The sequence below is a fragment of the Peromyscus leucopus genome, chromosome 7, assembly GCF_004664715.2.
Source record: "Peromyscus leucopus breed LL Stock chromosome 7, UCI_PerLeu_2.1, whole genome shotgun sequence".
NCBI lineage: Eukaryota > Metazoa > Chordata > Mammalia > Rodentia > Cricetidae > Peromyscus > Peromyscus leucopus.
The window spans coordinates 104,393,763-104,682,120 of NC_051069.1; positions in this window are offsets into that span (position 1 = coordinate 104,393,763).

Sequence of the window (288,358 nt, forward strand, 5' to 3'; positions counted from 1 at the left end):
TTCTCGTTTGCCCTTCATGCAGTTGCTAACAGGCTGCGGTTCTGCATGTTTACATAAAGTATTAGCATATTCTTTTGGAAAAGCATAACAGTCTACAAATACAGTGTATGTTAATTGTAGGAAAATAGGAACTGCAGACAAGCCCTCCAGGAAAATGAAAGAGGAGCCTAACCCTAACCTCACAGATCATCATGGCTGGCTGATGTTTTCAAGCAAGCCATTTCAGTACTAGCCGACTCTTCCCTTTACAGAAGAAGAATTCGAGGATTAACGGGATTAAGTACTTGGCAAAAGTCACAGAGCCAGTAGGAGATAGAGTCAGGTCTGTACCGGCTCTGGAGGCTGTGTTCTGTAAAACTTTAGTCAGAAAGTTCAGGAAAGGCCACCCCAAAGTAAGTCACTTTGGTTTACCCCTGACTGAGTTGAAGATACTCCCAAACACAAATGCAGATGAGGCTTTCCTGAGTTCCCTTCTCTGCCTTGAGAAAAAGCCCTCCAGGGTGTCTCGTCCACCCAGAACGGTTAACTGCATCTCAAGAGGAGAGACTAGAGTTTGACTCCAACCCCTGCCATGTTATACAAATGATGATGTGTCCTGAGGCTTCATTCATCTTTTCTCAGTACTGTGGACTCTCCTCCAGATGCCACGCCCTCCTCCTCAGGAGGCTACCAGGCTCCTGTCCCATCATCCCACCTGGGTTCTGAGTCCTCAGGTTTCTTTCCTCTGTTGCCTTGGTGCACCTAGCAAGTTCAAACAGCTTTCCTGTCACTAGCTTGCCTGTCATTTGGTAGAGGGGGCCAGGGCATTCTCGAGAGGGGAGAAGGAATGTCTTCCCTCCCTGATGGTGGACTAGTACCTGTATTGATTTTTAAGACAACTTTAGAATGACCAAAGCTGTCCTCTCCTATTGCTGCTTCCTGTCTGTTGCTGGTTATAGAGGTTTGAATGAGAAACGTCCTCCACGGTCTCTGGCATTTGCTCACTTGGTCCCCAGCTGGTGGTCTAAGGAGGGTTAGGAAGTGCATCACCGGAGCTAGGCATTGAGGCTAAAGGCTCAAGCCATGTCCAGTTTCCTCTCTCGTCTTCATGCTCTTGGTTGAAATGAGCGCTCTCAGCTTCCTGCTCCTACATCCATGCCCTTGAGCTTGTCTCCCTGCTTCCCTGCCATGGTAGATACTGAACCCTCTAGATCTGTAAGCCCACATAAACTTCTTCTTCGGTAAGTGGCCTTGGTCATGGTATTCTATCTCAGCAGCAGGGAAGACCCCCATTGATCAGCCAATGGCATCGCCCTCCATTGGAAAATTCCTTTGTTTAGCTCAACTCTCCTCTTCAACAAACATAACCTGTGGGCCACTTGGAGTCAAGAACTGTTTCACTCTATTCCCCTGACTTTCATGTGGCTGCTACTGCCCCACATTGAATGGTCAATCTTCATTGTCAACTTGATGGGAATTGGAATAACCTAGGAGACACACCTCTGGGTATGTCTGTGAGAATGACGCTAGATCATTTCACTGAAGGGACCTTGCATGTGAGTGAGCTGGAGACTTGGATTAAATAAAAGGAGAAGATGAGTTGAGCACCAGCCTCCTCTTTCTCTGCTTCCTGACTTTGGATGCAACATGACCAGCTGCCTCACACCCATGCCTCTGCCTTCCCTCCATCTGGCCTATGTCATGGCCTTAGGATGCAATCCCAGCACCTTGGAAACAAATGCAGAAAGATAATGAACTTGAAGCTAGCCTGAGACACACAGTGAGACCATCTCAAAACAAAACAAAAAGTGTCATCGGCTTTGTAGCCCTTCTGTCACCAACCTTGAAACAGTCAGAGGAGGAGAAGACAGTTAGAGATGCTGCAATCTTTCCCTTTAACAACGAAACCCCAGAAGGTGACATTTAACAACACTATGTGGAAGCCAACAGATTTTTTTAAAATTTATTTTTATATATGTGTGATGTACGCGTGTGGAGGGTGATGCCATGTGAGTCAAAAGTGGAAACACTGAAGATTGTGGATTTGGGAAATTAAACCTGTCTTGCCAACAATGCCTGGCTACCAATGAAGGTGGCAATATTTGGCCTGGGAATTACAGAGCATCGGGAAGTTACTATCAAAATATCGAAGCTTAAGATGCTGATTGAAAGCAAGGATGGTACAAACTGATTTCATCTGTTTGTAGAGAATGAGTTTCATCCTGTCAATACATTCAGCTCCTAGTCTTAACTTTAAAAATATTACGAGAAAAACTACTTAATCATATTTTCTAACTCAGGGAAATATTGGATTCCATTCTCCTTTGAACACTCAGAGCATTTATCAGCCAAACTATATTATAAAATCAGAAGTCAAATATGTAATCAAACATCAGTTATCAATTTAACACAGCAAACTAATTTAACTTTTCATTTCACAAAATACAAAGCCACTTGATAATCCAAGTTCATTTATTTAATGTCCTTATTAAGACAGATAAATAGTAATAGTCGCTGTGTTAATTACTGTTTTCTTTGCTGTGATGGAAGACTTGATGAGCAACTTAAAAAAGCAAGGGTTTAGCTTGCTTAACTGTCTGAGGATACGGTTCATCGCGGCAGAGAGGACATGGCGGGGGATCTTGAAGCAGCTGGTCACATTGCAGCTGCGATCAGGAAGTAGACAGTGATGAAGGCTGCTGCTCGGTGAGCCATCTCCACTTTTACACAGTCCAGGGCCCCAGCACAGAGAATGCTGCCACCTACATCTCAGTTAACCTAATCAAGACAATCCTCATGGATACACCCAGAGATCTGTCTCCAGGCTGATTCTAGGTCTTGCCGATTAACAATTGATATAAGCTATCATAGTAATCATTTAAAGCATCATATTTAATGTGTACTTCAAATAAGAAGTGTTACTCATTAGATATTAGGACAAATCAAATCACAATGAATCTTTGAGGTTTTCTGGGGAGAATGCTATAACCTGGTAAAGGACAACTGTTTTGAGAACAGCGTTAGGCTTTAGACAGCTCTGACCAGGAAGCTGCACCCTGAGACAGCTTCTGTCACGTGTCAGCCATTTTTATTCTCAATTTAAAAGCATCTGCAAATTGGTGTGATGGAGGTCTGAAATAAATCTCCATTGGTGAAACGATTACTACTCAAGATATGGGGATTGGCTGAAGGCACAGTAAGAGAATAGTCTTGCTGTGGCATGACTGGGGCATGAAAAACCATGTTCTCTGGAGTGGAGTCCAGACTTCAAGCACCCAACCCTATGTTTGGTCGATTTTGGAATCTAACACTCATTTCAAATGAACTGCTCTAATGCTGCTAGCGAGACTGCTCCCCTGAGCATGTACAACAGTGGCCAGAGCGGGTCTTCGTTTTTGTTTACAGCAGGCTTTCCCTGCTGGTTTGTTAATAAACACAGGCACATGTGGCCAGATTCCACCTGAGCCCTTCCCTCTACATGCTGCCTGGCAGCAGGATTTGAGGAGACTTTCATTCAATCTTTCATTTTTAATATCTCCACCCCCCACCTCCAATCATACCCCCTTGTGACAAGCTGGCCTTGCTCCGTACAGCATAGTTCTCTGTAAGCCTTGAGCAGCCGCAAAGGTAAAGACTCTTCTTTGGTAATGAAACACTGGGGCATTGGTGTGTCAGAGGTGAAGGATGCACAGTGTGATCCTGTTTCTTACAGAAGGACTTGTGCAAGTCTCAAGAGGACACTAACGATTAACCTGCCGACTCACTGGCAAGCTTGTGACACTCAGGCTTTCGGCATTTCAAAGCTCCCTCTTTCCTGAAGCTGACAATGAACCCATTCCTCAGTGCTTAGAATTGCCGCTGTAAATACTTAGCTCCAAGTTATAATAAAATCAAAGCAACCTCTCCCGGTTAAGTTTTTCTGCACCTAAGGGGCTTTCAGACAACTCTCCTTATCATTTTGCCTCCACACATCAAACAATGTCCTGAAAGACAATTACAATATTATATTCTTTGCACTTAATATGTAATGTATTATGTGACTTGTTTCATGAAGGCCTTTACTATACATTCTTTTTTTTTTTTTTTTTTTTTTTTTTAATCTCTGCCACCTGCCCGTAATGAAATGTGTTCATTTCTTCATGGTAACATTCATGTACTTCAAGATACTTTTCTTGGAGCTGGGGAGATGAATAAGAGAACCAGAGCTTGAATCCTTAGCACCATGTAGGAGGATGGATGTGGGTGCAGGGGTTCCTGAGGAGTGGGTGAGGCATGGGGGCAGGAGGTTCTCTAGGACTCCTGCTTAGCTCCAGTGAGAGACCAAGTCTCCAGGAAATTATGTGGAGACTGTAGAACAGCACATCTGATGTCCTCCTCTGGCCTCTACACATGCATGGAATCATGCTTCATCCCTCCTTACCCCTCTTACATACAATACACACACACACACACACACACACACACACACACACACACACACACACACACACACACACACACACACACACACCAGGACACACCAGGTATTTATCTCCAATTATGGAATTACTTTCTGAGAGGTGATCCTGATCAGCACCATCCTTATCTGATTCCCCAATGGGGAGGCCTGTGCAGAGGGAAATGGTTTCCACCACCCATCTCTACCTCAGATGCTTGCTCAATAGATCTAGGATTTGGAGATGGCTGTGTGAGAGTGATGTCATTGCTTTTGATGGACACATGAACATCTTAGAGGATGCAGAAGACATTTGTTCTAAAACAGCACCAGGAAAGAACCAGGAAGAGCCACTCAGAAAGGAGACCACCTCACTTAGCTATAAAGGGCCTCCTGGGTTGTTCTCATATTTGAGCCTTTATAAAACTATGTCACAAACAACAATGCATAGCCTTCAACACCATATCACACATTCATCCTGGATTTCTTTGCAGATTCTGTTTAAGGGTTTCCTTTCTGGAGATCCACATAATCCTCAGGAAGGAAAGCATTGTCCCTGCACAATCAAGAGAACGAACATTCATTCATCTGTGTCCAGCATGTAGTTTTACTAGTTTGCCATCTAGAGTTCAAGACATTGGCGTGTGGTACAGTTCTAGCCAAACAGGAAATTTGCTGGTGTTGGGAAGTGGATAGGCAGATAGGACAAAAGCAGTCTGTGACAATCTCATTGCTCTTAGTGGCTTCCTGTTGTTGGTTGTTTTATTACTCTTTACTCTTTTGAGGGGCTCACCACCTAGTACCAAAATAATCACACACAGAGACTTATTCTTACTTATAAATGCCCAGCCTTGGTTTGGCTTGTTTCTTGCCAACTTTTCTTAAATTATCCCATCTATCTTTTGCCTCTAGGATTTTACCTTTCTCTACTTCTGTATACATTATCTTTCCTTCTTATTCTGTGTCTGGCTATGTTGTTGGGTGGGTGGTCCCTGATGTCCTCCTTTCCTTCTTTTCTTGCTCCTTCATCCTCTTTCTCTCTTTTTCTCCTTCTATGTATTCTCTCGACCTGGCAGCCCCACCTATCCTTTCTCCTGCCTTGCTATTGGCCATTCAGCTCTTTATCAGACCAATCAGGTGTTTCAGATAGGCAAAGTAACACAGCTTCACAGAGTTGAACAAATGTAACATAAAAGAATGCTATACATCTTTACATCATTAAACAAATGTTCCTCAGCATAAACAAATGTAACACATCTTAAAAGAATATTCTACAACAGCTTCCTTTTGGGAGTTCTGAGCATGTCTGTGTATAGAGATTATGATGCTGTAACCAGCTAGCAAACACGAAGAAGTATCACTGAAAAAACACACCAGCAACAAGAATGGTCTTGGTTTTAACAATGTCACTCATACCTTTACTTATGCACTCTGATTTTCTTGAACATGAAGTAAATGACTATCTCATAGTCAGAATAATTCCAGTCTGGCTTTGTTTTATGTGTAGCTGAGCTGCCCATGATTATGAAGTGCCTTTATATACATTCACTGCCAAGGAACGATGTCCTGGGTCTCACAACTAGTGTGTAGCAGAACTTGGATGTAAGCCCAGGTGCTTCCAAGCCCACATTTCTGTTTTTCACGATACTGATTTATCACACTATATTACTTTTATTGGTCTTACTGAATTCCAGTCCCAGACTATAATTATCTTGTAAGTAAATTCATTCAACTCAGCCTGTGAGTTCTTCCCTTCTACAGGCTATGTTATTTTCAAAGTTTCATATAACTGTACATGATACAGTTTTTTGGAAGTTGGGTGGTGGGAAAGTAGGCAATACAACTTAAACAGACTGCTCCCTCTTTTATGGCAGCAAAATTCTGGAGAATCTCAATCATTTGCTTTACCCTTCCTTTATGGATGTGGGATAAAATGTTTAAGTAGATGTAGCTACTTCTCAGGCACTAGGCATAGCAGTTGGCTCATGATAACTAGGATACCCCATCTTTCTTCTGAATTTTGAAGTGCTAACATGATGAATGCTAACAATCAGAATGGAACTTGGGGTTTTCATTGATATTTGGTTTAAAAGTAATCTCCCTTACCTTGAAGTTAAGAAGGAGGTACAGACCCCCAGAAACCTTGCCTACCTTTATTAAGGAAGCCATGGGGAGGGCTTGTATGGGGAGGAGGAACCATACAAAGGAGAGAAAAAGAGAGATCTCTAAGAAAATGAGAACTGAGGATGGCAGGGACTTTGGGATCAAACCTAAGGACTGCCCAGCTTCTGATCACTTCAGCTGCATGAATCAGTCTATTCTTATGACATTAACCCAGCTGGGTTCTCCATTTCACACAGTGGCTAGACTATTTAACTGACACAATAAAGTCCATTCCATCTGAACGCTCACACTGCGCCTCTACCATGGTAAATTCAACACCAGTTTGCATTAACAGAATGCAGAAATATTGTGTCTATGTGATTAGTTCTCTCTTAATTATCAATCAGACACAAATACAAATCTCTCAGATTGCAGGCAAATGAGACAAGTATCTCTTATAAGCAAAGGTCTGGATTTTGGCATCATGACCCTCAAATCCAATGAGGGAACTTGAATCATACAACTTTTGAGATTCAATTATAATTAAAAGCATACCTACTTCTGCCTCCTGTGTGCTGGGATTACAAATGCAAGCCACCACACCTGACTGGAAGGTTGAATTCTTAAGATCTTGGTACTATATTTGTCAAATGAATGGGTGGATTAATGAATGAATGAATCCAGGGAAGCCTTCTGTCAGGGTTCTGAAAAGATCTCAAGAATGAAGGAGACCTTAAACTCAGTCTAAGAGGTGGCTGCTGGTTTGAAGAATGGGATTCTCTGGAGATGATGAGGTGGAGATGTAACTGCTATATTCTGGCTGAAATTTGAGTCCACGTTTCACATGGTGTTCAAGGCAGAGGCTAGAGAGACAAAGGTGAAAAGCAAACACTCTTTGATGTTAGAAGTGAGTCAATAGCCATGAGATTGCGATAGAAGACATGTACTATGCAATGGCATCTCTGGCCTCTCCACCCTTATGAAAACTTGCTGGACTCTTCCTGTAGCTAAACAGCCTTTTGGAATCAAAGAGTCATCCTAGGCTTGGTCTTACTGACATGAAGTAGGTAAATGACTTCATTGCAACTTACGTACTTTGATCTGTGATTTTTCCACTTTCTTTTGGCCTTATCAGAAAGAATGGGTGACTGCATAAGTCTTCAAAAACAATGGTAGGTTTGGCAGAGCATGGTGGCACACCCCTTTAATCACAGCTTTTGGTAGTCAGAGGCAGGAGGATCTCTGTGAGTTTCAGGCCAGAATGGACTACACAGTGAGTTCCAGGGCAGTCCAGGGCAGAGAGACCCTGTCTCAATACACAAAAACAAAACAAACAACACACACACACACACACACACACACTCACACACACACACACATATACACACACACACACACACACACACGCACAAACATACACACACACACACTCACACACATACACACACATACATGCACACATACATACGCACACATATATACACACATCACACACACACACACACACACACACACACACACACACACACACACACACGCCCCACAAAGCAATGGCAGAGCAAGAGAACACAGGGAGCATGAGAGAAAACATGACGAGAGTGGAATGGGAGGCCTGCTCATAAAGGAAGTTTGTCTCCTCTGGAATCTCCAGGGTGTCAGCTATCATTTACATCCTGAAGGTCACCTGAAGGTCATGTGTCATAAAGGGTTGATGTGTTGCTATGACAAACACATGACTAAAAGCTACCTGGGGAAGAAAGGAATTCTTTGGCTTTCATGTCCTGATCATACTCCATCACTCAGGGAAGCCAGGGCAGGAACTCAAGGCAGGAACCTGGAAGTTGGAGCTGAAGCAGAGGCCAAGAAGGAATGCTGACTGCTGGCTTACTCCTCAAGGCTTGCTCAGTTTGCTTTCTTATATAACGCAGGGTCATCTGCCAAGGGGAGACATCGCCCACAGTGAGCTGGACCCCCCCACATTAGTGATTAATCAGGCCAATGTCCCACAGACTTGCAGTCTACAGGCCAATCAGATAGAGACATCTTCTCCAAGGGGGGTCCCCTCTTCCTAGCTGTATCACTTTGACAAAAAGAAAAAAAAAAAAGAAAGAAATTCGATCCAGCACAGTTGGTCTCCGGAGGACTGCTGGGAGGAACCTGTGAGGAGTGAGGTCATTGCATATGAGCCCTTGAAGGGCTGCAGCCTCTTCCTTCTCCCTTGCATCCTGGCCAGGAGATGTGCAGGTTCACTGGCCACATACTTCCATTGTGATGTGATGTGCTGTGCTGCCTCGGGCCCGAACAAGGAGCTTAGCTGACCATGAACTTTAAAAACCGTGAAAAACAAACCAACCAAGCAGCCATTTTTCTTTTCATAGTTACCCTTAGTATTTGTTACAGGGATGGAAAACTGACTGATACAGGCCTCTGAAGGACCTAGGGAGCAGGAGAGCAATGGTTGTCAGGCCCGCTTGCTCCTCTGTGGATGTTGGGACAGGTGTTGAAGAGATGGCTCTTCCTGACCTCCAGCTCACTCTCCTTCAGTTCTGTTGCCTTTGTTTCAGCGTCTCGCATCACTAATCATGGAATTCCACCCTTGTAATAGATCTTCAAGGGTTTGGTTGTTTTCCTTCATTAGTTAAGGAAGGCAAAACAAATTTTCTCTCATATGAAATAAACTTAGAATTTCACTTGCCAGAAGTCAGTCTGGCTGCTCAATGTCACAAGCTCCTGTCATTCTGAGTCCTATCTCAGATGGACTAGGAGGGAAGAAGAGGAAGAGGTCGTTAAATGTGAAATGTCCCTCATAGTCCAGGGTTTGAAGGCCTGGCGACCAGCTGATGGAGCTGATACAGAATGATGTAACTCTTCTAAAGATTTATTTTTATTTTTTACTTATTTGCATGTTCATATGTGTGTCATACATGTGCTGAGGCTGATGGAGGCAGACTGGAAGATGGGGTAGGGTTAGATTCCCCCAGAGCTAGAGTGACTGGTGGTTGTGAGCTTACCAATGTGAATGCTTGGAATCAAACTCAGGTCTTCTGGAGGAGTAGCAAGGTAAGTTCAGAGGTCTTATAGCCCAGCCCACTTCCTGTCTTCAGTTTTCTGACTGCAGATGCTGCCACACCTTCCTGGCTATGATGGACTATACCATCTTTAACTGTGAGCCAAAACAAACCCTCCCTTTTTCAAATTGCTTTAGGTGAGGAAGTTTGTCACAGCAAAGAGAAAAGTACTACAGAAGGACAAGGTCAAAAGGTCACTAACTCCCTATTTACAATCTAATAGCCATGTTTAAAACAAGACTGATTTAAGTAGTATTATCTCACTTAAACTATTCAACTACCATTTTAGTCCATAATCAGTATAAAATTACCATTTTACATTTTCTTTTTAGTAAGTCTTTGAATTATTTTGTTTGTTTAGTTTTGTGTTTTTAAACTTTTAAATTTTATTTTGTGTGCATGTATGAATGTGCAGCATGTATGTGCAGGAGCCTGCAGAGGTCAGAAAAAGCACTGGATCCTATGGAACTAGACTTACAGATGGTTAGAAGCCACCGTGTGGGTGCTGGGAACTGAACCCAGGACCTCTGCAAGAGCAGTAGCACTCATAACCAGTGAGTCATCTCTTTAGTCACCTGTTTGTTTTTCAGACAGGGTCTTGCTGTGCAGCCTTGACTAGCCTGAAATTCAACTTTGTAATGCAGGCTGACCTTGAACTCTCAGACACCTACCTACCTATCTTGAATGGGTACAAAATCCACTCAGATGCAGGATCCTTGAAAACCTACTATACCCGGAGTTGGGTATAGTGGGGCCCAATGGCAGAGCCTTGGCCTAATACATGTGAAGTGCAGTATTTGGCCCATAGCCCTGTGGATGAGAGAATGTGGAAAGAAAACTTGCTTCTAGATTTGCAAAATCATGGGATCTAATGTGGGGTTCAGGTAATATTTTATAATAGGGAAGATCTAGCAAAGTTGATATCCAGAGGCAATGGCAACATCTCTTTGTGTATGTGTGCATGTGTCTATGTACATTCACATGTGTATAAGTACACATGTGCGAATATGCTTGAGAAGACCTGAGGTTAACATCTGCAGTCTTTCTCAACTTCTCTCCATCTTATTCACTGAGGCAGGTTCTCAGGCTCGTCTCGATGACCAGCTTGCTCCAAGTCTCAGCTTCCAAGTGTGAGAAATACAGACAGGCTGCCATAGCCACCCAGCATTTACATGGGTTCCGGGGATCAGAATTCAGGTCCTCATGCTTGCCCAGCATGTGTTTTAGCCTCTGAGACATCTTCCCAGCCCCATGGAGCAGAACTATATATACTTTTTTAAAGAATAAAGTGGTTTAGTATGAACTCACAGCAGAGCTCTTAATAGTAAAAATGGTTAGAAGGAAAATATGAACTAGACCCAGGCATAGTGACATAGCACCTGTAATCCTAGCATGTGGGAGATGGAAGCAGATGGGTCAGGGGTTCAGGGTCATCCTTGGCTATGTAAACACTGTGTATATCTTATTAACTGCATCTTGGGTCCCATTCTTATGATCTAATCTTGATAGCCTAGGACACATCAGTTTGTCTCGAAACCACCACCACCACCACCACCAACACCACCACCACCACCACCACCACCACCAGACAACAACAAAATAGCTTAGAAGAACAATGCTTTGAACAAAGAACTGACATCAACCTGTCAGTTGCCAACACTTATAACTCTAGCTTGTTTTCAAGACTTAATTTATCTGCTAGCCAATGACTTCAAAAAGGGTTTATTCACATATTCTGAATAAGCACTGGTATTAGTTAAAGAATATACTTTATTCATTGTAATTATAGAAAGCTTCATTCACTAGAAGCAACAGTAATAATTATGAAATATCTCAAAAATAAGAACGTTCAGCAAAGATTTAAAAATTATACTTTTAATAACTCAGAAAATGGAACTACTCATAGCTTTGTTTCTCCAAGATATGGTCCTTTCTGGGACCTTTAAAGGACTTGCATTTGAAGAAATATAAACAGACATGGGAACACTATGGGATGTCTCAGCAATTAAGAGCACTGGCTGCTCTTCTAGCGGATCTGAGTGCAATTTCCAGCACCCAAACGTTGGCTCAAAAATCATCTGTAACTCCAGCCCTAGGGGAATCCGATGTCCTCTGCTGGCTTCTGAGGCCACTCCATGCATGTGGCACGCATACAAACACAGGCAAATCACCCATATGCACAACGTGAAATTAAACAAAACAACTATGGATTAGCAGACGAGGCCCTTGGAGTTTTGTGTCTTCTCTTCAAAGTCACGCATTCTCATTGTTTATTTTGAACCTAGGAAAGCACATTCAGCAGGACTTAGGGACAGGGATTTCCTGAGTTTCCATGGGTCACTGACTTCTCAAAATTGAGTAGAGGGAGCTAAGTTCAGATGTTTTGGGTCAGGTTTTCTACATGGGAATTTTCTTAACTTGCACAGAGAATATGAAATGTAGTTAAGTAGAGAAGTTACTCTAATTTGCAGTGTATCCATTGCTGTGGTTTGACTGGGTCCTCCTCCCACACACGGAAATTGTATATATAATCACAAGAGGAGCTCAGGGTTAGAAGATGGTGTGAAGGTCAGTGCTACTACGGATCTGGTCATCAGATTTGTTTTTTAAAAGGGAAAGGCAGCTCAGGCCCGGGGTCAGCTCAGTGGGTAAAGTGGCTGCAAGGCCACAGTCACGTGCCCAGAATCAAAGTTGAAAAAGCCAGACCTGGAGGCACCCACAGTGTTGTCATGCCAGCCTGAACTTGGTGAGTTCCAGGCCAGTGTTCTCTTGGACCTCAGTCCTCCACCCCTGCGAGCTGGGATGACAGGTGTGCAGCATCAGGACTGGCTAATTTTTAGGTGTCCTAAGGGATTTGATCCTTGTAAAAAAAAAAAAAAAAGAAAGGAAAAAGAAAGAAAAAAAGAGGGAGTCTGACTGTCTTCCGCAGGCAGCAGAGGTTCCAGAGTGTTTTCTGCCCTGATGCCAAGCTCACAGCTTGGCCTTTCATAAACCATTGTTGGTTTGGTTCAAATCTGCTTAATCCACTCAGCATTCATCCACCAGGCCGGGAGGAAAAGGGGATTATCTTTATCAACTGTCTCCACTCCCCATTGTGACTTTGAGGCCCACTTAGGATTAGCTCCATTTTTTTTCTGTTAAGACATAAACAGGAATTACAAGTGGAAATGAAACACATGGAAATCCCCAAACTGGACAGAACAAATGGACAGAAGCAGAGTAACAAAAATAATACAGAATGTTTACAAGTAAAGCGGTCTATTCATTTCTGTAGTCCAAGAGGAATTGATGTGCAAATGGTCACTACTGTGTAAGTTTTCGGTTTCTTATGCTAAGGCTTCCAGTGTAATTAGTTTGGTTACTTGTTAATACTGCTCCCCTCTGAGCCCACTTTAGGTCCTCCCTTATTGCCTTGATATTCCTTTGAGACACTTGAAACGGTATCTGATGGGGACTCTACAAAGAAATTTTAAGTATTAATAAGAAATTAAAAGTAATTACATTAAGAAGGAGAAGGAGAAGAAAGTGAGGAACTAAGAGAAGGTGAAGTTGAGAGCTTGGGAGCTGGAAGAGAAGTCTTGTTTTTGTTCATCATTGAAACTGTTCCTCTTGGGCCAGGAAGATGGGTCAGTGTAAAGGCATTTGCTGCTAAGCCTGGTGACCTGAACTGCATCCGGAACCCTCAGGGTGGATAGCGAGAACAATTCCTGCAAACTGTAATCTGATTTCTTCATGCATGCTGTGGTCACATGTGTACTCACACACATAAAAGAATGTAATCAAAATTTTAATACAACACCCTTCTTGATTTCCATGCTCGGTCCTAGGGAATGCCCTCTATGAAGGGCCTTATTTTTTGGTCTGTGTTCACATCATAGTGGAGAGGGAACTTAGTCATGTATAGTGAAGTTTCAGGAGAAATTACAAAAAGAAAAACAAAAAACAAAAACATGCTGAAAATCCATGGCTAAGAGTTCTCTAGTTCCACTCTGCCAATCACGACAAAACATTTGCTTTTGTTTGTTAAGAACAATTAAAGCTGAAGGGAGACTTTGTAATGAATTAAACCCTTCCAGAAGAGGGTCTCAAACTGACTCACAAGCTTTCTTCTGTGATAGGTGCGTTTGAATTCTGAACTGAAATCAATACTGTGTATCGACAAATGCACGTGTGCTTAATTAGTCTGCAGGTTTCTTCCTATTATGACTATCAATGAAAAAGAGCTATAATTTTCAAAAGAACTTCCAGGATTAATTTCTGGAAACACTCTCATTACCTGAGAGGGAGATTATTACCACAAAAGAATGTCCCCAGACACTTTGCAGTCACAAGAACTATGCTGAAAATTCCCACCCTGGCAAGTCAGTCTGTCTTACAGTGTCACAATCTGATGAAGGTAAACCTAAATTCCAACTGTGTGCAAAGCCCTGGCCTTCTCTGTTTGCCTGTTTTTATTTAATTCCTCGTTGGATGGGAGCCTGCATCAGGCAGTTAGAACAATTATACAATATTGCCTCATTGACGGAAGGAAGAAAATCTTCCTGGCAGGGACCACAAGGTAATTTATATGTAACACTTTCAGTGCATATCTGGACTTTTACTTTACACACGTGGACATGAGCCAAGAGAAACCAGAAATACTGCTTCAGAGACAGAATGGAACTTTCAGAGGCAACTATGAAGTCCAAAGGCTTAGGGAAGGAGAAAAGCATAGCTTTAGGAACCAGGAAAGCTTCATCTTTGTATACTCAAAATATTCCTTCTTTTTTTTATTAGGAGCTGGAGAGCTGGCTCAGCAGTTATGAGCACTTACTTCTCTTAACTGAGCTGAGTCTTTTCCCAGCACCCATACAGCAGCTCACAATTCCTGTAACTCTAACTCCAGTGCATCCAATTGTTGCTAGAGTTTTCCTGCCTGGCCCACAGTCAGGACAAATCTGTCACCCATCAGTCCCACAGCCACTCAGACCCAACCAAGTAAACACAGAGACTTATTTATATTGCTTACAAACTGTATGGCCATGGCAGGCTCCTTGTTAACTGTTCTTATAGCTTAAATTAATCCATTTCTATAAATCTATACTTTGCCACATGGCTCATGGCTTACCAGCATCTTCACATGCTACTTGTCATGGCGGCGGCTGGCAGTGTCTCCTTCACTCAGCCTTCCACTTCCCAGAATTCTCCTCTCCTTGTCCCGCCTACTTCCTGCCTGGCCCCTGGCCAATCAGTGTTTTATTTATTGACCAATCAGAGCAATTTGACATACAGACCATCCCACAGCATCCAATGCTTGGAGACACCTGCACTCACATACACATACCCACATGCAGGCACACACATATAATTTTAAATAATAAATATTTTAATTTTTATTGAGCTAATTTCCTTTATGGGGGCACCCATACCCTGGTGCATGTGTGTGGAGGTAAGAGGAAGACTTGACAGAAGTCATCTTTTTCCCTTTCACCAAATGGGACTCAAGAATTGAACTCTGGTCATCAGGTGTGGAGTCATGTGCTTGTAGCCACTGAGCCATCTCCCTGCTCCTCATTGTTTTATCTTGAACTTTGCTCATATTCCTGACTATTGTAGGTTATAAGAAAATGGTGGTCAGCCCTAGATCCAGGCACTCAGAGAGACTGATATGTGAGAAGCCTTTCAGAGTCTATTGGAAGGAGTTTTCCTCTATGGTGGAAGCAACAAGGGTTGAAAGAGAGCTATCGTCACGTGAGCTCTGCCCCTACTTTCTGCAGCCGACAGCAGCCCATAAGGGAGTGACAGTCACCTCGCCATCCATCCAGGCAAAGAACAGGAGAGCACCACACACCTCTTGGCTATGCCATGGTGCAGCTGAGGAATGATTTGTGCCTTTGAATTTTAGGTTTCCTTACATCAGTGTTCTGCCTTGTTCACTTAAGAAAACACCAACTGATTCTGTTTTTAAAACCATTTTTCTTCTTCATCAAACCACCCTCTCTTAATGTGATATTTTCACAGGAATTTTCCTGTTCTTCTGGTTTTGGGGGTAGCATGTCATGTAGCCCCAGCTGGTTTAGGACTCCCTGAGCAGCCTAGAGTGACCTGGAGCTCCTGGTCCCCACTGCCCCCACCTGCCTAGTGCTGAGATTATGGCTGTGTACTTCCACACATAGCTACGAATTTTTAAAAATACTATACAGTACTTTACAATTCTGAAACTTGACTTATTTTCTAAGTGGACATGATTTTGTAACTATGATATAATTTGTACACACACACACACACACACACACACACACACACACACACATTTGACACGTACACAGAGAGAGTCAACATAATAATACCTAAAAAGATAAGCTATGCGTAGTCTGTACAGGTACTCAGAACTAGCTCTTATTCTTCTATACTGTGGGATAAAACCCAGAGCCTAGCACTTAGTATGCAGGTGCTCTACCACTGAGGCACATCCTCAGCCTCTGATTTTTTTTTTCTTAATCTTTCTCTAAACTTGGGTGGCTCTGACCTTATGATCCTTCTGTCTCTGCCTCCCGACTGCCAGGATTATTTACTGGCTTACAGCACCCTTAGAATAGTCTTGTTAGTAGGTGTGCTTTTGTTCTGTTTGTTTCAGGGCTTCAAAATGAACTCGGGGCTTCCTTTGCAGATCTTCAGCAAGAGTTGTAACATTGACATAAGTTCACAGGCTGGGCATCATTTCGCTTTCTTTTACTTTTTAAGAACTGTCTTTATTTATTTATTTATTAATCATTATTTATTTATTTATGTGGGGGGGCACACAAAGCATGTAGGATGGAAGTCGGAGTCAGGGGAGTCATTCTTTCCTTCTACCATGCGGGTTCTAAGGGTCAAGCTCAGGTCATCAGGCTTGGCAACAAGCCAAAACATTTTATTAATAGCTTATTATATACCTTGCTTCCTTCTAATGTATATTTTTAAAGTTACAAGATTTCACAAAACGACAGACAAATTACATTGAAATAATTAGAACAAAATCAAACAAAAATGCAAAATTTGGACCATAAAAGGGTTTGGGCAAAGAAAAACAGAAAGCAGAAGCCCAGATGGCAAGGACTGGGGCTGAGTATTTGTCCTTAAACTGAGGGGTGGGGACAGTCACCGCCAAGCACTTCTAAAGGACCGTGACTGATTCTGACCCTGATCTCAGGAACGAATTGGCTTTTGTTGTCTGTCCCTGAGTATCCTTACAGAGAGCATCCTGTGGTGTGATCTGAGTTCCCTTCCTTGGTCACCTGCAGGAGCTTCGTAGCAGGGCATCTGGTCTGTAAGAATCTCATGCACACAGTCCCTGGGCAGGGGAGAGCAGACGTCAGCAGCAACAGTCACTTGAATGTGGAGCGCACTGGAGCTACCTTTAAAAGACTGAGTACATAGAATCTGACCTGATTTCAGCTTTTTGAGACAGAATCTCATGTAAGACAGGCTGACCTCAGATTCACTCCGCAGCCAAGCCTAGCGATGAGCTCCGATCCTTCTCTACCCATTGCCACATGCTAGGCTTATGGACGTCCTCCACCACACCAGACTTTGAAACCTGACTTTACCAACAGCTGCTGTGATTATGACTGCAGGGCTTTGGAGCACAGGCTCTGGGTCAGGCCTGGCTTTGGAACGCAGCCTTGATTGTTACCTTTTACCTGGGCGAACATAACCAATTACGCAGATCTGCTGTGACCTCCTCAGAGAGACGACCGTAGTGGGACTCTTGCTTGAAGACTTTCCCAAGAAGCATGCCTGTTACTTCGGATGGTGATGCACTCACAGAAAGTGCTACAAATGTGCTTGTTCTCCCGAATACAGCCACGTCCGGCTGAGGTTTGAACTAAGTACAAGTAATTTAGGTTTCAATACCATATGGAACCAATTGGCCTGACTTGGGTGGCTTTGGAGAGTATGGGTTCTTCTCTGCCCAGCTGTGTGGGTCAGAACATGGCAGGGTGCATGGCAGAATGATTTCTGCCACACAGCATTGACAAGGGTTCTCTGGTGGTACTTAGCCAGGGGCCGGTCTGGGCTGAGGAGACGAAGAAAGCTTCGTTTACATGTCTAGTATCTTGGGAGGGCTGACTGTAGATCAAGGCTCAGGGAAGACTAAAATGTGAAGCACCTGTTTTTCACCAAGCCACGTGCCTCAAGCTTCTCACACAGAAACTTCCATTTCCTGGGGCTTGGACCCAAGGGACTCGGGTGGGAGCAGTGAAGTACCCTTCTAAGTCTAGCCTTAGAAGTTCTGGAATATATTTTTCTTTGAACTCTGCATAGTTTCAAGCTGGAGGGAATTTGACTCTACCTCCCAATAGGAAGAAAATGAAGAGTTCACTGTCATCTTCAGCCTAGTATGGCCAAGACACCAGCCACCACATCACCACAAAGATACTCTTCTACGGTTGTATGATGCTGATGGATAACGATATTCAGCAAATGTGTGCAGGTAATTTTATCTGTCCCTCTGGCTGGTGTCATTATCTCTGGGTCTGAACAGCTGATTGTAATAGCTCTTTTTGCCATAAACTCATCATTTGATAATAATTATAGGGGGAACCAATTTTCTATAGCCTATTACAATATAATGAGATTGCCCTTATTACTTACCAATCAATCAGCCCCATCAAACTTGCCCTTGTTTTGATAGAACAAATGCACTTAATAAGTGGTGCTATTTTAAAGATGCATTTGTACTTTCTGGATACATGTGTGTGTGTGTGTGTGTGTGTGTGTGTGTGTGTGTGTGTGTGTGTGTGTGTGTATCTTTATTAATACTCTCTACATGTATCTTCATCTCTGTTTCTCCTCATTACAGGTTTTGAGAATTTCATGTTAAACAACGGGATGGGATGTTCAAGTCCCACAGTAAGCAAACTGCTGGCTTTTGTTCAGGGAATGACGATTGGAATCTCTCCTTAAGAGGTCATTCTAATCCCCAGTGCCCTGTCCAAACAGCATACAATTGGAGACCTCTGGGTTTTCCATTTCCCCTATACATTGCTGCCTTTTAGTTCTGTGGCAGGGCGTTACTCTCACTAGAACAATAATAACAAAAACCCTTTGTTCTTTCATAGGTCTCTTGGGTGATTTCAGTGGGATTGAACTCACACAGAGATTTGCTATTTTTTGAGATCGTAAATCCCACATCTCAGTGGGGCCATTACAGTCTTGCAACATGAGATAAAACACACTGTACAGTATTCATTTGAGAGATTCCTGAAGAACAAAAGGAATATGGATGGTGGAAGAAAGGGTGGGGGCGTCTTGAATCTATTCCTGCCTCTAGGATCATGGAAAATTCACTCTCTTGAAAACAAGAGTTCTTTGTGGCAGGTACTGCTCCCTAAATCCATCTTCACTTCCTTCCTAGCAGGATCCTTGATTTTGTTCAGAATTTCAATGTGTAAAAAAACAAACAAACAAACAAACAAAAAAAAACAAACAATAACAAAACAATAACAAAATCTTCTGGAATTATTTTGTGGTAGAAGAGCAACAGAACAATTCCAACCTGAATTTCATGACTCCAGACCTGGGATCAAATACCAGAGGACCTAGGCATGCAGATATAAACATCTGAAAATTAGTCTATGCAAGAACTGGTGAACTCAGGGACTGGAGAGATGGCTCAGTGGTTAAGAGCACTGGCTGCTCTTGGGGAGGACCTGAATATGGTTGCCAGCACCTAGGTAGGGACTCAACAACTATCATTAACTCTAGTTCCGGGGGTCAGATACTGACTTAGGCATACACATGCTGTACACACATTCATTCAGGCAAAACACTCACACTTAGAAGATAAAAATAAATAAATGGTTAAACTGGTGAACTCTCAGTGGTTCAGTCCAGTCAACTGTAATCCAGAAAAGTTTCTTAATTTCAATAATTACAGTAGTTGTCTAAGATGCAGTAATTGAAGTACATCACACAGATATTATGTGGGGCTTTTAGTATGGTTTTACAACTTTGCAACTTTTTATAGCTCCTCATTATTAACAGCAACAACAAAAACCCTAAAACTTAACTAAGAACTTAATCTCAGATTTCTTTGCAGTAAAAATTCAGTGACCCAATTTTGGCCAAGAAGAAATGAGCAGAATTTCGCAGTGGTGGTAGAGGGTGAGTTCATTTACCGTATCTAAGAGATTAGGCTCGTGCATTTTTTTCAGTCTTCTTTCACCTTCATTTTTTTTTTTTTTTTTTTTTTGAGCTGAGGACCAAACCCAGGGCCTTGTGCTTGCTAGGCAAGTGCTCTACCACTGAGCTAAATCCCCCAACCCCTCACCTTCATTCTTATATAGAACATACACACTGCTTTGGGATGGAGATGATAACTTACACGTCTAGAGTAGAAGTTGCCTGGGTGGATGATGTAGCACACTAAAGGCAGGCTTTGCTTTTTGTTACAGTGTCCCAACTAAACACACTTCTCTTGTGCCATGTGAGGAAAGTGACCCCCTCCCATGATTCAGGCTTTGCCGCGAGACTTCGAAGTACTTTGCTTTTCATGAAATCCTAAATAATTCTCCTTTGCTCTGACATAACTTGGTTGCCCATGGTCTAGCAGTCAATGGATTTTCATTTCCTCTTCTAGGGTCCATGCTCTAAAGGACACTTAGGATACCTCTGTTCTTGTAAAAAGAATGGCTGAGAAGTCTCATCTTCTCTTATTGGAAAATGGACTGTGAAACCATGAAGTTCTACACAGGAATTGGCAGTCAACAGTCAGGTGTGGCTGGTGAGAGGACTTGGGGGTCCTCCTCCTCAGTGCTAAATGATCTGCTGCTGATAGATCCAGGAATGGGGGAATCCTTCCCTTCAGCTCTGGATCCACTCCTGACCCAATCAAGATCCAAAAGAGTTCTAATTCCAACCCACTGCTCATACAGATGGCCAGTTCAAATAAATGGGTCATACAATAAAAACAAAGATCAGAAATTTGGGAAAGAAACTGGGGGGAGCATTTAAGGGGATAGAGTGAGGGAAAAGAGAGTGGGGTGTGGGAGAGTAATCCAAATAAATTACATATCTGTATGAAATGTTCAAACGGCAAAATTAATCAATGAAAAAGAACTCAAGGCTCTTAATTTGTACACTTCAAGGAAAGTCTGAGGCCAAGGAAGCAATAGAATCCAGAGGCATGCTAAATCAATGGCCAAGAGTGATGCTAGAGTAAGGTGTGTGTGTGTGTGTGTGTGTGTGTGTGTGTGTGTGTGTGTGTGTGTGTGTCCAGATGGATATTAAAAATGTGGTGGTAACTTATCACTTTGGGATCATTCACCCTGTTTCCCATGGAGAGAATGTTTACTTTCACCCATCCCCAGGTTTCTTTCTGTGCTTCCTGGGTGAAAGGCAAACATCTCACTGATACTGACTTTGAACTTGACCTTATGATATGTATTAGCCAATGGAGTGTGAGTTTCTCAAAGATTACACATTTCCTCAAGGGTTCTTGTTCCTCTCTTGTGTCATGAAGTCCCTCTTCCATGTGGAGTTGACCCACAGCCTGGCTGTGGTGAAGCTTTGATGTAACATGAGCAAAGACTGGACTTTTGTTGTTGGAGCCAGTGAGTTTAGAAGAGTTGTTGCTACAGGAAAACTAACTGTTACAGAGAGAGACGTACCACCTACTTTTTTGAAGTAGTTCATGCAAGAAATTGCAAAAGAGTAAAACTCATCATCCAAGGAGGGAAGTATGGATAGAAGCTGGTAAATAGTGTCAGGTAGCAAAGGGTAGGGATTTGAGTCTGTTCTAAGCAATTCTCCATTCTGTCAATGGTTTTCTTTCATAGGATACAGCAAAGTACATACAAGTCACAGCTCTAAGGCCAGACCCAGGGGCCTGAATTCCAACTATTAGCTATCTGTCATTTCTAATTATCTATCATTCATCTCAATTATGTATCTATCTATCTGACTATCTCAATCATTTACCATTAATCATTTGTCATCTATCTATCTATCTGTCTATCTATCTATCTATCTATCTATCTATCTATCTATCTATCTATCTATCTATCATCTATATCCTCTCTGCCATGAATCATCTATCTGTATGTATGCAGTTAGGCATTTATCTATCTTCTATTTCTCTTTCTATTCCTTTATGTATTTTCATCCTCTAAAGAAAAAAGTATACTTACTGAGAGCAAAGGCAGAGTCCAAACCAGTTATGCTTTTTGTCTGAATTGTTGTTATTGGGTTTTTTTTTTGTTTTGTTTTGTTGTGTTGTGTTTTTTTTTTTTTTTTCTGGAAAGATTTGCGTCATGAGCTCCTGGACACCTTAGTTTCACCTCTGCTCCTCCTTCCCCTCCCCCACAGGGTTATTAGGAAGAAAAGTGCACACCACATACCATTAGGTTAAATAACTTAGAAAAATAGTTTGCAATTAATCTTTTCCTCATAAAGGACAGGGTGCTTGGAGTCTCAGAGTTTCTTATTATGAGTTACATAGCATCAGAAAATTAGAGTATAATTATTAAGCAGTGGGTGGTATATCTGCTTGTTAAAATACAAAGTGTGGGCTAGGATTGTGGTCCTGAGCCAAAAGTATGCCACACACACCTCTCACATGGCTTCAGGGCACTGCTTTCTTGGCATGTACTAGTGTGAGTGAGATTTTTTTTAAGTGGCACCCCATAAAACGCAGAAAAAAATGAGTTCCCAAAAGAAATCAATTTATTTTATTTTAATGTGTGTTTAAAGACCATCAAGAATGCAATCTATTTTATTGTTTGAGTAAAACAGGCAAGATGCCTACATGGTTTGTGAGAGGGCAGAAAACTTATGTATAGTTAATTACAACTGGAGCCAGTAGGATGAATGTTAGTGTGGAATCTGAAATCAAAGATTCCCTCATCACAGAGGATGAGTCCTTTCCTACTGAGGGGTGTGGAGATAGCAGCTGACTGTTTTATACAGGAAGCAAGTTTTCCATTTGGCTTTTAGGCCAGACCTCATAGTGCACAGCTGTAATTCCAGCACACAGGCCACTGAGGCAGGAAGATTGAGAGTTCAAAACCAGCTTGGACTACACAATGAGAACTGTCTCAGAAGGAAAAAGGCAAACAATAAAATAATAGCCCTCCCTTAAAGGCCCCATCTCTCCTTCTCTTGGACCTTTTTCTAGTCTCCTGGCCTCTCCAAACCAGCTTTAACAAATAACATTTTGGACAAGCAGTCTAGAAACTCAGTTGGGGAGATTAGAAAGACAATGAGAAGGTTTGAACAGATAAGCATGGCTTATTGAAGATAAAGTGATGTTTAAAACCCCAGTGCTGGAGCATCCTTTGCGGTGTTCTACACATCTAACTGATGTTTTCTACATTATTTGGTCCATGTTTTGAGGTGGGGGCAGGTGTATAGAGAAGCCAGGAAACTGGAAAGAGGCTTAAGAGGAGAAAAAGCAGCTTTAAGGTGAGGGGTAGGGGGAGGGAAGAGGGCTCCTGGCTAGCTTCCTGTCAACTGGCAGAAGCTAGAACATGTGGAAAGAGGTTCTCACAGTTGAGAGGATGCCTCCATAGGACTGGCCTGTAGGCAAGTTGGTGAGGCAGTTTTTCAATTAGTGATTGATATGCGAGGGTTCAGCCAACTGTGGGTGGGGTTGCCCCTGGAAATGCAGTCCTGGGTGCTATAGGAAAACAGGCTGAGCAAGCCAGTAAGCGGCGCCCCTTCGTGGCCTCTGCATCAGCTCCTGCCTCCGTATCTTCCCAACTTCCACCAGTGATAGAGTGTGACCTGAGGGTTGGAGACAAAATCAGCTCTTTCCTACTCCTAGTTGCTTTTGCTCACAGTGTTTTATCACAGCACTAGAAACCTAATGAAGATAGAGAGTATTAGTTCACATGTTATATAAAGGGGACAGAAATTACGGGAGTGGAAACAGAGGAGCATAGACATGCGGGTGGGAGGTAGGAAGGGACTTTGCCTCAGCTGCAAGTGCTCAGTCATCCTTGTCATTATTTCCTCAAAATTGTATTTGCATCACATTTATATTATATTAGATAGTAAATAATAAAAAAATGTGCTTAAAAGTGAAATACAGCCGGGCGGTGGTGGCGCACGTCTTTAATCCCAGCACTTGGGAGGCAGAGCCAGGCGGATCTCTGTGAGTTCGAGGCCAGCCTGGGCTACCAAGTGAGCTCCAGGAAAGGCACAAAGCTACGCAGAGAAACCCTGTCTCGAAAATCAAAAAAAAAAAAAAAGTGAAATACAAATAAAAGAGAAGAAACGTAATTATAAAAACCTCAATCTATATACAGACGGATGACAATCAGATACTAAAATATTCACATTCATTTTATATATCTCCCAAATCTGGGGTCAACAGATATACAGCCCTTTAGGCAAATATGGCCCCTTGCCTGCTTCTCTAAATAAAGTTTTATTAGAATCCAGGCAAATAGGCACCTCCTATTGTGTCTGGCTGTTTTTGGTGTTTCTGGAGCTAAGCTGGAAGGTTGTAATAGACCATGGAGCCTGTGGAGCATGAAGTGTTTGTTCATAGTTAGGATAGTGTAAGAAAATAATTGAAGTGCAAAGTTTAATTCTTCCTCTCCTCTATGTGTATCATAAAATGAAATCTCCAGGTTTCACAGCATGTGTTCTCCTCTCTACCCTGTGCCTACATGAGTCGTGTGATGCATTCATAACACGATGCTGTCAAGTAAAACTACTTGAAATCTTTTAGTTGGTTGCTGATATTGCAAAACATAACTGAGTCAGCAGGATGGCTCAATAGATAAAAGTGCTTGTTGCCAAGCCCAATGACCTGAGTTCAATACCCAGGACTGCTGTGGATATCGCTATATGTAAATAAATCTGATTGGCCGATAGCCAGACAGGAAGTATAGGCGGGACTAACAGAGAGGAAAATTGAGGTAGGAGGAAGGAGAAGAGAGACTGCTTGGAGCCGTCGCCAGGACAAGCAAGATGTAAGGTACCAGTAAGCTGAGCCACGTGGCAAAGTATAGATTAATAGAAAAGGGCTAAATATAAGAGTGAGAGCTAGACAATGATAGGCCTGAGCTAATGGCCAAGCAGTTTAAATAATGTAAGAGTCTGTGTCTTTATTTTATAAGTGGGTTCCGGGACTGGTGGGACTTGGGAGCTGGAGAGAAATTCTCCAGCTACACAGGACCCACATGGTAGAAGGAAAAAGTTGACTCCCACAAGTTGTCCTTGGACTTCTACATTCTGGCCCTGGCACATGATGCATACCCCTGTGCTCCCCTCCCACACAAATAAAAATGTAAAAACAAAAATGTCTCTCTCACCTCAAAGGGACTAAGAAATAGTTAATTCTGAGTCAAAAGTGAGAAACTAGTCTCAGGAACACAGACAGACTGAGGCTGCCCAACTGAGTTTCTAGACTGCTTGTCCAAAATGTTATTTGTTAAAGCTGGTTTGGAGAGGCCAGGAGACTAGAAAAAGGTCCAAGAGAAGGAGAGATGGGGCCTTTAAGGGAGGGCTATTATTTTATTGTTTGCCTTTTTCCTTCTGAGACAGTTCTCATTGTGTAGTCCAAGCTGGTTTTGAACTCTCAGTCTTCCTGCCTCAGTGGCCTGTGTGCTGGGATTACAGCTGTGTACTATGAGGTCTGGCCTAAAGCCAAATGGAAAACTTGCTTCCTGTATAAAACAGTCAGCTGCTGTCTCCACACCCCTCAGTAGGAAAGGACTCATTTTCTGTGAGGAGGGAATCTTTGATCTCAGACTCTACACTAGCATGCATCCTATTCTCGGGTGTAGCTAAGGACATGAGTAGAAGCAGCAACTTGAACTGTTGTGGTCTCAGAGTGAAAGCAAATCACAAATGCAGGCACTTACCAAACACAACAGTGGAGAAGTGGTCAGGGAGGAAGGTTCAATCAGAGAACCTCTCAGATGACATCTGATGATACTCACAGCTTGTGGGCTACTGGAAACTAGAGTCTGCTGTGTTAATACCTGCCAGTTGACAGAATATTAGATCCGACCCAGAGGTGGGCAACAGATGGCTACAGAGAAAACTGAAGATAGACCAAGATTATTTTGGTTCTTGATTTGCAACATTCCAGCTCTCTGCATCCATATTGTTCTCAAACAAATCAGATATCTAGGAGGGGCGGGTGAGATCTCAGTGGGTAAAATCCCTTGCCATACAGGCCTGATGTGTGATGCAGCTGTGAGCTTCTGTAGTCCTGTGGTAGGTGGGAGGCAAGGACAGGAGAAGCCCCTGGGCTATCCACTCAGCACACAGCCCAGCAGGCACAGCAGGGGAGACCCCGCCTCAAAGAGGTGGAAGAAGAGCAACTCTTCTCCAGAAAGTAGTTATTTGACCTCCACACTTGTGCTGCGGTATGGTCACATCTCCACACATACGTCTCACACACACACTATATATACATATATCCTTCTAAAATAGATAATGGTGCCTGTGCATGAGAGTGTGTGTGTGTGTGTGTGTGTGTGTGTGTGTGTGTGTGTGTGTGTGTGTTATCTCTATTCATAGCCTACTTTACACAGCTCAGAAGCTCCGCTCACAAGGCTCTCCAGAAGTCCAAATTGAAGGGACAAAAGGCTGGCTATTGTTTACACATCCCATATGTTTCAGGAAGAAAGCCACCCTTCCCACAGTCCCCAAGGCCCCCCAGCTCTATAGTCCAGCAAGTGGCACACAATAGGGTGCTCTTGTGGTGTTTAGCCCTTCCTCAAAAGCCTCCGAAGGGGACAGGATATCAGAATAAATGGGCCATTGTTCTGCTGCCTCAGCAGCCACTTGGCTGTTCCTGTCACTGGACAAAGACACAGATGCTGGGAGGTGGGGGCGGCTGGTTCAGAGGGCACATTCCAAAGCCTTCTTCAGTGGCCTCTTTGCAGTGGCTCTTCTGGTAGGCAGCAGCCGGGAAGAAGGCCCAGGACACGGCACGAGGAGACAGGTTCTGGTTCATTTCATGGCCACCCTTCACTAGAGGCTATTAATCAATAGTTCTGCCCACTCAGCATATAAAAAAATCTTTTTAAAAATTATATTTTTATTTATTCTTTGAAAATATCATAAATGCACATGAGGTATCTTTGCCATGCCCACCCCCTCTTAGCTCCAAATCTCCCCTGCATTCCTTTCTGTCACATCTCCCTCTCAACTTCATGTTCTCCATTTAAAATTATTAATTAATTAATTTGTTAACCTACTGAGTTCAATTAGTGTTGTCCATATGTGCATAGGTATGAGGTCATCCATTGGGACACAAGCAATCCACCAGTGGCCACAACCTCAAAGAATAGTGACTCCCCCATCCGCAGAGGTCAACTGCCATAGCTTCTCAGCTAGGGGTGGGACCTCAGGAGTCCTCTCTCCCTTGCTGGAATTTTTGACTGGTTTGATCCTGTAGAGGTAGCCACAGCTGCTGTGGAGTCCTGTGCACACTGGCCATGTCATGTCCACAAGATGGCCTGTTATGTATCATTTCAATTGTGTTCTGACAAATAAAGCTTGCTTGGAGTCCAAGGGCAGAGTTAGCCATTAGCTGACCAAAATTAACCATAGAGGTTTGGAGGACTGTAGACAGAGAGGAGACAGGAAGTGGTAAGGCGGAGCTGAGAGAGGATCTTGGCCCTTTTGGACAGAGGAACGGAAGAGGTAGGAGATACCTGGTGGCTGCTCCCCTGCCTCTCTGATCTTTCAGGTTCTTACCCCGATATCTGACGGCCAGTTTTTTGTTAATGAAAAATAATTAGATAAGGCTTCAGTGGTCTTTCACAGCAGTCCTCTCCATCTTCCAGCTCTTAAATTCTTTCTGGCTCCTGTGCTGAGATGTTTGGGTCTGTGTGGAAGTCCCAGTGGCCTTTCCTCAGCAGCTCTTCTTCTTTCTTCTCAGAAAGGGTGGAGGACTGGAGAAATGGCTTGGTGGTTAAGAGCACTTGCTCTTCCAGAGGACCTGTGTTGGATTCTCAGAACCCGCATGGCAGCCCACAAGTATCTCTGACTCCACTCAGGGGGCCCAGCACTCTCTTCTGGCCAGCTTGGGCACTGCATATATGTGGTAACACAGACATACATACAGGCAAAACATTTACACATATAAAATAAAGTAAGTAAATCTCAGTCTCTAAAGGGGGATCAGTGGAGAGCCGAGGAGGGGTCCTTTTCAGGGGTCACCGAGGAGAGACATGCTGCCAGAAGCTGAAGATGCTCCAGTGTGGTTGACAGGGTCTGTAGTTTTGAGGCATTGTTCGCTGCTTCCTCCTTTCTGGGTAACTTTCATGTCTTCCGTTGCCACTTGGACGGAATCTTGCTTCCTCTTTTCTGTTTCCTCCAAGAATCTGTGAGAGTGCGAATCACTATGAAAGCCTCAGTTTTTGCCAAATTACATTTCTCTGTTATAGCAAGTGTGTGAAATCTTTTTAGTGGCTTTCTCTCTTGAGACCTCTCTATTGATGCCTTGGGTGTGGACTGAGCCTTTGGTAAGCCTGCCTGCCTATCTTCCATCTGTCTGTCTGTCTACCTATCTACCAATATCTATCTATCTATCATCTATCTATCTATCTATCTATCTATCTATCTATCTATCTATCTATCTATCTATCATCTGCCTCTCATATCTACGGGCTCATATCTATGTTAATCATTTTCTTAATAAATTACATTTCAAGAAGAGAAAACAAACCAAAACAGCTTACCCTTGCTTCACCTCTCTGAACCTGAGCACTCACCTGTCCAGGAACTTGTGGAAGCCAGAGGGTGGCATCCTTCTTCAGTCACTGTCTCCACCTTTTTGAAACAGGGTCTTCCATTGGGCCTAGGGCTTGCTGCTTCCCTGTCTCCCGGGTCCTCCTGACTCCACCCCAGCTGTGTGATTACCAGCATGACTCCACACCTGGATGTCACACGGTGCTGGGGGCTGGACTCAGGTTTCCAGTTTCTCAGGAAGTGCTGTACTCACTGAGCCATCTCCTCAGCCCTTCACCTCCCCATTGTCCCTGGAGTACTGAAAACGATCTACAACATCACTTTCACATGTATGTATCAAATGCCAATTTAATTTTTCATTTTTCCTATGAATTCCATTTTTAAAAACCCAAAACAGCTTGGGGGCAGGGGGTGGTGAAGGCAATTATCAGCAAGTCTGGCAACCTGAGTTCAATCCCCTGGCCCTATACAGTAGAAGAAGAGAGCCAATTCCTGAGAGTTGTCCTCTGACTCACACACTGTGACACATGTACACACACACACACACACACACACCTGAATTAATAGCCACAAAAGGGTAAAAGAGCCCATGGCTTAGATTTTCAAGTCAGTGCAATAGGATCCTCCTTACTCTTACAAAAGCATGTAGTTTTCTCTTCCAAGGTTGGGCCTAGTGGCCACACAAGTCACTTTCTAGTCTTTTGTGAAGACTGCCAACCTCGGTCTGTCAGGTGTGGTCCAGAGACAGATGTCCATGCTATCGTCTGCGACAGTCCGGGATGCTCTTTTCAGAGGTCTCTACTCTGGTGAATCCTGGGCTCTTGACATCTCTGCAGAAAAGACCTTCAGTAAGACCCGTAATGAAGCAGAGATAGTTTACTGGGAAGACCTTTAAACACAGATTCAAGCAAGGCCGTTGATAGAGGCACCAGAGAAAGGATGAGATACGCCCAAGATTGGTATGCTTGCTACCTTTGTTTTCCAGCAGTCAGTAGACTGTGTTGGGGGATTCTGGAGTTGTATCTTCCAAGGGCTGAAGGAGATCATGGGGTGTTTTCTGAGGTGCTGGGTATGACTGCAGCTGATAAGCACCATAGGAAGATTCTCACTTGTGCTCCACATCACATACACCTGGGTGATAAGCTGACCTATTGCTGTTTTAATGTTCTTTTTGGAAAATAATGCTCCTTATAAAAGAACTATTGTCTCTTTATCAGCAGCCTACAAAGTTAACTGTATTGGGATTCTTTTTTATTCAAAGATTTATTTTAGGGGTGTGTGTGTGTGTGTGTGTGTGTGTGTGTGTGTGTGTACATGTGCACACACATGCATTGTTGGAGGTCAAAAGAGAGTCTGATCCCTTAAAAGTGGAATTATAGGCAGTTGTGAGCTGCCCCACGTGTGTGCTGGGAAGCACTGAACTAGGGTAGCAAGATTAGCAAATGTTATTAACCCCCAAGCCACCTCTCAGGCCCCATGGAGTTCTTACTTTTCAGTTGGTGAAGTAAGAGGCTTCAACCAGATGCTGGAGTGAGGTGTTCCTTTCCCTTCCTGTGTCTCCTTCGTGGTTCTCATCTCTCTATCCTGATTTAAGACACATATATGTAGGAGCAACTCTACAGAAAAGCAGGATACATTAACGATTGAGGGAGGAAGATGGGCCATAGTCATTAACAGTGGCTTCACTCAACATGGCAATCTCTCTAAAATATAGACATTATGGCTGGGTAAGAATCAGTGTGCTGTAGTACAAAACACCTTGTAATCTTTAACACCTCTTTTTTTTCTTTCTTTCTTTAACACCTCTTAAAGGCACACTTCCTTCCTGCTCACAGCCGCCTGGTAAAGACCACAGCATGTCTACCTAAGTCATGGGGCGATCAGTCACTCAGGTGTTTGGTCTGCCTATTTGAAATGGGGAACCAAAACTCAGAAGAAGAGACCAACCTCCTAGTCTAATTGTCAGGAAGCTTGGTGAAAAGACACTAACAGCAGCAGATTTGAGGAACCTGGTTACATCAGCCGTGTATGGTATTGACAGGACTTTTTAATTGCTTCACCATGTAGACAAACTGAACGGTCAATAGATCTAGGCTGTAAGTCTGCCTACCATCCTTAATTTTTTTTTCTGGAAAATTCTTCTATTACAGAGTCAGTTTTATGTACTTTTATAAAATTCTAACACTGACCATATTGAAAATTGTGGACCTCCAAATATTATACATGCACAAAAATCTAAATATTGAATGGTCCACATTACTTTACTGCATACAGCTGTCCTTACAAATGTCTGCATTTTGAGGGTTTCTCACAACCTCTAAACAAGTTTTCTTTTTCAATTTTATCCTGACTGATGTACTAATTTGCCTTTACTAGACACTGAGTTTTTGCAACAAGTCCAAGTCTGTAGTAAACTTAGGAGGGATCTACAGAGGCTAGCCATACATCTACAGTCACTCCTCCTTTCAAGTTTAGATGGATCCAAGTAACAAAAAAAGTCAAAAGGGAGAGAGTCTCTTGAGATTTAATGCTCTCGGTGGCTCCTTCACTGAGTGAATAGTAGAGTGACTGACTGGAAAGAGCATAGAGACCTTCAGAAATGAGACACAGTAGGTGCCGTCTGAGAGAGTAATCGAAGGTACGGTGGCCTGGGTCAAATTTCAGTGCTTATGCAGCGAGGGAAGCCCTTCAACCAAGAGGCAGGGTTAGGGCTGGGGAAATGACCCAACAGTGAAGAACACTGCACATTCTTACAGAGGACCCTGGTTCAGTTCCCATCATTCACATGGTGGCTCACAACGGTCTTTAACTCCAGTTCTAGGAGATTCAACACCCTTTTCTGTCCTCTCTCTGCACCACGTAAACAGGTAGTGCACAGACACACATGCAGGCAAAACAGCCATACACATGGCATAAAAATGGAAACTTCATTTGAAAAAGAGTCAATGTCATAGTGAGGGCATATACTGTTCTTGTAGAGGACCTGTGTTCAGCTTCCAGCACCCACATAAAGTGGCTCATAACTACCTGTAACCCCAGCTCCAGGGATCTGAAGCCCTCTTCTAGCCTCCCTGGTACCTGCACACATATATGCATGTGTGGACCCACATGCGCGTGCGCACTCACACACACACATACACACACACACACACACACAGCAATTTTTTTTTTAAAGACAGTGTTATTTGTGGAAACAAACTCACATTTTCTCTTGCTGTGAGATAATCCCAAGAACATCACAGCGATGCTCATCTGGGATCCTAGCACTCTGGAGGCAGAGGCAGGAGCATCCCAAGTTGGAATCCAGATTCAGCTACATTGTGAGTTGAAGGCAAGCTGAGGCTGCATAGCTAGATCCTGTCTCACCAAAACCATTCATGATAATCAAATAATTAAATAATACAGATATTCTAAAAGCAGCTCAGTTGGAGCCTGTGATGTATGTCCTATATGATAAATCCTTGTCTTATCTGGTTACCTAATTTTTGCTTGTTTGTTTTTGAATCACAGTCTCATACTGTGTCCCAGCCTTGCCTCAGTTTCACAGGTGCTGAGATGGTAGGCATGAGCCCCCACACCCTGCTTGCATTCCATTTTAATAACTAAACCAAACAATTTAAAATTCACTTCCTCAGTTGCGTGAGCCAAATTTCCCAGGCTCTGCCAACACCTGTGGCTGGGGGCTGTCACTGTGGGTCTTGCAGGTATAGAACCAGCATCCTCATAAACCTGACCTTGGCAGGAAGGGAAAAACTTTGTGGGAAGGTAAACATTCTGGGAAAGGAGTTGGCTTGGCTTTGAAAACAATCCGTAAATGCTTCAGATCTGACCTGAGTGAAAAACCCAAGACTTCATGAGGCATGAACATCTGTGGCCCCCAGAGAATGGCAAGGATGGATGGAGCACAATGCACTCAGAGTCTCTGATGAAGTCATTTCCTTCCCATGGAAGCCAGAGCTAACAGCTCAATGGTTTGGTTATTTTTTTGTGTGTGTATATGTGGGTATGCTTGCCTCTGTGTGTGTGTGTATGCGTGCTCCCGAGTGTAAGCCAGAGGCTCGTGTCAGAATGTCTTCCTCAATCACTCTCTATCTTATTTTTTCCAGACGGGTCTCTCACTGAGCCGGAAGCCCCCTGCTTCAGCTACAGCACCTGGCTACCCATCCTCCCAGGACCTACCTGTCTCTGTCCCCGGAACTGGGCTCACAAACGGACATCATTGCTCCTGGGTTTTAGATCGAGGCTGTGGATCTGGACTCAACATCCTTATGCTTATACAGCAAGCTCTGCAGCCCCACTTTTTGATTCTCCCTTTCGAGATGTTTACTCAATCCATTTTATTTATGTATCAGAGCCTCACATATTTAATTAAAGTATGGTAAGTTACTCTATTTCTATATATTCTAGGACCAATCTCTTTTCTCCAAACTCTGAGTGCAGTGAGGTTAATACTTAGTCTACTAACACATCATAGGACTTTAGTTTTGAAACTGAAACATAATCATGTGACTTAAAGGAATGGAAAAACAGGGCATGGAATCCATGAGCCTTGTTTGCATTTTGCTATTCTAGTACATTCTTAATTTTCATACGTGACAACCATTAATACTGCATTTAATTAAATCTCACTTCTACTTCCCCTTTTATGCTCAATGTTAGTGATTTTAAAACCTGCTTAATTCATGTGTCCTGGCACCCAAAGGCAAGACCTTGCATGCAGAAGAAATGAAATCATCTGTTAGTTTTTAATACATTTAAGTTAAAATAATTTCCACATGGTTAAACTAGGCATGGTCTCCACATACAGAGCTCCATCTGGCTGAAAACACACATAAGCCTTTAAGTTACATGGGGAGAGATGTGGAATTTCTGCACATCTCACATGCAACTTAGGGTCTGTGTGTTGGTTCTTTTAGTTTCTTGCAGCTCCATGGAAGCATGCTTCTAGACATCTTGCTGGGTCAGGAAGCATGGCAAGGGAAAGACTGTGCTCAACTGACTCTCTTTCCTCCCTTTTCAATTTCTGAAGCCTGCTCAGTTAGTCCTCTCTGGACATGGCCTCACAAATATCCAACACTATGCTTGCCTCGTCAACTTTTTTTTTTTTTATGTGCATTGGTGTTTTGCCTGTATACATGTCTGTGTGAGGCTGTTAGGTCACCTGGAACTGGAGTTACAGACAGTTGTGAGTTGCCTTGTGGGTACTGGGAATTGAACCAGGGCTCTCGACCACTGAGCCATCATCTCTCCAGTCCCTTGTCGTCTCCCTTAATCCAATCAAGTTGAAAGTTGAAATTGACCATCACAGATGAACTACGTCCTAAGTGCTCCAACTGAAACTGCCAAGAAGAAAGACATCAGTGACCAAGACTGGCTGGAGAGGCAAAATCAAAACCATGTGTTAGAGTCTGTCATATTTTTTAAGTATTATCATAACTAGGGGCTGGCAAATCTTTTCTCTGGGGGTGTGTGCAGATTATGAGTATCTTAGATTTACAGACCACCAAGGCTCTTGCAATATGGAAGCTTCCAGACACAGGCTGAACACATGCTGGAGTCTAAGCTTCCATGACAGACACGGAGCTGGGTATGGCCCTTTGACAGGCAGGTTCACAGTTGGATCTGCATTGATCCTTATGAGGGTTGACATTCACTGCCATCCTGACTGGACATATGATCTCCTGTGTTAGCAAGGCACATGGCTCTTTCTCATTTCCCCCTTATACCCCATGTCATGACATCCTCCATCCTCAAAGGCAACAGTGGACATTAGAGTAGTAATGACTTCTCTCTGGCTGTTCTTCTTGTCAAATATGTTATTGAACAATGTAGGTAAAAGGCACAACCTAGAGAGGAATCAAAACCGATATCAGCATGTAGGAAGCTTACATTATTTTCTAGCTCCAAGAATTTTCTAAAGATTACCCCTTGAATCTCTCAAGAAATTCACAACTGTTCTATAAAAAGAGAGACTGAGGGACTGAAACACTATGATGTGTATGCCCTGCCCGCCTCTTAGTAAGTGTTAGGGCCAGGGTTTGACCCCATCCACCCAACATCAGAGCATCCTCAATGCCTATGCTCCACATCGCCCACTGCTGCTGTGGAAGCCATTTGCCTTGGTTTACGTTTCTATTACATGTCTTTATTTGTGTGTTGGGGTGGTATTTACGTATATGTCACAGCACAGGACGGGAGGTCAGAGGACAACTTTCTGGAGCTGGTTTTCTCCTTCAGTCATGTGGTTCCTGGGTATCCAAGTCAGGTTGTCACTCTTAGCAATGAGAACCATTATCCGCTGAGCCCCATCCAGTTTTTTGAGTCGGGGTCTCTAACAGCTCCATTTTTCCTGTTGTTAAAGGCAGCTACCATCCTTGCAGGAGTGCTTCAGTGAGCAGGGTGGGGCCGCTTCACGACTTGCTCATTCACTAGGCCACTAAGTGTGAGCTCATTATGACTGACTCAGATGCCATATATAGCACTGGGAAATATCCAAGGCCGATTCCCCTCCATTCTCAAAGTTCGCTCCCACTCCAGAATGTACATCCATGCACAGCACAGTAACTCCAAACCTCCGAAGCTTTGCAGTTTAACCTTCCCCAGGTGAATGAAACCATGACCGCATTTGTTAGGAATTTCCTAGTCCCAGAGCAAAAAGCGCCACAGGAACTGCCAACTGAGTAAAGGGAACTTGCTCTGTGTAAATGTCTAAAAGACCAGAGAGACTGACATCTAGCCCTGCAGTTTTGTAGCCTTTATATTATTTTTCCTGCTGAGCATGCATAAGTAAGCAAGATAAGGCAAAGAACAGAGAATTACTTCTGTAAGGCATTTTCTGAATCCCTTCCCCCATGATTTTTTGGACAAACACAAGCCTTTTAATGTTTTTATCCCTGTGTCCTCTGATATGTGAGGTCACAGTAGGCTGTCAGTTCAGTCTGAAGCCGATGGCTGCCAAGCATTAACCCTGCTGCCAAAAGCTGAGGTTATAGAAGCCAGGTGTAGGGGGCACATGACTACAATCTTAGCCTAGGGGAGGCTAAGGCAGGGGGATGTGGAGTTTGAGGCCAGGCCAGCCTGGGCTAACACAGTAAGACCTATCTCAAAAAAAGAAAAGAAAATCAAAAGACTTGAGATATCATCCAACTAATTGTTTATAACGTTACCACACACAGAGTGTAATGCCACCTGGGATGCCCTGGAAGTAGTGAGTTTTTGTTATTAAGGTCTGGCACTGAGACACTGGATTTGTCAAATGCCCGCCACTTGTTAACTAAAATACACTTAACCATCTCCTCAGTCTCATTCCAGAAAGAGTTTAAAGCAACTTCGTGAGAGGTGGATGAAAAGGCAAATGAGGGAGAGTGAGTCAGGAAAGCTTAGGGAACACAGAGGTGTGTAGAACCCAAAAGTCTGGGCAATGAGGTCATGCATATTTGTTAGAGGTGTGCCCGAAGCCAGCCTCTCTGTTTCTTCTGGAGGGAAGGAGGTGATAGGTAAGTGGCTCATGTCTTTTCCAATGCTGAAATTGTCTAATCACTCCACAGAGGAGCAATTCTCCGTGGCTAGGAGATGAGAATTTCCTCTTTGAGGATTGATTCCCTTTGTTGTCTTCAACATCTCAACAATAAACCCAGGGACAAATTGGACAGAGGCGTCCACACAGCCGAACTGCAGTTACGGTAAAAACCATAACATAAAAGGAACTGCTGGTGTACATGTGTGTGCAGAGGCCAGAGGGCAGAGGATAGCCTTGGATGTTGTTCCTCAGGCAACCTCCAGCTTGTTTTTCTGAGACCAGGTCTCCCACTGGCCTAGAGTTTGCTAGCCTCGCAAACTTTCAGGGTTCAGGGGTTCACCTGTCTCCACTTCTCCAGCCCTGACAAGCACAAACCTCAACATAGATTTTAGGAACCAAACTCAAGATCCTCACACTTACAGGGCAAACTTTACAAGCTGCCCCATAAGGTGGCCAAGAGAGCTTGTGATTACTCTTCTCCAACATTAATACACACACAGCACATAAGAGACAAGCTTGTGCTTCCTTGGAACTCCTGGTTTTCAGATATCTTTTTCTCTGTAGTCACCCTCCTCTGAAATGAAACAGCTTTATTTGATATAAAGTAATGAACCATGAGTCTATCAGCAAGACATGGCCATTTTATTCTGAGACTCGATGATCTGTGACAGCATCCCCTGGAGTAATGTGAATGCAAGCTCACTGAGCTGCCTACGAGAGGAAGCCCCATCAGAGGAGGACTTTCCCAAGCAGAATGGATGCTGCATCAGGTAATGGATGGGACTAGGAAACCACTCAGAGTCAGGGACTTCCAGATGTAGCATTCTTTAGATGTCTGAGGGTATGAACAGGTTTTATTGCAGTTACCTCTTTGGGATTCTGGTCACTTCTCTGAAACTAAAGTATTGGACTTGTAATATGGTCTGCTGACTCCCACTTCAGGACCTGGATACTTTATCATCTGGTCTATTCCTCTTGCCATTTATGGATGAGACTATTGGGGAAGGGTCTTCCAAAACCAGCTTTATACCAGTGAGACAGTCAACATTCTTATGTGCAGAGGGATTAAAGCATGCGCCACCACACCTGGCCTATTTTTAAGAGTTATTTCCATGCACATGTGAGGGTTTCCCATGTGCCTGCGAAGGGTGTCAGGTTCACTGGAGCTGAAGTTACAGGCAGTAGTGAGTTGCCTGATGTAGGTGCTAAGAACTGGACTCAGTCTTCTGAAAGAAAGACTATTGAGTGCTAATCACTGATGAGCCATCCCCCAGCCCCCCAAACTGAGACATTCTGAGTTAAACATTTGTGGCACTGAAGTAGGTCCTTGCCTTCCAAATGCTTGAAAGAATTATGAGCCCCTGTATTATACATTATAAAGCCCTTCCCTCTTTGTGCTGTGTGTGTGTGGGGGGGGGTAGAAGTAGAGTTATATATAAAGGCAAGACTTGTATTTCCCAATGTCAATTGCAACATGTAGATGCACAGAACATGGAAGGTTGCTATGCATTAATTTGGCTGCACACCTAACTCCCCTTCATCACAGAGAAGGATGGTTAGAATGTTGTGGGCCCCGGGGCTGCTTCTTCCTTTGGCTGGGTGCAATGTGGTGCCCCCTATTCTCATGGTCTTGATGGCTAGACATCCAGTATTCCTAGACAACAGCTATTCCCTACAAATAAGAATCCCTGCTACAAGTATGAACAAACCTACTTTACCAGCGACTGGGGCTGCGGACCTTTCAGTGGAAGAGCTGGGGCCTGAAACCCCAGCAGTGCTCCAGCCTAGTCTCTTGTTGGATAGTGTTAGCAGTAAGTGGGCCCAAGGAGACAGTGTCCTGGTAAAACATCCCCAACTATGGTTATTCCATGAGCATGGAGAAATGTGCCTTCGTGTAGGGGAAAACTTAAAGGAGGCCCAAGTTCAGCACATAGGAGAGCATGGAAAGGGAGAATACGTGCATACTGCAGATGTACCATGCACTTGCTGCTTATAGGGAAAAAATGGTGTTGGGGGAGGAGTTGGCTCAGCAGTTAAAGTACTTGCTGTACATGCAGGGAGCATGAAGTCTAGAGTTTGTCTCCCCAGAACCATGTCAGTGTCAGGTGGGTAGGGCATCCCCAGAGCAAGCTGCTTAGCTAGGTTGGCCATAAGGGTGAGCTTTGAGTTCAGGTGAGAGAATCTGCCTCAATGAATAAAGTAGGAAGTAATTAAGGAAGATTCCCAACCATAACCTCCATCCTACACAAACATACACAATAATAATAATAATAATAAATAATAATAATAATTGTTAATATTTTAAAGAAAGTTGTAGCAGATTATAGAGAGCAAAGAAGCAGGATTAGTGACTGAATATCTTCTTAGAGGAAGTGACCCTTAGCCCAAAACTTAAGGAATGACAAGAATATAGCTATGGAATCAGCTACAGGGAGAACTTTTGGGGAGGAAAAATGACTCATGCAAAGACTCCGAAGCAGAAAGTACTTGTGTGTGCAGAGCAGAGCCAATGGTGCACTGTTAGCAGCTGAAACCTGAGAGTGAGGCAAGCATGAGGTGACGCAGATGGTTGCAGGCCATGGTGCGGGCTTTGGATTTTCCGCTAAGAGCTTCCACATGATCTGATTTAGATTTTCAAACATTAGCCTTGTCACCTAGAGACAAGTTGGGAATTGGCAGCGATACACATGAGAAATTGGGAAGCTAATGAGAAGCAATTGTTTGGAATGTGTTGTGGATGAAGAGGGGGAAGAATTCACAAGTGGACTAAAGTAAAAGGTTAGGGAATTGGAGGCGTTCAGGATGATTCCTTGGGTTGTGAGCTGAACCATCGAAGAGTGGTGAACCTCTTGCTGAGATGGATGGAGCCTTGTGTCTTGCAAAGGAGAGAGTCTGGGTCAGGAGCAATGAAGAGTGAGCTTTTTCCTCAGCATGCTGTGTGTAATGAGACCATAGGAAAGGTGAGGGTCAGTGATGTAATTTTGGGAGTCCCATGATAGGCTCAAAACATGAATTGGATAAAATAGTTGGGGTCCGAGAAAGAAAGCAGAGGCAAAGTAAGTTCTCAGTAGCCGAACATAGAACCAACCCATGCATCCAACAAGGTAGACAAAGAGAATGTGGTATTTGTACACGATGGGATTGTTTCCATCATGAAGAACAAGGTAAGAGCATTTGCAGGAGAATGGAAGCAACTGGAGACTGTCATAGTGAATTGGGCCAGCCTTGGGCAGACAGATCATGTTTTAACTCCTCTGTGGTTCCTGGAATTTACATGGGTACACAAATCATCCGTGTAAACATGATGTGAAAGGAGAGGTGAAGCAGTCTGGGGGAGACAAGGACTGGTGGGAGGCAGGAAGGAGAAGGAAGAGCAGTACCTGTGGGTTATGGAGAGCATACACTCAACATTTAATCTACACTTGTACGAAATGGCCTTCTGTAAATAAAGTGAGAAAAATCAAATTCGAAACAAAAATAAAAGCAAGAGCTCCTTCAGAGATTAGGAGAAGGGGCGGCTGAGGAAGGATTTTGAAAAGTGCATCCTGGGAGATGGGGAAGCCAACAGAGATGTCACTACCTCTAGGGGAAGAAAGCTTGTGAAAGAGTGGGCTGAGTTGCATTCGATGATATTAATGATCTTCAAAACTTTCAATTTTAGTTTAAAGTAGAAGATGTTATTAAATAGCAATGAGTATTCCCAGGACCAGGGTTCATGCACACAGATCTGAGCGATGCTTCTCTTTTCTGCTATGAGAAGCATGGTCTATTTTTGTCTACCAACTAATACAATTTGTGAGGGGACATTTCCATCCATTACTACAAATGAGCAAAGCATGTGGTCGGGACTTGGAAATGGCTCAGTGAACCTAGTGTCTGTGAGCAAGCCTGGGGGCTTGGATTTGATCCCCAGAACTCAGACATAAAAAGTCAAGCATGGTGGCGTGTTTATAATCCCACTGCTGGTGAGGCAGAGACAGGCAAATCTCTGGGACTCACCAGCCAGCTAATCTCGTCAGCCTGCTTGGTGAGTTTCAGGCCAAAGAATGATCCAATCTTGCAGACTATTTGATAGTGTTTACAAAACCTAAATTAACAGTAAACACACTCTTCCAACTCTGGGGACTATCTGAGAAGCTGCAGAATAGATTACACTCTTAATATCAAACTTCTAAACATTCTGTTTTGTTCTAGTGTCCTGAGGCTAGCAGGAAAATCTGCCTTTGTTAGGCAAGAGGGGAGTGGGAGTCCCTGTCCAGGTCTGGCTTCATCTCTCCAGCCTTATGTGACTGCGTGTCTTGGAGCTTTCTGAACAGGAGGTCAAGGGTCAGTGTCTGCTATTGATCTGAGGGAAATGGCAGATGTGTGTGTGTGCCTGTGTGAGTGTGTGTGTGTGAGTATATGTATGTGTGCCTGTGTGAGTGTGTATGTGAGTGTGTGTGTGCCTGTGTGAGTGTGTGTGTGCCTGGGAGTGTGTGTGTGTGTGTGTGTGTGTGTGTGTGCCTATGTGAGTGTGTGTGTGCCTTTTTGAGTGTGTGTGCCTATGTGAGTGTGTATGTGTGTGTGCCTTTTTGAGTGTGTGTGTATGTATGCCTATGTGAGTGTGTGTGTGCCTATGTGTGTGTCTATGTGAGTGTGTGTGTGTCTATGTGAGTGTGTGTGTGTGTCTATGTGAGTGTGTGTGTCTATGTGAGTGTGTGTGTGTCTATGTGAGTGTGTGTGTGCCTATGTGAGTGTGTGTGCCTATGTGAGTGTGTGCCTATGTGTGTGTGTGTCTATGTGAGTGTGTGTTTGAGTATTTTCCATAGATGAAAATTATGACACTTCATTTGCTATGGCCTCTTTTTTTTCAGTCCCTAGATAAGCACCAGGGCTGGCACCCCTTAGTGCCACAGATGAGAATGTGGGCATTATTGGGGGTATCTCAAACAAGACTGACAGGTCTTCAGTAATGTCGCTTCACAGACAAAACTCCTGACAACCCCAGATGCCAGAGCATTCTTCCACGGGGCCAGAGGCAGACATATTCTTAAGGGAAAGGAAAATTGAGTATCACAGTGATCCATGCCTGTCATATTTCAAGAGAACTGAGAATATACACTTGAATTCTTCCCCATGCCATGGCTCAGTTGTGTGATCTTTTGAGACAGGCTTTCACTCTGCAGCCCAAACTGGCCTGGAGTTCACCACATAGCCCTGGCTGACTTCACATTCCTGATCCTCCAGGAATGTTACTACCATACCCTACAAAGTGTGATTTCTGCCAGTGCCCTTCAATAACTCTGAATTTCTTTTTATTACATTTCTATTATTTGTGATGGGATCTTACCATCATATCCAGACTGGCCTTGAACTCCATCCAGATCCTCCTGCCTCAGCCTCCTAAATGCTGGGATGACAGGCATGCATCACCATGGCTGATAGATTAAATACATTTTGGCATGTTGGGTTTATCCTGCCTATCAAAGAGCAAAGTGAACAAATTTATATATATATATGTACCAGGGTACATGGCATTCTTTTAAACCACATATATGTACAATTTTGTCATATTGCATGTGTGGGTAGCAAATGACAGCCTATGAGAGTCAGTTCTCTCCTTCCAGATGTGGGGTCCAGGGATAGAACTCAGTCATCAGGCTTGGGGAAAAGCCCTTAACCTACCAAGCCGCCTTGAGAGCTCCTAGCTCCGAGTATGTTCTGAGACGCCTTCACTTGTGTCCCCTGTCTCCTCCCTGTTCAGCAGGCCCCTCTCTGCACTACACTCCCAACTTAAGCTGCTGCTTCAGAATGGTGAGAATTTCCAGATGGCTCTACTTTCTCTCCCCCAACCCCAAGACAGGGTTTCTGTGTGTAACAGCCTTAGCTGTTTTGGAACTTGCTCTGTAGACCAGGCTGGCCTTGAACTCACAGAGATGCACCCGCCTCTGCCTCCCAAGTGCTGGGAGTAAAGTGTGAGCCACTACACCCAACTGACTACTCTCTCGAAGTTTGTGGGTTGCTGACTCTTGGTGGTCCACCTCTGATGCTGCCCTAGAGTAACCATCTGAGCAGGAATTCTCCAGGGTCACATGTACCTCTCTTCTTGCCCACTAGACTGCTAAACAATGGGTCCCAATAAACAGAAAATTTCTCAGATATCTCATGCTGGGAAACAGAAAAGTTTGGAGTCCAATGCAGCCAGAAGAGAAGTGTGTCTCTTGCAAAGATTCCGCACAGCTCTAACAGCTTCTCGGACCACCTTGCAGGAGAGACTGGAGCCACGACGGTGATAAGTCAGTGATGAGTGAGACCACACTTGATCAGGGTTGCTTTGTTATGCATACCTCTTGCCTTCTATTTAAACCTAAGCTTATGTCAGGACCCAGGAGGAGGACTTGAGGGTCATAGGACCTCTTTGATCCTCTTTCTAATGCGGCTTCATTTAATAAGTCTCCTTTCTTTACTTTTCATTCTTTCTCATCTGTTTAATTGGGCTATTGAGAATGAGTGGCCAACTTTAATTGCCAAGGCTCATGCACTGACCCTAATTACACTGATAATACAAGGTCAATAGCCAGGTCAAAATCCAGTTTCCATTTTTCCAGCTGCCCTCATGGCAATAGCTTTTCATCCGCCAGTCCACTCTCAAGCAGCTGTCTTAGAGTGGTCCTCAGAAACAAAATAAGGCAAGCTTCCCTAAATGATCATGCCATTCCCAGGCTCAAAGGTCCCAAATGTTATTTGGTACTAGCAGCAGGAAACCTTGACACGTTTCTTAAGGGAGTTCATGTTCAAGCTTCTTCTGGCATCTTCAGGCACAGGCTTCTTTCTAGTTCTCACAATCAAGTCTCCAAGCAGGTGAGACTCCTTGAGATACCAGAGCAGATCAATGGACTCCACTTCTACATTCTTACACTAAAGAACCGAGGCCATAGGTTCCTTGAGGATCTTTGAAGTTCTCATGGTATGATTTTTCAAGTTCTGCCTTTCCAAATTTCTGGTCTTGATCTCTCATCAAGCAAGAATTAGCATTCCTTCATCCATGCTTCAGTGGAGATAATAGTCATGTTTCAGCTTCTGAAATAGCACTGGATGCTTATATGAGTGTTCTACTTGGCCCTGAGTTCTTTTGCTGTATAATCCTTGTCCTCATCACTGTCACCCTAGCATCTAGCCAGAAGTCAGGAGCTTTGTGCCTAAACTCTTATAATTATTCACTGGGAAGGAAGGGAGGGGTTATGCAAATCAGTTTATTCACAAAATCCATATTACAATTTACATGGGACATTAATAAATGAATGATGTTTCCAGCCAACTAATCAAAATTTGGTAAAGGAAACATTTCTTCTAACCAAATTCTACAAACAATGGTCTGTTGTTCATGGAACTATTAATAAAAAGGAGTCATGGTCCATCTTCTTCCCATTTTTCCCCTAGAGTTTAACCCCTTCTAGCCCAGCTGATAGTGTTGAACTGGAGGAGGAGGAGCCTGGAATCTAGGTGGGCTTCATACAATCATAGCTGCTCTGCTCAGTCTGACTACATTCAGATTGATTCAAGGGCATGTGGAGACGGATAAGATGGCGCAGTCTGTAAAGAACTTGCCACGCTAGCATGAGGAACTGAGTTCGACCCCAGCACCCATGTAACAAGTGGGGCATAGTGTGCTCCCATAATCCCAGTTCTGGGGAAGTAGAGGCTGCGGGATCCCTGGAGCTTGCTGGCCAGTCAGTCTAGCTAAACTGATGAGCTCCAGACTCCGTGAGAGAGCTTGGCTCAAAAACTACAGTGCAGAGTGATTGAGTAAGACACCTGGCATTGACATCTGGCCTCTACACATGCATGCCCATGTCTACATGAAGACACACACAGCATGTGAGATCTGAATCCATATTCTATATTTGATCTCATGTGTTCAAGAAATGCAAAGCATATGTTTTTCATATTTGAAATGCATTTTAAAGTCTGTTCTGGTTCCTCAAAATAAAAAGGGAAAGGGGAGAGAGGAGAGAAGGAGAGAGAGAGAGAGAGAGAGAGAGAGAGAGAGAGAGAGAGAGAGAGCACAAACAGTAAGCAAACCATGGTAAATTTCTGTCCAGAGTTCTCAGTGGCCTGTGAGAATCAATTGTCTTCTAAAGCTAATCCAATGACAGGTCTAAAGATCAGAGTCATCCATCTTGAGTGTGTTTATATCATAGAGGTTGGCATATAATCAAGCCTTTCTTTTTTTTCTGTCTTTCTTTTCTCTTCTTTATTTCTTTGAAATTTAATTCTGCAGCTTAAGGCTCTTCCAATTCTCCTATCTCAGATCCCCTCTCCTCTCCAGTTCCTCTCTGAATCTATGTGTGATCGGCTTTGTTCTAGATACCATCAGTTCAAAGGCCTCATGTCTTCACATGAAATTATTTGTTAATTTAATCCAGGAAGTGCCTCCGCTGTGTTTTTTAGATGGAGGTGCTGAGAGAACACATCCTTTCTGGCTATTCATCCCAGGTTTATGTGGCATTGTTTGCCGAAGAGGTGTTGAAATCTCCCTTGAAAACAGTCAGTAAAAGCAGTCAATGGAAAAGTCCTCTTTGTGAACAATGGGGACAAGGAAACACGTGTACACATGTACCAGAAAAACAAATCTTCACCTTTCCTCCTCCAAGCTCTTACACAGCAAATGCATCAGGAAATTCTGGAAATTAAATAAGTAATGAGTTCAGGTTCCTCGGCTTCTGGCTTGGCTGATGTCATCTTGTAGACAACACCAGCTCTAAAACGGTATCTTCTTGGAAGTTGACAACCCAAATGATGCTTCAGTTTCGAACTTTTTCATCCTCATAAGAAACTCTGTAGGGCTGGAGAGACGGTTCAATGGATAACGCGTTTACTGCACAATCACAGGACCTTGATGTCTGGTCCCCAGTGCCCATATGAGGCTGAGCCTGGCTGTGTCCATCTGTAACTCCAATGCTGGAGAGTAGAGACAGGCAGAACCCCAAGTTCTTGCTGGCCATTGCATTTATTAAATATAAGTACCATGAAAGAAATGTTAACACTATATTAAAACAGTGTTATCAAATAGATTTCAGGAACATCTTTTGAAAACCATTATTCTGATCTTTTGGTGCTAACACAAACTTCAGAAAAAGAAATTTACCAGGCTATCTGTGGAGGGAGGAGAAAGGGGACAAACATAAGAAGTTATTGCTTCATCCATCTTTTCCAATTCAGTCACTGGGGACTCAACAATAGAAACAATATTGATTCATCATATTTGCTGAAACCCACCCAGAAGAAATCCTCTCCCACCCGTTATATTTCCGAGAGAAATGCTGGCTTGGAGTATTGCTTCTTTCAAAAAATGATCTGGCAGAAAACAATATACTGCCTGGAATCTACGGCATCTCTTTGTTTGTGAAAGCAAACTCAGCCTCCTTTCTCTGGGTTTATCTCACAGAAATCAATTTCTCATCAGCTTTCTGTTCACTTGGGGGAGAGCGAGCAGAAGGGGTGCTCAGCATCGTGAGGGTGAAGCCCGAAAGGCTTGCTCCCAGCACCTTGTGTTTTGTGTGTGTTGGAAAGGGTTTAATTAAACTCTCCACAGGGCTGTCCTCAGCCGGACACGTCCACAAGTGATTTGCCCACTCTCACTCTTCTCACCTCGCTCTGGTTTTCTACTTTTCCTTAACAGATATTTAACATTCATGAAATGAAGCACATGGAAATTAAAACAAACACTCAGAAGTTTATGCTGATTTTGTGGACAGACGGGATGGCTCAGTAAGTAGAGGGGCTTGTGTGTAAACCTAAAGGCCCGAGTTCAGTCCTCGGGTCTCACAATGAGGCAGGAGATAACTGAATCTTGAGAGGAGTCCTCTGACCTCCACAGTGCATCATGGCAAATGTGCTCGCTCTCTCTCTCTCTCTCTCTCTCTCTCTCTCTCTCTCTCTCTCTCTCTCTCTCACACACACACACACACACACACACATACACACACACATTCACACATGAAAATTTATAAAAAAGTATAATGATTTCAAGATTTTGCCAAATTTTCTTTTTGTTCAAAACACATGGCTGTTTCGCTGTCAAGCAACACCAGCATGTATCCCAACAATATTTTACTTGTATTCCCCATTTTATTTGCTTTATTTTCTTTTTTTAAGTCAGAGGTTCATGGAGCCCAGGCCTTGAGCTCACCTCATGCTCCTGCCTCAGGCTCCCAAGTGCTGTGGTTACAGGATGTACCACCATACCTACCCCGCTTTACCATCAAGGAAACACAAACCAGAGATTCTAACCAGTTGGTTTCAGAAAGGTGATGCAATCTAGTCATGGTTGATCTGAAAGGCCCTGCTCTACATACCTGAGTAGGAAACAACACAGTTCTGTCAGATCTATCTGACCAAAATCTACACGTTAACCACATTTTCCCCCTGTTGTTTTCCTAAAGCAAGTTCTAGCTTGATTACTGGTATCATTTGGAAAAAAAAAATACATGATTTTCCTCTGATGATTAAATGGCCTGTTTCTCAGTGTGTGTGTGTGTGTGTGTGTGTGTGTGTGTGTGTGTGTGTGTGTGTGTATGTGTGTGTGTGTGTATATGTGTGTGTGTGTATATGTGTGAGTGTGTGTATGTGTGTGTGTGTATGTGTGTGTGTATATGTGTGTGTGTACGTGTGTGTGTATGTGTGTGTGTGTGTGTGTGTAACTGATTTCTTTCTTCCTTTTTAAAAAGTGATATATTATCCCACCTTTGGAAAGTAGCCATTCTGAACTCAGAACACCCACAAGGGTTGCTATGTAAATCTATACAGAAGCTTCCAAAGAGACCAAGGGGCCTGAAACGAGGGACCACAGAACAAGAAAACAGTCCAACAGAGACACCAAGTGAACCTAGGGTGGGTGAGGCCAATCAATACTCAGTGAACAGAGGTTAATCTACTATCTATCAGACCTTATTCTTCTCATTCATCAACAAGCCACTGGAGAGGAAATGACGTAAGAGCTTGCAGGTGGCTCCCCAGGTAAAGCATGCTTGCTGTGGCAGACACCAGCAGCCTTCGATCAGGCAGCCCCAGCAAGTCTCTACCACGTGGGCTGCCTTCTTTTCTGAGTTGTGACTTAAAGCTTACCATGCTTTCCCCCTTTATCCTTTTCCCAGTGCTGGCCAAAGGCTAAGAATGCTTTCCTGGTGGTCGGGGCTCTTCTTTTCTCTCTTTTTCTGAAGCCTCATCTCTCCTTTTGCCTCGTGGCTGCTTGTTACCCTATATTGCAAATGGCATGCCTTTCTCTCCTCTTCTCTGTCTCCCTTCTCCTGGCAACTGACAATAATTACAGCTTGCCTGCCCAGGTTTTTTTTCTTTCTCTTAAACTCTACTAAAATTGTCCTTAAACTTCAGATAAGTAAAACAAATCACTTGTTGCACAATATATAATCCTGACCACCTGAGTTCCATTTCTGGGACCCACATAAAGGTGAAAGGAGGAAACTAACATTCAAAGATGTACACAACACACATGTACACACACAAACACATACATATATAGAGAGACAGAGATACACATGAAGACAGACAGACACAGACACAGAGACGGAGTCACACAGGGAGACACATGCAGAAAAAAACAGAACACATTATGAGAGAGATTATTTAAAATGTTGTTTAGTGCTGACTACCCTTCTAAGATTTTGTAGGCAGAACTGAAAATCCTTCATTTCACTGGGCTATAGCTAGTGACCACTAAGTACTGTCTAAGCCAGAAATGTTTTTACTTTCTTTGAGATTGGAAGCCTTTCCCTACCACTGTTAGTATCTCCCCTTCCCATACTCCACTTTCTGTTTCTTAAGCTTCTATTTATTTTCATTTAGTTCAGGAGACGACACAGGATTACTCCTCTTTCGTGGGGTTCCAGAACTGATGTCAAGTTTAATTGAAAGGCTGAGGGAATGCATCTGATGGCAGAAAATATGAATGGGTCCAGCTGCCAAGGAGCAGATTAGAAAGCTAGCCATGCACTTTGAAAGCCATCCCAGGTTTCAATTTCGGAAAGCTGGATTTAGGAATAACTAAAATCAATGCCCGGGGCTCAAGTAGGGAGAATGAAGTTTTACCTGCTCTGCCTCGATGCTATTAACTTTCCTATCAACTCCAGCCCCAATTTCAAGCAGAATTAGTTAGAGAATGGGACATTCAGGAGACCGAGGAATTGTCAAAGCAGGCAGAACCAAACTTGTTGGGTCACACCACGGAGAAGGCTGAGGAGGCCATGTTGGGTTGCAGATAGATAAGCAAGTCTGTTTCACACTGCAGCCCATCAGGGCTCTGGGTCCTGAGATTTGGGGGACTTTATTATTGTTGATTTCTTGACCTAGAGCCAAAATAAGTAAGCGCACTGAATGTCCAACTTTGCATTTAAGCCATTTTGGTGTCTGTGCTGTGTTAAAGGAAAACACTCCCCACCCCCAACCCCTGTTGCTATGTATATTGGCAATGATCCTATCCAAAGAATTGTGCTCCAAGAACTCTGGAAACACCTGCCAGTAGAAAGCTTGGGAGCCTTGTTTAAACATGTGTGCCTGCCAACTTTCCAGGACTGTTGGTTTTGTAGGAGTGAATGACTTGGATTATTTTAATATCTACTTGGTGGATAACAGAATCAGGGCTGTGGAGATGAGGCTAGGTACCAAATGGCCTAGAATTGTGTTGACCTTTCCTTTTCTATTTTTTAAAAAACCATGTCTTCTGACTCTAGTATGAAGAAAAATGAAAAACCCAAACAACAACGAGAAGCACGAGAGCTGATTTCCCTGGGTCCTCCATGTGGCTGGATTGTGGAGAAGTCTGGGTTTTGAATTCATGACACTTGGTAGAATAGGGTGTCTTAGTTTCTTCTCCAGTTGATGTGATAAAGCACTCTGGGATAAGAAGCTTAAGGGAGAACCAGTTGGTTTTAGCTCAGTTCAGGGCTGGAGTCCATCACTGTGGGATGGTCAAGGGGTAGGAGCTTGAAGTGGCAGACCACATCTTATATGCACTCAGGAAGCAGAGGTCAACAAATGCATGCTACTGCTCAGCACACTGTGTCCATTTCATAAGTCTAGGATTGCCTTGTCTAGGAGATGGTCCTGCCCACAATCAAGATGGATGATTCTACATCAATCAGCATACTCAAGCTAATGCTCTACAGGCATGTTCAGAGACTTGTCTTCCGGTTGATTCCAGATTCTGTCAAGCTGACAATTAATACTAACCATCATGTATGGTTTCTAGGAAACACAACAATCCAGAGCTCCAGACTCTGTCACATGCACAGGTATTAAAAAGTAGTCTTTAGGCCAATGGTTCTCAACCTGTGGGTTGCAACCCCTTTGGGGTCAAATGACCCTTTCACAGGGGTCACCTAAGACCATTGGAAAATACAGATATTCACGTTATGATTCATAACAGTAGAAAAATGACAGTCATGAAGTAGCAACAAAAATAATTTTATGGTTGGGGTCAGCACAACATGAGGAACTGTATTAAAGGGTCACAGCAGTAGGAGGTTGAGAATCACTACACTCAGCTTTCAGGAGCATGTGGATTCTACTTAAAGTATGTTGCACAAAAGAGAATCAGGCATCCAACTTGGCCCATGATCACGTTTTCCAGTTTGATTCCAAGTTTGAGTGCTGATCAGACATGAATACACAAAGTAGCTTATTGAGGAATACTCGTTTTCACTGTGTGAAGATGTGTCACTGTGATTGGCTTAATAAAGAGCTGAGTGGCCAATAGCTAGGCTGTGGTGATATAATGTGTACCCTAATAAAGCTTGCCTGAAGATCAGAGAACAGAGCAAGCCACGAGATTAAACATAGAGGCCAGGCAGTGGTGGCCTATGCACTCGCAAGGCAAAGATCTGTCTGGATCTCTGTGAGCTCAAAGCCACCCTGGACTACATGAGATTGACTCAGTCTAGGAGAGGAAAAAAAAGGGCCAGGCAGTGGTGGCACACCCCTTCAATCCCAGGAAGTGATGGCTGGGCAGAGAAAGGTGTATAAGGTGTGAGGAGACAGGGACTAAAGGCTTTTCAGCAGAAGCGTCCCTTTCAGCCTTTTCAGGCTGAGGAGTTGGCGAGGTGAGACATGGCAGTGGCTTGTTCCTTTGTCTCTCTGATCTTTCAGCATTTACCCCAATATCTGGCTCCAGGTTTTTATTAGAAGACCGTTAGCAATTTGAGTTACACTAGGCAGGAGAGACAGGTAAGATTTCTGGGGAGAAAGAGGAAGAGAGGGAGGAGGAATCAAGGCTCACATATTATGTCAGCTAGATGTCAAGAAGACACGAAAGGAGTTAGACATACAGAATGAAAAAAAGGTAAAAAGCCACGTGATAAAATGTAGATTAATAGAAGCAAATTAATTTAGTTATAAGAGCTAGTGGGACAAGCCTAAGCTTAGGCCAAGCTTTCATAATTAAGTCTCCATGTCTTTGTTTGTGACCTGGTAGCCCAAAGAAAACTCCAACCACATACGGCATCCAGTGTGTCTAGTAACTCTTTTCTCATCTCCCTCTGAACAGAGAACTCATGATGATTGTCCAGCAGGAGAGATGCTCTCTTGGAGTAGTAAATACAGACTTTGGCTATATAAGCCACCCTGGTTGACATGAAAAATGCATGCTTCAGACACAGACAGCAGACTTGGTGGCTCTTGTTGGCCTCTCAATAGCTCATGTGCAGCAATTTGAAGTGACTGGGTTGAAGGCAGTGGAGTAGTGGGAGAAGACCACCTCCCTGCTCGCTGAGGATGAGGAGGTGTTCACACTGAGCTGGCCACCTCCCTGCTCACTGAGGAGGAGGTGTTCACACTGAGCTGGCCACCTCCCTGCTTGCTGAGGATGAGGAGGTGTTCACACTGAGCTGGCCACCTCCCTGCTCGCCGAGGATGAGGGTGTCACACTGAGCTGGCCACCTCCCTGCTCGCTGAGGATGAGGAGGTGTTCACACTGAGCTGGCCACCTCCCTGCTTGCTGAGGATGAGGCGTTCACACTGAGCTGCACCTCCTGTGCTGAGGATGAGGCGTTCCACTGAGCTGGCCACATCCCTGCTCGGTGAGGATGAGGGGGGGGGGGGTGTTCACACTGAGCTGGCCACCTCCCTGCTCACAGGATGAGGTGTTCACACTGAGCTGCCACCTCCCTGCTCCTGAGGATGAGTGTCACACTTCACACTGAGCTGCCACCCCCTCCTGAGATGAGGTGTTCACACTGAGCTGGCCACCTCCCTCCTCGCCGAGGATGAGGAGGTGTTCACACTGAGCTGGCCACCTCCCTGCTCGCTGAGGATGAGGAGTTCACACTGAGCTGCCACCCCTCTGAGGATGAGGTGTTCACACTGAGCTGGCCACCTCCCTGCTCGCTGAGGATGAGGTGTTCACACTGAGCTGGCCACCTCCCTGCTTGCTGAGGATGAGGAGGTGTTCACACTGAGCTGGCCACCTCCCTGCTGGCTGAGGATGAGGAGGTGTTCACACTGAGCTTGCTGGGGCTCTGTGGCTGAGTATGGGATGATGAATTTCTCTAGACAGGAACCATGACTTTGTTCTGAAAGTGTCTCCACCTGGAGGTACTGCCTGCTTAGTGGGCTTGGAAGGATTCGAGTTGGAGATCTGCTTATCAGCCCATTCTTCTGGCATGCTGTGAGAGTCCTGCCATTCTGAGTTTCTCCTTTGGGTTGAGGCTCCTCCAAAAAGGCACTTTGTTTCTTATTCTTAGTTTGTCAGTTTTCCCATCTATGAAATTCGAGTTAGGACACAGGTGATGGCTAACATGGTGAGGTGTTCATGAAACAGATATGAGGATGTAGGTTTAATCACCACAACCTATATATAAAGCTGGGCACAGTGTCATGTGCTTGTAATGGCAATCCTGAGGTAGGAACAGGTGAATCTCTGTGGCTCACTGGCCAATCAGCCTAGCTTCTGACCTATTTGTTGAGACTCTGTATTAAAAAAACAGTGGGGATGGCCCCTGAGGAGCAATACTCAAGCTTGTCCTCTGACCTTTAGATATGTGCACAACCATGAGCATGCAAACATATGCCTGTACACACACACACACACACACACACACACACAGAGAGAGAGAGAGAGAGAGAGAGAGAGAGAGAGAGAGAGAGAGAGAGAGAGAGAACTTTTTACAGCATTTGTCACATAAACTTGAGAACCCAAGTTTGGATTGCAGCACCCAAATAAAAAGCTGGGCATGGTGGTCTGTATTATAATCTCAGTGCTAGGGAGGCAGAGGAGAATCCTTGGGGCTCACTGGTCAGTCATTCTAGTCAACAGTGAGCTCCAGGTTCAATGAGAGACTGTCTAAAAAAATACAGTGGAGAGTAACAGAGGAAGACCTCCAGTGTTGACCTCTGCCCTTCACCTGCACACTGGTGTATGCATATACATTGGAACAAGTACACACACACACACACACACACACACACACACACACACACACACACACTCCATATGCCCTGACTAGTTCAGTGAATGCCAAACTTTGGGGTTCTTATAGCTATACTAGATATTTTACAAATGTAACATGCTAGAGCACCCCAAACTTGAAAAGAAATAAAGCAAGAATCATCTGTCAGATCCTACAAGAGATAAATGTATTGAAGAATCAGGCAAAGAATACATAAAAATTCATGTATTCTGTCCCACAACTCCATATGCACAACCATATAGCATGCATATAATAGACTTTTCTGCACTAATCTGGTATGCGAACTCTGCTCTCACAGAATGTGTTTACCCCCATGGGAGGAATGTCTCCGCCTGTCCCAGGAATGCAGTGGGCAAGATGTTTCTTCTCCCTTCCTTAGCAATGCAGCTTAGCGTGTTTGAGGGCGTTGTGCAAACAACCCGCATTCGTCCACTTTGGTCTCCTGAGTACATCTGGTGACAGTGATGTGAAATACCCTATAGGTTTCTCATGGTTTCTCTGTCCCTGTTTTGAATTCTGTATGCTGAGCTATCCAAATAAAAGTGCGACAAAAAGCCAGTAAATGACCCTTGTGAAGCATTACCTTGAGTACTCTGGTTCTGTTGAATCTCAAGTTTGACTTCAGCTCCTTGGCACCAGTCACTGCAGATACACACACACACACACACACACACATACACACACACACACACACACACACACACACACACAATCTGATGCAGTAGAACTGGAGTGGATAGTCTAGGAAATTCCAGGAAATCCAACCCTAGGTGACTCTGAAGCTCTGAGGAGATAGAATGTTCTAGAATCCTAGGATTCTAAACAGCACCTCTATTTTGACAACATATACAGATATCAGTAGGACGAAGACTTTTTACTGAGTCAGACTTCCTATGTCAGTTGGAATAAATTGCTGTTGCTATCACAGCTGACAACTGTTGGCAGGGGAACACAGCCATCAATTGATGCTGACAGAGACACACAGGAAAAGCAAGGGGGGAGATAGTCTTATCAAGATGAATGCTACTAACTCAATTCTTTTCCTCAAGAATATCAAACAATAAAGTCTAGTTCTGAGTTAGCATTGCTTCCTGAAGATTAGGGTTGATGTGCAGTTATCCCAGCCCATGAAAACCTTAAACAAGTGTCAGTTATTTGATAATCATTCAAGGTTACATCAGAGAAACACTATCAGTGAGATCATCCAACTGTCTGCCTGTCTCTTTTTATTGCCATGACAAAACACCATGACCAAGGCAACTTATAGAAGAAAGAATTTATTAGGCTCTTACAGTTTCAAAAAGTGAGTCCATAACTATCATGACGGGAAGCATGATGGCAGGTAGGCAGGCATTGTGTTGGAGCAGTAGCTGAGAGCTTACATCTTTATCTCTAAGTAGGAGGCAAAAAGAAATAACTAGAAATGGTGTGGGATTTTTGAAACATCAAAGTTCACTCCTATTGACAGCTCTCCTCCAAGGCCACACCTCCTAGTCCTTCCCAAACAGTTCCAACAGCTAGGGATCAAGTACCCAACTATAGAAGTCCCCACCTATATTCTTATTTAACATTATTATGCTATGGGGAAAATTCCCATTCAAATCACCACACTATCTATCTCTACTGTGTCATCTATTACTTGTTTTTCTATCTGTATCACCTGTCATGTTTACCTATCTTCATCATCTATTATCTATCCATTTATATTTTATCTATCATTTATTATCTATATCATCTATTTCATTGTCTATATCATCTATTACATATCAGTCTATTATCTGTATATCTCATCTAACATCTGTTATCTACATCATTTATTTATGTAATCTGGTATCTATTTCATCTATCTATCTATCTATCTAGCTAATCATTTATCATTTTTTTATATACCTATATCACCTATTTTTCGATCTGCATGTTGATCAATCATCTGTTTATCCATCTATCTATCTCTATAGCTCCATCTGTCTGTCTACATAAGACCTGGCTTGTGTATTGTGGAGGCTAGCTTGACAAGTCTGCCACGTGCACCATACAGAAACTATTGCTGCAGTCCGCAGGAAGAATTTCCCCCTTGTCAAGGAAATGTCATTTTTATTATTAAACTCTTTCTGTTGGCCAACCCAGATCTAACCAAATGGGAGAAGAATGTCTCCTTTGCTTAAAATGAATAGATTGTATTAATTGGAGTTTAAAACACCTTTACGGTAGCTATTAGACAGTGGTTTGATGGCTTTACTGGGCACAAGAGCTGTGATGGTATCTTGATTGCCAGCCAATCTGATTGCCTCTGGGGTCAAATAAGAGGCGTGCCTCTGGATGGGTCCATTCAGGCATTTCCAGGGAGAATAATCTGAGAGGAGACCCTCCTCCAGAGTGGGTGGCGGCACTTTTTGGTGGTCAGGTATAAAGTTGTATGAAGACAAAGCCGAGCAGCCAACCTGCCTTCACTCCTCTGTGGCGCCATCTCTCCTGCTATTGCTGCCAACTTTTGCTGAGATTAGAACCAAGATTCTTCACCCTTCCAATGTGAACTAAAGCCCAGAAGCTGTCCAGGAATCTTCCAGCCTTTGACACCAAATTGAGATTCCCCAGACATCCAAACTTGCTGACCAAGCAGCTACCAGGTTCTCAGCTTCTTGAGCATGCAGACAGTCATCGTGGGACCACCAGCCCCCATTGTGTAAGCCAGCTGAATAAATGCCTTGGTAATATCCATTCTTGTCATTCTATTCATCTGGAAAACCTTGACATGTAACAAAAACCTTGCCAAACTGACAAAGGTTGAGGTTTTGCATTCATTTAAGCTACATTTGTTGCCTATAATCTTAAAATAAAAAATAAAATAAAATAACAACAACAACAACAAAAACAAAAACAACTTATGACTGCAAGAGTTTGTGTGCACTACAAATTGCAATAACCCACAGAGGCCAGAAGAGAGCATCAGATTCCCCAGTAGGCCAGAAGGCATCAGATCCCCTGTAATTGGAGACACAGACAATTGTGATCTGCCATATGGGTGCTAGGTACTGAACACAGGTTCTCTGCAAGATCAGTAAGCATCTTTACACTATGAATCATCTCTTCAGACACCACCTATGTTCATATTTAACATTATTATTTTTTAAGACAAGGTTACCTTGCACTCATGGTAATCCTCCTGCCTTAGCCTCCTAAGTGCTGAGACTGCAGGCATGAATCAAGGCTCTCCAGAGGAACTTTTAAATTAAACCAACTCACTTTTCTAATTTTGCTGTCTTCCTAAGTAATAATAGGCATGAAATTACTGGTTTGATATGCAAAGTGTTATGTGCGTTATAAAAATGAAATTAATTATAGCTACTGGGATTGCTTGTCTACACTGCTGTAAGTCATTTCTGTACACACACTCAGAAATACTAACTATCTCATCAAGTAACTGCCAGAAAGCTGGGTTGAAGCATTTGCTGCAAAAACTGTAAAGAAAGAAGCAATTTTAGTGAGCACAGAGAAAGATCTGAGATGGGGGATATACCAGGCTTGGAGAAAGCCTAAGATAGTTTCTGTTGAGGCAGCCTTAGGGATACTTGGATCGTGGCTAGGAAATATCTGTGCTGATGAAGGAATGCAAAGAGCTTTCTGACAGGTTCAAATATTTTTGAAGCATGGCTCCTGCTGCTCAGGTTCTAACCTCCAGAAAGGCTCTGCTGTAATCCCCTTATGAGGGAGTTTGAGGCAAGCAGATCCCTGGTGTTTGCTGAACAGCTAGCCTAGACTACTGTGCCAGTTCCAGGCCAACAAGAGACTGTGCCTCACAAAAAAAAAAAAAAAGGAAGGGAAGGAGGGAGGGAGGGAGGGAGGGAGGGAGGGAGGGAGGGAGGGACTGGAGTGATGGCTCAGGGTTTAAGAGCATGGGCTGCTCTCACAGAGGAGCTATGTTTGGTGCCCAGCAACTACATGTTGACTCACAATCATTCATACCTCCAGTTCCAGAGGATCCAATGTCCTCTTCTGACCTTTATAAGTACCAGAAAGGCATATAGTACATTTACATATATTCAGGCAAAACACTCATGCAGGTGATAAAATAAATGAATCTAGAGAAAAGAAAACCCCAAATGGATGATACTTCCAGAATAACATCCAAATGCACATGTGTGTGCATACTATCTCTCTGTCTCTGTCTGTCTGTCTCTCTCTCATACACACACACACACACACACACCACACACACACACACACACACACACACACACACACACACACACTAATATCATTGGGTCTTCATTTCATTACAAATTCTTCCCAAAAAAGAAGTGATATGTTCTCCACACTCTATTTAAAATAAAATTCACTGTAGTGTTTCATTAGATAATACATATTCAAACAATGAGACCAACAATGTTAGTACACACGGTTCTCTATGTGTTTCTTTCCCTTCCAAAGCCCCTCCCCCAACCCCCTTCGGCTGTTGTTTATGTGGAAGGACATGACTTCAGAATGGTGGTTTTCACTTTTGGAATCCCTGATGCAAGACAGGTTCATTTTCCCCACAGTCTTGCAATGCAGAAATTTTCCCTGGTTACACAGGCTCAGGAAACGAATGGCTTGCCCAGGAGATCACAGTCGTGAGCTGTGAGGATGGGATTTAAGCCCAGTAACATCCCCTGCTACCCACATTGCTGTATCAGCAGTGTGCAGAAAGGGCCACTCCAGTTCCTCTCCGGAATCTATTGGGTCATGAGGAGCTGGTCCTATGGTCTAGGTGGTAGCTCCAAGGTCACCACTCTCAGTTCTAAATGTCATACTGGAGATCCTTCCTATTGGAAAGGCCCTTGTGAAAGGCACAGCCAAGCGTCTGGCTCCTGAGGAGTGGTGCTCTTTCAATTTTTAAAGACAGAGTCTCTTGTAGCTCAGGCTGGCCTCAAACTCACTGTGTAGCCAAGGATGATCTTAGGCTTCTCATCTTCCTGCTGTGATCTTCCAAGTGCTCGGATTCCATGTGTGTTCTCAGTTTTATGCAGTGCAGGGTGACAGACTACAGGTTCATATGTGCCAGGGACCTGGATCATGCTGCTTGACTGGCATGTATGAACCCGAGAGCAACTACTTGGCAATGCTTTGGCATATGGCTCTTGGTGGGAATGGTAAGGATAGCCACTTGGTATCATTTCTCTTGTTTTGCCTGTGACAGGGAATGTTGTTGGTCATGGGTCCTGATTTGAATACTTCACAAAGGTCCCTGGAAATGATGGGAAGTCAGATGGAGGAAGAGTGGGAAGACCGATAGATGTCCCAGTACCTTCCTGGAAAGAACACATGCCTTGTGGCTTATAAGGCCAGAGAGAGAAAGACGTTTACAAACACCCAAGGTCTGAAGCCTTGCCCAGGTCTGTGTGTGTTCCTTTTCCCAGTAGCCCTGTGGACCACTGCTCACAGCTCAAACCTGGATCTTCTCCACAGGGGTGTTTGGGTAACTGGGTCAGCTTGACCCAGAAGTGGCTAGTTTATGTCTTCACTCCCTGACTGGTTCATTTTTGTCAATTTGACACAAATCCAGACATATCTGGGAAGAGGGAACTTCACTTAAGGAATTGCCTCCATCATACTGGACTACAGGAAAAGAGGTGGAATTTTCATTATTAATGATTAATGTGGTTGGGCCTGGCTCACTGTCAGTGGGGCCACTCTGGGCAGGTGTTTCTAGGTGGTATAAGAAAGCAGGGTGAGCAAGCCATGAGGAACAAACCAGTAAACAGCACTCCTCCATAGTCTTTGTTAAGTTCCTGCTCTGCCTTCCCTTCTTGATGGATTGTGGATGAAGGTAGAAGGAATGCTTTCCTTCCCTATGTAATCTTCAGTCATTGTGTTTATCACAGCAATAGGAACCCAACCAAGACACTCCTGTCCCCACCAGGAGCATCCTCGAAGTGAGGACTGACTGACCAGGGTAGGGTTCGGAATCGAGAAGCCTTGCTTCTTCACCCTACTGTAGGCTAGACTTGGAGGTACAATTGCCTTTCCAAAGCTTTCTCTTATATATCTAGGCTCACCAACCACAGTGGCCTGGGCTCTCCTATATCAACATACCCACAGGTAATTCCTTAATTTCAGCTTCCCATTCAGGTGACCCTAGGCCATATCAAATTGACAATTAAAGCTGACTAGGACATCATGTACATAAAGATCTGCACCTCAGGCTCTCCATTGAGGGATCCCAACCTGAAACAAGACATTTTTTCCTTCTACCATGGGAGTGTCAAGGACTGAAATCAGGTCCTTAGGCTAGGTAGCAAGTGTCTTTACCTGCTGAGCCATCTCACTGGCCAAGGCTTGAGCACCTCTATTCAACCTCTTGGTATTTACTCAGTATCCTGCATTGTCCTAAGCTCAGAAGAAACAGACTCACTCTTCCCTCTGGAGCAGGTGATCCATTACAGAAGACAATGGCCGTGCCTTAGCCTAAAGCCTTTGAGCTGAGATCAAGGGGACAGAGTTTAGGAGGTCACCAACCCTCTCCAGGAACTGAGTCTTTCAGACTACAGTGGTGGTGGTGGTATTATGGAAGCAGGGAAACATCCCTAGAACTTGACAATGAAGCCAGGACTTGAAGATAATTTGGGGAGAGTAAGAGGAACAGCAGGGGGGCAGAAGGGTAAAGAGAAGGAAGGAGACAGAGAAAGGGGGTGCCTTTTGCACCAGGAATAATACCTATGCAAGACTGGGACTCACCAGAGAGCAGCTGGGGATTTCTCCCAAAGGAAGTTGGGAGCTAGCTGAGTGACAAGGCAGGAGATGGCTAGACAATGTAAAAATAATCCTGAAAGTCAAGTTTGGGAACTTGGGTTTTACCCTTTGAACAGTAGACAGCCATTAGTAAGTTCTCACCCTGAGCAGTATGTACATTTTAGAAAGGTCCACCTCGCTTTTTCATGGAGAGAAGACCAGTGGTAGAAAAGTCAGTTGTGAGGTTCTTACGACAACCAAGGAGGAGTGGAGAGAGGGGGGCGGGCAAGAGCAAGCTAGTGCCTGGACCAGACTGGAGGTGGCATAGAGATTAAGGGATTTGGGATCTCGGGGTCTTTACAATAAGGTCTCCCTAAGAACCTTGGCTCTCTTAGATCCTTTTGCTTCTGCCTGCTGGGGGCTGGGATTACAGGTACCATGCCTGGCTGAGCTAAAGGGATTTTTATAAGGTTAGCTGAACAGACCTGGATGGTTTCTTTATGGGACAGAGGGAGAGAAGAGAGGGGCACTGAGGAGTCAAGAGTGCCCCTGAGGCTGCTCTCAACTGGATGGTGAGACCCTTCATCAGAATAGAAACAACAGAAGGGTTTAACTTCAGAAGAAACATGCATCAAATGTTAGACCACAATTTTTTGGGATTTCTGGGATATTCCAAAGGGAAATTATATGTGTGGTGTGTAGTCAGAAGATTTCCTATGTCCCGGCCTGATGGCAGTCGGGACAAATCTCTCCCACTCATGTCCCCAAATAAACACACAGAGGCTTATATTAATTATAACTTCATGACCATGGCTCAAGCATTTTGCTAGCTAGCTCTTATATCTTAAGTAGCTCATAACTATTAATCTATGTATCACCATGTTCCATGGCTTTACCTGTGTCCCATTACATGTTGTTCCTTGGGCATCTCACTGGCATCTCCCACTGCCTTCTTCCTGTCTCTCTCGCTTTGAATTTCCTGCCTACCTCTAAGCTGCCTTGCTATAGGCCAAACACCATCAGAGCAACATATACTTGCAGCATACAGAAAGACATCCCCCAAGAGAGAATTTTGGGTTTGATATAAAAGTGTGAGCGGTGCCTGAGATAGAGACCATTGTTGGTGCATAGCTCTTAGTGAGAATATCCACTAAAAAGAAAACAAAATTGCTTTGACAGAATCCTGAGCTCTCACCAGACCTTCTAGAACAGTTTGAACTAACCAAGACTCTCCAGTGCTGGTGCTGGAGGTGGATAAAATGGTTTTGATGTTGATGATGTTAATTGTTGAATGTTTCCAGTTTTCCATCCACCTGCTAATCATTGTCTCTCTTTTAAGCCTCCAACAGGCTATGAGAAGTGGGTTGTAAATGGATGTTTCCATGTCCAGACTACCTGTTCCTAAATACCCGGCAGCTGCTTCCCAAATTATCACACAGAGGTTTATATTAATTATAAATGCTTGGTCAGTAGCTCAGGCTCATTCTTAACCAGCTCTTACACTTAAATGAACCCATAATTCTTGCCTATGTCTAGCCACATGGCTTGATACCCTTATTCAGTATGACATTCGCATCTTGTTTCTCTGCATTTGCCGTCAACTCTCTGACTCCACCCTTCTTCTTTCCAGAATTCTCCTAGTCTGGGTCTGGCACTCAATCTCTTCCTGCCCAATCAGCTTTTTATTAGCACATGAGAGTAATACATATTCATAGTGTAGAAAAGGATTGTTCCACAGCAGGGGGTTGGTTAATTATGCCAACATGACTGGATCTCTAGTGAGCTCAGAGACATACTCCTGGGTGGGTCTGTGGAGGCATTTCCTGGAAGGTCTCATCAAAGGACAAGGCATTCCCAATTTGGGGAGCACCTTCTGGCAATGGGAGATACAGAGGTCTAAGAGAAGAGTGGGGCTGCCCACCTGTCCTCACTACTTGCTACTAGAGCCATTGTTCCCTGACATTGGATTCTGGCTTCTTGGGCCTCCCAATGTAACTGAAGACCAGTGTCTCTCCAGGGATCCTCCAGGCCTTCAGCACCAGACCTGGACTCCAGAGGCATCCAGCCTCACTGACTTAGAAGCCTCCAGGTTCTCAGCCTTCCAGACATGCAGACAGCCAATGTGACCCTCTAACTCCTGTCCTATAAGCCAAACTGTTACAATATATATTAGTTCTTCTGGAGAACAAGGTACAACCTAACTTCCTCTTCAGGGGGCCTGCAAGATGGCTCAGCAGGAAAAGGTACTCATTAAATCTGATGGCTTGAGTTCAATTCCTGGGATTCGTGTGGTGGAAGGAGCGCACAGGAAAACACAATATAAATAAGTACAATAAAATTTAAATGCCTATTATGTCACAGATGAAGAACATAGATGCAGAGGCTGAGGAGCTTTTGGAGGTGACACAGTTAAGAAGGGGTCTAGCTCAGGTCCTCCGTCATTCATGGCTCTCATCCACTGTGTTTGCAATGGAGAACAGAAATACCTCAGCTTCTAAAACCTCCTCAATCTCTTGCCATGAGTCACCACCCCAGGTCCCAGGTTCACTGCTCTTAGGACAATTTAAGTGCAATCTAATTTTTTAAAAGTTATGGAGGGGCTGGAGACATAGAGCTTGGTAGTATTTGCTTCTCTCTCTCTTTCTCTCTCTCTCTCTCTCTCTCTCTCTCTCTCTCTCTCTCTCTCACACACACACACACACACACACACACACATACACAAAGGGGGAGAGGAAATTAAAAATAAATCTTAAGAAATGTTTGGATGAGCTATTGAAGCGCTGATAGTTACTGGTACACAGCATGTTTTCATACTCATGAGACATTCATGATATCCTATATCTTCATGAGTAGAAGGAACAGAGAGACTGAACACCCCATAATCTAGGAAAGAAATGTCAGAGGGGGTCTTAGAGAGACTAATCACAGTGTCCAGGTCTGGAAAGGCAAAAGTTCAGGGCTCCAAATCGGGAGCATTAAATTATCTATGCTGTTCTCACTTCTATTTTTTACTCCAGTTTCTCAATGTAGAAAGCCTTTCCTTTGTCCCCAGGCCTTTGTGGCAGATGAGAAGCCACCTGTCAAGCATGAGGATAGGCATGGCCCGATCCCACCAGTCCTGGGTGTGGTCTTCCTCCATCCCACTGTGCCATCCCACGCATGCAGGACAGAGGCTGGGGTTAATATTGTAGTCAGCTCTACAGGTTTTAGCTTCACCTTATATGCTGCTGGCTAGTTTATGTCAACTTTGCTATAAGCCACAAAAATATGTGAAGTAGGATTTCAGCTGCTTATGACAAGCTAATACTTGAAAGACGCCAAGGGCCTTCCAGAGAGCAAGCTGAGGTTCAAGGAGTCTTGGTGATATTGGCTTTTGATTATTAGCTGTTTCCTACTATGAATTTCTGGTGTGTTATTGTAGCTTTCCCATCATTTATTGGGCACCATTTCCCCTCTACTAAAGGAATATTTAGATAACCTTCTGTGCAGTAACGCAGCCAGGATCCCTAATTTCAGGCCTTTCTGTAATTATCGTCATTAGCAACATCCAGTCAGCACTATTCCTAGATGGATGAAAATATCTTATCAGAGATACCTCTCTGTACTCTCTAAGAACAGACTTAAGCATCCAGACTACCTGTTTGAGAAGGCCTGGTGAATATACTAATTAAGCTTAACTTTCTCCTTTTCAAAGTCTTATCTCTAGTTTTAGATCTACCTTTAACAATTAACTCAGAACTAAAGGGTTCCTCCTTACAGATACATCTAGCTGTGATGGAAGTTGCCTAGCCAAGTGCCTAGCGACTAAGCACACTTTCCCCTGCCCTGTCAGAAACAGTGAGAGCAGAGATAGCTTGGAGAGATAAGGGCCAAAGGGATAAAAGGCAGTTTTATTTTCACAGCAAGGATGAGACTGAGAAGAGAAAAGTGAATGGAAGAACTAGATGGGTAAGAACTGGAGAGGAATGAACTGAGATGGGGAAGAACTAGATGAAGGGCTAGAAGAGAGTACTAGAGGAACGAGATGGAAGATGAGGAAGAGCCAGATGGGAAAGAACAAGATGAGAGAGAAGGGGATGGGAGAGGAGCTGATATGAGAAAGAACTAGATGGATGAGAACCTAGAATGGACAGAACTAGATGAAGGAATTAAGATAGAACTTAGAGCGGACAGCAGATAAATGTAAAGAGAAATCAGGCAAGAAAGGAACTAGGCATGAGAACAGAACTGAAGCTGTGTAGATAGGATTTTATTCCCAGAGGAATAAAGTAGACAGACAAAGAGCTCAGTATACATAGATTCATTTCCTGAAAATAATTCTCGCCATTCTTAGCCTCTCTTCTGGGTCCCTAGGAAGAAGATTATCAAAGCGGGTCCTTATTAATATTCAAAACAACTTGACACAGCTGGAGTCTGAGACACTTTGGAAACAAACCTCTGGACAAGCCTGTAAAGTAATTTGTAGACTGGGCTAATAGAGTTACGAAGACAGCCCTCAAACATTTCAGGACCATGCCATAGGCTGGGCTCTTAGACTGTGTGATAGGAAGAAGCTAACTGAGCCCCAGCGATTATCTCTCTGTCTTCTCTCTGCAGGTGTCATGTGACCAGCTGCCTCACCTTCCTGCCTCCAGGCCTTCTTGGCCATGATGGACTATAACCTGAACTGTGAGCCAGAAGGAATCTTTTCCACTTGAAGTTGCTTTTGTCAGTGATTTGTCTCAGCGACGTGAAAATGACCTATTCCAGAAGGTGCACCTTCTGGGTGAGTCCACATGGCTGGGGCCAGCCCCCACTTCTGGCTTCCTCTTCTGTCTTTCCAGGGAGCCACTGGACTTCATTTCTGCTCCTCTTCGCTGCCTGCTGTCCCATGAAAGACAAATGGATTTGGGATCCATTGCAGCAGCCGCAGACAGGAACCCTCTCGGAAGATGATGGAGGAACCTTCTGTGCGAAGATGATGGAGGCTGACCCCAGGGATGCCATTTCAAAGTCTCCCGTCAGCTTCCCCCAGACATTGCCAGAAACAAGATAACCTAGGAAGACAGAAGCTCCTAGGAATCAAGGAATTTGCCTGTTTCAAAAGAAGCCAGCCTCTCTGTCTTCTCATTCTCTTTTTCTTCATCTGAGTGGTTTCCCCTGTTTGAGGCTGTCACTTACACTGGTGTGGATCTGCAGTTTTCAAATCATCGCTGTTTTCACTAATGTTAGATGTCTTCATCTCCAGTGTAAGATGTGCCAGGAAACAGGGTCACCAATGCTAAGAGCTCACTAAGGAACATATATCTGACACAAGAATCAACTTCAAATAGAAACTAGTATCTCTTAGACTCTTAGTATTCTCACTTTCCTCCCTCTCAAATGTCTTCATGGTCTCAGGACATGCAGCTTCATTGTACCTAGGTACGAATGTCTCCTCTTGAACACAACCTTCATGAAGACCAGACCCACCACACATTATCTCTTGGACAGCTCTGTCTAGCTTGGTGCTTACTGTGAAAAAACAGTAGATTGGCCTGAGAGGATAAAACTCAGCTGATAGAGTGCTTGCCTAGCAGGCTCAGAGGCCTTGGGTTGAGTACCAGCACTGCTTAAACCAGTGTGACAGTGCATGTGTGTAAGAAGGAAGCAGTAGGATCAGAAGTTTAATAAGTCCATCCTGGTTACAAGGCTAATGTAATACAGGCCTTGAATCCATGAGACCCAGACTCAAAAAGAAAAAAATCTGACTCTCTGACCAGAGAAGACAATGGAACAGAGAAGAACAAATGTGGTCTCCAGAGTCATGCCATGATGGCACTGCTTTCTTTCTAGACCCATCGTCTCACATATGGAACAAAACAATCCTACCTGAACAACCTCTCCTATTGTCTTAAGGTTTTAATTTTCTTTTCCCACTTAGTCCCTCTCCAGGGTAGGAAACATGGGCCAATATTCCTATTTGTTACAACACTTATGTGTTACTAACAAGGAAAGACTTAGGGAAGTGAGGACCTTGAAATGTGCAGGACAGGTTTATGAATTACTTCCATATGACCACACTTTTTTCTTCCCCAAAGTTTTAAGTATCACATGCTAAACATTGATGGCAGGTCTATTGATTTGAACGTGAAGCATGAGCCCAATTTGCTGAGTTCTCCAAAAGAAGTGTCCTGCCTCTGGTCTCCATCTGGAACACAGAGGCCTGGAGTATCTGCTTTCATCATTTCCTGTGGGACAGGCACTGCCCTGTCTAAAGGACAGCTTTGAAAACCATGCCTTCAGCTGCCTGGGACTTGGGCACCTCATTGGAGTGGCGAAGGTATTGCTCGTTGCATATGGGCATGTGCTAAGCAGCTTCAAGGTGGGCATAGGTCCAGAAGGTCAGAGCGATTGCCATTCTGCTGGTGGCCTCAGTTCAGTGCTGGGGACCTAAATGGCTGAAGGCTAGACCTGACTCCCACAAATCCCTGATTGTTATATGAGCACCGTGGTGGAACACACACACACACACCCCTAAAAATAAGCCTTAAAAAAGAAAAGAAACTCTAGCAACCCCAAAGCACTACAAGTATTGAAAAGGTGTTTACATAAGACTTGCCTCTTGGGTTTTGAAACCAAGAATGTCATGAGGAAAGGTCCACAGGCACTGATTCTCACTGTGGCTACAAAGAAAATTCTCACTGTTCACATTCCCCACCCTAGCAATCTTTCCTGTTGCTTAGGAAGCAGCAGGGATCAAAGCGGCTCAGGGTAGGCAGGAAACCTTTCCTTAATACTCAGACCACGTGACTGTGAAGGAAGAAAAGAGGAAGAGAAAAAATTCTAAGTTGAGGAGAGAAGAGATCACACAGTGCTATGGCGTATTTATTTCTTTTTAGTTTGTGTGTGTGTGTGTGTGTGTGTGTGTGTGTGTGTGTGTGTGTGTGGTGGGGCGGAGGGGAGAGAACAACATGTGGGAATCTGTTCTCTCCTTCCATCTGTGGATCCCAGGGAACAAACTCAGGTTTTTAGACTTGGTGGCATGTTCCTTTACTTACTAAATCCATCCACGTTAGTCACTGTTCTGTTGCTGTGAAGAGACACCATGACCAAGGCAACTCTTATGAAAGAAAGCTTTTAACTGGAAGGCTTGCTTACAGTTTCAGAGACTCAGTCCATTATCATCATGATAGGAAGCATAGTAGCAATGGAACATGGAGGCCCGCAGGCTGGATGCTGGAGAAGTAGCTAAGAGTTACATCCTGATCTATAGGCCATAGAGATAGAGGTTAAGGTAACAGTAGAGGGATAGGTAGGTAGGTAGGTAGGTAGGTAGATAGATAGATAGATAGATAGATAGATAGATAGATAGATAGATAGATAGACAGACAGAGAGATAGATAAACAGAGTGGGAGTGAGAGTATATGTGAGAAAGTGACAGCCTGGCATGGCTTTTGAAACCTCTGAGCCCACCCCCAGTGACACATTTCCTCCAATGAGACCACACCTACTCTAACATGGCCACACCTCCTAACCCCTCTCAAATAATGTCACTCCCTGATAACTAAGCATTCAAATATATAAGCCTATGAAGGCCCTTCTTATTCAAAACACCACACCATCTTTCTGCCCTCTACCTTATTTTTTTGAGACAAGGTCTCTCTTTGAACCTGGAGCTCTCCAAGATGGCTAGGCTGGCTGGCCAGGGAGCCCTGGGGACCTCCTGTCTCTGCCCTTCAGCGCTGGGTTTGCAGGCAGGCCTGTCCTTCTATGTGGGTTTCGGGGGTCTTGACTCTCCATGTGCATACAGCAAGCACTTCTGAGCCACTTCTCCAGCCCCTTCGTTTTGTTTTCTTGAGCCTCGCCTCCCCTGGACTCACTGTGAAACTCAGCCCACTTGGAACTCCGGGCATAGCGGATGTTTGATGCCCAATTCTGAATCCTGCCTGCTGTACCTCCTCTCCTGATGCCCCAAACATTCCAACCGTTTATTTTATTGTCTCAGACACCAACAGTAGTTCAAATACTCTGAGCAGCTCATCAAATTTAAAATCCAGAAATAACGTGCTTTCCTTAGAGAGCCGGGACAAAGAAACATAATTAAAGGCTTTTATCAATTTTTATATCATCGTGTCCTGGTTTGACTGAATGCTCCTGAGAGACACAAAGACAGAAACAAGTAATTGGTTTTTCCTGATAGAGAACCACATGGGAAAAGCCTGTGTCTTTGCGGCGGATGTGAAACGGGAGACCAGAGGGGCTAGTTATGCGGTGTAATGGCTGGTTTCTTGCAGCGTTTTCTCATGCTCCCAGTCGGTAATCTCTGCCTGTGTGTCTCGGCTTCCTCATTCTGATGAGGTGCCTGAGTCCCGGCTGAAGGTTTAGCTTTCAAAGCTGCCCTTGAGACAGGGCGGTGGCCGGGTCCACAGGAAATGAAGAAAACTGATAGGCCAGGCCTCCGAATTCCAGACCCAGGCTTGAGGCAGGACACTTGCTTTGGAGGACAAGAGCCACTTTGTAAAGAATAACCCACGTTCCCTCAGCCTAGAAGACTGTGTACCTAAGCCCAACGAGCTCTGAAAACTCATTTTTCCATGAACAGGCTGCAGCTGCAGACGGAGACAGCGCCTCGCAGACTGGTGATGACGTCATATGGGAGGCATGCCTGGGCACCCAGATGTGCCATCCACTCAGCCACAGCTTCCCCTCTGACTGGGTATCAGCTGACAGTCTCACAAAAGCCTTCCAGTGGCTCACCTACCTGGTGCTTTCCTCTTCCGACCCTAAGGTCATGTGGGGGTTATCGCCCCTCCCACTTCTACCCTGCCAGTCACACGCTCTATTTTTCCTTTCTAATTTATCAACTCATAATTTCATGTACATACATAATGCCCTTTGGTCCTCTTCCCTCCCCATGATCTCCTGTCTCCCCCGCCCCCATACAACTTAATTAGGGGTGCCTGCATGAGCGTGGGTGGGGGCCATTTTTTGAACCATTGAGGAATATGACTCCCATTTGCCAGCAACCATTAGCTGCCTGAGACTACTCAGACCAAACACTCTTTTCCCAGGGGATTCACATTTCCAGTTCCTTTTCACACACTGAAGGTTTTGCTTTATGCTTTTTAAGTAAAGACTGATAGGCCACGAAGTCTCTCAGTTTTGTTTTTGTTTTGGATGTAGGATCTCATGAAGAACAGGCTAGCTTCAAACTTGCTATGTGGCTGAGGATGACCTTAAACTTCTTATTCTCCTGCCTCCCCGTCCTGATTACAATCATGCACCACTATGTTGATTTGGAATGCTGGAAATCAAGCCCAAGACTTTGCTCATGTTAAGTAAACACTCTGCAGGGTGAGCTATATCCCAACCCACAGTGTCTGAGATATCTTTTTACAAAAATGGTTTGACTTTTTGATGACTAGTTACTTTTTTTAAAGAAAAAAATAACTCATTGGTCTAAATATAATTTTTTTTGACAAGGTCTCATGCTGAAGCTGGCCTTGAACTTGGTATAAATGGCTTTGAACTCCTCTGCCTCTACCTTCAGAGTGCTGGGATTACAGGAGTGTACAAACACACCTAGTCTAATGCAGTGTTGGGGACTGAATCCTGGGCTTCCATGCTTCAAGCACCATATTAACTGAGGGACATCCTAGGACACAAATACTGTCATCTCTTCAATGGGAGATTAATTCTGGCAGGGCATGGTGGCACATGCCTGTAACCCCAGCAGTGCACTCTGAAGGCTGAGGCAGGAGGATGGCTGTGAATTCAAGGGCAGCCTGAGCTACATAATGATATCTTATTATAAAACAAAGCGACAGATCGCTCTAATGACAAGTAGCAATAAAATGCACATATTCACTGGCAACCATGATTCAAGGCTGAGCAGCACAGGACTTCTCCCGAGCTCTTGAAGGAAGACAGGACCGTGAGGAGAAAAGCTGACTGAAGGAGGAAGGGCCTCGTTGCATTAGGAGAATGTGTCTGAAGCAAAACAGGAGAAGTGAAGTACTCCTTGCAGGGGACAGGCTCAGCTGTTTTGCCCAGGAAACAAGGCAGAGGCCCATCTAGACAGCTGGCTGATAGGGGTGGAGGTCTCTTGTATCGACAGACTCTGCATTTCCTCAGGGGCTTAAGTTAGGCTAAATGTGGTTCTATTTCATTGTCTATACACACACACACACACACACACACAAAGAAAAAAACAACTTGATTTTTTAGGTTTCAAATTTTGTGCTAGTTTGAGTCTCCACTAAAAATACCATATACATAGTAAAATATATACTTTTTTTCCGTGTTTGTTTTGTGTGTGTGTGTGTGTGTGTGTGTGTGTGTGTGTGTGTGTGTGTTCAGGACAAAATCTCTTATGGCCCAGGCTGACTTTGAACTTGCTATGTAGCTGAGGCTGCCCATGAATTCCTTCCTCCACCTCCCAAGTGCTGGAGTGTAGGCATTGCTACCACATTAGGTTTGGTTTCTTTTTAGAAAAGGGTCTTGCCATGTGGCACAGAACTTGTCACTCTCTTGCCTCAGCCTTCAGATGCTGGGATTACAGCCATGCACCATCGTGCCCGCCAAATACAAGAGTCTTAATGGTCCATCTTGAAGTTTTTATGTAGATGAACACGATACAAAGATTGGGCGCTTCTTGCACCTACCAGTTTCCCTTAGGCTTCTTCACTTTCCAATTGCTAAGTTTCTGAGTTTAACCTGTCAACTCACTCCGTGAAGAATGTGAGTTTAATTTATTTTATTTAATGTAACACCTATGACATCCATTTAAGCAGTAGTGCTGGAGTGAGAAGCATATGTCAGCAAGAGAAGCTCTGTATGTACCTCTCATTCCCAACCCTTTCACACAGTAGAAATATGATAAAAGGTTGCTAGAATCATTATTTTTCATTGTTAAGAACAGATGAGTTATTAAAGTGGCACAGACAGACAAAACACCTGGACAACCAGTACCTCATTCTATCACTACAAAATGACAAGAATGTCCCAAGAAAGTACATACTGTTTCTGAAAAGGACCTGGGCTCAGTTTCTAGCATCTATAACAGGTAGCTCACACCTGCCTGAAACTCCAGTTCCAGGGGAGCTAATACCTTCTTCTGGCCTCCATGGGCACCTGCATTCATGTGCATATATTTCCACACAGACACACATATATAAGTAATTTAAAAATGAAAATAAGTTTGGAAAAAGAGAATGTCATAAGGAAGCCTTGCAAGATAAGTCTTGGTGTTATCAATATAGCTCAGGAGGTAAAAGTGCTGGCTACCATTGCTGATGACCTGAGTTCAAGTCCAGGGACCCACAAGGTGGAAGGACAGAACCAAGTGACTCCTACAAGTGGTCCTCTAAGCTCCACGTGCACTCCATGGCACACCTGCTCTCCTACCCCACATGATAAATAAATGTATGAATAAATGCTAATGTTGAAAAAGATAAGCCTTGGCAGGATGTATCAATTTCTGTCATTATGAAGAATACTAGCATTGGTATCTAAGAACTGGTTCTAATGACTTGTGATTGTTCCATACATTCTGATTATTCAATATCTATCAAAAGATTTTGAAGCAACTACAAAATTCCAGGCTTGATTATATTCACTGAGTCAGACCAGCTATTTTCATGAGTTCTGGGGAGGAGGAGCTTGAGGAAGAGAGGAAAGAAAGCAAAAGGCAGATATTCATCATATTTGAATGAGAGCAAGGAAGCTCAGATTCCTCAGGTGGAGGGAATTGGGGAGCTAAAGACACTGGCAGGGGTGAGAGGGTTAAATCAGCTAAGGGTTAAATCCTATGGCACTCCAACTGTTTCCACCAGTGTCAGGAAAGTCTCCCGGGTACCCTGGGGAATGCCAGGGGCAAAAGGACATCTCCATTGTCATCCAGAGCCAGAACTGAGCATGTACCAAGTTTCCATGTGTTGTTTTTTTTTTACCTGACCCTGAATGCTGTATCCCAGCTCCATCACCAAGGTGAAGCATGATTTAATATTGATGAATTTGACTCCGCAAAACAGGAATTTAGAAAATATGTCACAAAGTAGTTGTCATAGTTAGGGTTTTATTGATGTGATATTGCTCTATATAAATAAAATGCTGACTGGCCAGTAGCCAGACAGGAAGTATGGGAGGGACAAGCAGAGAAGAGAATTCTGGGAAGTGGAAGGCTGAGGCAGAGAGAAACTGCCAGCCGCCACCATGACAAGCGAGATGTAAGGTACAGGTAAGCCATGAACCACGTGGCAAAGTATAGATTAATAGAAATGGGTTAGTTTAAGATAGAAGAAGTAGATAACAAGAATCCTGCCACCACCATACAGTTTGTAAGCAATATAAGTCTCTGTGTGTTTACTTGGTTGGGTCTGAGCACCAGTGGGACTGGTAGGTGAGAGAGGTTTGTCCTGACGGTGGGCCAGGCAGGAAAACTCTATCTACATAGCTTTTTATATTTCCCAGGCATCCTGCCTAGGGATGGTGCTACCCACAGTGGGCTAGGCCCTCCTGTATCAATTAATAATCAAGACAATCCTCCAGAGACAAGCCACAGGCCAAGGTGATCTGGACGATTCCTCAATCTAGGCTTTCCTCTCAGATGACCCTAGGCTGTGTCGAGTTGACAATTAAGGCTAAACAGTATCAAATTGAAATAATATATGGAGGATATGGTACTGAGTGACTTGGTGATGCTGAGGATGCAGGCATTTTCATGGAATCCATCTTTACCTGACCACTAAGGGTGTGCCATCCTAGTTCATAGACCAGAAGCAACTCAACAGATGCTCTAGCTCCATTGCTTAACCTAGATGAACGACTGGAACAGGATCTGTGTGTGCTCCTGTGTGTTCAAATGCACTTTGTAATCTATGGGCACACATGTATGTGTGTGTATTTGTGTGTGAGCACCAGGTTTGGGCACGGTCCACCTTATTCCTTGTTTTTGTTGGTTTATTTGGGTTTTATTTTGTTTGAGACCATGTTTCTCAATATTCTAGAACCCTACAGGCTAGATTGGAAGTTCAGCAAATGCCAGTGACCCTCTTGTCTCTGCCTCTCCAGAGCTTTTTGTTTTTTAATAGGTTCTAGGGAGGCTGAACTTGAACTCAGGCCTTCATCTCATATCAAAAAAAAAGCACACAACCCTTAAAAAAAGAGAATTAGAATGAACTTTTGAGGGGAAGGAAAAGAGAAATGAGGAAGGCCTGGGTTTTTGTGAAATGCCTTCTCTTCACCTAGTTATTTTAAATCTAGGTACATTTTGGTTTTGGAAAACACCGTCATACGTATTTTAAAAGATGATGTAACTTCCTGGCTGCCACCCTCTCCACACATATTTTTGTTATCTCGGCTTCTTCTCCCTCCCTTCCTTCCTTTCCTTCTCCCATCCTTTCCTCCTCCCCTCCCTTTTCCTTTTTTTCCTTTCTTGGCTACAGCATCTCAGGTAGTCCCGCATCGGACTTCCTTCCGCATGCCAGGCAAGCACTCTTCTATGGAAGTTTCACCCTGGACTCTCACTGCTTAGATCTCAGTTTACTTCCTGCGGAGCTGAGTCTCCAAAAGGAGGTCTCCCACCTGCCCTGCCCAACGCATGCTCCATCACGGGGTTGTGTCTCCATGCCTCCACCCCCAGCCTTTCCCTTTAGTTTCACTAGGGGAATTAGTTGGCTCTAGCTATCTGCATGCCAGGAATCTTAGCCTGCATAAATGTTTATGAAAGGCATTTCATTTATCTTACCCCCTGAGGCCTCTGACAAGCCTGTTTCCCTCAGGGGCTGCTTCCCCTGATTAATTTCAGCTTGCACTGTATTTACATCATGTATAAACTAAGCTCCTATGGGAGCTCCTTTGGCTCCTTATGGTCTATTATGTAAACGTAACACAGATATGACTTATATAACTTATTCTATTTTACATTTATTTATCTTGTGTGTGCACCCGTGTGTGTGCAAGTTCATGCCATGGTGTGTTGTATGGAGATCAGAGGACAGTTTGTGGGAGTCCGTTCTCTCCCTCCACCGTGTGGGTCCTGCGGACCAAGCTTGGGTCATCAGACTTGCCAGCGAGCATTTTTCCCTTTGAGCCATCTGTCTCACTGGTTACAGGCTGTGTTATTTACCCAGTGTGCTGTGTAAGGTTCAGAATGACCCATCGTGACTGCTAATGGCGCACACTCATCTTCAGGCAGCTTTGAGAGCCTGACTCACTGTAAGCTTTTGTGTGAGAGAATTAAAGAAGTCCCTGTTACCCTGTGATAAACTCTACTGTCTGTCTAGTTAGGCTTAAAGCTAAGTTAATCCATATGAGAAAGGAAACATCTGTATAACGGAACTACTAAATGATCTATCCTCACATGTAGGATAACCTCACCAGCACTGGGCTCTAGCTAAGTCCGCTTCTTTACAACTTTTTTTTTTTAAATTGACTTTTTGTTTTTTGAGACAGGATTATTTGTGTGGCCTTGGCTGTTCTAGAACTGGCTCTATAGACCAGTCTGTTAGTGTGCACACAGCATACATGCACGTATGGCCACAGTGCAAGTGTAGAGGTCAGGGCACAACTTCCGGGCGTTGGTTTTCTCTTTCACTTTGTGGACACAGGATCTCTCTTGAGGTTTCTGCCATTTTGCACACTGCAGGATAGATGACCACCAAGCTTCCTGGTGCTTTCCCATCTCACTCTGGGGGTCCTGCCTGGAACTTCATCTGAAGACCAGGCTGGCCTTGAATCACAGAACTCCTGCTCTGCCTCCCAACTGCTGGGACTAAAGACATGCATCACCACACCCCACTTGCTACCTTTTTAAAGCAGGGGTTCAAGTAGCCCAGGCTGGTCTCAAACTCTTTATGTAGTTGAGGCTGACCTTGAACTCCTTAGTTCTTCTGCCTCTACCTTCCAAGTGTTGGGATTATAGACACCATGCCTGGTTCCAAATGTGCTTTTAAATGAACACGTGGAAGGCATTTACTAATGCCCTTTCTAATCAAAGACTTGAGTTTGTTTCACTCAAAAATTGGATAATCATTGGCTTCAGTATTTTATCTGTCATCCTTAGTGTCCAGGTGAGTATACACAAGTGTTCTGTACACTTTACTGAATAACCCATACTAATTGTCATGTGTATGTTCATTTGTGTACTGGTGCATGGGTATGTGAAGCTATATGTGTACATGTATGTACATGTGAAAGGTTCTTGTTTCTAATAGGATGGCCACAGCAGAATGAAACAAAACTCATGAATGAAAAGAGAGCAAGCAAGATGTGGTGGTTTAGCCCAGCAAGCTGAGGCTTGGGAGGGAGAGTCAAGAAGATCAGGGCCCAAGAGTAGATAGTTTACTTCCAGGCTACTCGGGGCTGTGTGAGACACTGGATGGTGAGAGGGAGAGGGGGAGAGAGAGGATGAGGGAAAGCAGAGAGGCAGGAAGGAAGGAGGGGGAGAGTGGGAATGGAGGCCAGCACCCAGCTCCAGGTTATGCCAGGCTATAGATGATCTCTATCTCAGACAGCAGGAGAAAAGTAAAAGAAAATACAGTTAAATGACGGGAATGCCTCTATATGAAAGTCAGTTCATTTCGTCTGTACACCATCATTTTAAGGTTTGTTTTGTGCCCTGGACAAATCGCTTCGCTTTCAAATTTTTCCTTTCCAAGAAGCCAGTGTGAAGCCTGCTGTGAAGAGGGGTGGTGTGAGGAGAGAAGATGCTAATCATTGCATTTGTGAGGGTGAGGCAAGCGGGTGGATCTAGGGGGTTGGCCAGCTCCTTCCCTGGACAGGAAAATAACAGCCTTATCCCTCTGGAGGGGAGGGGCTCTCAGGCTGGGAGTCAGCTAATAGGTGCTGGTTTGGGTGTGGAAAAGTCCCTGGGCCCTACCCTCGCCCCTAGTGGCCCATGCCTTCCCTGTCTTTCTCCTTGCAAAGGCTTCTAAAAGCAAGTACCTAAAATCACAAGGAGCCTGTGTCTGCTTTCTCTGTCTGCCTATGTCTCTCCAACCTTCCAGTCTTGGCTACACAGTGAATTGGAGGCTAGCACAGGCCACATGAGACCCTGTCTGAGACACAGAAAGCAAACAGAAAAAGAATACATGTACAAAGCAAAAACTAAGTCTTAAAAAGGGGGAGTCATTGCTGGTAAGGATGTTCATCTGAAAGGCCACAGGAATGGTGGCACCTTTGACTGCTAACCATGAATTTCATTCACAAATGAAGCACAGGCCTCTTGTTAGGCACATGTATCTCTAGCACAAGAGTTTTCAGGAAAGTATAGAGTCAGTGTTTAAGAACATTTGCTGTTCTAGCAGAGGACCTGAGTTAACTCCCAGCACCCACCCACATCTACCTAAAACTGAGCTCTAGGGAATCAGATGTCCTCTTCTGGTTTCCTCAGACACCTGCACACGTGTGTGCATATTCACAGAGAGACACACAAACACAAATAATTCTTTTAAGAAAAAGCATGTAGAACTACAATTGCTTTCATGATAGGAACTGCTGTTTCTGTGGAGCAGGAAATGGGTGAGTCCCCTTCCCTTTTTCTGAGCCTTCCCCAGGGAGGCCCTCTAGACAGGACCCTCCAGTCAACTTTGAATGAGAAGCTATCAAACAATATTGGCAATAATCTTGATGATGAGGACAGGCCACAACAGCTGTTCAATTTCTATGCAGACAGAAACGAAGTTCTGAGGAAGTTCAGAGATGCAAACCTCCTCCAGACGAGATGATTCTCAGAGGAGAAATGGCATTAGAAAAGAGAGCATCGACTGCTGTGTCTCTCTGGCAAACAGTCTACATTCCCCAAATAACCTGGCACCTGGCTCTCCAAGAGGGGCTCATGCACAGCTGCAGGATTTCACACATCATGATTTGGAAAACATCTGGAGAGCTGTTCACGTGTTCTCAGAGGTTCTAAGTGGTGAAGCAGCCTCCTCCTCGCAGGCGGGACTCTGAGATGAGGGAGTCCTGGGGAATGGGTTAGAGAAGTTGTTACCATGGAAAGTGGGGCCCAGACTCTCATCCTCCATAACTGGCTGCACCAGTTTGCAGCCCCTGGCCCCCACTCAGAGGTAACCAGACCTGTGTGTCCAGAACAGTGGGAAAGTGGTGGTTTGCCGCCAGACAGCCATTGTCTCCAGGGAGTCACTCCAGAGCCTCAGCCCTTCCACTTGTGGAATGTGGAAAATCCTGCCTGCGGGGAGGTAGTGCTACAGATACATCTGGTGTAAAGCTGAAGGTTAGTGAACATTACTCCTCCTCATGAGCTTCTGGAAGGGAGTGTGCAGCAATGAGCTCCTCTTTTATCTATTACCCCAGAGTAGACATTCAGGGGGGTAGAAATTCTTATTCTTTAGTTTGTTTTTATTTCAGATTTGTTTTGATATTTTTAATTGTGTATGTGGGGTGGGAATGTGTGCGGCCATATGCACCATGTGTGTGCAGTGTCCAGGTGTAACAGGGTCCCAGACCTTAGCATAAATAACTCCATGATGGAAATAACATTCAGGCCATAACACATAGACAGTACCACCTGCCAAACTGAAAACAAAGATCTAATCCATTAAAGCTCATAGTTCTGGGAAAGTCTCTAAATGTACTAACCTTGCTATTTGGCTTCTAAAGTTCCATTTCTGGCTAGCTGTTATTGTTAACTGAAGTATGTCAACCCAGGATATGGTTTTTATGCTTAAAATCTCACCCTGAGAAAGGTTTGGGCTATACCAGGATCCCAAACACACAGTGTAGTCACCAGCCAGCTAATAAAGACTTTCTATTGGCTTAAAACCATGCCCAAGCGTTCTTCTCTGGTAGATACCTCACAACACAGGGATGCTAGAAGAAGGCGTCTTATTTCCCAGAGCTTGGGTTCTGGGCAGTTGTGAGCTGCCTGACATGGGTACTGAGATCTAAACTTGAGTCCTCTGCAAGAGTAGTATGTTCTCTTGACAGTTGTGCCAAGTCTTACTTTGACAACATTACAGACTGTCTCTTGCCTTTAAATGCCTGACTGTGAATGCTGAAATGACTGTTCCTCTCATCACTGACCAACAAACAACAAACAAGATTCCTTTGCTTTCAGCTATAGATAGGATAGGATAAAAGGGTAGATTATCGAATCTACTTTTAAAAAGCAACAACTTGTTTAAAATATTTTACATTGCTATGGATTTTATTTTATTGATACAAATTTAAAGATGATTTTGTTATACTGTATGTATATTTCTGCTCTTTGTGCAGCTCATTTGAAATTGTAATGTATAATTAAGAAATATAGATTAATAACTAGTCATCTATGATAATCAAATTTATAGTCATGTTAGTTAAGTTTTCCAGGTATACATAGATATATTTCAATTAAGTAGGTAATCTTCAAACACTTCAAAGACCTATAGAATATGGCATTTAAATTTTTTTAAGAACTTTGACTTTTCTGAACGAGACATGTCTGCTTCTGGCAGCATCAGTTACTTCAAGGAAGATTATGGGCATTGAAGACACTCCATATGGAGTTTATCTTCTTGCTCCAAAACAGCCATTTGGGCAAGAGGCTGCTCTTGCCTGGACTAATATGTTGTATAAACTGGACATACAGGACCCATAGGAAAATGACCACTGAATTTGCCAAAACGAGGTGAAATGGTCCTTCAGGTTCCTGCTCCACAGAGGAGACTGCCAGACACAGAGGAAGCAAGATGACAAGGCAGAACTGAGAAAATATACCAAACCACGTGACTAAATATAGATAAGAATTATTGGTTAATTTAAGTGTAAGAGCTAGTCAGTAATAAGCCTGAGCTAATGGCTGAGCAGTTATAAATAATATTAAGCCTCTAAGTGATTATTTTATAAGTGGCTGAGGGACCACAGGGCCAGGCACAAGGGAGGAACGCAGACCATGGGGCTGGGCGGGACCTGAGAAAACTTCCGACTATATTCAGCAGTTGGTGGATTCCCAGATCTCACTCCTAAAGCTAAGAACAAAAATCTGAAATGTATAACTAAGGTTTAAGTGCCCTCCTTTCAGAGAACAAACAATGGTTTATCAAGGGTACAGGAAAATATAATGAACTCTTTCAACAGGTTATTCTCAAACTACCTTTCTCTTATCTTTTCTCCATCCCTTCCTTGCTTCCTGCCTTCCTCTCTCCTCCCCTCTGGCCCTCTCTTCCTTGTTGTCTTTATTCGTCTTGAGACAGTATATCATGTAGCCAAACATGACCTCTAACTTGCTTTGGAGCCCAGGATGACCTCGAACCTCTTTGGACCTCCTCTTGCTTCCTGAGACCCAGGATCTTATCTCATAGTGTTATAGATCAACCCCAGGGCTGCCTGCCTGTTGGCAAGCACTCCACCAGCCGAACTATACCTCCAGCCCCAAACTCCCTTCTTGTCCTTTGGCACTTAGGTGACTTCTGGTTTCCAGATGGAGGGTTACTAATGAGATGCTCTTAAGTGGCATTTAGACTGGTCATCTGTGTGACATGTAAGCAACTGATGTGAATACAAGCAATTGATGTGAAAAAAAGAGCTGGGTATGGTGGTGCACATTAATGCACAAGTATTATCCCAGTACTTGGGAGGATCAGGAGTTCAAAGCCACCTGTGGCTATATTTTGAGTTAAAAACCAGCTTGGGATACATGAGTCCCTATTTCAAAAACCAAAACAAAAATGAAGTCTTTTCTCAAGCAAGATCCAGATCATAGAAGGTTCTGTGTGACGAGACTCTGGTACTCCCTAGTTTCACAAAACATCCTTTAGTGCAAGATGCACTCCATGAACCATGTTCTGTTTCACTCTGCACTGCTGGCTACACTGGGATGCAATGGATGGAGAGTATCAGTATCTCCATCCAGCATCATTGGCTGAGCCACAGGAAGATGGTATCAATGTAGCTAACTGGTGGCAGGATCCATATCAAACTCAGCAAAGATAGAGTATGCAGATGTAGTAAGAATTGGGGGCTTCTGATAGAATATCTATTCCTCAAGCCAGCCACACAGGAGCTATGGTGCATGATGTGATCTGGGGCAGGCTAATCCAATTGCTTTTGAAGCAGATGTGCTGTGGTTTAGGTGTGGCATGTCCCCCACAAGCTTACATGCCTGAACACTTGCTCTCCAGCTGGTAGTGGATGTGACAGGCTGAGGAACCTTTGGCAGATGGAGATTATTGGAGAAAGTTCATAACTGGAGACACACCTTGATGTTCTATAGTCAAGCCCCACTTCCTGTCTGTTTTCTGCTTCCTGACTGTAGATACAGTGTGACTAGTTACTGTGGTGGTATTGTGTTCCCCAAAATATTGTGCACTCTAATAAATTTATCTGGGGTCAGAGAACAGAACAGCCACTAGACAGACATAGAAGCCAGAAAATAATGGCACTCACACCTTTAATCCTAGCATTCCAGAGGCAGAAATCCACCTGGATCTCTGAGTTCAAGGCCACACTGGAAACAGCCAGGTGTGGTAACAAGAGCCTTTAATCCCAGGAAGTAATGGTAGAAAGCAGAATGGTATTTAAGGCGTAAGGACGAGGAACTAGAGGCTGGTTAAGCTTCAGGCTTTTGAGAAGCAGTTCAGCTGAGATTCATTCTGGATGAGGACTGACAGGCTTCTAGTCTGGGGAAACAGGATCAGCTGAAGAATTGGCAAGGTGAGGTGGCTGTGGCTTGTTCTGCTTCTCTGATCTTCCAGCATTCACCCCAATAACTAGCCTCAGGTTTGATTTTATTAATAAGACCTGTTAAGATTCATGCTACCAGTTACCTGGTGCTCCAACTGCCATTCCTTCCTGGCCAGGATGGACTCCCAAACCCAGGGTTAGATAGCTGCTTTCCTTAGAATCTTGGTGAAATGGAAAGTAAGTTACCACGTATTTTAGTTTAGTTTTCTATTGTGATAAAACACCATGACCAAAAGCAAATTGGGGGAGGGAAAGGTTTGTTTGTCTTATAGGTTCTAATCCATTATTGAAAGACACTGAGGCCGGAACCAGGAGGAGGGAACAGGGGTAGACACTGTGGAAGAGTGCCGCTTACTGTCTTATTCTCCAGGGATTGCTCAACCCACTTTCTTATACCTAACCAGGAGCATCTGTCCACTGGGGACTGAGTCCTCCCACATCAATCACTAATCAAAAAAAAAAAAAATGCCCCATAGACTTGCCTACAGGACAATCTGACCCAGACATTTTCTCGAGGTTCCCAGATGACTCTGGGTTGTGTCATGTTGACAAAAATCTAACCAACATATCAGGCTTGCTGCCCCAGCTACAGTTGGCATCCCAGGGATGATCAGAGATCTCTTCTATGTGTACAAGCTTGGCCAAATGTTCAACCCACTGTCACAAAGCCATGAGTCATGGCTAGTGGGTCACAAAGAAGCAGATGGGATGTAGCAAGGGAACTTCCTCAGAACACGAAACCCTGTGAGACCACAAATCAACCATTGCATTTTTCTCTCAAATCATGATTTCACTCTGATTTTTTTTATATTTCTTTATAACACACACCCGTGCATACTGTTCCTTAACTCACACATGCTCCCAATATAGGTCACCGTGTCCCTTCTTCCTGTGCGACCTCTTCTCTGGAGTATCGACTGGATGCAGAGCCTACTATGAGGACCTTTGCCTCCCTCCCAGCCAGAGAGGAGACAGCAGCCCAGGCTGTGGGGAGACACTTTTAATGAACTGTCTACTGAATAATGCATGCACTGTCTGAGAAGTTAATTAGCTGAATCCACTTATTTGAATAATGGTGCTAAGAAAACAATGGAGGGGTTGAGTAGGAAAATGCCCCCCTAACAGAGTGCCCCTGCCCTTTCTGTCACTGGGAAGTCACAGCAAACACTCTGAGGGGTGGGAATATATATTTCCAATTGTTTGTTAGCTTTGTAATGACAGGATCTAGCAACTGTGATTTGACTTTTTAATAACGTGTGATGAAAGCCTATTGCCAACCCAAGCAAGGCATTTTCCACTCTGCCTGCAGGACAGGACAGATGGTGACAGTGGTGGGGTAGGAAAGAGGTTTCTTTCCCTCATCTTCAGCATTCACTGTCCACTTTAAAATGCTAGTGAATTTATAATTCCACAGGCATGGATTATTCTCCATTTCAAGGCCCTACAACAGTCAAACTTAAAGGACAACTGCGGGTATTTCAGGTAACTCTCGAGCACACGGAACTCCACCCACCTCTTTTTACGTATGCAATGTTACACTTTGCTGTCAGTGAATGAGAAGGACAAGGCAGAGTGTGGATTCTGTCCATGGAGTCTGTCTGGGATGATGTAAATAAATGTCTCTTCACTGCAGATAGGGCACCAAGGATAAGACCAATATAAGACCAGTCCAATTTGAAAAACTAATGATGAGTTTGTTGGGCTTACTTAGGGTAATACTGGTGAGGAGTGTTACTTACAGTGTAGACTGACAGGATGTCCCACCCTGTCAGACAGCCTCACAGACTCCCACTCTCAATTGGCATCTCTGTAATGCCAAATGCATGGAGGCATTTACTGAGATCACTTGCCTCAAGGATGGAACCAGGAAGGAGCAATGGCTGGAATTCCAGTTTCGGGTCCTGTGACTCTCAATCCAGCCTCTCCTAAGAAGTGTTAACAGCTCCATTATCACTGCCACAGACCTAGCTACTACCACTACTACCACGGTGTTGCTCTGCTTATGTCCTTGTTGCCATAGCAATGTGACCAAACAGATCTCTAACTCAAGATGGAGATGGTGTTACCAAGGATCCTCTGTAGGATTCTTAGTCTTCTTAACAGATGTTAAGAGTGGACTAAGAATAAGACTCAAGGACAACCTTATTAGAGAAAAGGGGGTGGGTAGGAAAGTTGTAAATCTTGGCAGCAGCTCTATGGAGAAAGATGGAGGAGAGGAAGAGAGAAAACCATGCCGTTTGTGAGCAGCCTCTTGCACAGAGTGGGGAGGGAATAATTTCAGAGAACTGTGAGAAAGCCCAGAGTCCAAGAAATTCCCTGGATCTGGAAGCAAGAGAAAGACAAGAAGAAAAATGGAAAGAGGCTTTTATGGGTCATACCTTGAGAGAAAAAGAAAAAAGGAGGCAGACTTAACTGCATAGCAGCAATTTTGCGAATCACTGCACTGAGGGTAGGCTTTCCAGGAAGTCAAAGCAAACCATCTCATTAAGGGATACTTATTCTGCCCATCTCTTTAGCATGGCTTTAGGTGAATCAGCCTTCCTGAGGCATCACCCCTTGGCCAGGTGACCGACTGACTGGCTTCAGTACCTTAGGGTATTAGTGTTCCACTCTCAGGGGTAGAACTTAGATTCTCCTTTGGTTTTCACCAGGAGGAAGTAGCTTCGCCCTAAGGAGCCTCTACAAAGCCTAGATGTCCTCCAAGACCACGTTAACTTTACCTACTCTGAAGAGGTAACCCTAAGGCCACTTAGGAGATGGCTGAAATTGAGGAATAGATATAATCTGTGTTTGCCACAGAAATCTAGAGGTGCAATTTTAAAGCTGCTTATCAGAATGAATTAGTATTGGGACCAGAGTTTTCTAAGGACTCTAAATTTAGGAGACAGTAGAAACCAGAGCTCACTCTGGCATCCCTGGCCAGCAACAGTTAGGTCTCAAACCCTAGAGGAGTCTCCCTCAGTACCTGCAGCTCCCCCCCCCCAAGCCCTTCTCACTCCACCCCCACCTAAACTTCTCGCTCCCAGGGGTAGGGCTTCCGCTACCCCTGCCCCCATCCTCCAGCCAGATCCCTACTTGCTCTTGGCCTGGCTGCCTCTCTTGGCTGGCGGCTCCTCCCTTGCCCTCTCTTTTCTCAAGGTCTGGTTTTGTCTGGTAGCCAAGTTCAGCCTGGACTCCTCCCGCTGCCTGCTTTCCCGTTATATCTACAGCAACAATCTTCCCCATACTTTAGGACTAGTGATGTCTACCTCCTTTCATTTCATTTTTCATTCATAAATCAAAGACATTCCTGAAATGGCTGCTTTTGGGGTCCCTACCCTGAACTACTTCCTGTCTCTTGTTCTTTCCAAGGAGATGAGCATGTTATCCTCAAAGGAAAAAGCCATGCTTCATGACTTTTGCCATTAATCAGATGCCCAGATATTGAGGGATTTTGTTTCTCTCTTGGTTTTTCTTTGTGTGTGGCTGATTTTTTTTGTCTGCTTTCTTTTATCCTAATTAATCTTCCTTAAGTTTTTCTTCACCCCCAAATACCACTCAGTCACCCACGTTCACTTTCTTCCTGGAATAACTCACAACGCCCCAGTAACTTCTCTACTGACAGCTTTCTTCAAAAGGCAATAGACACCGGACTTCCATTTCTAACGCCCAGTTCAAGCAGCTAATAATGAAGGGGAAGGAAACTACTAAGTTTGTCCCCAGTTGTTCTTATTCAGAACTGCCCCACTGAGGCAGGGGGACAGAGAATGAGGTCCACAAGAACTGAGAACAAAGGTTGTAATATTAGCAAAAGATAAAAACCTATTGACAAGGAGGAAAATTGAAAAATCCTGCCCCTTCCCTCAAACACACATGCTCCACATGTGCCGCACATATACACAGAGCTCATGGGCTTGAGATAGTGGTTCTCAACCTGTGGGTTAGGACCACTTGGGGGGGGTCAAATGACCCTTTCATAGGGGTTGCATATCAGATATTTACATTACAATTCATAACAGTAGCAAAATTACAGTTACCAAGTAGCAATAAAGTAATTTTATGGTTGGGGGGTCACCAAAACATGAGGAACTGTATGAAAGGGCCGCACCATTAGGAAGGTTGAGAACCACTGGCTAGAACAAGCTGGCCACTGGGGCAGGCACAGAGGCACTCCAGAATGTCTTAAGGCGACCAGTGGCTCATTTTGATATTAAAATTCACAGCTCTGGGTGGAAATTTAAGATGCTAATGAGATGTGATACAAGATATTGTATGTAGAACTACATATAACAGATATGTGTATGCAAATGGCCAAAAAAAGCTCCTGATATCAAATGACTGAAAAAGCAATGTGACTCCGTCCCTAGCCCTTGTTAGGCAGTTGCCAGAGACAGGTTCAAACTAAGAACCCTGGCTGGCCTAGAACTTTCTATGGAGACCAAGCTGGTCTTGAACTCATGGAGATCCACCTGCCTTCCCCTCCCTAGTGCTCACATTAAACCACCATGCCTACCCAGTGTTTGCCAATGAAGGTATAGTCTTTCTCTTGACTTTGGCCATCTTCCTCCTTCTGAAGTGTGCTCTCACAAATCCTTGTAAATTCTCTTGCACTGTCTAAGATCATTCTTGTGCTCTGTTCAATTCCTTGTTCCAGGAAAAAAGACTCTAGAACATTCTCCTTGGGAATGTTGACACAAAACCACAACTCTCACCTCAAAAGCAATAAAAGGTAGTTTACATATTTATGAACGGCTGTGGCTTGGGAACACAGACCCTGAATGCTGTGTTGCAGCATAGTAATGGTTTTATGGAGTTTTAACGGCCACAGAACAAAGACTCATCAGAAATCTGGGACACTCTTCAAATACCTCAGTGGAGACATCAGGCATGTGGGTTACAGCAGTGTGGGGGATCCCTGTTGTAGGCCTCAGAGTCTGATAACGTTCCTAGCCGTTTGGTTGGTGGGAGCTGGTGGTCTGTCAACACATTCCAAAACGTTTTATGTTTCAGTTACACGAATGTTGCAAAGAGATGGGCAAGGAATGGCTATCAATAAAGCTAAAGACAACCCAAGATAAATAGTAATTAGGCTCTGGACCTGCAACATTCCAGCCTCTCCATGGCACTGAAGGTCTAATCAGTTGGTCAGCACTAGAGAAGGCTCAGCACATGCCGCCGCCGCCGCTGCCACTCTTTGTAGGAACTTTTGTTCATAGGTGGTCCCCACTAAATCCCAACATCTGACATTGCCAGTGTTGCCGGGATCTCACTTTAGATCCCACCTTTTCATGATTTCCACAGAAAGAATTCAAAGGAGACACAAAGAGACCAATGCAGAAGTAAAATGGACCAAAGCGAAGGGCTGAGTGCAGCCAGCAGTCAGGAAGGGCTGCGCTCACGGGTGGGAGCGGCCACTGGCCCAAGACACCGTTGACGAAAGCTGCATTTTCTAGGTAGGTAATAGATTATTTCTTAAAACTTCTCAGAGAACTTCCTGAGAGATTCTTCCTGCCCAGGTGATTGACAGGTCCATCAGTATTCATCTTTAAGGGAGGGAACATGTGTATGTCTGCTTCTTTAACTGAAAGATTTCATCTAGTTAGGAATCTTACCATCTCCATCAAGGCCAGAGATAGAACCCAGAGCTATTTTCTGGCCAATAATGGAAAGACTTGAAGTCTGTTCTTGGCTTTAGTTGCTGCTGGTTATCTGGAAGGGCCTCATCCTCAATGTTACTCAGGGTTAGGCTTCTCAAATCTGAGTGGTGCTTTCGCATCTCTTGCCTGGGTTGGGGCTCCCTGGAGCATAATTTAAAAGTGTGTGAGATGTTTCTTAAGAGACTCAAAGGAGGCAGTGAGCTCAGCTCGGCTCAGACCACAAAAGCCTCAGACTCTGATAGCTGTGGGTTTCCCCAGCTCTTGTAGCAAGGTCTGTGAGCAATCAGCCAGCTGTTCTGTTACCAAACCTGGGTGGATCAGAGAACAAGATACACCCAGCAGGACTACACCCCGCAGGCAGGACTACACCCTGCAGGCAGGACTACACCCCGCAGGCAGGAACTTCCCCAGTGTGTATGGGTGTTACACGCTTTTAGTCTCCAGAGAAGGTATTAGCCAAAAAGATCCATAAACAACATAAGAAGATACAAAGGCCAGATGGAGGGCAGGGATACTCTCCAGAGCAGTATCCCTGAGGGGAGGCCATGTAATGCTGACATGGGAGAAGACAAACATCATTTTACCTTTAAACTCCAGGGCACCTGGTTGTTATGTATCTGGTGTGATGTTCAAGGCCTGAGAAGATCCCTCCATTTAGAAAAGTTCAAAAGGAAGGAGAATGCAGGAATCAGGGCATGGTGGTGCCTGCCCGCCATCCCAGACAGAGAGGCTAAGATATGAGAATTTCTGCGAGTTTGAGGGCAGCCTGGGCTATACAGTGGTAAGTCCCAGGTTAGCTTGAGACATGTTAGGGAAACTCTGCTCAGGTGGGTGGATCTCTGTGAGTTTAAGGCCATTCTTATCTACATAGTAAGATGGCCAAAGCTATGTAGTGAAACTCTGTTAGAAGGAAACCTGAACACAGATGTCCTTCACTAGGCATGAGGACATTCAGCCACATACTCCCTAGGTAATCCTCTGGGTTAGCCTGTGACATCCTTTCTCTCATGAAGTGTTTTAGCAGAGTGAACAGATGATGGTTTAAGACATTTCCATGTATTAACAAGGAGTTTAAACAGTTTAAGTGGAGGATAAGAATCAATAATGCATTGACTTATAGTCAAGGACACCTAAAAATGAGGAAATAGGAAGCCAAAAGCTATAACATGCCAGCCAGGGTGCAGCGTTCTTTCCTGGAAGTGAGGATGGGAGATTTGCAGCCAGGAGAGCCCATGTTAGAGTCCTCCTTTATGGGGAAACCCAGGAATGGGCAGAAGAGTTGGGACAGAAGAAATTAGAGATTGTGTATGTATGTGTATGTGCATATGTGTACAGGTGTTAGAGATTGTGTATGTATGTGTATGTGCATATGTATACAGGTGTGTGCACGAAAGTCTGTGTGTGAGCATGTGGAGGCCCCAAGATGAAGTTAGGTGTCTCCTCCTATCACTCTCTATTTTATTTATTAAGGCATAGTCTCTCACTTGAACTCAGAGCTTACCCCCTTTTGTTTAGTGTAGCTAGCCAGCTTGCTCCAAGGATTCCCATGTCTCCACCTTCTGAGTGATGGAATTCCCAGCAGTCCTATGTGCCTGCCCATCTTTCAAGTGAATTCTAGGGATCCAAAAATCCCATCCTCACACTTGTGTTCCAAGTGTTTTTCCTACCCCTTGGCACTGAGAAGTGCTGTCTTAAATGAAAGTGTGGCCATGTACAGCCATGCCCATTCATAGTCACTAAAAGTGTGGCCATGCCCATTTATAGTCACTAAAACGACACGACACATAGACAACCTGTTTATTCACATTGTCAGCTATGATTATTTCTACATAAAATGCCAGTCATCTTTGGGATAGTTTTCTCCAGTCGAGAGTAAAGAATAAAGCAGACTGAGCAAAAGACTGGAAAATACATCTCAAAGCTTCTTCTGAAAGACAGCAGCAGTGTCGTGATGTCTCAGGGTCAAAGCATCTGAGCAACACTGCTCTCTGTCATGAAATTCCACCCAGCTTCATGGGCTCTTCACTCACAAGAAAAAGATAAGCATGGGATTACACTCTGGTCCTTATGTGCCTATGGCACAAGTGAAATTTAGAAGTTCTACCTGTAAATTGTTCTCCCTAGAACAGATTTGAAGGGGGACACTGGGCAACAATAACACTTTCTCTGAAACACTCTTATAGATGTTCTCAAAACTTTCCTAATCCTTATGGTCTGCAAGTCAAGGGTCTCTCACCCCCTTTCCAGTTAATACATTTCTCTCTATCTCTCCCAGGTTCATGGTGTTTGGGGACTACACACAGGAATCAGTCAGGAATTCAATCACTGAGGCTGCATTTGGGAAACCTCTTGCATTGTAGCCACAGTGAGTTTTTCTAAAACATGCATTTGAAACAGTCCCCTCAAGAGTGGGTTTCGTTGTGTAGATTAATCTATGTTCCCTGAATTGGCATTTGAGTTCCAAAGTGTGGGTGTGTAGACTCTCTGTCAGTTAGGTTCTCTTGAGGAGAAGAACAGATAATGGATATGTATCATAAACAGAGATAGATTAGATTAGACCACACTGTAGGGACTGTGTAGTTTCACAGTCTCTGTCACATCTGGTAGCTGTTCAGTCCATGAGGGTTGGATCCCTCAGCAACTCCAATCTGATGCTGAAGGCTTGGGAAATTCCTGAAGACCAGCGGTCTCCAGTCCACACTGGGAAGCTAAAGAGCTGTGACCTGATTACAGCAAAGAGGAGGGAGAGATGGGTGAGGGGGAGATGATTTGGGCCTGCATTTTCTTTTGTGGGAATACAGAAGCTGCAGAGGGAATTCTCCCTAACACCTACACTTTGATCTCTTTATTCCTTGAGCAAGCAGCCATGAGCATTTAGTGAAGTGATTTTGTTCTCACCATCATCAGGCTACACCTCCTAGTGAGCAATTTAGTTTTTACCGGAGAGAAGCTTCTAGAATGTTTTAGGAGGAGACATTTATTAAGTTAGCTTTGGAATCATGCTGTCTTCAAAGTTGAAGTATTGCTCCCTGCTCTACTTTTCTGTTCAAGTGCAACCTCACCATCTATCACAGCTCAAAAGTTGTTAGCCCCTAAAGACAACACAAAACAATCACAAATTAACAGAGAAGAAACAGAGAGGAGAATGGACCTCATTTGAGTAAGATGATCTCTTTCTTATAACCAACCCCTCCCTGCTGTGAGATGGTCTGTATGTCAAATTGCTCTGATTGTTTGATAAATAAAACACTGATTGACCAGTGGCCAGGCAGGAAGTATAGGCGGGACTAACAAAAGAATTGAGAGAACAGGAAGGTGGGAGGAGACACTGCCAGCCGCCGCCATGACAAACAGCATGTGAAGACGCCAGTGAGCCACAAGCCACGTGGCAAGGTATAGATTTATAGAAATGGATTAATTTAAGATATAAGAACAGTTAGCAAGAAGCCTGCCATGGCCATACAGTTAGTAAGCAATATAAGTCTCTGTGTTTACTTGGTTGGGTTTGAGCGGCTGTGGGACTGATGGGTGACAGAGATTTGTCCTGACTGTGGGCAAGGCAGGAAAACTCAAGCTACACCTTCCCACCCATGGGGTGAAATCTAAGCCCTACCCAATATTAAATCCTTTTGAAAGTTTACATTGAAGTCTAGAGCAGTGAAAACAGAAGGGACTGGGGAGATGGCTCATTGGATAACGTGCTTGTCAGTCAAGCGTAAGGACCAGGGTTTGGATCATCAGGACCCACATAAATGCTGGATGGTCATAGTGGCCTGCCTATATTCCAGTACTTGAAAGTGGAAACAGAATATCTGGAGGAAGCTGGCTAGCCAGACTAGCCTATGTCTTCAAGTTCCAGGATCATCTATGAGAACCTGCCTCAATTGAATAAGGTAGAGAGTGATTCTGTAAAGATTTCCAGAGTCAACCTTCTACATGCATGCTCAAATGTCTTCATATGTGCATGCACCCCTACATATGTGAACATGTAGACACACATATACATTCCATACAAATGTGTTAGCCAGGGTCATGCCATTTTGTAAAATTCCTCCATTTTTGTTCAAATATGATAATTCCTGAAATGACAGTCATTTGATTTCCTGAACCAAAGTGACTAGTTTTTACAGCTTCTTGCCCTCTTCACTTTCATAGCTGATTTTGAGATAGCCTGGCTACAAGCATGTACCATGGGTTATTCATCAATCACTCATATGAAATTGGACCTTCCCCAGAAACCTATAAGAAGGGAGCCTCCAATCTGCCATGAAGAACTGAACTCTGTGCAAATCTCTCACCATGCTCTATGGGCTTGTCTATGGTAATAATAGCTCATTGAATAAATCTCTTACCAAAATGACAGCTCACATCTGTGTCTCCTTCAAATGAGAGAGAGAGAGAGACAGACAGACAGACAGACAGACAGACTAGCATTGATACCCGAATGTCTGTTGTGGAGCAGGCAAGGAGAATGGGAAGGCATAATCCAGAAAGAAAATGTTCTATATTTCTCATTCTTGGACTACATCCTTCAGTTAATTAATCCAAATTCTACCATCTACTCTATGTCATCCATTATCCTACAAGCTAGAGATATAAACTCTTGTTCTCCCTCTTTACTCCCTGACCTCTTCTGCAACCCCCTTTTATTCTCACTCCTTCCAGACACTTCTCAGCCCCAACTCCTTGCTTCCAATCGAAGGTTCCCCACCCTGGCCCCAGAATGGCTTGAACTTGGTAAATAGCTGAAGACAACCTTGAATTTCAGGTCCTCCAGCTTTCATCTCCCGGATGCTAGAATGATAGATACAAGTGACAAGGACACTGGGGTCATGCAGTGCTGGGAATCCACCCCAGGTGTCACCTGAGCGACACCCCAGCCCCTGCAGCGCTGTTTCTCTGCCAGCTGTTCCATAAACAGAACAAGTCTTCCCACCCACTCTCCTCGCAGCTGCCTGGTCACTGCCTCAGCCCAGTAGCTTTTCTTTTTTGCTTTTTGAGAAAAGGTCTCCTGTCTTCCAGGCTGTCCTTGAATTCACTATGTAGCCAGGGTTACAGAAAACCCCTGATTCTTTGACTCAGCCCCTCAAATTCTGGGGTTACAGATGTGAGCCACAATGTCAGGCCTGATATTTTTCAGTGAAGCTTAGCCTGACTAAATAAATCATTTTATACAGGAGACTCTTCTCCAACCTTATGAATTCCTGTCTTCCTTACCTTTATTTTATTTTATTTTGCATCAATATATGTAGACTCTGAGCACTACTTGGCACTTCCTAGATGCTCATTACAGATGTGTGCATTTGCATGAATGAATTTTTATACAATACTCAGTAAAGCCAATCTGTAGCTATCAAAATGGTTGAGGGCCATTAGCAGAGTCACACCATAACTCATGCTTGTTATAAAAAAACAACAGTGAAATAAAACAGAGAGAATATTATCCAACAACCATGGAAGCACTAACAAATCAGCATGATGGAAAAGCGGAGCATGCTGAGTCCATGAAACTGTGAAGACGTGAGTCTAGTCTTCCTGCCCTGATGAACCAATACCCTTCGTCTCCATGGACTCTGCAGACTATCTTAGGCAGAATGCTGGTGTTTACAACTATGGATCAAGGCTCCCAGCTGATTCACTAATTGGGAGTTTTTATGAAACAATAAATAACATTTCTCCTTGCCTTTCCTAGCACAGAGGTAAAGACTAGATAAATGGATTCATCAGGCAGGCATCCACATGGTAACCTTATTTATGGCAGAAAGCAGGTGGCTCAGATCCATGGCCCTAATCAGATTTCCGGATACATCCCCTGTTCCTTTTTATTTGTTCATTAATAAAATCCACCACAGCTTCTTGGGATCAATTCAGGACTTGCAAGTACTGAGTCCTGAGGAAAGAAGCTGTCCGTGCTGGAAGAGTGGTCAGGAAATAATGATAGATCCTATTAATTGCAAGCTTTTGGTAAGGGGGCAACCAACAGCTAAGAATAAGTCCCCCTGAGTCCAAGTCCCCAATCTCCCTAGGATGACACAGACCAAAAGATTCCATCAAATATCACACAGCCGTAAGCTCTCAATGGTTTAATCTGCTTTAACTTTTATATAGTTTTCAAAAGCAGGGAAAAGATAGAACACATCAATTCTGTCAATGGATTTTCTCCTTTTTATTCCTATTTCTTTCCTCCCTTCCTTCCTCCTCCCTCCCTCCCTCCCTCCCTTCCTCCCTCCCTCCCTCCTCCCTCCCTCCTCCCTTCCTTCCCCCTCATCCCTGGTTTGTTTGTTTATTTATTTATTTGTTTGTTTACTTACTTACATATTTGAGTCAGGATCTCCTAGAGCCTCTGTTGGCCTGGAACTGGCCATCCCCTGAACTCCTGCCTCCTCCCCTTTCCAGAAATAATCATATATGTGTCTTGAGGCAGAGGAAGCTGTTCTTTTTCTTTCCTCTTCTCTTACTATCTGCTTTCTCTGCGGATTTCTAGCTGCTTTCATCTGTACCACATGTCCATAACCCCAGATGTTTAAAGTTAATTCCAAAAAGTTGTTTCCTTATTTCCACCCATTCCCTAGGATAATAAATCTCAAAACTAGGAAGACAAGGAATCACTGATTTATGTAAACAAAGGCTAGGAAAAGCACAGCAGGACTTCAAAGCACATTCACAGCAGTGTTGGGCCAACAGGACAGCAAATAGTGTCTGTCCCCTTGGCTGCCACTGACTGCTCTTCAGATCTTATCGTCATGGAGATCACATACAATTGTGTTCTATGCCACCATCACAGTTAACGTTCATAAACATGTCCTGAAGCAAGAAAACATCCAGATGTTTTTATTAAACACTCACTCAGGAGAGACCTCAGATCCATTTGATTTTATGTAAAGTGTTTGTTTTCTCATTGCTGTAACCACATACCTCGTAAGAAGCTACTTAGAGGAGAAACGGTTTGTTTTGGCTCATGCCTATCAAGGCAGGAGAGGCACAGTGGAAGGAACAGGTCTCAACTGTCGGGGCAGAAGCGAGTGTGTGGTTGCTTGCTCACATAGGGCCAGAATGGGAAGCCAACAGATGAAAGTTGTTAATGTACAATTGGTTTCCTCATTCCCTCTATTTATCCATTGTGGAACCCAAGCCAATGTGGGTCCTTCTTCCTCCCCTCCTCCCTGGATATGTCTTCCCATATACACCCAGAGGTGTACCTCCCCATTACCCTGGTCTCTACTAATCCATCTGAATTCACAGTGAAGGTCAGCTACCACCCACAGCACTCATCCATGGCGATATTTACAAAGTTATTGGTATAAGAGAGGAGACAGGGAGCGCCCACTGCGGTCTCGTTGTGGGTTGTATTCAGGGGTTAGCATCAAAGCAATAAGAAGCAGACAACCCTCCCCATGTATGCTTCACTTTCATTTCAGCCTGTGCTGGCCATGCAGGCCTGGAGCAGCACAGCTCCACCCATTCTTCAGGGCTCTCTGGGAGGCTACGGAGAAAGGCTGACAGACTCCAACACCTACAGCGGGCAGGGAGGCAGCCTAGGCGAGAGCCGCTGCTGTGGGATCTTCTGCAGCACAGGCAATGTAGATACATTCCACCTGCTGTGCCTAGGACACAATAGGGAGCTGCAGAGACTGTGGCAAATGGGAACACACAGGCAGGCTCATGCTGAAGGGAACAAGTCCATTGCTGGCAAGAAGGTAGCCATGAAGTGTGAGATCTTCCATTTTCTGGAGGAAACAAATATTTATTTTAAGTGATCAAGACATATTTATTTTTGTCAAAGATGGATTTAATTATTTTTAAAGTGTGTGTGTGTGTATGTGTGTGTGTGTGTATATGTGTGTGTGTGTGTGTGTGTGTGTGTGTGTGTGTAGAGGCCAGAAGGTGTTGCATCCCATGGATTTGGAGCTACAGGTAGAAACTCAGCATCTCTGACATGTCAACCTTCTTGCTATAGGCTCCAAGGTTGTCAGTGAACTGAAGGAAGTAGGAGCCGAGGCCAGGGCTGAGAACCAACTGGACTTACTAAGGTCCAGGACAAGTTCAGATAACTTCATTAATAAATACAGTAGTTCCCGTGTCTGGTGGCTCATGTCTGTAATCCCACACATTGGAGCCTGAGGCAGGGAGGCTTCCCTGAGTTCTAGGCCAAGGCTACATAATGAGTTCCAGGAGAGCCTGAGCTACAGCATGAGACCCTGTAGAAAACAGGAAAAACAAACGAAAATAAAGCCAGAATAAATGAATGGGTAAATAAGTAAATACACAAACCACCTAATTCATGCCAGTTTGAGGGCCTACTCAAGGCAGATCGTGGGTGAAATTCCTGGGCTATGTCAACAAAGCCCCAACCTTACTGAGCTAACTGCACCTATAATTCTCTTATTGAATACTAATTACAACTCTGATGAGAAAAAGTATTATTATCACTCATTTGAGATGTGCCAAAACAGGGTGGAAAACAAGCATGTCTGAAACAGGGTGGAAAACACATCTGAACTGTGGTCTGCAGGGCCTGCAGTCTTCGTCTACTTTCCCTCTACCAAACTGCACGCTAGTTCCTGGCAGAAGCAGAGTGAGGGGTGGGGCAGATGATGGATTTGGCGATAAATTCCTGGTATGTGTAATGACAGGGTGGAGGCTGAGAGCAGATCACATCTCACAACTGCAGTATTAGTGGGCATATCAGCACTCATTTGCTGTGTTTATTCTTGGCTTAGCACTGTGCTGAGGGCATTTTGAATATTACTTGCATTTTAGAGCAATGATGAGTTAGGTAACAGCTATTATCTTCATTTTAGTGGTAAAGATTCAAGAGGATCAAAAATTCACTCATATTATCACAGACAGTAAATGATACGTATCCGATCCAAGGCAGCCTTTGACTCCCATCAGTTATTGTCTTTAAGACCAGTGGAGATGGGGAGCCAGAGGCTATCAACACTCCGTTGTCATTACTCATGGGAAGCAATGCCAAGGATCCTTCCTGGTTCCTCGTCAGGGATTTGAACTGAGCCAGGTCAGATGAGAAAATCTTAACAGCAGGGGGAAAAAAATCAAAACCAACCAAGTGAACAACCAAACAAAAACAAAAACCCCTCTCTCTCACACACACAAACCAACCAGCCAAACAAACAAACAAACCAAAGCAATCCCCCCTCTTACATACACACACACACACACCTACCAAACAAACAACCCTCCTCCCACACATTCGCACAAACAAAAGAAAACAACAACAGAAAACCAACCAACCAACAAGACAACAAACAAACAAAACCTTTTTCCTCTTCCCACCCCAGTTCTTTGCATGGTCTCAGGCCTTGGCGGGTCTGGCCCTTGTCCATCACTGTGTTTGTGCTTACTGCTAGCCAGCTGTCTTGGAAATCTAGTAGACCACATAGGCATCTAAATGAGAAAGCCACAAAGACAATTATAAACGGGAAAAAGTTATGCTGGGGACTGGTTGCATTAAAACCACCTGTTCATGCTGTGACAGGCACAGAGAAAATATTCATTAAGAAATGATTTACCTCTCTGATGTGCGGGAAGCTGGGGAAATGTTTGATATATTTATAAATAAACAGATCCCTGTCTACACTGTTTAATAAACAAATGCTTAGTTCTATAGAGTAGAGTGAGCTCTTTATTTTCCCCCAAACCTGCTCTGGGCTCTGTTTCCTTTTTGGCCAACTGACCTGAGAAATCAGAGTGGCCTGGCTTCTCCCTGTGCTCTGAGAGCCTTGTGAAATCGTTATGCCTCCTGTCCCACTTCTTTAAATGTCAAATCTTCATCCCTGCTGTCTTTGCTCTAGAATGGCCTTATGCTTTATTTTTGTCTTATTTTCTTGGAGTGTTGGGATCCACTCTGAGACCTTGTGCAGAAAGACCATTCTTTTATAATAAATCTAAAGGATATGCAGTTTGGGAATAGAGAGAGGGCTCAGTGGTTAAGAACATTCGTAGCTGGACTTTTCCTGTGTCCACCAGGATCCTGCAGCCACTCAGACCCAAGTAAACACACAGAGACTTATATTACTTATAAACTGTGTGACTGTGGCAGGCTTCTTGCTATCTAGTTCTTATATCTTAAATTAATCCATTTCTATAAATCTATACCTTGCCACGTGGCTCATGGCTTACCAGTATCTTTACATCTTACTTCTCATGGCAGCAGCAGTGGCTGGCTGCATCTCCTGACTCAGCCTTCCACTCCCCAGAATTCTCCTCTCTCTTTATCCTGCCTATACTATACTTCCTGTCTGGCTACTGGTCAATCAGTGTTTTATTTATCAATCAATCAGAGCAACACATTCACAGCATACAGAAAGACATCCTCAGCAAACATTTGATGTTGTTTTAGAAGACCTGGATTAAATGTTCAGCATCTACATCTAGCCCACAAATATCTGTACCTCCGGTCCCAGGAGACTTGATATTTCTTCCAGCCTCCAGGAGCACACAAGCTGTGTATAGGCATATATGTGGCAAGATACCCATACATATAAGATACATAAATATTGAAGGCATGCTATGGACACACCACTGTGTGATGACGTGACACCTGGCATTTATTATAAGCACAGGCTTCTGGAGGGGCCTTGTTCTCAGTTTTTCAAAAGGATTTTTTTTTTTTAAATTGGAAGCCTCAGCCAGCTTTTGGAATATTGAAGAGACATGTGACCAATGACAAGGCTACTCACTGGAAAGAGATTGAAAGAGTTTGGCTTACTTTGGCTTGCAGTAGAACAGTGGTCTATCATTAGATAAACAGATGCATACTACGAAGTTTTCATGTAAAGCAGTGCTGTTTGGTAACTCATATCAAAAGACCCATCCACAGGATACATGCAATATGTAAATAACTATGGGAGTGTCAGAAGGCAGAGGAAAAGACTATGTATGATATGTCTTGATATACTTAAAACTCTAAAAATGCTGTAAGGTCCATAGTGCTGAACCAAGTGCTTGTCTCTGCAGGAGGAAAAGGGAGGATGGGAAAGGTAAATTTCAAGGGGGTACAGTGATGCATGTACTTGGTGTCTGGTGTAGGGCAAGAATTTCAGAATTATGTAACATATTGAGAATCTCATACATCAAATTGTGTTCTTCAAAACATTTGTGTCAATCATGTCTCAGTAATCTGTTAGACAAACAAGAAATCCTACGCATGTCTGGGTCAGAACAATGAATCTGATGTTGTGAGCTCCTGGGGAAGAAAACTGCCTGTCAGGCTGAGGGACAGAATATTTCTCATGGAGATGAGGTCATCATAGTGGGAAAGTCACAGTCTCTTCCAAGATGTTAGAGCTATTGAATGTGTTCTCTCTCTTCTCTTCTCTCTCTCTCTCTCTCTCTCTCTCTCTCTCTCTCTCTCTCTCTCTCTCTCTGTATGTATGTTTGTGTATGTGTGTGTGTGTAAAAGCACTTACACAGGGAGGCCATAGAACAGCTTTGGAGGTAGTTCCTCAGGAGTGATCTACATTGATATTTGAGATAGGGTTCTCCCTGAATCTGGAGCTTTCCAGGTAGGCTAGTCTGGTGAGCCAGAAAACCCCAGGACTCTTCCTACCCTACCTTCCCCACACTGGGATTGCAAAGGCGCATACCACCATGTCCTGGCTGATCTTATATATGTTATAAGGATTAAACTCGGGTTCTCCTACTTTTGAAACAAGCACTTTACTGATTTATCTTCCCAGCCCTGTGGCTGTGGAATCTCGATGAAAAGAAGGAGGAACAGCCTGGAGCTAACCCAGTTAACTTTGCTATCGACATACAAGCCTGTGGTTACAGGTAGGTACCCCTGGAATGTCAGTCAGGGTTAGGTAGAGCCACAAACACAGAACTGGCATTTATCACCATGAAACTGGGATGCAAGGGAGGGTCCTGAAGATAGGAAGATCAGTTTTCAGCTTGGTCTGGCACTTACATTGCTCTGGTTATCCACTGGCAGCAACAACATTCTCTATTTTAATAAGAGTATTTACTGACTAGAGTTACATGGACCTGCTAATATAGGCCTGTAATCTTAGTCACTCAGGGTATTGATGCAGTAGATTTGCAAATTCAAAACTTGCCTAGTATACATCTTGAATACAAGTAATTTAGTGAACCCAGTCTTAAAGGAAAAAGATGGCTGGAAGTACAGTTCAGTGGCAGAAGACTTGCCAAGTGTATGGACCTCCAAGATTCCATGACTGAATAATATATTTATTCATCTCTGGTACTCCCCAAATAGTTAAATAAATATATTTCTGTACATATGTGTATTAGTTATTTTCTGTTGCTATGATAATGTACCATGACCAAAAGCAACTTACGCAAGAGGAGTTTATTTTGACTATGATTCCCGAGATGACAAGTCCGTTGTGGCAAGGAATCAGAGCAGCAAGCAGCAGGCATGGCAGCCTGGACAGGAAGCTAAGTGTACACAGCTGGACCACAATCATGAAGTAGCGAAAGCAACCTGGAAGCACAGTAATGCTTTGTACTCTCACATCTTTCCACTAGCTATGATCTTTCTCCAGCAAGGCTGTGCCTCTCCATAACCTCCCCAAACAGCGCCACCAACTGGGGACCATGTTCAAATGCCTGATCCTATGGGGGACATTCTCATGCAAATCACCACAAGTGTGTAGCTGAAAAAAGACTTGCCTGTGGCTCCAGAGAACTGAATCAAAGATGGAAAGTATTGGGTGAGAGTAGCACTTGAATTTATATGAATAAGATCTTACAAAATTTAGCTGCTCTATGGAACGGCTAACCTCCCTGTCAGTGAGAGCAAGAGCACTGGAGTAGAAGCTGATTACAAATATCATTTCTACAGCCTGTTTTCCTTAATGTAAAGTATACATAATATAATCACTTGGTTCAGGAGCACAGTTTGTATTATATAGACCACCATTAATTACAACATGCGTACTAATAGTGTACACCTAAGAAATTACTGCAGGGATGGAACAGCACACAGATGGAGTGTGTGGTGATATGCTTCATTTGTAGTATATTCTTTTGATCAGTATTACCAACTGCCAGCTGTCTTATGGCTTTCTGCTAGTTGCAACCAAATTTAAATAATGCTTATTTTGCTTTTATTCTTTCATTTTTTGGGATGTGGAGTACATGGTATGTTTTGCATGTGCATGGTCACATGTGTGGGTGAATGTGACCCTGTGTAGGTGTGCCTGTGGATCCCTGAGATCAGTGTCAGGAATCCTCCTGACATCATTCTTCTACTGTATTCAATGTGGCAAGGTGTAGAAGTATCTGTCTTATTAAATAAAAAACATAGAACCAATGTAATGATAAAAGCCCAAGAGGTCAGAGCTAAGAGCCTTACCCTTCCTGCTTCAGCAATCCTCTTCAGCCAAGAGAGACCTACTTCCTGTGTGTTGATCTTTATACAGACTTTCTGTTCTGCCTTCTCATTGGTTGTAAACCCAACCACATGACTGCCTCGCCACTGCCTGTCTGTACAGACCTCCAGGTCTTCTATGGTTGGTATTGAGATTAAAGGCGTGTGTCTCCAATGCTGGCTGTATCCTTGAACACACAGAGATCTACCTAGTTCTGCCTACCAAGTGCTGGGATTAAAGGTATGCACCACGAACGCCCAGCTCAGCTATGGGTTACTATTAACTCTGACCCCCAGGCAACTTTATTTATTAACATACAAATAAACTCACATTTCAGTACAAATAAAATATCACCATAGCAGGGTCTCTCAATCAAACCCAGAGTCCACAATATGGATAGTCTTGGTAGCAGCATATCTGGATCTCTCCTGTCTCCACCGACCCAGATTAGAATTGTAGCTGGATTGTCAATCCACTCGGCATTTATGTGCATTCTCAGGGATCTTTATTCCGCTTGTATGGCAAGTGTTTACCATTGATCCATCTTCACAGCCTGAATTACCCTCACATTTAAAACGGTAAAACACATAAAGGGTTATATATATAATATGTCACTGAGCAGGCCTGAGGCTTCCTAGCTGAGTCCCACTTCCTGTCTGCTCTCTGCTTCCTGCTTTGCCTTCTCTCTTCCCCATGGTGATAGTCATCTGTATCTCCTCAAATGTGAGCAGAACAAACCCTTCCGATTTCAAGATGCTTCTTGCCGAGTACTTCGTTAAATCGACGAAAGGGACAAATATCATCGACGTGAATGTAGCTTCTTCTCCTGAGAGCATGAGCTGCTCTCACTCCCATTTCTGTCTGAATTTGTCTTTCTTCTTACATAGGCTTGAACTTAGTGTGTCTCGAAGTAAAATTTACAATTTAAATGAAGAAGCCAACAGTTTGGTTTTATTCATGCTACAAGTTTTGGTGCTTTTATCCCAGCCAAGAAAAGATGAGAGTCAGCAGTAGTGTGGATGAGTCTGGAGTGCAGGGAGGGGAGAGCAGAGGTTGGTGGTATCTGTTTCCAAGAAAGTAGGTAAGCAGAGAGAATATGGGCTGGGGAGGGAGGCAGTCAGGAGGAGTATGCGGGCTTTTCTAATAAATACAGAAGAGAACTGGAGATGGAGCAGAAAGTGTAAAGGTGCATGCGATCATCATAAAAAATGCACTGAGCATAAAACAGCTGCAAATTAGGGCTAGGAAGATGCTCAACAGTTGAATTCAAACCAAAGAACCTGAGTTCGAGTCCCCTAGAATCCACGTATAAAACAGTGTGTGGCCATATGTGCTTATTGCCCCCATGATATGAGGGCTGAGGCAGGAGGATTGATTGGGCTTGCTGTTGGCCAACTTAGCTCTGTGTGTAGTGAGAAACCATGCCTCAAGGGAATAAGATGGACAGTGATAGAGCAGGACACTCAGTGTCCTTATTTGACCTCAGCACATGTGCCCACTGATGTACGAAGCCAAACACATACAGATGTGTGACCATACCACACACACACCTCACACACATACATACTGTGTATGCATGCACGAGTACACACATGCAATCACACCAAACAAACAAGAAATAAATATAAATAAAAGAAAGATATGACCCTTCTTAGTTCCTGAAGTTTGCCCAATGCTGTATGTATGGCTTTAAACTTTATACCTGGCTTTTATTTTAATCCATTATTGATTTTTATTGAGACAGTTCCCCAGGCTGGTCTTGAACTCCTGATCTTCATGCCTCTGCCTCCAAAGTTTTGGAATTACAGGCACACAGCACCATGCCCAGCACAGCAGGCTTTCTAATATCCTTTCTGCTTCAGAAGCTGAGAGCAAAGCCTCCTGACTCAAGGCATCCTGGAGCTTTCCTCTCATCTCTAATGATCTTGGGTAGCATTAAACCCTGATGAAAGAGCACTTCAGAGAGGCATGCAAGCCTGCGAACATGGCTTTGCTCATGAAGGAGGTCTTTGATACAGAAGAACAACAATGATATTATTGTCACCCCACAATTTCGTTCTGAGAACAAGTGCTATATATAAGTCCAAAGAATGCATTCAGGAGACTCGGGACGGGCAGCTTTGTGCGTGTGAGAAGAAGCCATTTCAGCACCAGAACAAGCGTGCTTTCTGAAGAGCATGTTGCTGGGGTCACAAAAATGGCAGCTGGCTCCCTTAGATGTCCTCATCAGTTCTTTCTCTCACCGACATCTGCGTTCTTCAGAGGCCCAACATTGCATCTTTGTTTCTTGCAGATCTCCTTGGCCCCTCAGGCTCCCAAGTGATGCTTAGTTGTCACTCAGCAAGAAAGACTTAACATTTACCAGAGAACCCGAGAGCAAATTCTTCAGGCCTCCAAGCCGCAGCTGATTGGAAAATCCAGCATTTAGTAATTAAACCCTGAGATGAATGCGAACTATCTGGAGAGCTATAACTAAATATGCCTGGCAGCTGTCGAGCAGGAAGGACTTCTCCTGTACGAGAAGCCCTCAGTCTTCAAGACGTCTAAGGGACCCTTCTAGCTGTGCCCTGGTTGGAGGTTTTCCAACGCTGCTTAATCACCAACATGAACCACAAGATCACATAATAATATACAGGCATCCTAGGGCTGGCTAAATCGTAAGGCGATTTTCAGTGCTACCTAGGGGTGAGGGTAATGCCTTCTAAATTATCTCCATCCATTCATATAGCCCTGCAATAAAGGTTTTTGGAAATTGCCTCATTTTTCTTTTGTGGGATAGATTAGGATTCTGAGGAGAGTGGACAGGGAAGCACAATTTGGAAGAAATATTAACCCTTGGCTGGTCTGTATTAAAATGAGAACATCATCAGGAGTCATGAAGCATTGCTTTCTATTTTCAGAGCTGGCAATCTTCATCCGACACCTATCAAACATCTTCCTGCTGAGAACACTGACCAACACTCTGCATCTCTCTCCTCCATAGAGCTAGTTAATGAACTCCTCCCACTGAATTATAAGTGCTGCCTTATTCATGGAGACTTTTTTTTTCAGGTGGGTTGATGGTCAGAATTTTTTTCCCAATTTGCTCATCTTCCATCAGTTTAGTAAACATTCCCACTTAAAGCAAAAATAAACAAGAGCGTGGCTGGGGAGACTACTTAGTGGGTGAAGTGCTTGTTGTGTGAGAACGAGGACCTGAACTGGTGTCAACTCACAGCAACAGAACACTAAGACAGGGTCCCTTTTACATCCTGTCCTCTTTATGCTGAGGATTTCCCTTTTTCCATTGCCTACCCCATTTGAAGATTTTCCCTCACTGCTTTACCACCTAACCAGTGTATTTAAATCAAGACCTCGACTTATTAAGTCCTTGTTTTATCTTTATTTTTCCTTTGTGAGATCTTATATGTCAGGATGGCCTGGGACCTGGGGTTACTCTCCTGCCTCTGCATCTTGAGTGGCCAGAGTACAGCCACTAGTCACCACGTTCGGTTTATATAATGCCTCACTGTATGTTCCTTAAGATCCAATCCACTCTTGTTTTGGACAGCTGTGATGTATTACTTAATGTTATTTTAACTAACATTTGTGCTGGTTAGTTATATGTCAACTTGACAAGCTAGAGACATTTGGGAAGAGGGAACTTCAATTTAGAAAATGCCCCACTCCAGACTGGCCTGTGGACAAATCTGTAGTGCATTTTCTTGATTGGTGGTTGATTGCTTCAGCTTACTGTGGGTGGTGGCACCCCTGGGATGGTGGTCCTCAGTGCTATAAAAAAGAAGGTTGAGCAAGCTGGTAAGCAGCACTCTTCCCTGGCCTCTGCATTAGTTCCTCACTCCAGGTGTATGCCTTGAGTCCTGCCCTGACTCTCCTGGATGATGGACCACGTGTTGTAAAATGAAACAAACCCTTTCCTCCCTAAATTGCTTTTGGTGATGGTGTTTTTAGAAAACCTGTTCAGTTAATTAGAAACCTCAACTAAGACAGCATTTATTTTAAAAGTGCTATATAGCAGGTACTATGATGTATTGCAGATGAAATACAAATAAGGTGCTGGAGAGATGGCTCAGCATTTAAGACCACTAGCTGCTCTTCCAGAGAACCTGGGCTCGATTTCCGACACCCACATGGCAACTCTCAACCATCTGTAACTCCAGTTCCAAGAGGTCAGACATCCTCATACAGCATCTGAAGGCACCAGGTGTGCATGTGGTGCACAGATGTGCATGCAGACAAAAACCTACACACATGAAAAATTAAATGCAAACAAGACGTGGTATTTAACATGGAGTCTATATTTGCATATGTTAAATAACCTGTTAAATAAATGACAAAATGTAGTGTGATGCAATTTGCATCATGCCAGGAGTCTCAATGTGACCAGATAGCAGGGGATAAAGCATAGCTGCCTCTATACGCATCACTTCTGTGTATAATACCACCATGCACATCACCTTTGTATGCACCATCCCTGTGTGCATCACCCTGCATGCATTGCCTCTGTGCATATCAACTCTTTATACATCACTCCAGTGTGTTTCATTTCACCCCAGTGTGCATCAACCCAGTGTACATCAGCCCAGCGTGTATCTTCTCTGTGAGCAAAGCAATAGTTGAAACCTCTTCAATGTGAGTGAGGTACTTTCAAGCAAGTAAGACAACAGATGTGACCCCAAATGTTCTAGGAAGAGTCAATATAAGCAAGTAGAGCAGATGTAGCAATGTGAGGTATGTTTTTAAGCCAGCTAAGGGCATACTCTCCAGGAGTCAGTGAGCAAGAGAAGGGCAGATGGTGGAGATGGAAGGGCAGGTTTGAGCCCATGGAGTAAACTCTGGAAAATGGCAGTTAGAGTTTATACTACAGGCCCTTGGCTCTCAGAACGTCATCTGAACACCAGTAATATCATCAGCCCTGGATAGCTTGCTAGAAATAGATCAGCAAGCTGCTGAGCTGCAATCACCATACCTAGCAAGGCCGCCAGATGGTCTGTGTGTGTGTGTGTGTGTGTGTGTGTGTGTGTGTGTGTGTGTGTCCTGGAGCCCAAGATACATGGCTAGAGGTCACATAGGGCACTCCAAGTGGAAGTTGGAGCGAGGAAAACTCACTGTCTTTATCTTACTTCACACACACACACACACACACACACACACACACACACACCTCTTTAACCTCCTCTCGTGTGTGTGTGTGTGTGTGTGTGTGTGTGTGTGTGTGTGTGTCTGTGTGTGTATGGATGTTTGCCTATGAGGGCCATCAGCGGACCCTAGATTCCTTGGAGCTGGAGTTACAGGCACTTGTGAGCTGTTGATGTGGGTACTGAGCTCTGAACTTACAGACTCATCTCCCCTGCCCCTTACAAGTAAGTTTTAATGCAATGGAGGGGGTGGGGTTGTGATAATTAATTCTTATTGTCCACATGGTGGGATTTATAATCACTGAGGAGACAGACTTGTGGGCATGTCAGAGGGGGTCTTTCCAGAGAGGCTTATCTGAACAGGGACGACCACTACTTCCCATGGCACCATCTTTTATGGTGGCTGTCATGTGTTTTGTCCATAGCAACAAAAGCAGTAGTTAATGCAGAGCCCTAAAATGTCTGTGTCCTTAGTAGAACATTCTAATGACATGAGAAAGAAATGGCTTTGAACTATGCATGGTCACCTTAGTTCCATATTACTGCTGTAGTCTGAGATAACCTATGGCTGTTATCTGTTACCATGGTGGTTTTCCTGAGGACAACCAGACTGGGTACCAGACTAATCCTTTAGCAGCCAGTCTGAAATGCCTGTAGCTTCAGTGACATTTGGAAATGTTCAGTGGCCATCCATCAAGGATTGGATACTCCCTGTTTCTGTGGTTTGTTCTTCAAAGTGAAGCCACAGACAATACCAGTTTGGAGGGTCTTGTTTCTGGTGACCAAGCATTTCTTCACACATCCACTTTCTCTCTGGGCACTCATGCATGACAAACACACCTGCTCTTTGGAGGCTTACTGGGTTCTCTGTCACTGCGGCAGAGGGAAATCCTCTAATGAGCTGAGCCCAGATTTCTCTTCTGCCAAAGGTCTGGTGATGGTCACCAAACCTCAAGTGTTTCTGAGAGGGAGAGGGGAGGGGTGAGGAAGAGGGGAGGGGTGAGGGAGAGGAAAGGGGGGAGAGAGAGGGCAGGGGGGAGAGAGGAAAGGGGGGAGAGAGAAGGGAGGGGTGAGAGAGAGGGGAGTGGTGAGGGAGAGGGAAGAGGGATTAGTACTGGGATTAGAGGCGTGCACCACAGCACAGTACCCAGTTTATCTCATTAGTTCAGTCTGAAGCGTAGACTTGGCCTCGTTGACTCTTAGGGCACAAGAACGAACCCCTGTCTGCCCAGTATGTTGCCAGCATTCTGCCACATAAGGTTAAAGGCTTGGTGATTTCGTAAGAGCTGGAGGATCCTACACATACTGAAAGATTCTTGAGTTTTAGAAGACAATTATTCTTCTCCAGTAACACCTACTATTGACATTATGGGGGTGTTTGTGATTTTTCCTGGGGAGACATACAGGAACATCTATTCTTCTCAAATAGCACATGACAAGGCCAAAGAAACAATTTCATCTAAGTCCAGCTTGGTGAACTCCAGTGAGGTTTTGGGGGTTACTTACAGAAACATGGCTGACCCAAAGGCAGCTGCAGGACTAACATGCCCACCCCAGCCTGGGTGATGACTCCTGAAAACTGTATCCCTAGAGTTCCTGAAATGAATGATAAATGGCGCTGGTAGTGGCATTAGATGGTGGCAGCACTGGTTACCCGTGGAAAGGTCACAGTCACAACAGAATTCAGTTGCTTAATAGTGGAGAGCTTTCATGACAGAATCCAGTTGCTTAGTAGTGGAGAGCTTTATTAGGAGGAAGGGGAGGAGAGATAAAAGGACCTGGCCTGGGGAGGAAAGAGAGAGAGAGATGGTAGTGTGGGAGAGAGCAGAGCAGAGCAGAGCTGGAGAAAGAGAGGGTAGGGTCTGTACCTAGCTTTTTAAGGGCTCCTGGTATGGAGCTACACAACACATGCACTCATTGCGTGACCACGCTTGGCACGTGTAGTCGCCAGCGCACACTGATGACATAAGACACAAGCCCCTTTGCTTAACTCCTGAGCTGCGCATGTGCAGTCATGTAGCTGGAGAGGGCAGAATTCTAACAGTCCCCACCAAGTCAAATTCCCACATCTCCTATACTCCAGTACTTTCTAAAACCTCATGCAAGACTCTGTAACTGGGGCTTGGGGAGCTATAGGAAGGAGTGTGTGGAATCCCAGGTGAGATCCAATGGCTCTGCTCCTTTGAAAAGGAGATGTTGCCTGGCAGTAGGGGTGCACAGCTTTAATCCCAGTGGATCTCTGTGAGTTTGAGGCCAGCCTGGTCTATAGAGTGAGTTCCAGGACAGCCAGGGCTCTGTAGTGAGACCTTGGCTTACAAAACAAAACAAACAAAAAAGATGTTAATAGGCCCAGACTTTTAAATGTCTTGTGCTTATCTTGTGCTCCTATCCTAAATCAGTGGATTTCTTCTTCCTCTTTCTTCCTTCCTTTCTTCACTCCTCCCCTTTTCTTTCCTTATTTCTTGTTTGTTTTGGCTTGGGGGCAGTTGTTTGTTTGCTTACTTGCTGTGTGTGTGTGTGTGTGTGTGTGTGTGTGTGTGTGTGTGTGTGTGTTTTATGCGTGCTTTGTTTTTGTTTTTTGACACAGGGTCTCTCTGTGTAGCCCAGACTAGCCCTGGACACAAAGCCTTACTTCCCCTCCAGGTTCTTCAGTCCTAAGATTTCAGGCAAGCACCACCAAGTCTGACTCCAGAATCAATTCAAATGGATGTCACACCCTGAGCACTGAGTTCCATTTCAAGGGGAAATCATATCATTCTTATTTATTTGCTTGGTTCTGTCTTAGGGACCCAAAGAACACTAGAGGCAGCTGCTCTTGCCCATGTGTTCTGTTTACTGTTTCAGGTTTGTGATTTGAACATTCTGTAAGTTCTCTCTGGATCCTTCTAGGTACACAGCTGGTAAGTACTTATGTGAGAGTCAACACAGTTAAGCGAATAAACTCATTTGCAGATGGACAGGGAACATTCAGTGGTGTGCCGGGGTCTAGCAGGCCTGTCCAACTTATTTTTTTAAGACAGGATTTTAATATTTGGATCTTGTTGGCCTGGAAACATTTTTTTAAAAGATTTATTTTAAATTGTGTGTGTGTGTGTGTGTGTGTGTGTGTGTGTGTGTACACGTGTGTACACGTGTGACTGTCAGAACCCTCTAAGGTTTCGGGTCCCTCTCCAGCTGGAGTTACAGGCAGTTGTCATCTGCCTGGTGTGGGTGCTGGGAATTAAACTCTGGTCTTCTGCAAGAGCAGTAAATGTTTCTAATTACTGAATCATCTCCAGCTCCTGCTCAACTTTGTGACTTTTTGGTATGAGTCCTCCCTGGCCATCTGTGTAATGTATACATCAAAGCAAAAAACAATAAATCAACCAACCAATCACACTCTGCACAGAAAATAATATTTATGGTTTGTTTTCATGTGCATGTGTTTATAGTGTTTTTTGTATGCATGTTCATATATTTCTGGGTGTATGTGGGGGTACAGGTATGGTGTGTGTGTGTGAGTGTGTGTGTGTGTCTGTTCATGTGTTCATGTGTGTCATGTACATATGGAGGTAAAGGACAGCACTGAGTATCCTTCCTCAGGTGCCACCCACATCGTTTTTTTGGTTTCTGTCTGTTTTGTTTTCAAGACAGGGTCAGTTACTAGCCTGCAACTCATCATACAGATCAGGCTGAGTGATCATTAAGCCCAAGAATCCTCCTGTTTCTGCCTCTCCCTGTGCTAGGATTACAAGCACATGCCACTAGTTTTTTTTTTTTTTTTTTGTTTTTTTTGTTTTTTTTAACATAGGTTCTGGGGGCCACTTTCAGGTTGTTGAACTTTTGAGGCAAGATTGGATCTTCTGAGTCATCTCCCCAGCCCAGGAAGGTCAACTTAATGCCCACTCTTGAATATTTTTGTGTCTAGAATCTGTGCAACAGAATGGCATCCAGATATCTGGTTTTAAAATGATGATATTTGTGTTGCAAAGCCAAGCTAAAGAAAGATCCCACAGGTGACCGTAGAAGTAATTGCCTTCTTGGATTTTTTTCTTTCATTTTGAAAGAGGGTAGCTAGGGTAGTATGTGGATTGGGGAAAAGGGTGTATTAATTATTTATTGTGAGATACAGTCTGCATGTAGGAACAACAAAGGCAGGTTTTGACATGTTTATTAATTACTCCAGAGTAGTTTTTAATGCTTGGCTCATTACCATTTTCCTACAGCCATGGCAGGAAATCAGAGCAAACGAGTTTCCTTTGAGATACAGTGGGACAGAGCTTTGAAATACTGCCCACTGCTCAATGACACTATAAACCTAAGATTTTATTTTGCAGTGGCATTTCTGTTGCTCTGACATTTTTTCCTTAATTGTTCCCTTAGTGGCAGTAGTTGTCACCATTGTGAAGAAAAGAGAGCAGGGGGAGAGTCCTGGGAAGAAGGAAGCAGGAAGATCATTCCAGAAGTGGAACTTCCTCTCTGTTGCAAAGGAGGTAAAGATTGGTGACACCAAACTTCATTGCTAGAATCCTGGTGAACTACCTGTTCTTCAGAGGGTGACCTCCGTAATGGAAAGATGTCGGAGTCATTTCTGCCCAACTCAGGGGGCTTTGGTTGGGTAGGCATTCGTTAATAACTTATAGTCCCCTGTCATCAGATGGAGCATGAGGTGGCCCACACAAATGACATGCATGCACTTAGGGACCTTATGAAGAATTGCAGGTGTGTGGCTGACTTTTATCACAGCTCTGACAAAATGCCTGACAAGCAATTTAAGGAAACAGAAGGTTTATTCTGGCTTACAGTTCTAAGGGATGCATTCCACCATGGTGAGGAAGGTATGGTGGCCGGAAGTAGAGGCTGACTGGCCACATTGCATCCATAGTCAGGAAGCAGAGAGTGAACAGGGCGTAGGGCTGGGCTCTGAAACCTCAAGACCTACCCCTAGGAATATGCTTCCATTAGCAAGTCTCCACCTCCTCCTAAAGGTTCTGCAACCCTCCCAAACAGCCACCAGCTGGGGAACAAGTGTCCAAAGGTATGAACCCATGGGGGACACCTCACATTTAAACCATAATGATAGTCATAGCCTGTGTAGGGGACTGTGTTGGGATAATCTTTTTGTGCACTGTGTGAAGATGTCTCTGTTTTACCTTTCCTGTCTAAGGCACCTTCTGATTGGTTTAATAAAGAGCTGAACAGTCAATAGCTAGGCAGGAGAGGATTATGGGACTTCCAGGCAGAGATAGGAACTCTGAAAAAGAATCTGAGGTGGGAGATATGACAAACAGACTCGGAGGAAGTTGGACTTATGGTACTGAGGAGAGGTAACTAGCCATGTGGCAATATGTAGATTAATATAAATTAATTTCAGTTTTAAGAGCTAGTTGGAAACAAGCCTAAGCTAAGGCCAAGATGCTGTGGATATCACTCTATATAAATAAAACACTGATGGCCAGTGACCAGGCAGGAAGTATAAGCAGAACAAGGAGAGAGGAGAATTGGGGAAACAGGAAGAAGGAGGGAGAGACACTGCCAGCCTCCACCAGGACAAGCAGCATGTAAAGATGCTGGTAAGCCATGAGCCACATGGCTAGGTATAGATTTATGGAAATGGATTAATTTAAGATATAAGAACAGTTAGCAAGAAGCTTGCCACAGCCATATAGTTTATAAGTAATATAAGCATCTGAGTGATTATTTTATACGTGAGTTGTGGGACTGCGGGGCTTGGTGGGACCTGGTGAGAAGCTCTCCAGCAACACCAAGATTTCATAATTAATAAAATTTTCCATGTCATTTTTCAGGAACTAGTGGTTCAAAGAAAGTCCAACTATAGCCAGACACCCTAGCTAGTACTTCTTAAAACAGTTTCTCCCATGTGGTATCTCAGAACTGCTCCCAAGTGCTGTGGTGACTAACCAGAATACAGGAACCTTCTCTCCAAGTCCCTGTGTCTGATACCTCCTACAAAGTAAGCTGTCCTTTGTTTGTTGGAACCAACTCCTCTTTTCCCTTACCCACCCATTGGCATCTTGGGAACTTTCTTTAGCAGACACCAAGAGTAGCATGTGTGTGAAACCCAAGTGTAGCCAGTGTCTTTGCCTTAACGAGTTTCAGGATGGTAATTGTCACTGATGGTATTAATGAAGCTGTGCAAATGAGAAGACATGGTCTTGATGCCCAGGAATTCAGTAAGAAACCACAGGCTTGCTTTCTTCAGGGGCAATGGCATCTTTATACACAGAACAGAGCTGTCCTTGAGACCAAGCCGGACAGAAAACATCACAGCTACCATTTTGCCATGAAATAACTCTTCCTGCATTAGCAAATCTTCATAGCTTTCAGAGGTGTGAACTTAATGTACAGAAGAGTAAGCACCAGTGAACAATGGTTTCACATGAGTAGGTGGGCAGAATTCTGTGTTTCTGCAGCTGGCTCTGGAAAAGTTTTCAAGCTAGACATCTCATGAACATCTTGGAGCAGACTGGTCACATGACCTCAATCCTGAAAGTCATTCACTGGCAGTTTGTGGAGAGATTCTCAAATGTAGCTCACTGGCAGAGTTGGTGCTGACCGAATGGCAAGAAGTTAATACAGTCAGTCTGTGGATGTCAGGGATGTGTGGACAACACCTAGGGATGCCACTCCATCATCCTGTAGCAGCACTTGCCAGATGGAATGGTGGTGTGAGAAAGGGAGTAAGAAAGAAGGAGAGAACAAAGAATGAGGGAGCAGAGGTGTAGAAGAGAAAGAGTGTGTGAGAAGAGATGGGGAAGAAAAGGATAAGAATGAATATCAGACAGGAGAGGAGAGAGAGAGAGCTAGAGAGAATGAGAGACTTTGAGCCTACATTCTTAAATTAAAGGCACCTCTCCCAGCCTGGGACCTCCTGGGAAACATGAACTTTCTAGAAGAGGAGTTAGCACCAGCAGGGAATGTTCCACCAGGGGAGCTGCACAGAGGAAACCAGGCCGAGGTGCTAGCCTTCATTTTATGGAGAGGCTCCTCTGCCATTATTCCCAAGGCTTCCAGCAAGGCATGTGAATGTTTTCCCAGTCTTGTAAATATCAATAATGCCTGGATCTCCCTTGTACATGTCTGTCTGCAGGAGCTGCCATTCATTTTTCTTGGAATGGCTTTTTTAAGGATAAAAAATGGAGGATTAAGGGATGATGGTTCTCTGCTGGGCAACTGGTTTGACTGAACATTTGGGTGTATTTGTAGAGTATCCATGCATAGCTTTAAGAATATATTCATGCTCCAGCCAGCATGAGAAAATATTCCTTCCTCAAGGAAGTGTGGAAGGATAGGATGTCAGCTCTGGGGATGCATCGTAGGTGGTATCCATGAGGCATCTTGGTGGAGAAACACAGGCCAGCCTGGAAGAAGCTCTCTAGGTTTGAGTCTCAACATTGCTACATTGACCGGTATTTTCAAAGAGTAATTAGAGAAGGATCCACACTGAAGATTTTTTTTAGTGATGCATCCTTCCCCCATGTGCACACAAATGTGCATGAGTGTGTGCGAGTGCATGTGCGCGAGTCAGAGGCCTGTGCCTTCTTCAATCACTCTTTATTATGGTTTTTATTTTATGTTTATGTTTAGCCTCCTTGTATGTCTGTGTACCACATGAGTGGGTCTTAGAAACCAAAGCCAGCTCCTCTGCAAGAGCACTAAGTACTGTTTTAAACCATGAAACATCCTTCCAGCCTCCAATTCACCTTAACTTTTGGAGACAAGATCTCTTGCTGGGGTCTAGGGCTTGCTGCTGGTTCAACTAGGCTGGCTGGGCAGCATTTTTTAGGGAGCCCTCTCTCTGCATCTCCTCTGCTGGGATCACAGGTGTGCACTAGCACTTGTGTGCCAGACTTTTTATGTGGCTGCTCCAGATCTGAACTCGGGTCCTCAATGCTAGGTGGACAGGTACTTTACCTGCTGAACTGTCTTCACAACCCAAATCCTATACAGATAGATAGAATCAAGTAAGATCCAGTTTCACTGGGAGGAAAAGGATAGGGCTGCCATAATGATGACCTGAGACTCACAAAAAAATCTGCCCTCAGCAACTCCAGAACGTAACTTCTGATTTTTTTGTAATGATGGAATAGCTCACACAGGCCAGCCACCTGCCTTAAGCCCACACATGCTGGAGAAGGTGAAACAGCAAACAAGCAGCTGGTAAAGCAGCTCCAGAGAGCAAGCAGGCTTCTGAGATGTGTCCCATGCTGCAACACTGACTAAGTCATGATAGGTGATGTGGGGGCAAGGAACCGAGCAGAAAGGTGACAGCCCATGCATTCCCCAGCCTTCCTAGCCTGAGGTGACAAACATTGGAGATGAGTATTATTGAGTGAGCCAGAATACGAGGCTCTAAAGTCCCAGAGGAAAGGGAACTACCGTGCTAGAATTCTGTGCAGATTCTGAGTCCCCTGGGCAGCATGTGCAGACTTGTATGCTGTGCACACAGTGAAGGCGCCTAAGGAAGCAGAGAGAAGCCTGGAAGCTGAAGTGTTAGGCACAGCTTTTTAGCAGCCTAGGGGTGCTGATGAGAGAGAGTTTTAATATCAAGGCATTTCAAAGGAGGGTGCTCTGTCAATATGCCATTCAGAGGTGTGGAAGGTGGCATCTCAGGAGGAGAACAAAACTCAGAAAATTAGCAGACCTCAGACCTCAGAAGAACAGAAACTGGCTCAAATCTTGCCAGTTTCTGGTTGCATCAGGTGGTCTGCCCCTCATCTCCTCCCCCTCCAGGAAAGGAAGCAATCTCTAAAGACAACAGAATCACACCCGCTGAATCACATCGTTCATTTCCTAACACTGACACCAAAGAAAGACTGACAGATCTTGAGACTGACGTTGCAGATCAATTTCTTTTCTTCATTGATGAAAAAGCCTTCGACAATAAATATGCTTTCTAATAAAACCCACAATGACTTTAAAGCACCACATCACCACATGCAAATAGAGTTCACATCAAAAAAAATCAGGCTGTTCATTGTTAAGAACATCAATCAATGCAAATTTTCATAATTGTAAAAATCAGGAGGGAATTATGATTATTTTGATAAATGAAGATAAGCTATTTGATAAAGTCAAACCATTCATTGTTAAAAAACATTTTAATCTATTTTAGTAGAAGAGACATCTAAATCAAAAAATGAATTTCTAGAAACTATGAATAAAGAGTTTACTTACCTGAAATATTAAAAGTGGTCTTAGACTGTGTGATAGGACAAGTCATTACTAAATGCATAGTTAATAGGTATATTCATTACAGTCATCGGGTAAAAGTCAGTGTGCAAATACAATTCATATTCAAGTGGACATGAGAGTAAATACATATTAGCAATGAAGAGCACAGACATAAAATCTAAAAGAGGCCAGAAGCCCGCTGCCAAGAAAGGAAGAGGCCAATGAACTTGTGCTTTTTAAAAATCAAGAACTTCTACTCATCAAAGGTTATAATTAAAAATAATGAATTGCAGAAACTGTCCAGCCACACGTGACAGAATGACACGGAAGATTTCAATACCTTACAAAAGCACCACCTTAAAATGGAATGAAGACTTGAACATAAAACCTGACACCACAGAGGGAAGTGGAGAAAATTCTCTGGCATTGGTCTTGTTTAGGGTGTAATATCAAAAGTTCAGACAACAAAAGGAAAACCAGGCAGTCACAGGTCTGTCAAACTAAACAGACGATTCATGACATGGAACTCATCAACAAAACCAAGAGGAAGGAAGGACTTGCAGGCCATTTGTCAGAAAGGTCACGTTGGGTGCCAAGAGCAACGCCTACCTTTCAGCAGAGAGAAAAACCCAGTTTAAAAATGGGCAAAGGAGCCAAGTCAGTATTCCTCTAAAGTAGACCCAAAACTTCCCTGGGGTTTGAATATTGTGAGCAGACTGAGTCCCTTAGGCACTACAGACTAAACACAGACATCTGATTAGACTCAGCCAGTGAACTCTGACCCAGTGATGAACTTGGACGGTGTCTGCTTACGAACCCAGGGTCACAAAGTTGGAGCCTCAGCCTCAGCATGTCTCCTAGTTGACTGTATAAAGTGGTTGTTCCCTCTCACCCCCAAGATGACTCACGGTTCTCGGAACAGGTCATGTACATGGACACGGGCTGACTTAAGCAGCTGCTGCCTTACAGATGTCTCATTCCCCACTCTGATGGCCAAGGTTATCCATCAGATCCAGCCCAGATGTCACTTCTCTGGGCTGTCTTGGCTGTCATACTCTCACAGAGAATAAACATCCCAACCTCTGTGCTGTCACATCCATTTTCTCTTACTTGATGTTGAAAATCATATTTGTTGTTTCTTTGCCTCTTCTTATTTGGTTTGTGAACTCCTTAAAAACAGTCAGAATAGGACTACTGATGTTAGCATGATTCAGTAAGCCATTCCTTTTAAAACAGAAGCACATGAAAAACAGGAGGCAGCAATACAAGGTTCTAAGACCTGTAAATGTCTATCTAGGGATCCCATTGACCTCATCAGGTACAAGAGAAAGAAGAGTCATCTGCTTCCCTGTTATTCCCGTCACACATATACTGTGGAAAACCTCCCTGGAAATCCCATTCAAGGATGAGAGTTAGCTATAAATACTGATGGCTCCACCATTCATTCAGCACAGACGTGAAGGTCACAGTGGATAAGCTGTACCTGTACCTTCCTCTTACGCACCTTGAAGCACGGTGAGAGGAGACAGAAAGCAACCTACCAGGTAATTAAATGTCCATCACCACATCGGTGAGACGCCTGTCACCATGACAAAGACCCGATGCAAAGGCCTTCAAAGAGCAAGCATGTGTTTTGGCCCATGGGTTTGGAAGTTGTCAGATAAGCCCTATCACTGTCGCTTTGCTCATGATGCTGTAGTGATAATGGCACTTTAGCCCCCAGAGTCCCAAGTAAATCCAGCTCACTCTCATCAGTAGGAATCTCAGCTCACCAAGCTGGTCCTGGCTGTAATAGTTAACACTGATGGTCAGTTTGACAGCATCTAGAACCATTTAGGGGACAAACTTCTGTGGATTTCTATAAGGATTTTCTAGACTGAAGCTAGTCAATGTGGAAATAATCATCTGAAATGTGGGTGGCTCCAATCCATGGGATGATGTCCCGGACTGAATAAACGAGGAGAAAGCAAGCCAAGCACCAGCATTCATTTCTCTCTGCTTCTGGATTGTGGACGCAGCGTGACCAGATACCTCATGTTTCTGCCATAATGCCTGGCCCACAATGATGGACTATGCTTTTGAACTATGGGCCAAACTTCTTCCCTGAATTGCTTTTGTCATTAAAGGAGTAAGGAAAGTAACTACTACATTAGCATTGGCTGAAGGAGTGGATTAATCGGAAAAAGAAAACAAATGGATTGAATAAAGCGATCCTGGTGACAAAATTCAAACAGAACAATGTTCTCAGTTTTAAGGGTGGCTCTGTTCGGCTCTGGGACTGTTGGAGCACAGTGCACACAGTGGCGCTTGTAGACAACAACAAATTCATCAAAGTTCTGAAGCCTTGAAGTCAAAAGCTGAGGGGTGGACAGGGCTGTTTTCCAGATCCTTTCCTCTTGGCTTATAAGCAGCTGCCATCTTCCAATGGCATCATGTGGCCTTCTCTGTGTGCACAACTTCCTTCTGTCTATGCAGGTAAAGTCCCAGACACATTGGATCTCACTTCACTTAGCCTTAAATAAGATGTCAACGTTGTGAATTATTTTTCTCGGTGCTGTGACAACATATGAGTGACATAAGGAAGGCACGATTTATTTTGGCTCATGGTTGGGTGGTGTAGTCCACCGTGGTGGGGAAGGCATGGGGCAGGAGTTTTGAGGCAGCTGCTTACATTGTATTCACAGTTGGAAAGCAAAGAGAGATGAATGTTGGTGCCAAGCTTGCTTTGTCCTTTTCATTCTGTCCAGGACTCCTGACACCCACATTTAAGGTGAGTCTTTCAACTTCAACTAACACAGTCTACAAATTTCCTCACAGATGTTGCCTCGTTGGTGAGTATAGATCTTGTCAAATTGATAATAATTAGTAGCCATCAATCCCTTATCTCCAAATACAATTTTGTTGGGGGGTAGACTTTCATATGTGTGTCAGGAGTCCCAGCACAATTCACCCTCTAACACCTGCGTTTACTGATGGCCTATCATTCTTTCATTGGCCAAATCTGTGACCCAATTCTTTAATGAGCTATACTATCATTTCCAATTTATTCAGTTTCATGGTATAGGGGTTTGGAAAGGGATTGGAAGGTACTTATTTTGTTAAATATTAATGGATTTTCAGAAAATCTGGGCTCAATCTAGATGAGGAAAAACACAGAAGGCATGCTCTTTCCTTTTACCCCAGGAAACACTTTGATATTTTCATCATTCCCTCCAAAACACTGGCTTTCTTTCCTCTAAAGATATGAACACTCAGGCATGAAATTCTCTCATTAAAGACCCCATTGTTCTGCTCACACAGCACAGGAGACCTGAAAACACAGTTGAATGATTTAAAAGGACCAAGTTGTAGGACATGATTGATTAGCATGTGACCCGCCTAGAAAAGGAGCTCACATTGGAGAATTTAATTCTGCTGAGTGGTGAGCTGTGACATCTTGCTGATGAATGGTTTGTCCAGAGTACTTCCCATCATAAATATGAAACAATAAAGATTAGGTACAATTAAAAAAAAAAAAAAAAAAAAAAAAAGCAAAGCACTCAGGATGGATCTCCAAGCCAGCCTGGCTACAAGTGAGTTCCAGGAAAGGCTACACAGATGTCTCGAAAAATTAGGTACAATTAAAATGGTCCTCAATTTTCAAACTGCAGAACTCTCTTGACCTGCCCATGTCCTCATTATTTTATCTGGGAAGCTGTATCAAACAAAAGCATGTGGTTTTTTTGTTTGTTTGTTTGTTTTGTTTTTTAAAGATACCGTAAGTTTCCCATGGATTCCTGGATGAAAGCATATATAAAACATTTCCTTTTTGCCACCATGCAAAGATTAATCATTTAGCAGATGCCCTCAAGCTGTTTGTTACATTATGTGATGGTTCATCTTGGTGGCCAACTTGATGGGATTCAGAGTCACAGACAAACTACTGGGCTTGTCTGTGAAGGAGTTCCAAGGTCAGGGTTAATTGAGGTGGGACCATCCACTTGAAATTTGTAGGATTCCATTCTGTGGAAGGGATTTCATGACTGAATAAAAGGTAAAAATAAACTGAGCAGCTAAATCCTTTGCTCTGTTTCCTAACTGTGGATGCAATGTAACCAGCTACTTCTTGTTTCTGCTGCCACGCCTTCCTCACCATGATGGACTGTACCTCTTCAAACCGGAAGACAAAATAAATCCTTCCTTTCTCAACTTGCTTCCTGTTGACTATGGAGTCACGGCAGTGAGAAAATATCTAATATGCAAAATAATGTGCTTGTCTTTAGGAACAGCCAAATATACTCAATATAATGAGAAATCCACAGAGTCTGTATAACGGGCAAGGAATTTATTAGGGGATAAAAACTCACTACAGCATGAGAGATTTATTGTAGGGTCCTGGAAGCCAAGCTATGGTCCATACTGTTCTTCTGCCTGGTCCATCTCAGCATCCAAAACTATGAGAGAGAGAGAGAGAGAGGGAGAGAGAGAGAGAGAGAGAGAGAGAGAGAGAGAGAGAGATGCCTATGTGCATCCCAGGTATTAAGGTTCCAAGAGGCCACACTCCAGGGGCATGTACTTCAAGGTCATAGGCAGGTGGAGCAGCTACCTGCTGCATCATAGACAGAACAGCTACCTACTACAAGTCAGTATGGTGGTTTTGAAAGGAATGGCCTCTATAGGCTCAAAGATCTGAACACTTGATCATCAGGGAGTAGCACTACTTGAGAGGGATGAAGAGATGTGATCTTGTTGGAGTAGGTGTGGCTTTGTTGGATGAAGTGTGTCAGTGGGAGTGGGCTTTGGGTTTCAAATGCTTAAGCCAGGTTCAGTGTCTCTTCTTGCTGCCTGTCTATCCAGATGTAGAACTCGCAGGTCTGCCCCCATGCCCCCATGCTTCCTGCCATGATGATAATGGACTAAACCTCTGAATGTAAGCAAGCCCCAATAAATGCTTTCTTATATAAGAGTTGTAGTGGTCAGTCAGGCGGTGGTGGTGCACACCTTTAATCCCAGCACTTGGGAGCTAGGTGGATCTCTGTGAGTTCGAGGCAAGCCTGGTCTACAGAGCGAGATCCAGGACAGCTATCAAAACTACACAGAGAAACCCTGTCTTGAAACACCAAAAAAAAAAAAAAAAAAAAAAAAAAAAAAAAAGGAGTTGCAGTGGTCATGATGTCTCTTTACAGCAATCGAACAAGGAGTAAGACACATAGCTTGTGAGTCTCTATGTGGGTTACTGTACCCCTATCCAGGGGGGTTAAGTTACACTACACCGAGTCCCTCAGTTTACACTCCCAAAAATGTCATGTTAGACCAGTACTGGAATTCATTGAAAAATTAAAAAATATATATATATATATATTTATATATATTTTTTTTTTTATATATATTATCATTAAATTTTGTATAAGCTTTCTTCTTACTGGGGGTTGAATGAGAATATTCTAGACAGTACCAGTGACTTGCCTGGTGATACTCCAGTATCCTTCTGGTTTGGAGGAACTAGAATATGCTTGCCTGCCAGTTAAAGTTCACCTGCCTATGCTGACTTTCCTGCTTTGCTCAGACATGAGCAACATCTGGAGTATACCAGGCTTGGGAAGGTAACTGGTTAAGATGGTAAAATACGCTTTAGTCCCTTCAGGACTTGAGAGTTTCTTCTCACGGAGCTGAAGTCTGGCCAGTGAGTTTCCTCTGGGAAAGGTAGGCATGTCTTTGCATACAGAAGTGTCCTTATTTCAAGAGTCCAACCTGCCTCCCTGATTCCATTAAGGTGAATTTCTAGTAAATATCCACCTGAGTCTTTGCAACCTCACTCAAGCCTTCAGCTGCTGTGTAGGTCTCAGGTCTCTGTCAGTCTGTTTCTCTCTCTGTCTGTCACACATATACACACTTGCGCGCACACACACACACACACACACACACACACAGGAAAATTTGAGGAACTTTTGACTGACCTCTCTCCCTTGCCTTCCCAGAAGCAACATTACCTGTGACACCCTTGTCATTTCGCAGAAAACCAAGGCAACCATCAGGAACACAGTGGGGATGGGATGGAGGTGGGAGGGCTCATTAAAGAATCTCTCTCTCTCTCCGGGGATTAAAGCTCAGTTGGTCAAGTGCTTGCCTAGCATGGCATGGGTCCTAGGTGCTATTGCCAGCACAGAATAAAATCTGGGACATAGTGATGTGTCTATAACTCCAGTACTAGGGAGGTGAGGTCTCCTTCCCTCCTCCACTTCCCTCTCCCTCTCCCTTTTCCTCTTCTCCTCCTTCTCACCCTCCTCCTCCTCCTGTTCTCCTTGAGACAGGGTATTACTACATGTAGCGCATGCTGCCCTTAAACTCACTATTGACTTCACAACTCAGGTTGACTTCAGCCTCAAGTGGCTCTCCTCCTCCTGGGAGCTGAGACTATAACACACACTGCCATGCCCAGGCCCTCCCCACTACTTTCCAGGTGTGACTCCTGGGGCCTGGAATGTGCTTGCATGTTTAATGTCTTGAAAAGAAGTTGAGATTTACTTTGGAGGAATGTTATCTTTTTTTCTGGAAGGATTTTACAAGCCATTGAGGTGAATTTCTAGTAAAAATTCAAGTTTCAAGTGACTGTTTTAAGTGTTGCTTCAGGAAGGGAGTTGTTTCTGCCCTGTGCTCAATGACGTCTCTGTACTGCTCATTACTTCTGAGTGCATGGTGCTGTATTCATCATCACCCTTGGCCCACAGGGAATGGAAGGTCCCAGAAGCCATCTTGGAAGAGCTATGGCAGCAAAGGGGAGCCAGGTGGAGGCCAGGGGGCTTGTGCCAGTGGGAGAGAGATAATAGAGCCGTGGTGAAAGAGAGCTCACTAGGGTTATTGCTTTGGGATCCAAAGCAAACAAAACATCTGTCTGCCTTTAGTCTTCTGCTGACTATGTTTGCTCTCCAGAGAGGCACAGTCACCCCAAGTGCCTTCCCTCCGCAGAGTAATTTCTGTAGTTAGTTGCTTCCCGCCTTGATGTTGAAATGCTCAGTGCTCCCTGCTGTAAAACGTAATAAAATACCTAGGCTATTTTGCTAACTAAATCTCTCAGTGAGTTTAATGAATGTTGATTTCATTTACAGAGAGAGATTTTCAATAGGCTGCCAGTCTATAAAACCCTGAGGAAGAAAAATATTCTCAAGGCAGATAGTCAAGTGCAAACAAACTTTCTGTACTACCTATTGTCATATGTGCTTGGAGTGTTGGCCTCTTTTTGCTCCTTGTCAAGAAATGAAAACTTCTGGTGCTAGGCTATGGAGACAGTTTAGTTGGGATGTCCTTGCCTCACACTCATGAGGACCCAAGTTAAATCGCCAGAATCTACACGAAAAAGTGTGGTGGTCCACACTTGTAATGCCAGTGTTGGTGAGGCAGATACATGCAGATCCTTGGGGCTCACTGGTAGGTGAACTCCAGGCCTATAGAGATCCTGTCTCAAAAGAAAAAGATGGCATTTATGATAGGACATGGACGAAGGACGTTGACCTCTTGTGTACACATATTCAGGTATACACACAGACCCGCTTTCCTGTGTGGACCAAATGTTTTGCATTTCTTGTGTTGATTTCTTACCTCTTCTTTGGTAAGACAAAGAAAATATAGACTAATTTTGTATGATAATTTTTCTTTCCTCAATCTTTTCCAATTCTAACCTAAATGTTGCTCTTTCCCCACCTCAACCCAGGAAGAATGAAGTTCAAAAGGAGACTGAGGGGGTGGGGAACAGTGAAGGAAATTCAGAAGCAATACTTGCACCCCTAAAGTCTTCTGGCTTTTCTCTTCCAGTTGACCTGAGAACACTTTCTATTTAGCAGACAAGTTGTAAACTTCAATCTCAACTTGACTGGCTCTGTAATCAGCGAGAAACAACCTGGATGTGTCTGTGAGGGTGAACAACCCATCCTGAATGTGGGTTGTGCCATCCATCTTAAGGGCTGGGATCTTGCAGGGAATAAAATTGAAGAGCAGAAAGCCAGGTAAATGACAGTATTCACCTCTCTCTGGTTCTTGGTTCTCAGAGGCATAAACACCTGACATCCCCACAGCCATACACACTCCTCAGTAAGCCTTCCCCACCACGGTGGGCTGTTTTTCTTCAGACTGTTAGCCAGAACAAGTCCATCCTCCCTTAAACTGTTGCTTGGGAGGTGTTTGGTCACAACCATGAGAAGTCACCAACTCAAGAGTCTTTTCAAAGAGGTAAAACAGACTTTAATCCATGAAATGCATTTATTTTCTGCTAACGTTATTAATCCACACAAATTGGGTGTGTAATTCTTCTTTCTCTTTCAGTCTTCTCATGACAGGGTGTCTGTATGTAGACTGACACTACCATACCTGGATCATACAACTTATAAAATTGTTCTTTTACTCATTTCGTTATTCTCTAAGAAATTTTCAGAAGCTTCAGTATTTTTATTTACATTGCTACCATCTTAGACAAGGCTTTGTTTCTTCATTGTACTGTTGGTGACCTTAAAATCATCTCCCCTAGTCTAAGGATCCCTCATTTTAGTCTTCTGTCCAATTTTGAACCTGTTAGCTAAGCTATTCACATTGTGTAGACTGCCTCATGTGTCCACTTTCTGCTCAGGGACGTTGCAATGCAAACACATGATTTACAGAACATTCTTATACATTATGATCTAACCTACATCTTTTTTCTGACTCCCGCTTTGTACAGCCAACCTTCTCATGATTCTTTGGGGTAAACACAGCTTCTGCATTATGTTTTAACTGCACACACATAGACATACACACACATACACACAGACAGACACATACATATACATACATACATGCACATACACAAAGGTACTCATACACACAGAGAAGCACAGACACACACACACACACACACACACACACACACACACACACACACACACACACACATATACTTCTGCAAGACCTTTTCCTTTGCTCTGGTAGATTCTCATTCATCTTTAGAATTCAGCTTAGCTACCCCTTTGCCCAAGAAACTTCTGTCTTTTCTCCTTCACATAATGTTCTTCTCTGAGATGTCTTTTATTGTTACTTATATTTCTATTTTATTTAGTCATGTGACTTTTTCTTCCTGTAGACTTCAAGATCCTCTGGAACAGAACCAGCCCAGTATGTAAATATATGACAGGGGATTTTAGACTTGGAATGGATGAATATATAGATAGATGGATGGACAGAATGGATGGATAGTGTACTTTGCTTGCCACACTTAAAACTTATCATTGCTTCTTTTTAAATAATAAATCTGTGTGTGTGAGAGAGAGTTTATGTATGCCACTTGCACGCAGGTACCCCTGGAAGGCAGAGGGCTTGTCTGCTCCCCTGAAACTGGAGTCACAGGAAGCTCTAAACTGAAAGCAGGTTCTCTGCAAAAGCAGTGAGTGCTCCTAACCACTGCACAAAGACTTCCTATTTAACTTAAAAAGATAATTAATGGGAAGGAAGAAAGGATTGTGTACTCATGCCTGTGCAGAGTAACCAGAAAGTCTAAGTGACATTGTGGCACTGCTATTGCTGCTCAGAAGTCATCTTTCCTCATGAATCGTTTTTCTTAATACCTCCTTTATCTTTAACAGATTTATACTCCATTTTCTCTCTAAAAGAATTCCAGAGGAGCTGGAGAGATGGCTCAGCAGTTAAGAGCACTAGCTGCTCTCCCAGAGGACCCAGGTTCATTGCCCAGTACCCACATGGCAGCTTGCAAACATTTGTAACTCTACTTATAGGGAATCTGATGACCTCTTTTGACCTCTGCAGGCATCATGCATGCATGTGGTACACATACATAAATGCAAGCAAAATACTCATATACTTAAAACAATTAAAAAAGGAATTTATATAAACTTTAAGCAGTGATAATTGACAACTAATGGTTGTTGAGGGAAGGGAGTAAAGTTTCTTCAGTGGTGTACCCCTGCTAAGTTGCTCTTGCTCCAATAAGTTTCTTCTCACTTATGCTTGGAAAGAAACATCTGTTAAAATCAGTGATCCACACATGAAATGAAGATGTGGAAATAGGTGGGAGGAGAAAGTGGGGGCAAGAGAGGGGAATGAGGAGATGAAAATTTATCATATAAATTAGGAAACTGTCAGACAGTGAGAAATTTAGCTAATTTTGGAAGTGTGTTGAGCTGCTTTTTGAGATGTCTGGCCAGAAAGGGTTGGAGGAAAGGAAGATAGAGAATGTTTGGAATTGAGTCTGTCCCCAGCAAAGCATTAAATACATTCCATGTAACCAGAGGCGACTTAGCTTCTTCCTTCCTGGTGTGGATGAAATGAATCAAAGTCCTCAAGCAGTTCTAGAATAGACCCCCATACTGGCCTTCACCAATTCTTATACGGTATTAAAAAATTAAAAGAATAAAGCTTTCTTTCCCATTTCTGGAGGGAACTGGACTGGACAACAGGTCAGAGGGAATACCACCTCTAATGCTAAAAACCCAGGTACAAAGTAAGGAGGAATTACACATCATTTAACTACAAGCACATTAGTGAATGATGAATTCCACATGGTAAATGAAGAAAAGAAACTCAACCTGATTTCCCAAGAAATTTTGTTCAAAATCTTAGCCTGAAAGAACACTTCACAAAACCAGTTCTTGTCTTCTTGTGGCTAACCATGGAAGGACCTTAAACGTAAGGCCCTTGTCCTTAGGAGAAAATAAAATAAAATAAAAACCACCTTTTTTTTCAAACACTGTATATGTCTTTTCAAAAGTTGTGGTGATACTCATTTTACACAAGTAATGCCTGAGATGGTCTGAGTGAAGATGGAAATTAAAAAGACTGACAATAAATTGGAGTTGTGGCTAATCAATGGGCCTGATCTGGCAAATTATAGGTATCATCAACTTCAAATCCTTCTGATTATAGCCCCACTTTAGAACTGCACCACCAAGCCTCATAGCCATGAGGAACAGCATTAAACATCCTGCAGTAAACACCTTCTCCAAGCTCTTTGCTTTCCTTTTAATTTCTGACTTTTTTCTCTGTGACGTCAGAGTTGGGAAATTACACGGTAAAATTCAAAGACCAATTATATATGAGGCATGGTGAAATGATATCCCATGGTCTTATTAAACAAGTGAAAAAAAAAACCGAATTCTTGCTAAGCAAAGGGGAGTTTAAGTGTTTGGAGGTAAGAATGGGTATAAGTTTTGTCATGTGGGAACACATTGCTGAATCCCTGACAGGCACTGTTAGCAATGAGGAGAGACAGCAATATTGTAGGAAATGAGAATTTTCATTTCGCAGACTCAGGTGTGGAAAAGATACAACTTCAGTTTTCCATACAAAACAGGATCATTATGAGCTATCTCCATCTGGCCTCTAGAAACCTCAGCTCAGTTTCTTCCTCCCTCTTCCTGTTGCTTAGTGTGGTTTCTAAGTTGTGATAGGTTTCCACGGCAACATGAAGTCCCTAAGGAAAACATATAGGATGGGTCATTAGGTATCCATGCTAACACCCACTGACCTGTTCTCATTCTTGCCTTCCTTTAGGAGCTGATACAAGTCCTTCATATGTCACCAGTGACTGGTCCCCAACTCAGCCAGAGTCCTACTCATTCTCCAAATCTGGACTGTTGGGGGATGTTTGTACATTCTGTGAAGATGTATTCCTGTGGTTGGCTTAATAAAGAGCTGAATGGCCAATAGTTAGGCAGGAGGTCTAGGGACTTCTAGGCAGAGAGAAAGGAAGTAGGGGATGAATCTAAGTGTGCATCAGATGCCAACAAGACATGGAGGAAGTCAGACATACAAAATGAAACAAAGGTAAAAAAAAAACATGATGTAAAACATAGATTAAAATAAATGGGTTTATAGTTATAAGAGCTAATGGGACAAGTTTAAGCTAAGGCCAAGCTTTCATAATTAATAAGTCTCCCTTTAGTTATTTGGGAGCTGGCTGGCGGAAAAGAAAAAGACTTTTTCTACTGGACCACCCTGTACAAAGGAACCAGAGTCAACTAGGACTCTTTACATCTCTCTGCCCATCTTGATGCGAGCTCACTTCTGATGTTCCATCATCCTAAACTGTGAAGGCATTTGAGTCCCATCTGACTGACACTGTCCTTTCTATTCTGCACTTTTCTAGTTCTCTGGATGATTGCTGAAAAGGAAAACAGAGATTAGCCTTGCAACAGTTGTTTTCCAGTTGCTAGGATAAAATCCATGACAAGAATGACTTCAAGAAGAAAGATTTTTATTTTGGCTTACAGTTTGAGGGGATACAGTCCATCACAGTGGCAAGTGTGTAGTGTCAGGTCACATGATATACACACTTCAGAAACAGAGTATAAACAGGTAGTAGGGCCAGGCTCTTTAACCTCAAGGCCCACCCCCAGAGGTCCTCCAGTGAGGCGCTACTGCCTAAAGCAGTGGCTCTCAACCTTCATAATGCTGTGATATTTTAATACAAATTCCTCATGTTGTGGTGAACCCCAACCATAAAATTTTTTCGTTGTTACTTCATAACTATAATTTTGCTACTGTTTTGAATCATCATGCAAATATCTGACATGCAGGATATCTGATATGCAACTCCTGTGAAAGGGTAATTTGCCCCCACAGGTGTCATGACCCACAGATTAAGAACTACTGTCCTAAAGGTTTTATGAGCTTCCAAAACAGCGACACCAGCTGAGACCAACTGTTCAAACACATGGGCCTATGGCAGACATTTCACATTCAAAGCATAGTACCCCTGCATTCAAATTTACCACATGACCTAAGGTTTCTCTGGTGTGTCTTGTAGTCAGGTTGCTCTTAGAGTGGGCTAGCGCAGCAGGAATCCCAGTTTCCCATACCTACCCCCCCCATCGTGATACCTACCCCTACCACTGTGAATCCTCAGTTTTCACTCTCATCTCATTGAAATTATGCATTTTGTGAAAACATTGCATTCTTCTTATTACCATAAGATAAAAATTTCTCCCAAATCGATTATATTTATTTACATAACTACTTTTTTTTTCCTGTCCCATCCTAATATAGCCAGTAGGAGCAGGGATTGGACTTATTTCTCAATTAAGAGAAGCCATAGATGAGAACACAGATGGAATGAAAGTGGGCTCGAGACTATGGTCAATGACATAATATAATCCTAGAGAAGTTGAGGAGAGAGGAAAATAAAATGGCAGATAGCCAACCAAACCCAAGCTTTGCAGGCAATCTTCTGTCAATGAAGCATCAACTTCGGGTCAGGTTCAGGCTAATTTTTAAATATTTTAACTCCCCAAATAAACATGCAAATAAACAACAAAAACTAGGCCCATTTCATTGAACAAGGGTGACAAAAACCTCTATCATAGTTTTCAAGAGTAAAGTTTATCATAAAGCAACGTTCAGCCACTAGCAATAAAACTCAATAGGTCAAATATAGAATCCAAAAAGGTCTGGAAGTTAGGGGAGGATTGCAATGTTTACTAGGTCAGGACAAAAAATGACTGATTGCTAAATAAAAAGCTCTTTGACTGGCCTGACTCAGTGTCTTCAAGAGATAATGTGTTTCTTTTAAGACTTGATAAAAATAAAGTAGAGCAAACAAAAACCAAACACACAAGTGATACGTGTCAGTACATATGCTCAAAATGGGGGAAACTGAGGTCAGGGAGACAGAAAAGACTTACCAATCCTCTGCTACCTTTTCCTGGACCTGGAAAGTCACAGAGCAAGTGATTAATGCTTGTAATGCACACAATTCCAGAAAGTCAGAAAGGAAACAGAAATTCTCTCCTTATTTTAATTGCTAGGATTCCAGAATCAATAAGCACCACAGAGAAAAGAAAATTATCAGTACCCTTAACTTATGAAAAGTACCACAAATAGTCTAAATAAAATGGGAATTGGGGCTGGTAAGAGGGCTCAGCCAGTGAAGGCACTTGACACTGAGCATAAAGACCTGAGTTCAACTCCTGGAAGCCTTATAGTGGAGGGAGAGAACCAACTCCACCCAAGGTGCTCTCTACCTGTCACATGTGTGGTGTGGCATGCATGTTCCCCTTCATTAAATGTTAAAAAAAAAAAAAGGAACAGAGTCATACTGAAAATTAGAATGTGTATATTCTAATAAATAAAACACTGATGCAATGACAGCAGATAGTGGGACAAGGAGAGAGGAGAATTTGGAGCGGAAGCTGGAGGAGAGAACTGCACACGAGGACAAGCAGATGTAGAACTCGTAACCACACGTGCAAGTATAGATTATAGAAATGGTTAAATAAAAAAAGAAATAAAAGAAGCTGCACGGCATACAGTTATAAGTGATATAAGCGTCTGATGATTATTTATAATGATTGGACTGCGGGGCTTGGGGAACCTGGAGAGAAGCCCTCCAGCTACATTAGAATATCCCACAATCAATAAGAGCTTTTTCAGAGAATGGGAAGGAAGTTTAATGTTCAATATTAGATGATGTGTGTTAATTATACCTGGATAGGGACTAGGGTGAGGTGTGTGGTGTCCTTGAGGTGCTATCTATGGGGTCAGTGTCTTCATGACAAGCCCTTCCTGGTTTTAGTGCCCTGTATACCCTCTTGGCTTGCTTTAGTACTGATCCTGGTCATCACAGTATAGATTGAAGGGAAAGGATCTCCATATGCATCTCATCTGCTATAAAAAAAAATGCCTTAAAATTCAACACCTATTGATTTGAGAGACTCTCAGAAAATTGTGATCAGAAGAGAAATAGCTCCACCTCAGAAAAGCTTTCTCCAGAAACTCGGGCAAACATCAAACATAACGAGACACTTCTGATCTATTTTCTCTTAGAATCCAAAAAATGATGGGGAGTTCTTTCATCCCTACATGGTGCAACATGGGCTTGGAGGCTCTACCCAATTAAAGAAGGGACTATACACTGAAGCATACAGAGGCGAATGGCAAAGGTGGGATTACTTGCAGCAACTTCATCACCCACGTCAAGGTTCTCCCAACTCAAGAAAATCATGAAATGATTAGAGTTCATACCAGAATTTTTAAGAGACAGAATTAAATGAGTTTGCAGGAGATGAGGTAAACAGAAATTAATCTTCCATTTCAGTATAGTAAGTGGGAAATTATAAACAAAAATTATGATGCTACTCACAAAAACAGGCCCATGCACTTACAAAACTACATTCTGTTTGGGATTAAATTTACCTGCTGCAGGACAGGAGAAACGACTTAACATTCTGCCACAGAGTACTGACAAGGGGTGGGAAAAATGTGGAGTTGTATATTTTAAAATGTATTTGCAAAGACTTAATAGTACAAAGACTTGACTTTCAATAATTAGTCTATAAATCAAAAAAATACAGAAAAACCTTTAAGGAAATGACAAGACAATTTTAAAATTCATATGGGAGAGTTAAGGTACACTCAATTTGAAAATTAAGAGAATAGAAGGAAGGCTTTCTGACCAAGGTCTTTATAAGAGTATGATGGGAGGAGTGTTTTAATCAAGTCCTGCCACATCATTAAAATTCACCAGGCAAAAAGCAATCAACTTGTCTATGCCCAGGTTAGAGTTGTACCCAATGAAGGACACCATCAAGTTGACATTGACACACTACTGTTGGGCATGAAAATCTCAAGGAAGAAAATAAGTGCACAGACTGTATCAGGAGTATCTGTCATCAAGAAAAAGAAAGCAAACACAATTTCCAAAGATTAAGACTGGCAATTGCCAAGGGGCAAAATCAGGATAAAAAACTCTAATATTGAAGGAGAGCATTACATTTAGAGAAGCCAGAAAGGAAGGATTTAGGCTGAAGTTATAGTTTTGAAGCTATGACATAAAGTGGAAGTGTAGATATTTGTTCTTTTTAATGTTTATTTTACTTATTCTTTGAAATAGGGGTTTTTACTGGTTGGTCCCCTGTAGAGTATCAATGAGGGGTTGGGTTTTTGTAAATAAAGTATGTACTTAGCTGAAAGGCGTTTTCTTCCTCCCTCCAGGAGGAATGTTCCATTTGGAAAGAATAGCCATGCTGTGGGATGGTCTGTATCTCAAATTGCTCTGATTGGTCAATAATAAAACACTGATTGGCCAATGGCCAGGCAGGAAGTATGGGCAGGCTAACAGAGAGGAGAATTGAGAGAACAGGAAGGCAGAGGGAGACACTGCCAGCCGCTGCCATGACAAGCAACATGTGAAGATGCTGTTAAGCCACAAGCCATGTGGCAAGATATAGATTTATAGAAATGGATTGATTTAAGATGTAAGAACTAGATAGCTAGAAGGCTGAGCCATTAGACCAAACAGTTTAAATAATATAAGCGTCGGCATGTTTATTTTATAAGTGGGCTGTCAGACTGCCAGGGCTTGGCAGGAACCAGAGAGAAGTTCTCCAGCTACATAGCCACACAGCGCTCGTGGAAGCCCTCCCCCTTTGCTATACACCAGCCATTTTCATCTAATTCCCACCTCAGTTTCAATGTTGCTGTCATTGGGACCTCAGTGTTCCTCCAAGGACCCTGTGTTGATGGCATTATCTTTAACTTGGTACTTAGAGAGGTGATGAAGTCTCTAAGAGGTGGGGTTTGGTGGGCATTCATTAGGTCACTGGGGATGTAACTTCCAAGGGGATCATGGGAGCCAGTCACTCTCTTTCTCTCTGTATTGCTTTGGGATCACGGGGTGACTAATTTTGCTCTAATACATTCTCCCTTCATGTTGTATGGCCTCAAGTCAAAGTCTGAAAGCAATGAGGCCATTGGATCAGCCTGGGATCTCTGAGACCATAGGAAAACATACATTTTTGTGCTTTGTAAGTTGATTAGTGATTAGCTCAAGGATTTGTTACAGTAATGGAAAGCTGATTAACAATCCAGCCACTTACTCTGTAAAGACCTGGCTTTGTAGAACCAGGTCATATCTTTTCTTATTTGTAACTAATATTCTCTTTCTAGCTGTTCAGTTGGGCTTCCTCCCACTAGAATCTGTGAGGGCCCATCACCCTGTGGGTCTGTTGGGGGCTCAGCACTGTCTGGTTGAGCATTCCATCCTTCAGAATTCAGTCTTTGCCAGGAATGTCTGATTGGGAAACTTGTGCATCCTTTGAGGGTTTGATGACTCTATCCAATTAAACAGCCAAATGCACGTCATAGTACAGAGAGGCAAACAACAGCGTTATTATTTGTAGCAACTTAATCATCTAAGTCAAGCTTCTCCAAAAATCAAGAAAAATTAAGACAGATGAAATGAGAGAGTTGTTTCAAAAGACAATGAAACTGTAGAAGGGAAGCAGAAACAACCACCCTGTTGCATTCACCCAATCATCTCCCGCTCTGGTCCCCTGGAGAAGTGGCAGAGGGTAAGGCCACACACCACATGTGAAGATGGTAGGAAAGAGCATTAGAACAACTAAAGGGATAGGAATACAGAGTTACAAAAACAACTCGGAAAAGAGGTATTTCTGAAACGAGCTGTTTCACAATTCTATTTGCTGTACTGGAATGGAAGTCAGCTTCCTCAATGATGCTCCACACCTCTAATAACTTCAATGAGGACCCACTTTCTCTGGGTCCGGCATCTTACTAAGAGCTTTATTTGGGAGAAAGAGATGGACATCCAACTCAACAGCCTCAGCTCCATGGCTGACTGAGGCTGAGGACATAGCACCAGGCACAGGCCACTGCCCTATCCTTCCAATGATACCGTTTTCCATTCCTTCAAATTTCAAGACTTTAAAAATGTGTTCTAGACTTCAGGTAAGCATTTTTGAAAATTATTTTTAAATATAGTCTCGCCAGATCTCTAAAAATAACATCTTTTTAGAGATGGGCAATGTGGGAAAGAGGGAGAAACATGAGGAAGAAGACCAAAAATAATGTGAACTATAGATAACAGGACCAATGGCCTAGGCTAACTACGGGTGACTGGGCCTTGACGTAGCATTTCAGAGTGTGGTGTGCAGTCAGGAACTGTGATCAAGGGCTGGGGAGATGACTCAGTGGGTAAGATCACTGGCATAAGCAGGAAGACCTGAGTTCAAATCCCCAGACCCACATAAAAGCCAGGCATGACCACGTGTGCCTGTAACCCCAGCATTCTGGGGGAGAGGCTTAGGCAGACCCTGGAAGCTCACTGGCCAGATAGCCTAGCTCAAATGGCAAGCTCCAGGTTCAGTGAGAGACCCTGTGAGGAGAAGAAGGCTGAAAGTGATGGAACAAGGGCCTCTATCATCCTCTGATTTCCACATGTGCTTGTGGGTGTATGCACAGGTACACACACACACACACACACACACACACACACACACACACACAATGATTTAATGAATCATTAAATAAATGAATTTACAGAAGGATTGTGATCTGTGTTACTGCCCTCAAGTCTGCCTCAGCCATTGGGGGAGGTTCTATTGGCATTTTGGGCCACTGAATTCTTTGTTATGGAGAGTCTCCTGTGCAATGTAAAAACTTAGAAGCATTCCTGGGCTCAGCCCTGGGAGGTCAACAGTACCCACTGCTTGTAGTTGCACAAACCAAAAGTACATTGAGACTTTGCCAAGTGTTCCCTGGCAGGGCATGGGGAATAAACTTGGCCCTGGCTGAGAACGGCTGTGACAGCAAATGGTTGCCATCAGGTCCCATAACTTCTGCAGTTGATGACCACGCCACTCAGCATCTGCCTGGTCCCTGGAGATACCAGTTGGAACAGGCATGGAGCTCTCCTGAGTTGCCAGGCAGGGTAGACCATGGTACATAGTCTAAGAAGAAATCCCAGCTGATCAGATCTAGCTGACTGCTTCAGAGAAGTCCTAGACAAATTCGCAAAGCTAATTTGAGCATTTGTAGCATTTGAGAGATTAATAAATGTGTCTTATTCCACTACACACGGGTGTTGGAGGTTTTGAGTGGAGATGGCTTCCATGGTGCTGTTTCACATTTCCGGCCGTCACTGCAAAGGAATCACTGAGAAGACAGCCGAACATTGCTTATTGAAGAAGCAAGTTGCAGGAGCATTGTATGTGTTTCTTAAAAAACGAGTCTTGAAAACATGCTTGCTCACAAGCAGGAACTGCCAGATATTTGGGTGTGGACTCACGGTATGCCAAGAAAACAAGATCCAGCTTTCTGCATTCTTGCTAATCATTCTTCAGAGAAACTGTTTTGAAGATGTAAGAGTTGAAGAAAACATCTGGTTTATGAGAAAATCTTAAGGACATGCTTGCTCTTCCCACCACTCCCGAGGCGGGACATGAGCAGATTCATAGGCCTTAGCAACAAAATCAATAACAACAGGCTGATGTAATTATTCCAGGGAGAGGGGAGAGTGCATCAGCTATTACTTTATTAAGCAAGAACAGCGTGTGAGGAAGGGTGGAGCTCGAGAAGGAGAAGAGAGGGGAGGGGGACCAGAAAGAGGGCATGGCATTTCATAAATATGCTGAATGGGAGGAATTAGGATCACACCCCAGAATGGCCGGAAGAATGAATGTTTGCTTTCTCTGGCTGATTATTTGTTTAGCAATAACTTAGAGATAAACGCCTTGGTTGCATGTCTGCTGGCTTTTCTGCTCTATTTAGCTTTCCAAAGAGGAACAATCAGATGTGAAGATTCTTCATCTCTCGTTGGTGAGTCACTTCATGGTTTCTTCCACACTCAGTGACCCTCCTCCAGAAGGGTCGGAAGCAAAGAATGTCTATGGTGCCAACCTGGCCCTGGTTCTGTGATGTGTTCTTGGCATATTTTCAGTTTTTGCAACTGTTCAGGGAAATGTTTTGAAATAAGGTGATTTAACTCCTATTTGCCCTGCTTAAAGAAAGTTAAACTAAGGCAAAGGTTTGGATCTTCCAACCTTCCACAAGCATCAGTTTTTCTCCTCAGTCTCCACAGCCGAAGGCAAAGGGCTGCCATGGAGTAGGTGGCCATTTCCTGTTTTTTGTCAGATACATTTCCTGCTATACCAAGAACTACCCTGGCTCATCCTTCTCTCTGCCGTAGCTGGCTTCCCTGTCACCTCCTGATAATTATGACCAGACAGCAGTAGCTAAGGAGGCCACTGAAGCAGGAGGTGTGGAAGATAAGTGTCTAGAGCTGGTTCCCTTAGCTCTAGAGCAGCCTTTCCTAGGAGTCCCAGTTCTCCACAGGAAACCCCAGCCACGCCCAAAGTTCTGCCCTACAATTCCTTCCCCCTTCTGCCATTCCAGCCCTAAGGTTAACTGGCTGAAACTCCCAGTCTCAACCACATCACCCTTCTCAGTTATCTGATCCTTGAAAATGATGGCAAATCAAAGGTCAATGTGTGTGTGTGTGTGTGTGTGTGTGTGTGTGTGTGTGTGTGTGTATTAAAAGAAAAACATAAAACAATTCCTAACTGAAGACCAATAGAGAGAAATGATATCTAGCTTTTCTGAAAAAACCATGCAAGCCAGAAAAATAGAATTTTGAGGGAGAAAAAAATGCTAATCTAGAATTCTATATGCTGCCAAATTACCCCGAGACATGAACAGAATTTGTGACTGACCTGTTGTCTTTCTAGATTCAGTAAGACAGTTTCTTTAGAGAGAAGGAGGATGCTAACTGTCAGAAGTACCCAGTGATTTAGAGAAAGGAGACACACCAAAAGAAATACTAAGTGAAAGGAAAATAAAAGCATGTATTTATCCTTTTCTTAATTGGTCTAGGAAATGATTTGTTCAAATGGTAATGTAATTAAAGATGTAGGAAATCATGTACACCTTGGGGTCAACTGAATATTTATATAAGAAAACCTCTTTCTATTATAAAGACACAGGGATTTTTTAAAGTAAGTGGATCGGGCATGGTGGCAAAAGCTTGTCATCCTAGCCTATGAGAATTAGAAGCAAGAGGACCAGGGGTTCAAGTTCATCCTCTCAAGTTCAAGGCCAGTCTGAGCTACCGAGACCCTGCCTCAAAAACGAAAAGAGAGAAGCAAACAAACAAACACAAAAAGTGCCATGGTATCACTATGCAAAATGAAATGTGTCGCTGTGAACTTCAGGCAGAATAATGCTGGGTTCCCTTCCCCAATGCAGACAGAATTTTCCTCAGGGAAGGAAGATTAGCAGTATGCAAAGGTGTCATCTGTTTTCCATTCCTGTCTTGGGAATCCCTTCCTCTTGTTCCCACACTTCATATCTGAAAAACTTTTGTTTCATGTTCTTATCCCTGTTGTTTGAGACAGGGCAAATCACTGTCACCCCCACCTTGGAGGAAAGTGGAAATCACTGCTATTGTAAAAGGAATCATTTTGTTTTTTAATTTCCAGTTCCAGTGCTCACTCTGTGTGTGTGTGTGTGTGTGTGTGTGTGTGTGTGTGTGTGTGTGTGTGTGTGTGCGTGCTCATTCTGCAAAGACCATCATATTATCTGTGAATAAAGGCAGTTTTATTTCTTCCTTTCATTTACTTCCTTGCTTTATCTGTTATCTTGAAAACAATGATGAATGGAAATGGCTGAGTGACTAGTCTTTCTTTGTTCTTGATTTCAGGAGAAAGGCTCTTACCTTTTACCTTCACTCTGACCCCATCTGTAATTCCTGTGTTAGATTTTTCCTCCTTGTTTGGGTGCTCTTTTCCATTCTCCTTTTCATTTTCATATGGACGAGTTCTCATGTAGCTCAGCTTGGTCCCCTTCCTGTAGAGCTGACGATGGCCTTGAACTCCTGCTCCTCCTGCTCCATCTCCCAAATGCTGGGATGACAGGCATGTACTACTGTACCTGCCTAGGTTGAATATTCTTTCAAATGTACTTTTTGGCGAGATTTTGAGTCAGGGATAAATGTTGTTAAATACTTCTTATTCATGTGTAAGGTAATTACATACTTATGTTTTCATTTTCTATTAATATAGTGATAATTAATACTTTATAACAATTGATATGAAATATAATTCAAATATCAGAAAATTAATTGTATAATCATCCTTGGCTACTTAGTAAGTTTGAGACCACCTTGGGCTACATAAAATCATATCAAAAACAAACCAGCAGCAATGGTAACAAATATTTAGAATATTTTGAAAATTCTAGTTAAATAATATGTTTTTGTTACTCTATTTTTAGATTTTTGCAAGTTCCTGTAATTGCTAATAGACTTCTCAACGTTCTTTTTGATATTTTATTTTATGTGTAAGTGTGTTTCTGAGAGTATGTATGTGCACCATCTACATCTACATACAGTGCCAACAGAAGCCAGAGGGGGCATCAGATTCTCTGGAGCTAGAATTATAATGGTTGTGAGCCACCATATGGGTACAGGGAATTGAATCCAGGTCCTCTGCAAGAGCAATAACAGCTTTTAACCAATGAGCCATCTCTCCAGTTCCATTTCTCAACTCTTATTATTACTATATAAGAGTAAAGTTTGCTAGAGAGATGGCTCAGTGGTTAAGAGTCTTATTATTCTTACAGAAGACATGAACCCAGGTCCCAGCATCCACATGTTGGCCCACAACATCCTGTAACTCCAGTGTCAAAGGACTTGATACCTTCTTCGGACCTATGCCGGTACCAGGCATACATATAGTGCATATACATATATGCAAGAAATTTTAGTAATACACATAAAATAATATAAATGAACCTTTAAAATTTAATGTTCAAAAGTAATATAAAACTTCCTTTAAGAAAATGATGTTTAGGTGTCTGTGTATACTCCACACGTGTGTGGGCACCTGTGCATGTCAGAAGACAGTGCTGGATCTCCTGGAGCTGGAGTTATAAGTGGTTGTGAGCCAATATATATGGCTGCTAGAAACCATAGCTGGGTCCTCTGGGAGAGCAGCAAGTGTTCTTAACTGCTGAGCCAGCCACAAACCGCATTTCAGAATTAAAGATAATGTTCCCATGTATCCTATAGACAAAGCAGTCACGGTTAAGTATTGAACTAGAACTTGAGATACTGCCCTACAAATACTCCCCTTACTGAAGAAGTCATGGATGGAAGGACATCTCCAAATAGTTCCTGAGTATCAGCTGAGTAATGGGACGGGGAGTTAACAATGTGATTCTAAGTTTTCAAAAGAAGTCCCCACTGGGAAACTAGAATCATTTCTCAGTCTTCTGGAGTATGTGGTCTGTTTTGGATTGTTTATGAGGAACACGGTTCAGCACCAGTTTTCTACCATGTCTCTAGTGTCCAGGATAACACATGCGTAGGACAGTGGCTAACAGTGGGAAGTTTATAAATCCATAAGGCTGAGGCCTGCAGTGATGGCTCAGTGTCTGGGAGCTCATACTGTTCTTGCAGAGAATCTAAGTTCAGTTCCTTGCATCCACATCAAGAGGCTCACAACTACCTGTAGCTCCAGCTCCAGGGGATCTGATGTCCTCTTCTGGCCTCTGGGGACACTATACTCATACACACAAACCCATGCTAAGATACACACATATACGTATAACAAAACATTTTTAAAATGGGCTGGAGAGATGACTCAGTGGCTAAGATCACTGGCTGCTCTTGCAGAGGACCCAGGTTCCATCCTCAGCACCCACACAGAAGCTCACAACCCTCTGTAACTCCAGTTCCCAGGGATCCAATGACCTCTCTGTCCTCCTTGAGTACCAGTCACACAAGGTGCACATACATACATTCAGGCAAAACATTCACATACATAACATAGAATAAATAAGAACACACAAATAATTTTAAAAAATCCTTACTGAGAGATCGAGAAAAACTGCAAGTAGTGAATATTGGAGCATATATCTCTGCAAGAAAAGAAAATAGCATCCTTGCTAGGATACAGGCAAAATTCTGGCTTCCTCTCCATTAAAGGTGGAGTTACAATTGTAAGTGAGTCTTAGCCTTCTGAGTGTGTTTGTCATTGTGTTGCCTTGGGAACTGAGATGAAGAAACACAGGTGAAGACACAGGCCGGGGACACCCCGTGTCTATGGGAAGAATGAGTAAGCATCAGTTCTGGGTGGAGGGTCAGAGAGCAGGACATTAACACAGACAATGGTGGAGAGCATGCTGGAGTCGTGATAAGAAGACCAGATGATACTGATTCCAAGTTATGGCTCTGAAATGTTCACTTGACCTCATCTGCCCCTGAACATCCTAGATCTATTTCCCAATGTCATGGTGAACCTTGTGACCTTGCCCCATGGAAATGTCTGTATCATTTCCCACACATCAGTTTCAGCACTCTAGAATATGTCTGGGAGCCAGCAAAGTATCTAATAAAATGCAGCTGTTGTCTTTTTATAATAATAAATGCTTGGAAGCTTGGCTTAATTAATTCATTCAGAGTAGACCTCTAGAGACCCAGACTCAGCCTTCGACTTTCTTCAGAGTCCCAAGCTTTGGACTCTGCCTGTGTTTGGGTTGACCGGACAGTCTTCTCCATGAGTGTAACAACTATTGACATTGCCCTGTAGGGACTAAGGATGGCTCAGTGGACAAAGTGTTTACCATGCAAACATGAGCACCCGAGTTCAGATGCCCAGCACCCACATCAAAGCCAGGCATGGCAGCACATAGTAACTGAGCCCCAAAAAGCAGGCAGCCCCCTGAAGCTTGCTGCTCAGCCAGCCCAGCTGAAACAGTGGTTCAGTGAGAGACCCTGTCTTAAAAAGCTAAAGTAGAGAGGGACTGAGGGTCGAAGAAGACATTTGATGCTATACACATACACACTGCCATACAGGAATTGAATGGGGCTCAGTGATTAGAGCATTTGTCTTGCACGTTCAAGACCTTGTGTTTGATCCCCAGTACTACAAAAAAGGACAGAAAACCAAAGAATTCTTCCTGGCATGTGTTGTTTTATGTACAGCAATGATATTAATCACCTATACTTATAGTAATAGAATTACACACTTCAGCAATGAAGGGTTTGGAAAATGTAAAGCAGGCACTTCAGGGCCCAATAGTCCCTTTTCTAGGGCTGAACACACCGCTGAGTTCTGAACACCAGGCACACATAAGTCAAGCACTACACTCATGAGGAAGGAGGTCTTCCAATTCAATAAAAGAAGAACCAGTGTTTCTTGTCTCAGGATTGTTGGTGGGATTAAAGGACCATTTTAGAGACCAACACATGCAATGGGAGTCCTGTCTGTCTGTCAGGGTCTCAGCACCCCCCACCTGCTCACATGAGTCCACGCTCTGAGACCAACACACCCAATAGGAGGATTAACTTTGGCCTTCGTACACCTCCCTCTGCATGCATGGCACTTATCAGGGTGTGTGTGTGTGTGTGTGTGTGTGTGTGTGTGTGTGTGTGTGTGTTCTGTGGTGTGTGCAGAGTGGAGAGGGAGAATAATCACAGGAATTCAGCCTCCACTTGAGGCTAAATTGTACCCCTTGTTGCAGGTCATGGCTGCTAGGAGAGTGCCTGCTGGAGAGATCTCTGTTCATTGGCACGGACCTGCTCATTCTAATCCCCTCTGAAGCCGCAGGTCCTCTTATTGAGTCCCAGACTACAGCTTCAAATACCAGTGCCAGGACCCTCTAGGGTGGAAATCTACACCTTTCCCCCAAACCTCCCCACTTCTTGTCTCCTTCACTCCCCCACTTTTATTTTTCTGGCTTCAGGAAAACATGCAACCCCATGGAAATCCTGCCTCATCTCAGGCTTCCAACCAGCCACTGGGCACATTTCCTTCTAAATGATTGCTGGTTCTGACCTAGTTCAGTGCAAGGGGCCTTTCGTCAGGTGAGTAACACAAAGTTCTGATTGGAGAAGTCAGCAACCAGATTGACATTGCCTGCCATTGTACAGAGTAAATGTGAGCATTATTCCCATAGCACAGACTTATTTTATTTTATTTTATTTTCTAAGACAAGATTTCTCTATATAACAGTCCTAGCTGTCCTGAAACTGGCTCTGTATACCAGGCTGGCCTCGAACTCACAAAGATTTGCCTGCTTCTGCCTCCTGAATGCTGGAATTAAAGGTACGTGCCATCACCACCCAGCAGCATGGACATTTTAATGTTCTAATTATGATGTGAACTTTGAAAACAACACAAAGATTCCTATATAATGCTGGCTCTCAATCTAATTCAAGCTAAGAAAAGCATGATTTCATCAAATGCTAAGGAAGTGGGCCAAGGAGGAAGCTAAAGCTGATGTAGACCTCCCAGAAGTCCTGGGAAATTAGGGATATTTTCTATGGCTATTTTTAACATCAGACTATTTTTGTACTGTATTATACAATGGGAATCTATATTTTTATGATTTTACTTACCCACTCTCACTAAAGTTTATTGTGGCTATCTTACTCTTACCCCAGCTAGCACAAGTGCTGGGAGAGAAAGCTCTCCCCTAACACTCAGGATCATTCTTGCTGCCCCCCAGACTTGGTCACATTGCAGCCCTGCTAGAGGCAGAATGCATACAGGCTCTTTGTCAAACATCAGAGGATGCTTTCCACATGATTCAACCATCCCAACCACGGAAATGCATGCACAGGAAGTGAAGTTCACACACAGAAGAGGCACCTGAAATGTATGTGATATTGTTGTATTAGTCACAATAACCGAGCTATGGGGATCAGTCTAAGTGCACATGCACAGATGAATGGAAAGAGGAATTTGAGGTGTACATAACAGACTATTATTCACCATGAACAAGAATGGAATCTTGCTATTTGCAGTTGAGTGATGAGACCCAAAGCACACCAGAGTCAGAAAGGTCAGAAGTATATATCATCTCTTATACACAGAAACCAAAAGGAAAAAAAAAAAAAGACTTGAAAGCAAAATAGTTGTGATGACTATTTTTGGTTGTCAACTTGACTGTAATGAACCACAGTCCAGAAATGGAGGACACTGCCATGAGAAATTTGAGAGAGAGAGAGCATCGTTTCATAAGTTCTATTACTCTAGACAACCCTGACCAAGGCAATAGCAATTACTAGGGAAGGGTTACAGGACTAAGGAGGTGAGGACAGAGAAGGATCAAAGATGCCATCAGAATGCCCTTTACGTCTATGTGCTAACTGGCTTTGTACTTGAACTCAAAATTGAGGCTTTGCTCGATGTGCTGGCTGATTTTATGTCAATTTGATACAAGCTAGAGTCATCTAGAAATGGGGAATTTCAATTGAGTAAACACTCCCACCAGACTGGCCTGAGAACAAGCTTGTGGCTCGTTTTCTTGGCTGAAAATTGATGTGGGAGGGCCCAGTCTATGTGGGCGGTGCCATGCCTGAACTGGTGGTCCTGGGTTCTATAAGAAAGCAGTCTGAGGAACCCTGGGGAGCAAGGCAGTGAGCAGCATCCTCCACGCTTCAGCTGCAGTTCCTGCCTCCAATCCCCACCTTGATTTCCCACTCTGACTTCCCTGGATGATGGATTAGAAGCCCCCATATGAAAGAAAACCTTTCATCACCAAGTCGCTTTTGGTGATGGAGTTCTATCCTAGCAACAGAAAAGTAACTAAGATACCTGGGATTCTGCATTGAGGATGGAGCAGGCATGTGGTGAGCTGGGACCCCAACAGATTACACAGGCTAAGAAGTCATAGAAGTGAGTTCCAAGCAAGCCAGAGTTATATGGTGAGGCCATACCCCCACCCCTCACACACACCCTTTGAGAAGTATCAGAAGGATATACGGCTTTCATGAAGTAGGCCTGCTGCTGAGTGATGGAGCCCCTGATCTGGCAATAGTTTCATAGCAGACATGTTCTGGAACTATTTGAGGAGAGCCCTTGGTTGCATAACATAGAACTTGCATTTGTGTGGCTGGGCGATGTGTCTGCTTTCTGGCTGTGGTGAACAGTCAGGCTTGCCCTGGGAAGCTACACCCAGAATGCTTAGCGCTGCTCCACTGGGAGCCATGGTCCCTAGAGAGGGCTATTCTGGGAGGGAATGCAGAGCAGTGGGGGCTGGAGTGTTGTTTGATGCTGTCTGATGACCAAGCCAGGCATGGTGCCCTGTCCTGCAAATTCCTTGGCTTGTCACCTAGTCCCTAGCAAACAAGACCTCCTAACATGTGACCTGTGAGTGAATGAGCAAACACAGCTATTCCCAAAACAAAAGGAAATGCCTAAAAATTCACTGTCCTCTATACAGAGCTCTTGACACAGTGGGCAGCAGATACTGCCTCCTTGTTCGAGCTAGTAGTAGCAGGCTGTTTAACCTTGCACAGGGTGCAGAGCAGGTACCCAGGGGACCTTCAGCTCACCCTCGCTAATAACCACTTGCAATCTGGGTGCCAGCTGATTCACACAGAAAAGAGGTGTGTATGTGTGATGGTGGTTTGGGGTGGTGGTGGTCTGACTATGGACTCTGTTTATATTTTCTTTTCCCATGGAGTTTTAAATCTTTAAAGTATGTACTTTGAATTAGATATTTAATAAGCTAATAATATTAATTCTTGTTTCTGTCCTCTTGCCCTTAGGAATACTATTCTGAGATTATTTCCAACCAGGAATAAATTTCTTTGTTACTGCTGTTGAGATTAAGGTCATAGCAGTTATTCTGTCTTTTTTGTGTTTCCATAAATAGATCATAGAGCATTGCCCATGGGAGTCTCTTGGGCAGGGTGAGCATGTTAACGTCAATACACTCACAGCCCGGAAAGCATGGCAGGCACGTGGGTAAGCTGTGGCTCTTAGCTCGTTTTCAAGATAGTTCTACTGCATTCTTAAAAGAATATTCCATCCTGTTTCTTGGTTCAGATATGGGTTTCCTTAGACCAGAGGGAAGAGAACAATTTCTGGAAAGGGCCACAGCAGACGTTCCATGCTATGGAAGAGCTGGTCTCTTCTATGATGCCTCAGCTGTGTTAACTGGGGCCTCTACAGATAATGTGCAAAGAAGAACTGAGGCTTGGCTCCAACACAGCTACATGTGTGGACATTGCTTTTCTTGAGCTACATATAATTCATATGAACTATTATAAAAGAAAATACTTTAAACTATTCTTTTTCCTTAAATGTTTGTTTTCTTCTTCATTCTTTCCCTCTTTTTTTTATTTTTGACAATTTCAGACAAGAGTAAAATGCATTGTGATCATATGTACCTTCCCATTACTCTCTCTCTTCTTAACTATCCCCACTCTTTCTCCATGGTCCTCATACATGGGCAGAGCTTGGGTGTGTGTTCACAGCTGCAATGTCCAAGCCATGTCCAGAACACAGTGTCTCACAGCACTCCCCTCTGTCCCTGGGTCTCACAGTCTTCCCAGCGCCTCTTCCATGATGTTCTCCTGTCCTTGGAAAGGGGACATAAAGGGCTGAGCACACAACAGACACTTACTCAAAGCACTTTCAACAGCTGTGAGTCTCTGTAGGAACCACTGCTTACTGTAAGAGGAAGTTTCTCCAGCCAAACGGGGCAGCACTAGTCTGTAGGTGTAAGTATTTAGGAGACAGTGTGGCTAGATGTCTATCTTTAAACAAAACATCTACATTTTCACCTAAGGCCTATGACTTGCCCAGCCAAAAGCCTGTTTTCAGCTTATTGGTTTGTTTGTTTGAGACAGAATTCTACTATGTATTGCATGAGGACCTTGAGTTCACTCTAGGCCAGGACGACCTCAAAATTACATCAGTCCTTCTGCCTCAGCCCCACAGAGTATTGGAATTACAGGTATGTACCATGATGTCTAAAGATGGACTTTTTTCCAACTATTTAAAAATATAAAATTATTCTTAGCTCATGAGCCAAACAAACAAAAACAGAAAAACAAGCAAACAATAGATTAAAAAAAAAAAAAAACAGGTGGTAGGTCAGATAGTGGGTGAGTAACAGTACACTGGCCTCCACCCCAGACTTCTCCAATTATGTTATTGGTTAGTCCCATGCATGTGCTGGTTTTACTATGGTGGCACACACACACACACACACACACACACACACATACACACACTCATACACACACACACACACACACACACACACACACACACACACACAAATACTTGACTAAATAAATGTAAGTGTAGTTTAACAATGAGCCCCATGGATATGGCTTCTGAGAGATATGTTGTTTGCCTGACTTGTGTATACAGATAAATATGCACACATACCTTTACAAGTATATGCAAACACACACACACATACACAAACACACACATCTAAATGTAGAAAGTGAACATATGTTCCTTGAACCAGTGTACTCAGGAGTCAAAACGTTTCCAATTGCTGCTTTCATCACACCACTTTAGAAGAACTATTTCCCACTGTCTGTTCCTGCCCCATTTTCTGGCTTTATAACTATATTTCCATGACTTGATCTTATCAAATCTCAACAGCTCCATCTTCCCTTGGTCAGTTATCTGGTTGGTCACCAGCTCAACTCCAGTTCCATGAACACATGTACATTTTCACCTAGAGTTGGACAGCATCAGGTGGTTTTGGCTGTAGACATAGAGCCATCAACAGGAGCATGGAATGTGATTCCTATTAGAAAGACTTGACTTTTCATGGTTTCAGGAGTTAGGGAAGCAAATTCTATATTCTGCCATTGTTCCAACTGGCATGGAGTCAGAAGTGAGCAGGAAAATCAATCGAGGAGAAAGAACAGCCATGAACACAGAAGAACTCCGGGAGTGTGGCTTAGAGGCCACAGGGACAAACTGGAACTCCCATGAGCCTCTGACTAATGCTTCCAACTTCAAACATACAACTGACTTGCAGGAAAAGCTGGCACACTGAGTCACTTTTCTAACTAGATGCCTGGCCCATCCAGGAGCTGGGGAACCTGAAGTCAGAGACCTCTTGGGGGCCCAAGGAACTGCCTGTCTAGCTTCTATCCCTTTGTTATAAGGGAACCAGACATCAGCAGTTACCATGTGACCTACAGGAGCAGAATCATGTGCTGTGTACTTCCCTTTCTCAGTTGGTACAGTGCTTGCAAACCCCTGGGTTCCTGCCCAGCAAGACAACTGGGTGTGATGTGAAATGCCATTAATCCCGCATTGGGAGGTAGAGGCAGGAGGATCGGGAGTTCAAGGTTATTGATCTTCTGCTATTTAGTGAGTTGGTCATGTTAGACCCTACCTATAAACAAACAAACCAAAACATGGCAAATATTTGATGTGGACCTTTCCAAATCTCACATCGTAGATTCTTCCTGGTCCATTCTGTCATGAAATTATGCAGAGAGGGGAATCCTGGTCATCAGGAATTCTTCCTTAGCTAAATAAAGAGTCCTAACAGGCTGTGCAAACTTCTTTTCCCTACAGACAGTCTGTTTATTCCTTTGACAGTTTTGTAAGGCCTGGTAAGGTCCCTCCCCCCACCTACTTCCAGCATTGTCCTGGGGAGAGCAGACACAAGACATCAGGCTTTTATCCTTGGCCTTGCACACAGATTTAGAAACTGATCTTGCATGGAGAATGAGAGAAGCCTGAGAAGCCACCTTTGCCCTGCATGGGGGTGCTTCTCCCTCCCTGCTGGTTCCACAGAAGACTTCTCATTGGAGCCCCAGGGCCGGCAGGCCTGGCTTCCTGCCTTTCTCTAAGCAGGGTGGCAGGGGCTGTGTCTGCTCACAGCAGCCTTCCTGTGTCGACACCACCATTTGTTCCTTCTTTCCCCCAGGGAAGATGTTGCCTTGTCTGTTCTGGGCAATGGATTTGGGGAAAACACACTTTTGTCTTTTAAAAGAATTTATTATTATCCAAGCCACCTTATGGCCTCAAGCATCGATTTTAAAAACAACAACAACAACTAGTGAAATTCCCCTTCAAGGACAACAGAATGGACTGCTTTAGGGGTGATTCAGGCCATGCAATTTTAAATTACTATATTCACAAAAATGTGGTGTGTGTGTGTGTGTGTGTGTGTGTGTGTGTGTGTTACAAATAATGACCAGACAAAAGAAAATTGCAGTATTTCTCCATCTCTCCATTTCCTGACATGTGTCTAGTTCAGATACTTAAGTGTCTAGTTCAGATTACTCTCCTTAAAAATAAAAAAAACTTTTCAATTATGTGTATGTGTATGGCTTTTGCACATGTGTTCAGGTGCCAATGGAGGCCAAAAGAAGATGTCCCATCCCCTGGAGATAGAGTTATAGGCAACTGAGAGTCTCTTGGAGTTGGTGGTAGGAACTGAATTATGGTCCTTGGCAAAAGCAAAAGAAACCACCCCTGAACCATCTCTCCAGCCCTAGATTGTTTTCTTGATCCTTTTATGTCAGTAACTGCAGAAAGACTTGTCCTCTATATACGCATCTTCTACAAAAGCAGTCTGGAAATTCACAGGTTTGGGTGATAAATTTTGCTATGCACTTCAATATAGCCTGAAACTTAAAATGATCTGTTTACCAGGGAGTGTGTGTTTGAAAGGCCCCAGAGGCAAGAAAGTTTTGAAAACACACACATGCAATTTCAAGGAAATTTGTCACCAACACAGAGCCTTTGTCAGGTGGGTCCCCACCTTCCTTTCATTGATGACAGAAAGGGACCTTCCCTTCAGTAGTATCTTCTATGATTGTACACACCTGACTCTACTATGTTCTTCTCTGCAGGCTAACAGAGAGAGTACCGTTGTTGGAGATCCTTCACTGATTATAATACCCTATTGTTTCTCTCCAAAACCTATACTGTAGATGTAACCAACCGTCTTATTAAATAAGAAACACAGAACCAATGTAAAGAAGAAAGCCAAGAGGTCAGAGCTCAGAGCTAAAACCTTACCCTTCCTCCTGCGGTGGTCCTACCTCTCCGAAAGAGAGCTACTTCCTGTGTGTTTGTCTTGATAAAGTCTTTCTGTTCTGCCTTCTTATTGGTTGTAAACCCAAATACATGACTGCCTCGTCACTGCCTGTATGTACAGCCCTCCAGGTCTTAAAGGCGTGTGTCTCCAATGCTGGCTGTATCCTTGAACACACAAAGATCTACCTAGCTCTTCTACCAAGTGCTGGATTAAAGGTGTGTGCCACCACTGCCACACTCTTGCTATGGCTCTAATAGCTCTGACCCCCGGGGCAACTTTATTTATTAACATACAATTAAAATCACATTTCAGTACAAATAAAATACCACCATATTTTAAATTCATAAAGTGAGACTTTCAGTGTTGGTGCAAGGTTATATGTCTGCACTTGAGTATGTTTTGTGCTTAGTGTCTTACTGCCCATAAATGTATTTTGTTGGGGCTAAAGAGATAACTCAGATCCATTTGGTTCCTAGCACTCATGTTCGGATGTCCCCTGTCCCATGCAACTCCAGCTCCAGGGATCCAATTTCCTTTCCTGGCCTCTGCAGGTGTGTGTGTGTGTGTGTGTGTGTGTGTGTGTGTGTGTGTGTGTGTGTAAAAATAAAACAAAGTTAGTTTTGACCAAAGTAGAGATACCATCTTAAAATATTTTCTGGTCTCACTGTTAAATAAGCATTTACAGAACTATGTAACTATGCATCATGTTAAATGTACATGTGTCTAATTTGGAATTAGAAATGAATCATTGGAAAATTTCCTGAATCAACTGGTGAGAGAGTCCTGGAATTAAAGAAAAAATAAGCAAAAAAAAAAAAAAAAGGTGAAGCGTTGGAAGTAGCACAGTGTAGCTAAGCGACTTAAAGAGAAAGGGGACTAATTCTTCAATTTGTGTAATTGGATGAAACCAGCTCAAGGAAAGTGAGTGGCCAGGATCTGAAGGATTAGTGAAGGGTGATAAGGAGTATAGATACCAGCTACACCAAGAGCTTTTGCTGTTCCTTTTACAGTTATATCTTCACCATCTTGTCCTTGTTTGGAACATGTTGGAATAGTAAAAAGTACTCTTTCCTCTACTAAGTCATGGAGCAGAACAGAGGGCAATAGTGATGGCCAAGATCCCACAGGCAAAGGTAATGAAGAGTAAGCACTGACTCTCTCATGGTCTTGTTCAGATTTCCCATTTAACCTTCTTGAGCCATCTGTAAGAAAATTACATAATTATGTCCATTTGAGACTCAAGGGTCAGGAAGCATGGGGAAGTTGTAGTTAGTAGGTGATGGGAAAAGTTTTCATATATTTGAATATGGAGGCTGAACTCAGCAAATGTGATGCCAGGGTTTCTTCTCAATCATCTAAGTCTATGATCCTACATGAATGATGATTTCTTTCTTGTTCTTTTCTGGGTGTGTGGAGGACCATGCTAGTATAGACTGATCAGAAGTGAGCTCTGGCTACACTGAGTACTCCCTTGTCACTTGGCACACTCCTGGCCTTCATTTTACCTAGAACTCTGTCTCTCAACTTGCTGCTGTGCCTAGAAATTTTAATTCTTACTCTAACTTTTCTCCTTAAAGCCCAATGCTCTTTTCTTCCACTTTATATCAGCAATCACTTGAGATGAATAATCTAGCCTTATATCAAGATCTGGCGGTGGAGGAATGGTAAGTGTTTACTCTTCAGATCAAAGTGGAAGGGGAATAATTCTGTTCAGTGTGTTGCAAGGCACAAAGCAGAGACCAGAGTAGCAGAAGGACCCTGTGAGAGGGAGTTTGTCCTTTCCATTTAGAAGCATCTCTCTTTCTGGTAGAGGGAGCTACAAGCATACAATTTCCAAGCATGCAATTTCCATGATGCAAATGCAGTGCCCCTGATTGGTCAGTGTCCAGTACTAGGTATTTGTTCCCTTAGCTCTGTAGGATCTAGTCAATGCTGGTTGGCCACAGCTCTCCATGGTGCCCCTGTTCGCAGTTCCTGCATGAGGAAGTAGTTTCTGGTGTGAGGGAGCTTTCTGAACCAGGATTAAGTGGGTGAAAGATTCGTTCTCTTTCTTGTCTCTCAGCAATGGCCTTTCCACGATAGCTTTATTTTCCAATAGGGGGGAAAAAGCATACAGCCTCAGTAGGCCACAGCTGTAATGAACATTTTTTATATTGTGCGTGTTTGAGGCCTCAGCCTATAGTTCTTTTAAATAGTATAACCCACCTTTCTAAAATTTCATTGTCTATAAGGCTAAAGGTTTCAGACAGCAGGTCAGCAACATCTGAATTATTAATTTCCTATGATACAGCATTCCATTCACTGGGGGTCCTAGACCCCATGTGTCTTAAGAAAAATTGTGAAATTAGTATTTGGTCATTCACATTCAAACCCTGGCAGCACTATTTATCAGTGGACAAAATCTCAAAGTGTGATGCAAATGTGGTTTGGTCTCATTCCAAACTCGTTAGTCTTCCACAGAACTGTGAAGCCATACTTTGGAAGAACAAAGCACCATGCTTTACAACACTTCCACAGAGGAAATAGATTCTCTCTGTGTTGACAAAAATCCTTCTTAATGATCCCCAAATGATCCAACTCCTCCTGAACTTAATAGATCCAGGCTTCAGTCCTTCTCCTTACTAAATAACATTGGCCATCATGGCCTGTGCACCTGGCGATATATTTCACTTCCTCTGGCTTAACCTGCTTTCTTTTCTTCTCACAGGCAGAAAATTACCAGTATTAATACAGCCTCAGACCAGGTAATTGGGCACACTCAAGCCTTCCCAAAGGGTATAGCACCTAATTGCATTTGCAAGCAGCCACCTGCAGGCATAAATTGTGAGCTTAACATGGCAAATGCTGAAGGCCAGCCAAGTTTCTAAGACCATCCAGTTGTCTTGAGGGCACTGAATTGTTCAACATGCTGTGGGTATGTTTGCAAGCTTTTGATTCACATTTATGAGCTGAGAAGTATGGGAGAGTTAGAGAAGCAAGCATACTCATTTTAAACTAACAGAATAAAAATCTGAGATGTCTTTAAAATGATCACAGATGCATATACCTCCCAAAGCATCTCAATTACAGTGTGGTCCTGAGACAGGTTTGGAACTAAGGTACATATGTAAAGATTTACATCAGCTTCTACCACATTGTGTAAGCCAGGACTAAGCAGTGTGTTTCTCCCTAAGTCAGTTGAGTGAGGCTTGGTAGATATGAAATGTGACAAAATAAAGGGAAAATCATTCATTCATATTGACCTGTCCTGTGCTGTGCTTTTTTTTTTTTTTGTAGCCCAGGCGGACCTTGAATTCATTCTACAGCCAAGGATAGCACTGAACTTCTGATCTCCCTGCCTCCACTTTCTGACCTCATGCCGGGTTTATGCAGTACTGGATTGTAAACCCAGGGCTTCCTGCATGCTAGGCAAGTTCTCTTCCAATTTAGCTACGTCTCCAGCCCCATCCAGTGCTGAAGTCTTTAAAATGAAAAGTGAACTTCCCTTGTGTTCTTTTTTGTAACTATTCTTACACTAGTGACTAACGATTTTAGGGGCTTATGTGAAACATCCTGGGACAGAGTAGCCAGGAACTACAATGAGCTAACATGAAATAGCACGTGATATAGAACTCACAGTTTTAGGACTGGAACCCTACCTATCAGTTGACTGCCTTCTATGATAAGAAAAAGGACCCCTTGCAATCCTAACTGGGCACATTTATATAATTCCTTATTATAGTGCAGGGGATATGAAAGAAAATTTGCCTCATAGCTTTATTTTGAAGTCCATGGTGGTTCTGGTCTCTCATGGAAGACAGTATGTTTGAGTCACATTCACATGGGAGGAAAAGTCACCCTTTGCTACTTCTTCCTCAAATTCATCTCTTTTTCATTCTTTCCCATCTGTTCATCCAACAGCTTCCTCTTCTTGTTCTCTGCAGGAATCCTGGAGCTGGGCAGACTGGGCCTGATGACCAAGCACCGTGGATTTAAGTGAGAGAGCCAATCTCTCAGGAATATAGTGGGAAGGATGGCAGTTCTGGTTCCATATTGTCACTGATAGAATTCAATGCCTTGAGTCCTGTAGAGCAGTTGACCAGCTCTGGCTTTGCCTATGAAAGGGCAGGGACCAATCTCACTGCTTTCTGGTAATCAAACAGTCCACCCCTTAACAGGCTCCAGACTACTCTGAGTCCAAAATTCTTCTCTGGGGTACAAATATTGTGTGTAATCTGTAGTTGTCTTTAGCTGGAGTATGTTACATACAGTTCTAAGAACATTCACATGCTCACTTTGGGGTGTGTGTGTGTGTGTGTGTGTGTGTGTGTGTGTGTGTGTGTGTGTACATGCGCACATATGCCTGCTGAGGCCAGAGCACCCTGGCTGTTGTTCCTTAGGTACCATCCATCTTTTTTGTTTGTTTTTCTTTAGACATAGTCTCTCAGTGGCTTGGAACTCATCAAGTAAGCTATCTGGCTGGCCAGTGAGCCAGGGATTCACCTACCTCCACCCCCACAGTGCTAGGATTACAAATGCATACCACCAGGCCATGGTTTTCCTGGTGTGGGTTCTGGGGATTGAACTTAGGCAGCTCTTCATGCTTTCAAGGCAGGCAGTCTACCCACTGAGCTATCTCCCTAGCTAGTGAGAAAGGTTTACATCTGGAAGATAAGATACTGTGGGCCCCAGAACTACCTTCCACGAGTTTGTTCCTTCATTTCCTATCAAAAGAATGAGGTAGGGATTACCTTTATCCTGTCCTATGTTTACAACATTGTCATTTTTACTAATTTACTATTTTACATGTTTATTTCTATTTTATGGAGACTTGAAGAACCAGTGGGCTTATTGGCTGAACTCTGTGGATGTTACAGCCTCATTTCTATCTTTTTAAATAGTATTATTTATTTATTTATTTATTTACTTACTTACTTACTTACTTACTTACTTACTTACTTACTTACTTATTTCATTCTATTTATGTATCTGTCTGCCACATGTGTGCAGGTTCGCAAGGCTAGCAGAAGGGTCAGATCCTCTGCAGCTGGAGTTACAAGCAGTTGTGATCTGCCTGATGTGGGTGTTGGGAACTGAACTTGGGTCCCTGGGAAGATTAGGAAGCACACTTTACCACAAACCTAGTTCTGTAGCACCTCATCTCTATTTTTCTTTCAAATGAAATATATCTTTCCTATAGCCCCTCTTTCCTAATGACCTCATTCAGGCCAAAATTCAACTCTAGTGGCCAAGGCCCAGCTTTCTCTCTGACTCAGTTTCCTGTGTCCTGGAAAAAAGTCCTTTTCTTAATTAATTGTCATTCTTCTTTTGTTAAGACTCAAGTGGTATTAAGGTAAACCCTCATGTTCCCCTGCAATGGCAACTGGGCCCTTGCCATGAGTTGGAAGGACTCCCACATTGAGTTATGTTCCCATAAATTCCCAGCATAGCTTATTGCTCTCCATTCACAGTTGCAAACACAAAAACACCTCCCCTCCCATATAACAATAGTAGCTACTTTACCGAGGTGGGGATATCTGGGTTAGGAAAACTGTATTTTACCAAATAACAGGATGTCCTGGTGAACTCCACATTCTTGAGATCTGCCTGTCAGGAGAACTATCAAGGTTCTCCTTGTGGAGCCTCTGCCCTCTCCTCAGACTGACCATGCCCTTCACAAGCTCTCTCTTGCCTTTGAAGTGATCCCCTACTGAGGCATGCAAAGACTGGGTCAGTGGCTTGCACACTGTAAGAGACACAGGTTTTCTAATGTAAATCTCAGGAGAGATTTCTCAGGGAGAAAGATGTTTCCATGCATCCATTGTGGACGGAATTCTGCTCCGTGCTTGTCTTAGTTTGGTTTATTTTTGCTCTTCACTTTCTTCTTGATGTTTACATCTGTCACCTTTAGACTTTCTGGTTTTCATTACAGCTCAACTTCTGGGCATCTCAATTTTTTGTTGTTGTTCTCCCTCCCACCTTCCGTCCCTTTCTCCTTTATCTCTCCCCCTTTTGCTTCCCCTTCTTTTTCTTCCATCTCTGCCCTTCCTTCCTTCCTTCCTCCCTTCCTTCCTTTCTTTCTTTGTTTCTTTCTTTCTTCTTTCTTTCTTTCTTTCTTCCTTTCTTTTTTCAAGGCAGAATATAATCTGTCATATCCCTAAATAGATTCTGATCCAAAGAACATCCCGTTTGCATTTCTCACATGCCTTTATGTGGCTGATTTCACCTTTGAGGTGTTATTAATAAGATAATTGTAAGCATTCTGTAACTGAAAAACCAAGTCAAGCGACAAGGAAATGACCTCAGTGGTACACGCCTGCATTGCCAGTAGCAAACCTGAGTTTGATTGCAGAGCACACATGAAACATGCTGGGCACCAAAACCATCACATTCTCAGTTGTAGAAAGCTTACCTAACATGCCAAAGGCCCAGGGTAAATCTCCAACAACCCTCCTCCACGTTGGCCCTTGCACATACACACACCAAAGGTCATGACACAGCCCTGTAATCCTAGTACAAGGGAGGTGGAGAATTCCCTGGCCAGGTAGCCAGTAATCTGTTTGGCCAGCCTAGCTTATGCCAAGACAGTGAGAAACCCTGCATAAATAATAATACAATAAAAATACATGGAATAATAAATAAATAAAAAATATATAAATATATAAAATAAATAAAAAATAAAATAAATAAATAAAAATATATAGAATCTGCTCTGAGGAATGACAACTGAGGTTGGCTTCTGGCTTCTGTGTGCTTACCCCCCCCACACACACACTCACTAGTACATGGACATGCACATACATATATACACACAACACATATACACAAAAGCAATGTCAGCTCTTCCCCTCTACAAATATTTAAATACATGTATATTTGAAGAAAAACATTGTGCTATGGCTATTTACCTCTAATTAATGTCTAGTCATTTGCTTTTCAAAATGACAGTGAAACCAGGAAGTTGCACCAACCTGATGGGAGTATGGCACTACTCTATTCTGCCCAGGAGAGACTGTCTCATGGTCTCCAAAGTGTGGGTTTTCCACTCACAATCTGGCTCATATTCTGGATCCTGTCAGCTTCCAGGAGTGACTAATGAGTGATTTGACACAGAAGATCACAGTGCACAAATGTCCAGCCCCACGGGCTTTGGAATCCAATCTGCTGACCCAAGAGTATAGCTCAGCTTAGCTATCCCAAGCATATTCCTCTGGGTTTGAGTTGATTGCTGCTTTTATGTCTGAGATTTCTATCTCATTACATAGCTGTGAGGACCAAGCAGTCTAATGTGTTTGCACACAGACTGCAGGTAAGATGGAGTGGAGATCACAATTATCTTCATCTGATCACAGTTATCTTCATCTGCCGAATTGCTTTAAAGCTGCATTTGCAAAAAGTGATGTATTCTACAAGGCTCATACAACGTGAATAAGCCAAATTAAAGATGCCAAATTACACTCAAAAGCTTTGTTGTATAAACACTGAGGAAGAGCAGAGGCAATCAAATCTATTATGCAAATTTTAAATGAGTCAAATTATGACAACTTAATGTTCCCATCTGCACAAGATGAATCAACCTGCTTCTGGAGCCCCAGATAGAATGAAAGGGCTTCTCAGGTCTGAGGTCAGGATCATTAGTCGTTCCAGTCACTTGTGCATTGCACTACAGTCTGCCCAGCCTTCAGCTTCATCAAGACCTTCAGAGCTGAGCATGGTGGCTATCACCGATGAGTCTAGTGTGCCTTGTGGGACCTCTCATGAAGATGTCTAGAGATGTCTTCTCTGATCCACTATAAGGAAAGATCTTTATTCACACTTGTCTGCTAATGTGGCTGGGAAATACAGGATGGCCTTGACATCTCCTCTTACATATCAAGGTAAACTGAATGAACAGAGCCCAAGAAGGGTCTCAAAACTCACTCACTTAATAGAAGGAGTGGGGTGTTTCAGTGATGGGTTGATGAGTTCTGAATGAGGCCATGGTAGGTAATGGAAAGTCAAAGACTTGTTGACCCTGCATTGATCTTATGCTACAGCTGGGAAACTTTAGGAGTCAAAGGTGTATATATTTGACTTCAGACCTGTTTGTCTGCACTTTCTCTCATGGAAACAGAATGCAGACTCCCTAGCATTGCCTTCAGTTTGCTGGACTTTCTTCTTAACTCACCAGTATTGGCTCTGTCCACACACCCAGAAGCCAGTGAACAACTCAGATCTAATTCACCAAATAACCATTTCACCAAAGGCAAATATGGTCAATGGCCTTTTCCTACCTCCCATTCTTAAAGATATTTTGTGATGGAAAATTTTCTCCTTTGTCTCCCTAATGGCATGCTGAGGGATACTAGCAGGTCCCCTTCCAACCTCCCAACCCCCCTACTCCCCACCCCCGCTTTCTGTTGCTACCAGTTGGATTGTGGGAGGATGGGATAGTTCATGTGGGTAATTACTGAATTAAAAGTGTTCATGGATAAGCCATATTGCGTGAGAAAATTGCATTGATAAGAATTTGTTGCATATATTGAATATGTTCAGCAACATTTTCATAAGTTTTAAGAACTGTATCAGTTGTCTTTGTGAGGGACCAACAGCATATTCTTCAGATTAAAAATGTCCTAGATGGGGGGCTGGAGAGATGACAGTGGTTAAGAGCATTAGTTCTTGCGGAGGTCCTAGGTTCTTTTCCCAGCACCCACATGGTGGCTCACAATTATTCATAACTCCAGTTCCAGGGGATCCAGCACACTCTTCTGACCTCCATAGCTATCAGGAACACATGTGATGCATAGACATAAATGTGAACAAAACCTCATACATATAAAATAAGATAAATAAGTGTAAAAGTATTTTAGGTCTCATATGGTGAAAGTGTCTTCAAGACACGACAGAACTATTGTGGCTGCCTGTGTATGACCTGCAGAATATCAAACCGGTCAACATTCCAGCATACATGGGGAAGGGCATACAAGCCCTCATCCCTGGCTGACAGTTGATGACTCCTGTAGGAGGGAGGGCTAGTTTTGTCAGGGTGTGGCCCCTCCCAACTAAGCTGACCATGCTCCAGTGCAGGTAGGTTGACCGTGCTCTAGGGGTGGCCCACACCCACATGTATAGAAGCAGCACTGATTGGGCTCAGCAGGTTACAAACAAATGAGGAGATTCCGTGAGGAGTGGCATGTGGAGAGAACTTCAAAGGAGTTGAAGGGGGAGGTGTGAGGTGGGTCAAATATGGTTGAAATACATTACACATGTGTACGAAGTCCTCAAGGAATAAACCCAGTATTTTATTAAAAATCAATCAAAATGTATCAATAGAAGGTCCCAGGTTTGGTAACCCAGCATTTAGTCATTCCTCTGGTCCTGTGCAGCCTCTGTCCTGGGTCTCACTTCTCTTCTTCCCCCATTTCCTTGCTTTCTCTTCGCTCTGTCCCTCCCTCCTTTTGTCCAGTAGCCCCTGCTGGAATAGTGAAGTTAATCCATTAAACATTCCTTAAGATGCTATGGTGGGGACAAAAATCGAAAGTCATGGACTCCAACTAAACAGTTAGAAGGTAGAAGGGCACCAGACGCATCCGTGCTGGGAGAACTGAACAGCCCATTTGACAGACTTATTTCTGGTGAGTTTGCTGAGGCATCACCTGTGTCACGGTAGGGATGAACAAGGCTCCCCGAAGAGGTGAGGTACATAGGCAGGCAAGCTGAGGTGGTGTTCCCAGGCAATCTAGAACATTCTATTTCCATACTGTTTGGAAGCATAGTGACGGAAGGAATGGTGTTTACTGAGATGGGTGAAGGTTAACATTTTCTGGCTTTGAAATAAGGAAAATGATTTTGCCTCCAGGTTATGTGTGCTGTACTAGGCTAAGGTTATGAAGAACTGCAATTTGGAGATAAACTCCTTGATTGAAAGAAAAATGAAAAGAACCTAGGCAAGGTAGCTATGGTTACCAGGGAGATGAATCGCTGAGAATATGGGGATAGTGAGGACACAGAGCTAGGATGACTCTGAGTTGTTCCTGGAACTTCAGTGTGTGACATTCTTCCTAGTACCTTCAAGGATTGCCTGCAGGTCACTGGTGTCCTTTCTACCTTGTGTGGCTCCTCTGGAAGGACCTTCTACAATAGCTGCCACAGTACTGAGAAATCAGCTCTCTGGCCTAGAATGTAGATTGCAGAGTTCCTGCAGGTTGGGTGGAAGCTGATGCCTGTCTGAAACTGGCCCCTATCTGTACAGTTCATTCTTTGTCCAGCTGTGCCCTGCCCTAACTGGGATCTCCAGGGAGCTCTTAAATAAACCGCTTGCACAAGGGTCAAAGATAACTTGTTTGTACAATACAGATGTCACCTGGACCCTGAAGTCCTGGGAAACTGGGTTCAACTTGGCTTGAACTCCTGTTCCATGACCTGCAGTTATCTCTGCCTGCATCTGGCTCCTCTTCAAGGGCTTCTCTGCTTCTTCTCGTGTACCTCTTCCTGTTGACAACGCCTGCTCTCTGAGTGGGTTTTGACTTGTTAGCGGAAATGTAGTAATAAACTTTGTGGAATACCTCAAAAGTAAGCACAGCCATAGCAGACATGCAGAGACTTAGAAAAGGAACAGAAAAAAAAAGAAAAAGAAAAAGAAACAAACGGCAGAGAAAGGCTGTAGTATGGAACAGAACTTGGATCATGGAGCAGAAAGCTGGTAGATTTGCTGGCAGCACATGGAAGCTTTTGTTCTGTTTATTGCTTGTATAAAAATAGTTTTAAGTTGATGTGATGGTTAGTTTTAATTGTCAACTTCGCACAAGCTAAAATACCTGGGAAGAAATTATCAGTGAGGGACTCTCTATATCAGGTTGGCCTGTGGGCATGTCTATGGGGGAATTTCCTTGATTATATTAATTAATGTGGAAGACCCAGCCCACTGTGGGTGGCACCATTCCCTAGGTTTGGGTCCTGCACTATATGAGTGAAGAAAGTGAGCTGAGCACTAGCATTCATTCATTCATTCATTCATTCATTTCTCTTTGCTCTCGTCTGTGGATGTGACTAGCAGCTTCAACTCCCTGCCTTGACTTCCCCCTAGTGACGAAATGTAACCTGGAATTGTGTGCCAAATGACTCCTCTCTCACTTGGAGTTGCTTTTGTCAGGGCATTTTATTCCTTTACTCTGTAAGCACTGTGGCAGGATTGCAGACTTCAGGATCTAATTCTGTGGGTCTGCCTCAGGCATGTATTTTTCAAACCTGCCCTTACTCCATTGCAGACTTTGATTATCTTAGGAGAGGCAAATTCCTTATCCTGAAGTGCTTCATCAGCAGAAAGATGGCACTCAGTGGCCTTCACCAATGGGTTTCTTTGTATCTGGGATACAAAGAGCAGGACCAAGACATCTTCAGCATACCCATCTGCCCTGACATCTGGAAGGGAGTCTGGTGGCATGGCTAGTTGGTTCTTCCTGTGACAGGAGTGAAAATGTCCTTCAAAACACCTGCTCTTCAAGCTGCACAGCTATGTGGATTCCTTAGATGCTGAGATAGTGCTGAGATGCTGCTGCTGCTGCTCCTGCTGTTGATGACGATGATGATGATTGATGATTTATTTGGGGGGACAGGGTCTCCCTCTGTAGCCCAGTCTGCCCTATGACTCGGTATGTGCAGACTGGCCTGGAACTCAGGATGATTCCCAGCACTAGAACTCTGCTTTGCTGACTAGCCACGTGCCCAAACTCCTCTGATATTTTTCAGGGGTTTTTGTGCTGATCCCTGGTAACACTAACATGAACACTGTTGGTCTGCCTTCAAATTTTATAGAAAGATGAGGAAGATATGCATTTTCTAGCACTGTAGGAAAGTACTGAGAGTTTCTTATGATAGGCTCTATGTGCTGTGCCACAGGTCCTGGCAGAGTGGGAAGAAACAAAGGGCTTGGACTCAAACAGGACTTCTGTCAATCACATGGAATGTTCTTTCAGACAAACTGTTTAGTTCAAACTGAAATGTGTATGGATTTATTTCTTCACCTGTACATTGAGACTATTTCTGTTTCTGGTGGTATTATTGTGGGACTTGGTCAGTCACATTTCTCACTACTGTGACAGTATGCCTGAGCACAGCGACTTAAGGAAGGAAGATTTATTTTGTCTCAGGATTTGAGGATACAGTCCATCTTGGTGGGAAATGCATGGTGGCAGAAGTGTGCAGCAGCTGGTCACCTTGCATCCAAAGTCAGGATGCAGAAGTAAATGAATGCTGTGCTCAGCTCTCCTTCTCTTTTTCTGAGAACAGGGCCTCAGTCTATAAAGTAGTGTCACCCACACTTGGGATGGGTCTTCCCTCTTCATTGAAGCCTCACTGGGAACACCCTGACAAACATGCCCAGAGATGGGTCTCCCAGATTACCAATCCAGCCAGTTGACAATAATAACCACCACAGGGACTAAAATTTAAAAATAGTAAAGAACTGTTAAGTACCAGGTGTGATGTCACCTACCTGTAATCCAAGCCCTCAGAAGACTGAGGCAGGAGTGTTGTGAGTTCCAGGCCAGCCTAGGTCACATGAAGAAACCATATTTCAAAAACAAAAACAGGATGGTGTTAAGAATATTTGCTGCTCAGTGTTAAGAATATTTGCTGCTCTTGCAGGGGACCTGGGTTTAACTCCCAGCACCTACATGATGCATCATAACCCTCTGTCAATACAGCCTCAGGGGATCTGAAGCCCTCTTTCTCTGACCTTGGGGACCAGACACACAGGTGGTATACACACTTATATGCAGGCAGAAACACTCACACATGTAAAGTAATAAACCTTAAAAAAATAAAAAACAAAAAAACAATAACAAAAACCCCAGACAAAAAATATAACAAAAAGGACTGTATAAGGATACAGGATATAAAGATGCATAGGCTGAATGTGAGTCTCTCTCTTTGACTTTATCATGATATCATAAGGAAGAAATAGCAAGGAGATAAGTGTGTGATAAAGTTACATAAGTATATTTTGCACTTAGGTACAAACAGTTTCAAATCATAGATCATCTTTCTGCTTGCTGTGCAATGTTGGGCAGGTTTCATAACTGCTATGATTTCCAATTTCACATTCAGGGTTAAGGGGTTAGAAAGATAGACGAGTGGTTAAAAGCATAGGACCTGAATTTGGTTCCCAGAATTCAAGTGAAGAAAGGGTAGCTCCACAGTAACAGGTGATCCGATGCCCTCTTCTGTCCTCTATGGGTACTGCACTCACATGCACATACACACAGACACACAAACATAATTTAAAAGAAAATAAAGTCTTTGCACAACAGGATTATGACATTTGTAGGTTACTATAAGGGTTAAATGAAAGTAGCATCTATGAAGTTCCTAGAAAATGCCTCACACAAAGATTTAAAAAATCTACACGATGGAGTTCTTTTTACTTGGATGATAGCTTAACTGCTTATTCATAAAAATGTCTCTAATATTTTCATGTACCTCAAATTATATTTCTGTGTGCAGATGTAATGATTTCTGTAAAGTCTGCCCTACAGACTTCTTAGGTGAACACTTCTTTTTTAGTTTTGGTGGTGTTGAGAGTCTGAAATTTATGGTCTGGAGAGATGACTCAGCTGTTAAGAGTGCATATTGTGGACCAGGTGCTGGTGGCACATACCTTTAATACCAGAACTCAGTAGGCAGAAGCAGAGGGATCTTTGAGTTAGAGGTCAACCTGATCTATAGAGAGAGTTCTAAGACAGTCAGAGCAACATACAGAAACCCTGTATTGAAATACCCTACTCCCCACTGCTGTAGCCAAAAAAAAAAAAAAACCACAAAAACAAAAACAAAAAAGAGTGCATACTGTGTTTGTAGCAGATCCAAGTTTGGATCCCAGCACCCACATCAGAAACCTTATAACTGTCTGTTGCTTTTGCTTGGGAGATCTAGCGCCCTCTTCAGTCTTCCATAGGCACATGCATACACTGTACAGATACACATATAGAGACATACATATATGCATATGTTTACATTTTTAAATTAATTAAAAAATTTATGTGTATGTGTGTTTTTACTGCATATATGTTTGTGTACTAGATGTGTGCCTGGTATTCCAGGCTTAGGATCCCCTGGAACTGGAGTTACAAATAGTTGTGAGCCACCATGTGGGACCTGGGAATTGAACCCAGGTCTCTGAGAGAGCCATAATGTTTTTAACTTCTTAACTCTTCCCTCCAGCCCATTAGATTTTTTATTTAAAGGGATATGGTATCTAAATAAGGACATGAAATTGCTAGAATTGCTGGCACAAGTGACAGACATTGTAATATACAACCAAACTCCTGGAGGTGATTACTACTGAATATTGAAGTCTGTATTTGGTCCAGGCTCTGGCAGAGACTGTTGCATCGCTGTATTTAGATTGCGGACAGGATGCTGAAGACACTGGTCACACAATTCCTGACATGCACACACACTGTAATCTTCCTTCCTTCACAGTGCCCTCAGGAGAGTTCCTACTTGCTTTTTGGATTACTCTGAAGTTGCTTTTTCAGGCATTTTATCAGTGATGAGAAAAGTGACTGACAGAGTATGCACAGATACTATGGGGTGGGATTTGGGCTACCCTTTTAGATTTCTCCCACCAACTTAGCCTTATCAATTCTCAATATTTCCTATCAACAAACCACTTCTCTAATTTTAAGACTTCTGCTAGTGCATTTTAGCTGCTTTTTTTTTTTCTCTCACTTATGCATTGTCTCCTCTTTGGTTATAACAAATCAGAGCTTTGAGTTTGGGCTTTCCTCCGCTATCTAATCTGAACCAGTTACAACTTCCATCTATTATTTGTTTTATTCTAACATGATAAATACCTTCCCTGTGTTGTAGAGTAATATTTACACAATAGTTCCCAATGGAGTTTCGGCAATCTCTTATTTCCTTCCTCCACAGCTCTTCCGAACTCCACATGTAAGCCATGCCAAGAAAATGAGAGATGGTGGCTCCCAGAGGATACCAAAGAGGAGGTGGTTGGGAGATGTCCCTCCAAAGGGAAAAGGTGGATAGATGCTGTTAAGAGTGAGCACTGGCGTATGGGTTCATGGATCAGAGCTGGGGACTTGATTCAGTCTATCTTCTTCTACCCAGCTGTTGACACAGATAGACATCTGGGTGACCCCAAGAGCTCTCCCAGTGCCTGAGCTGTACACATCTGTTGAGTCAGAGACTCAGGACTAAGGTCTGGGTGAGATCTTCACCTGTCATCCTGCCCTTAGCCACCTCTTCCATAGGAGTATTTCAGGCTCTCTTCTTTGCCTTTGCTTGGTTTATCTACAGACAAAATGACTCACTTCCTAGGCTGAATCACCATGGAAGCGCATGGTCACTTCTGCCTTTCTAGCTTGGGGGAGCAGGTGGGAAAAGAGGTTGATGCTTTTATTTGAACTCCATCTAGCTATAAGGTGGGAATCTGAAGTTCTGGGAAAATGACTGTCTCATGTCCTCCTGACAAAATCTATTTTGGGATGGCCAGAATTTAGGCTGACTAGAGATGTGACCATGTGGCATTCTCTTTCAGATCTATAGCCTTTGAGAGAAGAAGGCTGGACCTTCCCATGCCACCTCTCATCATGTCTGGCATCCGAGTCACAGGATCATGTTGGTTTTTCTCATACTAAGGCATCAGGTCCCAGTTAGGAAGAGGAGGAAGATTTTCATTCCCACCAGCTGTTTATGAATGAATTCTCACCCATGGACTAAAGTGCATACTCTAAATGTAGCATATGTGTGTGTTTTTCACCCGTGTGTATGCGCATGTATGTGAATATGTGTGCACGTAGAGGCTGGAGGTGAACCCCAAGTGTCTTCCCCAGTTTCTGCCCATCTTATTTTTTTGAGACAGGATCTCACACTGAACCTGGAACTCACTCATGCAGCTGGGCTGATGGGTCAGGAAACCCAAGGATCCACCTATCACCAACCCCATGCTCTGGGCTTACCAATGCCAGTGTGCCTGGTTTGAGGGTTCTGGGGGTTGAACTCAGGTCTCTGTGTATACATGGTAAGCATTTTACCAACTGAGCAATTTCTTCACCCCTCTAAATTTATTTTCAAGCTAACAAAACAATCACTGCCTGAATAGCCAGGAACCAGAGGCTGGATAACCCAGAAATGAAAGAGTAGATCTGGGGTAGAGGGGAGGTGGGGCAGAGGGAGTGGGGGGAGGAAAACTGTGGTTAGGGTGTAATGTGCAAAAGAAGAATTAAAAAAACAACAACAAAGAAAACCCAATCTCCTTATGTGGATTCACATGTGACAAAACTCTAGCAGCTATCTGAATACACATGCACATTTACTATCCCAAACACAAAATGCTATAATTAATAGTACTTTTGAAACTTACTAATGTTGCATGTGTTAATGTTAAGAACTTTTAATTAACCAGATGAATGAATAAATAGAAATAAAATATTAACACTCTATGAGATATTAGATGTAGGATAAATTTAGATATATTGTCCAACATTCCCAAGTCAAACTATATTTATAAATTTTAAGTAATGGTGCTAAAAGGCAGAAAATAAAATTTAAATTATACCATCCCTTCAGTCAATGTAGGATTGTCTGTAATATTGTTTTTCGTGAAGTTAAGCAAGATGGTACTTGAGAATATTTAAGTTTTAAGATTTATTATTTTTATATGCCTGTGTACATTTGGGCATGCGTGCATGTGTGCATGCATCTGTGTGTGCATTTGTGCATGCATGTGTACGTGCATGTGTACATGTTTATATACCAGTGGGGGTCAGAGGACAACTTTTAGGAGTCAGTTCTCTCTTTTTGCCCTGGGAACTGAACTCAGGTTGTCAGGTTTAGCAGCAGGTGTTTTCTCTCACTCCGTCATCTTGCCAGTCCCTGTGTTTAATTTTTGTCTGTCTAAGTGTACTTTGGTTGTGACTCTCTGTGGAGAAAATGTCTTATTGAGGAATTATTTCCATCTCATGAGAATGCATCCACAGCAGATCATCGGTTTTCCAGCTGACAGACTTAAAGTCAGAGCAGTGTCACACCCTCTCATTGACAGCAAACACGGAAGCTCTGGACGATTCAGGCATCACGAGCATGTGGATTTTTTCACACCCTCTGTTGTGTGATTGGAAAACATTTGTAGCTATGTGGAATGTACTGGATTTCCTTGCAATTGGCAGGAAGAGTGGCTGCATCTTGGTTTTCCTTAAGCTAGAGGCAAACTCCACGATATGTTGAAACTTCTGTCTATACTTACATACATACTTTTGCGAACTCTTCAAAATAAATGGATTGCAGCTGTTGTGTTTTTAAAGACCAAACTGGAAATAAAGAAACCCTTTATATTAGACCTTGCAAATAAAAACACAAAAAGCAGAGGACTGTCTACAGGGGAGATAGTTTGTTTATTGGGGTTTACTATAGGATAAAGTCAACTGGTGTTTCTTGGGTGTATATTTCTTATGTGTAACCTGAAGGAATGAAGAACTATTATGGGAGCTGAGGACATGGCTCATCAGTTAAGAAGACTGACTGCTCCTGCAGAGGACCCTGGTTCAGTTCCCAATACTGACATAGCAGTTCACAACCACTTATAATTCCAGTTCCAGGTGACCAATGTCCTCTGTTGGCCTCCTAAGGCACACATGCATGCAATGTACTTATATACATGCAGGCTAACACACATACCCATACAATTAAAAATAAAATAAACCAGTCAATAACTGAACAGTGTTACTTTATTCTGTTACACGAAAGATATATGGATGAAGGGCAGCATCACAGAAAACCAGTGTGGTTGTCTAAAGTAACAATAAGCTTTGCATCATTCATCACAGTTGTTCTTCAGTCTTCCTCACAGAAACATCACTGAGACTACATGCCTGTTGCTCTATCCAACATCATAGCAGCATAGACATGAATTCATTTCCATGTGAGTGACTGGTGACAACATTGGTGAATTAGTTTCACTCCTATGGAAAGGTTGCTGAGAGGTCTCTGGGAAGGCAACAGGTTATTTGCATCAAGTTATTGGCATAAGAAGATCTTATAGGACTTCTGAGATGCTCAGTGGCTACTTCTTCCACTGATACTTGTTTCTGTTGAGTATCAGAAGACAACAAAAATGCCTTCCCAGGAAAGCAAGAGCAGCATCAAGGGCATTTTGAGTCTAATCAAAAGGAATGCTTCATCCAAAGAGAAAAGAAATACAGCATATTTTTTAGTAAATTTCACTTGGTTAAAACTAAGAAAAAGGAAGAGAGGATAAACCACTCTGGTACCCAAGGCAACAAGAGAGTCTGAATTATTAGATACTTGGCTTGGGATCTGAGTGGTGCCATTCCTTAGACAATGGTCTTAATGTTGTGTGTATATGTATGTGTGGCTTTCATGGACCAGAAACCTCCTAGTCAGTTTGCCAGCTGGTGAGAAACATGTAAATGAGTCCAGCTACCACCAACCAAGCCTGATCTAGATTAGTAGAGTGTTCAGCTCACCCACAGACTCATGGACTTAAATCAAAGTCAACTATTGTTTTCCTGGATGCTTACCAGATGTAGACTGGCTAATAAGGGATGTGGGTAACTGAGACACATCTCATCTTCCAAGTGCCTGGCATAGACTTGTTTTCATAACAGAAATATAAGAGCAAGTTAAGTGTTCTGGAGACAAAGGCTTGGCTGGGGCCCTTCAAAGCTCAGAGTATATCTAACAGCCCAAGCAAGGCACATAACAAAACCTAACATTCATGAGCAGAGCATTCAGTCCCTTCATGAGAAGAGTTGCAATGCCATGGATTAAAGATGGAAGCAAAGCAACTGTGGCTATTCATGCAACCTGCTACAGTACACAAGCCATTGGTGGCATGGGCGGGCATTCCACCAGAGACGTACCATGTTCCTATTGGAGAGTAGGTTAGTGAGAGCTGGGGCATAGGAAAGTAGCCCATGGGGTGAGAAGCTGTGTGCAGACTGGACGTTCAGCTCAAGAGCCCTAATGGTGCCCTGAGTGCCAGCGATCTGCAGGACACCAGCTGTCCCCTTCATCTCTGGCTGATCAAGGTCAGGTAATTGCATACTTGCCCCATTTTCACTGTTTAGATACTGAGACACCTCAAATTCTCACTCTGTAGTTGAAAATGAATAGCCTTGTCTTCCCAGAGGGACCTTATTTGTCACAATAGAAAGCAGCTCGTCCACCCAAGGTCACTGCCCAAATTGAAACCAGAGTCAGAGCTTTAAGGGTGTCACCGTTTCACAAGCAAGTGTTCTGACAAGGTGAGGTGAGTCGTGTTAATAGAAAAAGCTACTTATAAAGAAGATGTTTTGATCCACACACTTTGCTGGCAGCCTTATCGTGAAGACTGTTGGAAAAGTTGTAGGGGAAATAGAAAGGCCTTACTGAATGCAAGGAGTATTATTTGGTTTTAAAATACTGCATGAGTTGCTGGTGCGAGCTACTGAAAAAACCATGGGGCTTTGGAGAAAACGAAGAGAGTTATTTTAGGAAGACAGAAACAAGGACCAAAATTTGGGCTAGGAAAATTCATTACAAACATGTCATTCATTATAAATGAAGAGAAATACTGCAATCTTCTAGCAGCCAAACCCAACAGCCGTATCTGCAAACCCTGTTCACACACACAGAAAGGATGTGCCTTAATTTGTTCTGTTTGGTTTTGAGAGCCAACTATCTCCCTCAGTGTCTTCTTAGCATGTTCTGAAGCAATAGTTTTTAGACACTGCTTTTCTGGGCTGTATTTAAAGAGGCATCTCAGAGCCCAAATAGCGAAGCCATATTTCCCATAGACTTGCCTCTCAGCTGGAAGGAGCCTCGGGAAAGCCCACGGCCCTGGCCAGACCTGTGCCCTTCTCAGCTCTTACTGTTCACTACCTCTGCATCTATTTGGGACTAGAGGATATGAAGAATGTGTAAGTCTGCCATGTACTGCTTGCCTTTAGGCAGGAGGGATCTCCAGAGCCCTCAAGCCATCTGCCATGCTCAAGATCAAATGAGAGGAGGCCTGGGGGCAGAGATCTCTTAGCTCCCAGCACTTAGCATTCCCTATTAGTTCCCAGCTCTTGTTTATTTCCAGAATACTTAACACTAACTGTCCTACATATCTACCAAGTCACATGTTTATTTCCTTCCCCTGTGGAAGGAAAGTCCAATGAAGGTCAGCACTTCTCTTCTCTAGAGTTTGTTGTTTTCCTACTGACCACGAAAGGGTGTGGCCCACAGCAGACACTCAGTATTTCTTGACCTAGTCACTATTAGCAAGGCCTCACATGTGTTTAAACTTTGAGTGAAACATACCAATGAAACATGTTATCATATTAATGTGAGCACCTCTGCAACTTTCAAAATCAGTAGGGGAGAGTTTGGCAAAAGTGGGTTCCCACAAGCTGTGAATGAAAATGACCTGGGACACTTCAGGATGCATGGGGTTAGAGGCAGTAGCTGGTAGTGCATGGTGGCCCAAAAGCTAAGTTTGCAAAGTGACAGCTTAGCTCCTTGAATGGCAACAGCAGGCATGGACTCCTGCTCACACAGAGTGAACATGTGGCGTAAACAGGAACCAAACCTCTGCTCCCAATGAAATGCTGGACTTGTTTGTTATGGAAGTGTGTTTTAGCCTACTCTTGCTGATACACACACTGTATGACTCAGGATGTTACCTTGAAGGGGCTGCTACTATTCTATAAAGATGAGACCCTATCTAAAAACAGCTACCAAACTAAGAAACACGGCTAATGTCCTTCGCTCTGGTTTTGAAGCAGGGAGCTCAGATAACAGCAGGTGCCTTTTGGCTCTTCCTCTGTGCAAAGATGCTCCGTTTACTGTATGCCTAAAGTTATGAAACAGAAACACACTGAGAGCTACACCGCCCCCCAAAGCAAGGAATAAAAGTGAAGTCTTCCTGACCCTTTGATTCATAATCTGCTCTCAATAGTGTACAAAAAGGTAACAGTTATACACAGTAGAGATCAAACATTTATGCTGTCTCGCCAGGTTTTTCAGTCTTTACCCTAAGGTGAATGCTTTCTGTAGTGCCTTCCCCAATAACCATTCATAAAAACAGGCGAAGGGGACCCTGGAGGGCACTTGCATTTCCCAGTTGACACTTGTCACACTGCCACTAAAATTCTGATTCTGTTATTTCCCAGGTCACTTCTGCTCACCACTTTGAATTCACTAATTGTTCCATCTCATTGAGGTACATTTCACTCAAAACAAATGAGTTTTGTTTCTCCACTGGCTGATATCAGCCCTCTCTCTTGTGGTATGTGGTAAAAGACCCATCCCACTAGAGCTAAGATATATCTTGTGGGTATTCTGGAATTGTTTGTGATTTTTTCCTATGGGTTTTTTGAAGTTGGGTTTTTTCTTTTTCTGTGAGTTACAAGTAGCCAACATTTTTTGCTTTGTGGATCACACAGTCTCTCCTCAAATCATTCAATGGCTATTGCATTAAATAAGCAGTTGTACACATCATCTATGGCACACACCCCAGTAAAACAGAATACAGGGACCGCACCAGGCCTGATCCTTGGGAACTAGCTGGCTGACCCTTGCTTTACAGTATTATAGTTCTCTTCATCATATTAAAATTATTTACATATATGCCATCTCCAGGGCAGAGGATAGTGCCCAGCTAGTAGGGTGCTTAACAAGTATTCTAGTCTGCTTATTATTATTCTGATAAAGACCATGACCACAAGCAACTTGGGGGTGTAAAGGGTTTATTTCATCTTACAATTTACTGTTTATCACAAGGGAAGTCTGGGCAACAGCTCAAGCAGGAACCTGGAGGCAGGAGCAGAAGCAGCATTCCTCCATGGTTTCTGCAAGCTGAGCTTGCTTCCCATGATTTGCTCAGCCTGCTTTCTTATCCCATCCAGGCTGCCTGCTCAGAGATGGCACTGCCCATCCATCATGAACATGTCTCACAGGCTTGCCCACAGGCAAGTCTGATGGAGGCACTTTCTCTGTTGGGGTTCCCTCTTCCCAGCTGGCTTTAGCTTGGGTTAAGTTGATCAAAAAACTAACCAGTTTAGCTAGTATGCACAAAGACCTGAATTTGATCCCCCAACACGACCTAACACTAACGATGGTGCTTCAAATCTGAAAGCCCTCAAGGTAGAGGCAAGACTGTTCCATGTTCAAGTTCATCCTTGACACATAGCAAGTTTGAGACCTTCTCACAAAAAGAACTCTTTTTCAAATGATTCTTCCTCTGTGTTTATCCAGCGACCTTAACAACCATCTTCTCTGTCTCAGACTCTGTCTTTACTAAGAGCAGGAGTCACTTATAAGCTCTGGAAGCCAGGAGGAAACAGGCCAAAAATACAAGCAAGTATATAACCTGGTGTGTGGTGTTGTCCTTGTGTGTTTATTATACCCTTCGGGGCTCCTAGAGACACTCACACACAGTAGGCTAGAGAAGCCACAGCTGAATACTCTCAGGCAGGGATTCCTGGAAGTCATCATTTCCATTTAGGTTGAAAGTCAGATAGTGTGTGTGTGTGTGTGTGTGTGTGTGTGTGTGTGTGTGTGTGTGTGTCTTAACTTCTAGTTGTTCCTTATTTTTGGAAAACAGGAAGTCAAAGGAATGAATACTTATTTCCGAGTAGAATTTCTTCCTTGGCTCAGAGGTATATTGAAATCACAAAGTCCAGGGAGGAGAGCATTGGTCAGAAGTTCCAAATGTTCTCTGAGTGACTTTACCAGGGCCACAGCAGCCCCACGTGAACCATGGAGCTATCACCATGTTACCTTATTTGAGATTTTTAACCCAAGCAATTTATAAACACAGGATGCTTTCTGAAAGTGTTTCTCCCTCTCTCTTCCATTTATGGAAACAAGTGCAAACATTTCACAAGGGCAGAGACACTGAACTCTTCTTCATTTGCTGGATGCCTGATGAGCTCTGGGAAAGTACAGAGTTGGTGAAGAGTGGGGAAGGAGCTGGACCCCAGCCAACCTGGCCCTGCTGCTTAACGGTGCCCCAGATGTCTGAACAGCCTCAGCAGATGGGCCCAGGGCTCTTTGTTTAAATTTAAAATTATAAGCAGAAACACGCGGCAGCTGTTTGCCTTCTTCAAAGAGTAGGATATTAAGAAGGAAGGCATTTAGAGAATACAGAAGTAAAAGCCATTGTTCCAGCTTGCACTGAAGTTTCTCACTTACATCCCCATTAAGAAATGGCTCTTCTCTAATCAGAAATACTGATGGGCTATCTCTGCCTGTGATGATGGTTAGTGTTGGTTGCCATCTTGGCTCGATCTAGAATCATCCAGTAGGCATACGTCTGGGCATGGCTATGAGAGCATCACTAGAGAGGCTTACCTGAAGACAGACCTATCATGACTGTAGAGAGCACTATCCATGAGCTGAGGCTCCGAACTGAAATAGAGAAGAAAGCAGGCTACGTGCCCGCATTCATTCTTCCTGCTTCCTGACTGCGGATACAATGTGAACAACTGCTTCAAGTTAATGATCACCATGGCTCCTGCACCACCACGGACGACTTTGTCTTCAAACTAGAAGCCAAAATAAACCCTCTTCCTTAAGTGACCTTCATCAAGTACGTTTATTACAGCAGTAAGAAAAGAGAGTAACTAACTAAAAGTCACTAACACATTGTCTTTGTGTGTGACAGAGAAGACCTTCTGCCACTGTGCTCTTGTGTTGAAACCCTGGAAGGAGAGGAGATATGCTAAAGAGACACTGTGCTCCTCCTTTGGTTGACAAGATGTAGAAACAATGGGAGTCGAACCTGGGTTGTCAGGCCTGGAAGCTAGTACCTTTACCCACTGAGTCATTCTGCTGGCCTAGAACATGTATTTCATAAGTTAACAAACAAGAACAAGACATGGTGGCATCATTGTGGCTTAGGAATGAGGCTACTGATAAAAAGGACCTTTGGCGGTCTTGCAAGAGCCGCTCTTCTCCCAACAGGCGGACTACTCTACTTGCTAAATGGATTTTTCAGGGGTCCAACACGATAAAATGTTTGTTGTTTTAATGAATGAATCTTGGGTCTTTTGATTCCAATAGCTCTGCAGTTCAAGTTTTTGCAGACTGTGGGAGAGCTCACCTGTTGTCTACTGCCCTGGGAGTGGTACTCACCACGCACCTGCCTGGAACATGGATTGTTCTTAAGAGTACAGATTTTCATGACCTTCCTGCATTTACTTCTGTCAAGAGATGAACCATAAAGCTGTTTTCAGAAAGACTACATGATGCTTCAGACCACAGGCCTAGAGTGATGTCTCTAAAGAAGACATGATCCTGGGTGGGTGGAGATATCTATGTCAAAGATGGCTGTGCCTCTTCCTGTGCACAGCTTTGCTTGCCAACACTACACAGAAGGCATTCTCTCTCTATTGATAGTGCTACTTCTAGACCTCACTTGCCATTTCTTGGTGGTCCAGTGCATTTGATTCTGCTTTAAGAAAAATTCTTGTTCTCTGTCCTGATGACTTGAGTGTTTGGACTGTCATTTGCCTTTCCTGTCCTTCAGGAGAGCTGCGGAGTTCTCTTTGTCCTTTTTCTAGACTCATCAGATTAGATCTGGCACTCTCCCCACCCCCTTGCTTGGCTAAACTGTGATTGAGCGATGATACCCAGTTCAGCTGAATACAGGAATTTCAGCATGTTTCAGAACAGAGGTGGGAGTCATTTTCTACTCTCACCATTCTGGATACTTTTTTCTCAAGAAACAATTGTGTGTGTGTGTGTGTGTGTGTGTGTGTGTGTGTGTGTGTGTGTGTTACATGATTAGAATTGAGCTGAAGGTGGTGTCTCTAGGTCAAGGAGAAGAAGAAGACTCCTGTCTAGGAGGTTCAACAAAAGACTCAGAGGTTATTTCATGCCAAACTCTTGAGAAAAATGACAGAGAGCCAAGTGTTGGGGAGATCACAGCAGCATGCAGAGCGTGGGGCATTCCCTATCTTGACTAGCAGAAGAAACATGGGGTGTTGTTGCACAAGATCCTTTGGGAGTAAGAGACAGAACACCAGAAAGTACAGTTTGTAGTCACAGAAACAGCCAGGCAAGACTCAGTCTTAAAGTAGAGTGTACTTCTTGAGACAGCATTAGGCAATGTGCCATTTTGTTGCGTACACCTAGCTGTAGGATTTCCCAGTGATCACAGTTTTGCCTGACTAGATAGCAATTGCCACAGGAAGCTACCAAGTCCCAATGCAAAGGACTACCTGCTTGCCATGCCAGTGTCTCCCTTCTCACATGGGTCATATTCTGTCCCAGAATAAATCTTGAAAATACCAGTCTCCCAACCTCAGCTGAAGCACCTGTGATACAGAGGTGATGATAGGCATTTCTCCATCATTTAATGTCTAATAACACATTTAAGGTCTAATAACACAATGACTATAAAGTATCCATCATTAGTAGACTACTTACTACAAAAACCATGAGAAACTTGGTACAAGAGAGATGGCTTAGTGGTTAAGAGCACTGGCTGGCTACTCTTGCAGGGAATGCAAGTTTAATTTTCAGCACCCACATGATGGTTTACAACCATCTGTAACTCTAATTCCAGGGTATAAAATGCCATCTTCTGGCTTCTGTGGGCACCAAGCATGCAAGTGACACACGGGCATACATGTAGGCAAAACACCCATACACATAAATAAAATAAAATAAAATCATGAGAAACTAAGGTGTCAATTGGGGTAGGCTGAAGAATGGGGAACATAGATAATAAAAATGTTGAATCTTGATAGAAATTCTGAATGAATTGATATAGCCTATGCTGAATCTAATTCTGAGTGAAGATTGATGGCCAGAGACAAGAGCATTGCTTGCATCCCATCTAAATAGAAATTCACAAAGCCTCCAGTCACGAGAAATAAACAGAGGGCTGGCTCTGGAAAGAGACAAGTTCTCAGTGGCTTATGTGTGGGCCTTAGTTATACAGGAGACTTAGAAGATCAGCTCTTAGGATCATCTTAGAATCATCAGCCTGAAGTTGACTACCCCAATCCACTTGCAGCGTGAAGATGGCCGGTTGCAAGAATATGTGAGAACTAGCTGTAGAGCTCTAATTATTAGGAAGCAAATTGATTTACTGTCCTCACAAATGTTTCTTCTTGTTGTTACTTCTCAGGATGAGAAATGACCCTTTGAAGGGAAAAATAGAGCTTTTCTCAGCTTGCAGAGGGTGAACCAGGACCCTATTAGTGAAGGGCAAGTACATCAGCGGGAGCCCAGAGCCAAGGGCAGTCACGTTGCACAACACTGCCGCCTGAGCGCTCGCTCCGGTTCTAATGATTTATTCAGCATTTGAAACATCCAGCTCTCTTCAAATATTTATAGCACTTCCTGGTTGCTTTGAGGCTTTTAATAGGCCAGAATAAATCTGTAAGTATTGAAAAATTGTCAGCAAATGGGCCATAGTGTGAATAACCAAAACGCAAGCTGTACTGCTGTAGCCATTTGCTTTATTTTGGCCAGAGAAAAATGTTGCAATAATCTCTTGCTAGCATCACCACTTTAAATGAGTTTGGCTCTGTGTTCATCAATCAGGGGACTCCTTAATTATGTGATAAAAATTCATTGACAGGACGATACTCTGTCCACTCGGCAAGATGTCAGTGTTGACATTTGTCCTTCTCTTTATGTCATTTTTACATAGTCCAAGGCCTCAGTGCATGGGATGGTGCCCCACAGCACATGGGATGGTACCCCACAGCACATGGGATGGTTCCCCCACATATGCCCCACACACATGGGATTGTCCCCACAGCACATGGATGGTTCCCCCACAGCACATGGGATGGTGCCCCACAGCACATGGGATGGTGCCCCACAGCACATGGGATGTGCCCCACAGCACATGGGATGGTGCCCCACAGCACATGGGATTGTCCCACAGCACATGGATGTGCCCACAGCACATGGGATTGTACCCACAGCACATGGATGTGCCCACAGCACATGGATCCCACAGCACATGGGATGGTGCCCCACAGCACATGGGATGGTCCCCACAGCACATGGATGGTGCCCACCTGGTGCCCCACAGCACATGGGATGGTGCCCCACAGCACATGGGATGGTGCCCCACAGCACATGGGATGGTGCCCCACAGCACATGGGATGGTGCCCCACAGCACATGGGATGGTGTCCCACAGCACATGGGATGGTGTCCCACAGCACATGGGATTGTACCCCACAGCACATGGGATTGTGCCCCACAGCACATGGGGTTATACCCCACAGCACATGGGATGGTGCCCCACAGCACATGGGATTGTACCCCACAGCACATGGGATGGTGCCCCACAGCACATGGGATGGTGCCCCACAGCACATGGATGTCCCACAGCACATGGATTGTACCCCACAGCACATGGGATGGTGCCCCACAGCACATGGGATGGTGCCCCACAGCACATGGGATTGTACCCCACAGCACATGGTATTGTACCCTACAGCACATGGGATGGTGCCCACAGCACATGGGATGTACCCACAGCACATGGTATTGTACCCTACAGCACATGGGATGGTGCCCCACAGCACATGGGATGGTGGCCCACAGCACATGGGATGGTGACCCCACAATTCAAGGTGGGTCTTCCTTCCTCAGTTAAACCTTCCTGGAGACACCCTCACAAACACACCCAGATGTGTGTCTCCTAGGTAACTCCTTGGTCTGATCAAGTTGATAATGAAGACTGCCCATCAGCCTTGTGTGTCCCTCTCTGGCTGTAACTCGTGTGCTTGGCAGGTATGACGGCCTATGTGATCACTCTTCCTCATTTTGGAATGGAGGATGCTTCTCCACAGCTACTATCCTGTTTCTTCCAACTTCTGCCTCTCAGTATTGCTCCCACATGGCTAAGGTTCTGTTCTGTTCTGCTTGAGGGAAAATGTGTTTTCCTCGATTTTACCCTCATCTTGTCTTTAAGTCACTGTTCCATATCTCTTTTCCCACCCTTGGAAAACTTGATAGAAGAGTTTCTTTGTCCTCATTACTGATCTATTTGCATCCCTTTCTCTCCAAAGGGTGTTAACTCAGCTCCACCACTCACAAAGGTACCATGGCTTAAGTCACCAAAACTTCAGTCTTAGAAACAAGTGCATTAGTCAGGGTTCTCTAGAGGAACAGAACTCATAGAATGAAAATATATATATATATATATATATATATATATATATATATATATATATATATATATACTACATATATGCAATATACATATATCTGTACATATAATAAATATATACATATAATAAATATACATATATACACATAATAAATAAGATTTATTAGAATGGCTCACAGACTGTGGCCCAGCTAGTCCAACAATGGCTGTCTATTAACCAGAAGGTCTAAGAATCAAGTAGTTGTTCAGTTCATGAGGCTGGATATTTCAGCTGCTCTTCAGTACATATCAGAATCCAGAAGAAGTAGGCTCTAATGCCAGTGAAAGAATGGACTTGCCAGTGACAGAGAGAGACGGAGTAAGTAGGCAAAGAAAGCAAGTTCCTTCTTTCATGCACTTTATATAGGCTGCTAGTAGAAGGTGTGGCCCAGATTAAAGGTGGACCTTCCCACCTCAAAAGATCTGGATTAAAAGTGGGTCTTCCTACCTCAAATTCTTTAATAAGGATGATCCCTCCCAGATGTGCCCAGCAGCTTGGGTTTTAATGAATTCCACATGTAGTCAAGTCGACACCAAGAATGGTCATCACAAGGTCATTCTGTCCTTGTCTTCCTTGACTTCTCAGCGCCCTTTGAAATAAGAACCTACCCTCTTTGTGGACATTGGCTTTGCTTCTTCCCCCACTAAAACATTGTAGTCTTCCTTTCAGCGCCATGGCTGTCTTTTCTGTGTGTTTTCTTCTTGCCTCAAGATGGACCTTCCTTCTTTCCCATCCTGACCTTGTTGGAGGAGGCTGGTCTGCTGGATGATATTAGTGGGTTCCCTAAACCGCTCTATTTCAACTGCTGTATGGATTTGGATTGCTCCCTCCTGGCAGAAGATCAGAAAGGGCTGTGTACCTCTGCTGGGATCCACAGCTTGTGTCCAGCACCCCTCTCCTTAAGCTATGGATGCATTCCTTTCTAATTAGTAAATATGTAAATGCTATTTTGATCAGTTAAAACTGACCAGTTCTGCACTCCAACACTCCATGAGTCTCTGGATTCCACTGACAGTAGGAGCTAGCATGCAGTGTCTACCATAGCTGATTGCTCTCCTGTGCTTGCCATGAACCACTTCACCTCTGTGTTACATCTCTGGAGTGAACTTTCATTGGCTCCACTGTGCAGAGAAACAAGAGGAGCACATAGACTGAAAAGGTTTGAATAGGGTCCTCAGCTACAGAGATAATCAGTAATGGAGCCATGATGTGACCCGGGAAACCTGATGCAGAACCCAAGCTCTTAATTACTGGATTTTTTATGCTTTAAATATTTGTTTTCCCATTCTTTTTTGTTACAAGCATTATCATATTCCCTCTGGGGATTTACCTTTATTGGGGTTAGTCCGTACATGTTTCTATACATGTGATAAAAATGTTAAAAACAAAGAGATATGTAAAAGCTGATAAAATTTGATGAAGACTTATATAATAGGTAATAGTATTTTATAAATCCAGTTTCCTGATTTTGATAATATATTTCAGTTAAATGCATTGTTATCATTCAAAGAAGATAGATTGGGGTATAGGGGTATCTTCAGTACCGCTATTTTCACTTCCTAAGCATCTATAATACTTTCAAATAAAACATTAAAATACTGAATGCAATGTTTATGGTATCTCCTCTGAAGTCTCTATGCTTTTTATGTGACCCTTTCACTCAACTCATGATCATTAAGGGGATTTTGCTTCACTCCTGCCCCTCATCTGCCTATGGTTTTCCATGTCCCCATTACCCAGAAGGATGGTGTCTGCATTCAAAGTTTGGCTCCAGGCAAGACAGGGTTGAAATCATAGACAAGAAAGCAGCTTCAACTTTCAATATATCCTCATTTTAATATTTCAGGTATCATATAGCAAAGGACCTGACCAGGAAAGAAAATTCATCAGTATGAGGTATGAGGTTTTTGTTTGTTTTATTTTCAACATGAGGAATGGTATTTAGTAGGTTGGATGTGATCAGAAGTCTTGGGTCCACACAGGGTAGTTGGTAAAGTAACCCCGCCAGCTGTGTTTTGGGTACAGCAAGTATCTCAGCTCAGGGATGCACTCCTTCAGAGAAGTGAAACCACCACCGTGAAGACTCAGTGGGGTTCAGAGTGAGACGAGGTTATCTCCCCTGAAATAACTCACACACTCATGGAGACACTTTGGTCAAAACTAGGATGAGTGCTGGGGGACATTCTGAGAGAATTTCATGACCTCTGATCAGGGTGGGAATTAAATGATTTCTTTAATGTGATGTTGTAGGGGCTTTTCCTGTGGAGACACACTATAGGCGTCTATTTACCCAAGGCAAGGAGCCAGCAAGCAGCTCTAGAGAGAGGGAAGGTGGAAAAGAAGAGGCTTGATCTGACCTTAGGTGGGATCGTGTTTATTCATGGTGAGTGGGCATTTTGCCACACATGTGTGCAGATGGCCAAAATGTCTACAGCAGAAGATGGGATTTAGCCCTGTGCAGAGGTGGAAAAGACCTCTGTAGTCTGCAGGGGAAGGGGGGACGTATAGCCTTTTAGCAGGAACTATCAGAAAGGAGCTAAATAACAATTCTAACAGTCCAATTGGGCAAACCGTTGTGTTTGTTGGGTTACATGCAGGAACACGGGTGACTTGAAGGGAGCTGCATTTCTGATATGCATGGGTAACGCATCTCTGGAGGTCTGTGTGTAGCTGGACAGGTCAAAGAGAGTCTCCTCTGCACAGCTTAGCTCATTGGAGAATCTCCTTCCCCAGTAGGTGTTTACTGCCTCCTTAACCTGGGGGAGGGCCTCTGTATATCTTGTGAGTTGCAGGAACTTCTTGAGACTTGCCAGTTGTTTACTTCCTTGCTGGCCTTCTCAGAGGGAATGTTTCAACTTGGAACTTGTTGAGCCTCAAGGAGGCTCTCTCCAGGAAATTGTGTTTTTCCTGGAAACCACTACATGATGTATGGAAGGAAAGAGCGGAAGGCAAAGGCCATTGAACTGAAACTTACTACTCAGACAGTTGTCAAGAGTAGATAATTTGAAATTGGAGAATGCCTGTGTGAGAGAGGATGTGTTGTCTGTACTGGCGTCTCCTTCAGAATGCCATTCTAGCACCAGAGCTTCTGAAAATTCTCGTCACCGTATGCTGTGAGTTCATTGGGCCGATTAAAGGTACACAGCAGGGTGTTATCTAAGCACTTTGCATCTGTTTCCTTATTTAATCAGCAAAGAAATCTAAGTACAGCGGTATCACCATCATCCCCATTTTCAGATGAGGAAACTGAGTTCCAGGAAGGATGACTGAACTGAAGTCACACAGCAGGACTGGACCTAGGTCAGGAGGCTTCCGAGCCCAGCTTTTTGTGCTGCTTCTCTGGTTAACCAACTGATCACAGCAACGAGCTGGATTGCAGTTCATATCTGCGGCTGACTCTGGTGACTACAAACCTTTATCTTGTACATCCTGTGTCCACAATGCCACAAAATGTCTGCCAATCATTGGCCACATAAGCAGTTAGTCTGCCGTAAATGACTTGCTGATTCATCTTTGAAGGAAAACTTAAATGCAAACACAGGTAGAGATAAGAGAGAGCCTGAGTAAGGAACTATGTGGAACTAAGAACAGAATTTGTAAAGACGCTGGCAGAGGAAGCAAGGCCAGTGAGAAGGATTCAAATGACCTCGAAATCTCAAGGTCATTGACATTTGGAATTCATTGTAATTGCTAAGTGTTTAACATACTCTTTGGAGCACACTGAATTACATTCTTTTTGTGATACCCAAACTGTGCTCCACTATTCCTCACTCCATACTCACTTCATATCCTCACTGATATGAAATGTCAAATCCTGTCTTATGTACTTTTCAAAAATCTCCAAAGATTCAGGCAGGTATTTTAGAAATTATACTGACCCTTCCCACAGTACTGGCCCTAAGGTATGCCAGCTGCACATTATCAAAAAAAAGAAAAAAGAATTAGTTATCTAAAGAGAAGACTGAGAATGAAGAAGCAATTGTAACCAGTTCTTTTCCTGAAAGTAATGTTGAAACTCCCTCTAAAGAATAGAGAGAACCACTTTCGTACTCTGCCTTAGCACTGCTTTGAGAAACCCCCTGGAATTACCCAGGAGGGGAAACCAGCCTTGTTCTTTCTTTAGCTCTTAAAATAGGTCAGGGCGCGTGATTATTTCAGCATCCCATTTCTCTTATTCCATTCTACAGTTTCCCAGTTTCTGTGTCTCTCTTGGGGAACCATGGGGAAAACAAAATGTCTACTGAGCAATTTTTCCTCAGAAATAATATCACAAATATAAAAGGTATCCTGCCATGAACTTGTCAGCAGGGGAGACAAGCTAGGGAGGCAATATTCCAACAGATTTTTTCCAGAATCTCTCAGTAAACTTAAAAGATAATAGTCATCTCAGGAGAGAAGGCAGGAAGTGGCCATGATGGGAAGTGAATGAAAGATGAAGAGGCTCTGCAGAGGAACCCCACCTTGCACTCTCCCACATGTCATCACAGGCTATTTACCTCTGAAGATGGCTTCTGTCCCCAGGTGGGGTTTTCTGCTTTGATGGCAGGGCCATGGGCTGCAGGTGTCTGATGGGATTCTTAAAGATACCCGAGACGGCTAAGCTGCTCAATAACTGAGAGATTGGGACACCATTGAGATTGCTGATGTGTGCCTTCTGTTAGGCAGCTTTTGTTTGACATATTCTCCTGATAGTGGCAAGCCAGGATGTGTGTGTGTGTGTGTGTGTGTGTGTGTGTGTGTGTATGTGTGTGTGTGTGTGTGTGTGCTGCAGAGCTGTTTGTATGTGAATGTGTGTGTATGTATGCCGCAGAGCTGTTTGTGTGTGTGTTTGTGTTGTATGTGTGTTTATGTGTGTTTATGTGTGTTTGTGTATGTGTGTTTATGCTGCAGAGTTGTTCGTGTGTGTTTGTGAGTATGTGTGTGTGTATGCTGCAGAGCTGTTTGTGTGTATGTGTATGCTGCAGAACTCTGTGTGTGTATGGGGGGGGGGGAGCTTCCATGAAGATCAAAAGAAATTTGCAGGCCATTCTCTTCTTCCACCATGTGGGTCCCAAACATGAAGCTCTAGTTATCAGGTTTGGTGGCAAAGTGCCCAGTGGCCCCTCATCCAATCTTTTTTGAGATAGTGTCTGTCACAGGCTTGGCATTCCCTAGGTAGGATAGAATGACTGGTCAGCCAACCCCTAGCATTCCTGTTGGCACCTCCTCGGTTCTGGAATCACAAGTGCGTACCAGCACACTATGCTTGGTTTCTGGAGACTTAACTTAAGTCCTTACAATATCTAGGCAATCACTTTGCTCACTGAGCCATCCTCAACCCAAGCCATTTGATATTGGGTATTTGGTAGGAGCCAGATCTATTTGAAATTCTTTGTACTTCTTCTTGTCTTCGATCTTACTCTTTTGTGTGCCATGGCTGTCTTAGAAGACTGAATTTACTTAGATCTTCATGGGGACTAATTAAGCAGAGATTAGTGTCTTTGAAACATGACTGATTGGTTCATATTGGACATTTTATGTAAATCTTACTAATCACCTTGTTTGTCTCAACGTCAGGCCACACTGCTGTCATCCTAAGTGATATGAATGCTCATCCTTTAAAGTTGTGTGCAGCATTGATTAAAAGAAATCTAAATAACATTAGACACAAAAGAGTACACAGGGCTGGGAGATGGCTTGGTGTGTAAGGTATTTGTCTTAGTGTCCTATTGCTGTGAAGAGAATAGCATGACCACGGTAACTCTTACAAAAGAAAGCATTTAATTGGGGGCTCACTTACAGTTTCAGAGGTTTAGACTATTATCATCATGGTGGGGAGCATGGCAGCACACAGGCAAGAAGGAGTGGTGCTGGAGAAGTAGCTGAGAGTTCTACATCAAATCCATGGCAACAGGAGAAGAGAATGACACTGGTCCTGGCTTGAGCTTTTGAAACCTCAAGGCCAAGCCCCAGGGACACACTTTCTCCAACAAGGCCACACCTCCTAATCCCTCTCAAGTAGTATCACTCCCAAATGACCAAGCATTCAACTCTATTAGCCCGTGGGGTCATTCTCATTCAAACCACCACAATACTTGTTGTGCAAACATGAGGATAGAATTTCAATCCCCAGCACCCAAGTGAAGTCAGGTGGGCATGGCAGCATGCCCATGGAACAAAGTGACAGACTAGACTACTCAAATCTGAGAACTTGAGGTTCAGAAAGAGTCCCTGCCTCAATACATAAGGTGGAGTACAATCAAGGAAGATGCCCAATGTCCATCTCTGACTTCCATAGGAATGGGCACACACACCTTGATCTACATGCATGAAAACACAAACACACAGGCATAACCACCACACACACACATACACATGCAAAGAAAAGTTAGCGCAGAATGGAGCTGGAAAAATGTCTCAGTAGCTAAGAGAACTTGCTGCTCTTGCAGAGAACTCAAGATGGGTTCTCAGAACAACATGGCCTCTTACAGCCATTGATAACTCTCATTCTGGGGGATCCAACACTCTCTGCTGGCTTCTTCTGACACCAGATACATACAGTGTACACTAATACAAGTTGTCAAAACACCCATACACACTTTTAAAAATCTATGAAAATATGGTACCAAGAATTACAGATTTTTCTATGCTCAAGGTCCCTCAAACCTTGACCTTTCTCACTTTTTTAATCCTCTTCCCATGGGATCCCAGGATCCTCCATGGAAAGCTCACATCTCACCCCTTTCCGTCAGCATTTCCACTTCCCCCAGTGCCTGCAAATCTCAGTGCCAATCAATATCTATGATTTACAATGCTGCCATACACAAGGGCATTTATCAGTCTGCAGAGAGTTAAGCAATGTTATGTATCCTTCGCTTAGGAAGCAAAGTGAGATTTAGAAAACCTAGGATGAACCACCAAGTCTCAGAAGCAGCTCTGTTGAGAACCAGAGGTGGGCAGATGAGGACAGTTCCTGGTTCTCTGTGCTTCCTTGGCAGTTGCCTTATTTCAGAGAACATCTTCATGACCTGCAGGCACAGATGGGCTCCCAGCTCAGAGAGCAAGAGGCAGCAGGGCTAGGAATGAAAGGAGTGGGCTATAAATTTGATAAGGACACACAGAATCAATACTAATATAAGAAAGTAAATAGAACTTTGATTTATGCAATTGTTATTTTTTTTAGAATCTATTTGCAACCTAATTGTCCATGACATTAAGACTGGAATTCAAAGTACCAGCCACACATCTGTGACCTTTGCATTTCATGTTCTGTTGTCTTCACACAAGGTGTGTGTGTGTGTGTGTGTGTGTGTGTGTGTGTGTGTGTGTGTGTAAAATAAACTTTCCCATTTTGTGTAAAAATTCTCCTTCCACCATGTAGGTCCCTGTCACCCAACTCAGATGGTCAGGTTTGGCAGAAAGTGCCTTTGAGCCATCTCCCTCCTTTCAATGATCCTAATTTGAGCAGCATGCCTAGCTCACACCATTGGGAATCAATGTGCGAAATGGACAGCCATTGGAGTCCCTTGTCTGAGTGTGCCCTGACTTGATCAGACTATTAGCTGGTTATATGCAAAATGGACTTAAGTGGTTATGCTCTGTGTTATTGGCAAAATTGCATAATGTAGTTGTATACTTGAAGAAGTGTCAATAATAGGCGTGAGTTGAAGAAATGACTTCTCTTCCTCCTCCTTCCCTCCCTCCCTCTCTCCTTCCCTCCCTCTCTCCTCCCCTCCCTCCTTTCTCTTTTCCTTTCATCCTTTCTTCCCTCATCTCCTCCTTCCCATCTTTCTTCTCTCCCCCTTCCCTTGTTCACTCCCTCTCCTTCCCTTCCTTTCCTGATGTGTTTTCTTTGTGTCTATGTCCCTGCTGGGTCTCCATCCTTCCCAGGTGGCATTCTTGAGACACACCCATTCTGAGTGTCCCGGAGTGACTTCTGCAGTTGCTGTTCCAGGAGTTGCTTGCAGCTTTTCGTCATGCAAACCACAGCAGCTGCAGTCAGCCACACAGGAACCCATGCCGAGAGCTTCCTCTACGGCCTTCTTTCTTTGTCTCTAGTCTCTGATCGTTTTGAAACATTTACAGGAAACAAAACCAGGAAAGCAAATTGAATATAAAAAGAGTATTTCCGACAAAAGGAACTCACTTCCAAAGAACATACCGTTGGAGGAGGCCATAGTACAATATTAGCAACCCAATTATTTTGCAACTGAAGGAGGAAGAATATGGAAGAAGAAAAATAATCTGAGTTGATATTTTGTGTGTTTCTTCCTTAATTCACTGTTATCTTTTGATACAAATACTGTTTACTCAATATGGGAGGTGTGGAGACTGAGGGCCAGTAAAGTTACCACCCAGTGCAGTGTGCCAGTGAGTCTGCTCAGAAGCCATGCTCAGCCACTGCAGCATAGGCGTCTCCCCTTACACTTGGCCACTGCAGTGTGGGCATCGTCTTCCCTCACACTCGGCCACTGCAGTGTGGGCATCATCTTCCCTCAGTCACCAAACAGGACATGAGTAGAAATAACCTAGCACTCCTGCTAAGGAAGATCCCAGGAAGAGGAGAGTTTTCGGAATGAAAATGAAATCTGAACCTGCGTTTCAGGTTTATTTCTTGGCTAACAAGTGAATTCTCCCTTTTACTGCCCTCTGCTCGGCTTTTTTTTTTTTTTTTTTTTTTTGAGACAGGGTTTCTCTGTGTAGCTTTGCGCCTTTCCTGGGACTCACTTGGTAGCCCAGGCTGGTCTCACACTCACAGAGGTCCGCCTGTCTCTGCCTCCCGAGTGCTGGGATTAAAGGCGTGCGCCACCACTGCCCGGCCCTCCGCTCGGCTTTAATGGTCCGATCTGGTGAAATAAATTTCACGTGAGCTTAAGGAGCATGACTCCTTTCACCTTGCTCTTAAAAGCTCCAAAACTGCGATGGGATCTTTTGAGAGGGGCCGAGTGAGATGCTGCCACAGGGAAAATGCAGGATGCCTTCTCTATGGCGATAGGAAAGCCATTCTGTATTCTGAGGTGCGAGTCACTTGGTGGCTAACTTTTCTTTTTAAATTTAACCCACCCAGTGTCCTGTTGCCGCGCTGACATTCAGTCTAGAAACTAGAGAAGGAATAGGCCCTGTGCAGTCTAGTCCTCCCTCACCTCCCTTCACTTCTCTCTCCTTTTCCTCTTCCCTCTCTTCCAGGTCCCTGCCCTCCTCCCTCCTCCTCTCCTCCCTTCACAAGCTCACTCTGCCCCTCCTGTTCTCAGACTTTTCTGTCAACAAATTCCAACAGTGTATTAGTTGTGTACATTCTCCTATACCTCAGTATCTTCCTTTGAATCTGTTTTTTAACTTCTTACTGTTTGCAGACAGTTAGATCTCCCTTTTATAGACCCATTGCTAGAATGTCAGGGACTTATCCCCCTGGGAGGCTTCATCCTGCTTTGCAGGTTGAAATACTTGCTTTGTCTACTCTAGTTAACAGTTGCCATCCCTACCATCACTCAGGTGCTTCCGGAAGGCAGCATCTCATTTATGGATTTTGAAACAGACTTTTAAAAAAATTAATTTTCACTCTACTCATTGTACATAGCATTGAAAGAGACTTTTAGAAAACTGGCTTGGTGCCTTCTTAGGAGTTTGGATTTTGGAGTCAAATTTTCCTGGCCACGAATCTAGGTTTTTCACTTTCAGTCATGAGTTCTTAACTGTTGAATGGCCTTGATCTATCTTCTGTTTCCTCCTCAGTGAATAAGGAAGATGTAATAGGAACATCCTGGAGTCATACAAAGAGTTAAATGGGACCGTGGGTAGAAGACACTTGGAGAATTAACTGAGAAATACAGAGCAACACCCCCTCCACACATACACTTCTCATACTAAATTAATTAATCTTAAAATAAATGTTACTTTTATTTTTATGTATATGAGTGTTTGCCTAAATGTCTTTTGCATTCCATGTGCATGCCTAGTGCCCAAGGATGCCAGAAGAAAGTATCAGATCCTCTGGAAGTGGCATTACAGACAGTTGTGAGCTACCATGTGGGCGCTGGGACTCATGTGCGAGTCTTCAGCAAGCGCAGTGGTATCCTTAGCCACTGAGCAATCTCTCCATCCCCGAAGTAGTTCTTTCTAAGAGGCAACAATGATAGCACTAGTTTGCTTCAAAACCAAATTTGGTTTTTTTTTTTTTTTTTTGTTTTTATCTCATTACACAAAGTGCATGAGGTGTCTTGAAAGACCTTGCTAGACTGACTGACTGCGCATAGCCTTTGATGTCTGCAGGACATGTGGGAATCCCCCTTGTGGAAGCATAGAGTGTCCTAGTCTGGCACAGGGAGGCTTACCATTGAGGGCTGGCCTTCTGCCATCTTTCTACTGGGAGGAATCCTGGGGCAATAGTGAAGCATGTCGGCCAGAGACACCCTTGCTGCTAAAAGGGATTAAGGAATTTGTGAATCACTTCTTGTCCGCTTGGATGGATGGCAGAGAAAAACAGTTGTGCTTATAGGTTTCTTCACAGTGGTTAAGCAGAATACCTTGGCAGATGGAGGGCATGGTCTGTGGCTAGTATTCTTCCACTCCCATTAAAAATCTGCATAGATCTGAGCTGAGGTCATTTTGTTAGCATCTTCTTTAGCTGCAAGTTTGTTGTGGTTTGACTGTGAAAGTCCCCTACAGGCTTGGTATTTGAACACTTGCTCCTCAGGTGGTGGTGCTGTCTGGGCAAGTGTTTCACCCTTGCTGCAGAAAGTGCATCACTGGGAGCTAGCCTTGACGGTCCATAGCCTCCCTCCATTCCGATTATCTCACTGTGCTTCATGTTTGGGGTTACAGATGCAATCTCCCAGTGTCCTGTCGCTATGCTCTCCCACCATACCGTCTCTGCCAATGAAACCAGACCACTAGCAGAAATAAACTCTCCCTCAAGGTGCCTTTGGCCATGGTATTTTTTCACAGCAACAGAAAAGGACCCGCACTAATTATGCAAGACCCTCTTTTCTCTCTCTCTGTCTTTAATGTTTAAGGACCACTTAATAGAATCCATAGTATTCAGAACATAGAAGTGTTTAGTAAATATTTTTATTTGAAGAATGATACACTACTGAATTTATTGGTAACCAAGTGTGTGCTATGCTCTCTTTTAGGGAGAGAGGATGTGGTTATAGACTTGAAACACAAATCTGCACTCTTAGTTAAGCTTATATTCTTGAAAAATAATAAAATTATAAATAAAAACAAAAATGAAGATGTGCAAAATTATTAGAAGGGTGTTAAGAAGGAAGCCCAAGGAGAGGAAGATGTGTGTACAGAGGTGATATGACATTTTAGAGCTGGGCTGTCAGGGAAAGCAGGCTTCTTCTGTTAATATGTCCATCACTCAAAGTCAGGATAACAGTGATGTCCACGCACACACATGTGATTACTCCGATCATAAATCTAAGTAGAGAACTCTTTATGAAGACATTGTCCTGCCTCAGATCTTAAAATACATCTTCATCATGACAAACTTGAAAGTTATGTGCAGTGTTATCTGGCTAGAAACATAAAACATTAAGAAATTTAATTATCAGCACATGTTTCTGGGTTCTACATCCAGGATTAGGCATGTTTAAGCATATAATCAAATATAGACATATATTCAAGGCATTTTATATTCAGTTTTAATGAAAATTATTGTCTTTTTCTTTATATCAGGAAAACTTATATGTTGATAATTATATTTTTGACACAATTTTGTTTTGAGAACCTACAAGATTAAAAGTAGAATGTAGGTTTTTTCTAGTAATCAAATATAACATTTTTCATTAAAAATAAAAATAATTGTAAACATTTTTTGAATAAGTTATTTTATAAGCATTTTCAAAGATATTCTTTATTTTAAAATATTTATGGTCATATACTAATTTTAAAAGGAAAAAAACAACATGACTTAGGAATATTCACACCTTACACTGAAATTTATTTTAAAATGATCATTAGTAGTTTTATTGAAAATTTATTGTTTAAAGTTGTTTTCCAAAAATGACACTACTCCAAACTTCTGCTTTTAGTGTCTGCCTGGTTTTTAAAGATAAAATTGTATATAGTCAGTTTCTGTTTCCTTTAGTCTTCTGTATACATAGATTTTAGAAAAAAGATTCTCTTGTGGATGTACGTGTGTAAGGTTGATTGTATTTGCTAAAGATGATGTTGTTCTCTAGTTTTATCCATTTCTTTGCAAAAGACAAAAATTCATTCTATTTAGAGCTGAGTTAAACACACACACACACACACATACACACACACACACACACACACACACACACACACTACACATACCACATTTTCTTCATTTATTCAGCCATAATGAAGATTTGGCATCTAGGCTTATTCCATGACTTGGCAATTGGGAGTAATTCCCTAAAAATTTTGGTTACACAGACACCTCTATTGTGTGCTCACTTTCTTCTTTGGGTACATACCCAGGAGTGGTATATTTGGATCAAACAATAGCTGGCCTTTGGTTTTAGCTGTTTTAAAAGAAATACCATATCCATTTCATTTTTAAAAGAAAAACAACTGCTTGAGCATTATGAATTATTTGCCAACCACTAATGCCAACCATTATGGATGTTACACTAATATATGAGTTTCCCCAGAACTACATATGGGAACAGATAAAGAAATAAGGAAATGGATTTTCGACATTATTAGAAAATTATATTTCATTAAGCAAGGCACTATGACATTCATGCCCAGAGGAAGGACTCCGCATCTAGATTAGATTATCTTTTCTCTTCCTCAATAGATTAATTATATACTTGTATATGGTCATCAATTGTAAACTTCTCTGTGCCTAACAATATGCATTGTCAGCTCCTTCTTGGGAGGCAAGAGCTGGTGCCTGTGTTTCAAGGCCTTTCACATCTCTCCCATGCTGGAGACAGTTGGAGCCTGAACTGAGGAAGGACTTCGAGACCCATTACTACAAAGGGACAGCTATTACTAAATGTACACAATGATGTCAGCAACTATATACAGCTTCCCTGCAGCTGGAACCTGAAGATGTGACCACTCCAGTGGCACTGGATACAAGAGGCGATGCGACAGAGAGGCTGCCAGGGTGATGGGAGCTAGGTAAGGTGGTGCATGTCTGTGATCCCAGCACTGAGGTGGCAGAGGCAGGAAGTCTTCCACAGACTGAAGGCCAGTCTGGTCTACATAGTGAATTCCAAGCCAGCAAGGGATACACACACACACACACACACACACACACACACACACACACACACACACACACGGTAGCTTACAACCATCTATAACTACAATTCCCAGCATCCATTGCCCTCATCTGGCTTCTACAGGCACTAGGCACACATGTGCACAGATAGAGATGCAAACATAAGACTCACACACATCAAAAGAAAGGAGAGTTCACAGAAGCCGCACATCTGGGATTGCAGCTCTTCCTTGATGCGTTTCATCTGTCTGAAAATGACCAGAACTCTTATAGCTATGGAGAAAAGTCAGGCCGCCATGCAGCTCAGTCGGACAAGTCCATGCATATCCTTCCACACAAAGAGCTTTAAGTGCTGTAAGTGGACTCACAATAGAACAGTTGAAGAAGAAAGATGGATTCCTAATGCCTTTGAGAGATGGAGAGTAGAAGATCAGACCTCTGGAATAGAGCTCACTGCGCTGTAACGTAACTAGATAGGAGGGAAATCTGCAAAAACTGAAATCTATTATCATCATCCTTGAGTGGACACTCACCTTTAGCGTGGTATAAATTACTAAGACACTGTAAACAGCAGCAGCCTAGCCACAGGCTAGTAATAAACATGCTGAAACACCAATTGATAGGATATATGCAGTTCTATCTGTGAAGCCTGCACTAGTTCGCTCTCACCAAAGACTCTGAAGAGATGACCTTGAAGTCATTGACATCAAGGGCTGGGTGTCTCAGTGCCTCCACCTGTGACAAGAGCCGGTGGGCCCCAATGTTTGGAGTGAAGCGATTTCCAGTCAGCCTCTGCCTCGCCTATCGGCTCTGAAATCCACCTCACGGCGAGCACTACAGAGCCCAGAGTCACTGCTCAGCTGCTGCAAGTCCAGAGAGCTCCCCGCAAGGAGAAAACTTTGCCCTCGAATCTGCAATCCAATTGTTGAGAATGTTTTCACTTCTAGTTGAACGTATTCTGTACCTGTGTGACATAAATCAATGAGCTGAAACTGTTGAAAAACTGGGTGTGTCAGCATTCTGCCCGTAATTGGTTATGTTTTCATTTGGATTTTTTCCCTTTTCCTTTTATTTTTATTTTGTTTTGATACAGGGCTGGCCTGGCCCTTGCTACAGAGCCTGAGAGGGCCTCAAATGTGCAGCATCTCCCCTGCCTTTGCTGTTTCTCGGGTGGACACTGGACTTCCATAGATTTGGTTTTTAAATTAATGCGGAAAGTACCATACATTCCTGTCACTAAGAAAGGTTGATCTTTGTGTGGACTGAGGATCTATGGGTAATTGACAGAAAACTGATACACTGAATGTTCCCTGTGTTTTCAGCATTCCGCCTTCAGCCTCAGCTCCCCAAGGGCTGTGAAGGGAAGAACAAAGACTAACGTAGCCTTTCTTCTTGTCAGGATTATCTAAACTTTCCCCCTGGCTTGCGGTCTCATCACATTTTGCAAAACCACAACCATATTGTTTATGCATATTGCATGAGTCATTGTTTATGCATATTGCACGAGTCTCACCAGATAGTCTTCAAAGTTGGGATACCATGGTCTACTGTCAGGAGTCTCTTTATGTCAAGCGTCTTTTATGTTCCTTTAGGGTGAGTGACAGGGGTTTTGTGCTTCAAAATATGTTCCCAGGGTTGTGTGTTCATGTGTAGTATTTTTTTAGATTTTATACCAAACAGCACTTTTATTACTTTCATTTCTGAAGAGTCCCCCAAATTATATTCACTTAAATAAAACATTAGTTTCTTTTTAAATAATGAACTATAGGAAAGGCAGTAGTGTTTATACAGATGAATTATATATTAGTTAAAAAAATATTCTGTTTTTGTGAAGATGAATGATAAGAATAATAAAAAATAAATTCTGTTTAATTCTCAGATATATACAATTTCACTTTTGTAAGGGTCCATTAATGTCACAGTTTTGCCCTAATTATTCTTTTAATTTTCAAGAAATCACCTCTAGAATTACCTTAAAACACATTATTAGTTATTTAAATGTATCACCTGACCCTTCTGAAAGCTATCCTATTTTCTGAAAATTATGTGAAATTTTCCATGACAAAAACATGAACTATTCTTACTTTGCAAACAAGCAGTCACGAAGCTCTTCTATCTCACAATTGTCATACATTCTTGAAACAAAACATTGCACACCTAAAAAGTGAATTGTCGGCAGTAATGAAAACTGATAGAACTATATGAGAAATGACTGGATGACATCTGCCAGTGGGTTGCTTCAGGTTTGATTTTTTTTTTTTTTTTTTAAGGCAAACTGGTTTTCACAGGATGACTCATTCAAACTGGCACCACAAACTGTTTATATCCAGTCTCTAGAACAGTAGGGTAGGGCTTCACGCAGGGAAGTAAGGCAGCAGCTATGTGGCTGAGTGCTCAGTCCTGACACTGGGCTGCAGAGATGCTGGGCGGTTAAGATCATGCACTGTTCTTCCAGAGGACCCAGGTTCTGATCTCAGCACCTGGGTCAGGCCGCTCACAACCAATTGTAACTCCAGCTCTGGGGATCCAGTGCCCTCTTCTGGCTTATTTAGGTACTACACACACACATGTAATTTAAAATAAAAATAAACCTTAAAAATCAATAAATAAAATTGTACTTCCATCCTACATAAGATACTGATACTCAATATAAAGCAAAGTGGTTTTAAAAAGTATCTAATAGACCATCTCCCTTTCAGAGGTTCCTTGGGAGTGACAATGTATTTTATATTATTTTATTTGACTTCTGTTTATCCCTGCTATTCCTTTATATGCTTTTCAGATTAATAGCTCTCTAGATTTATTTCCTTGGACTCATAAATACAGTAATTACAGCAACCATATTGTCAGTAGCCTGTCTAACCACAGAACTTCTGGTTGTATGTGGTTAGGATATAACGGCTCCTTCATAAACCGAAAAGACGCCCATCTCTTACACTTGCTTCCTTGCTTCTCACCAATATGCATTTGTATCACTGTCTCCCTGAAATAGAATATTCATTTGTGAAATACAGCGTCCAGAAGAAGAGCACAGTCACGTTCTGTCTTTTAGACGGCTTGCATTTACCAGTTTTAGATTTTCTGTGTCCCCAAATGTCACAAAAACGCAGAGATCTTGGGAAAGAGAGACAGCTCAATGGCTAAGAACACTTGCTGCTCTTTCAGAGGACCCAGGTTTGGTTCCCAGCACCCAAATTGGGTGGCTCACAACTTGTAACTTCAGCTCCAGGGGATAGACATCCTCTTCTTTGCCTCTTTGGGCACCTGCACCCTTCCCACATACACACATAATCAAAACTGAAATAGACAAATTGAATGTCGCAAATTGAATCCATGTTAGGTGCCAGGAACTGAAACCAAGGGCGGGCTTTCCAAAGTATTCTACTGGGGCTTTTGCTCACATTCAAATGTCTCATTGGCAGCTGGAAGCTTGTAATTGGGTGAGGATGTGGAATCATTGCAATGCTTTGTAATTTATGTAACTAGGTCCCAGAATAGCCTAAAATCTGCTGACTTGTATAATATATACATATTACATTGGAATACGCTTGGTTAATAGGTGTGTGTTTCTTCCTTTCCTAGAAAGGATGATGATTGTCACATCATAGTGACCTGATCTTTCGTCTGGAAAATGGGATATTATGCAAAGACAGGGCAAGCGTCACCTCATGACCTTTTATCTTGTTTGCTAATGCTACCAGGTGGAAGCTGGAAGGGCTGGCCTAACTGTGCGCAAGTGCAGGCCACCGACATGTCAGGCTTTCCTGTGAATGCAACGTTTGGAGAGAATCTGAGTGGCCTGTGTGAGCAGGACTCCGGCAGGATTGTGGCTGCTGCTGCTGCTTTTACTGGCAAATGGTGGCCATGTGCCAAGCCTCCTGGACTCACACAGCTGTTTGTGGTGATTCATTTCCCTTCATTTCCCAGCTGACCCATTCAGCCGGCGATCGCTAGCCTTCTGCTACACCGAGTCTCCCTTCTCAATCGTGGGAGCATTTTAGAGGCTCTTGTCTTCAGAGTGGAGGTGTTCCCACCGCCAGAGTGTCAGCAGACAGGAGACGCTGAGGAGAAGTAGTGAATGGTGATTTGATGGCCAGGCACTGGTGGCGTGGGGTCATTGTCTGCCACCCTTTCCTGCTTTCTCTCAAACCACCTCTGCCATTAGCCTGGCATTCTAGCTGTGTTGACAGGATCTTAAGTGGCTACCACAGCTGTCCCCCTAGCTGGAACTCACTTCTGTGTTCAAGAAATTCCTGCTGTCTCCAGGGAGATAAGAGGAAAGCAATAGATCTCCCAGAGCTGGACTACAGGTAGCGTGAGCTCTCCCACACGGGTGCTGGCAATGAACTCTGGTCAGAGCTCTGGAAGAGCCACAGATGCTCACAACCACTGAGCCGTCTCTCCAGCTCTCATCAGAGTCTCTTTTCATAGAAATGCATATCGTGACGTTGGGGCAGCCGCTCAGCTGGCAAAGTGCTTGCCCTCTAGTGTGAGGACCTGAATTTGATCCCTAGAGTCTATGTAAAAAGATGGACGTGGTAGCCATGCTTGTCATCCTAGTGCTCAGGAAGTAGGGACAGGAGGAATCCCTGGGGCTCTTGGAGGGTCAGACTAATCTAAGGAGCAAGGCCACAGTTCCCAGTGAGGGACCTTGTCTCAAAAACTAAAATGAAGAATTGAAGAAGACACCTGATATTGACCACTGGTATCCCTCCTCACAAACACATATGTGAACACCTACATATAAATATCGCACAAACACACACAAAAGAAATGCATATCCCATGGCTTGAAAACAATATAGACATCTTAGATTATGTTTTTCTCTGCCACTGTTGACCTCGTGATTTTGGAACATCACTCAGTATTATATATAAAAATGACTGGCTCTAAATAGTGGAGAATAGCCATGGGCTTTCAAATCCAAAATAGCATGTGTACTGGCTAGTTTTATGTCAACCCCACCCAAGCTACAGTCATTTGGGAAGAGGAAACCTCAATTAAGAAAATGCCCCATTAGATTGGCCTGTAGACAAGTCCGTGCATTTTCTTAATTAATAAATGGTATGGGAGGGCACAGCTCACTGTGGGATATGCTACCTGGTCTGGTGACCCTGAGTTTTACAAGAAACTAGGCTGAGCAAGCAATGAGCAAGCAAGCCAGTAAACTGCTTTCCTCCATGGCCTTTGCATGCACTCCTGTCTCCAGGTTCCCGCTCTGCTTGAGTTCCTGTCCTGACTTCCCAGTAATAGATTGTAATCTGTGAGGTGAAATAAAGCCTTTCCTTTCCAGGTTGCTTTTGTTCATGGAGTTTCATCACAGCAGTAAAAAATCTAATTAAGACAGTATATTTACAATTAAATCCATCCTTTGTGTGCAACAAATGAGATAGTTAAAGAGTATATTTTCTATTTCTTATGTATGCATTTTCTGTTGTGGGGTTTTTTATGTAGAGAAAGGAAAGGAGAAATGCAGAAAGCAAGAGGTGCTGAAAACAAGCATCAACTGTTTGAGCCATAAGAGTTAATAGTAAATCAAACCAATGAGAGGAAAAAGGCAATCGAATTCTAGATTTAATTGCCCATTCAGTTTAGCCAAATACCAGTTGACCCTATGTGTAGAGACATAGAAGACCATCTGCCAGGAGGTCTGTTGGGCTCTCTGCTTGCCAGAATTGTATTCGCTGGAGGACAGAAAACCCCACAAATCTAAATCAGGATGCTAAGGTCTAGTGTGCGAGAGCTTTCTACTGCTTGTGGCAATAAATGAATGATACCCCTGCAAAAAAAATGGGTTAAACCAAATATGAGAAAAGGCATAGCTACACATTAAAAATGACAGGGTGTAAAAAATGCATCTAGATAGAGAGCTGCCCAGGACACGTTAGATGGAAAATTAAAGTCAACGTGAATATAGCTGATGGGATCTTATTTGCATAGAATAACATGTGATGTGTGTATACTCATAGGTAAATCTCTCTCTCTGTCAAACACACACACACACACACACACACACACACACACACACACACACACACACCTACGAAAATTAGCTTTGTTTGGTATAATGTTGAATGATTTTAATTGTATTCCTATGTATGTTCTTATTTTTTACATTTTCATATGAGAACCATTACTGTTTGTGAACAATGTAAGCAATAAACAAGTACAGAAAGCAATCAATTACTCTGTCTTTAAGTCCTGAAGACAGAGGTCTTTAAAGTTTTCTGAATTCAAAGTTTCACCCCAAGAGCTGATTAGCCCTTTCTTGCAGGAGAGTGACCTGGCAGCCCAGGTACCGAAGCCCATCTGTCCTGGTTGTGTGACAAAGGTCTCTTACCTGGAGTGCTGGCCAAATAGTTCCCAACACTCACCCACATGCAACTCCTGGGACAGCCAGTGAGCCTTTGTTAAACACCCAACATGCATCCTCGTTATATCCCTTTATGTCTCATGAATAACTGCCATAGAGTTTTGATACAATAAGGACAATATATCATACAATAATCATTTGAGAAGGAAAGTCTGGCTTTGGACTAGGCAATAGGAGAGAGAGGGGCTCCTTGGATTTCTTCCCTGCATTTTCGTTATCAAACATCAGCAGAGAAGCAGAGAAGCGGTGAGCTCAGCTTCCAGAGACTCTGACTACATCCAGGCTCTCCTCCATCAAAATCCAGTGTGAGAACATTCCTCTGTATGCCGCCACAAAACAAACAGGACTGACACAACACCAAGTGGACAGTCCTTTTTCTTCTGTCTTAAAAGGGAACCAAAAGAAGACAATGGATTTTCATCAAACAGGCCACTACCTTGAGCTTACTGATAAAAATGTGGTACAGGTCAGTCCGTTTTTACTCTTTTCTTTTGTCCTCTCTTTTTCTCCTCTCCTCTCTCTCTCTCCCTCCCCCTCTCTTTCCCCCTCTCATTCTCCACCTTTAACTCCCCCTCCCCTTTCTCATTCAAGGCATGGTCTCTCGTGTTGACCAGGATGGCCTCAAACACACAGCCTGCAATCATATATCTCTTGCCCTAGCCTTCTGATTTTTGCACCGTGCTTAAGAAACATAATATTTCTGACATACTGATTTGGGACTATTTTTTCCAGTGTCTGAGTTTACAACCTTGGTATATGATTTATGTTCATTTTTGATGCAGTTTTCCACTTTAATGCTACATTTTTTACATGTTGACAGCTGCATCGGGCACAATATGACTATGAACTTGTTGCCGAGGTCTGACCTCATGTTCCTCCCTTTCTTCCTCTGACTGAAAAACAATTGCATTATTATCTTCCATTCAAGAATGATTTCAAAAACAATAACACAGCAGGCACCATGAGTTTTTAAAACTGATAAGCTGTTAGTTCTATCTTTAAAATTGCAAAAGGAACTGAGGAACTGTGTACTTCTCTTACACAAGTAATACAGGTTTATTACTGGATTTAAAAAAAAATTCCAAAAGTTATAAAGAGAACAAAATGAACCATAACCCTAAGTACTATGAACATTTTGGGGGAAAAAACTAGATATATTGTATTTACATATATAGGCATAAATAAAATCAAATAAGACACCTCATTTTATAAACTACATGCTTTACACACTTTAAGAAAGATATTTTTATGAGCTGGTGATATGACTCAGTAGTGAAGAGTGCTTGCTGCTCTTCCAGTAGACTAGAGTTGCACTCCCAACACCCACATCTACAGGGCTGCTCACAGCTGCTGTAACTCCAGCTCTAGAGCTGATGCCCTCTCTGGTTTCTACAGGTACCTGCATACATACGCATGTACCCTCACACATGTGTACACATGATTAAAAATAAAATGAATCTTTTAAATATTATTATTATTATTTGTGGGGTGTATCACATGCACACACACCTGTACATCAGAGGACAACTTCATGGAGTCACTTCTCTCCTTCTACCTTTCTGTGTATCCAGAGATCAAACTCAGGTCATCAGCCTTGTGTGGCATGTGTTTTTACCTGAAGAATTCTACACATAAACTTCCTACTATATTAAGATTAATTTAATTCTTGAATGAAGAAGTGTGATGTTTCTTACAAACATGAATTATTTAACAGCTGCAAACTATGATGCATTGCTGTCCTTGTTTAAAAGAAGATTTTGCTTATTTGTTTGTTCATTTATTTATTTACCTACCTACCTACTTACTTACTTACTTACTTACTTACTGAGACAGGCTCTCATGGTGTAGCCCTGGCTGGCCTCACTATGTAGAGCAGGCTGGCTTCATTCACAGAGATCTGCCACATCTGCCTCTCAAGTGACTGGATTTAGAAGGTATGCACCATCACCCTAGATATATATTTTTTTAATTATGCATATGTGTATGTGTATATGCCCATTTATGCACATCAGTGAAGAGCTTGCAGAAGCCAGGTTCCCTGGAGCTGGGGTTGAATACAGGTGGCTGTGAGCTGCCCGATATGAGTGCTGTGAACCAAACTTGGGTCATCAGCAAGGGCAGTAAGTGTTCTTAACTCCCACTTCTGAATTACTGTTCTTGCACTGATAAAATGAACTCAAGGAAGGAAGGGTTTATTTTGGCTCACCAAGTGCTGTGGATATTGCTCTATATAAATAAAACACTGATGGCCAGTGACCAGGCAGGAAGTAGGTGGGACAAGGAGAGAGGAGAATTCTGGGAAGTGGAAGGCTGAAGAGAGACACTGCCAGCTGCTGCCATGACCAGCAGCATATGAAGACACCGGTAAGCCACCAGCCACGTGGCAAGGTATAGATTTATGGAAATGGGTCATTTTAAGCTATAAGAACAGTTAGCAAGAAGCCTGCCATGGCCATACAGTTTGTAAGCAATATAAGTCTCTGTGTTTACTTGGTTGGGTCTGAGTGGCTGGGGGACTGACTGTGGGTAAGGCAGGAAAACTCTAGCTACAACCAAGGAAAGCATGGCCACAGAAGCTTGAGGCAGTTGGTTGCTTTGCATTCAGTCAGGTAGCAGAGAAAGACGAATATGGCTCACCTCAGTTTCTCCTTTTTATTCAGTCCAGGCTCCCAACCCATTGGATAGTGCCACCCATACTCATGGTAGGTCTTTCCTACTCAGCTAAACCTCTTGGGAACTCCCTCATAGACATGCCTAGAGGTGTGTCTCCTAGGTGACTCCAAACTAGGTCAGGTTTACAGTCAAAATCTTCCATCATACATGTGGATTACAAAGTATGTGCCTTTCTTTCTGCCCCACACTGCTTTGTAGCCTCTGCACTGCCTAACACAATGTCCTTCAAGTATTGGCCACTGCAAGTTGTGGAATTTTTAAAGAGGAACTAAGAGGAGTTTTGCTATTGCAGTGAGCAAAACCATAAGCAGAGAAAGGCATGCTACAAGCCCAGGATTTGCATCTGGCAGTGACAGAACAGTGATGTCTGGTCTGTGTGTAGAAAATTCACAGTGCAGAGCTTGACGGGGCGGTGGAAGGAGACAGGGGGAGCCATGACACTAAGAAGTCACAGCACAAGGGATGGGGAGCAGCCTTGTGAGGTTCAGTAGAGTTAGGGAGGAACACACTGGGAATCCATCGGATCTTAGAACGTTTTTAAAAGTTGGGCTAAGATTGTGCCAACAGAGGAGAGTGCTGGTCAGAAGAATCATGAGCCATGGTTACCTTTTTAGAGCTTTATTGGGAGAGAGGGGGAGGGGAGAGAGAGAGGGGACAGACAGAAGGAAAGAAAGAGAAAGGGGGCACACAGAGGGCCCACCCGCTTTTTAGGCTGGGATGTTGTCACAGGCTGGTGACATAATTAAGGACCGAATCCTTACAAAAATCCCATGAGTAATCTTTGGTTTAAAAGAGCCTAATTGTCCTATTTAGGGCAGTGAATTTAATTATTTGTTTGTTATTTAGGGTCTCATGTAGGTTGAGCTGGCCTTGACCTCGATATATAGTAGAGTATTACTTTGGATTTCTGACCCTCATGATGTCACCTCCTCCACCCCTTCGGGCTCCTCCATCTCCTGGGTTCTAGGATTACAGGCATGTGCCACTGTGTCAGCTTTATGTGGTGCTAGGAAACACTGTCCCCACGGATGTGCAACTGTCGCCTCTTAGGACAGTGATTCTTAGAGGGTCAGCCCAGAGCTGCAAACGTCAGCATCCTCTTGGGAGTTCCTCTGCTCTGTGAATTCCCAGGGCACATACAGACCAGAAATACACTAAGTCAGAAACACAGCAGTCTGGTTTCAATAAGCCTCCAGGTGATAGTGATTGGCATGCACACTCATGGACCAGTGGAAGAGGAGGGAAGGAGGAGGAGGGGCGCATGCCTTTCCCATGAGTCACCTGATGCAACTTGGATTTATTGCCTTCAGGTGTTTTAAGTCAAGGGTAATTCAGCCAGCGGCATGTTAACACATTGCCCACAGCATAAAGAAAGAGTAAAATTTATTCCTTCACCCAAAGCTCATACTAAAGTGCCCCCCCCCCTTCTTTGCTGCATTCCACACAAGTGATACAAAACATATGCTGACCTCAACTATTTTCCAGAGAAGTTAAATAGGGGAAGACAACAAAGCCACAGGCACCTCCTGTCCCTAGATGCCACTATTTCTAACCGGCTGAGCGCTTGAGCTCGGCTACTTCTGCTCTGGAGGGATCTGATGTCTTCGTGCCAGCGTTGCACTGAGAAACGTTCGCTCTGCTTCGGATTTGTGCAGGGCTGTCTCTGAGAGTGTTCTGGATGGAGCACGCATGAGATGCTGGCGAGAGTCTCACACACACACAGGAATGCTGGCGCCAGGTCATGCGGGCCAGGCTTGGCAGGAGACCTTTCTTTAGGTTCTGCTGAATTAGTTACTTTTCTTACTGTGGTCCAAAACAGGACAAAAAGCAGCTTAAAAGAGAAACAGCTTATTTTGCTTCGTGCCTTAAGGAGGGAAATGGTCCCTCCAAGTGGGGAAGGGAGCACAAGTTGGCCCATCCCTCCACCAGCCTGCAGTTAGGGAGCGGAGAATGGACTGGGACAGGAAGTGCTTTCCTAAAACCTCAAGGTCCGCCTCCAGTAACCCACTTCCTTCAGTGAGGCTATACAAACTTCCCAAACAGCGCCACCAGCTGGGGCCAAGTGTACAAACACACAAGCCTTTCTGAGCCATGTCTCATTCAAACCAATCTGCCTCTAATCTCTGAATGTGCTCTAATGTGCGAGTTTACTGCAGGAGCCTGAGAGTCCCCGTCCTGCTCTGAGAAGGCGCGCTGTGCAGTAGGGCTAAGCCCGTTCCTCTACTGCCCCAGAGAGATTCACTCAACGCTTTGGTCTCAGTAAAACCACAATCCCCGTGATCCTGCTTTTCCAACACATTATTTTGTTTCATAGACTAGTTATGAATACAATCACACACCCCTAGTACCTGAAGGAAAGCATAGGCCATAAAGAACTTCTCTTATTTTCTTTGCTGAGAAATACCACCCATGTTCCCTCGATCCCTTCCAGAGACTGGCCACATGTTCCTTACTGGCCATCTGGAACAGAGGAAAACATCAGACTGTGGCTAAGTCAGCCACAGGGAAGGTCCAAGCATGGTGTTAGACAATCAAAGCAGAAGCCAAGGGGTTACCTGAGAATCAGTTCCGAGGCTCGGAACAGACCACCCATCTCTCCCTATACATGGTGCTGTGAGTATCACCTCACTCTGTAAATTACTTCCAATATTATAGCTATTGTGGGCAGTTTGTAGGATGAGTTACATTATAGATCTAGACCAAGGGCTGTGAACTTCAGTGTTATGTTAGTTTTCTATTGCTGTCAAACAAAGCAAAACAAACAAAGAAAAGAACAGTAAGGTGGCTCAGTGGATAACGGCACTTATTGCCAAGACTAACAACCTAAGTTGTGTCCCCCAAACTCACACAGTGGGTGAAAACCCAACTCATAAGTTGCCTTCTGACCTCCATATGCATTCTATGAAATGTACAAGCATGCACACGCATGTGTGCGCAAGCGTACACACACACACACACACACACACACACACACACATCAATCAATCAATCAATCTGAAATCCAAGGGTAACTGTGGGTCAGTGTATGATTTCTTTAGAGCAAAACAGAGGCTAATGGAATTAAGAACAAAATGCCAGAGCACACTATAGATAAGCAACAGTCAGCTCAGGTACTGAGTAAAAACACCAGAGACCGGTGAGTGGGAGAAACAGTGTCACAGCAGGCAGTTGAAACCCAAGACTCCTGTGAGGTTGAAGATTCCAGGTCTCAGTTTCAATTCTAGGAAAACTGACCTGGGAAAATTCCGGAATAACTCTTGTGTCTGCAGTCCCCTCGTCCTTTGAAAGAATTCCCTGAACTCTACCAGACATGACAGCAGAGAGCCTGGGAAGGACCCATAACCCATGGGGAGGCCTGTGCCCCAGAGCCTGCCTATGCCTCATGATTCTGGGTTCTCAATCCTGGAGTCATGTGAGGGATGGAAGAGTTGCCCAGATGAGATTGGCCTGAGCTCTGACTGTGGGATTGTTTAGATTGATGACTGACGTGGCAGAGCCCAGCCCATTGTGGGCAGCACCACCCTAGGCAGATGGTTCTGTACTGGATAAAAAGCGAGGTAAGCACGAGTCTGAGAGGGAGCCTTGAGTGAGCCAGCAAGCAGCACTCCTCTGCGGTTCCTGCCTCCAGGTTCCTGCCCTAAGTTCCTGCCCTGACTTCTCTCAGTGATGGATTGGAGACCGGGAAGTTGCAAGCCAAATACACCCTTTCCTCCCTCTGTTGCTTTTGCTCAGGCTGAATAATCACAGCGACAGACAGCAAACCAGCTGGCTTCGCTGTCCCCTCCCATTCTTGTTTTGATTTAAACCGCCACACGCCCACGCCACACGCCCACGCCACACACCCATGCCACACACCCATGCAGCTCTGCTCCCCAAATGAGTAGGAGGCAGCATCTACTTCCTTACCGAGGACAAGCATATCAGCTTCCAAAGTAAAACATCATTTGCTAAGTTTTAGGTCTGTTGCTATATTACTAGTTGTTACCCAACCCGGAGTTCTGGGATTCATTTTCTCACTTTATAAAATCCCTTTTTACCTACTAAACACCACACTCATGCACACATGCATGCATGCACATACCCATGAACACATGCAAACCCATACACTTCACTTCCTCTTGTTATGAGCTCATGTGACAGTTATCTGATGTTATCCTAGGCCCCTCAAAGCTGTGGCAACCCTCACTCCTGAGCCCCAGGTCCTGTATCAGATCTCTGTCACGCACACAGACTGATCTTTTGGGGCAGGAAACTGAGATTAAATCTCAGTCCCAAGTAAGAATCAAAGAGCCTTGATTACCCTCCAGATTGAGAGCTGGAAGGTCTGCTAGAGGTTAGTTTAGAAGAAAACTCATAGTGAAAAAAAAGGCTAGTGGCAATTTCCTACATTCTCAAGAGCCAGGGTTCTGTTATCATATTCTCTTATCAGAAAGCCCATGGCTGCAGGCCATCCACCCCAAGTCTTTTAGCCCTGAGATTATTGCTCGGGTCCCTGGAAGTGCTTCTGCTAGTCCTGAGCATTCTGTGGTAGACACTGCATGCTGGAGCTGTGCAGGACTGTTGTTGAGTTTTGTGAAACTCCTTCTTGCTCAGGATAATAAGTCACTTTAAGTGCAATGAAGGACCCTGAGGATGCCATTCACAAAATGGTGCAGGGGGTGAGGGCACAGCTTGGGTGGGAATGTACTTTTTCCTCTCAGACTTTACCCATCTTCAGTGGCTTTTAAAAAACCAGGTCTCTGCTGAAATGTGGACAGCTGTATCAAGATAATCTGATCTACAGTGAGCAAGGAAAATCAGAATGGAAGCAATTAAAATGATTTATCTGGTCTCATTTAACTGGTTATCAGCAAAGGGATTGGACACAGCATTGATTTCCAATAGGTAATTTGTCTTAGGAATACCATTCATTGCACAGCAGTGCAGGGCATGCCGGGGAGCTGCTATGTAAATCACATTCACCCATTTGTTTACAGACAAGGTCTCGCTGTAGTCCGGGCTGGTCTCAGACTTTCTCTCTGAGCTTGAATTTACACTCCTACTGCCTTTGCCCTGTCCCCAGTGTTGGGATTATAGGTATATGCCACCATACCCAGCTGTGCCGGTTAGTTATTTTCAGTGTGACACACACACACACACACACACACACACACACACACACACACACACACGAGTCACTTGGGAAGAGGGAACCTCAATAAAGGAATTGCTTCCATCAAACTGGCCTGTGGGCATGTGTGGGGGACATTTCCTTGGTAGATAATTAATGTGGGAGGGCCCAGATTCCCGGGAGTGGTGCCACCCCTAGGCAAGTGGTCCCGGGCTCTACAAGAAAGCAGGCTGAGCAAGTCATGGGCAACTCGGTAAGCAGCACCCTTGGTGGCCTCTGTTTCTGACCCACCCCCAGCTTCCTGCTTTGAGTGCCTGCCCTGGCTTTCCTCCTCAATTTGCTTTTTGCTCACGGTATTTATCACAGCAACAAGAAGAAAATTAAAACCCCAGCTCTGGGCTTTATTTGAAGACCCAGAAAATATAAATGAGAACAAGGAGTGAGAAGCCTGACCATCCTGGAGCCAGAGCTATGAGCTGCTGTAATCTGCTTCTACTCACTAGAGAAATAATCCTAAGGAAAATTCTAGAACCATTTTGAGAACTAATTTTCTCACAAGTAAATGCAATAATCATCATGACGTTTGCTCAAATCAAATGACAAAATATTCAGACAAGGGCTTCTTCAAAGGCAGGCCTTATACAAAATCACAAGTTGCAGATATATTCCTGTGGTATGCTCCATCAAGCTTTGAGGAGAATGCTTTATGGTAACACACTGGCAAAAGTTCCTTAACAAAGATGAAGAATCCATTTCTCTCCATATTGGAAAACTGCCCAGTGTCTTCTTCACTAAAAGCTGGGAATGTCTTTGGGGTCAAAAGACTACATTTTTGTAGTCAAAAATGTTTAAGCCAAAACATCCTCTGGTTCCGCCGTAGTCAGAGTATAGGGATGCCAGAAGTGGGGTGTCTGACTTCATTACTTCTTTTCCTAGAGTACCCCATTCCTAGACACCATGCAGAGGATGTGAATGAAACTTTGAGGCATCTTGACACCTAGAATGGAGATTAGACTGGCCAACACATTCCCAGCCTCCCTTATTCCATTCAGTAAAGCTTTATTAGCTCCAAGGCAGTGATGCTCAGTGGTACCCTAGTTCCTGTGACCCATTTTGCTGTAGAGGACTTGGTACTTACATGAGAGAGTGTCCCCCTTAAGTTCCAACCTATAAATCCATAATAAACTTCTCTCTAAAACTTATCCTCTTTGGTCTGAATATTTTATCCCTCAAATTTGTGAGACAAGAAAATGAAAGCCTTTAGCTTAGGGCAGCTTTGGTGGCCATCTAGCATCTGGGACTCTTGGTTCTCCCCAAAGACTCCACTGTTCTCAAAGACATCCCAACACACCCATATCATTTGGACAGTTTGGCAGAGAGAAAGCAGTTGATGGGAAATATTTAACCACCATGCTATGTGCGGCTTCATTGAGATTCAATTCAACTGGCGACTGGTGACATTCATAGCTGCTTTATAGAAACCGAGTCTGACTGTAATGACTAGGCAAACTGTTTGCTTTCTTGTGGACTTAGGACTCTGAAGGGCTTTGCAGACAACGGTGGGCCTTGACGAGATGCCACTGCATGCTAGCTGAGCAAACAGTCGATGTATGCGGGAGGACTTCTGTTTGGTTAATGGAAATCTCACAGCTGAACAAACTGCAGAGTGATGTTTGTCAGGGGGGCCTCTCTTTTCCTGTGTAAACTAGCCAGGAAGGTGAACTCCTTGGGGGGTAAGCCGCAGGCTGCCTTGGGGTAAACAGCATATCTGTATAAAGCCCTTTGTCCACACCTTCCCTGTTTACACCTGATGACTTTTCTGGAGTGTTTTCCAGTTCCAGTGAATTCTAATGTAAGGGATGCATTTATCCACTCTATCCCTTACCCTCCTCCCTCCTGTCTGGAATAAGTAGAACCAATACTTCCACTCTCATTTAGTCTGCCCCATGGAGTGTGATGGTTTTGCAATAAAGGCTTTCAACAATCTGTGTAACATATTTGAAATTACACCTTATTAAATGACCAGGAAATAACATCCCACTCGACAGTGTCTCGGTCACGAAAGCTAATAACGTGAGCTAATAAGCCAGGGTTTTTTTGTTTTGTTTTGTTTGTAAAATTACCTTGAAACAAACAAACAAACAAACAAGCAACTGGAATAGCAGTCACTCTTGGATCAATAACGAGGTGAAATGCCGGTGAAATGAGTGGCAACAGACTAGTGGTCAGTTCAGATTTCTTTTAAAGGAATCAGCATTTATCTTTTCTAATGTACTGCAACCTTTTCAGAGGAGGCAGAATCTACGCCTCTGTTTCCCTCCCACTTTATATTGACCTAGCTTGAGTTTATTCAAGTCACAAGTCACAGGAAGGGCTCGACTGTCCTTGACTCATCTCTGCATCTTGAAAGGTCACCAAAGATGTCCACACTGTTTTTATTTTAAATTATTTATATGTATACAAGTGTGCCTACTTGTCTGTATCTATACCCTATGCATGCAGTGCCAGCTGAGGCCAGGAGAGGGCACTGGATCCCCTGGAACAGGAGTTAACAAGTGGTTGTGAGCCACCATGTTAGTGCTGAGAACCAAACTATTCTACATGTCTTTCCAGAACCTGATGTATACTTTCTGTCATTCATTTATTGGTTTTCTATCTCTCCCCATGAGGAATAAACTTCCCAAAGGAAGTAATTTTAACAGCTTGTTTACTACATATGTCTAGTGTGGACAACAGAACCTAGAGTATGCAGGAGAGGATGGATGGATGGATGAGCTAACGATGGCATGTGACAGAAATTGACAAGAAATTCACAAAAGGGCTCCTGTGAGCCATTTCTTCTTTCAGGGATTGTGGGTAATTTAAAGTCTTCTAGCAACTTGTATCTAGATGTTAACAACCACTAGTTCTCACTAATAGGAAGATTTTGTTTCACTATTTTTGCTGTAAACATTTTGTGCACATGTTCCTTACATTCATGTGGGTGTTCATGTGTACATGTGTATGAAGGCCAGGCATCAAGATACTGTTTTGTTTTGTTTTTCTGCCTCCCCACTTCTCTCCATCGCTTATACTTTGAAACAGGGTCTTTCACTGGCTTGGAACTCAGTAGTGTAGTGAACCTCAGGGATCTACCTCTCTGTTTCTCTGCCACTGGGATTACAGGTATATAGTCCCACACCCAGCTTTTCACACAGGTTTCTGGGTATCAAATTCTAACTCGCTTGCTTACAAAGTAATCACACCACTGACTTAGCCATCCCCCCCCCCATCCTAAGAACACATTTTGAAAATTGCAAAAACCTGGAACAAAGGAACCATATTTCCGTACCACCTGATCCCCTGGATGGGTTATGAACAAGAAAACCATCTCTTATGCCCAGCCACGAACAACTGGAGCCTACTTTCTTTAGACTCAAGCTTTTTCTAGCTTGTAAAATTCTATCAGAAGAAAGAATTACTGAAATGAAAATGGATGAATATCAGCCAGGCATGGTGGCACTTGCCTTTAATCCCAGCAGTGGAGAGGTGCTAGCAGGAAGTTCATGAGTTCAAAGTCAGCCTGAGATAAATAGCAAGAACTTGTCTTCAAAAACTGAGGTCTGGAGATGTAACCCAGGGGGAAAGTTCTGTCCTTTGATGCCCAAGCACCTTGGTTTGAGCCTCAGAACCATAACACAAAATAAAAACAAACAGACAAATACAAACACTAATAAAACAAATGGATTCATAAAAATACCAAGACTTGGAAAGATTCTGACATCTGCATTTGGAAAGGTTACCAAAATACAGGATGCTCAGCTACATTCTAATTTCAGATAAGCAACAAACCACTTTCTGCTTTACTACCACACGGAACATACATAAAGTAAAAACTATTCATTGCCTGATATAAAATTGTAACGGGGCACACTGTGTTTTTGTTTCCCAAACCCAGTAGTTATGAAAGAGACAATGCCACAGATCCAGAATTTGAATCTAATTTTATCATCCACCTTCCTTTCAATTGTTATACAGACAATCAAAAGGGAAAACTCCTTTTTGTTGTTGTTGTTATTTGAATTCATAGAGATCTGCCTGCCTCTTCCTCTTGAGTGCTGGGATTAAAGGCATGTGAAACCTCTTATATTTACAGTTTGTATTTTCTACACAATGCATAGAGGTATAACTCTATAGTTCAGTGGTAGAGCACCTGCCTGGTATGGCTGAGGGCTGAGACTTAGTTCCCAGCTCTGCAAAACCAACAGGAAGATACCTAGGAACATTCAGACAACCTCCATGTCTTAGGGTTTTATTTCTGTGAAGAGACACTATGACCATGGCAACTCTAATAATGAAAATATTTAATTAGGGTGGCTCACTTACAGTTTCAGAGGTTCAGTCCATTATCATCATGTCATGGAGCATGGTGGCATGCAGGCAGACATGGTGTTAGAGAAGTAGCTGAGAGTCCTACATCTTGCAAGCAAAAGGAAGTTGACTGAGACACTGGACAGTATCTAGAGCACAGAAAATCTCAAAGCCCACCCTCACACTTCCTCCAATAAGGCCATACCCACTCCAACAAAGCAACACCTCCTAATAATGCCACTCCCTATGAGATTATGAGGGCCAGTTACTTTCAAACTACCACACTTCAGGTACTAATCTTCCAAGTCTTTCTCCCTGCAAAAAAATGAGATTTTAATGCTGAATATGATGAACAGTTTTTTTAATTATGCATTCCATACAGCTAGGAATAAGTACTAATATCCGATGACTTTTCATTACCAGCACAAGTAATTATATCTAGATAATTCCATTGATAATGCAATGAGGTCAGTTTAAAGGTTGGCTTTGACATTGAAGGGTGTTCTGAAAATTTCATTTATTTTTGATGCTCATTTCCTAATAGAAATCACAAACCTAAATGGAATTTTGGAAATCATCTCCATGGCAACTAGTTACCACCTTCGTCATGGAATGGACAGTGTGAAATTCTCCAGAAAAGATCCAATATTTATGTAAGACTGACTTTCAAGTGAGTAAAAAAGCAAAACAAATATTCACAAAATAGAAATATATATCCAAACTTGAAACTGAATGGCTTTCAAAATGTTTACTACTTTTCTGAAACCATCATGACAAGAACTAATGGATTGCTTTGTGATATTCAAGGATCCTGTTTTCTTTACAGCAACCTGTGCCCAACAATGAAAATTCATTAACATGGTATAAAAGCAGGATACATAAATTAACTTACAGCCAGATAAATAGAGCTTTAAAGTAGCCAGATAGCTGCTAGAAAATGCATGCTTCATTGCATCACTTTTCACAAATATATATAAAATGTGAACAGTGGGTTCACATGTAGCTCAGTAGTGAAGGGCTTGCTAGGCTCAAGGTCCTGAGTTCAGTCTCCAGAGACTTGAGGAGAAAAAGGAGGAGAGAAAAGAAGAGGAGGAAGAGGAGGAAGAGGAAGGAAGCTCTCTCTCTCTCTCTCTCTCTCTCTCTCTCTCTCTCTCTCTCTCTCTCCCTCTTGAAAACCAACGTTGAAAATTATAATCTATAAGGTTTGAATGAGAAATGTCCCCCACAGGTTCATGTGTTTGCATATTTGGTCCCCAGTTGATGGCACTGTTTGGGACGGCTGTAGAACTTTTAGGAGGTACAGCCTTGCTGGAGGAAGTGTGTCACTGGGAGTGGGCTTTGAGGGTGTATAGCCTGGCCCCACTTCCAGTTTGTTCTATATTTCTTGTTTGTAGTGGAAGATGTGACCTCTCAGCTTCTTGTTCTGGCCACCTGCTGTCATGCCTCGTTCACCATTATGGACTATCTCTCTGGAAACACGGGCCACAATAAACACTTCTTCCTTCCGTCAAGGTATTTTATCACACCGCCAGACAGTAACCAGGACATAGTCTATGGGCCAGAGTTGTCTGTTAGCCAGTTTTGTTATTGCTGTCTTTATGTTCCGATACTTCTTTGAGATACTGCTTCACTGAGTTGCCCAGGCTGGATTCAAACCTGCAATACTCCTTCCTCAGCTCCCCAAGCACCACCATGCTGCTTCCTGGTGTGAAGTAACTGTTCCATTGGAACACACCTGTGGCCATCACTCATGCAGTCTCTGTGGCTGTTTCTGCTCTGCAGCGACAGAGCTGGTGATGACAGCAGAGCCTCAGGTCTGAACTGTCCTGGAAGGCTGATGCTTTGACATTCGTTAATAGCTATTCTGAAAGCTGTGAATCCTTCGGGGGGGAAGGGGGGGCGGCGCTGACTGGTTGGGGGAAGTCATTAGACCTTTGAAAGTTATTCTGGTTCTGTTCCAGTTCTCTCAGCTTCTTGATACCTTGTGATGTGAGGAGTCTGCCACACACACAGTCTTCTGCCATGAACTCTGTATTCTCTGAGGCCATAAACCTGAACAAAATCCTTTCCCTTATGTTGTTCTGCCAGGTATTTTGCCCACAAGCATGAAAAGTAATTAATAGAGGAACTGAAAAGCCTTGAGTTCTCAGTGACCCATTATAAAAAAAAAAGTTGCTAAAATCTGCTTGTGATCCCCAAAATCTGTTGCAGGACACTCTTGTTAGAGGAATATAACTTCAGTAGTAAGACTTACATTCTGAGCTCATGTTAAAACATATGTCAAAATTCCCAAAGCATTTTTTGAATTTACTGATGTTACAGGATCCAGATGACACAACTGTGCCCTGTTATAAAATTCTGAGATAGAATGAGAAAGGTGATTTTCTTGGTAAGACTCTGAGATAAGGGCTAACAACAAAAACACGGGACTCAGGTTGGGTGGCAGCTCAGTGGGGAAAATGCTTGTCAAGGTTTTTTTTTTTTTTTAAGTCCAAAGGCCAAAGTTTGGATTTTCAGCAACCACATAAACTCTAGGTGAACATGTTAACTCATCCATATACCAGTACTCAGGAAATGAGGGACTCTCTGGCAAGCTTGCTAGTAGACTAATTGAATGGCAAGCTTTGTATTCAAAGAGAGAGAGACCTTGCCTCAGTAAATACAGTGGCGAGCAAGCAATCAAAACATCTAACATCACTCTCTGGCCTCCATATGCATACACACATGTGAACATGCACCTATACACATGTGAACATGCACCTATACACATGTGAACATGCACCTATACACATGTACACACACACATGTGCACGCACACACACACACACACACACACACACACACACACACACACACACACACACACATAGATATGGGACAGAAGGAGGAGGAGGAGACTGGACAGACATGAGAATTATGTAATGGAACAAATCCCAAAGTGCTGTGTGAAACTGGTACGTCTCCAGAGTGCTCATGTAGTGTAGTCCCACGGAGAGCACCTTACTCCCTCAGACTGGTGAGACCCTACTGCACCACTGCCACCCAGAATGGAATGGCTTGCTCATTCCTCCTCCTACAATTAGCTAGTAAAGAAGCCGGTCCTTCAGGTGTGACATTTTTCCATGTACCACCACCGCATCTGGGGAGCATGCTGTGTCAACATCCTAGAGACAACCTCAATTAGATGCTCCCACTAAGGGATGGTTGCCTAGTTAGCTTTCCGGCATATGAAATTATTGACTCAAGTTCCTTTGGGTTCCTTTTGTTTACAAGATTTGGGGTAAACTCCTTGCTCAAGGATTAAAGTAACAATAACAAAGCTGAAGAGGGGCAGTGGAATCCGCCTGTCTGCCCTATAGAGCAAAGGTGTATCAGAATTCAGACTTGTCCAAGTTTTAAAATATTTGCACAAACGCAGTAAGAAATCTTGGGGGAGGTACGCAGGGATTGAAATGAGATTTCCTCATGTTGTACATACAGCCTATACATATGGTGTGAGGAGAAGTAGGTGAGGTTATTTCCAGACTTTGATTGTGTGATCTGTCACATGAAGTCAGATGTGGAACTTCTTTCAGATTATAGAACATCTCGGATCTCAGGGTTTGGGATCAGGGATGCCTAACCCACAGGTATATGAACAGGTTTAGATATTTATCTTAAGCAAGCCATAGTTCTGAGTGAAAGAAAACCTTCACACTCAATCCACAGTACCTCCTAGCGGCCATGACTACAGCTTCCTTCTGAGTGCTGGAAAATGTCATGCCTGGGTCTCCAGCCCAGGCCTCTCTCTCAGTCTTAGATTTGTTGCTTTTCCTTATGTTAGTGTAATTAATGACTTTCTCCTGTTGCTGTGATGAAACTCAATAATCAAGACAACTTATAGCAGGAAAGGTTATCTGAGCTTACATTTCGATGATAAGAGTCCATGATGGCGGAGTACAAGCATGACAGTGAGCAGCAGTCAAGGCAGTCAGAACAAAAGCTGAGCGCTGCTCACATCTTGAACCATAAGTACAACATGGGAAGAGTGAACTGAAGGTAGCCTGTACCCCCCCCCCCCATTTTTTAAAAGCCTGTCCCCTAGTCATGTACTTCCTCCGGCAAGCTGTATCACCTAAACACCTCAAATAGTCCAGTGACTGGAGACCAAGTGTTCAAATGCTGAGCAAAGTTAGAAATATAAAAGATGTATCAGGAGAGGTGCCCTGAAGGAGACATAGGGAAGGAGCTGAGCTTGGACAGAGAGGACCTTGGGTTCATAGGTCTGAGATCTGTGGAAAGAGAGTAGAAGAAGGAAGGTTGGCTTGGAAACCCAAAGGCTACAGAGAGCTAAGGGAAGCTGCAACCTTCAGACAGCACTGAAGTGAACATAGACACCCCGCCTTGAGCTTCAGTCACCAGCCCTGGTCTTCTTGCTCACACTATCATGAATGCATGCTAGATCCGTGGCTTGTCACAGGTCTTCCCAGAGTTGATAGATCCCTGTGCAAGGACTAAAATGCAAATCTATGGAGATGGAGTGGGAGGGGTTAACACGTATCAAGACAGAGGTGGCCTAGCTATGCCTCCTCTGAAGCCCTGGCCCCTGCCTACGCAGGAGTAATAGAACCACATGAACAAAAGTTCTTCCCTAGCTTTATAATACCTGGCTTTGAGTTCTGGGCAGGTTCCAAGCCATATATTCACCATAGCAAAGCAATCTATTGTCCTAGAGCATGTCCCCTGGCAGGAAGTTATAAAGGACTCCATTTTGTCCCGAAAATTCACAGACCAGACAGATGGCTGAAATGTGGGCCCTGTCTCCAGCTTAGTGGCCATCATGAATGAAGAGTCTACCCACCTGAAAACTTACCCTACCTGTCTGTGGAACCAGCTCTATCTCACCCACCCTTCCTTCTTTCTCCAATCACAGGGAACCCTGAGAGAAGTCAGGACTCATTTTGGTGCATGTGTCTTACACTCAACTTGAAACAGACTTTGTGCATCTGAGTTAGAAGGAAAGACAAATGAAAACAAGCATGAGTTTGCAATGGTTAATACCAACTGACAAGTTGATGGAATTCATAATCATCACAGAGTCTAACCCCTTGGCATGTCTGAGGGAGTTCCTAGATGAGGTTAACTGAGGTAGAAAGACCTTCCTTAACATGGACAGCACCATTCGGTGGGCTGAGTAAAAGGAGGAAGTGAGCTGAGCACCAGTGTTCTTCTCTCTCTGCTTCCTGACTGTGGTTGCCATGGGACCAGATGCCTCAAGCTCCTGCTGTCCTGCTTTCCCTGTCATGATGGGCTGCACCCTCAAACTGTGAGCCAGAGTAACTCCTTCCTTTGTAAGGTGCTTTAAGGCATCAGGCATTTTGCTATGGCAACATGGTGATTTGAATAAAAATGGCCCAATAGGCCTATAGGAAATGGCACTATTAGGAGATGTGGCCTTGGAGTAAGTGTGGCTTTGTTGGAGGAAGTGTGTGACTAGGGGGTGGGCTTTGAGGTCTCAGAAGCTCAAGCCTGGCCAGGGTGTCACTGTCACTTCCTGCTGTCTGAGGATCCAGATGTAGAACTCTCAGCTCCTTCTCCAGCACCATGTCTGCCTGCCATGACAATAAGAACTAAACGCCTGAGCTGTAAGCCAGCCCCAATTAAATGTTTTTCTTTATAAGAATTGCTGTGGTCATGGTATCTCTTCATAATGATAAAACCCCAAGACAGACAACTAGAAAACCCACTAACACAGAGGGCCACAAACAGCCCTGAAAGCCCAATTCTTCCCCTTTCATCTTGCCATAAGCTATTCTATAGGTCTGAGCATGCCTTCACTGTGGCTGAGATCGCTGGCATTTCTTCCAAACACAGGCTATTATACTGAACATGTCTTCAGTTGTACTTTAGACTTATGAGCAAGGCCTTATCTGCATTAGGCTGAGGTGTTGAGACCCAGAGGATGCATCAAGCCCCAGTCCTTTACATGGGTTTCATTCATCCATGGTTTATGAATGGGTGTGCTAATGAAGATTGCTATGGAAAACATTTCAGTCTTAAAAATAGAGTCTATTTACATGACTGTGTTCTTAAAAATATCACATTGCATGTTACAGAAAATGTATCTAAGGGAAAACTAAAGGGAAGGAAGTGGAAAGGAAGAGAAAGGAAGGGAAGAGATGGAGAGGGGAAGAGAAGGGCAGGGAAGGGGAAGGGGAGGGGAGGAGAGGGGAAGGAAGAGAAGGGAAGGGAGGGGAGGGAAGGGAAGGGGAGGAGAGGGGAAGAAAGGGAAGGGGAGGGAGGGGAGGGAAGAGAAGAAACTGAAGCAGAGGAGAGGGCAGGGGAGGAATCTCACTCGCCTTGGGTTTACACACAAGCTTTTGACTGCCTTCCTAGCAGCAGCACCCATGACCGGCATTTCTGCTGGCCCTGTCAAGTGTCAGGTGACTGTAAACTGCATGGTTGTCTTATCTTTGAGTCTGTACCATTTGCAACCCATTTTATCAGCAGACCTACTACACTGCTTCTCAAGCCAAATTCAATCATTTGTCTGTTGAGTTGATGCAAGCTTTGCCCTTTTTGGGCTCCAGAGTCTAAACTGAAAGCACTTTTTTCTACCCAGCTGTCAGGCAGAGCAGAGTCCCTACACTTCCACAGAGAACAAAGGGCAGGAAACAGCCAGAGCAGCCAGCCAAGACAGCCAAAGCCCTAAGTAACAATCAGAGGGTTTGTCAGCGGGCTGTCAGCCCAAGGGCACGTGGGTCTTTTGTTGCTTTAAATTAACCATGTCCTTTAAGTTCAATAAGCCTTTCTCTGTCTTCACACAACCACTCCGTTCCATCCTATGACCTGGAAGCCAGAATTTAATCAGTTTGATTCTCTCTGCCCTTTATTGGCCCATTTACAGAAATACTGCTGCTCAGGTGAGCTTCAGGTGAGTGTGCTGCTGGACACCAGTGGGAGACTCCCATGAGGCCAGAAGAGAATCAACTATTGGATTTTTTCCATAACTTCAGAACTACAGTTATAAACTAACTGCACACTATGGGGAAATGAAGTTAGATTTACTTAGTTCCCCTCTCTTTATTCAGAACCCATCTCCCAGGTTGGAGGGGAGAGCTAAAACAGGTGTTCTTTCTTGTCAAAAGGGACTCAGGTTGCTCCAGGGATAGTCGGAGACACATAGAGAAACAGAAGCCATATTATAGAAGCTGGCCATAGGAGAACAAGAAAATATGACTTTGCAAATATGTTTCAATTATTAAAAATGTATTTATTCTCTCACAATTTCATACATATATACATATAAGGTACTCTGATCATATCTCCTCACTATCCTTTTCTTCCTACTGAATCTTGTCTTCTTCCCAGTGAATTCATTCCCCACTACTTGACTATCCTTTAAAACCTTAGCCCCACTGCATTTCATTAGTGGTGCCTGCATGAGCGTCGTTGAGAAGTCATTTACTGTCTGCACCAAAGAAGAGACGATCTCCTGCTCCAGAAACCATAAGTGCCTATAGCTCCAAGGGAGGGATGGGTCCTCTTGAGCACCTTCCCCATCCATGATGAAATGTTGATGGGCCCAGTCTTGTGCAGGTAACCCCAACTGCAGTGAGTTTATGGGTGCCACAGTCTGTCATGTCCAGGAAGCAGTGTTCCACAGCACCCCTTCCCATTATTTGACTCTTACAATCTTTCTGCCCTTCTTCCTCGGTGTTCCTGCAGCCTTGGGGTGGGGGATGACACAGATGCCCCATATAGGACCTTATTCTCAGCCCATTGAGCCTTTAGGAGTCTCTGCACTAAATCTCACCCACTACAAATGGAAACCTCTCTGAGGAAGGTGAAGAGCAGCACTGAATGGTTGTTGGCTCTACTCTGGATGATCCTGGGTTCCTTCCCTGGGGTTGCAATGGCAGTCCCAGTCTTCCCTCTGCATTAGCAGGGTGCAAGGACAACCCTTCACAGGTGAAGTCTCCACCCTAGTTACCCCTTGCCAGTTACTTCTGGTTTTCAGTTGCAAATGCTGACCCCCACCTCTGTGGAGTCCTTGCCAGGGTCTTGCAGGCTGCCTGGAATGTGTTAGAAAAGTCTGGTTTATACTTTGGGTCCCACCAAATTTTTAGTTCATTTCATGCTGTATGAATCTGACTCAAAGCACACGAGTTAATAGCACGATTTAGATACGAGATGTTCCCACCAGCTCAAGTGTTTGAACCCTTAGTGCCCATCTGATTGTGGAGTTTCTGGAACCTTTGAAAAGTAGACCTGGATGAGGAAAGTAGGGCCCTGGGGATGGGTAGAGAGGTTTGTGATCAGCCCTGCTTCTTGTTCTGACTTTACTTCCTGCTCTGAAGATGCGTCATGGCATATGCATGCAATACATTCTGCAGTTTATTTGAATACACGGTAGAATGTACTGACAGATGAAATGAAGGTAGGTGTAATATTTCCTAGGCACAATGAGCTCTGTCACAGAGCAATGAAGAAATAAGGAAAGGGCTCCGTCATTGCTCACATTCGTGCAGTAATGTTGGAATTGATTTGAATGAAAGGTTGACTCTATGTGTGTGTATATAATCTGTTCTGGCCACAATGAGTACTATCAGAGAGTAAAGGAAGAGGCTTGTATGTGGCGTATGGTATCTGGAGGGAGCAGGTGTCCCTGGGCAGAGCACAGGAAGCAGAAGAGAAAGAACAAGAGAAATAGGAAGTAGAGAAAACGATCCCAGGAAAACCAGAGTGTGTCCTTCATTACAAGAGGCAATGGCATTAGAAAGCTGGAAGCTTTTCTAATGCATTCACTCAACAATTATACCTACTATGCTTTAGATGGGCAAGAAAACAGTGATGAGCACATTCCAGGCAGTAGAGTTTGGAGTTGATTGGAGAGTTAGCCTACAGCCTCAAGAGCTTCCTTTCAAACTAGGTCATGGCCCTGCTTCCTGGGCCAAACAATGACCAATGGCCTTCCTGTATTTGAGCTGAAGGAAGAAGAGTCAGGTTGCACAACAAAGGAAATGCTCTTCAGAGGGAGTTTATTTTCAGGTCAGATTTAAGATCTGAGTGTTCGTTCCAGGGAGCAATCATGATCCTTCCCACGCCTCCTGCCTGGCAGGAAGTGCACTTTGTTATAGATCATTGAGATGCAAGGCAGATAACTCAACTTTAGCAATGCTGTCTGAGAAGCACTGAGCAGCCTACATGGGAATAAGGACATCTCTGCAACTGCACACAGGAGGGGCATGTATAATTTCACACGTGCATTTACATGCATACCACACATACACACAAGTAAGTAAATAACAGTCAAGCAAAGCTAAATAAACACTGTGTATTGACAACTGTGAGCATATGTAAACGCCAATACTAAACTTCCTCTCCAGATTCAGTAACGATTCCTAAGCCAGGATTTAGTGAATTGTGACCAAAGAGCTGAGATGATAGCAATGCAGAATGCAGATGTGCCACCACAGCGGGAGGAAGTGGCTCATTTTCTAGAATGCGGCTTCTGCCTTTGCTCCCCGTGCAGTCAGCAAGGAGAACATGACTTCAGACCATGTACTTCCTAGAACACTCTTGTCTATGGGATGGTTTTTCTGAACAGCTAGTCCTAGTGAAAAGAGTAAACTAGAATACATAGGTACTTTGGAGCATCTGCAGTTGTCTTAAAAGCCCAAAATGGCCAAACTCCAGAAATAGCAGGATCCAGAATTCAATAGTTCTCAATCATCATGCATGCCAGACAAGTACTCTGTCGATTGAGTGCAGAGTCCAGAACTTCAATGATGTCCCTAATTTTTCTGAAAATAAATCCTTAAAGCTTTGTGTCTCTCAAGAAAAGTGAATCCAACTATTTGATTCAATTAGTAGATCAAGTATTTGTAATTAATTACTTACCTAGTTCATGGTCCATCTTGAATGGCAGGTCCAGTGAAAGCAGAAAGAAGCAGAATTTGGAGTTACAGGCTTCTGTTTCTCTATATTTTAATCATTTCTCTTTTTGGGAAGGCCTTGAATTGGGGCACTAACTATAATACAGACTATATGCAATGTAACTCAGTGGGTAAAGGAGCTTGCTGCCAAACCTGACAATCCAAGTTCGATCCCGAACCCTACACATTAGAAGGTGAGAACCAACTCCAGACAGGTGTCCTTTCACTGCACAAGCCCACTGTGACACATGCATGCCACCAACACAACATATATTAATGAATAACTAATTGAGAGAGGACATTTGTGAAGAGTTGATACAAGAAGAAGGCCGAGAGTCAGGGCCTTCACCTTTTCCCTGTTGTTTTCTTCTATCCCCTCTGATTTTCTTCCTTTTTAAACAAATCACATACAAATTCCTTCTCCAGATCCAATCTGGAAATTCTACCACATGCAGAATCAACAGTGGTTAGTCCTCCAGGGCGGCTCTTGGAGAAGCCACTGACCGTAGCTTCACTTATCTCCACAGCTTTCCTCTCCACCGTGAGGGCTGTGATTGTACTTTTTTGTTGCTGTTTTGTTTTTACTGTTTCTGAAAAGCATCCCTGAGTATCCAGTCCCCAGGACTCTCATTAGAACACATACTCAGGCTATATTTAACATTAATTAGCATGCCTGCATATGCTATCACTCATTAACTTTCTCAGGTGGCAGGATCTTTGGGCCGGATTGAGATCCATTCACTGTTAATGGTTTTCAAATTCTGCTCCTATGTGGATCAATTTTAAAGCAAAACAAATGTTTCCTGGTAATAGTACCTGATTCTTTTAAATGTAATAAAAACATCTTTATATATGAATGATTTAATCAATGGTAGATAGAGCTGTCAGACTGTTCCTCCCTGGGTTGGTCTTTTGGCTTTATTTGTTCTTTATTTTACTCAGACTCATTCTTATCTTTGTTCTTCAGTTATTTGTTGAGAATTATTATGAAATTACCTTTGACTCCTGTAATTTTGATCATTTCCCTTCACTGTGAACTTATTTCATCAGGTCCTATCTATAATATAGACTATTTGTAAAGAGGCTGATGGTGAGGCTGAGCAGGTAAAGAAGCTTGCTGCCAAGCCTGATGACATAAGTTGGATTTCCAGGACCTGCAGTAGGACAGAAGGACTTAACTACTAGCTTTCAGTCACACAGTCTTCCTCTTCTTACATCAGTTCCTTTACTAAGCATTAAATCAAATGTGAGAACACAGAACTGGGAAGTGCAAGGTGGCACACAACTGTCATCCCAGCAAGGAAGGGTGAGACTAGAAGATTGAGAATCCAAGACCAGCCTGAAACTCATAGAGAGACCCTGTCTCAAAAACAAAACAAAGTAGTGCCAGAGAGATGGTTTGATGGTTAAGAGCACTGACTGCTCTTCCAGGGGACCCAGGTTAAGTTCTCAGGAGGAGGCTCATGGTTGTCTGTAGCTCCATTTGCAGGGAATCCAGTTCCCTCTCTGCCCTCCACATGCTCCAGGCTTGCATGCAGTGCACAGATAGATACACTGGCAGACAGAACACTCATATGCATTCAAATACAAACCACACAAGCAGAACAAAATAGACAAGGGATTACCTGCTTTGATTATGTCTTGATTATTATTAAAACAAAATTGCAATACTATAATATTGTAACTTCATGCAAACAGTGAGCCTTGTTTTGAGATATATTATTATATATCCTATAAAATTCTATTTCAGGAATTTCCTTGCCACTACCTTTGAAATCTTGGGTTGTGTTATTTTGTTTGCAAAAGCTGTCTGTGGCAACAAATTCTACACCAATCACATTCCCCTGTGGTGTGTAAAGGAAGGAAACAGTTCCTTTAAATGACTCAGCAAGTCACAGGGACTTGGGGAAGGATGGCGATTTAGTGCTCTTTGCAACTCTGAAGCTCTGTATTAGGCACTTCACTGTCGCTGTGATAGAAGACCTCAGCCAGAGGCCACTGAGAGAAGGAAGAATTTCTTTGAGCTCGTGTGTATGAGTGTGCCCACATGTTTGTACTCTACGTGCAAGCTTTGTGCCCATGGAGGCCGGAAGAGGACACTGGACCCTCTAGAACTAGAGTTATAGGTGATGGTGACCACCATATGGGTGCTAGAGATTGAATCAAGGTCCTCTGAAGTCTTTAAGATGGAAGTACTTGGCAGCAGGAACCTCTTGCCCCTCAGAAGGTAACCCCCCATGCTCCAGCTGCACACTTAGATCAACAAGGCACATTCCAAAGCAACCTGCGTTGGTCACATCTCTGACAGAGGATGCACAACCCAGCCCTAAATCCAAACCTCTTACATGCCATCTGAAGATTATCGTTATTATTCTTAAGATGAGGTGGCCGCCACAGCCTGAGCCTCTGTGGCATGGTCTATTTTCATGCTGATCAGGAATATCATTAACTCTCAGTTTCAAGTGACCAAAGGGCCTATACTTGGAAGCAATTTCATGGATCTGCAGGCAACGAGGAGCTAGTGCTAACGCCACTTCATGATACTTCTATGAGAGATATTCAAAGTTTGGTGTTTGGACTTATTTATGCTAAATTATGAAATAATCATTAAACATTAGCATAGTGTTTTGTCCCTAATAAACATTTTTTTTTTGAGATAGGCTGTTGAGCTGACAGCTTCACACTTGCCTTAGCCCTTCAGCCTCAGCTTCCTAAGTGCTGGGTTACAGGGAGGAGCCACCATCACACTTGCTTAGTTGAAATTAAATTCTCTTTGAGCTGGCATTCCCATAGCCACTCTCTGAACACAGCATCTCGTCCTTCCTGGCTCCTGAGTTTATCCATTTTTATTAAAATTATCGAACCTTGCAACTTAAAGCAGCTTTGAGTGTCAAATTCAATTCACTTACCCTAATGAATTCCTTCCTATGTGACAAATATTGGGTGTAGCTGTCACTAAAATAAGCAGTGGCTGCCGGAGACATGTTGAGTGTTTTCTTTCTGATTTACCCATTTACTCATTAAATGCTTAGTTGCTTAGTGTGGTCTTACTATACAGCAAGTCCAGTTTTGTTCATTCTGCCTTTTTTTTTTTTTTAGTTTAACTGAGAGGGTGAACTGTTTGCCCCTCTGTCAACTTGCTTGTCTCCTTCAAGAGGCTATTATTGGGCTGTTGTACGTGATGATTTTAATGCACAAATGACCTATTTTAGTCTGCTTTTATTTTTTCTTGTTCAAGTGGCACCATTAATTGAGTTGGAGTACAAGGCCAAAATGAGACTTTTAAAGGTTTAAGTAAATAAATGTTAAACATAGGAAGCCACAAACAAAACCTAGACTGTAAATACCCCTCTGACACAAAGCAATGTGCCGGAGCACAGATCTGTGGAAAACGCCAAGGCTTTGTAGCGTCTCTATCCAAGTCAGCCTGCCAGAACACTGAGTTCCCACAAAGGGCAAGGGTGGACTCAGCAAAGAGCAGTGTGCTCTGGTTTCATTTCTGCTGTTGGGATAAAATACCCTGACAAAAAGAAACTGAAGGGAAAAGGGATCTATTTAGATTACAATCCCAGGCGATAGTCCATCACTGGGCGACAGCAGGACCCAAACAGCTAGTCACTGCACATGCATAGTCAAGAACAGAGAGAAGTCAAGACGCCCAAGCTGCTGCTGGCTTTCACTTCATTTTCTCCTGCATTCTATAGTTAGGACCTCCTGCCTGGGGATGGTCACCTGCAGTGGACTAGATCTTTCTATGTCAATTAAAGACAAAGAATCTCCCACTGACATTCGCACAGGCCAACCCGATAGGTTATTTTAGGTTGTGTTAGGGCACCAGTTAAAAAACCATGTCTACCAGCACAGGTGGCTAGAACAACATGGAGCCTTCCCTACTTCTTACCCTCTACCTGAGGAGTAAAGGATGGAGTTTCCTCACCTTTCCAATGCAGGACAGAGCTCATAGTCTGCCCCCTCACACACACACCTCACAGCTCACTGTTGGCCTGCCTCAGGAACCAATCAGAACATGTCCTCCCATCATGAGACCTCTGAAAAGAATTCAGCTACATTTGCTAATTCGGTTGCTAAGAAAACCATATCTAATTTTTACTAACCTCTGGCTGACAAGTAGTAGTTTCTTAAATTTTGAATATAGGTAGCCAAATACAGTACTGATGGTACTAGTGGTTGTCAGGATTTGCCACAGATATTTTTATGTCACAATGACTCTTAGAGTACTATAAAAAATTGTAGGATTCTAAGTCGAGCCTGTAGATGCTGTCATTCATGATCTGAACAGAAAGGCATGAGTACACTCATCTCTGTCTCACCTTTCCTTCTCTTGACAGCTTGAGCCTTTATGTGAGCTTTTCCCAAAGAGACATGAACACACATCTACTTGCCCCAGAAAGAAAGACAATCTTAGAAAGGAAGAAATGATTCGACCACAGTGAAGTTTGGCGAACCAGGGAGCTTAAAGATTTATTTATTTATTTATTTGTTTATTTATTATTTTATTTTTATTTATTTATTTATTTATTTTTTTGTGTGTGTGTGTGTGTGTGTGTGTGTGTGTGTGTGTGTGTATGTGTGTGTGATGTATTCAGGTACCCATGGAGACCAGAAGAGGATGATGGACAGCCTGGAGCTAGGCAGTTGTGAGCTACCTGATATAGGAACTGAACCCTGGTCCTCTGGAAATGCAGCAAGTGTTCTTAACTCCTGAGTTGTCTCCCTAGCCCCAACTAGTGGGTTTAATGAAAATTACCCATGAGTTATCTCCCTATCCCCAACCACTGGGTCTAATGAAAACACTGATAGGAGTATTTACAGGGTACTGCACTAATGAAGAAAACATTCTTTCCCAAAGCAACAGTTAACTGTGAGTAAATCTTTGAGTGAAAGCACAGCCTTGTGAACCCCTTCCTTACCACGCCCACTGCAAGTCATTAGTGTCCCACTCTCGTATAGGTCTGCTATGGGTAATTGCAGCTGCTGACATTTCAAGAAGGTAGTGGCCGCGCCTTCTGCAGAGGACAATCTCTCCCCAATAGTCAATATCACTATATTTTAGTGTCCCTACCTAATATGGATATTTGAAACACAAAAATCCTGTCTATTTCTCTCAGGAATGGCCTTAAGTAAAGCTCTTTTCTTCCATCAACTCCTGTCTGCTAGATTTTGGGCAGACCAGTGAGCAATATGTAGAATAGATGCTGGAGACAAGGATACTCTCAGATTGGATGGGGATGGTCACCTGGGAATTTGATTAAAGGAGTAAATGGTTGGAAGGTGTTGGGTGGCACCTGAGGATTCAAGTGTCTATGTTCATAGGTGATCATGGACTCTGCTGAGCAGTGGGCCATACTCAGTCATGAGGCTCAAAGTCTTCCTAGTGTACAGCCTCATGGCTTTCTGAATGTTTATTTGGTTTTTAGTCTTTTCTTTGATCCACTTTGTATTAAGCTGCTGATGGGATTTGTCAAAGTTGATTTGACTGGTCACAACATTTGGAGGTGGTGTCTTTTTGCTTGCTCAGCAGACTCAATGTATGAATTCATCATCACAAGAGCCAGTGTGTGTCTCCACCAAGCTTGGAAGCAAAAGGCTCAAATCAGTGATTGGTTTTTTTTTTTTTTTTTTTTTTTTTTTTTTTTTTTGGTTTTTCGAGACAGGGTTTCTCTGCGTAGCTTTGCGCCTTTCCTGGAGCTCACTTGGTAGCCCAGGTTGGCCTCGAACTCACAGAGATCCGCCTGGGTCTGCCTCCCGAGTGCTGGGATTAAAGGTGTGCGCCACCACTGCCCGGCCAAGTAATTGTTTTATTGGTACCCTCTCTCTCTCTCTTTTTTTAATCAGGAGGACTGATGGTTTCTCTGATGTGGGATTTCAACAAGAATAAAAGTCTAGGGACTGGAGAGATGGCTTCTCTTGCTATGGACCCAGGTTCACTTCCCAGTAGCCACATGGCAGCTCAAAGCCACCTGCAACTCCATTTCCAGGAATCCAACACTCTGGCCTCCCCAGGTACTGCTTGCATATGATGCACAGATACATCAACAAGCAAGACACTCAGACACTCAAAATACAAATAAAGAAACAGTTGGATAAAAAAGGATAAAAGGCTGGTGGTGTTTAATGCAGAAACATGAGAGTCTCAGTGAATGGCTACATTGGAGGTTGTCCCTTAGGGAATCCAGAGAACCACAATAGAGGCTATAAACAGCACTGTGCACCATTTCCAGCCTAGTTCCTGGTGGCCTGATTAGACACATGGCCTTTACATTTCCTATCAATGGAAACATCTGTGCAACTAGAAGATGGTTATCAAGCCAATCAGTTATTGTCACAGTTAGTGGTCCCTGGTGGCCTATCCTAAGCCCTTCCCTAGGGCTTCACTTTCCCAGAACACTTTGGGGATATCTGGCCAACCCAAGCCAACCTCTTAGTAGAATTCACAGGCACACCTCACAGGAGTCCTTTCTAGAGAAAGGAGGCTGCTCTTTTGGTTAGTTCCTGGGCACCACATTTCTCTTATCGGCTCCTCTAATTCTTTTTCAACCTGCTTTGTCTCAAGTGAAAGCAACTCATCTCAACCACAAAATGGGATGCAGATCCAGCATGGAAACAAGAGAAGGGCAGAGATGTAAGGATTGCCTAGGCAAAGGTGACTATGGAATTCAAGTGAATTATTGTCCTAGTTTGATTTCCTGTTGCTGTGCTCAAACACTGCCGGAAGTAACTTGGGAAGGAATGGATTTATTTGGCTTCCATGTCCTGACCACAGACCATTGCTGAGGAAAGTTAGGGCAGGAAGGGAAACAAGAGCAGGGGCAGGGACACTGCTTACTGCCTTGCTCTCATGGCCTGCTCATCCTGCTTTCTTAGAAAGCCACCAGCCCAGTGGTGACACCACCCATAGTGAACTGAGCCCTCCCACATCAATCATTAATCAAGAAAATGCTCCCCACATGGCCTCAGGCCAATCTGATGGAGGCAATTCCTCAACTGAGATCCCCTCCTCCCAGATATGTCTAGATAGTTGACAAGTTGGCAAGACTTAACTCACACAGTCCTCCACCACTCTTCTCCTGTCAGGTGTCGGGGCCTTTGAGAGACAGACTTCCATCATCACAGCCTCTCTGTCCATGTCACATTCTGTCCCACTCCATGTGGGCCCAGAGGCCTCTACATGCCATCCTCTGATTCTGCCACTATCCTGATGGCATTGCTCATGGTCTCCTGAGAGCTTCGAGTTCTTCCCTTCCTGGGACATTAGTTCCCTTTTTGCTCTGGCCTCTCTCATCATTGCATCCGTGATCCAATCCCAGCTAACCCAAATGACTGCTATCCCTGGAGCATGGTCTTTAGAAGTATCCATGTGCTTACACCATTTCCTTTATATGGTCTGCCCCTCATCTCCCCATCTACCTACAGACAAAATTTCTGACCAGGTATGGTGGTGCACCCTGTAATCTCAACACTCGGGAGGATTGTGAGTTTGAGGCCAGATAGGGCTACATAGCAAGTCCCACCTTCCTTACTTTTGCAAGTCTATATATGTGTGCATGTATGTAATATGTGTATGTATGAGTGCACGTGTGTCTATATATACATGCATGTATAAACCTGAAGTTGATGTCAGTTGTCTTCCTCATTTGCTCTCCACTTTATTTACTGGAGCAGGGTCTCTCACTGAACCCAGAGCTTGCAGATCCAGCAAGTCTAACTACCACCTTGCCCTAGGGACCTTTGCCTCTGCCTCATGTATCTTATGTTGTTTAGGCTGGTCTTGAACTCATTCTGTTGCTCAGGCTGGTCTTGAACATGTAATTCTCCTGCTTCAGCCTCTGCAATACTAGGATTATAAACCTCAGACACTAGGCCCAGCTTCCCTCATTGGTTGATGTTGCCTAGTTCTGGGTAAAATAAGTAGACTTAAAACATTTTGTAGGGTTTTGGATTGTTGAAACTACAAATACAAAACATTAGCTACCACACCTGTGATCCGTGTGGGACATCATTTGATGATGACCTACAGACTTGCTTACCTTCTGCTGACATTAGAATATCTGTAATGCCATCTTTATCATACTTCCCCATCATTATCTTTAATGCCATATTTTATTAGATTTTCCCATGAAAGTACTTAATGTTATGTTTCACTATCTATCTTCATAAACAGGCTTCAGTGGATCCAATTCTGTAAGCTGAATGGTCAGTCATGTTAATTGTAGCTCAAGGCAGCTCTTGTATCTTTTGAAACAAAGTCTCACTATGTTTCTGAAGTTGGCCCTTAGCTCACTGCATGACCCAGGCTAGCCTTTGACTCACTGAGTTTTCACATTTCCCAGCTTCCTTCCTTTCCAGCTTTGCCTCTTCCTTGTACCCACTTTTGCATAACTTACTGTGTAAGAACAGTGCTGACTGGAGGCAAGGTCCTAATCTCTAAAGATGTCGTTACAATTCTTAAGGTATACTATCACAGATATTTACTGTATGTATTTCATTTGGATAGAAAAGCTAGTTAAGCCATTGAATATTTGCCTTTCTGTGAAGACTACAAAGTTTCTGAAGCCAATAATTCTACATGTGTGTCCCATAAGCTTTATTCTCCAAGGGGCGAAACTAAATGTCTTAGATACTCAGTGATGGTTGGTCAAATAGGTGCATGAGCCCACAACAGAAAATGAATGTGCAGTCCTCCACTTAGATTCCTGCTCTCCTTATGATCTCTCTCTCTCTCTCTCTCTCTCTCTCTCTCTCTCTCTCTCTCTCTCTCTCTGTGTGTGTGTGTACATGCTCATGTGTGTGCTGGTGTATATGCATGCCCACATGTGGAAGCTGAAAAATCACCTCAAGTGTCTGTCACTCAGGATGTTGTCCATCTTGTTTGTTGTGACAGGGTTTCTCAGTGGCCTGGAACTTGCTGAGTAGGCTAGACTGGCTGGCCAGAGAGCCCCAGAGCTTCACCTGTCTATGTCCACAGTTCTAGGATTACAAGGCTCCATCCTGCTTCGCTTTCTTTATGTGGGTTTGCAGGATTAAACTCAAGTCCTCAGGACTGTAAGTCGGGCTCTTTGCTTATTGGGATATCTACTCAGCCCCTCTATCCTTGACATTTTTTATGACCCATAGGAAGTCATTAAGATCCAGATTCTTCATGTAATAAATTAGCTTTTTTTTTAAAAAAAGTACAGAATTGAGACAGTTTATAATACTTACTCTCATATATCACACAGGGTTATGGTTGGTATAAAGATGCAATGAAATAGCCATAAACCCTGAACTACAATTATACAAATATGATGTAGTGTCAAAGAGATGGCTTGGCCATTAAGAACACTTGCTGCTCTTGTGGAGGATCTGGGTTCAGTTCCAAGCTCCCATTTGGCCACTCACAATCATCCCAAACTCTGGTTCCAGGGAATTTGATGCCATCTTCTGGCCTCCATGGGCACCAGGAATGCACATGGCTCATATCCATACATTTAGGCAAAATACTCACACATATAAAAACAGTTTAATACACCTTTTTGAAAGGTGGATTAGAATGACTCAAAGTTGAGATAAGCCTAGAAACTCTTCTATTATATAGAAGAGATGAAATTCTCTGAGCACAAACAAGGCAAAAGCCCTCTGGCTTCCTCTAAGTAAAAGCAGATGTATCTTATCCCAGCCCTCTGGGGGCAGGCGTCTTCTGGGGAATATAGTCAAGACCCCAGCTACAGTCCAAGTAACTCCAGGACAGTTGTGAGGGGAGGAACTCTGAATCTATGAACCTCATTGACATTTAGAAGCTATTAAGGCACACAGAAGACTCATTCACTGCAATGAATTCCTTGCCAGTGCCAACAGTGGGAGTGGCTTTCTCTCTTCCTGACTTCAATCAGTGTGCAGCTTACTTTCGGCACAGGCAAGGTTGGAAATCCTCGTCCAGGTCCACTGGAGTCCATATTCTTTTTGTACTTACCCCGCACAACTCCAAAATGTGTTCAACATCCCTGACATATTTATAGTCTTCACTAAGTGATAAGCACTGTTTCAAATGATTTTATATTCATCTCTTCTAAGCTCTCATTTGTATTCTCAGGCACAGAGTTGTTCACTCAATATTTCCTCCCATTTCCCCCAGTAGTAAAGTCTTGGCAGACAGCCACTACATTACAGGTATGAGTTTCCTCTGAAGGACTGAAGTGCCACATGGGAACCTGGCATTTTGACCCATGTGACAGTGGCCCTGGGTAAAGGGCCAACATACTCAACAAAATGGCAGAATAAAAGTCGGAAGGAATGTGCATCTGTCCACCAATGTATGGAGAGAGACTGGTGAGACTGTTCCTTTCATACACACATGGTCAGTGTCCTAGTTGGCTTCTTGTCAACTTGACATAAGCCGGACTGATCAGGAAAGAACTGCAACTGAGAATATTTCTCCATTGGATTGGTTAGTGGGCAAGCCTGTGAGGCATTCATTAATGATGGATGTAGAAGGGCCCAGCCCACTGAGAGCAGTATATCCCTGAGCAGGTGGTTTCGGGTTGTATATGACAGCAGGGTGAGCAAGCCATAAGGAATGAGCCGGTAAGCAGCACTCCTCCATGGCTTCTACTTCAGTGGCCGCCTCCAGGTTCCTACTTTGACTTCCTGCCCTGACTTCCCCAGTGATGAAGTGTGACCTGAAAGTTGTAAGCCGGAATAAACTCATTTCTCCCCAAGTTGTTTTGGGTCATTGTATTTTTCACAGCAATATAAACCCTAAGACAGTCAGTAAATAGAGCCATGCTGTCTTTTTTTTTTTTATTTATTTTTTATTTTTTTTTTGAGCCATGCTGTCTTTAATTCTTATATGAACATAGGCATGTTAGGCATGTAGCCTATATCTTAGTTAACACAGGTGGGTATTATAATCTACCTTTTATGAATGATGTAGGTTACAAAGTAGTAAAAGTCTGTCCTAATGACAAACAGCTGACAACTGGCTTCTTACCCGTCTAAATCAAGCACGGTCACACTCATCTTGAGTGTCTGCAGTGCCGTCCTGACAGCGCCTCAGGTAGTAGGTGCAACTATTAAACAAGAGAGTAAAAATACACATACATTCTGGTCCTCCCAAATAACCTTTAGAGACGTACTCATCCATTCACAAGATGTTTAAAGATCCCATGACATAACCCCCCCGGGGTGACTGAGAAATAGTCCTCATCTTAAGGAAGTTTATTTTAAGGATATTAGAAATGTAATGCACAAATCCCAATATAATATGTCCCAGATGCTGTGATGGCGAGCAGACAATGACTTCCTGGTTGCAGGAGGGTTATTAAAGAATGGGTACGAATTGGAGAGGGTCATTTTAAACAGATGTCTGTAGATGACTCATGCAAAATATGGAGACATGAAATAGCGTGGGAAGTTGCTGCAGGTGGTGAAGTAACTCAATAGAGTGTGGTAGAGTGTATGCACATGTGCATATGCACGACGTGTGTGTGTGTGTGTGTGTGTGTGTGTGTGTGTGTGTGTGTGTGTCTACATGTATTATTCGTGCACAATGGGTTAGCAGTGGAAATGGAGAGATAGAGAGGCAGGGCCATGAAAGGCTTAGTATATGCCACACTAAGTGGTTAGAAACATACGAGCTAGAGAATCACTCACTATAGCTATTTTCGGGCAAAGACCACACATTGCCAGACTTATGCTGTGCCTTACACTGGGTAAAGTTTGGGAAGGGGCTTGAGTGAGTGTTGTGAGACTAGACACAAAGCACTCGGTAAGGAAACTGACGCCAAGGCTGATGACCTGAGTGTGGTCCCTGGAACCCATAGTGGAAGGAGAAAACCAACTCCAAGCTGTCTTCTGACCTTTCCGCAGGAATCATGGTGTGAATACATCCTCCTCCCACATAAATGAAAGCAAATGTATAAATGAGTAAAAGAAACTCTAAATTCTGATATTTTAGACAAGAATGATGAGAAGCTGTCCAAGAGTAATATTAGAAATATGGAATTTTAGAAGTTATTTGTAACTGAAATTGGAAGAATTCACACAATAATTGAATTTGGAAGCTCTAGATTAGGGAGGGACCTTCAGAACTGATGGCTGGACCCCAAATTAGATCCCATGTCAGTGGGAAAAAATGGGGGAGTGGTCTTTGGCTGTTGCTGGATTCATGGAGATGTAGAGGTAAAAGATATTCTTTTTCAGGGTCAGCAGATGACATGGGAGCCGAGGCCACAGCTGTGAACAGTGTCTGACTTCAAGAGAAAGTGACTCAAGGGAGTGGAAAGACTGTTCCAGAACAAATCATGGCAGAGGTGGTAGGAAAAAGATATAAGTAACAGGTTTTCAGAAGAAAACAAAGAGCCAGAAAGAACTTATGGATGAGAATGACGAGCCTTAGGGTAGAGCAAGTGGGGTGACAGGCCAAGGGGTACTCAAAAGGTTTCAAAATACGAAGAGCAGTTAAACCAAATCTTTATTGAAAAAACATGCAATCCAAATCAGGTTAAGCAAGTAAGTTCTTTTGGGGTGACCCTTCTTCACACATATGGGTGTCTGGTGATAAATCAGATTGGGGCAAGATCCTGTTAGCAGAAAACTGTAAATTCTACATATAGCATTTATGTTCTCAGGCATGAGAACACAGTTCTTCACAGTTCACTAAAACTGCTTCAACTCTGATACTAGATCACACCATTGTGTATTCATGTCCCAACCCTGACACTAGGTGACACCATTGGGTATTCATGTCCCAACCCTGACACTAGCTCACACCATTGGAAAATCATGTCCCAACCCTGACACTAAGTCACACCATTGGATATTCATATCCAAACCCTGACACTAGGTCACACTATTGGATATTCTTGTCCCAACCCTGACACTAAGTCATAACATTGGGTACTTGCATCCCAATCCTGACACTATGCCACACCATTGGGTGTTCATGACCCAGTCCTGACACTAAGCCACACCATTGGGTGTTCGTGTCCCAAATCAGAATGGGGGGTACTCTCACATTCACAGAAAGGTGCTGTTTTACTCGTTCTCATTTTTCCAAGTTACAAAGCTTAAAGCAATCCAAAACTATCCCTAAATCAATTCATTGTTTTGTGGTAAAAATCTATAAGACAAATTGCTAAACAGTCTTATTAATAAAAAACCCAGAGCCAGATACTGGGGTAAAAACTGAGAGATCAGAGAAGCAGAAGCCAGCCTTTGCTCTGACACCATTGAGTCTAACTCTCTGAAACCATAATCCAAATTAAATGCTTTCTTTTATAAGTTGCCTTGGTCATGGTGTTTTGTCACAGTGATATTATCTGTCATTTTATGATAGTATCTGTCATTTTGGCTCTTTCACCATCCAAGTAAATAAATGTCATAGCTTTTGGTAATGAAAGAGAGGGAGGGAATATTAAGTTGTGTGTGAATCAGCCTCATTTTTCAAGAAGGTCTGTTGCCCTTTTTAGGGCATGGTGCACACATAGGTATTTATACACCTATGTGTGTCCCTAGGCATATTTTGTAGCATTTTGACCTGAGGATAAAGTATCTCATTGTACATGTCAATTACTGGTTAATGCTGCAATGCAGAACTGATAAAATTTATCTTTCTATGCAAGCAAATGGAAGATGATTTTATCTTTCAGAGGGCAGAAGAGAAGAGTTAACCAAGGCAAAATAAATAAAACATAGCAATATAATTAAAATAAATAGAGATCCACTCATATCTAGAAATGTATCATTCCAAATAGCAAAGAATAATAATGATCAGTTTCCAGAATATATGGAAAAAATCCCTGAAGGCATTATTTTATAGCAACAGTATTGAAATGAACTTTCAACAACATGGCATGTGCCAATTTGAGTAAGTTAGATATAATTATTTTGTTTAATAAATATTGAATGAACACCTATAATGGCACAAAATATCACGCTGTTAAAAAACATAAAGGTCAGTGCTCTTGTGAAATTTAAATGAGCTAATTAAGATATTTAATAGCCATGCTGATGAGTTTGAATGAAAATGAGAGTGCTCATAAAAGGTTGGTAGACATGTCAATTGGCAGAAAGTGTATGGAAGAAAATGTACCCAGAACGATTTTATTTCCACAGGCAATGAGATGTATGCATGACATTTTTTTGTTGGTGGCATTATTTCTGGATTACTTTTTATGTGTTGAGACAGGGTTTCATGGAGTTCAGGCTGGTCTTGAACTCCCTATATGTCTAATGTTGACCTTGAATTGTTGATCCTCCAGCCTCTACTATCCTGCTCTTATGGAAACATGTACCATGTAACTCAGTGATTATATCTCTAAAATTTTGTCTTAGGGAAATAGCCAAAGATGAAAAAATTTAAATATGGTGATTTATCACTCTGCTTTTGAAAAAGATTTTATTATTTATTTATTTATTTGTGTGTGTGTGTGTGTGTGTGTGTGTGTGTGTGTGTGTGTCTGTGTGTGTGTGTGTACAAGCATGTAGGTACCTGCAGAAACCAGAAGAGGGGGTTGAATTCCCTGGAGCTGTAGTTATAGGCAGTTGTGAGCTGCCTGGTGTTAGTACTGTGATTTGAACTCAAGTCCTCTGGAAGAGTAGTAAGTGCTCTTATCCACTAAGCCACCTCTACAGCCATTAAATGACAGTTTTTACACCAATGTCCAATTGTTGTTGCTGATATATGCAAATGCAATTATTCTCCCTCTTTCCTATTACCCTGTAACTCAACTGAGTTCACTTACCATTTCTCATGGCCTTTTTATGGATTTTCTTCAGGTTTCTACATAGGTGGTCATGATGGTTTGAGATAAAATGACAGTTTTAATTTCCTTTTTCTTAATCTAGGTTTCATTCATTCTTTCTACTATCCCTCTTCCTTGTCCCTTTTTCCTTCATTCAACTGGCTCAAGCTTGCACTACAGTAAGCAGACTAGGTGAGAGCTGACATCTTCCCTCACTTCTACTCTTGGAGGGAAAACATTCACTGTTTACTGTCATGAATGATGCTACTTGTAAATTTCTTCATCGACATCTTTCATCAAGTTGAAAGACACCTTTGTATTCTGAGTCCTCTCCAGGTATTTTTCAATAACGGATTTTGTTTGTTTTCCCAAGTATGTTTTGCTCTACTGAAATAAACATGTGTTTTTTTTTCTTTTGTACTTGAAATTATGGTGAATTACATCCAAGTGTCAAATCACTCTTGCATTCCTGGGCTTAAGCACACTCAGTCATTGTTTATTAGCAAACAGTCCCCAAGAATGTCTGCCTTTGCTTCTGATAAAAAGTGTGTGGGTCTCCAAGGGTACTTTCAAGTTCAGTAATGTACACAAAGGACTCACAATCCTCACTGAAAATCTTTATACTCATGGATAGGGTCATTAAAAAGGAGTTAAAAGGCAAGTTAAGATCAAGCAGAGATAGATACTCATGGTGTCTAGTACAGTTCCAAGTTCCCAGTGACCTTCTCACAGTGACATCCCAGAAAACACTACTGTCTCAGTGACAACATGTTACAATACTCAGAACATTGCCAGCTAGGGAAGTTCATTGGAGCCATGATAATGTTCAGAATCATTGCTGGAGCTCCATCACATCATGTGGTCCACATTGCCAAGCTTAGTCCCCAACCTCTCCAAAGAGTGAACTGCTACCTACCCAAAAACCTCCACTTCAAGTCACAAGATCCCATCATTTGTCACAGCTGAGTGTCCCTGGAGACACAAGCATATTTTATCAGGCAGGGTATTCTGAGAATGTAGTGACTGCCCTCCTCCAAGGAGCAGAGAGCAAAGTTCGGCCTTCTCCCTGAACAAGGATCACTTCCTTTCTATCCAGCCACGACATATGGTACTTTGTGCTTAATGTGATAAATGCTTATCAGCAATCACAAAGATCTATCAGAATTTTTTTCTTTGAAGTTGCTTTCCCTTGCTTTGGTATTGGAATATGATCACTTATAAAATGAGCAATTTCCAGCACACTCAAGTTTGTGGAGGAAGCGCAGTGCAGTTGATATTATTTATTTCTGCTTTTAGATGTTTAAAGGACTTGTGCAATTTTCTTTCTGAGAAGCTTTTTAAGTACAAGTTAAATTTTAAAAACAGATTCAGGGCTATTATCCAAATTATCTAGTTCTTAAATGAGTTTTGGTAATTTACATCTTTTGTTGAATTTGTTCACTTCATCAAATGTTTAATATATTGTCATCAAGTTGTTTATAATACTACTTTATTACTATGTATTCATTTAAATGATTTTCATTCTACAGAATCTATATGGCAGTTTGTATCTATCATTCTAGAGATTAGTAAATTGTACATACTGTCATTTTTCCTAATCAAACTCCGGCTAAAATTTTATCAATCTTATGTTCCCAGTTGATTAATGTGATTTACTCTGGTATTTTTCTATCTCCTGTTTTTATTGCCTCCCTCTTCTGTTTTCCTTGGATCAAATTCATTTTACTATGCCAGTTTCTTTGAATAGAATATGAGGTAATTGATTTGAGAAATGATTCTTTGCAGATATAGCTGTAGGGTCCAATAAATTCCTTTCTAGCACAGCCTTTATGATAGCCTCCAAATCTTGGATTGTTTTGTTTTCATTTTATTCAATACAAAATATGTTCCAACTCTGCTTTTGATTTTTTGACTTGATCAATTCAGAAATTTTCTATTTCATTTTAAAATAGTTGAGGCTTTCCCAGAATCCTTGTATTATTAATTTGTAATTCAATTAGGCTTAATTGGAGGGCATACTGTGTATGACTAGACCAGTTCTGAATTTATACTTAGACTGTTTTCATTTATTGAGCCTGGAATATAGTCTGTTATGGTAAATAATTAATGTGCACTTGGCACTAAGTGTGTTCTGTGGTTTGGGGGCCAACTGTTACAGAAATGCCAAGTACGTCATGATGGGTGGTAGCTTTGTTAAAGTCTGCTGTACCACACCGATTTCTGCTTACTGTTTTATCACTTACTGGGAGACTACCTTTGCACCCCCAAGGATAACTGAGAATTCCATAGTTTCTCCTCATAATTTCGCCAGCTTTCTCAGCTGTTTTTCTCAGTTTTGTCACTAGTTTTCTGAACACCTAATATTTTGTCTTATTCCATCAGTTGATACTTCTTTCATTATGACTTTACTCACATTTAACCTTTTAATTAGTTATTTGAAAATTTTATACATGCATACAATGTACTTTGAACACATTCACTTTCCACAACTTGGGTGTTAGCATTTATGCATTATATACTTTAATATATGTTATTACAGAATTATTAAATTGAATATTTGATAGGATTACTATTTCCTTTTCATTTCCAACCAACCAAGAATCCATGTCACTTGGAATTCATCCTGGAGTTTATGGATAGGAAGGTCTATGGATAGGAATCTACCATGAGGTAAAAGAATATTAGGAAGTTATACAAATGAGGGTTGACAGAAGATTGAAACATCTCAAATCTGAGGGATTCCAAAAAAAAAGCTGTTTGCAAGAATGTCCACTGTGGCACCGACATGGGAAACTCCTTGTAAAATGTCTGAGTGGATCTCCAGCCCCACCACCAGAAGATGATATCCCTTCTTCAACTCTTGCAATGTAGTGTAATTTAAATACAAGTGTCTCTAACCAGATCAAGCAGACAAGACAACTAAGAAATACAGCTTCCAATGTTTATGCTTTGGTGGGATGCAGGAGAACTTGGAAGAGTGTTAAGGCTTTTAGGAATCAACAAATGGTATCCCTCTTGAGAGCCAAGCTTTGCATGCCAAGTGCAATGGGTTTTCACTGGGAGTAGGATCAGACTCTCAAACTTATCCATCTGCCCATCACGTTGGGAGCTCATCCATTCATCCATCCATATGTTTGCTTGTTCCACAAACACTGAATTACAGTCTTCTGCTTGGAGAATACTAGCATACACAGGCAAAGCATTAGACACTGTGTTCAAACTTAAAAACAACAACAACAATGAGATCAAGAGGCTGTGTGTATAAAGGAGCTTGCCACCTCGTCTGGGGACCTGCCTTCCACCCCTGGAATTCACACAGTGGAAGGAAAGGACCACCTCCCACCAGTTGCCTTCTGCTCTCCACATGCATGCCCTCTCCCCAAATAAACAGATTTAAAATATTTTTAATGTGCTCAATTAACTCAAGGTGGTAGTTCAATGAAGATGGTTCTATCTGCTATATCTAAAGACATATTATACAGATTACGCATATTTAAAGAAAAGCTAAGATGTTGAGCCAGAATGGTGACACACTCCCATAATCCCAGCCCTTAGACGGTGAAGGCAGAAGGGTCAGAAGTTCACCCCCATCTTCAGCTATATAGTGAGCCTGGGGCCAGCCTGGACCATATGAGACCATGTCTTAATAAAATAAAATTATTAAGTGGGAAAAATAGTATATATATATATATAATTTCACTGCTGATTTTGGTAAGCCTCTGGTCAAAATTGCCACACTGAAGTGGAGTCTACCACTGCCGAATGCAGAGCATGGGCCTCTGCTCTCCAACTGTTTACATGCTAAGGAAGCACAAAGGTAGAGTTTAATTGGCATGACTGTGGGCATCATTGATGGCTTATCTTTGATCCCTAGCATCTAGCACAGTGGTAAATCCGTGTTTAATTTTCAGTGGACAGTCTAGAACAGTACATGACAACTAAAGTTTTTAATAGGATCTAGTAGGCGTGTTTTAGTCAAAGAGCCCATGATCTATGTAAGGATGACTAATCAGCCAGTGGCATTGTAACATGATGAACTTCATGGCATAATGAGAACATGGGACAATCACATCCTGCAGGCGAGCTCTCCATCCAAGAACCTTAGAAAGGCTCCTGAGGGGCACAGATAGTGGAAGTAGACCTTGAAGGGTGAATGAGGATTTATTCAGTGATGGGAGTAAAGGACACAGGAGGCTGCAGAAATAGACTGTAAATGTAGACAGAGCTCTCAAAGTCGGAGAAGTGTGTGTCTGAGGTAGGGGTGGGGGTGGACTACAGACTGCAGTGCTGGAGCCAGGATGTAAAGACGGACAGGAGATTTGAGCCAAATCATGAAGTTTTATGTGCCATGCTAAGAGGGTTGGATTTTGTCCCTTGTCACTGGTTTTAAGCAGAGAAACGACACGACCCAATTTGTCTTTCTAAAATCCCAGTTACCATTTCCAAAACTGGATTTCCAAGGAAGCAGTTGGCTAGGAGGCAGTTGTGAGGCAATGTGCCATGATAGTGGGAATGCAGAGGGGTGGTGGTGGTGGTAAAATGGATTTGGACTGAAGGGAAGGGAGTGAGGACCACACACATACTGAGGCATCTTCCAGGTGGGCCACAGACAGGACTGGGAGGTAGGCTGTTGGGCCACTGCACACTTCCAACAGCAACTCCTTGGTGCTGTTTGGGTTTTTTGTTTGTTTGTTTGTTTTTGAGAGAGCTCATGTAATCCAAGTCACCCTTGAATCTTCTTCTTCTTCTTCTTCTTCTTCTTCTTCTTCTTCTTCTTCTTCTTCTTCTTCTTCTTCTTCTTCTTCTTCTTCTTCTTTTTAATAGAAACATATGCCTGTCTTTGAACTTGGAACACTTATTATCATTCCTGGATGTCTCTTGACTTCCATCCATGGCATTTATGAACCTGCTGGACATCTGTGTTCTCATCACTGAGGGAAATGCTCCTTCGCTGTTCTCCATGTCAGACCTCATTTTAATTCAGTTTCTATCCCCTTGTGAAAGTCCTGAGGTGAGATCGCGATAGAGACGTAGGCTGAGAGGTGTTTCTTCTTGGGCTCTTTGCTGTCCCAAGTGAGCAATTAGCCTTTTAGAGACCCATAGTTAGGAGGCACGGGTCTTTCAGAACCACAGTTCTCACTAGAGATTTTCCACATGACAAAAAGAAAAAGAAAGAAAGAAAGAAAGAAAGAAAGAAAGAAAGAAAGAAAGAAAGAAAGAAAGAAAGAAAACGCCAAAACAAATCAAAAAACCAAAAAAACTCAACAGAGGGACAGATGGACAAACTTTTGTGACAGGTGACTAAGGGCCAGCAAAGAGTTGGTTTTTGACAGGATTTTATGAGCACTGGTCAGTTTTTGTCAACATGACACAAATCTAGACTTAGCTGGGAAGAGAGAACCTCGAGGATTCACCTCTTCATCGCCCAGCTTCATCACAATGACCTAGTCTGTCTGCAGGGCATTTCCATCAGTACGACTTGATGTCAGAGGGCCCAGCCCACAGTGGGTACATGACCGCTAGGGAGGTAGAGCTGGACTGTGTAAGAAAGATGGCTGAGCACAGAGGAAGCCAGCCAGCAAACATTCCCCCATGGTCTCTGCTTCAGCTCCTGCCTCTAGGTCCTGCCCTGACTTCCCCCAGTGACAGACTGTGACCTGGAAGTGTAAGCTGAAATAAACCCTTTTCCCCCAAGTTGCTTCTGGCCTTGGATGTTTTTGACAACAACAGACACAAGCTAGGACAGCATCACTACAACTGTTTAATATTCATGGAAACAGGCATTAGTAATTACATTTCTACTGCTGAAATGCTGTAAATGTGTACATTTTAAATGGCGCTGGGACACACTCACTTGACAGCTTGATTTTCCCCAGCTCCTTAATGATAGCATTATCCTATCCTTAAAGGACTACAAGTTCTGAAACTTATCATTCTGCTCTGTTTTCCTCCAGGGCAGAATTTCATAGGAGTCAAGTGAGAACCAACCGTCGCTTCTTGCTCCTCTAGAATTAAGAAGCTCCTACACTTTTCAGGGAGACGGCTTCTCTTTCTCCAGTATGAGAGTCAGTCTTTTAAATGTGGTCTCCCAGCATCTTGCTGCTTGGCTGCTACTTTTGTTTATTTTTATTTTGGAAATAAGCATTTTTTTTCCTCTGAAAACTTTGTGCTGAGTGGTGATTATCAACGTATAAGCCAACAGGTGGCGCTGCAGGTCTGTGCCAATGTAGCTACCAGTCCCTTTGGTTTGTTTAGTAAGAGAAAACTCACCTCTCTTCCACAGGAAATCAGAGGGTCTCCTGGAATAGCCAAACCGGCTTCCAATAAATATAAACTCGGTGGATTTATAGCACGTCTTAGCAGCTTGCACACAATTCTGTACTAGAGAAAGGACTACCGAAAAGTTTGACACTTACAGCTGTTTGGATATATGGGAAAAGGGCAACGCATGGTACTAAAAGTCAACATTCCAGCCTGGGATCATATAGCATGATTTATAGATGCCATGATGGAGACCAAGAAGGATGTTAAAAGCACTCCAACTATTTGAGCCTCAATGTTCAGCAGCCAATCTGCAATGTTCATCTTGAACTTGCTACACAGCCCCGGATAACCTTTACGCCTGATCCTCCTGCCTCCAGTTCCCAAGTGCTGGGAGTGCAGTACCATGCTGGTTCTCTGTGGTTTGAGTACTCAAACTCAGGGCTTCAGATATATTAGGCAGCTACTCTGTCAACCAAGCTACATCACCAGCCTGCAGAACTGCCATTTGTAAATGAGAGAAGCATAGCATCCTATTCAACAGTATTCTTGATGGTAACTGAACAGTAGCAAGCTACTGTTGTTATAGAGGGAGAAACTAAGATTCAGAAATGCTGAGACTATTGAATAGTAGACCCCAAATCATAAAGGACTAGCAGAACTTTAGTTCACTCTGAGTAAGTTCCCAGCTTACTTTCTGAGTAAGTCCCTAAGCTTCAGTTTTAGCATTTAGATAAATAAATAATAAACTGACAAACACTTATGGTTCACCTTTTGGCTTTTTTTTTTTTTTTTTTTTTTTTTTTTTTTGAGACTGGGTTTCTCACAGGCTTGGACCTTCCCAATTAGGCCAGACAAATTGGCAGGCCAGCCTCAAAGATCTGCTTATCTCTGCCTCTTCAGCCCTGGGGTAATGCGTTGAGTACCACCATGAACAGCCGTTTTTAGGTGAGGACTGAACTCAGGTCCTCATACTTACAAGGCAAGCACCTTCCTGACAGAACCATCTCTCCAGTGAGCCAGACATCTTTCTACAGCACATCGTTTGCTTCCTGGACAAGTTGCAGTGCACAGACAACGAGTCTAGAGTTCCTTTGTTCAAGGCCAGGCACTGAGGAGGCAGCTGTTTGAGCCCTAAGCCCACAGCAGAGCAGATGGACTGACAGGGCTGCCATGGGGAAGGGTGGTCAGTGCTGTTTCTGCCTCGTCTGTCACAGAGGACTGGCCCACAGGGTCTCTCTGGGAGAAGTCTTATCCGTCCCTGTGGCCCTGACTTCTGAAAGGCCTCCTTCAGATTGCCCCTTGACCAGACATGCTGTCCAATCAAGGCTGGCACCCCAGACAGGGCACAAAGACCATCTGCATTTCAGTTGATCTGTTTTATAAACTGCTCTTGGTGGGAATGTCTTCAGCAGCTGCTTGGAAAGGCTGAGCCAACTAAAGACCGGAGTGAAGGTTCAGTTAGTCATTATCTGCCGTAACCCGAAATTTCTCTGGTCCTGCCTTGCCCAGCAGTCCGGACCAATCTCTCCCCCCTTGGGTCCCACAGTCACTTATAAAATAGTTACTCAGAGGCTTATATTAACTGCAAACTGTATGGCCTATGGCTTCAGCTTCTTGCTAGCTAGCTCTTTCATCTTAAATTAACCCATTCCTATTCATCTATATATTGCCATGTGTCTGTGGCGTTACTGGTTTTCCTCCCAGAAAAAGTTATTTAGGAAATTCTTTAAAAGTACAAAACTGTGTGCAATTGTGCACACTTATGAACTCAGCTCTCAGGAGGTAGAGGTAGGAGGATCAGAACTTCAAGATCACCATTGGCTACGTAGGAGGCCAGTCTGAATTATATAAGATTTACTCCTATCCAAAATCCCCCCCAAAAAAGGAGAAAAGAAAAATATATAATTCTATAAGAGAGAATATATTATCTGCTAAGTGTTAATCAATACTAGCTAATGCAATAGATCATTGATTTTTTTTTTTTTTTTAATTTCTTACCACAACCTGGATGACCAGACTGGATTTGCAGGATTGTGAGAGGCTTGAGGAACTGAAACCCCATCCTTACACATGGCAGGCAAGCCCTGGTGGCTGGGCTGCTTCTCCACCCAATCCACGTCCAGTTTTTGTAGTTTTCTGCTGACAAAGCTCTGAGATTTGTACAGGTTAAATTAGTTGTGCAAAGTCACAACTTAATAAGGAACCAGTAGTCACCACAAGTGACTCATACCATTGTACATGGTAGAACCCAGGTCCCACTTTCAAATTTGGCTGATTCATTGCTAGGGTTTTGTGTTTGTTGTTATTGGTGGTGGTGGTGGTGGTGTGTATGTGTTGCCTGGGGCCTGAGACTCTAGAAGAATGTGATATTTTTAAGTGCTATGATCAGGTGTCTTAGACTAAAGCATAGCCCCATTCGAGGTATTATCTTATCAATTTATTCCCTTTTGGGTAAATCTACTGTGATCTGATGGAGAAATGCGTCACACTTTAAACACAGAAAGGTCTACGGTATGCAGCCCCGTTGTGCAATACAAAGTCTCCTTTCAAAATCAGACATCTGGGCCTGTGAAATCTGAGAGGAGGGTCCAGCTTCAAAGATCAGGGAGCCAGGCAAGGCAGACACTTGAAATACGATTCCCTGCTTTGCTGCTCCTTAGAGAACCCCTTTTCCCTTTGTTCCGAACTTAGGAGTGAAAAACCAGAGCAGCCCCACTTTCTGTAACCCCCGTTTTGTGCACCTGGGGAAAGTATCTCACAGGTGTGTATTGTAAATGTTGATATTGCCAAAGAGAACGGAGATGATTTTTCAACTTAGATGTGAATTTGCACCAGGTGATTTAGTTTCATGGTTTTTCTCTGCTTCCTTCCCAGACGGTACCAGCCAACAATGTGAACTGTTCCTTGCCACAGAAAGCCTGCATCCATAGCCCAAGTGTACAGATTTTTCTCCTGTGACCACAAAGTGAGCTGTGGGAATGGCTGGCATTGGCTCAAGGCTGGATGGTCGCAGGGCTGGCATTTGTGACTGCCAGGCTCCCCTTCAACTTCGAGACTTGGGCAAATAGTACAGCAATGTCTGAATTTAAAAGAAAAGGAGACTGGAATGACATGACTTGTATGTCTGTCGTTTGTAATAATCAAAGAATCAGGCTTCTCTGAATGTGCCTTCTGCTTAATTCTCACTGGCCCAAACAGCACCAAGGCTAAGTCCTGCAACAGAGAAGGGGCTTTTCACTCTATTCCGGCTATGTTTATTAAGAGGAGGCAAGGAAACAATGTTAGACCATCTGCTTTAGTGTCTGTCCTGTGAGAGAATGTTCCAGGTATGAGGTGTGAGTTAGTAGCAGCTGGCCATGGCTCCCACTCAGGAATTCGTAAAGAAGGGGCAGTGATTGTAGATCAGCAATCCTGTTGATACTGCATGTAATACAGCAGATATCAGTCAACACATTATAATGGAGAACTGTGGAGAGAGTGTCCACACGGAGGTTCGACTCTGCCCTGAGTTTCATGCCTGCAGTGAGGCCTTAGCTGACTGGCCGGTGGTTTGATGATGCCAATAGTCCAGGGCTGGTCAGCAAGCGTACCCAGGAAAGAATGATGCAAGAAGCAGGGTTCTCTCTGGCTGGCTGCTGACTGATCTATATGCAGCTCTCTGGCAAGTAGAACTTTCAGTCTCTCTCCTGGCTCAGCTGCTCATTCTCTCCTACCTCCCTGCAATAGGAAAACCACCAGTTTTCAGTTGTTCATAGATGGGGTGTTAGGGGACCATGACCCCCTCCCCAGTGGGAAGCAAGAATGTTTTTAACAGGACCAGTACACGAAGTGAAATTCCTCTCACAGGCCAATTGGTGCTGCTGGTCGCCCTGGGGAGTTTGAAACCACTTATGTAGCATAGAGAAGGCCTTATGTGTCTCCTCATGCATTTGATTTCCTTTCTCTATAGCACAGTCTCGATAAATTCTAGTTCCCGGGTTGTGAGTTTAAAAAGAGATGCTGTGTGTGTCAATGACATAAAGGCAGAAACAGCTGTCTCGGAGAATCAATGGACTAATAGGAGTAAGAGAGGGGAGAACAGAGAGGTCAGAAGGCATGTGTAATAGATATGTTCAAAGTGCATTATATACTTGCATGAAAATGGTCTAATTTTTCCCTAGTTAAACAAAATGAAACAGTTTTTCAAAAGGTAGGAGGTCACCACCCTGACTGGCAGCTGGCAGCTCAGTTTGCTGTTTCGTGTTGGTTCCGTGCTGAGTAACAAAGCCAGGCCCTCGTGCACACAAGGCAAACAGCTTAGTACTTAGCTGCATCTCTACCTGTGAGGTTCCCACTTGGGAGTCAAGGGATGAAGGGAGTGTTGTTCTCTTTGTGTGTTGTTTGTTTTGCACTTATCTGTGAGTTGTAGCCCATTGTTTCAAATCCCACGGAAAGGGGAGTGACTGACAGGACAGTAAGTCTCTTTACATCCCCTGGAAATGTCACAAATACAGCCACAAATCTATCCCCTCACTCCATGAGAAATAGCATGTAGGGGCCCAAATACTTCAAAGTTTTCTGCTCTATCCTTGTACCTGCCTACAACTTTCTTAGCTTTGCCCTAAAACATGCATATGATTAGTTGACTGGTGAGTACTCCAATTTGATGGACGTCGAGTACATCAAAATTGAAATTACCAATGATCACTATGCTCTAAAAACCAACCAAAACCATCCACACACAAACCCAGGAGCAGCTCGGTTCTTCTCCTGTCTGATCTCCCTTTGAGGTGTGGGGAGGGGAGGAGGTAGCTAAAGGCTCAATGAAGACTCTCCCAGGAGCCTTGTAAACTAAACTCTCTTCTGTGATGTGGATGTGAATGGGTAAACACACTCTTACTGTTTACTCACCCTTTTCTATTCCGCGTGCTCTAGCTTTGTGTTACAAACAAACCTTTGAATTTAAAGCTTTCTACAAGTTTCTGATACATACCTATAGTTCACAATGAAATTGTAATTCTGTTGTTCTTTGTGCTAAGGATTCAACCATCCTTGCATGCCTAATTGCAATGCACCCAAAATCTCTTCAGCGGGCCTGGCATGATCTAGTAACAGGAACACCATTTGGGGTATGTTGGATGTCTGCTCTGCGGGAGATGCCCCATGGGTGATTCAGTCACTGTTTTTCCTAACTGTACCACTAGAGTTCTCCCCAACCTCTGTCTCCAAACAAGGAACCTTTCTTTTATGATCTGAACTACACTGGAAAGCATACATGTTATGAGTCTGAATGAGCATCCAGGGTCTCAGCAAGCCTCAACTAGAAATAGGCAAAGGGATAGGTATATAGTTACTCTTTAGCTACACATGCAGAGGCCTTCATGATAAGACATTTTCTCAGTGTCAACCTTTTCCTCTTCACTGTTGACTCCTATCCATATTTCCGTATGACCTTGCCCACCTCTTGTATTATCCTATATCCTATTCATTTTCCAATCCTGGCTTGAAGATAATGTTTCCCTGGAAATCAATTTCTGGTGGCTGATTCATGGATATATTTTCTGAAATATCTAAGGTGTTCGAGGGGGTAGGGGTGGAGGACATATATAATTTGCAAAAATTTTTTAAATTTTTATCTAAGTGACTATGTGTAGGCACAAGCAAGTCAGTGTGGAGACTGTCTATGTCAATATGACTTGTAAAAGATTATTTTTACAACGTTGTCAACATGACTTAGTGAAATCTTCCAGAAAGACATAAGGATTATGAACTTCACTGTTTGGATTAGGAAATTCTTACACACTCATTTATCTGATAACAGTCTTATCACCAGGCATTCAGCATGCTTAGCAACTCATAATGTGTCTGTCACCTCATATTCCAAGACCGTTACCTCATGGCTATAGCCATCTTGGAACTATCAGGGAATGAATTTAACTCAATTCTGGTCATTTTGCCATCTGAAAAGATCCACTACAGAATGGTTATGCCCAGAGCTGAAAATACCAATAGCTCACATCAGACTTTGCTTCCAAAGTTGCTCCTAAAACTACAGGGAAGTTGTGTCTTCTAGACTAGCATGAAGTCACAATGAACTTGGCTTGGTTTATCAGCTTTTCTGGTAGTATTTTGAGGAAGTCATCATTAGAATTGGATATGACTAAGCATATCTGACATCTAGGAAGAGTCATGTACTAGAAGACCCTGTGCCTGGAAACCAAGGAGCCCATTATTTTAAGAGGTATTTTAAAATTTAAACTCTCTCTGTCTCTTTCTGTCTCTGTCTCTCTCTCTGTCTCTCTCTGCCTCTCTGTCTCTGTCTCTGTCTCTGTCTCTGTCTCTGTGTGTGTGTGTGTGTGTGTGTGTGTGTGTGTGTGTGTGTGTTCGTGAATATATAATTGCAAGTGCTCACAGAGTCCAGAAAAGAGCATCAGGTTCCCGGAGCTGGAATTACAGGCAGTTACAAACCACCTAATGTGGATGTTGGGAACCAAACTGAGGTCTTCTGCAAGAGCAGAATGAGCTTTTAAGCACTTGAACAATCTCTCCCCTCTCATCAAGGAGGACATTTTATGGCTGTATGATAAGGTCAAATAAGCCCTTATGATATGATAGAACACAATTCTCAAAAGAAGCACAAATGTCCAATAAATAGTTTTTAAGTCTTCAATATACTTACCTATGAGGGAAGTATAACTTTAAACTATGTTGAGATCCCATCTTACCCCTGTCAGCCACCAAAAAGATAAAAATAATAATAAGTTTTGATGAGGATATAGAAAAAGAAAAACCTTTCAATGAGAGTGTAAACTTGGGCACACACTGTGAAAATTACTGTGGAATTTTCTCAAACCAGAACTAGAACTACCACATGACCCCAGGTACACCACTGCTGGCACATGCCCAGAAGGTTATATGTTAATACAGATACCTGTATTTAGTACAGATGTATTTAGTACAGATACTATATTTTAATACAGATTTAATACATCCTGCTTATTGCTCTTCTGTTTACAATAACAAGGGAAGAGAACAAATCTAGATGTCCAACAGATGGTCAGATGATGAAAATGTGTTCAATGCACGTAATGGAGTTGTATTTAGCCATAAAGAATGAAACTGTGAAAATTTCAGCTGAATGGATAGATCTTGGAATTCTTATAAGTTAGGTAACCCAGCCCAGAAAGACAGAAACCATGTGCTCTCTTTCATATACAGGGCTCATTAAGTTTGTTTTTTTGTTTGTTTGTTTGTTTTCAAGATAGGGTTTCTCTCTGTAGCCCTGGCTGTCACCCTGGAACTCACTCTGTAGACCAGGCTGGCCTGGAACTCAGAGATCTGCTTGCCTCTGTCTCCCCAGTGCTGAGACTGAAAGCATGTGCTACCATCAGCTGGCTCATTTTTAAATTTTCATATACGTGTGTGGGTGAGGATATAAGACATGAAACTAGAGAACCATGAGCCGGGAGAAAAAAGGAGGGAAAAAGTTGGAAATGGAATACATGTGACAGGAGAGCACAAAGAAGGTCATGGGGAGAACATGAGGAAGCCAGGAAGGGGAATAAGAAGAAGGATGTATGAAGCCACCATGATGAAACCCACTATATTGTATGCTAATTTAAAAAGAAGCAAACGAAGGGCTAAGGTCGCAAAGGTAAATCCAGAATGACTGCATTTGTATGAACTCCTAAAATGTACAAACTAATCTCTATACATTCCTGAGCATGGAAATGAAGTAGCTCCATGATAGCCAACTGAGAAGTGAGGGGGAGGGGGCGGGGACTGAAGAAGAGGCACAGGAACTTTCAGGGCTCATAAAATTGACCTGCTTGCTTTGTGTATTGACTCTATGGGTCAATCCGTACACCAATGCCTCAAAATTTACCCCGGCTATATGTAAGTCATTAGACATCAACCAATAATGTCCTCTCAAAATGATGCATTGTGCTTGAATTGTCTCAGCAGTTCAGCATCTTCCTATTTGTTTTGATAATTTCATGTTGTTGCATAGAGCAGGATGCCTGGGGATATAATTTGGTTGAATTCCTGATCCCTTAATGTGTTTAAAGCGGGATTATGGATCTGACTTCAGAAGGTCTTTAGTGAATGAAAATAAATGCTGGAGCCTAATTTCTGCCCTGATTCTATCCAATTCTACCCAATAAAGGAAAGATATTGAGGGTGGGAGTAAAAACTCAGCAATAAGTTGAATGGCCAGCCACAAGCAGGCAGAGATTCAACACTCACCATGGTAAAAGGTGACACAGACCAATGTGTACACAGAAAGGCTCCAATGGACACTTTGTCCTCCATGGAATGTGTAGGACACAATGGTGCTGAACAGGCAAAAACCAGGGAAACACCTTTTACTGGAACTCCAAGCCCTGGCATTGTTTGCTTGAAATAGCACCCGCTTACCTATTTATAGCTTGGCTAACGGGAAGCAGGCTTGCTTTGTCTTTATCAACATTGGGCAGTTAATTCTGAGTGCCAGTTAGAAATGGGATTTAATCAGTTGCATCCAGGTCCTGAGTCTACAAAAAGGTATCAGAGCATTCAGATGGGAAATTTGCCCGATAGCTATTTTGTAGGATTCTCACTATTTTGTGTTTTGAAATGCATTACTTGGACAAGAGCACAAACACTGTATCTGTATGATTTAAAGAATAGCAATAAAATACTTGGTGAATCCCATTAGCTCCTGGGTATGTGTACTCCATCCTTGTCCTGCTGCCTCCTTGTAGAAATAACTGTTGTACAGAATGGCAATAAGCACCATTCTCTTTTCCTTTATAAGCAGCTAATTGTGGACACACTTGTAAGAATATCTCATTTTGTTTTGTCTTTCTGCAATTGCATGCTTTATAACATCTTTATTTTCACTTTGTTTTGTTGCTGTCTGAGACAGGGTCTGTATTAGTTACTTTTCTATTGCTGAGATAAAAGAGCACAGAGAAAAGCTACTTACAGAGGAAAGAACTTATTTTGGCCTATGGGTCCAGATACAGTGGTTCTCAACCTGTGGGTCATGACCCTCACAGGGGTCACATATCAGATATCCTATGTGTCAGATATTTACATTACAATCCATAACAGTAGCAAAAGTGCAGTTATGAAGTAGCAACACAAATAATTTTATGGTTGAGGTCACCACAACATTAGGAATGTTGAGAACCACTTTTCCAGAAGAAAACTCTGTAATGGCAGGGGTGGCATGGCAGCAGAGGGCTAGACCGAGAAGGTGAGTATGGTGGTATTTTATTTGTACTGAAATGTGATTTTAATTGTGTGTTAATAAATAAAGTTGCCTGGGGGTCAGAGCTATTAGAGCCATAGCAAAAGCTGGGCGTTGGTGGTGCATGCCTTTAATCCCAGCACTTGGTAGGCAGAGCTAGGTAGATCTCTGTGTGTTCAAGGATGCAGCCAGCATTGGAGACAAACACCTTTAATCTCAATACCAACCATAGAAGACCTGGAGGGCTGTACAACAGACAGTGATGAGGCAGTCATGTGGTTGGGTTTACAACCAATGAGAAGGCAGAGCAGAAAGACTATATAAAGACAAACAGACAGGAAGTAGCTCTTTTCTGAGAGGTCTCTTGGCTGAAGAGGCTAGCTGCAGCAGGTGGGTAAGGCTCTTAGCTCTGATCTCTTGGCTTTCTTCTTTGCATTGGTACTGTGTTTCTTATTTAATAGGACGGTTGGTTACATCTACAGGTGAGAGATCTCATCTTAATGGGAAACATGACACAAACAGAAACTGAAAGTGAGGCAAGGCTTCCTCAGCGAGGCTCTGCCTCCTACAAACCCTCAAAGACCTCAAGGGATGTGCTTCCTCCAGCAAGGCTCTGCCTCCTAAAGGTACTATAACATCCCTAAATCACACCACCAATTGGGGACATTTTTTTTTTTTAATTTAAACCACTGCAGGTTCTTAATCCTGCAGCCTAGATCTTCCTGAAACTTACTATGTCACTCAGGATGGCTTCAAAGACATAAAACATTCTTCTGCTTTATGTTTCTGAAGGCTAGGATTACAGCCTTAGTCATTGCATCCTCTGTGCGAAATACAAAGCACTAGGCCACAGGGACTATATTATTATAATATATTTCTTCCTTCCTTCCTTCCTTCCTTCCTTCCTTCCTTTCTTCCTTCTTTCCTTCCTTCCTTCCTTCCTTCCTTCCTCTTTCCCTCTCTCCCTCTTTCCCTCCCTCTCTCCATCCCTTTCTTTCTTCATCTTTTGATTCAATTGTCTTATTATGTAGCCCTGGTTAACATAGAAAGCCCCATGTAGACAAGGCTGGCTTGAACTCACAGAAATCCACCAGCCTCTGCCTCCCAAGTGCTGGAATTAAAGACATGTCCCACCTCACCCAGAATTCTTTTCACACCCATTATAAACTAATTGTGAATCCCTGTACATTTCCACTATTACATGCAGCCATAACTCCTTTATTTAGACCACTCTATAATATTCCATTAAGTGAGAAAACACACACACTCAGACATAGACAAACACAGATGCACACACACACAGACATACCCACACAGTATGTAAATTAAAGGTACAGAGATGTAGGCAGGACTGTGATTTGAATGAGAATTGTGGGTCACTAGGGTGGACCTTGAGGTTTAGGAGCCTGGCTCTGCTTCTTGCCCACAGCCTGCATCCTGGCTGAATATACATTGCAAACCACTGCGTTGTGGTCCAGCTTCCACTCCTTATATGCAGAGGTGGACTGTATCCCCTGAGAGTATAAGCCCAAATAAGCCCTTCCTCACTTAAGTTTCCTGATGTCAGGTGTCTGGCCACAGAGGCAATCAATGTTCTGCATTGGCTGTGAAGTGGCCCCCACAGTTGTTCCAGGCTGCTGGTGATGCTTGGGAAGGTTATGTGACCTTTAGGATGTGGAGCTTTGATAGGAGAAATGGGTCACTTTAGGGTGGGTCTGGAGTTGTAAACCCCTGCTCCACTTCCTGTTTACTTTCTTCTTCCTGAGTGTGGATACAAAGTGAGCAGTTGACTCATTCCTGAGACCCTGTTTTTCCCACCAGGATGGACTGGGTCTCTTCAAACCACGAGCCAAAGTAACCCTGTTCTTCCTTAAGTTGTTTATTGTCACTTCTTTGATGACAGCAATGAGAAAAGTAGCAAACGCAGGTTGACTTATGCTTTGTGACAAGCAATATATTTATGTCTGTAGGCTTGTTTGTCAACTACACAAAAATGATCTTTAAAGGGAGTGACTGCTGTGTCTGCTCAAATGACTAGATTCTGATAGTCTGTTTTCAATTTGGTTTCCTCGTTTACACTGCTGTACGATGCTCCTCATTAACTCACTGTATTTGCAATACTTGTTAAAACTGAATTTGATTCTCACTAATATAGCTGTTTAATTTGGTATATAATTTTCATTTTATTTTTGCATTTTCTAATTGCTAATAACTAGGCATGGGAGTTCCTAGGGATTGAACACAGGGCTCTGTGCACGGTAAGCATGAACCTTGTACTGTGTTTCATGGGCAGCTCCTCTGATGACTAATAAAGTTGGTCGTCATCTTATTTGGACGGTCACTTATGTCACTTTTCTTTTTTTGAAATGTTTTTTGTCACTAGCTTTTTTTGACTTTATTAGTGTCTCACTGATGTTAGGAGATAAGTACTTGATGATAGAAATTTCTATTGCATTTGGTGCAGATGTAGTAGCCAGTGTTTATACTGTCTTAATTTGAATGCTGTGGAGTTTATCAGTATTTTCCTTCTGTTGTGTCTTCAGCACCATTTTAAAGATCATCTTCTTGGCCTTGAACTCATCAACGCTCTTCTTTACATTTTTTGTCCTTAAAGTTTTCCCTTTACTGTTAAGGAATTAAGCATTTGGAATTGATTTTTCAGCATTAATCATGTAACATGTGACAAAGAAACCCAGCTCAGTCCTGTATTTGTTTTGGATACTATACTGTCTCAACATATTTAGTGAACATTTTATTCTTCCCCAGTGACCCAGAAACCCACTTCTTAAATCTGTTACTCTACTTGAGGGCGATTTCTTCAGTGTTTTTCTACCCTTATATCAATACTAAACTGTCATAATTTAAATTAAGTTCTTTTATCCTGGCTGAGCAAATCACTACGCATGTTTTCCTCCTCCTGCCTTTTCCATTCTTTAGCTTGTTTCTATTTTTGGAAGTATCTTTTGCTTTTAGTACCTTTATTTCTCAAAGATACTGAGCCCAGCTTTTATCTTGGCTTCCAAGAACAGGGATCATTTTTCAATTTTGAAGGACTAGAGTCTTAGAAGAAATTGTCTTGCATTATTGTGAGTTACTTCACTTAAACAAGTAAATCTTAAATGTAGCTTTGAACTGTAAGAGAGCATTTTGCTCCCAAGAGTAATTAACTCATTGTAGACCACATTTAGGAGTCCATAAATTGCAAACACTTGCGAGGAAGGTCCTCGCTGAGGTCATGTAACACATGATTTGCTACTGTGGAAGGCAGCCAACTTAAAAAAATATGTCATGTGATCAGGAAGTTCTAGCCACTGGCAGCACTGGGCCTGAATACCTGTAACTCGGCATCCAAGGACAGTCTGGAAGGGCATGTCGGACCTGCTTAGTTTTCCGCATCTTTAGCCATACCTATGGTGATTCATCACTTTTGAAATACTCAAATGAGAAGGAAAGCACCTAATTGAAGTTGAGACTTAGGATGTTTAATTAAAAGGCATGTTTCAGAGGAAGGGCTGTTTATCTACCAAGCACTAGAAGGAAAGAATGTTATGGTAATAAATCTGCTCTTCAGCTGCTGGTCTTCTAGAATTAGAAATCCTGGGTCTTTAGGGATAGATAGTGGATTAATCTTCTAGGAGTTGGCTCCATTCCTTATACCTAAAGAGAGATGGATGACACAGAATGTCATTTTTTTTTTCTCACTTATAGTCACTACAGAGTGTATGGTGTTTGACAAGCAGGTCTGAACCTTCATTATGATCATGTGACAGATTCGACTATTTTTTGTTTGTTTGTTTGTTTTTCATAACTGGGGGTTGAACCTTGGTCAGGCAAATACCATAGCAATAAGGTACATCCTTAAACCTTCTGTGATAAGGAGCTGGGGATATGGCTCAGTTGGTAAAGTGCTTGCCAAGCAAGCATGGGGACTAGGTTGGATCCCAAGAACATGCATAAAGCAGTCAGGCATGGGAGCAAGTGTTTATGATCCCAACACAGGAGAGGTGGAAGCAGGCCACTGGAAGGTTCAGTGGCACGACAGCCCAGGCTCATTGGTGAACTCCAGATCCCAGGGAGCAATCTTGTCTCAGAAAAACTATGTGGATGACTTTCCTGAGAAACAACCCTTGAGGCTAACTTCTGGTCTCCACATATAAGTACATATACATGCATGCCTACTCCCCCCACATGAACGCACACACACACACACACACACACACACACACACACACACTTCATGATGAAATGTCACAAGAAATTAGTTTAGAGTGTGGTGCACAAACTTGACCCATATACTAGTTCATCTATTTTAGGCATCTACTACCAAGTATCTGAGTATTGATGCACCCTGCCTTTAAAACACCAGATATCTGCCACAGCATGATGCCACATGTCAGCAATCTCAAAACTTTCTGCTGGGCAGGAATGCTGTGAGTTCCAGACCAACCAGGGCTGCATGAGACCCCATTTCAAAACAAAAAGTCAGAACCTCACTTACATTGCTCACCGATCCAATCCATAATTCTTGAAATGAGCTGGGTGGTGGTAGTGCACGCCTTTAATCCCAGCACTAGGGAGGCAGAGCCAGGTGGATCTCTGTGAGTTCGAGGCCAGCATGGCCTGCAGAGTGAGATCCAGGACAAGCACCAAAACTACACAGAGAAACCCTGTCTTGAAAAACAATAAATAAATAAGTAAATAAATAAATAAATAATTCTTGAAACACTCAAAAGAATTACATATCTGAGTTCTATGTGGAAGACGATAGAAGATCCTGAAGCTTGGAGGGTTACTTGTCACTTGGGGGCTGGAATCATTTGGAGTTTTACTTGCTCAGTTGTCATAATGAAAGCTGGTGGCCTCTCCGTGGCCACAACACCATGGTCAGGGACCAAGCGTTAACACCTAACAGACAAAAGACAGGATTGCACAGTGACATATGAAATAATCACAATACCACAAATTTCATCTTCAGAGATCCCTTTCTTTTGTGAAGGGGTTGAGCTCAGGAAGAAAGTAGCCATTGTCTCTTCAAGAGTAGCATCCCAGTGATGCTGAAGAAGAATAAAAACCGAGTAAGAAGGGAAGTGTGCCCCTGCCGTCAACAGAAAACATTAGCTGCAGAATCTCAAGGCCCATCTCTCCACAACTGAGAGGAAATGACTTCTTGGGTCAACAGATGACATTTCCGGCCTCATTTGGGACAAAGCCCAAAAGAGTCATTGATTTCCAAATGGTTAACTCTGACATTTGGATCTTTACTTGTAATGAATTTGGAAGATGCATGGATTAGGAGAAAAGGCAGTTGATAGATAATCAAGAGTCAGATATAGCCTACCCAACACTGCTGTTATCTGTAACACTTTAGACAACGTCCCCCTCTCCTGACAGTAGCTCATAATGTGACTTATATTTACATCAGTGGTGCCTGAATACCTTGTTCATTTAATATATTCTCTCTGTATGTGTGTCTGTCTGTCTGGGTGTGCATGTGGATGTGTATACATGTGAACATGGAGGCTAATGAACAACCTTGAGTGTCATTCCTCAGAGGCTATCTACCTTGTTTGGTGAGACTCAGTTTTTCACAGGTCTGGAGCTTGCGAATTCAGCTAGGCTGGCTGGCCAGTGAGTTCCAGGAACCCACCTGTCTCAGCCTCCTGGGCACTGGGATTATAAATGTATGCCACAATTCACAGCTCCTTTATGTGGATTCCAGGGCTCAAACCCAATTCTTCAGGCTTGTGCAGCAAGCACTTTATCAACTGAGTTGTCCCTTCAACTTAATATATTCTCCTCTTCACCCTCTTGAAATGAAATATGCATTTATTTGGGAGGTGGTAATGCTGTTGGAAGATGTAAATTTTAAATCTGAATGATACCATGAGTCTGAAAGCCCTCCTATATCTTTGCCTGACATTTGAAAAAGTAACAAATTTCCTTGTCAGCAAACTAAAGGCCAGTCTTAAAAACATCAGAGCCAGCTCCACCTTCACCAAGAACATCAGAGAGTGAGGAGGAATAGAATGTGATTTAATGGATCTAGGACTGCCCCTTACTAGTCCCTCTAAAGGAAGACTTCTAAAGACTTCTTTGGAGAATTCTGAGTTTCAGTTCCAGGGTGGCAGTCACCTTCCTTTAAGCAAGCCTTCTCAACTTTGATTCTATTGACTAATAAAGCTAGATAATTCTTTATTGCTGGAAGCTATCTGAATAGTGTCACTGGTCTCTACCCATTCAATGCCACTGTCACCTCCTTGCTCCACAGCAACAACCAAAAATGCCCTTAAATGTATGGAGCACAATTGTCTGGTAGAAATGCACTACTTTAGTGTGTCATGTTGAGATTTAAGGAGATATTCTCTGCCTATTAGTGACAATAAATACCACAGAGTTTGAAAATGTGTTGGGTTCTCTGCATTGTGGTCAATTAAGTCTCCACAAGAGTGATTTGCATTTCCTGACTCAGACCTGAGATTTCAACTTAACTGATAGACATGTCATGCTCAAAAAGGTTGGTTGTGCTTTTCCTTTATAATAGAATCTTAGTTAGTCCCAGTTGGTGTAAAGTGACTGTAAAGGCAAGGGTGACCTTGAATTCCTAATCTTCTTCTGTTCACGTCCTAAGTGCTGGGATTGCAGCCATATGCTACCACACCTACTTAATGTGACTTGGGGATGCAACCTGAGCCCTGTGTACATTAAACAAGTAGTCTAACTGAGCTACTATTTGTTGGCTTGTTCTTTTAAAGATTTATTTTTGTTGTTTTTATTTATTTTATTTTATTTTGGTTTTTTTTGTTTTTGTTTTATTTATTTTGTTATTTTTATGTGGGAATGGAGGTTACATGTGTGTATACCCTTGGAGGCTAGAAGAGGATATTGGATCCCCTGGATCTGGAGTTCCAGGCAGTTGTGAGCCCTGACATGGGTCCTAGGAAACAAATCCAGGTTCCCAGGAAGAGCAGCAAGGGCTCTTAACCTCTGAGCCATCTGCTCAGTCCTTGATAGTTTGTTTATAGATCCTAAGATGATGCTACCAGTTTAGTCGGGATAAGAAGCATTGTTTTACACAAGAGCAAACATCACCTAGGTTTGGATACACTTGACTGTCCCCAAAGTAGTAAGCAAGGACAAGGTCTTTTCAGATGCGTGAACTGTGGGAGTCATCAGGTCTCTTTCTAGCAGAGAGGGATGCAATTATGAAGCCTGTATCATCTGTGGATTCAGAGATCAATCCTAGGTCTGGAGAAAAAAACGGAAAGAGATTTTCATAATTAGCCTGACAAAGGCGCTAATGGAGGAATTGAAACGCACAAAAAATGAGCCACAGAGATAAACGCGGGCAGTGGTGCTTCTTTGTGGGAGAAGCCACTGTTGCTGACAGAGCTATTGATAGCCATTGTCGCAGTGAGGTGAGGGAGGCTCAGTTACAGAGCTTCCTTTCAGTGGTGCTATTAATATCCCTGTGCGCTTGCATGCTCACTGTAATCAAGTAAGACTAAGATGGAGTAAAAAAGATGTAGCCTGGGAAAACCTCGGGGCTTTCAATAGTGCAAGGTCCAGCCGTGTGTATGGATGTGTCAACATGTGGAGGCCAGGGGACAACCTCTACCATCTTTCTTCAGGTGCCTGTTGTTTTAAGACAGGGTTTCTAACTTGTCTGAACCAGACAAGAGGTCTAATGTCTCTGGGCAAACCCCAGAGATCAGCCCTACTTTGCCTTCCCAGGGTTACAAGAGAGTGTTCTTCTGCCTGTGTGATATGTGGGTGCTCATGTTCCCAAGCCCAGCACTTCACTGGCTTTGCTTTCTCCCCAGTTCCCCACCTGCGGCAGTTTGCCTAGAGTCATGAATTTTAACTCTGGGTCCTGGTCACTGGCCCTTTTTGGGGGAAGCTGGGGAAGCTTTGTGAGGTGGGGCCTTGCTGGAGGAAGCATTTCCATCTTTGGGGACAGGCTTGGAGAGTTCCAGCCTCCTCACACTCATAGTTCTCTCTCTGCTTCCTGCTTGCCAAGGAAGAGAGGATTTCTCAGCTTGCTGTTTCAGCTACCTACCTCCACACCTCCCGCCACTGTACACTATCCTGTGGGGGTGGTAAGCCAAAAGAAACTCTTTCAGCCATAAGCTGCTTTTGGTCATGGTGTTTTATCATAGTACCAAAAAGGAATTGATATGGCGCGTGCATACACACACACACACACAAAAAAAAAAAAAAAAAAAAAAAAAAAAAAAAAAAAAAAAAAAAAAAAAACACCACACATGCAATGTTTTAAACTTTTAGAATATGCAATTTATTTCTCATAGGAACTGGGGAAAGTAATCAAGTACATATCAGCATAAGAGGAGAGTTTTAAGTGTCCAACAGATAAAAATCTGTGAGAACTAAGTGGGCTCTGGTTCTTGGAGACAACTGGAATTGCCAAAAAAAAAAAAAAAAAAAAAAAAAAAAGACATTTAGAATTCCAGAAATCATCTGGTTGGAAAGATGAATATGCAATAAATGAGCCACACTGGGAAAAGGCATGGGCTTTCTTGGGAAGACTAAGTCATTTGTGTGTGTTTTGAGGCTTCCTTAAGTTCATTGGGATGAGTCTTTCCTAAGTAGATAAACCTCCTCTCCTTTAGATCTTCTCTTCAGGTACTTCTGCATCCTTCCTGTGCATCAGTCACTGAATGAGAAGCAATGCCAAATATACTTTTTTAGGAATGCTTGAAGTTCAGGGAGTTCTCAAAAGAAACAAAAGCTGAGGCACATCATGAAGCAAGCAGAAACACCTCACCTCTGCAGAAACATCTCACCTCTGCAGAAACACCTCACCTCTGCAGAAACATCTCACCTCTGCAGAAACATCTCACCTCTGCAGAAACATCTCACCTCTCCACCCTTTTCTTAGGACAAAGTTTGGCTCAGACTCCTCCATCATCCTTGACAAGAGCTAGCAAGTACCACCAGGTGAGCTTCTGTGGAGACGAACAAGAAAGTCAAAGAGAAGAGGGTCCCCGAGGTGGTGAGTTGAACAGCCACTGGGCATTACTATTACATTATTATAGTATTCTACTGTTGTTCAATTCTCATGAGGTGGTCATCAGGGATGAAATAGAATGGATGTAGGCAAAAGTGCTACTCAGTTCTAATTTGTCTTCCAGAAATTTCATGTGTTACTAAAGGGCTGGTTTATTAGTAGTAAAGGGAATCTGTAGACTCCATGCTCTGAGAATGAGATTCCTACCTGGGCATCAACTGCATTCTGTTGTTCCTCCAAGTGCTATGAGATGGTGAAAGGTGATTAAAACAAAACAAAAATAAAAGAAGTACATGCCTTTTCCCATTAATATGACTGCTGTTGGCTTTGTGCTCAGGGATCCAGATATAACTAAAAAGACAAAAGGAAGCTTTCCCCTACAAAGCACACCACAGCACCTCTGATGTCTGATTGTAATGTCATCTGCTTTCAGACCCTCTGTTTCTAAGTGTGTCTGTGCCAAGTCACATGACTTCGGCAACAGGGTGGAATCCCCAGCTTTCCAGACCTTGGCACTTTTGCTTTGGGTGAGGGTAATGACGGGCTCCAGAGATGAGGCTGTGGAGATGTCATCCAGCCCTCTGTAGTGCTCTACTCTCCATGTCGATGGCTGAGGCTGGGGAGATGCTGCCCCCTGCACTGTCTCATTCACAGTGTACTGGGCTCCAGGGAAGATAGTCTTGTCTGAAGGCTAACCAATCAGAGCAACCCACTCTCCTCTAATCTGGTGATGAGATCAAGTTAGCCTGTGTGAATCAAAATGACCTTAGGAAACATCCCAATTATTAGGAGATGGAGAGAACTCATTTCCACATGAGTTATACGATGAGTTGAATAGAAGTTCGGAGCTTCTGGTGGCCATGTTTGCTGCCACAAATGGGTCACCAACTTGAAAGTAAGTACCATAATAGGAAGATTATAGACAGGAAATGGAAAGGCTGAACCTGCTTGCTTACTCACCTAACTTCACCAAGAATTATGCCGCGCTATTGCTTTTCAGTTGAATAAAACTAAAAAGTTCTTTGCTGCTTAACACAAATGAAATTGAACTCCTCTGCCTTGCAACTTTGAGTTCAATGATAAAGAGACCTTATTATTCCCTGTCTAAAATACAAAGAGGAAACTAGAGATCTGAAAGGTGAAGTCATTTGTACAATTCTGAGGAGACAAAGGCTGACAAGGCTTTAGTCTGCTGACTGTGTTCCTTTACACATACCCTAAGATGCTGATAGTATCTGATAACTTATGCTAAACACATCGCTCCTCTGTCCAGGAAGTTCTTCCATTAATCAGCTATCAAGTCTTTCCGGAGATTTTTTCCATAATGATGCTAAGCATTTTTCTAAATTCAAGTTGAGTTCCATGTTGTCAAGTCACACAATCCAATCAGAGAACAAAATCTACTCCTAGTCATTCTCATACAGTGGGGTGGCATGAAGATAAGTACTGTTGAGTAGGTAATACACGAATCAGAAGGTCTGAGGGAGGGTGGGCAGGCTCTTACTTGTGACAAGCACTCACTTGTAGGTAGCACAGCAAAAAGCCTCCCTTCAATCCTACCATGAGAGGAGTCAGAGTGAGCTTGGCCCCAGGAATGCTTTTGTGCCTTAGCTTCTTATCTCCTCTCTCTGCTTCTCATTCTAGAATCTCCTGTCCTGCAGACAAAGCTGGCTGCCTTTCTGCTGCTGGTCTGGAGCAGCACAGAGTGGCTTTTCTGTACATCTAGTGTCTGAAGACAGTTAAGAAGGGACTTCACAGGCTCATCAGCGTGGGAAGGTCTGAGGTGGAGGGCCACAGGCCTTCAGCTAGGTCGGCGTCATCCACTGCGATTCTGCCTGTGCTATCTTAGTAGTTCCTACCCATAACAGAGTGATAGTACACAGATGGTGAGAGAGAAGGTGTTTTCCCAGAGACCTAGCCCTATAAAATGAGATATACGGTGGGTTTGTAGGCTAATGAATATATACCAGTATGGAGACAGTACACTTTGGGAAGCTTGAGACAGGGTGGGAAGGAAGAATAGGATTGTGAACAAGCAAATAAGGGTCTATCTAGAAACTTGAACATCAGACCAGAGGAGGAGTGGGAACAAGGAGAGAGGCCTGACTGGGCAGATGGGCCCTACAGAATCATCCTGACGATGGAGAAGGAAGAGAGAGACAGGCCACTGCCCTGTCCACTGTTTCTTCATCACTTTGGAAATGGTTGGTTTCAAGTGACCCATTGTACACCACCATCCTTTTTGTATTTTGAAAGTGTGTGTGTGTGTGGTGTGTGTGTGTGTGTGTGTGTGTGTGTGTGATGTGTGTGTGATGTGTGTGTGATGTGTGTGTGGTGTGATGTGTGTGGTGTGTGTGTGTGTGTGTGTGTGTGTGTGTGTGTTCCACTTGTATGCAAGTGTTCATAAAGACCAGAGGGTATCAGATCCCCTTGCTGGAGTGACAGGCAGCTATGATGTGTCCTCTGGACACACTGCCCCCACCTTCGACATGCCAGTTTTTATTTTCTTGCACTAAGGCTGAACATTTAGAGTTATTTCTTTGGATATTTTCAGTGAGCTTGTAAGATTCATCAGGGCAGGAATCAAGTGGCTTTTGACTTTATGAGTAACCACGAATGCCGACTTTTTTTCAGAGAATAATTTGGCAGTTTCTGGGTCAGTCCAATTCCACAGTGAAAGAAGGAAAGGTGTTCAGCAGCAGAAGTGGAGAGGACCTCTGCTCACTTTTACATACCCTCCCACTTACTCATCATCCTGAGACTGTTGGGCACATGCTGGACATGCTTGCTCAGGGGTGTGGGTAGGTCTCTAATGCCCCCTCAAAGCTGCATCATCAGGAGGTAAGCCCTCCCCCCAGAAGAACATTTATAAAGATGTAAACTAGATGCTAACAGATGTTAAAATTCTGCCTCTCCAGCTATTGAACTCAAGCAACAAATTACAGTTACATATCTGCCTTTTCTGTGTAACACAGGAGGGACACCCTTTCGTGCTCTGGTTGTCACTGTCAATATGCTTGTGATAACAATATATAGGATCAGGTTGGGTTCCGCAAATCCTGAATTCAATATTCTGCCAATAAATGCAACAATAAATGCAGGTTCTGCAGCAAGTTTCATCTGGAGAAACTTGGTGCCTCAGGAAGTGTGGTGCTGATGGCAAAAGGGAGATCCTGGAAGCACTGGAGGAATTCCAACGTGATAACTGAGAGTTTACAATGAGCATTGTCAGATTTAGGTCAGATGAGAGACTTGTCCCATAAAGATGTATTGAATGATGCCGGGCGGTGGTGGCGCACGCCTTTAATCCCAGCACTCTGGAGGCAGAGGCAGGCGGATCTCTGTGAGTTCGAGGCCAGCTTGGTCTCCAAAGCGAGTTCCAGGAAAGGCGCAAAGCTACACAGAGAAACCTTGTCTCGAAAAACAAAACAAACAAACAAACAAACAAAAAGATGTATTGAATGAAATAAATACAAAATAAAAATACCCTTAAGAAACTAAAGTGGTGATGGGAGAGAGAAACCTGAGCAGAGAGGAGGCATAGTCTAATTTAATATCAGCGTCAGGGTGTTTGCACGGGGAAACAGTTCAGTGGAGAACTCTTGCTGTGTAAGTGTAAACAGCAGAGTGCACCCATGCAAATTCTGAGTGGGCATGGTGGCCTCCTTTAAGCCCCGTTCTCAGGAGTAAGCCAGCTATTTAGACTAGCTGATCCCAGAGCTCCTGGTTCAACCTGTCCCAATAAACAAAATGAGAAGTAATAGAGGGAGATATTAGATGTCAACTTCAGGCCTCCCCCTGCAAATGCATATATGTACACACACATACTGAACATACATCCACATGTACATCCAGAATACACATGCAAAAGTAAAATTTAAAACATTTTGACAAAGAAAAGTTTTCTTTCTTTGTGTGATAGGCATGGGGGCACACATACCACTGTGTGTGTATATGGGCTAGAGGGCCACTTAGTGGAGTCTGTCCTCTTGCTACATCTTTCCTTGGGCTTCAGGGTTGAACCCGGGTCTTCAGGCTTGCATGGCCAAGTGATTTTATCCACTGAGCCACCTCAACACCACCAAAATACTTTTCTGATACGGGTCTCACTATGTGACTATAAGCTGTCTACTCTACCCTGGAACTGACAGTTCTCCTGCTTCAGTGCCCCAAGGGCTGGCATTAGGGGTTCAGATCACTTTGCATTATGGAAACCGTTTCTTTACAGTATTTCTGACACCAAAATCATGCAGTTTTCTCCCACCAACACCCATACTTCAACTGATGTCCTACAGTTTGATCTTAATAATGCATCTGCAAGAAGTCACTGGGAGCCAGCACCAGACTTCTGTAGAGTAAGAGTACAGTCCCACCACACTGTCCTCTCCATCATTCCAGACACTCATTGTAAACAATAGGTTTCCAGTGTGTGCATTCTCCTGTCTCACTTGGATGCAAAATGGGGATTCTCACAGTGCTTCTGCAGGTTTAATCATTTTCTGTTATCTCAGAGGTCTCCAGGGAACACTCTTTGTGATCACTGGCTTATTATAAAGGACACTATTGAATATGCAAATGAATAGGCAGGTACAGACTTGTGGAGAGCATGACATGAATCCCAAGAATAAGAACCTCTGAGAGTGCAGTTAGGGTGAGCTGCTACCTGGCCTGCTGACCGGTTCAAAAACCTAAAAGGAGCCAAAGGGAGAAGAATCCAGCAAAGGCAGAAGCTCTGACATGCTTGTGTTAGTGTACCAAAAATGAGCCTCAACGCACATTTAGATTCAAACTGTGCAGATTAAAAAACTGAGACAACAGACTGCAAAGGAAATCACTCCACCATAGACACAATCAATTAGTCAGACAGCAAGGTCCACATCAAACCTAACTGGCAATGGTAATACCAGTGTAGGAAAATCTTGTGAGAATTATGAAAGAAATCAGGAGAGTGATTAGAACAGTGGTTCTCAACCTTCCTACTGCTGCGACCCTTTAATACAGTTCCTCATGTTTTGGTGACCCCAACCATAAAATTATTTTGCTGCTACTTCATAACTGCAATTTTACTACTGTTATGAATCAGAATGTAAATATCTGATATGCAAGACACTGGATATGTGACCCCGCAAATGGTCACAACCGACAAGTTGAAAATCACTGGACCAGACCAGTGTAGGAAGAAAGTATTATGTCAGACAGAGGGCAAAAAATTTACAACTTCAGGAAAATTCTATGCCTGGTTGATTCTGTGAAGGTGAAAACCACAAGTAACACAGGGAGGCATTAAAAACGCATGCCTTCAAAAGGGAGGGCTTGAGCTACGAGCCAGAAAGAAAAACAATTTGTCTTAAGAGAAAAAAGTAGATAGAGAGTGATTGGCAGTCAAGCAGATCCTGGTTAAGCTTTCAAATTCTATTGGAAAAAAAGAAATTCTTCAGGTGCTCAGACAGCAGAAGGGGGAGTGCCTGCTCGGGCTTTGAACCTTTCCACATCAGGACTCAAAGCTAGAATGCACAGCCAACGCTACAGGATTCTAAAAGAAAATCAAGGGTGACTCATGAATACTGATGCCCCATCATGCCATCATTCCAGAAAAAAAAGGTCTGAGACACTGTCACAGGCAAGAATTGCAGCCCCAGGTACTGACAGATTGTCCATGGCATGAAAGAATTTGGTTATTTCCCAATAACTAGGAAAAGTTTCTAAGAACTTAGAAAGGAAGACACATAAAGACCATAAGAGAGCTTTAGTGTGTAGGAAAATTGATTAAAAACAATGCAAGTTTCGATTGTAGATTAGGGTATAAATGGATTTTTATGCCATACAGAGACACAGAGGTGCTGCCAAATTCATTTTCATGAAGAACTATCTGGAAGAACTATAAAAGCCTAATTTTATTGTGAGCTACAGAAAACCACCCAAAATAGAGATCTACATAAAAGTATAAAAAACAACCCAAAGTTTTAATTGTTTCATAATATTTTTTATACAGCCTGATAGATTTTCATGACAATAATATGTGTGAGACTTAAGAAATATTGATTCTAGATTTTCAAAGTGCTGTATTACATTTGAGTTTTGTTCTGTATCATTTGGTATAATAGAATCACCTCACTTAACTTAAAGATGCCTATAGAGTTTATATTTGTAAAGTTCCACTTCATTAGAGCAATACCCAGGCCTAAGAGGGGGCCACTTACTCAGAGCACTCCTACACATAATATCAAATAGGCTATTCTTCCTGTAACTTTTCAAAATTAGAATATTTGTAACTCTGATAAGCAACATTTACATTTAAATTAAACAAATCTTATTGAACATATATGATATGATAGTTTGAATGTAATAAGTTCATAAGGAGTGGTACTATTAGGAGATGCAGCCTTGTTGAAGTAGGTGTGCCCTTGTTGGAGGAAGTGTGTCACTGTTGGGGTGAGCTTTCAGGTCTCTGATGCTCATGCTATACCTAGTTCAGTTCACTTCCTATTGCCCACAGATCAAGATGTAGGACTCTCAGCTCCTTCTCCAGCACCATGTCTGCCTGCACACCACTATGTCTCACCATGATGATAATGGACCAAATCTCGGAAAATGAAAGCTGCTCCAATTAAATGTGTTTCCTTTATAAGAGTTTCTATGGTCATGGTGTCTCCTCACAGCAGTAGAAAACTAAGACATACGATAACTTTACTGATGGGCAGATGGAGTCACATATTTTACTTAAGAATCAATGCAGGACCAGCAAGATGCCTCTTCAGGTAAAGTCAGTTTCTGTCATTGACCTGAGGTCAATCCCAGAACCAACATGGTGGAAGGAAAGAACATCCTCTCTCTCTCTCTCTCTCTCTCTCTCTCTCTCTCTCTCTCTCTCTCTCTCTCTCTCTCTCTCTTTCTCTCTCTCTCTCTCAATAACTAAATACATGTAGTATTAAGATTTACAAATATAAGTACAATAAACTGATTTTTATAAATTGTCTTAACTGACATATCAGTAACCCAGCATAGTTCATAATTTTTTCCCATCCTCTTATTTAAGATGATCACATGCACACAAAGATTTCCCTTTTAATTTATTTTCTTCATCTAGCCTAGAGCCTCTCAAGTGTGGTGTTCATAGAAATTAGTAGAGTCTTCAGGCATGAATATGTAGGCTGTATTGTATGTTATTTCATAATATTTAGAAAAACAGTACCTTTGTGCAAAGATTTTAGGAACAAATGAAAAACAAATATTTATCACATTATCCAGCATTTAAATAATTTAATTAAAAGGTAAATTATATATGATTTCCTTTTCTTTCTTTTTTGTGTGCATTTATGTATGCCTATGTATGTGTGTGTATGTGTGTGTGTATGCATATGCATGTGTATGCATTTATGTATTTGTGTATGTGCACAAGTGTGTATGTGTGTGCATGTGTATATGTGTGTATGTGTATGCATGTGTATATGTGTGTGTATGTGTATGCATGTATGCATGTGTGTGTGTGTGTGTGTGTGTGTGTGTGTGTGTGTGTGTGTGTGTGTGTGTTGGGTAAATACACAGTATAAATATGAAAGTGAGAGGGTTGTCTTCAGTACCAGTTCTTCTCAGGCACCCTCCATCGTTTCTAAGATAGGATTTCCCACCAGCCTAAACCTTCACTATATAGGTCTACAAGCTTCTAGGGACCCTCCTGCCTCTCTGCCCTCAATCTCAGAATGCTGGCTGATATTGCAGGCATGTGATGCTGTGCCAGTTTTTATAAGGGTCCTGGTAATCAGAACTCAGGTTCATGAAGCAATATGAGACAAAAAAAATCTCCAAAAATACTATGGAGTTCTTTTTGTGTTGGCCGTGTACTGCTGGGCATGCAGACTTCCCCTTCTCCATTGGAGAAGACTGATTTTTTCCTTTGCAAGTGGTTGTAGGTTGGAGATAGCTTCTGAGTTAGGGATGGAAGCTCATGTGCATTTCCCCTCTCAGCGCTGGGGCCCCATCTGGCCTCAACCTGTGCTGCTCCACTCTCTTTGCATTCATATGGACATTGGTCCTGTTGTGTCTGGAAGACACTGTTTCCTTGGTGACATCTATTCCCTCTGGTTCTTAGGATCTTTCTGGCTCCTCCTCTGCACAGCCACTGAGCCCTGAAGGGAGTGGTTTGATGAAGACATCCCATTTAGGACTGAGTTTTCCAAAGTCTCTCATTCCCTGCATATTTCCCAGTTGTGGGTTTCTGTGTTGTTTCCCAATTTCTGTAAGAGGAATCTTCTCTGATGATGGCTGAGACACTGATCTGTGAGTATAGCAGAATATCATTTTATTGCTATGTTCCTTCAGCAGAACAATAGTATTTAGTCCCTGTCCTAGATATTCTAAGTTCTTGGCCACCTGAGCAGTGTCAGGCATGGGTTCTATCTCATGGAATGGGTTTTAAATCCAATCAGAGAGTGACTGGTTACTGTCTTGGTGTTTCTATTGCTGTGAAGAGATACCAGGTCCATAGCAACTCTTATAAGGGAAAAACCTTTAATTGGGGCTGGCTTCATTTTCAGAGGTTCAGTCCATTATCATCATGGCAAGACATGGCAATGTGCATGCAGACACGATGCTGGCTACGTTTTGATCAGAAGGTAACAGGAAGTGGACTGAGTGGCTTGAGCATATATGAGACCTCAAAGCCCGCCTCCACAGTGACACACTTCCTCCAACAAGGCCACACCTACTCCTACAAAGCCACATCCCCACAGTGCCGCTCCCTCTGGGGGCCGTTTCTTTTCAGAGCACCACAGTTGCCCCCACAATGTTTGTGCCACCCACGACCACACTAGCATATCATGCAGGCAGGTCACTGTTGTAGGTCACAGGGGTTTGATGCTAGGTTGGTGGTCATCTTTTCTCCTCTGGTAGCATGCAGGGTACCTTTCAGTACCAAGACTACTTGTCAGCAGGGGTGGAGGTTCTAGGTAGGCACCAACTCAAGTTCTCTGCACCCACTGAAGTATGTAAGGGTTGTCTTCAGAAGAAGGGCCTTGCTACCAGTTTGTGGAGAGAACCAATAACCTTGGCAATAGCTTAAGTTGTTTCATGGTTTCCATGGGACTCTTTTGGCCAACAACTCAATTTTTAATAACTATTCCTGACACTGGATATTTCATTTGGTGGCAAAAGATATCTAGTTGGAGCATTTTCTCCCCTATTATTTGGTTACATCTTTTGAATTTATTTCATGTATTTGTATAATTAAAGAAGCTTGTATAGTAGTAGGTTTCCATACTACTCCTCAAATGGCCCTTAGTATCAGTTGTCCCTCCCTGCATTTCTTCCCTTACCTTTCTCTTCTCTCCTACTTCCCATTTAATCTCGATACCACCTCCTCTATGACTGTGGCAGCTTTAATAAGTGGCTCTGGCTGGCCTGTAACTCATATATAATCAACACCACCTTTGGACTTTTGGTAGTCCATCTGCCTCAGTCTCCCAAGTGCTGAGATTATACTCACAAATCATCAATGCCGGGGTTTGTGGTTTAGACTCTATTCATATCCTTCTCTGTGAAGCTAAAGGTGCATCTAAATGTTGCAGAAAGGGATGTAATGATATGCACCTGAAATTATTTGCATGTCACTGTCGCTTTCTTTAAACTTTTACTTTGTAATATTTGGTATGTTTTAGGGTGTGTTAAAGTTATTGTGCATTGTTACAGGCAGGATTGTGTCACCAACATCCATTCCTCCAGCCAGGATGTTACAGGTCCAGACATACCCTGTGGAGCGGCGTCTTAATTACTTTCTTGCTGCTATGATAAAAATCACCTGACAAAGTCAACTTACAGAGAGAAGGGTTTACTCTGGCTTGTAGTCCTAGAGAGAGACTGTCAATCATGGAGGTGAAGACGTCATCATAGGTAACAAAGGCAAGGAGGCAGGATTATGATCCTAGCTGGTCATATCACCTCCACACACAGGAAGTGAAGTCTGGCTGTAAAGCCTCATGACATACTTTCTCCAGTGAGGATCCACCTCCTAAAGGTTCCTCACGGTCCCAAATAGTGCACACGAGCCTATGGGGAACATTTATCCAAATTTACCCTCCCACCCACTTTTATAGATAAAGTTCTATGGGAGCATAGCCCTGTCCACTATTTATCTATCACCCACTTGTGTTTGCTTTAATGGGACAATGTCAGACTTTAGTTGTGACTGTAGATGTATGATATGAAAATCCAAAAGATCTACCATAAAGGTGATTAGAAGGCAGTTACCAGCCTCTGCCCTAAAGAACAGAACACAACACACAGCGTAGAGGTACGCACATGTTTAGTTACAGCAAACGGCATTGTCCTGAAGACGGTAAAAATGAGAAACTGTTTTAGGAAAGATGACGCAGAGTTCCCCAAAGCAGCAGGGCAGGCAGGACAACCGTGGCTAGTGTGGGCATGGGTTCTAGAATTCTAAGGAGTACGCAGACCATTTAGCCTGGCAGAAGGCATTCATCATCCTTCCCCTAGATGGTCATTAAGGAGAAATTCTAAACAGGAGATATTGAAGAGGAAGCAGTCCAGCCCGGGAAGGCTTCAAAGGACCCCTATGTCTCTAATCTCACCACATCAGCTTCAAGCTTCCTGAGTGCAGAGAACTGGGCAAATGCCAGAAATAGTGAGGAAATGATTAGCAGCAGATAAAATCCCTCAAGAATTCACCTTCTCTCTCGGGAAACACAAAGGGCTTAGGTGTACAGGGTAGCGGCAGGTTGACTCCACTTTCCACAGTTATTTTTAGGTGTTGCGGAGCTCAGAAAAGGCAAAAGGGGAAAGGAGATTCCAAGAGCAGACGGGAGCCTGTGTGAACCACGGGAGCAGTAGGCACCTTCAAAAGATAAATGATGGAAACAAGAGAAGTGACAACGGACGGACGCCAGATGCCAGCCTTTAGTCCTTTGTTTCTTCTCTGGAGAAGATGCAGTTTCGTTAGTGCTGGAACCAGAGACAGTGAATGCTTCACGTTTCTAGTGATTTTGTACATGACACATTTAATATTAGCGTGCCAGTATTTGCATTGCAAATAAGGCAGGCAAAGATGCCACGCTGCAAGAGGAAACCCTGCTGATTCTCCTCCTGGTAAGCACTGTGGATTTTATGCAGGGCAGGTCCTTGTAGGGCCAGTGACACAGCCACAGGTCTGTGATCCTTTTCTCAGTGACTGATAGCAAAGGCTATTTATCTTGAATCTAGATTATATGTGCTCTTTGTCTATATTTAGATTTAAAATTAGACATAGAGATCGTACATAATTTAAAACACGTTTGTGAATATTTGGATACTATCAAAAGTAGTAACATAGGACTTGGCTGGAGAGATGGCTCTAAGAGCACATGCTGCTCTTGCAGAGGACCTGAGTTTGGTTCCAGCACCCACATGGTGACTCACAATTTCCTATAACTCTAATTCCTTGAAATGCTACACCCTCTTCTGGGTTCTCTGGCTCCTGAATGGATGTGGTGCACATAGACTCATACAGGGAAACATACACATAAAATAACAAATAAATATATCTTTAAAACAAGAAGAATAGGGCTAAGAGGATGGTTCAGTGGGGAGTGTTTGCCAGACAACTATGAAGACTTAAGTTTGATTCCCAGAATCCATGTAAAGGAAAAGTGGAGACAAACAGAAAGGTGACTCCGTGGTCAAGAGTGCTTGCTGCTTTCCTGAGGACCTGGTTTTCACCCCCAGCCCTCCCACTTACAACCACAGTTCCAAAGGATCTAATGCCCCCTTCCAGCCTCCACAATAACTGGCACACATCTATAGATAGACATAATTAAAATAATAAACATAAAATCTTAAAAAAAAAAAAACAGGATTTGATAATGTGCATTTACAATTCTGACACTGGTGAAGCAGAGGCAGGTGAATTTCTGGGGCTTGTCGGCCAGCCAGTCTAGCCTACACGGCAAGTTCCACATCATTTAGACCCTAAGAAAATGAAATGGATAGTTCCAAAGGAATGATATCCTTGGCTTCTAGCTTCTACATATGCATGCGCACACATATGAATGCATCCACACACATAAACATGTCCCCACATATATACATACACACAAGAAAAATGAATTAAGACAAAGTTAATAAAACCTCCCATGGAAAACCTTACAAGATCTAAGTATTCTGATGAATCCACTTGAAAATATTCAACACAGTAGATGTTAGATTATAATTTTGAAGGGGACAGAGGAAACACTGGGGAATACTAGACTGACAGAGAAGTAAAATTTACTGTGTCACTTTGCTGTGACAGAGGAGCCAGCTGAAGAAGCGACCTAGCCAGCATTTGTCCTTTCCAAGTATTGAGGAAAAGCCAAGTCAATTCAAGTTGAACCATCACCTCTATACGACCTTAAATAATTTGAATCTTTGGAAGGGGAGAAGCGGTAACTGCCCTTTCTCAGTTCTGAAGGGACCAAAACCCCAGTGCAGCCTCTTGCTAAGGGGCTCCTTGGATGCACCCTTACCCGATGGGAATTGACAGTACTTCATGCTCTTAGGAGAGCCTGCTTTCAGGAGCCTAAAGACAATTTTGCAGTCTTGGTAATGTGGATAAAGGCAAGTTCCTTCCAGACTCTTCCGGCCTTTGCTATGATTACATCTTTATACTCCAAACCATCTTTTCTCAGAAGGTCTTTTGGTATTGTATAAACTATAATGGTACAATAAGGAGTGGGGAAAGAGAGCAAGCAAGAGGATGAAGGGCTGTGTGAAATCTGTGTGAAATGTGAAAATATTTGCTGTTATTCTGCTCAGGCTCTATAACAAAATAATAGGGTTTGGGCACCCAAGTTTCCTTTATAAAGAAGGCAGAAATACACACTGGAAACAAGATACTATTTTCAACAACTGGTGCTCGTCAAACTGGACAACTTCCTGTAGAAGAATTCAAATAGAGATGCACTTATCAACCAATGCAAAATTCAACTCCGAATGGATCAAAGACCTCAACATAAAACAAGATACACTGAATCTGATAGGAGGGAAAGTAGGGACCAGCCTTGAACTCAAGGCTTTCTGAACAGAACACCATTAGCACAGGCACCAAGATCAACAAATAATAAATGGGACCTCACGAAATTGAAAAGCTTCTGTAAGGCAAAGGACACCATCAGTCAGGCAAAATAGCTGCTTACAGTATGGGAAAAGGACAGTAAGTGTTCTTAACTACAGAAAATCTTCCCAGCCCCCAAACTAGGCTTTTAAAAAACCTGGGCTCCTCTAAAATCAAAAATAAGTTAAATGCTTTCTTACTTCAAGAGCAAAGAACGAGGACACAGACAGTCTGAACAAAGAAAAACCAAACTCCCAAAATGTAGACAACTCAGTGTCCAATTCCTTGGAATTCATTCATCTGGGCTCCTCCGGGGGCTTGAGTCACTTCTCTGGCTCCGCCCTCTGCAGCACACACAGCTTGTCTTCCAGACTCCAGCTGGCTCCACTCCACTGCTGATGTACTTGGTGGTCATTCCATGGTGCTGCCATCTCCAAAACGCTGAGATCTGCTGCAACTGGGCTGCGCTTTCACCAACAGGCTCTCCTGGGCTCTCTTCTTGGTATCAAGCCTCAACTTCTCTCCAAGACCTCTTCAATTCTGGGGCTTCAAAACTGCCATGGCACTGCACCTCCTCCAATGGCCCATCCTGGCCTTGGGCAGCGCCAGTCTTCAGCTGCTCACCCTGACCTCCTCATGCCTTCAAAAGCAGTACCACCTGGGTGACTCTTACACTGCTAAGTTTGGCTGTCAGAACAAGGTCCAAGCTTGGCCTCCCTTGAACACAGCTTCTGTGTACTGATTCTGAGGAAAGACTTCACCTCAATAATGCTGGTCTCTTCTTAATCACCACTGACTTCTTAGCCACAGCTGACCACCATCTATTGTCCCAGTAAATCAAAGGTTTTACATGATTGGTTCTGGCTTCTTGTTGATCACAGCCAATTCTTCAGCACCAGCAGACCAGGAACCACAAATTCTTAACTCAAAAGGCCCAGTAGATTCTTTGCTTCCCTCTGAAACTTCCCAAGCCAGACCTCCATCATCTGCTGTGCTCTCAACATTCTTATTTTCCAAGCTCCTACAGAACACCCCACTGAGCTCTCAACACTCAATAGTTTTTCTAGCCTAAAGTTCCAAAGTCTTTCCACACTCCTCCCTAAAACAATGTGGTCAGGTCTGTCACACCACTATCCTGGCACCAATTTCTGCATCCATTAGGTTTATTATTGTTGTGATGAAACACCACAACCAAAAGCAAACTGCGAGGAAAGGGTTTATTTGACTTAAGCTTCCACATTGTCAAGGCAGAAACTCAAGCAAGACAGGAATCTGGAGGCAGAAGCTGATGCAGAGGCCATGGAGGGATGTTGCTTACCAGCTTGCTCCCTATGACATGCTCAGCCCGTTTTCTTATACCTGCCCAGGGGTGGTACCATGTACAGTGGGCTGGGCCCTCCCCCATCAATTTCTAAGGAAGTGCCTTCCCTTCAGGCTTGCCTGCAGCTTGATCTTATGGAGACATTTTCTTAATTTAGATTCTCTCCCTTCAGATGACATTAGATTGTGTCAAGTTAACATAAAAGTAGCCAACACAGCCAGTCAGGCCCTTGAATCCCAGAGCCAGCATCTTGTGCTCAGATGACATTTTAACAAGCTCCTCTCTGGCAGCCAAGTGGTGTGAGGCCCGAGTGAACTAATGAGTCCATCTCCTCTTGCAGCAAGAATTCAACTTTTAAATAAACATGTTTGTTCTACATCCTAAGGTTTGCTTTATAGGTTCATCTTAGTTAATGAGAATTGACCTTGAGTGAACCAGCCTCCCACTGCTGTGAGAAAACAAAACTAAACAACAACAAAAGGCCAGTTCTCTTGCTTAAAAATGCAAGGTTTGGAGCTAAGCTGTGAGAGGGTTTCAGGCATCTTTTCAGAGCAGCCTTTCTCAGGGACAAAGCAACTGGGTTCCATGTAGTGGCTCGGGCCTGCATGCTGTGGGATATCTTTCTGTACACTGTGAATATGTGTCGCTCTGATTGGTTGATAAATAAAGCTGCATTGGCCTATGGCAAGACAACTTAGAGGCAGGTGGGGAATCTAAGCAGATATACAAAGAAAAGAAAAGAGCGGAGGGAGAGATGCCTAGTGGCTGCCCAAGAAAAAACAAGATGCCAGCAGACTGGAAATGCCACGGCCACGTGCAAAACATAGATTAGTAGAAATGGGTTAATTTAAGATGAAAGTACTAGCTAACAAGAAGCTGAAGCCATAGGCTGTACAGTTTGTAAATAATATTAAGCCTCTGAGTGATTATTTTATAAGCAGCTGCAGGACCATGGGAGCTGGGCAGGACCGGAGAAACCTTCTGGCTACAGTGCTGAGGGGTGTCTTTCTGTTCGCTGTGAATGTGTGTTCTTCCCATTGGTTAATAAATAAGATGCTTTGACCTATGGCATGGCAGCTTAGAGGCAGGTGGGAAATCAAAGGAGAGACAGGAAAAAGAAAGGCAGAGTGGGGGCGACACTAAACTGCTATGCTAGGAGCAACATGTAATGTGACGCAGGTAAAGCCACGCCATACATGGCAATACATAGATGAATAGTTATGGCTTGAGTTAAACTATAAGAGCTAGCTAGCAAGAGGCCTGCCATGGGCCTTGCAATTGGTAATTAATATTAAGCCTCTGAATGATTATTTTATAAGTTGCTAAGGGACTGTGGGTGTGGTGGTAATCTAATTGTACTGAATTATTATTTTGATTGTATGTTAATAAATAAAGTTGTCTGGGGGTCAGAGCTATTAGAGCCATAGCAAGAGTGTGGCGGTGGTGGCACACGCCTTTAATCCCATAAGATCTCTGTGTGTTCAGGGTCAGAGCTATTAGAGCCATAGTAAGAGTGTGGCGGTGTGGCACACGCCTTTAATCATAGATCTCTGTGTGTTCAGGATACAGTCAGCATTGGAGACATATACTTTAAGACCTAGGGGCTGTACATTCAGACAGTGACGAGCAGTCATGTGTTGGGTTACACCAATGAGAAGGCAGAACAACATACTTTAAAAAAACTAACCGACAGAAGTAGTCTCTTTTCGCGAAGCTGGACAGCAGAAGAAGGGTGAGATTTAGCTCTGAGCTCTGACTCTTGGCTTTCTCTTTACATTGTTTCTTGTTTTTATTTAATAAGACGGTTGGTTACATCAACAGTGGGGGTGAGTGGAAACTGAGAAAACTTACGACTACAGTAGTGGCTCAAGCCTGTGGTCCCAGTACTCAAGGAAGAGGGAGGAAGATCATTTCACATTCAGGGTCAGTGCCAAAATAAATAAATAAAGGAAAGAAAACAATCAGAATAATAAGAAGTAAGCATGGGGCTGCTCTATTCTTCTTTTTTCTTGGTTTTGAGACAGTCTTGCATTGTAGCCCAGGCTAGCCTTGAAGTCAAGATTTTCCTGCCTCAGCTTCTGACTGTAGGCATAAGCCACCACATCTGACTGGTTCTTCTTTAAAAGCTCATTGAGCATAAAATAGAACCAATACATACACCAGCCATCTTCATTTATCATTTCCCAATTATACACAGTATTTATTTATTTATTTATTTATTTATTTATTTATTTATTTATTTATTTATTTATAGACAAGGTCTCACTAAATAGCCTTGGATGGCCTGGAACTCACTATGTAGACCAGACTGGCCTCCAACTCACAGAGATCCACCTGCCTCTGCCTTCAGAGCACTGAGATTAAAGGCTGCCCCACCATTTCTGGCTACACACAGCATTTAAAACATGAATAAATATATAAATAAACAATAAAACAGAGATATAACCTTGGAGTCAGAGAGAGTGTCTCTGGGATAAAAGATTCAAAGAATAACCATTAAAAAGTAGAAACAAAAATATTTCAATAAAAATTGAACACAGAATTTTCATCAAAACACTGCTTGTATAGTGCAGATTGTATTAGTCGTGTTCTTCTGTATTGAATAATTTTTGGTCCAAAGCTGGCCGCTTGTGTTTCACAATAAACTAGAGCCTCAATGCACACCTTATTCAAGAAATTTATTACTAAAAATTACCACTAGATATCTAGAATTATGAATCAGAATTAAAAGCTAAAAATAGGATGTGTAAGAGGATTTCACTGCATTTGTAAGTTCTGGAAAGGGGAGGGGCAGACTTCCCCAAACCTCCACCCTCTCTCAAGTCCCTTCTTTCCATCATGGCCACTCCTGGACTAACACAGTGAGTATTCAGAAAGGGCATGAATCAAGTCAGACTGAAATCATAGATCCTAGAAAATCATGACTGGTGGCCAGGCAAAGTGTGTCTCAAGACATGAAAAGAGTGAGCCAACATTCAGAAGTTAAGTGAAAAGCTTGCGATCTGTGGTGTCACAGAGCCCTAACCCAGCATGGCTCAGGGTTCCTCCATTCTCTGGAGGAATGTAGGGTACTACTACATTTTTATTTATGTTTCTGAAATTGTTTCTAGCCCAGGCTAGACTTTTACCCCTCTGTAGCTGAGGGTGACCTCAAACTGCTTATCCTTCTCTTGCTTGTTTCTTCTGAGTGCTGGGATCACAGGTGTGTGCCACACTTGGTTTACTTAGATTTGGGGATTGAACTCAACACCTCCTACATGTTCAGCAAGTACTCTACAACTGAGCTATATCTCCAGCCCATACAACTACTATTAATTACATAGATGAAAACTTGCAAAACATACAATTTTATCAAGACATTAGTTTTAGAAAATCAGTGCAAATTCTTTCTTCCATAGATACACGGGGAGAGCAATTTTTGTGATGTGTCTATTCCTTTCTCCATTTTTTGAGACAGGGTCTCACCATGTATCCCTGGTTTGTCTAAAATTCACTACATAGGCCAAGCTAGCCTCAGGGAAACCCATCTGCCTCTGCCTCCTGAGTGCTGGGATTAAAGGTGTGCACTGTCACATCTTGATGAATTTTCCTCTGTCATAGAAAATGAAACCAGAGGCTGTTGCATTGTACATCTGGACTTGGGATGGTTTCTTGGTTTAACTTACAAATATTACTTGAGCATTTTTATTACACATTTACTTTCTCTTGTGAAGACATGTACATCCAACTTATGAATGAATAAAACATACATCTCACTGCATCTTTTCTGGCTTCTTTGTTCTCTTCATTGATAGCTTTGTACTGATTTCATCACCCACTTAGCTCCCTCATTAATAAACTTGGAATAAAACTGTGGCATATGTTCAGTAATTATGAGTCAGTTTTTTTTTAAAGACGTTAGAAAATTAAACTTTGGTGAGTCTACAATGTTCAAGTTTGCTTTTATTTTGTTGTGATAAACATCATAGTCAAAGCAACTTGGGGAGAAAGTGATTTATTTGGCTCATGTCTTCATGTCATAATCCATTATTAAAGAAGGTCAGAGCAAGAACTCAAGGGAGGAACCTAGAGGCAGGCACCATGAAGGACGCTGCTTGTTGGCTTATTCTCTAGGGTTGCTCAGCTAGCTTTCTTATACAGTACAAGAACACCTGTCCAAAAAATGGTGTTACCTGCAATAGGCTGGGTCCTCTCATAATAATCAAGACAGTTGCCCACAGATATGGCCACAGGCCAGTCTGATCTGGACAATCTCTCAGTTGAGATTCCCTCTTACCAGGTAACTCTTGGCTTTATCGAGTTGAAAATAAAAACTAGCTCAGACAAAAAGTATGCACTTTTCAGGTGTCTACTCAAAATAGCCATGAAAACTAGGAAGCTAAATGCTAAATATAGAAAACATGTATACCTTTGACCAAGGATATACCACTTTTAAAAATCTCATCTTGGCATGAGGTTGAGGAGCCTTTCCCTAGAATAGATATGACAAGCTTTTAGCCATATTTTTTCAGTAACTCAGCCATGTCATTCTGCATGATTTACTCAGATACCATTTTCTTATTGTCTCTTATTGAGCAATTCACTATATATACTCCGTCATTTCAGGCTTAATTACTTTTCTCCAATCTGCTCCTTTTAGATTCTCCTGACCATTTATTTTTTGCTTGCATTTCCTCCCCCTATCTCTTTCTAACTCATTTTAGTTTTTAATAACCACTCTCTAAAGCATGGGTTGAATTAGCTCAGTGTTCTACTGGAAAATCTTTAATGCTTTGTCTACTAAGTAAATATTTTTGCCTCCCAGACATCCTATCTTCCCTACCTTCTACCTTCCATTCTCATGAACTGACATATTACCAGATCACATTTTATGTATACCAGATCACACATGTCTCCATATGCCACAGCCTTTCATTCCTGTGCCCCTGGGAAGTATTTGTGCCTGAGAAGAGGATGGACTTGGGTAGTAGATTTGGTTGGGTCAGAGCACCAGCTCCTCTGGGAGGGAGAGATTTTGAGAAAGTCCTCAACCTTTTGAGATCTTTATTTTGTAATCTGTCAGCTCCTGATGATCCTAATTGCAGTGAAGATTAAGGTGGTACTACTGATGGATCTTTGATTTTATTCGGGTTGTTATTTATTCAATTAACTCAACTGGGTAATGAAACAGGCACTCACTTTGCATTGGTGTACAAAGCCCTGTAATTACCAAGTTAATACAAGATAATTACCTATTAATCAAAGTCCCTTGTCTAACTTCAAGATGCATGTAATTCATTTAAAAACAATTCAGTATAGAGGGTTATTCTGTGAATGTCATTTGGAGGAGCTACTACACAGATGCATCCACCATTCTGTTCAAGGATGCTTATTCCAGCATTGCTGAGCCAGCATTCTAGTGTGGACCTAAGAAGCCAAAAAAGCATCATCGCTAGGTGCTTCTGTTAGCTTGATGTCTACAGACACAAAATGCTTTTCATTTATTGTGGTGTATCAGGCCTGGTGGCACAGCCTTGTAATCTCAGATACCCAGGAGTCTGAGGCCAACAGATGATAAGTTCAAGCTCCCCACCCCCACCCTGGACTGCTACATAAGAGAGTTCAAAGTCAGACTGGGCAACTTAGGGAGACCTTGTTTCAAAGTAAAAAGAGGGCTGGGGATGTAGTTCAGTGGTAGAATTCTTGTCTGACATGTGTGAAGGCCTGGATTCAATCTTCAGTAGTGTAAATCAAGAACAAAAATAAGCATGGTGAATTTCAATGACTATTTTTGTCTTGATATCACGATGGTGTGATCCTGGTTTTCTGGAGGGCTTCCCCAGTGACCTGTCTCAGTCTCTGTTCTATTTCTGTGAAGAGACACCAGGACCAAGTTAACTGTTATGAAAGAAAGCATTTAATTGAGGGCTTTCTTATAGTTTCAGAGTCTTAGTCCATTATCACTGTAGCAAGACACATGGCACTGGGGTGGTAGCGAACAGTGTCACTCCCTGGTGACCAGGCATCCAAATATAGGAGCCTGTGGGGCTTTCCCATTCAAACCACCACAATCTCCTTTAGTGTATGCAGCCTGGTTGGTTCTAGTTTAAGTTTGTGTTTTAGGATTCTTGTCAGAAAGGGTACTCAGAACTGCCCTTTCCACCCGAGCTCTGGAACCAGGAGTCCTACATATAGATTCCTCAAGAGAAGCTCTGCTGTGTTATTCTGTACCCAGCTTTAAGTGATTTTTCACCTTGACACAGTTTTCTGGAAACAGGTAGGTTTTAAATCTTTGATTAAATTAATCGTGGCCTCTGGGATGGCTCATGTTTCTCTGAAGATTATTAATCATTTCCAGTCAAGTGACTTCCCATTGTTTTTAGGATGAGAAAAATAATTCAACAAAGCAGTGACATTTGCCCCATGACTCTGAGGGTTGAGAGTAAGTGTAGGTTCACTGGAGATGTGATGATGTTCATCTCAAACCTCCCTCACTTCTGTCACGAGGAAGGACTGTCACACATACCCTTTCAATGTCTCACTGCCCCAGAGCTGTCCCTCCATGACCAGTCAACCTCCTTTATCCACGTTCTTCCTTCATCCTTGGCTTTGACACAGTAAATCCCCCAAGGATCTGGCTGGCACTATGATGAGCTTTCTGCTCTACAATCAGTCCGAGACTGCCAGCTCCCTCCCTGACTGTCAGCAGCTGAAGAACTGCCATCATTTCACCCAGGTTTAAAGCATGAGTGAGCGCAGTTGAGTCTTGCCTCTGCTCACAAATCTCTGGCAGCATTTGGCAGGCAAAGCCAGTGCAAGGAATCAGAAGCAGGCTTTTGTCCCACTTCTAGAACAATATGGACTTCCTCCAAGGTGGAAGCCACACCTGTGTATGTATTCAGTTAGTGAAAGCAGCTGTTAGCCACTGAGTCCAAAAAAAATACATTGTGATTTCACATGTTTTCTCCATTACCTTTTAAAGTAAGTAGAGAGAGACATAATTAGCCTTATAACGTGGTTAGGAAATCAGCCCATGGAGAGATCAAGAGAGTTGCAGAGTTCACTTAGTGCATTTGAAGGAAATCATTGGCATACAAAGATCCTGCCCCTTGTCACCTGACCTTTCTCATTTATGATTCTCCTTCTCAACTTCCGCCTATTTTAAAAATGAGTTTTATAATCTTATGATAAAAGCACATAGCTAATACAGAAGACACATGTAAGAGTTTAGAAACAATTTTAAATCCTGTGAGTATAAGGAAAAACTAGCCTTCTACATGGGAGGCTGAGTTCTACAAATAGCTTTCAGCTTTCTGGTTTCCAATATAAAAAGGAATCAAGGCTGGAGAGATGGTTCAGAAGTCAAGAGCACTTGTTGCTCTTTCAGAGGACCTGAGTTTGTTTCCCGGAACCTGTGTTAAATGATTCACAATTGCTTATAATTTTACTTCTAGGATCTGATGCCTTCTTCTGGCCTCCATGACCATTCCATTCATATGTACACATTTTAGAGTAATCAGCCTGAATCAGAGGTCTCAAATTGCCCAAACTATATATTACTCTTCAGAAAATAAAAGTAGGAATTTCTAGTCTAAACCCTAAACAAGTATTCAACTGTGATAATGAAGGAAAAAGTAAAAATGTGAATTTTTCTACTTTGTTCTTTGAGAAACAGGGGCATACCAGTAGGTTTCAGTTCAGTAAAGAGTTGTTGTGGTTGGTTTTAACTGTCAACTTGACACAATCTAGGATCACCTGGAAAGAGTCTTAACAGGAGGTTGTCTAGATGAGGCTAGCCTGTGTCTGTGTCAGTGAGGGTTTGTTTTGATTACACTAATTGATATAGGAAGACATAGTCCATTCTGGGTGGCACTATTCCCTTTGCTAGGAATCCTGGACACTAAGAAAATGGAGAAAATAAGCTAAACAATAGAAGCATGCATGTGTTCCTTTCTGCTCTTGACTGTGAATGTGAGTAACTGCCTCAAATTGCTGCCTCAACTTCCCCAGAGTGATGGGATGCAACCTGGAATTGTGAGCCAAAGAAGCCCATTCTCTCTTACAGTTTTTTTTTTTTTTTTCCCGGGTATTAGATCATAGCACCAGGAAGGGAAACAAGGACTCCAGTCTCTCTTGATGTTGGATTGATAATCCAACACTTCAGCTGAGGCATCTTAGACGTACACTCTTGCATTAGAATCAGTCCTCTATTTTCAAATCTCTTGAAATTGTGCTGAGTCATGTGACTGTCCTTTGTTGATAAGATTTCCACAGGGTGAGTAGAAGAAAGTACTGGAAATAGGCTGCTAGGTTACACTTGGCAGCCTGTGTCTCCCTCATCTAAATGTGTTCCCAAAGCGCTGCAGCCTGAGGAACCAGAGCCTTGTATATCAGACCCAGACCTGCAGGCCAACAATAAGAAGCAAGACTGCCACAGCTGTGTTTATCCGGGTTGGCTCTGACCCTGTCTCTTGCCTGCCTCTAGGTCCTTGACACTCTGGGACATTTAAAATTGTCCAGTTTGAGAGCAGTTTACTGTGCTACATTAAAAAAAAAGATTTATTTGTGTGTGTATGTGTGTGTGTGTGTGTGTGCGTGTGTGTGTGTATACCACACATGTGCAGATGCCCACAGAGGCCAGAGGGCATCAGAAGTTCTAGAGCTGGAGCTACAGTGGTTGTGAACCACCAACAAGGTTGCTGGGAACATAACTCAGGTCCTCTGGAAGAGTAGCAAGCATCCTTAACTACTGAGCCATTTCTCCCGCCCTGTGCTACATTTAAAAAATAAAGTCTATTAATACATAATTTTCAGGAAAAGCTATTTACCCTGTTTTTAGGTATATTGTATCATGAATTCTGAAAAATTTCTATAATCATGTAACTATCACTCCAAACAGCATAGAACGTTTTTCTCATCTGTTCATTCCTTTCAACAGACATTTCTCTCTCACCCTTCCAGGTCCTGGCAGCCTTTGAGCTTGTCTCTAGCATCACAGTTTTGCTCCATATAAAGAGGCCCACAATATGCATCCTTCTGCGCCTGCCTTTCCTTAGATTTAACGGCCTGAAACCAACTCATGTTGCTGTGCTTGCTGCTAATTTGTCATCATTATTGAGTTTACTCCACCATGTGCTCCGCTCCACCCTGATTTCCTCATGCATGCCCCACTCCAGCTTGTGAGTATGGGATTGTTTCTAATTTGGGTCAACAGAAGTGCACACTTGCTAGGATGGTTTCTTCTTTCTCATAGGGGATATGTGTTTTGGTGAGCATTTTTTTTTTTTCACCTTGACAAAAGCCAGAGTCATCTGAGAAGAGGGAACTTCAATTGAGAAAGTGCCTCCATCAGATCAGACTGTAGGCAAATCTGTGGGCATTTTCTTTTTATTAATGGCTGATGTGGGAGGGCCCTGCCTGTTGTGGGCAGTGCCACCCCTGGGCAGGCAGTCCTGAGTTTTATTGAAAAACAAGTGAGCCAGAGTGAACAATCCAGCAAACAGCATCCTTCCTTGGTCTCTGCTTCAATTTCTGGCTTCACATTCTTGCCCCATTTGAGTTCCTGCCTGGACTTCCCTCAAAGATCAACAACTGTGATTGGCCAAATAAAGTCAAGTTACTTTTGTTATAGTGTTTATCACTGCAATAGAAAGCAAACTAGAACATTCAGCTATCCAAAGAGAGGCTTGCAAGACAGGAGACATGTAAATTACTTTGCACGTCAGTGAAGGGATGGAAATGAGAACCCGCCCATTCAGAGTGGACTGTTCATCTTCATGCTTAGGATCAGGATGGACAATGGACGGCAGTGTGAAGATGTGAATGGATGCAAGAGGGAGCACTACAAAAAGTCTGAGAAGGAGTATCAGTTACTTTTCTCATTGCTGTGAGCAAATACTTGACAAAAGCAAATGAAAAGTGGAACAGTTTATTTCAGCTCACAGTTGGAAGGTGGGGAAGTTATGGCATCGTGGTGACAGGAGAGTGAGGCAGCTGGTGATACTGCATCTGTAGTCAGCAAGGAGACATGGAGGGAAGGAGTGGGGAGAAGAATACTGGTGCTCAGTTGACATTCTCCTTTTTACTCAGACCCCAGACATGGGGTGGTACCACCTCCATTTACAACGAGTCTTTCCACCTCCATTAATTCAATTTAGAATCAGACTCACAGACATGCCCAGAGATTTGGCTCCGATGCCATTGTAGGTCCTTTCAAGTTGACAATCAGTATTAAACACGAGAGTAGGGGAGCACAGCGTGGTTTGTGTATTGGAATTTTCTTCAGCATTGCTATGTAGCATTTTTGCATTCTAGGTACAGGGCAGGACCTCTCTGGAGTTGGAATTTATTTTGACTATTTTTGGATACTGGTAAGCCATAGAACTTCTTCATGGACAACTCCTAGCAAGAATGGAAAGCAAGGCGAAATTGATAGCTTTAGAATGTCCAGTGGTACTTCCTATTTTCTCCAATAGTGCAATAAGATGCATTTGTTCTGTGACCCATGATGACTGCCATGGGTGATGGGCAATTGTCCTTTCTCTTTCTGTCTCTCATTTTATCATCACAGCTGTCACCAAGGCCTCCTGTCTGATCACAGACTGCAACTGCCTTAAACACCGGCCTGAGTTAGTTCATTGCTTCTACTTTCTGAACAGCTTTGGGATCCTCCAAGCTCAAACCAGACCTTTGGGGCTGGAGAGATGGCTCAGCAGTTAAGAGCAAGTGGTGCTCTTGCAGAGGAACCAAGGTTTGGTTCTCAGCACCAATACATGACAGTTCATAATCATCTGCGACTCCAGTTCCAGGGATCTGGTGCCCTCTTCTGGCCTTGGGTATCAGGCACATGTGCAGTGTACATACAAGCAAAACATTCATATACAAAAAATAAAATTTGATTTTTTTTAAACCAGACTTCTAGCACTAGATACAAGGAAACCACAAAGAAAAGTTGGTCTGTATTCCAGCAATGAGTCTCTTCAGTAAGGAGATTTCAGAAATGCGTTCTTTTCATTTAAAACTGTTTCAAAGACAAAGCAGGCTAGCGGCCTTCCAGCAAGCAGCTTCCCTGCCAGATGAAATAGTTTAAATGAAATCTGTGCTTTCCAACTGCATGGTGTCATTTAGCATAATCCATCTTAATTATTGTCAGTCTTAAAGGAGAGAAAACTAGGAAAATGTAAAACTGGATTTATGTATTACTGATTGGCTGCTGGTTTAATGACTGCCCAAGCAAGTTCAAAGGCATTGGAGAAGCAGTTATGCAGCCATCCTTTCTGGCTTCTTGAGGCTGTCCCAGATCTAGGGCCAACTTTATTATTTTGTTAGTGGAAAAGACTCTACAGACACAAACCTTTCCTCCGTGTCCTAAGATTTTCCTCTCAGTAGTATTTATCAACATCATTTGTAGGGATGCATGCTCCAAAGATGTAAATGCTGTCACTCTACTCAACAAGGGATACAAACTGTTTCAAAGTTGTGATCCTTTTGTGAGCCACAAAAGAACACCCCTCTCCAGAGAGAAGGAGGAGGAAAGATAAGTGGATGCTGAGAGGTCAGATTATCCCCAAATTGGGAACATTTATGTTCAATACCAGAGCCACTTGACCACCTTCAAGGGAAGTTTTCCCTGTGTTTAGCCTTGTCCTGCCAGCCTGAGGACTCTGATCCTGGGATTCTCATGCATGGACTGTAGAGATGACCCTTGCGTTACTTCCTTACTAGACATCATTCTAAAAGGGACTGTCTTCCCTCCATGCCATGTCACAGTTCATTCTCTCTCCCTCCCTCTGTACACACACACACACACACACACACACACACACACACACACACACACACCCTTTATTGGAGATACTGCTGGTAAAACCTAGGGAGCTGCACTTTCCAACAACTCTGAGTCTTTTACCACGGAACTTTGATCTCCTTTTATGTCAAAAACCTATTCTAGCCTGATGATGCCCTTGCTCCTGAACCATGAAGAGAACATCTTTATTCACTGGGGGAAAGAACATGATTACTGCTTGAGAAATCAATGACAACTGGATTGAGATGTGGTAGCGTGTTTGCCTAGCATACGCAAAGCCCTAGATTAGATCCCCAGTGCCATCACCAAAACCAAATACAAAGGCAATGGCACCAGGAGTCAGAACAGTGCAGAGGGCTCATCTTTGGCTTTTGTAGTCCTCTATGTGGACATTCACTTCTTCTGTTGCTGATCCACTATTTCTGAATCATATGATGGAGGGCACAAGGTTCCTGAGAGTGTCTAGATTTTCAGCTTATAGCTATGTGTCCTTGATATAGGGGATGCACCACCTTCCCTCGTAGTCACAAAAGAAAACCCTAAGGAGGAACTTAGATGGATAGAGACATCTACTTCTGTGTCAGTCAAGAAAAATCTATAATTGCTAGAGTTCTGCTGCACAGTCAGACAATCTATCACCTGCAGTCACACCGCTCAGAAACCAAGTAAAACAGAGACTGATATTGCTTAAACTGTATGCCGTGCAGGTTCTTGCTATCTTTTATATTTAAAGTAACCATTTCTAGAAATCTATACTTGCACGTGCTCGTGGCTTCCAGCATCTTCGATGTGCTTGTCCTGGCAGTGCTCAGTGACTCTCTTCTGTTCTTTTATTTCTCTTTGTTAGTCCGCTATACATCCTGCTAGCCGACAATCAGGTTTATATTGACCAATCAGAGCAACTTGACATACGACATCAGTACAGCCAATGCAAATCTCACATGCACTCAGGCATAATCATCTTATGCAGACCTGCTGGTAACGCACAAGAACCAAAAGGCTCCACAGACATACAGAACATCCCACAGCAATAATTGGCCAATATGAACCAAAAGAAAGACAAAATAGTCCACACCAGCTGCTGCCTGGAGTTTCTTCACTGACTTGGAGGTGTGTGGTAAATGCCACTGCAAATAATTTGCAAATATTAACTCTTGTAATTAATGTCATCACATCTCTCTTTTAAAATTTAGAGTGGGTATGAAGAAACTGAGGCATAGGATATATTAGGAATTGCCCAGGATAGGTCAGATTCACTAGGAATGAGACCTGTACATTCAGTGCTGTTTCTGGGTCCTTCTCTCATTCTTTATCTTCTTCTTTGTGGGTTTTTATCCCTTTACTGTGTACATTTTCATAGAATGTCTACGCGTAGTTATCTTGTTGAGTGGCTCTCTGTCCTTCCTCAGCTGACGGAGGGATAGTCTCTGTCTGTCTGAGATGCCAAGAACTGAAACATATTGGCATCTCACAAAGGAACAATTTATTTTTCTTTCTCAAAGGTGTCACATGTAGTTAAATGTCACTGGCTTATGCCCCTGCTGACTGGATTTCACAAAGATGGCCTGTCAGAGGCTGCGGAAGCATTTGAGGAATGGTCGTCATCTCCATGGAGATATTCCAATTACCATTTCTTGCAAGAAACCCAGCTTCACCCCAGAGATCTGTGACCATCAGGAAAAGTGCCCAGGCTGAAGGGACATTCATCTCCTTTCCCAATGGGGACATCACCATATTTTCTAACTTGCTCATCTGGAGCAATAGAGAACTCTAACTAAATAAAGGGAAGAGGGAGATGGGAAATAATCCACAGTGACTTACGCATCTTCCTTCATCCATAAATAACTTTATATTTCAGTTTTGGCAGCAGTGCTGAGCCAGAAGGTAATGAGGCATTGTGCAAAACCCATCTGTTGCTCATAAGGGGAAAGGCCAGATTTACCGAGGATGAATCTGGAGTGTGAGTCCTGTTATTCTTAATAGCAGTTGCACATCTAATTGGTCATGCTGAAAATAGGCTCCATTATATATTTTTTCCTTGTGGCCAGATGGATGTGTGTGGCTGCTGTACTATGAAGAAAAATGGACCTAAAGAATTTGAGAGTAGGAGTGGGCAGCACAGGCCACATAGAATTGACAGTTCTAATGAGGACAGAGGGTGCTTGTCTATGGGCCTGATTTAAAGATGTTTTCAAATGAACCCTCAGGGCCTCGTTCAGGACAGACATATCTACACAGAGTTATGGGGTCTGGTTCTCTGAATTCAATAGTATATCATCCCGTTGGGCTCTTCTAGGCCCCTAATTAGAGAAACTTCTGGCCCCCTCCTCACCCTGCTATTTCTTTGCAGCTCCTTCTCCCCCCCCACCCCGATACTCATCACTGCTTTGAGAGTTTCTCAAATCGGCAGTAGAAGATGATAATTGAAAAAGATTCCCCAAGGATTCCTCTATACTGAGGTGGTAGGATGACTGAGTCATCAAAGGCAAGCTACATCTTTAAAAAGTAATTTTTAAGAGATTATTTTATATATATATATATTATATATATATATATATATATAAATTTTTCTGCATACAGGCATATGCACCACATGTGTGCAATGTCCATGGTGGCCAGAGAGGGCAGCAAATCCTCTGAAACTGGAGTTAGGGATGGTTGTGAGCTGCAATATGGGTGCTGGGACCAAATCTGGGTTCTCTGAAAGAGCAGGGAATGCTCTTAATGGCTCTCTCTCTCTCTCTCTCTCTCTCTCTCTCTCTCTCTCTCTCTCTCTCTCTCTCTCTCTCCAGCTCCTCATATGCCTCATAGAGAATTTAGGTTGGGGCTAGAAAGTACTTCAAAGAAGTGTTGACACCCAATAATACAAGCTCTGTGGGTTCTTAATGCCAAGGTTTAATGGTCTTCTGGCATGTTCACTGTGATGAATATTAGAAAGATAATCTGACAGCTCATTTTCAAAGGTGTCTCAGGCCACCTTAGGTCCATGTACTAATGAACAGGAAACACTTGACCACACACACATACCCAAACTACAAGTTCAGGGTAATCGAGTTATTTACAGTCAAGCTTGCCTGCAAGGTCACATGTCAAATGAGCTTGAAAATGAGCCTGCCACTCATACTGTATAAGGGATGAGCTTGAGTGCCTTATGACGGGACCTGTGAGGCTCCTACAGTCTCTTCCATTAGGAGACCATATGCAGAAGGAAGCGGTCAGAGAGGTAAACCCAGAGGGGTGAGGCTAGGGGTGGACACATAGCAGGGAAAATTCCCCTGGATAGAACCTGCCAGTCCTAGACTCCTGAAGAGAGCCTGCAGGCACTCCTCTGCAGTGCAGTGACCACAGAAGTCTAGGCATTGTCCTGGGCTCCTCTGCTCCACCCCTGCTTCTCTGTCCTGTTCCCACTCCTCCAGGCCAAGTGACATTCCCTCAGAGACATGCTGTTGACTGTCATAGGACTTGGAGGCAGCCCAAGCAAGCACTCCTGTTCTTTTCTTGGACCTGGTCCTTCTTTCCCATCTTTAGGAGTGCTAATTGCAGAGGGACAGGGATTAGGGATCCCAGTACAGAAGCATCATTAACTGCTCAAAACTGCTGAGCCAAGAGACTGTTCCCAGCTAGGGGTGATGAGGAGGCATTGCTTTATTCCAGCTAGCAGCAGGCCCAAATCCCTTTTCAAGTCTGCCCACTTAGGCTTGCTCAAAGGGAAAAGGGATCAGTGACTGAAATGAGCCTTTTCCTCAGACAGGGCCAAGTACAGCTACAGCACAGAGAACTGCAAGATGCCACACTTCCGCCTCGCTGAGCCTTTCATCTAGGATCTGAAAGTCCTTTTCAATCATTCATGGCTTCTCTAAGCTGCCTGCTCTGGGGGCTGGGGGTGAAGTGGAAGCTGAGCTGGAATTTGTTGGGAGCAGGCCTCTGAAAGGCTCCAGTGTGGACACAGCTAAATTCCCACCTTTCTCCAGGATTCCATAAATACTGTGAGCAGAGATAATACAGCACTGGAAATAATGGGCATCCTCTTGAGACATTTAGAGGGAGGGAGAGGGTCTAGAATTAAGGTTTTCACTCTCCAGCACCTGCTGATGTCAGTGGCATGGCTGGGTCAATGGCTTCCTATCTTGTGTGAACCTGCTGGCTTCACCTTCGGCTGGGTTAAGGCGGCAACATTCCCAATCATTTGGAGAAACCCCGAGATAATGACCTTTGATTGCAAACACGCAGAGGTTTATGTTTGGGGAAGGTACCAATTTTAAGTTACAAAAATCAGGTGTATAGAAAGAACCACATTCTCACCGCCCCCTTTTCACTTTACCTCAGCAGGATGAAGGAAGATTTAGTCTTGGCATCATGGAGGCTGCACCCCAACTGGCATCTGCAGTCATGAAGTCTCAGGGACCTGGTGGCTACATGCCTATATGTGCATGCACATGTGTGTGGAGGCTGGAGATCAACTTTGGGTGTCTTCCTTTACCACTGACCAGTTTTCTTGTTTGAGACAGGGTTACTCACTGAGGCTAGAGCTCAGTGATGGGCTAGATTAGCTGATGAACAAGCCCCAGAGGTTATCCTGACCTGTCTCCCAGATCTAGGGTTACAGGTCCCACTGATGCTCTAGAGTTACAGGTCCCATTTATGCTCTAGAGTTACAGGTCCCATTGATACTCTAGGGTTATAGGTCCCATTGATGCTCTAGGGTTACAGTTCCCATTGATGCTCTTGTTTTTTTTTTTATGCCAGTGCTAAGGATCTGGGTTCTCATAGATAAGCAGCAAGCACTGACCCACTAGACATCTCCCCAGCTCCTGCCCTCCAGAATTTCTGGTTGCTACTTCTGAGTCAGGCTTCTCTGAGTTCTATTTGTGTTGAAGCCTTGTCTTCTTGGATGTTCAAGTTGAACTTTAACAAAAATTCTACTGAGTCAGTTTAGAAAAAAAATCTTCCATTCTCTATTTCAGACAAAATTTCTTATTCCCTTCCCCACTCACAACCCACTGTCAGCAACTAACATCTCAAGTCAGATTATCCAGCACTTTCTGCCTCTGAGGCTCCTGCTAATAATTATCCATCCAGTGTCTTCTCCCTGTTCCTTGACTATTATTCTTTTTTAAATCACTTTTTATTGTTTGAGAATTTCATACATGCATTGTCTTAATTATTTTGCTATTGCTATGATAAGATACCATGACCAAGGTAACTTAAAGAAGAAAGTTTATTAGGGATTTACAGTTTCAAAGGGATAGATTCCATGATCATCATGGCAGAGAGCATGGCATCAGGCAGTCAGGCATGGCACTGGAGCAGCAGCTGAGAGCTAACATCTTGATCCACATGCATGAGGCAGAGTAGGCTAACTGGGAGTGACAAGAATTTCTGAAGCCTCAAAGCCTTCTCCAGTGACACACCTTTAACAAAGCCACACCTCCTAATCCTTCCCATGAAATTCCATCAACTGAGAAGCAAGCATTCCAATATACGGGTGCCATTCTCACTGCATACATATAACATGTTTTTATCAAATCCAATCCCATTCCCTCCCCTTCAATTCCTCCCCTATGTGCTTCACCACTATTCTCTCCCCATTTTGTGTATGTTAAAAAAAAAACCTGCTAACTCTACTTAATGCTATCAGTATGTGCATGGGTGTAAAGCCATCTATGGGAGCATGGGTAGCCTCTCAGGGGCCACACCCCTGAAGAAAACTGACCCCCTTCTCAGTTGCAATAGCTTCTTAGTCAGAGTTAAGACTTGGTGAACCCCTTCCTTCATCCATACTTGGATTTGGCTTGCTCTTGCACAAGTTTTGTGCGTGTGGTCCCAGTCACTGTGGTTCATGTGACAACAGCCCTGTCATACCCAGAAAACACTGTTTTGTTGCAGTTATCCACAATCTCTGGTTCTTGTCATTTTTTGTATATCTTCTGCAAGGACCTCTGAGCCTGGGTATGATATAGATGTCCTAATTTTTACTTGACCATATCAGCTTGGGAGTCAAAACTGAATCAGTCTTCCTCTCCCTGTTCCTTTCCCCCTTCCCCTCTTCCTCTCTTTTATGAAAACCTCCATTGTAGTAACTCCCTTGAATAAAACTTGTTTCCTGCAGCATATAACTGAGTAAGTTTTTAACATTACTTTCAGAGCCATTCCATTATTTCACTCCCTATACTACATCTCCTTCAACTCAGCAGGAATGCAGAGGTCCCAGCTGCTAGCTTGGAAAATACTGAAGAAAAATAATAATAAAAAAAAGGCTTTATGGGGGTATTGTGTTCCCCAAAATATTGTGCACTCTAATAAACTTATTTGGGGTCAGAGACAGAACAGCCACAATATTAAACACAGGATAGGCAGTAGTAGCACACGCCTTTAATCCCAGGGAGTGAGTCTTTAATCCCAGGGAGTGATGGTAGAAAGCAGAAAGATATATAAGGTGTGAAGACCAGAAACTAGAAGCATTTTGGCCTGGTTAAACATTTGGCCTGGTTAAGCATTCAGGCTTTAGAGCAGCAGTTCGGCTGAGACCCATTCTGGATGAGGACTCAGAGGCCTCCAGTCTGAGGAAGCAAGACCAGCTGAGGATCCAGCGAGGTGAGGTAGTTGTGGTTTGTCCTGGCTCTCTGATCTTCCAGTGTTCACCCCAATAACTGGCCTCAGGTTTGATTTTATTAATAAGAACTTTTAAGATTCATACTACAAGGCTTAAAACATTTTGTTTTTGTTTTTGTTTTTCGAGACAGGGTTTCTCTGTGTAGCTTTGTGCCTTTCCTGGAACTTAATTGGTAGCCCAGGCTGGCCTTGAACTCACAGAGATCTGCCTGGCTCTGCCTCCCGAGTGCTGGGATTAAAGGCGTGCGCCACCACCGCCTGGCTTAAAACATTTTTATGAAGCCACCACATTAACTGATGCCACTAAGAAACCAGCCCAGCCCACCAGTACCTCGGAGAGCAGAAGCGAGGCTGAGGAAGACAGGCAGAACTGGTCCACAGGGCCATGGGCCCATGTGCCTGAGTGACATCTTCCTGTCACTGTTGTTTTCTATAGACAAGATTAGTAGACAAATTGACCATTGAAACATGCTGTAACTTGAGTCATTCTGAGGTCTCTGCACACATATTTTCTTGGTTCCATGTCAGCTATGGGACAAGGTCATCTCTTCACCCACCCAGCTGATATCTCAGAGAACTTAGTTGCTAACTTACCCAAGGAATCAGAACTTTCTCTTGAGGAAGTGAATAATGGATCAGAGCCAAATCCTAATTTCCTCTAGTTGACCACAAAGCCACCCTCTGGTCCAGAGGCACAGTGGTAGTTGAGAAGGGGATTAGACCATCCCAGCTTCCATTCAGTCATTCGCATTCTAGAGCACTGTTTACAATTGCTTCCCACAAATTCTGAAAAGCTGATGAGCACTCTCCATCACTGAGATGCAGAAAGGGAATGAAACAATTCTCTAAGTCACTTTGGAGAAGAAACAGTGGTGTCCAACTTTAAACGGTGACTTTCCCACTGCCCTGTGCTGCCTGACTCTCTATACACAACCCCTCAAAGGAAAATTGTGTCAGAGACCACTGTCATGTCCCCACTAGCTGTTCTGTGTTAACGGTTCTCTCATTATCTGGACAATGATAGTAGGAGGAAAACTTCATTGAGAGCTCTTTTATGGTCAAGGCTTCTAATTAACCCATAC